This window comes from Canis lupus, chromosome 34, assembly GCF_011100685.1.
Source record: "Canis lupus familiaris isolate Mischka breed German Shepherd chromosome 34, alternate assembly UU_Cfam_GSD_1.0, whole genome shotgun sequence".
Taxonomy (NCBI): Eukaryota; Metazoa; Chordata; class Mammalia; order Carnivora; family Canidae; genus Canis; species Canis lupus.
Genome location: NC_049255.1, coordinates 3,706,057 through 3,978,158, shown reverse-complemented (window position 1 = coordinate 3,978,158; position 272,102 = coordinate 3,706,057). Strand labels below are relative to the sequence as shown.

General features: G+C 46.5%; 2 protein-coding genes, 4 long non-coding RNA genes, 1 other non-coding gene and 1 pseudogene across 12 annotated transcripts in view; 3 read left to right on the top strand and 5 right to left on the bottom strand.

Moving 5' to 3' along the window:
- LOC102155183 overlaps positions 1–5,798 on the bottom strand; it is a 6,863-nt gene extending 1,065 nt beyond the window's left edge. The window contains exons 1-3 of the long non-coding RNA XR_005383488.1: positions 5,661–5,798; positions 2,540–2,759; positions 1–2,430 (exon numbers count right to left, since the gene is read on the bottom strand). The exon at positions 1–2,430 is cut by the window's left edge and continues 1,065 nt beyond it. This is a non-coding gene — a long non-coding RNA (uncharacterized LOC102155183). The remainder of the gene's footprint in view (positions 2,431–2,539; positions 2,760–5,660) is intronic.
- Positions 5,799–32,720: 26,922 nt separating this feature from the next.
- ANKRD33B (ankyrin repeat domain 33B) lies at positions 32,721–114,467 on the top strand. Of its 4 annotated transcripts, none has more exons than XR_005383659.1 (5): positions 32,721–33,081; positions 80,807–80,936; positions 98,886–99,026; positions 107,717–110,386; positions 111,241–114,467. XR_005383659.1 is itself a non-coding variant. In XM_038583317.1 (4 exons), the coding sequence occupies exons 1-4, from the start codon at positions 32,728–32,730 to the stop codon at positions 108,520–108,522; spliced, it is 1,431 nt and encodes a 476-aa protein (XP_038439245.1). In that variant the 5' UTR covers positions 32,721–32,727; the 3' UTR covers positions 108,523–114,467. The 4 variants fall into 4 exon arrangements, 1 of the variants encoding a protein (XP_038439245.1); XR_005383661.1 differs by having other exon boundaries at positions 107,717–112,160; positions 112,334–114,467; XR_005383660.1 differs by having other exon boundaries at positions 107,717–112,169; positions 112,334–114,467.
- Positions 45,345–46,957, bottom strand: LOC106558190. Its single transcript, XR_005383662.1, has 2 exons — positions 46,486–46,957; positions 45,345–45,519 (listed from the first exon to the last, which is right to left on the bottom strand). It is a non-coding gene; the product is annotated as an uncharacterized LOC106558190 (long non-coding RNA).
- Positions 93,138–93,235, top strand: LOC119867564 (annotated as a pseudogene).
- Positions 114,468–119,185: 4,718 nt separating the features above from the next.
- On the top strand, positions 119,186–174,802 carry LOC119867468. The gene is made up of 3 exons (XR_005383658.1): positions 119,186–120,362; positions 158,699–158,756; positions 170,146–174,802. It is a non-coding gene; the product is annotated as an uncharacterized LOC119867468 (long non-coding RNA).
- On the bottom strand, positions 130,886–196,392 carry LOC607300 (death associated protein). Of its 3 annotated transcripts, none has more exons than XM_038583315.1 (5): positions 196,219–196,392; positions 184,233–184,329; positions 167,959–167,992; positions 134,285–134,327; positions 132,690–132,775 (listed from the first exon to the last, which is right to left on the bottom strand). In XM_038583315.1, exons 1-5 carry the CDS (start codon positions 196,271–196,273, stop codon positions 132,711–132,713), a joined length of 294 nt encoding a protein of 97 aa, XP_038439243.1. In that variant the 5' UTR covers positions 196,274–196,392; the 3' UTR covers positions 132,690–132,710. The 3 variants fall into 3 exon arrangements, with proteins under 3 accessions (XP_038439242.1, XP_038439243.1, XP_038439244.1); XM_038583316.1 differs by having other exon boundaries at positions 132,740–132,865; XM_038583314.1 differs by lacking the exon at positions 167,959–167,992 and having other exon boundaries at positions 130,886–132,775.
- Positions 196,393–212,630: 16,238 nt separating this feature from the next.
- On the bottom strand, positions 212,631–227,614 carry LOC111093891. Its single transcript, XR_005383657.1, has 2 exons — positions 227,497–227,614; positions 212,631–215,147 (listed from the first exon to the last, which is right to left on the bottom strand). It is a non-coding gene; the product is annotated as an uncharacterized LOC111093891 (long non-coding RNA).
- Positions 227,615–230,103: 2,489 nt separating this feature from the next.
- LOC119867544 lies at positions 230,104–230,210 on the bottom strand. Its single transcript, XR_005384063.1, has one exon. It is a non-coding gene; the product is annotated as a U6 spliceosomal RNA (small nuclear RNA).
- Positions 230,211–272,102: the final 41,892 nt, after the last annotated feature.

Below are 272,102 nucleotides of genomic sequence, written 5' to 3'. Positions count from 1 at the left end.
TGTGCTAAGCACACACCTGCTCCGCGCCCACGCTGTGCCAGAGGCTCCACCTACATCACGGCGCCGAGTTCCCACACCCTCTTAGACGAAGAGGTCTTACTCTCTCTCTTTCATGCATTTTGAACACGAGTCTCAGAGAGGCTAAGTATTTTGCTCCAAGTCACACAGCTGGTAGAGCAGACCTCAAGCACGCCCGACGCATGAGTAGACTTGAGTCACACTTTCTTGATAGAAATCTATCCGAAAAGAGCCCAGTCCCCACCTGAGAAGCATACTGTTTCCTTGGAGGGGGGAGATGGGAGCAAAATTCATAACTTTAGAGGTTCCTGATTTCCTCCTCCGATGCATTAGCTGAAGGAAATTGCTGGGTTGCTCTCTGGAATATTTAGGGAGAATGTGAGTTAGAAATTGCTGAAAGAGACATTAATAGATGCGAAGTTTCTGTCATGATTAAACCAATGCAGTGTTCATAAGAAACAGACTGAAGAGCCCATCTGTTTAATTCTCCTCTCTTCTTACGAGGACACAGCAGAACCGTGATGGAGTTCCGGGGGGACAGCTCGTGCAGCCCCCCTCCTGCCACCTGTGTGAAAAGAGAGCTCAGGGTCCGTGTCTCACATATTGTAGGCAAATATCCTGTGCCCACACAGTCTGTTCAATTAGCCTCATTCCTACCCAAAAAAGTCCTGAATGCAGTACTGCAACCAAGCGAGCGGATCGAGGGTGTCTGTAGGACAGTTAGCGCACAGTTAGGCGACAGCACGTCTACGCTGATGTCGTCTGATGTCACCCTCCCAGATGGCATGCTCGGAGGAAGGGGGTGGAGATTACCTCGCTCCACGTCATAGGCTGAATTGTGTCCTCTCCTCCTGCCTCAATTCATGTGTAGAAATCCTGAGTCCCAGTACCTCTAACGGACTTTCCTTGGAAACAGAGTTGCTGCAGATGTACTTAGTTAAGATGACTTCATGAGGGCAGCCCCTGGCCCCTAAGAGGTGTCCTTCAGAAAGGGAAAATTTGGACACAGACACATGCACAGGGAGTTGGGCACACAAAGATGAGGATAGGGGTTAGGGTGAAGAGCCCACGAGCCATGGAACGTCAAAGATTTCCAGCATGCCCCCAGCAGCAGGGGAGAGGCACGCACCCCAGTGGGGTGCATGCCTATGTGCACATGCGAGCATATACAAGTATGTGTGTGTCTATATGACAGTGTGTGTGTGATGGTGTACACATAGGTGCGAGTAGACATATGCATAGGTGTGTCTTGTGATTGTGTAGGTGCAAGTAGTAGATGTATGTATATGGGTCTGTGTGTGTGTACACGTAGGTGCGAGTAGACATATGTATATGTTTGTGTGTATGTGATTATGTATACGTAGGTGCGAGTATACGTTTGCATATGTGTGTATACTTGTGAGTATGGATATGAGTATGTGGGACCGTGTGAGTGTAGGTAAGTGTATAAATGTGTATGTGTGCATATGCTGCGTGGATGTGTATTTAGCAGATGAGAATGGTATGTGAGTGTGCCTATATTTGTGACTGTTTGTGAATGTGTGTTGGCATGTTTATGTTTGTGTGCATTTGTGTGCACATGTTAGTGAGTGAGTGATGAGCATGTGGGAGAGAATGAGTGTTGTGTGCTTGCTTGTGAATATGTTCACATGGGTGATGGTATGGGTGGGAGTGTGTGTGGGAACCAGTCGTGCGGGAGATGTCACAATAAATGTCAGAGGTTTTGTCGCCTGTCACTCTCCTAGCAGAGCCTGAATTTACCACTGGAGAGAAGACCACTGAAAGGTCCCTGGCTGCTCCGAGAGAGGGTTTGGGTCTCACAGGAGCCCAGTGATTCGGAGCCCTCCCCTCCTGATCCCTGGCACCTGTAGATGAGGGGGGTCCTTGGGAACGGATCCCCGGATGTGCACCGCAAGGAAGAGGCTGGTTGGGGCATTTTTACGGGATAGAAACACCGGGAACACGTCACTGTTCCACACGGGGGATCGTTTAATAACTCACCATACGCGCACATAACGGCCTATCATGCAGCCATCGCGAATCAAATTCTCAACTTTTTAATGCCTATGAAAGTTGCTGTGATGGTGGAGAACACCAGGGTTCAAGCTGCAGCTGTAGTGTCTTGAGACTCGGGAGCCTGGCATACTTTCTGGGTTCACATCGGGGTTCAAAGTCAAGGTTGCCATTTGCCAGCTGTGTGACCTTGAGCAGGTAGCTAGATTCTCTCTCCTCATCTTGGTTTCTTCATGTATAAAAGGGGAACGACAAGAGTGCCCACCCCTAGGCAGGGTGTGATAGTAAAGGGTCTCCTGATACAAGGCACCCCCCCCAGTTTGTGGCGTTGCTGACTTATTCGGGAATAGATACAAATTGTCCCCACTATGCAAAAGTAGAGTGTTCCTATGAAAACATCTGTAAGCCAAAATGCAAAACAAGGGAGTAATTACCATTAATTGATGTGAAATTTTTTGAGCCACCCCAGACCCCCCTGAAAATAACCTCTCTTAGGCTTTTCTGATACCTTAGGGCACACTGCTAACAGATGCACCAAGTACATGGAGATAAAGTCCAGATGCTCCAGACACAGCTCAAAGCTCTGGAGGCTGGGACACTGAGCCTGGTTCCAGCGGGAGGAGCCGGATGGGGCCACTGTCCCTGCCCCAGTGACGCTGCTTCGTACCCTGGCTCATCTCTGCGGTGAAACCAATGCTGGACGCTCTTGCTGCTTTTCACCTTCTCTCCTGAAGGTAAAAATCCTCTTTAGATTTCTTTTTTTTTTTTAAAGATTTAATTTTTCATTCATGAGAGACAGAGAGATAGAGAGGCAGAGGGAGAAGCAGGCTCCATACAGGAAGCCCGTTGTGGGACTCCAACCCAGGACCCCAGGATCACGCCCTGGGCTGAAGGCAGGCGCTAAACCGCTGAGCCACCCAGGGATCCCTCCTCTTTAGATTTATTTCAGTTAGTGAAAACAGGTATGAATGTAGGCCATCATTCGTAAAAGCATAAAAGCAAAGTGAGTTTTTTTGTTTTTGTTTTTGTTTTTGTTTTTGTTTTTGAGAGTGAGAGCATGAACAGGCGTAGGGGAAGGGGAAGAAGGAGACTCCCTGCCGAGCAGGACGTGGGGCTCGATCCTGGGACTCCAGGATCATGACCTGAACTGAAGGCAGATGCTCAAGACAGACGCTTGACCAACTGAGCCACCCAGGGGCCCCTTACTTGGCAGGGGAGACACCATGACCGTGAAGTGAGGTCTTTCACAACACAAATTTTCAAAAAGTGGGAGGACCTGTGCTCCCAGCATGGCCGATTTCAAGCTCTGGATGGTTTAACAACCGATACACAAAATTCTTGAGGACTTAACTGTCACCCTCACAAGCCAGTTGAGGTGAAGAGGGGTTGGCTCCAGCAAGCCACTGCCAGGGTTATTGTGGGGAAGAAATGAATATATGTATTAAACACTGGGAGCAACCAGTAGCACAAAAGACAAATGTCAACCATCACTGCCAACCTACTATATTTTGAAATACAGGACAAAATAAGTCAGTAGAAAGAGGAATGCATGTGCAGGTGACACTGTGTGATGCATCCAGGTACATCTGTACCTGGAAATACATCTGAGGTTCAAAAAATAATTTTTAAATATATATGTGGCTAAAATGAAGTTCACCAACATGCCAAGTGGTGGGACTATGGGCAATAGGCGTAGGTTTGAGGATTTGCCCAAGGTTGGCACAATTAGCACACGAATGTACTAATTTGTTTTAATTTAAAGGTGGGAGGAGTGCTGAAGGTGAAAACACCATCTCTTGGAAGAAGGCTGAGGAAACTCAGCCAGAGGGGAGGGCCTGTGGAGGGTTGCCTAGGTGGAGGGGTCTCCTAGCTGCTGAGGTCCTGGACCTTGTCACCTCCCAGTAAGTGGCTCGTGACACCTGCATTCCTTCGGATCCAAAAGGTTGATGTTCTCTGGGCACATCTGGCTTAGATACAGAGAGAGAAAACCAGCCACCTTTCGTCTGGGGCTGTGGGCATCACTGTTGCGTGTGTCAGGTTGAAGAGTGCCCCTTGCCCCCGCCCCCCGCCTTGCCCGAGTCAGGTCCACCTGGAACCCTGGAATGAAACCTCATTCGGAAATAGTCTTTGGAGATGGAATTAAGATGAGATCATTCAAGGTCCTGCTGGAGCAAGATGGGCCCCTAAACCAAGGTGACCAAGGTCTTTATGAGAAAGAAGATGGCCATGCGATGTCGGCCATAGAGATTGGGGTAATGCAGCTACAAGCCAAGGAACCCCAAGAATTGCTGGCAGCCACTAGTGCCTGGGAGAGACGCAGGCAACAGATTGTTTCCTAGAGGCCCCAGATAGGATCAGGCCTGCCGACACCCTCGTTTTGGACTTCTGGCCTCCAGAACTAACAGAACTTCCCTTTTTTTAGGTGAGCCAGTTTGTGGCCCTTGGTTACAGGGCCCCCCCCCAAATGAACACACTGGGCGGAGCCAAGAAAGGTCCCCAGCTGGGTGGCTCCTCCTCGGCCAGCAGGCCAGCACTCAGAGTGGTGTCGGGGAGCAGCAGCCCCAGCTCAAGGCTGCCCTCAAAGGGGCAAAACAGTGTCAGGAACGTGCGGGAGCCCGGACAGCTTTCTGGGAACGTTTCCCCTTTCTTCACGTTTGTGATTTGTGTGAGAAAGGAATCCTCCCTCAGCGAAGGGACAGGGTGCGAGATCAGAGGTGAAAGAGGAAAAAAAACAAAAACAAAAGAAAACAAAAAAAGAGGTAAAAGAGGATGGCTGAGTGGGAGAAGTAGCTGCTGGCTCAGCAGGTGGCACCCGGGGTGGGGGTGGGGGGCAGGAGGAAGAGGCCAAGGCTGCCGGTGGGGGGGTGGCAGTGTCACTCCCCGGCTGGCGACCGCTTGCCTCTCCCCGGCTCACCAGCAGCCCCCAAGCTCCTGCCACCACCCCAGGCCCTTCCCCCAGCTCAGCAGGGATGATCCGAGCACCAAGCACCCCCGGAAAGTCCTAGCCCAGCAGCTTAATAGTCACTTCAGAACTAGACCGGTGGCAGATTAAGGGTTGCTAATTTGGAACCAGGGACTGATGGTCTATAAAAAGCAGAGGCTTTGGGATCTGTTTAGTTTTTTATAAAAGTAAGCCATTTTAGAAACTCTTCCTACACAAAAATGATGAAGTCAGAGGAATTAGTCTGCTTTCCTCACTAGTTTCTTCTTTTGTGCGTCCTCCTTTCCAGCTTCCTATCCAAGCCCCCTGCACGCCCCCCCATACCCCTGTCCTGAGCTTGGGGTGCAGAGGGGACTGCAGAGACCGGTCCAGGCCCCTCAAAACGGGGTCAGCACCTTTCAGGAGACGCGCCCGTCCTTCTAGGCATCAAGGCACAAGGCACAAAGGGCAAGACTGCAGGAGGGGACCACCTGGTGGTTCTGGGGTGGGGGGCCCAGCGCTCCTGCAGTGGAGGGCAGCTGGTGACAGAGGCAGCGCCTGGGAGGGACTCAGGATGGCCCTGCCTTCGGGTGACTCTGCATTTCAGAAAAGCACTCATTCATTCAGGGGAGTGAGTCAGGAAGGCCTTTCTGGGACCCCTCAGATTACACTGGAAATTACCCTGAATCCTTGCCAGGGACGCACATACCCAGAATCTGTCCTGCCTGCTGCCGGGGGCCCGGCCTGGGCCACCTCGCTTCCCTTACTCTGCACGCAGACCGGAGCCCGGAGTGTTGGAACTGGCTGGGAAGAGGGACTTCTAGTCTCTTATCTTCCTCCAACAGAGAGCGAGTCAGCAAGAGAGTAACTTTGAAACGCAGCTCTATGAACGCACACGCACACGCACACGCACGCACATGCACACACACACATCCTGAAGGGAACGTCTCCAGAAAGCAAATTATGTAGAAGCTGGGAGCCTTGAGTGAACCGATTTCAGCTCTTCTCTGGTGGCAGAAAATATGTAAAGTCATTGTTTTTCTTTTTGTTTTTGAGATTTGCCCCAAACCTGTTCTTCTGGTCCATCCGAAGCCACTCAGGGCATAAGCCTCGCTGCTCCATCCCCCACCCCCAAAGCTCCCTGGCTGGGAAGAGGCCCCCATCTTCTCAGTGGCAAACTCCAGACCGTTCATTTGGAGGCACAACATCTGCTGTGCAGCTATCGAGAGAAATTCTGAAAAGCCCCCAGGGCAGAGCGAAACAGAGACAGAGGTTGGGAAGCAGGGGCACAGGGTGCCCCCGGACCCTGAAATGATTAAGCCTCCCCATCCTCATGGGAAGCAGAGGCTTTGCTCACAGATCAGATGTGATGCAGCAGAGCCTTGGGACGGCTCTGCCCCGGCCAGGGGACACGTGAGGCCACCCCGCTCCTTGGGACACTGGCCTGGAAAGGTCCCCATCACAGGGTGGGGACAGAAGGCCACAGAACCGCAATGCAGGACCAGGAGGATGCTTCCTTCTGCTCCTCTCAGGGGACAAAGAGGTGTCGGGCTACCCAGAGGCGAAGCCAGGGCTCACCCCATTGTTGTGCGCAGGTGTTCCCGTCTCAGAAAAGGTGCCAGCCCTGCAACAGTCAACCCTCTGCCTTGGACTCTTCTCTTTCTAAAGCCGGTTCACTGAAGTACAACATCGTGTCTACTTTATATGGTGTAATTTTTTTTTAAGATTTTATTTATTTATTCATGAGAGACACACAGAGGCAGAGACATAGGCAGGGGGAGAAGCAGGCTCCCTGCGGGGAGCCTGATGTGGGACTTGATCCCAGGACCCCGGGGTCATGCCCTGAGCCCAAGGCAGGCGCCAAACTGCTGAGCCACCCAGGGATCCCTGTACAGTGTAATTTATAGGATTATATAATACCATAGTAGAGCATTGCACATAGTGCAATAATTATATAGTATCGTTTATGTATTTATATACAGTATAATTTAGAAATTATATAATACACATTTAAATATAGTAGAATAATCATATACTATAAAACAACTGGTAGTGTTGTATGATTTATATCATACACGGGTCTATGATCTTTGTCAGATGTATAACCACCACTATAATCAAGACACAGAACAGACCCAGCACCTCCGAAGCCCCCTGAATAACTACGCCCCTTTGGAGGAGGTCTTCTCCCCGCCAACCCCAGGCCCTTTCGACTCCATCTGTCTTCTGCTCCAGCCCGGAGGCCTCCTGAGCCCGGCTGCTCTCAGAGCGTTGCCCACCCCGAGGCCCTGGGGCCTGTGCAGCTTTCTCATTGACCCCACCCATCCCGTAGTTTCCGTAGTGTTATTTTCAAGTTTAAAAATTTTCTTAATATCCCAAATTTTATTTTATTTTTACTTTCCAGGCTTTAAGGAAAGGAAAGTCTGCCATAATGTTTGCAAATATAGTTCTTAGCTTATCTCGTCTTCAATTGGAAGAACTGCCTGGTTTGACAATTAGTCACAACCTGGTAAGGATCTTAAATAATTTTTGATTCATGTCAGCCTACTGAAGTGTGTTTTGCAGGACTTACCCGTGACCGGTATACTGGTATTATTCAACAAACAAACAAAAAAAGTCCCTGAAACATGAAATTCCCTTCCAAACTTAGATCAGGTCTCACTAAGTAAAATTCCTGAAATGTCTACTGTCTCCTCATCTGGAACATGACCTGTCCAGCTTGAATAGGACCTAGAACCGTCAATGTGACCAAGCAGGCCCCTGTCCCCCTGGAAAAGGCCCCTCAGCCAGTGGGGATGGTGGCATCCAGAAGGAAGAGGTCTCATTACCGCTCATGAAGGACATCACGTGTCAGCCCAAGCTAAGCAAAAGGCACACAGTACCTCTATCCCTGTCTCCTTGGTCTTTTTAAAGCAACCGTGTATGTGATGTAGCCAGTCTGTGGGGCCTGCTCAACTCACAGGCTCCATGGGTGCAGGGTGGTGGGGCTGCAGCCCAGGATGATGCAGGGAGGCAAACCGCTTCTGGACAGGATTCCAGGTCCTGGGCACTGCAGGCCACGTCCCTGCTGCCCTCAGCCTGGGGGATGGTCGGCCGCGGGGTGAACCCGAATCTGTCCTCTCAGAGAAGGCCCCTCCCAGGCTCTCCCAGAGGTCTGGAAGCCAGTGGGGCACACGGAGGCAGAGGCTGGGGTCCTGGGGGCTGCTCTTGGTGAGGACTCACACTTCCCGGGGACTGTAGTACCTGCCCCCAGCTCCCCTGCCCAGCTACAGGACAGCCGTCCTAGGTACCCTACCATCATTTGCAGGAAAGCTTGGGCCACTGAGCTCAGCCTCTTCTGCCCCCTTCACGCCCGTGCTGGGCCCTAAGCTGGGCTGAGAGGATAGTGTGGGTGCCAAAGCCTAGAAGGAGAAAATACCAGGTGGAAGGAATGTGTTCAGATGCCTGTGACTCAGGATGTTTGGCTGGAGCAGCAACAGGGAGAGAGGGGAGGGGAGGAGAAAGAAAAGAAGAGGAGGGGAGGGGAGCGGGCCCAGCAAGGGGAAGCCAGTGCTGTGAGCTGGGCTAAGTTGGAGAGAACTCTGGGGTCCAGCTGAAGAGCTGAGATGGTGCCTTACATCAGTCTCTATTTCTGACCCTTCCTTTTATTCTTCATTATGCTCCATCATTCAAGAGGAAGAAGGATTCAGGGGAAGAGCCCAAACACTAGAAGTCCAGCCCAGAGGGGCTCAGGCCAGGTGATGGCCGTGAGAACATTCCAGAAGGAGTGTCACAGAGCAGAAAGCACTGGCTGACCTGTGGCCTTGCAGAGAACATCCTAGGGGAGAGGTGCTCATCTGTGCGCCCAAGTGCGTGCGTGAATGTATGTGTGTGAGAACATGGAGGGGCCATGTGTGCGGACACCACGGACAGCCCCTTGTCAGGGTTAGGAGCTCTGCTATTCCCACCTCCACCTGGGAGAGAGCTTCCAGGCAGCTCTCCCATGAGGGAGCAGGTGGCGGGCACACTGAGCCACCACCACACCCGCAGTTAAGCCCTGCTTCTAAGCCCAGAATAAATCACTTGGTAGAAGAACATGCTGTGCAAGGTAGAAAGGAATAGAAAGTCCCCACGCCTCCCACGCCTGTGGGACTTCTGGCAGGGAAGGGGGATGATGGAAGGCTGAGGCAGAGGCACAAACCACAACTGCACTGCCTGTTATCTAATTACTTATTACTTTTTATGCGGTGCCACTTCCCAGGAGTCGCTGTAAACATTAGCTTTGGGTCACTCTCTGTTCCCTTTCCCCTTACACCTAGGGACACAGACGACAACTCATTTAAGGACAGACCACAACCAGTCCAGAGAAGGAGGCTGTTGATGATTAGCTTAAGGTGATTTTGAGGAAGCGTTGTCTGGGGAAGCAGGTTGAACCGAGTTACCTTTTGCACTGGGAAGTTGAGTGAGGACATGAGTGGAGTCGAAGCATTTCCAGGCAGGTCCTCATCGTGTCCCATCATGCTGGTTGGAGGTCACCATCTCGATTTCTCTACACCATTCTGAAACCTGACTGACCAGGTTTCAGCTGCAAATTAGGCAAGCCTTGTTTCATGTCCTTGGGTTGACATGGAAACGCTGCTGGGCATGCACAGCCCCTTCTGGGGGAACTTCCCCCCTCCCAGGCCCTGCAGGCCACCTTCTGGGCCTCAGCTGAGCTGGCCAGGGATGGGTGGACTGCCGGCTCAAGAGAAATCCACATGGCAGCCTACAAGATGGACTGGTACAGAGCATCTTGCCCAATAAGGAAAGGACTGGGCCCATCGGCTTCCTGGTTTCTAGAATTCATCAAAAAGGAGCAAAGGGTAAAGCTGAAGTCATCTTCTGTAGGTGGAGCAGAGGCCATGGGCAGTCATGAGCTCATCAGAGTTCTGTGAGTGGAAAAATAAGATGAGTCCGGGAAAGGATGTGGGGTCTCAAGTAAGGAAGCCAGTGCTGCGGACGGCCATACAAAGACCAGATCGTGGTGGCCTCCACGGTCCAGGTCACCTCGCCTCGGACCTTTGGGACATACACTCCCAGTGCTGCCAAAGCCTGGCCCACACACGTCATGGCTTGGACCTTCCGGAGATTCTGGATCCTGTTACCTTTGTGACAATAAACTCCATCCCCTAACTTGAGGGACCGGGAGAGCCTCTGCTTCTTGAAGGAGAAAGAAAACCCATGTAACTGCATCAGGCTCTGCCACGCAGGATCTTAAAATTCTTAACAGGGGGCACCTGACTGACTCAGTTGGTCAAGCATCTGACTTTGGTTCAGGTCATGATCTTGGACATCCTGGGGTCGAGTTGTGGGGCTGAGCCCTGTGTTGGGCTCCACGCTCATCAGGGAGCCTGCTTCTCCCTCCTCATCTGCTCCTCCCCCTGCTCCTGCTCTCTCGCACACACACTCTCTCTCTCATGTAAATAAATAAAATCTTAATAAATAAATAAATAAATAAATAAATAAATAAATAAAATTCATAATGGCACAGGGCCATGATCAGAGCCTCAGGGCCCGGCCACTCCTGTGGGTGGGTGATTCCCAGCCAGGCCACCCTCTGCTCCGCAGACCTTGCCCTCCCTTGCCTACCAGCATCCCAGGAGCCATTCTATTGACTATCAGGTGAAATCCATTTCTGTTCCAAGTCTGTAAAAATTGATCACATGGCCACTGTGTGCAGAGCGGTGCAGGGAGGCCATGGAGGATGCATGGGTGGTAGAGATACGATGCCAACCTTCCATCAGGAGAAGCACGTGAAGGAGGCAGCAGGGGATGATGGTGACCAGGAGTCTCTGAGGTTGTGTTAGTGACCACTGGCACATCATCTCTGGCAGGTCTCTGATCTGTTACTCTGGAAATAGACCCAATAAAACCCATCAGTGCACATCGGAAGTAGGGGAAGGGTAACATTACATTGAAAATAAACCTGGCCAATGCCATCTTGGCCAAATAGTCAGGGCAACACCAGCAGTGATAAGTCCTGGTGATAATGTGAACCCTTCATAGGTGAGTGATGGAATTTACTTCTATGGCCTTTCTCCCAAAACCCATCATCTTCATCTATTCATGAGAAAAACACCAGGCAAATTCTGATGGAAAAGCATTCTAGAACATTCCTGACAGAACTCAGAACTGTCAAGGTCATCAAAAACAAGGTAAGTCTGAGAAACTGTCACAGCCAAGAGGAGCCTAAGGAGACATGACAACTAGATGCTATGTGGAATCCTGGATGGGACCCTGTGACAGAAAATGAATATTTGGTGAAAACTAAAGAAATCTGAATAATCTATAGATTTCAGTTAATAATAATGTATCAATACTGCTTCATTATTTATAGCAAATGTACCGCACTAATGATTGCTATTACTAATAGGGGAAGCTCAGAGCAGGGCATATAGGAACTCTCTGTACTACCCCACTTAATATTCTGTACATTAAAAACTGTTCTAAAAACATAACATTTCTTTAAAAAACACCACCACCACACCTGCGGCATGAGATTTGGGATGGCCAGCCTGAGAGCCAGAATCTCTAGTCTCCATTCTGGGGAGCCATTCAATATCTTTTACTAAGGCCATTTTCTGCTAAGTTAGCTGCAGTGCGAAATCTGTAGTTTACAACTAAAAGCCTAGACCAGTCCATGCGTACCCGTATTTACATACAACATTGAAAAAAAGAGCAAGCTGCAAGAGATCTGGTGTCATCTTCCATTTTGGGTAAAATCGTTTTAGAAAGGCAGGATAATGTGTATGAAGTATCTGGGGACAGAATCGGGGCTAATGAGATAATATTTTCAAAATGCTCTGAGATCCCTGGAGCTACGGAAAGGAAAGGAACACATATTATCATCATTAGAAAAAACATGCTTTGAAATTTTGGCAGAAAGGTGGATATAAGTGGAAATCAGTTCAATTACTCTTGCCTTTCAAAATAGACAAGTTCTATAGAAGTTGAAGTGATTTTTTTTTAATAAATAAAATTCCTCCTTCCTTCCTATGTCAAACATTACTTTCTATGATCTTTCAATTATTTTTGGTTGGGCTCCTTTTGACAATACACCCAAGCAGCTTTAGTTTCTCTGCTTTCAGATTCTCTGGCAGGGTATTCTCATACTTCAAAATCTATCCCCATTTTGAGAAAAAAACAAGACAAAACCTACAGACTAAACCATACCCTTTCCTTTAATGTTATTTGAAATTTCAAAACAAATAACATGATTGAAACCAAATCATTACAATGGTAACAACAGCAGAAAATAATTTTTTCTTTAAGGATACATTTAAAAATATCATCAGCTCACAGAAACATTGAGTGAGCTTGGGGTTTGTATTTATCCCTCTTAAAGAGGAGATTGGAGCTGGTCACCACGCCTCAACATCAGCCTGTTGTGCTATGGTTCTCAAAGTCTGAGGTGAGGTGTAATCAAGAATCTGTGGGTAACTATAAGAATGCCTTCTCCCTCAGTTTGAGGAGAGATATTTTACCTAGAAAATCTCCAAGGTGATTTTATCAATTAAGACCCTGTTGTGATTTGCAGGGATCCTGGTGGCCCAATGCTCCCATTGCACTTGGGCCACCTTTTAACCCAAGCTAGTGTTTTGGGGTTTTGTTTTTTGTTTTAAATCTTGCCAAAGAGGGCAGCCCTGGTGGCTCAGCGGTTTGGTGCTGCCTTTGGCCCAGGGGGCGGATCCTGGAGATGGGGGATCAAGTCCCAGGTCGGGCTCCCTGCATGGAGCCTGCTTCTCCCTCTGCCTGTGTGTGTCTCTGCCTCTCTCTCTCTCTCTCTGTGTCTCTCATGAATAAATAAATAAAATCATAACTAACTAACTAAATAAATAAATCTTGCCAAAGATCACAAGAATTGGCTCACACACTCTATAACATTTTCCTTTTTTTTTTTTTTAAGATTTATTTATTTATGATAGACATAGAGAGAGAGAGGCAGAGACACAGGAGGAGGGAGAACTAACTAGAAATCCAGTTTAAATGACACAGGGGGATTCACTGGCTCCCATAACGAAAGCCGGAGGTGGGCAGATTTCCCAGAAGGTTGACGAAGGCTCAGTTACGTGATGTAGAAACCGGGTTGTCGTCTTGCTATTATTCCTTTTGTATAGTTTTATTGTGAGGCGTGTTCCCCTTGTGGAGGTCAAAGCCACCTCCTCCCTCCTTAACATCCAGGGGAGACAGAGTGGGTCTGTCTGAGGAGCTCCCAAGTGTGAGGGTCACGTGACTGGGCAGTTCCCACGACAGGATCACCCCTGGACCAATGATGTGACAGGCATTGTAGGGGCACTGATGTGCAGAAGTCAGCAGCAGCCCAGCTCCTGGAATGGGGATGTGGTATCGTCTTCCCCCCAAACTCTGGGCTTCCCCAGGGAAGAGGGGGTCCACCCAAATGGAAATCTGGTTACCCTTAGGAAGAGGGAAATGTCAACAGATGCTCCCAGCAGACCCCCTACAGGGACCACTGCTCTACAGTGAATTACTAGAAGTTATCTTTGGTAGAAACTTGAACTTCAAAATTTCTTCTTGGACGTGTTTTTTTTTTGGCACAGGTGGATGATTAGGGGAAAAGGGAGTTTATTGATAACCTCTGAAATGAGATTTTTCAGTTATGACCTCAAGGAAATAGTCCCTAAATTCAGCCAATACACAGGCTAGATACAAATTCACTTTTTGAAATTCATGGAATTCTTTTCAATTACTTTGTCTTTGAAAGTTTTCAGTTTAAAAAAAGTACAAAGAGACAATTTTAGCAAAGATTCTCAGCACCTATGGCTTGATTTGGGCACATATGTCTTAATAAGGGGAAGTTTCATGATTAAACTTCCAAATATAGTTGTCAAATATGATAAGCTTTGCTGAAAGATATCACTTAAAGAAGTTTACAGCTGTATATCTTTTCTCTAGTATTTCAAAAATAGGACTGCCTCTTGCAGCAAGTGAAAATGTGTATTTCACGTGGGCAATCAACAAACTTCCGTGGAGCAGATTGGCATTCAGATCTTCATGAAGCTCCGAGTGAATCATCTGGGGGCCGACGCACCTGCTTTTCATATAATTGATTACTGTAAGTTGAGGTTTTCTTATCAATTCCTGGACAGCGCGCTGAAAGGTACTGCTGATGAGGCATGACACAGTGTGTTCCAGAAATGAGAGTGTTTTTCTTTGATTTTCACTCAGTATCTGCAAAGCCCAGCATTTCTGGAGCACCACCAAGGCAGAGCCCCATTAATACTTTTTTCCTATTTGGCCAATTTACTTGGAAGAATTTTCATTCTGCTTCAAAAATATCATGGGCTTTCACTAAGGCCTGAGCAGACCACATTTCTTTTCCAGCAGTGTCTTGAGCCGTGGCGCCTGAGCAGACTATGAAGCTCTATTTCCTCAACTGGCTTATTCATCACAAGTAATAGGGAAAAGAGGGACACAAAAGCAATCTTTTGCAAATCCTGAAGTTTGATGTCCCAAGCAGACTCAGCTAATCATTATTTGATTGAAAAATTGGACTGGCTTGAACAACAATCGGATTTCTTTTTCTTAGACTCTTCTCCAAAGAAAACTTTGGCAGGTATCGGGATGCAAATGTTCACGGGATTTTCTCCATCACGAAAGGCTGGTTTCATTGCTGCTGCTGTCGCTTCAGTTTGGGGGATGGAAAAAGCTGAATCACACAAAGCCTTCAGCACTTCATAGGTTCCTGGTATCATGTTCTAGTTCTGTCCAGTCTTACCTACAGCAGGAAATTTTCTGTTGCAAGCAAAAGCAAGCATGTAAACATAAAGTCCTCTTAAAATATTTTGACTAAAATTTCATTTAAATCAAGAATTTCTGGGTGCCTGGGTGGCTCAGTCGGTTGAGCATCTGCCATCGGCTCAGGTCACGATCCCGGGGTCCCAGGATTGAGCCCCACATCGGGCTCCCTGCTCAGTGGGGAGTCTGCTTCTCCCTCTTCTGCTCCCCCTGCTTGTGCTCGCTCTCCCCCCTCACCCCTGTCAAATAAGTGAATAAAATCTTTAACAAATAAATAAATCAAGAATTCCTGATATAATTATACAACATTTATGGAACTCTGACATACTGGGAAAAAAATACTCCATCCTTTTGTGTGAATCTTTATATGACATTGTCAAACACTTGTGATGCCATCTTCAGCTACCCAAAGGAAAAAAAAAGGGAGGGGGGAGTGAAAATGCAAGGTTTTGACACAAACACCTGGTCTTGCACTTGGAGAATGAAGAAGATTGTGGTGTGCTGTGTGGTGCAGACACCAGACGTGTCTGACACCCACAGTGCTGAGACCACCTTCGTTTCCCAGTCCTGTCCTGGGCCTGAGCCCACCACCTCTAACTGCATGGAGGTAAGATTTTAGTCCTCTCTCAACAATGGTCTAATGTCATCCTTAGAGGGTCAGGACAAGTGCCAACCTGTACAGACAGAAGACGGACCCCGTGTCTATTTTTACACTTTATTACAGTACAGCATTATAATTACATAATCCAATGTTATTTTTAAGATATATGTATATTTGTATTTAAACAGAAAGCTCATATACTGTGTGGCAGGAAACAGCAGAATGCATCCAATTTGATAGACCAGGTGGGCACACACGTTATATTAACACATGAGTTGCCTCTAAAGGCTTTCTCGCTTTGCTTTCTGCTTACCCCCGTCGTTCAGGAGGCTTGTTATCTATTCTCTGTAGTTTGTATATAACATAAATATGCATTTTTAATTTTCCAAGTATAACTTTAGATTAGGAAACTTAATAGGCTTCTCTCCTGCCATCCATATTCTGACATCCTGTCCTACCAAATACCCCATACAAAGTGGTTAATATGAAATGACCCGTCAATGAATCTCAGAGAAGCCAGAACTGTTTTGTGCATCTCAACTACACTGACTTGCTTAAGTGCACATGTGACGAAACATTAAAATAGGCAGTCCTCACGTTATGAACAAAGATGTGTATTAAAGTGCCATTTGGGGCAGCCTGGGTGGCTCAGCAATTTAGCGCCGCCTTCAGCCCAGGGCCTGATCCTGGAGACCCAGGATCGAGTCCCACGTCAGGTTCTCTGCATGGAGCCTGCTTCTCCCTCTGCCTGTGTCTCTTCTTCTCTCTCTCTCTCTCTCTCTCTCTGTGTCTCTCATGAATAAATAAAATCTTTTTAAAAAATGCCGTTTGTCAGTCATTTATTTGGAATATGGAATCGTAGCTCCATTAAGCAAAATGTTATAAATTGTAGCTCAGCAAGGTCCCCTGTAAATTGAATTATAGGGATCAAGGGCAGCCCCGGTGGCTCAGCAGTTTAGCGCCGTCTGCAGGCCAGGGCCTGATCCTGGAGACCCGGGATCGAGTCCCATGCCAGGGCTCCCTGCGTGGAGCCTGCTTCTCCCTCTGTGCTCTGTGTCTCTCATGAGTAAATAAAATAATAAATTCTTTAAAAAAAAATTATAGGGATCGAGTGACTTAGGACATATGTGGCCTCATGTAGACAAACACTAGCCCATCTTTGATTTCATGTTTGGATACTTTGAGAATATACATATCTATCTGTTGCTCTAAGCCACTCAGTTCGCAGCACTTGGTTATGACAGCCCCAGGAAGCTAACACAGTCACCCACAAGTCACTGAGACATCAAATTGCTCAAAGACAACATGAGGTTGCACTCAAACAACGTGAAAAGTCCATGTGGGCAGACAACGTGTAGGTTCTCACTGAATATGGGCTTCCCACGTCATGTTAGATTTCCCTGCCCCCAGTTCTGGAGGCCAGCCATCCGAAATCAAGAGGTCCGCAGGGCTGTGTTCTCTCTAAAGGCTCCAGGAGAGGGGTGCCTGGGGGACTCAGTCCTCAAGTATCTGCCTTTGGCTCAGGTCATGATCTCAGGACCCAGGGATCGAGCCTTGCGTTGGGCTCCCTGCTCAGTGGGGAGTTTGCTTCTCTCTCTCCCTCTCCCCTGACTCATGCTCACTCTCTCTTTTGCTCTCTCTCAAATAAATAAAATCTTAAAAAAAAGAAAAGAAAAGAAAAGAAAAGAAAAGAAAAGAAAAGAAAAGAAAAGAAAAGAAAAGAAAAGAAAAGAAAAGAAGACTCCGGGAGAGAATCCTTCCTCACCTCTTGCAGCTTCAGGCACTTGCTGGTAGTATTTGGTGCTCCGTGGCTTGGTGGGTGCGTCAGTCCAATATGGCCTCTGTCCTCACATGGCCTTCTCCCTGTGTCTGAGTTTCTGTGCCCAAATGGATTTCAGGTCCACCTTCACCCAGGATGACCTCATCATAACTTGAGGACCTCTTCAAAGACCCTACTTCCCAATAAACTCCCATTCACAGGTTCTGGGTGGACACGAATTTTGTGGGGGGATTCTCTTCAGCCCTGTGCAGTAACTGAGAGCAACACCACCCAATTCTGTCCTGTTCAGGAGAGGTTCTATTGACTTCTCTCCCTCTGACCTTGGAAAAACCAGCATAGCCTTGATTTGCACCTTCGTTTCCATATTCTGGTCTATAAATGCATCAACTTGCTCTTCAGATTCTCTTTTAAAACAGGTTGGAGCATCTGCTTGGTTTCTTCATTCATGGAATACAATCTTTAACAAGCGTTCATTTTTGTATCTGTATAAGAGTCATTATTTTACTTTTTAATAAAATTATCTAGAATAACTGGAAGGAAAAAGAATGCACAAGGGAATTCCCTTCCCCTTCATGGGCCTTGGGTCAGCCCTGAGCAAACCACTGAAGTAGGTCCAGACAACCTTGAACCATCCCTGCCTTTCCCTCAACACTTGCTCAGCCTCCCAGGAGATGTCTTCTTCGTTTCTCTATGCTGCACACCAAGTGGTTGGACCCCTCACCCAGGGCCTGAACACCTGATGGGGTCACTTCCTCAAGAACCCAGCCCACCTTTCCCATCAGAAGGCTACGTAGTCAGCAGCTCTGGTGTGTGTGCACTCTCAGGGAGTAACTGACCCCCGTCCTTCCCGAACACCTTCACCATCTCCTGCCTTTTAAAAAGACAACACTTGGACGCCTGGATGGCTCAGTGATTGACATGTGCCTTTGGCTCAGGGCATGATCCTGTGGTCCTGGGATTGAGTCCTGCATCGGGCTCCCTGCAGGGAGCCTTCTCCCTCTGCCTGTGTCTCAGCCTCTCTCTCTCTCTCTCTGTCTCTTTTAATAAATAAATAAAATATTAAAAAATACATAAAAGACAATGCTTGCTGATCCAATTTAACCACAATTCAGTATGATTTCCAGTAGTGTGATTGAGATTCTATTCCTGCTTTTTCCAGTCTTCTCTTCTTTTTGCTGCTGAATTCAAGTGTCTAAAACATTTTTCCCCCTACAGTTGCTTCTTATGTCATAGCAGCATGCAGATAGCTAGAAAGTCATCTGTTATGAATTGGGAAAGTTTTCAGATAAAGCCTTTCTTTTTCATCTTATTTTCTGGAAATGGGCAATTGATTTGCTTAATCTTTTCTATGTATAAATATTTCTATTCCCTTCTTCGGTAGGTGATTTAGTTCAAATTTTCAAAGGTGTTGCAAAGTACATAAATAGTTCCACTTTTAGTAATGACCTTAAGGATTTAAAGATATATTTATACAAGGATGGGCATTGCACTTGCCCACTAGAAACAAATTAAGGGCTCGTCAACATTGGATTGTTTAAGTAAATCATGGTGTGACTGTGTAATCCAATGCTATATAACCATTAAGAAATCTGTAGGTTAGGGGCATCTGGGTGGCTCAGCGGTTGAACATCTGCCTTCAGCTCAGGTCTTGATCCCAGGGTCCTGGGATCAAGTCCTACATTGGGCTCCCTGCATGGAGCCTGCTTCTCCCTCTGCTTGTGTCTCTGCCTCTCTGAATGTCTCTCATGAATAAATGAATAAAATCTTTAAAAGAAAAACAGAAATCTGGGCAGCCCTGGTGGTGCAACGGTTTAGCGCCGCCTGCAGCCCAGGGTGTGATCCTGGAGACTCTGGATCGAGTCCCACATCAGGCTCTCTGCGTGGAGCCTGCTTCTCCCTCTGCCTGTATCTCTGCCTCTTTCTCTCTGTGTGTGTCTCTATGAATAAATACATAAAATCTTAAAAAAAAAAAAAAGAAAATTAAAAAAAAAGAAAAAAGAAAAACAGAAATCTATAGGTTAGGGGCACCTGCATGGCTCAGTTGGTTGAACATCTGATTCTTGTTTTCTTCTCAGTTCATGGTCTTGGGTTCCAGGGACTTGGGCTCTGTGCTTAACACCTAGTCTGCTTGAGATTCTCTCTCTCTTCCCTTCTGCCTCTCCCCTTGCCCCCCCCAACTCCCTCCCTCTCTCTCTCTCTCTTGCCCATAAATAAATGAATCTTAAAAAATTAAAGAAATTTGTAGACTAGTATTTATTAGCATGTGCGCCATTTTGCTGTGGCTGTTTTAACAAAGTACCACAAACCCGGTAGCTTAAAAGAACAAAAATTTATTGCCTCACACTTCTGGAGGCCAGATATCTGAAATCAGGGTGTCGGTAGGGCCATGCTATCTCCAAAACCTGGAGAGGATCCTTCCTCACCTCTTCCAGCTTCTGGTGCTTGCCAGACATCCCACCTCTGTCTTCATAAGGCCTCCTTGTGTGTTTCCCTTCTCATCTTAAAAGGACACCAGTTGTATTGGATTAAGGTCCACCCTGTTCCAACATGACCTCACCTTAATTTAACTAATTATATCCGGGGCACCTGGCTGGCTCAGTCAGAAGAGCACATGACTCTTGATCTTTGGGTTGTAAGTTTGAGCCCCATGTTGGGTGTAGAGATTACTTAAAGATATAATTTTAACAAAACCCCACAACTAATTATACCTGCAATGACCCTATTTCCAAATAAGGTCACATCCTGGAGTTAGCACTGCATTATATCTCCTTGGGGGATAGAGTCAACCCATAACAGCATGTAAAGATATCTACAACATATTTTTAAGTGGAAAGAGCTAGAAAAAAGATGCATAATACTATCTCATTTAGGGACGCCTGGGTGGCTCAGTGGTTGAGCTTCTGCCTTTGGCTCAGGTCATGATCCTGAGTCCCAGGATCGACTCCTGCATCGGGCTCCCTGCAAGGACCCTGCTTCTCCCTCTGTCCGTGTCTCCGCTTCTCTCTCTCTCTGTGTGTCTCTCATGAATAAATAAATAAAATCTTTTTTAAAAATACTATCTCATTTAACTACAGGCCAGGTCTGGTGGACTCCCACAGGTTGGTGGGGAAGTATGTATTGACTTCCAAGGACAACCAGAAGTGACACTATACTTGCTAAGAACTGATTCTGACTGAAGAGAAAACTGTGAGCCACTTAAAGTTAGATTCTCAATATTTCACGGCATTCACTCACAAGGGTTGAAGTCAGATCAATGGATTTCAGGTTTGGAAGGTTTCAAAGATGTAAATACTCACTGAGACCAGGGAATATCCATGGTTGTACCTTGGGTGGCTCTTCTATCTTCAGGATTGGGGAGTAGCCCCTTTGGCAGGAAAGACTAGGCCTGCCCCAGGAAGGGATCGGCAGGCGGTAGAGGGAGGTTCCAGGAGGCCGAGTTACCCCACTGAACGCCGAGGGTGAAAGTCCAAAGGAGCTTCCCCACATCATGGTGGAAGGGAGCTAATAACTCCAGATCAGGCCTTGTGGTTGCAGTAGTCCGGACACTTCTGGAAACTTTCCCATGCTTGTTGTTGCCTGTCCCAGGCCACGAGGAGGGAAGGCAGGCAGAGTGGAGGTGACTATGTTTCACCGCACAGCTGGAGAGGGGCCTTAGGTGTAAAAGGGCTACTAGTTGTTGCCTTAAGGAGGACTGGCTCAAGGAAGAGGAATTGCTGCCACAGCTGCTGGGAGGCTGAGCAGCGGCCAGAGGCTTCCTGGAGACGGCCCAAGAGAGACCCCCAGTGCGTTGGCTTTGTGGCACCTAGTGGCACTGAGGGTTTGGAGAGTATCATGATGATGTCCTGCCCAACCTGTTTATCCTCTTCACTGCTTCACTCTGTAATCTTCCAGAATTACACTTGGGTCTTGGGTGTCTAGTACTCTCCCCTGCTTCTCTTACGGCTTTTTTTCTGGAATCTGGTATAACTGGAGGCTAGTTTGAGCAGAGGAAGACCAGGGCTCATCCTTCAGGACAGTTAAACTGAAGAAACAATGTGCTTGTGTTCTAAAGAACAACAGTAATGCCAATTCTAACACTTATGTAACGCTTGTTATGTGCCAGGCTCTGTTTTAAGCATTTACATAAATTAGCTCATTTAATCCTCATTAACAAAACTGTGAAGAATGCACTATTACTATTCCCATCTCTACAGACAGAGAAACTAAAGCACAAAGAGGTTAAACGTTAGCCGAAAGACTTCTACTTGTCAAGGAAAGCTCCGGTCTTTCCTTACCTGAGAATTATGTTAATCACGTCCCCTAGGGCAGGCTGATCTTGAAGACTAGTGTGTATTCTGGTAGGCTAGTTGGAGACTGGGAGCTACTGGGCACATTTTTCATTACCAATATCATTCTTTGGGTTCAAACGTGCAGCAGTAGGTCTGAGGGACACACTGGATGGGCATTCCAGTCGGGATCTGGCTGTGTGGAATTTGGGGTAATCAATGATGTTAATAATGATTAAGCTCCTGAGCCAGTGAGAAATGTTTAAACTGTGAGTAAAGCTAGAAACAGTCCCAAATTCCAGATCCTGAGGGGATCTGGATCCGGGAGAGGCACCACTGGGTGGGGAGGAGGCAGGAATTCCATTCTCAGCTCACAGTTGGAGGGGGTGGGCTCTCCTCCCGAGGGCTTTCTTTTGTAGGGACAGGGCCTCCAGCTAGAGGGCTTAAAATAATTTTGGGGGTGGAAGAGACCTGGGCTCTTGGTTTATCTTTCCCTCCTGGAAGGTTTACTGAGTGCTAATGAGTAAGAAGAGCTAATATTAATGGAGTGCTTATTCATAGTTTTCACGTTAACCCTCCTCCATGTAACATTTTCCTCAACCTTGTAAGGCAGGTGTTATTATCCCTAGAAAGGGATGTTCAGTCCTAGAGTTGTTAAATAACTCGCTCAAGCTAGAGAGTTTTTAAGAAATTTATTTAAGTGTGGTGTATGTTGGGAAAAATTGTAAAGGTATAGATTGATGAATTATCTCAAAGCGAACCCATCTGTGCAACCATCTCTCAGGACAATGACTAGGACACGACATACCAAGTGTCCCCCACACCTCCTTGACCCCTTCCCAATCACTGTTCCACCTCCTCTCGTAAGGTAAACATTATTCAGATTTCCAGCAAAAGAGCTTAGTGTTCAAAAAATGAAATTAAGTGAGGTAAATTTGAAGATCTAATTGATTTTATGAAATGATTCATGGGTCAGGTGGCACTTCATCTAGCAAGTGAGGAGCGCTCCAAGGGGTCGTACAAAATGGAAGGTTTTTATAGGAAGTTATTAGGAAAAGAAAAGAATTTGTTCAGGTGAGATCACCTTACTTTAAGGGGCAGGGCAGAGGGTCTCATTATGCAGATGAGCTCATCAGCCTTGTGACGGGTGGGGGCGGGGAACTGAGAAGGCACAGGTGACAGATTACCTCATGGGTGCTGATCAGACAATTCCTGACTGACCCAGGCGGACTACATTTCTAGGGGAGGCTGACATTGCAAGTAGCTTAGGTATTAAGTCCAGATTTGGCTTAAGTGACACCATTTTGGATCTGTGTGTGTGTGTGTGTGTGTGTGTGTGTGTGTGCGTTTAAAAATTAGTTTTGCCCTGTGTTTAACTTTCTATAATTAGAATCATACAGTATATGTTCTTTTGTGTTTTGCTTCTTTTGGTCAACATTATGTGGGTGACATTTATTCCTGTTGCTGAGAGTAGCATAGTTTATCCGTTGATGTGGCATTATGGTGTCCCATTGTATGAGGGGACCATCGCAAATTTATCCAGTCTCTTGTTGGTGAACATTTGTATTCTCTTCCTCTAGTTCTTGTCTCTTGCTTCTCCCCCTTCCTCCTCTTTACCTTGATGAATGAACTTCTGTGAATGGCCCAGGCCATGTCTTATTGGACGCATGTACGTTTGTGCTGGATGCATACCCAAGAGCGAATGACTGAGTCACAAGGTTGTTGCTCACTGGGACCAACCAGTTCGTGCTCAACTTTAAGCCTAACAGTTGTGCCATATGCCACCATGTGCCATGGGCAGTGTCAAGCTGGGGATATGGAGGCAAAACCACAGACAGGCATCCTGAGGAGATGTCTGGTGTGGCAGTGGGAATGGATGGGGATGGAGAGAAGTAGTGGTGCTCCGAGATCTGGGGGGAGTGTGGTGAGCAAAAGGATCCAGTCTCTGGCTTGGGTTCCTGGGCAAGTGGTGGTATCATTTAACTTTGAGGAGGCAGAAAGAGGAGCCAATTTGTGAGAGAAGAGTGTGAGTTCAGCCTGGCCCAGGTAGGGTCCCAAGATGCCCGAGGGACCTTCAGTGGTGTCATCCAGGGGGCAGTATGGCCATGACTTTAACGCTTCCCCCTTTGGTGTGGGGGAAGCCAGAGGGATGGGATCGGAAGGGGAGGATGGTCACAGAGCCAAGAGCCTGAGGACCCCGATGCTGGAGAGTCAGGTTGTCTGCTACCGTCAAGTGGGGCTGGAGTGAGGCGGAAGTGGTAGGCATCCAGATAGCAAAAACGCAGACTGGACCAAATACGGGTGAGTGGCTCTGGGAACCTCACCCACGTTTTTAGGACCCTTCTCTTTGAGCAGGCTGGGCTACAGTCGGGATGCTAAGGGGATGCTAAAGCAAAGAGCCCTAACAGTGCTGGATTGGGGGAAAAAGAAAAAGTTTAGTATGAGATATTTGGAGGATGTAGGGAAAACATTTTAAAAAACTGACTGATATATTGGGTCCCTGGGTGGCTCAGTCAGTTAAGCATCTGTCTCTGGCTCAGGTCATGATCCCAGGGTCCTGGGATCGAGTCCTGCATGGGGCTCCCTACTCAGTGGGGAGTCTGCTTCTCCCTTTACCCTTCCCCTCTGCTTACGATTTCTCTCTCACTCTCTCTCTATCTCAAATAAATAAATAAAGTCTAAAAAAATAGATGGATATAGTTCAGAAATGGGGCCATGCCTCTGACCACCTAGAGAAGCCCAGGATCTGGGGCTCCAGGCATGGGGGAGACTGGCATGGTGAGTGGTGACAAAGTGTTTGCAACACAGACCAGAGAATCATGTGACATCAGAAGAGCTGTGACACTGTGTCCTCTGTAGTACGTGTTGGGGGACATGGCCTGCCAGGGAGAATGGGGACCACCAGAGCCTCTTGGCCATATATGATAACAGTGATGTGGATAACTGTGCTGAACCTCTCACCCGGCACACACGTGTTGTCAGGTTTGAATGAGGGTAATAATGACGGGTTCCCCAGCCAACACGTTCAGCCAGCCAGCAAAAGCAGCCACCATCCGACCAGCATGCTCCGGTGTGTGTCATACAGACACTGGCCTAGCTGCTCCCCTCAACAGAGGCAGCCTCCTAGCAGGGCTACCTAAATTCAAGGGTGTTTGTTATTCAGGGCCTGCTCTCTGTGGGGTCCTCATCTACACTAGCTGTGGCTTTTCAGAGCAGGACCAAGCTGGGATGCTTTTTTATCCCTCCTGTTAAATCAGTGCTTAACTGATAAATGCCATCAATGAAAATGACCGAGGGACAGCAGGTCTGTGGTGATAAAGAAACCAGAAGCCAGGTCTCAAAGCAGAGCCTATCCCTGAGAGGTCCTCACTACCTGGTGAGGGGGACTCAGGAACCAGCTGCCACCATAGCGAATATGGGGCCTGAGTCACTGGAGGGGGAAGAATCCCGCGGAGGAAATCTATGATAAAATGTGCATATTGAGACACTCATTGTGCATCTGCTTCTCTCAGTAAACCAGTTGACTGAAATAACTCCAGATTAGGAGAGGGAAGAATTGAACTTTGGGATTTCATCGTCGTAAACTGGGGATATTTTTGGTCCAAGAATAAAATACCAAAGTGTTCTGGTGAATTGTGGAGAACACCTACACCCTTCCAGCCACGGGACGGGAGGCAGTTGTAGTCAAGTGTAAAGAGGTGCACCAGCAGGAAGTAGTAACTGGGGCCCCGCTGCAATCCAGGCCGCGAAGGAGCAGATATCTTTCCTACAAACTCTGTGCCAGGGTAGGAGCCTCTGGCTCGGGGCGGGGGGTGCTGTCAGGTGGCTTTAGATTTAGGATCCTGTGAAAGGTGGGATTGCGCAGCTGTCTCCTCCATGTGTTCACCCACGAATGTTTCTGGAGCATAGTCTGGACCACTGTTGTAGGATACCATGCGCCAGAACTGTCTCTGTTCTTGAACCTCCAAATTTTAGTTCACAATCCTTCAGCCAGTCTTGCTCCTCTGCAGCCCCGAGGGCACAAGTCCCACTGTCTCCCCCTCTCTGGAGCCACAGGGCGAGGTCCTGAGGGCATGGAGTAAGGGGGATCCCCGCTCCCCAGCTCTGCCCTGGGGAGCTGCAGGGACTACAGGATGGGCAGCCAGACTGAACCCAGGTGACCCAGTCTGTGTCTCCTCTAGGTGGCCACCATTCAGGCAGAGAGCAGGCCTTGTGGTGACATGAATCTGGGTCAGAGCTGGAAATGCCCATTGACTTTAATAGAAAAGAAGCCCCCATGGGACCCTTGGGGAAGTAGGGGAGAGGAAGAAACAGGTGACGGACATCCAATGAGTAACAATGGAAACAGAGAGGGGACACATTGTCTTCACACTTCGGGGACTCAGAGTATTTGGGGCTTTTCCAAAAAGCACGTGCAACTTTTGTCATTTTCAAAAACATGTTTTGTTTTTTTTTTTTCTTAGTCACTAAAACACGAACCCTGGAGCCTGTTGAAGATTTCTCTTCCAGAAGCTTTGGTTGTGAAGGCAAGGCAGGTGGGGAGAAGCAGAGCCGTGTTACAATGCAGATCTGACTGGGGTTGTTGATGCCTGAGAACAGGTGCCACTTGATGATGTGAGGACCCTGGGGTGGGGGGTATTAAGAGTCCCCGGGGGGAGGGCTCTGGGTCTGGCTCTAGAGGAGGGGATCTCTTCCATTGGAGGCTGAGAGATGATAAAGGTCAGAGAGGCAGACGAATCTCAGCAAAGGTGAAGGTGGGTACAGTGTACTCGCTCCAGGAGGTTGGTTTCACTTTCAGCGTGGGGCAGGAGGTGAAGACTTTGGGGAGGTGGTGGGTTGGGCTGGAGGGCAGGTGCGGGGGAAGACTTGAGGAGGCCCTGTGGGCACTGGAAGACAGGGTGGTAGGTCTGGCTCTCTGGGAAACCTGCATTGCTGGAGCTAGGGTTGGGGCAGGGGGAGGACCAGGGACTTGCTCCTGGGGCAGATAGGACCGGGATTAGGAGACACTACTCGGAGGGGGATGGGTATGAAGATGGGAGGCAGGGATGGATCAGGACCCCATGGCCCGCAGAGCTCGTACTGCAACTTCCTTTAGGTCTTCATTCCATAGCCCCCTCCTCAGGGGTAGCTTCTCTAGCTCTCTCATCCCTGTTGTAACCCCTGGACTCCTCCCATTTTCTTTCTCTGCTTTAGGGTTTCCTTGGCACTTCATACTATTTAACATACTACGTATTTCATGCATTTATGTTGTTTATTATCTAGCTCCCCAGCAGAATGGAAGCATTCCAAGGGCAAGTGTTATGGGTTGGATTGGGTTCCCCCTAAATTCATACATAGTATTACTAACCCCAGGACCTCTGAAGGTGACCTTATTTGGAAATTAGGTTGTTGCGGATGTATTTAGTTAAGGTGAGGTTTTTAGGGTGGACCCTAACCCAGTAGGACTGTTTTTTTTTTTATTTTTTTTAAAGATTTATTTATTTATTTGAGAGAGAGCAAGAATGTGAGCAGGGGGAGGAGCAGAGGGAGAGAATCTTGAAGCAGACTCCCTGTTGAGTGTAGAGCTGGCGGGCAAGGTGGGGCTTGATCCCATGGCCCAAGAGATCATGACCTGAGCCGAAACCAAGAATGGGATGCTCAACCAACTGAGCTGCCCAGGTGTCCCTGACTGGTGTTCTTAAAAAGGGCAGAGGGGGTGATTTGGTCACAGAGACACAGACACACAGAACACCATGTGAAGACAGGGGTGGAGATGGGGTGGGTGCTCCTGCACGCCAAGCAACTCTGAAGATTGCCAGCAAATCACTAGAAGCTGGGGACAGCCATGATACTGATTCTGACAGTGCTCAGAAGAAAGTAGCCCTCCTGACACCTCGGTCTCTCACTTTCCAGCCTCCAGAATTGTGAGAGCGTGCACGTCTACTGATTAAGCGCCCCCAATCTGTGATGTTCTGTTGTGGCAGCCCTAGTCAACTAATACTGCGGGGGGTTGACATTTTCTGATTCATTTGTTCATATTCATCCTCTCTGCCCTTAGCTTTGTCCCCATGGGTACACCCTAATGATATTAGGCCAAATGATAGGTGTAAGTAAACCAAAATGTATGATTCACGATGGTAATCAAAAAAAATTCTGGTTTAGTTTTTGCTTTGACTACGGAATTTACGCTGAATGAGGGAGGGTGGCAGGGAGGCACAGCTCAGAGGCCTCCCTGTCAAGCACGTGGGGGTCCAGGCCAGAGCCTCATGCCATGCCTTGTCGTCGTCCTGTTTCACAAGATGCGCCTCTAGGAGCAGCACTGCCAGCACTGAGGGAGCCCCCCAGCCTCCTGCGCAGGGTAGTTAACACCACTGCATATTAACCCTGCTTTACAGGAACCAAGGAAGGTCAGGTTGGAAGCTGATATAGAACCTGGATATCCCCCAGAGTCCTAAGTCTTCCTGCCTAGGGTGGTGCACTGCTTTGTTAATTTCTGAAGACACAAAGACTTGGAAGTGCAAGTGGCTAAAGCAAGTTCATGCTCCCGTGCTTGGTCTTCTACAAATAACTCCAGAAGGTCCCCAGAGACACCTGGGGCTGGTCTAGCAGCCCCGCCTGCTCAGTCAGGTACCAGGGGTTAAAGAGCATCACCCAAGATGGTGAGATCCCCTCTTGAATGCTGGGCATCAAGAAAATTAAGACCTGGTCTTTGAATTTGGTGAACTCCCGGGTTATGAGAAGGAAGAGGGTTCTGCAAAAATCACTGGAAAACAGGGCCCCTCGAGCTAAGAAGAGAGGCATAAGCAATGGAGCGGTGGGAGAAGGGGTGGCCTTTGTCCTTCCACTCAGGGTGGGAGACCAGGCAGTCACAGAGAAGCCTTCTGTTATGTAAGTTGATTAGCAACCAACTTTTGACATCGCATTTGACTCCCCGAATTGGCCTTCAGAATCTCAACCTCAGTCTTAAACAACTTTATTCAGATGGGGACCCAAGGCCTTTGGCCTGGGGCTATACCCTGTTCCTGCCAATTCCCATCAGGAGCAGGAAAAACGCAGAAGAATCGGCAGTAGGTGCACACGAGCACGGACTTCTTCCAAGTATTGAACAGCAAGGGCAGAGACCCTCTCTGAAGGAAATGAAGTTGTTAAATGGTGAGATCCATTCCGATGGCAGTGAGAGGGAGCCTGTGTCTGTCAACTGAACTGCGTTAGGGCCAAACAGCAGCTAATCTCTTTAATAAGGAGATCCAGAAATACACAAAGAGACTTTTCTTTATATTTCTAAGCAGATCAGAAGGGTAAGCTGGTCTCATAACTCTCTAGATGGAGTTCAGGACACTCTAGGGTGCTTCCACTCATTGTCATCAACCCAGGGAAATTTGCAAAAACTCCAAATCAAATAATTTTGGTTTACTGAAACAATTTTTTTTTTTTTTTTTTAAACGAGTGACTGAAAGGTGTCCATCTCTGCTCACTTCTACTTCTCACCCAGGCAGCGGGCGGGACTGCGGGGCGCGCTGCAGGAGCTGGCTGCACACCTCAAGAGCGCTTCTCCAAACTCTGGTCTTGGGGTTGAATTCTGAGGGGAAGGTGGGAGCCAGGCAGTGGAGTTTCTCAGCCTCTGTGAAGCCTAGCCCAGGGGCCCCAGACTCCCCCGGACACCCGGTCTTCCTTCCTTTGACACCAACCACACGGCCCTTCATTTCCTTTTGGCAGTGGCCTTCACTCAGTCCAGACCCCCAGAAAGCAAGACCCAGGCCAGCAAACAGCCTCTCTGAAGCCCTAAAGGCAAGCAAACAGCTATTTTCATTTTAATGAGTTTTATTGCTACTGCCAGGAGACAAGAGGGCTTACAAAATCGGTAAACAGGGATCCCTGGGTGGCGCAGCTGTTTGGCGCCTGCCTTTGGTCCAGGGCGCGATCCTGGAGACCCGGGATCGAATCCCACATTGGGCTCCCGGTGCATGGAGCCTGCTTCTCTCTCTGCCTCTTTCTCTCTCTCTGTGACTATCATAAAAGAAAAAAAAATCGGTAAACAAGCTGCTTTTTCTTCTTGATTTGCATGCAATTTCTCTAGATTCTGGTGTAAATCGTTGGTAACAGGCAGCACAATTAATGTTTTTCCTACAGTTAGGGTTTTTCTTTCATTCGGCTTTTTTTGGTTTGTTTTTATTTTTTTCTGACTTAAGGTTATATACCCACAGTATATACTCAAGTATACCCACAGCAATAGACATTCAAAAGTCTAGAACCACTGGGTTGCAATTCAACAGCGGTAGAACCATAAGAAGCCAGGTTTGTCTGATACCCCAATCCACTCTCCACCCCGGGCCACACTGCCTTTCCTACGAAAAAATAAAGAGCATTTCTCATTCACCTCACAAGGACTAGTTCTCTCTGCAAATGGCAACCTATTTGCAGAATCAGCTCCTTCAGAGCAGTTTATATCATCAAGACTTAGGGAATACCTTCATTTTAATAACAGGGTATGTTAATACTTACTGTGTGCTAAATTCCAGGTAGACTGCAAAGGTTTACAAGCCACTCTCCCATTCCATACCCCCTCAAACCCGGTTATGAACAGTGGAATGGACTTGAATTTGCTCCATCCTCCACCATTCTGCCTTCCAAACAAAGTTGGGGGTAGGATGCCACAACAGGTGCATTCAGGTTTCGGTCTTTAAATACACTGTTTATAATTTTGAAAGATGCTCCTGTTGTAGGTGTTAAGATTAGGTGGACTGTTCCAGAAATATAACTTAGTGTATCTTTTTTTTCTGATCCAAAGACAAATTATTCAACTAAATCAACAAATTGTGTAATTGATCTCCATATAAAACTTTTAAAAACCTCACAAATTAAAATAGTTAATGGAAACTGAAGTCTTGGAGACAATACAATTTCTTGAAATGTTGACTTATGTGTTGGCAGTTTGGATAAACTACCTTGTTCTTTCTTTTCTTTTAAAGTTTTTATTTATTTATTCATGAGAGAGAGAGAGAGAGAGAGAGAGAGAGAGAGAGAGAGGGAGAAGCAGGCTCCATGCAGGGAGCCCGATGTGGGACTCAATCCCAGGTCTTCAGGATCACGCCCTGGGCTGAAGGCTGCGCTAAACCGCTGAGCCACCAGGGCTGCACTCTTTTGTTCTTTCTATGCAGATTTTGTACACATAAGTTAACACATATACCTCATTTTGTGTTCTTGTAGCAACATTGAGAATCTATTGTCTTTGTGTTCAAAGGGGCGCATTTCTAAAAGGGGAAAATGATCAGCTTGGACTTGGGGTCTGGTCACTCACAAATGGCCAGCTAGTCCTTATTTGGACGGCTCCAGACGTTTATCTTTCTAGGGAAAACCCCATTCCAGTGCTATTTAGATCTAAATTTCTAAGAAAGAAAGGGAGGAAGTGGTGAACTCAGAAAATAGGGCCTGCATTCAGTTGCTTAGTAATTGGGTGATGAGGACCAGGGGGAGTGGCTGAACTCCAGAAAAGGGTGCGTGGTGCTCAGATCTAGGGCTGCAGCCCCTCCAAGGACCCGGCTCCATCCTGCAGGGACAGTGTCCTAGCTGTCTGGCGTTCCTTCTTTAATGCCACCTGGTGCTGCCACCACACTCGGTGGGGAGAGGGCTCCCAAACCCAGCCCTGCTCTCAGGGGGCACTTCGACTTGTAAATCCCCTGACTTCTTCTAACAGGCCTCTGGAAAGGCTAAAACCAACGCCAACCTTGAAAGCCAGGAAATTCCCAGTGGGAATTTATGTAAATTTGGTCAGTAAGGAGAAACAGAAGCAGATCTCGATTCGGGTATTTTGGGCTTCAGGAAGAAAGCCCCAGGGCAGGAGGAAGCCAGTGCACCAGAGTTCACTACTAGCCCAGGGAACGCTCAGGCTTGGTTGTGTCTTCACCAGAAATCGCCGTGCCCCCCGCCTCCCCCCTGGGCCCCGCGGAGGGCAGGTTCTGAGCCGGCACCCGCGCACCCCAGGCCCCCGGTGACTGCCAGGGCGGTGATCGCCCCCGCAGCACCACACTAGGGTCTCCCTAGGCCTCGCTGGTCAACCCTGCTCCGTCCTCCACCCCCCACCCAGGTATTTTCGACTGTTCCCCACCGAACTTTGTCCTCCCAGGCCAGGGATCAAGCTAGTGCCCAGTGATTTCTCCGCCCGGTGGTGGCCACCTTCGGGTCCCGAGCGCCTTGCACGGCCTGGCCCACGCACGCTCTCAACAGCGGTGGGAAGGACGGGGGTGGGTGTTCGTGTCCCTCGTGGTATCCGCAGCGGCCCCGCGACCCGAGCGGGGCCACTTCTCCAACCCAGGCTCACCGCGGCGCACGGCGTCCCCACGAGGGGGCGGCCCCCGCACACACCCTTCCCCGAGGTCAGGGCCCCCGCCGCACCTCACCCCCGCCCCGGACACACCGGGAGAGGCCGCCCCGGCGGCGGGGCGCGGGACTGGGCCGCGGCCGTGCCCTGCGGCCGCGCTCTGCGTTTGGCGGCCAGCCCCGGGTCCTGCCCGGTCGCGGCCTCACGCGCCTCTGGGTCTTGGCTCCGCAGATGCAGGCGCGGGGGCATCGGCCAGGAGAGGGGAGGAGGGAACCCCGCGAGCTCTGGCCTGGAGCCTTCCGTCTTCACCGAACGCTCCTCCCCGACCCCCGGGACACGGGCCTGGGGTGGCCCTTGCAGGAGCGCACTGCGAGCGGCGGCTGGGGCTCTGGGCGAGCGCGGGCTCTGCGGGCCGCCCCCTCCGGAAGCTCCCCGGTCCTCCGGGCCCCGGGCCCGCGGCGACTCCCCGGTCCTGAGCTCAGAGCGGAGTTGGCCCCGGAGCCCAGTCAACGAGCTCGGTGGCTCCGCTGCCGAGAAACATCCCCCCGCGGCCGGGAGGCCTGGCGCTGCGGGCGGTGCCGGGGCTCGGGGGCTCGGGGCTCGGGGGCTCCTGCGCGGGCAGCGGCCCAGCTCGCGGCGCCCCCGGCCCGGCGCCCGGGCCCTCGGGCTCCCAGCGCCCCGGCGCGCGTCTCCGGCTCCCCAGCCCGCGGCGGGTGCGCTGGCCCGCGGCGCCCAGAAGCCCTCGCTCCGCGCCGAACTTTTGCCGGGCCCGGCGCGGGGCGGGGAACCCGGGGCGCGGCTCCTCCCGCGCGGCCGCCCCGCCCCCGTCCCCGCCCGGTCCCCGCCCGCGCCCGCCCGCCCGCCGCGCCCGGAAAGCCCCCGCGGCTCCTCCCACCCCCGGGGGCTTTCTCCAGCCTCCGGCGACTTCGGGTCGGGGAGCGCGGCTGCCGGCGCTCGTTCCCGCCGGGCTGGAGCGCGCGGAGCGCGGCTGTTCGGGGGCTGCGGGGCCGAGGGAGGGGCGGTGGCCTCGGTGTCCCGGCCCGCGCCCCGGCCGCCGGGATGGTGCTGCTGGCCGGGCCCGGGCCGGAGGGCGGCGGGGCGCGCCGCGTGTCTCCGCAGACGCCGTCCCCACCCCGGGACGCTCAGGCCGGGGAGGACCCTGCGGACTACGAGGAGTACGAGGACTTCTCGTGCCTGCCCGACACCCGCAGCATCGCCTCGGACGACTCCTTCTACCCCCTGGGAGGCGAGGAGGAACACGGCACCGCGAGCGCCGAGAGCGTCCCAGAGGGCGTCCCGGAGGAGGCGACCCTCCTGCGCGCCGCCTGCGCCAACGACGTGGGGCTGCTGAGGGCGCTGGTGCGGCGGGGGCCGAGCGTGGAGGAGGTGCAGGAGACCGACCGCAACGGCCGGGTAAGGTGGCGTCCGCGCCGGGCACGGGGCCCCTCGGCCTCCCCGCCGCCCTCGGGCCGATCGGCCCCGCCGGGACTCCGCCGCGGCCCGGAGCCGGAGCCCGGGGCGGCCCTGCGCATCCCGGGCCGGGGTCGGGCGGGCGGGGGCGCGGGGCGCGGGGCGCGGGGGGCGCGGGGGGCGCGGGGCGCGGCGCGAGGTCGCGGTGCCCGCGGGAGACCCCGCGCGTCTCGGGCCCTCACCGCCTCTTGGTTTCCCGCCCCCGGAGCCCTCCTGTCCTTGCAGCCCCCCGCCCCACCCGGGGCCCGCGCTCGGATCCGGGTGGGGGCCCCGTCTCCGGGCCCGTTACCCTCCCCGCCTGCCGGGGAAGCGCCCGGTCCGGAGCCCTCGCGGCCGGCCCCCGCCCCCGCCCCCCGCCCCCGCCCCCTCACACGGCCCTTGCCCTTTCCCCTCCACGCGCGGACAGCGCCGGGCTCCTCCGGGTCCCCGGGAGTGGGACTTTCCTCCCGGGCCCCCGGCCCCGGCCCCCGCCCCCGCCCCCGCAACCCCCAACTCCGCGGGGCCTGGTGACCCGCCAGAGCCGGCTGCAGAGACGTCGCCCCGAGCCAGTGCCTGGGGGTCCCTGGAGGCCGGGCCCGGGAGGGCGCTGGAGGCGCCGAACCCCCGCCCCGCCCCCGGGCAGGGCCGGCGAGGCTGGGGCGGAGGGATGCCCGCGCTCCCGGGAGGCATTTCAAGGTTCAGGGATGGTACAGGAAGCATTTGAAAGGGAAGGAGAAAGTTGGCTTTCGAAGACCGGAATGCCTGGTTCACAGAACCACCTCCCAAACACCTGCGGGGACCGACCGCAGGATGACAGCGGCCACGCGCGGGGTAGCCGTGCTGGGAGCCCCGCGGCGTGTCACCTTCTCCGGCCCCGAGGGTCTCGCCTCGGCCTCGCACGGGTCCCCAGGGCCTTGCACGGGCTTGTCCGGGCCGCGGTGCTTTTGCTCCCCAGCCCGTGGCTGACGCGAAAATTCCGCGGTTTTACTTGGGATCGGTGAGCCCGAACCTTCGGGTTATCGGGGGAGCCGGGTGGTTTGGGTTCCTGTGCTTTGGGCTGGGCTTTAGTCGTGGAGGAGCTCCGAGTGTCCGTTTCTGCCAGTGTCACACTTGGGCGGCTGACCTGACACAGCGTCTAAAAGCGGGATGCGACTGTGCCTAGTGTACCGTGTGGGGCCCGCTGGCCCAGAGGCCCCTGAACCCTGCTGCCGGCAGAGCCTGCACCCCCCTCCCCGGGGCCCTCGCTGTGGGTGGGCCGCTGGGGCTGCCTCTGCAGCTCTACTTTGGCTTTACTAGGTGAGTTTTCACACACCCCTGTTTGTAGACCTCCCTGGCCTGAAGCAAGTGGCAGGGCCTGCTTTTAAGGAAGCCCCACAAAGATCAAACACGGTGTATGGGGGCAGGGTAGGTCCCATGTCCTGGGCAGCCTGGGGTCTCCAGCAGGCTAGGGTGGGCAGAGGTGGGGCCACTTTGAGGCTCCACTGGGCCCAGCTTTATTATGTTTTTCTTTTAGGGGCAAAATAAAAAATAAATAAATGTTTGGGGACAGCTGCTTTCTAGCCATCCGAGAAGGATGTAAGCAGACCATGGCCAGGGGGTCTGGGCTACTTTTGAAAGCCACTCCGTCAGCATATAGTCTGAGGAGGGCAGTGGAACTGTACAGAACAGGATCCAGCCTCTCTGCCTTGGTTTCCTAGTTGTACCTCCCAGGGTGGTGACAAGAAGCCCCCCTTAGTGCATGGGGCACACGGACAGCCCTCGTTTACCATCTTGTCCTGTTTTACTAGCCTCCGGGCCCCAAAGAACACCTCCTCCAGCACTTTTTTCTGCCAGGCAAAGCTCTTTTTCTCTCTGCTTTTGCCTTTGAGTACAGTCTCTGTTTCTCCGCGTTGAGTGTCCTCCTCCCTGCTCCCCACCAAATCATGATGGAGAAATGGTACATGGCCAAAAAACTGCAAGACCTGTGGGCTCTTGTGTCTTCTGATCAGGAGCAAGTCTTGCCTTATTATTATTATTTTTTAAGTCTTGCCTTATGTGCCAGAGGCCAGAGCTTCTATTCTTCCCAGTGGCTCCTAGATTCTGTTGACCAAACAGCCTCCGTCTTCCTATAGAAACTGTGAATAAAATGTTGTCAAGGGCAAACGCATGGCCCATGGCAAATGGGGTAGCAAGTCACTGCAGAAGGATTTCTTGCAGACATACTGTGTGCAAGGCAATGGCTAGGTACTGTAGGAGCCTGGAAGAGAAATCCGACAGTCCTTGCCTTTGAGAGTCAACCTTTTATTTGAGGAGAGAACTCAGAGTAATAGTACCTGCTGCTTAGAGGGAAAGACTACCCAGTACTTAGAGCCCAGAAGGCAGCCTAGAGAGATGTGGAGCAGGTGCAAGCAGCTCTGACAGTCCTCGGAGCCTAGTGAGGAAAGACTTGGGGGGCTCTGGAGAGGAGGAAGTTCTGCTCTGTTGACTGAGCCAAGAGGGTGGTCGTGGGGTGGGGGCGCAGTATGGTTGGTTGTGCTGTGGTCCAGAGAGGGGGCAATATGGGAGCCAAAGCTGGATAGGCCAACCCATGCCTGATGTAAGAGGCCAGCCCAGAGGACCTAAGAAACAGGAATTTGAGAAGGGAACTGGTTTTGTTCAGTGTGACGATGTTCAGCCTTGGGGCTGAGGTGTGCCTCTGCAGATGGTCACATGACTGGCTCACTCGCAGCCTTCAGGTTCTTGCCTCAGGCGCACCTTCTCAGGGAGGGCTTTTGTCCTACCCCAGTCTAGCCAGCAGCACCTGGAGCCAGGTAAGCACTATCCAGGGGTTCAGGGAATGAGGAGTGGTCATCTGAGAGAGCCGTTGACATTTGACTAAGATGTAGAGAAGATGATGTGGGGGAAAACATTCCTGGTAGAGGGAGTAGAAAGTGCAAAGTCCCTGAGGCATGAGACCTTTGGTCCTGATCTATAAGCTTAATCACAATTAGTGACCGTAAAAACCTCACAGAAAGCCCTAGAGAAAAGTTTGGTGGAGTAGAGGGGTACTTGCTCGAACAACAGAACGTGTAGCTCACAAGCTGCCCACAGCCAGCTTCCTCCCTCAAAGAAAACTGTCTTTAAAGGCTTTGAAGGGAATTCTGGGTACATTTGTTGAGGTAATGATCTCTGGTCAGTTAAGAAGGCAGTTCTGCTGGAGCTGACAGATGTTTCATTCGGTTTGGGTAACTAAGGATCAGATGTGTCTTGTTTTAAGAAAATGTGTTCTTTCTGGCTCCTGAGATGTGTAGTATCTTGGATGTGGCTCAGCATACAATTTTCTTCTAAAATATTTATTGCTCTAAAAGGATTGCATAATTTAATATGCAACATGTAAATATTTGTCAAATAATTCTCCAGTAACATTCAAAATGTGCTCTTGCTGTCATTTAGATTTATGGTTGTTTCGTTCGCTCCGACTTGGTGACAGTGAAGGCTGCCATAATTCTTCTTCTTAATTCTATTCCTCTTATCTCTTGAGATTCACCTTTATGGCTGTGACAGCTCTGGAGACGGCACTGACACCACAAGGATGGCTTTGTGCTGCTTTCATCGTTGTAGAAAGGCAGTTCGAATGTCAGACAGCTCTTGAACCAAATTAGGCCCAATTATGCCAAATTTAAAATATTGCCTTCCTTTCTTGATGACATTCTTCTCGTGCACATTTGAATTCTAGGGGATCTCCAAAGGCCCCTCCCCTCATTTGCTCTCTAGGTCCACAAAGCCCACACCACACACCCAGCGTGTGGGGCTATCTCCCTTCACTCTTGAGGGCCGCAGTGTTTTATAGATTCGCAGCAGTGACCAGGACCTTTATCTTGACACACACACACGAGAAAAAAATTTGTGTTTGATTTGTGTTTTTGTTTTCTGAATGCCACAGGGGGATTTATAAACTTTGGAACCACCTTTTCCCCCAAATGAGAATCAGGTTGTTTGGCATTCACACCCAGCCCTCTGCCTTTACCAGGGCTCAGTACTTGTGCTTAGAATGGGGCTATTTCTGATCAATTTGAGGGTCATCCAGTTGGGTGGGGGGCTGGGGGGCCTGTGGAGAGAGAGCCTGGCTTTGCTGTTTGGGGATGTGTGTTAATGTGTTATTTCTGATGTGTGGGGGGTGAGGAAGGGAGAATGAGCAGATTAGGCTGGAGCCCAAGGGGGCAGGAGCAGAGAAGCAGTGGACTGAAGTGGGCATGCGGCAGGCAGGCTGGCAGGTGTCTGCTGCTTCCTCCCCACGGACGGTGCCAGTGGGGGGGGGGGGGCGGGGATGAGGGCTTTGCTCTGGGCCCAGCAGCAGTAGAGGCCTGTGTGTTTTTTTGTGTCTTTGTTTTTTTTAAGAACTTAATTTTTTAAGAATAGTTTTAGATTCATAGCCAAATTGAGGGGAAGGTACAGAGATTTCTCCTTTATCTCCTGCCCCCAACACACGCTCAGGCTCTCCCATCACAAGTACCTGCAAGCAGAGTTGTGCGTTTGTTACAACTCATGAATTACGCGGACACATTACCCACCGAAGTCCATGGTTTACATTAGGGTTTACTCTTGGTGTTGTACATTCTGTGAGTTTGGACAGATGTGTAGGGACACGTATCCATCATTATAGTATCATTAAGAGTATCCTGTGTGTGTGTTTTTTAAAAGATTTTATTTGAGAGAGAGAGAGTGAGCGTGAGCACAAGCGGGAAGGTGGGGCAGAGGGAGAGGGAGAAGCAGTTTCCCTGGCAGGGAGACCAAAGCAGGGCTCGATCCCAGGACCCAGGGATCAGGACCTGAGCTGAAGGCTCAGGTGCCCCCCCAGGTGTTGCTGATACAGGTGTGTCAGTTCTTTGTGGCCACAACTATGCCAAATAACAAGTAACTGAAATCTCAAGGGTGTGTAGGACAGTAAACATTTTGCTCAGGATGGCCCGCTCAGCTGATCTTGGCTGGCCTTGCGTTCAGCTGGAGTCAGCTGCAGATGGCAGGATCAGGAAGGTCTTGTCTGGGGTGACTTTGCCCCATGTGGTTTCTCATCCTCCAGCAGGCTGGCCTTGTCTTACTCTCGGGGGCAGGATAAAGGGTTTCAAGGAGAGAACAAGCAGAGGGCACAAGGTTCCAGGTCACTTCTGCTGAGGAAATCACAAGGCCAAGCCCCGATATTCCCTCTTAAGGGCAAACATGCTTCTGTTTGTAAAGGATATTATTCACCAATATATTTGTTTATTTTAAATTTAGTTTTACGAAGGAACATTTCAGATGGGTACCCAAGTAGAGGGTAGTAAGAGTCCCCACATCCTAACCATCCAGCATCAGGAAGCCATCCATTTCCAAAGGCCTGTTGTAATTTTCACAGAAACGGTGGTTTTTAATGCCGCTCTTTGTGTTTGTGTGGATGACGATTTCAGAAATTTAGAAAGACCCCTGTCATGGGATTTTAAAGATTTCTTATTTTTAGGGAGAGAGAGAGAGAGAGAGCATGGAGAAGAGGCGCAGAGGGAGCAGGAGACAGAAGCCTCAAGCAGAAAGCAGACTCCCTGCTGAGTGCGGGGCCTGACTCAGGGCTCATCTCAGGATGCTGAGATCAGGACCTGGGCCAAAACCAAGAGTCGCATGCCCAGCCATCGGAGTCACCCGGGCGCTCCCACTGTCATGGGATTTTAGAGCTGGAAGGGATTTTAGAGGTTATTTGTCTCCACCTTTTTGTAGTTGAATACAGTGAGGCTCAGAGGCGAGGGCATCTAGTACATCAGGAGAGCCAGGTTCTAGAATGACCCTGAAGCTGCTCTTGCTGCTCCTTTGAACCCTTGTGGGTTTCTCCAAGGGGCTTTTGAGCTTTCTACCCTTGCCTCCTCCCGGATGTACATGAGCAATGAGGCGGTGGCTGGGTGATTTTGAACACCTGATTTCTTTTCCATCTTATAAAGGAAGACTGAGAGAGAGGTGTTACAGAAATCTAAAATAATAACAGGGTATATGAACTCTTAGAATATCATTTTTTCATCTGACATTTGTATCTATATAATTGGCAAATTAACTCAAAGTGATTTTGCATGACAACTTCTGGCACATGTGGCTATGACATAGGAAATGCTCTAAGTACTATTTAACTAATTGTAAATTACAAAATCCAAGTCATCCTATCAGATCTTTAGGTCAGTAACTCTTTAATGGTTGTAGGGTAATTCGGATTTTCTCTTCTTCCTCTGTCCATTATGGTAACGTCTATTTTTTCAAAGAAGTGTCCTATTTTTTTTTCTAAGTTTTAAATGTCAGTAGTCTGAAGTTTTGTAGAGTTCTCAAAATGTTTGTTATAACTGTCTTATATCATGTTTTTCTGTATTTTTGAGTTTGTACTGTTTCTCTTTTGTGACAGATATATATAAAAAAAATCTGGGATCCCTGGGTGGCGCAGTGGTTTGGCGCGGGCCTTTGGCCCAGGGCGCGATCCTGGAGACCCAGGATCGGATCCCACATCGGGCTCCCGGTGCATGGAGCCTGCTTCTCCCTCTGCCTGTGTCTCTGCCTCTCTCTCTCTCTCTCTCTGTGACTATCATAAATAATAAAAATTATCATAAATAATTAAAAATTAAAAAAATGTTAAAAAAAAACCTTAAAAAAAAATCTATCCAATCAACCCTTCGGAGAGTCAACTTTTGCTCTGGATCTATTTCTACACTATTTCATCAGTTTCTACCTTTTTTTTTTTTTTTTAATTCATGAGAGACAGAGAGAAGCAGAGATAAAGGCAAAAGGAGAAGCAGGCTCCCTGTGGGCAGCTTGATGTGGAACTTGATCCCAGGACCCCAGGATCATGACCTGAGCCAAAGGCAGATACTCAACCACTGAACCACCCAGGTGCCCACCTGTTTCTGCTTTTTAAAAAATTATTTTCTACCTTCAGGTTTATTCTGTCTATAATTTTCTCTTGAAGTATAAGTTTTGCTTTGCCCACAAGTTGGGCAAAACTTCTCGTTCTGTTCTAATTCACAGTAGCGTTTCTTTTCTTTCTTTCTTTTTTTTTTTTTTTGATCTAGAAGTTATTTCGAATTATATTTAACATTTAAAAATATTTTTTTAAGCTTTTTTTTTTAAGTTTTTATTTATTTATGATAGTCACAGAGAGAGAGAGAGAGAGAGGCAGAGACACAGGCAGAGGGAGAAGCAGGCTCCATGCACCGGGAGCCTGACGTGGGATTTGATCCCGGGTCTCCAGGATCGCGCCCTGGGCCAAAGGCAGGCGCCAAACCGCTGTGCCACCCAGGGATCCCTTTTTTTAAGCTTTATTAAACAGACTTTTAAAACCTTATTCAGAGATTATGGCCTCTATGATAACTTCTTTGAAATTTCTTGAGACTGGCTTCACAGCCTATTATTGGGCCAGTAATTCTAAATTTTTTTTTAATATTTTATTTATTTATTTATGAGAGGCACAGAGAGAGGGAGAGGCAGAGACACAGGCAGAGGGAGAAGCAGGCTCTCTGTAGGGAGCCCGATGCGGGACTCGATCCTGGACCCTGGGATCACTCCCTGGGCCGAAGGCAGATGCCCAACTGCTGAGCCACCCAGGCATCCCAGTAATTCTAAATTATAACCATGTGATAGTCTATTAAGTCATATTAAGAAAAACAGTTCTCCATATTAAGTCAAACAGTTCCACACATAAAATAATATGTAACTCCTTTTAATTAAAAATAAGAACGTTGTAGTGAAGTTGTTAAAATATGTGAACAAAGAAAATATGTTTTATTTAAGACAGTTGGGAAGTAATTTTTTAGACAGGCTAAAAAATGGGAATGGGAATGATGGTATCATTATGGTATGTGTGTGTGCTTGTGAGTGTGTGCATGTGTGTACCTATGTGTTCTTATGAGGTCAGATTTTAAGATGAAGTAGGATGTTAAGAATCCTTGGTGTCATTCAGTGTGAGTATACATAAAAGAGACTATTTTCAAGTAGTGCTCTTAAATTTGAAAGACAGTTGAAGGTGAATTTTACTTATTTCTACCAAGTCAGAGATAGGAAATTAGGGTACATGTGAAATCCCAAGTGACAGTTGGCTCGGTGGCAAAATTGGATTGGAGTTGTGGGATTGAGAGCAATTTCAAAGTAACAAAAACAGATGTATGCTTCCCAAGACATATTTATGTCAGCTCTGAATAAATTCAACACAAAGTCGGCAAGTGATGGGATATGGAGTCAAGCATTTCTCTCTGGCTTCTGTTTCTGGGATTTAAGTGACTCTTGGATTAGATACGACATCAGCCGATCAAGGGCCATTCCAGCCGAGAGAGGCATGGGCAGGAGGTGTGGAGATGAGGCTGGTGAAGAGGCAGGAGTCGTGCTTATGGGAACTGCCTAGCACAGGCTGTTAAATAAGTTTCCTGTGGCCCATTTTCTGAGACAAGGAAGGTGCATGAAGTTGGTTTATATATAAAGGAAGATGGGGGAATTAGGCCAAGTGAAAAAAGTCCATCTCAAAGGATTAGATGCTGTATGATTCCATTGGTGTAACATTCTTGTAATAATGCAGTTGTAGCAATGGAGAACAGGTTATAGGTTGCCTGGGTTGGGTTTCAGGGAGAGGAGTGGGTACCCCTCTAATGGGGCAGCAGGAGGGGGCCTGTGGTGATGGCCAGCCCTGTGTCTAGACTGTGGTGGTCTACACTTGGATTGAAATGAAAGAGGACCACTTCCCCCACTGTACACCTGAACAGGCTCTGGATTGGAACAATGCCCATTTCATGGTGGAGCTCTGGCCCTGTAATTATGTAAGATGTTGACATTGGGGTTGAAAGCTGAAGCAGGTAGCTTTCTGTAGGTCTGTTGCTATTTAAAAATCATGAGTATAATAACAAAGGAAGGCAACTCTTAAAAATGGTTAAGATGGAAATATTTTACCTATTTTGCCACCATAAAAAAATTGGAAAATTAATGAAGGCATGAATTACCTTTTATCGGTAGCCTAACCAACATGAATAGATCAACTTTTAGAAACTAAAGCAGGATCAGGCCTGGTTACTATGTGGGAATGGCACTCATTGGGAATATTAGGTGTTTGAACCATTGCTACCATGCACTGGCATCACCTGAGAGCTTTGCCCAGATACAGGATCCCGGGCCCATCCCTAGACCTCCTGGACCAGAATCTGCACCTTACACAGTTCTTGAGGTGATTAGCATGTATGCTTATTTGAAGAGCTCTAGGACCTTTTTTAGAGCAGGAAGCGAGTTTGGTGGCTAAAGATGGTAGGCTCAGGTTGGCTACATGATCCTGGACCAGTTGCATGATCTTTTGATCCTGAGTTTCCTCTAGATCCCCATCTATAAAAGGGGAATGCTCATTATGAGGATAACAATATTTCCTAGCGACTCTAGGGAGAATACATTGTAGCTTATATATACAGGGGGCCGCATCATAGGCACTCAGTAAATGGAACTATTGTGTCTATGGTGAGTTAATCACAAGATGGTTTCCAGTACTTGTGTTTCAACAATTTTAAGCAAGGGAAAAGGTGGAAGCACATGAATTTGTTGAAGGTAGAGCTCCTGTTGAGTGCTTATACTGCACGAAATTGGCACTTGGTGCCATGGGTGCAAATGAAGCAAGGTGGAGGGGTAGATGGGAGGGAGGAGGGGGGCTGGAGTCACATCTCTGTGCATCTTGGGAGCACCTTGAACCTGGGTGGGGTGGAGTCTGAGACACCACCGCAGGAAGTGGAGTTGGAATAGTCCGGGGTTTGGAGGAGAAAGGGAAAGATCCAGACTCAGGAACAGTGGGGAAGTAGGTTATTTCAAAGAGGGGAAATATGCGCATGTGCTGGGCATCATGACAAGCCTGTTGCTTTCTTCATCATTTTCCTTGAGTACGAGTTAGTGGAGAGAGCCCTGGAGCCCTAGCCCTGGTCCATTGTGGGACTTCCACAGACGCTGTTGCAATGTTCTGTAAGCAAACCGCTGTAGTGGGTTCCCAGAGTTTCCTTACATTTCCACTTTTCCGTGACCTTGTTGAGCTGGGCCTTCCAAAAGGGGGCCTGGCCCTGCCCACTCCTGTCAGGAGGGTCAGTCTGTGTGGCTTCCATACACTGGGCATGGAACCCACTTAAAAAAATCACAAAATCATAATAAATGGAAACACAAGGAACACTAGTCATGTGCTAAACGCAGCAGCAGTGACTCGTTCCTGGGCCAGGGTTGCCCATACAGTGAGTTAGGCCTTTTTTCTTCCATGTTAGATAATGGACGGGGCTCCAGGGGATGAATTCCATCTAGAGCAGTGCCAGGCTACCCTGAACTTAGTTGAGGAGGCTCTGAAGCCAGGATGCTGCACTGTGGAGGCCTTTTGGTACTGGGAGAGGCATCTCCTCATGACGGTCATGCTTTGGGAGGTCCAGATCTTTGGGGGACCTGTTCCATCCACAGTGGGAAGGGACCTAGGAGCAGGGGTAGGAGCAACTCTGGTGCATCTTGACACTAGCATATTCTCCTTTGTTGAAGGCTGGGCTGGTCCAGGCCACCTCTGAGGTCTCCTGGCTTGGCCTCCGTGCACCGTGATGGGTGGGAAGGCTGCTTTGAGCAGGCTCGTGACGGCCCTATAGGGTTATCAGCTGACTTCGTTCTGCCCAGGATTTTCCCACGGTGGCACTGAAAGCCTTGCATCCTGGGACAGCCCTGTGCCCCTGGCAGGTTGAGTTGGTTGGTCACCCTACCTGTGAAGAAGGCACTCATGTGTTGGGGCCACGGACTAAATGAAGAGAAGCTAAAAGACCTGCTGGACTACAGATTTCCTCCTTTAGCAGTATCTGGAATTCTTACTTTGGAGGAAAGCTGTGGTGTTAATTTATATTTTGGAGTGGGGGAGGATTATCACTGGGAGGGAAGCATTTGCCTAAATTTAGTTGCTTAGACTGTTTTGTTTTTAAATAGCTCTTTGCCCAGTGTGGGGCTTGAACTCATGGCCCCAGATCAAGAGTTGCATGCTCTACTAATGGAGCCAACCAGGAGCCCCAAGACTTTTTTTTTTTTTTTTAATTATGCCAGAGAGCTGTCACCCAGGTGGGACACGGGACAGGAGTATCTTCTTGAGGGTACTTTTGGGAGGCAAGGGAACCCCTGATCAGGAAGGGCCCTGGAGAGGCGGAGGGTCCTGGAGAGGAGGGTTGGATCTCCATTGCCATATGTGAAAAGTAGGATAAATACATTTCTTTGAAAAATTCAGTTACTTAAAATGCACCATGAACTTTGTGGTGAGTTCAAAATTTTTCTTTGGTGTAAACAGATCTAAATCCATTGGTTTTCTTTTCAGTTTTTTTTTTTTTTGAAAGATTTTATTTATTTACTCATGGGAGACACACAGAGAGAGGCAGAGACACAGGCAGAGGGAGAAGCAGGGTCCTCACAGGGAGCCTGTGGGACTCGATCCCAGGACTGGAGATCACGCCCTGAGCCGAAGGCAGACGCTCAACCACTGAGCCACCCAGGCGCCCCTAAATCCATTGGTTTTATTTTTATTTTTTATTTTTATTTTTTCCATTGGTTTTAGAATGAGGTACAAGTGTATCGAATTATTAAAAAAACAAAACAAAACATTTCATTTGTTACAAGCGGTGTCTCATAGTGATTCTACTAATAAGTTTACCTGGTCCCCCAATACTTAAGGGGCTATTGACTTATTTGTAGAGGTTTCCTAATGTTAATTCAGTGGAGGAGCCCTTTGAAAATAACTAAAAACTCATTTGTTTGCATCTGGCGGTTTACATTTACTGCCAATTTGCAAATGGCTTGCTTCTGACATAGGAGTTTTAGCTAATACATAGAGGCTGTTTCCTTATCAGTAACGTGTGCTTAAGAAAAAAATTTTTGTAAAAAGGAAAAAAGCTCATTTTTCAGAGGAGTGCCTCATTCCTGAATGTTTGCTGTAAATCGGGTTTTATTCCATTTGGGTGGCTGTGACAGAAATTTGCAGACTGCGTGGCTCACAGCAGCATTTATCGCTCCCTCCCGGTGCTGGAGTCCGACATCAGGTGCTGTGGGAGGGGTGCCCGGTGGGTCCTGCTCCCTGGCTGCCCGGGCTCTGAGCAGGTGGTTTCTTACTGCCCTCACATGGGGGAAGGGGGAAGGGCTCTCTTATCAGGCACCCATTTCATCACAGGACTCTACCCTCATGACCTAATCACACCCAAAAGGCCCCACTTCCTAATACATCAAATGCTGAAGAGATTTTTAAAAATGCATTTAAAATGTTTCCCCTTGCAGGAGAGCTGTATAGTTTATTTCTCTAATATGTGAATGGAACCACACATGTATGGCATCCACTCAAAAACCCTAGGGTTGTCCACCTGGCGAGTTGGATGGTTCACCTGTAGATGATCTCCATCTCCGAAAGGATAGAATTCTGTTAATCTAGGACTTAAAAAAAATGTTTACATGAGTAAAATTAGATAATTAAGTCATCATAGAATGTCCAGGAATAGAAAACATTTTTTTAAAAAGAAAGCAAAGCTAATTTAAGCCCTTAAAGTTCTAAGTGATGGGGAATCCCCAAAATGCAAAATAAAAGGAAGTAATTTGAAGGAAAAAGTGAAGAAAAGAGTGTTTTAACAACAGCTGCATTGATACATAATTCACATACCACACAGTTCTCCTACTTACAGTGGACAATTCTGTGGTTTTGGGGACATTCCCAGATGTATGCAGGCATCACCTCGGAGAGAAACCTTGTGCCATCCAGCTGTGACACCCCTATCCAACCGGCCCCTCCAGCCCTCGGCAACCACTCATCTACTTTAACCATTTACATTATTTATAAAAGTTTTAGGAAAGAAGAACTAGATCCTTGCCACTTTATGACCACATATGTTGACCTTTTACTCAATAAAGAACATTCAGGGACACTCAACCCCTGGGTGGCTCAGTGGTTGAGCATCTGCCTTTGGCTCAGGGCGTGATCCCAGGGTTCCGGGATCGAGTCCCGCATTAGGCTTCCTGCACGGAGCCTGCTTCTCCCTCTGCCTGTCTCTGCCTCTCTCTGTCTGTCTCACGAGTGGATGAATAACATCTTAGTATTCAACATTCACTTCACCACGGGAAGTGCCGCACCCATAGACCGAGTGACATGTGCCCGTTCTACCTTCAAATGTCTTACCTTAAGTTTCCTATAAGTTCCAATGTATGATAGGAATTACATTTTTTTTTAAAGATTGTATTTATTTATTCATGAGAAACACACAGCCAGGACACGGGATCATGACCTGAGCGGATGGCAGATGCTCAACCACTGAGCCACCCAGGCATCCTTCGGAGTTAAGGTTTTCACACAAGTGAGCCAAGCCCCACACATGACCCGTTTCGCACTGTGCATCAAGCCAAACTCACCTCTTGGTCATCCCTCCTCGGTCTTGCTGACCTGCCACTGAGGTCCTCCAAGTGTGGTCAGCGGCACCTGGGGACTCACTCCAGACTTCTTGAATCTGAAATTCCGGGCTGGGGTCGGCCCTCTGTGTTCCCCGAACCCCGCAGGGGGTTCTGACGCTCACTTTTGAGAACCACTGATGGGTGGCACGTACATCTTCTGGTCAGTGTTCCAGTTCAGCCTGAGAGGCTTTCTCTTCTGCTCAGGTGCATCCTGGCTCTGTGCTTTGAAGAGGAGAGGGAGGTAGCTTTCCTCAGGCTTGTCCCCCCACACTCGGCCCCCCTTTCCTGCTCCTGACTCAGGAATAGCTGGGAGGCTGGCCAGGCTGATTTTGCCCTTGACCTGTCTTGGGACAGGGGTCAGGAGAAGCGCTCAGTAAAGGTGACGAGCACACTGCTGTGCAGCGTCCACCCGTCCCCTCTGAGCACGAGGCCCCGCCCCCGATGACGAGCCCCCCCCCCCGCTCCAGGCCCCGCCCCCGAGGATGAGGCCCCTCCTACCTGAGCATGAGGCCCCGCCCCCGAGGGCGAGGCCCCGCCCCCAGCAGAGCCCTCCCCTCTGAACACGAGGCCCTGCCCCGGGTGGGTTTGGACCCGCCCCCTAAGTCCCGGGCCCCTATCCATTGCTGTGGGCATGGCCTCTCCCATCTTGTCCTCTCTGCTAATTCTTTTCCTTCTTGTTGCATCACATTTGGAACCCTCCTCATAAACAAGGGGATAAAATTCCAACCAAACAAGCCCCAGACCCACTGGCGGCGGGTTGGCCCTGACAGGCCCCTGCCGTCCTATGCGGCCCCAGCCAAAGGCATATGGGGCGGGCGGGTCTGTGGCCGGTGCCCAAGGCCCGGCTGTGGCCGTGGGGTCTGTTCCGCCCCTGCTCACTCAGGACTCCACCCTTCAGGCTTTGCGGCTCTCCCTCTGGCTCTGTTGTCAGATGTTGTGAAAGGCCCCGCCTCATCCTCTCCAGTTATTTTTTTCTTCCAGCCCATCTGCTGAAACTGCCCCTGGCCTTGGCAGGACTGCCCCGCCCTCTCCAGCATTTTGGGCACGGTTGTCAGCGATGGAAAATGACATCCCTTCCGGGAGGAAGGTGAGAGCTGGCAGGCCTGTGCCAGGCGCAGGTTGGCGCACAGCTGGGCTGGGTTCCAGCCGCTTCCTCTCCCGTCAGCCAAGTGTCCCTGCTGTCAGCAGTTGGCTGCATCCTGACAGTGGCCTGACCTCGGGACTCCTAACCCTTTGAGGCCTGGTGAAGTGCTACACAGTTGGGGTCATCACCTCCTTGCACCCCATGGGTTTCTTGTGCCCTGGCAGCTATGGAGACTTTTAAGGAGATTCCCCATCCCTAATGTGGGTGGGCCTAGTCCAATCAGTCGAAGGCCTTAGGAACAAAAACTGAAGTTTCCTGGAGCAGGAGAATTTTGCCTCAAGACTAGCATGAGCTCCTGCCTGAGTTTGCAGCCTGCCAGCTCTCAGGCTTGTCCGACCGGTTCCTTAAGATACATCTGTGTGTCTGTATCTCCTGCTGGTCGTCTCTCCATCCCTCCTGAGAGCCCTGACTCACGTGCCCTGAGGAACGTTGCCTGCTGTAGAGCCCCCGAGGCCCGTTCTGCTGCCAGCCCTCAGCCCCGGACAGCTCTCCCAGGAGTCTCACTTGCATTCAGATCATCTGCAGGATTTCTTGTGCCAGCCTTCTCCCAGCATCTCCTGCTTTACGTGTTTGAAGCACAGCTCATCACCGCCCTCCACCATTTGGCATTGTTGCTGCTGCCTCCAGGGCGGGCCCCGTGGGTGTGCCACCTGTGCAGTACCCAGGGCCTCGTGCTTTAAAAGGCGCCCTGTTTGGTGTAACGCTTTGCTGTGGCTGTCTGGAAATTTCTTAAATGATTTTTGAACGAGGGCCCAGCATTTTCATTCTGCAAGGGGGCTGCAGATTCCGTAGCCGGCCCTGGTTGTCTCCACGCGGCTACTTGCCCATAACTGCAGTCCTGGAGTAGGCCCATCCTCCTCCATCTCCTGCATCTAGTCACTTCTACATACTGGACCTGGCCTGTGATGGCCTCCCACTCTTCTTTGGGATCACACTGCTGCTGTAATTTGGGGCTTTGTGACGTCCCCCTGAAATAGACGCCATACTTCCTCTCCAGTTCCCCCTCCTCCCCCGCATCTTGCCACTTTCCACTCTGTTCTGCTGACACCTCTGGATTTATGTTTGTACATGTGGCTTTTAGTACAGTGGCAACATCTTCGGAAGCTCTTCCTTCAGGTCTTCCTACAAGAATGCTCCAAATTCCTGATTTTCTACTGCTTCCCTTTGTGTCAGCGAGGTGACTGAGCCGAGGTGACTGAGCCAGGTGACTTGTTACCTCCCCCCCCCCCCCCCCCCCATGTGCTGTGCCAGCTCCACGCCCTGACGTAGATCCTTATTGTCCCTGGACCCATACTCTACTCTTCTCCCTACCTCAGGGCAGTCTCAGATGTTACCCTCGCTGGGATCTTTCTCCAGCACCTCCTCCTCTCCAGGTGGCTTCTCTCTGGATTCTTGGCACAGTTTGCAACTTGTTTATAAAACTCTTTTCTTTTGGCTTTGTTTGATATTGCTTGGCCAGTGCTTCCTCACTAGACTCTCTAAGCTCCAGGAAGGAGAGAGCATCAACATCGTTCAGTTTCTGTCCTCTTCAGTCTGGCAGAGTTTGGTGCACGTAGTAGGTGGTTTATACATTCCTATTGGATAAAATTGGGAAGCTGTGTCTGGCTGTCAGCTAGATACCTGGATTTTGAAATATTTAAAGCCACAGTTTCAGGTCACACATTTCAGTTTTTAGTCCACTCTGTTGATTTTTGTGGATGGTGTAAGATAAGGATCCAATGTCATCCTTTGCATGTGGATATCCAGTTTCTCCAATTTCATTTACTGAAGAGATGGTCTTTTCCCCAGTATGTATGTTCAGGGTGCCCTTGTCAAAAATCAGTTGACTGAGATGCCTGGGTGGCTCAGACTTTGAGTGTCTGCCTTTGGCTCAGGGCGTGATCCTGGGATACGGGATCTAGTCTCACATCGGGCTCCCTGCATGGAGCCTGCTTCTTCCTCTGCCTGTGCCTCTGCCCCTCTCTCTCTTTGTGTCTCTCATGAATAAATGAATAAAATCCTTTAAAAAAAAAATCACTTGACTTTCCATACTTGAATTTTTTTTCTAGGTTCTGTTCTGTTGATCTGAGTGTCTCTGCTTTTGTGCTGATACTATCCCGTCTTCATTACGATAACTTTGTAATATTTGAAATCAGGGAGTGTGATGCCTTCAGCATCGTCTTCTTTCTCAAGATTGCTTCTGCTATTTGGGGTCTTTTAAGGTTCCAAACAAATTTTAGAACTCTTTTTTCTATTTCTGTTAAAAATGTCTTTGGAATTTTAATAGGGATAGCACCAAATCTGTATATTGCTTTGGGTAGTTGACTATTTTAACAATATTAATCCATGAACACAAGATACCTATTTATTTGTAGTTTCTTCCATTTCTTTCATCAGTGTTTTATAGTTTTAAACATATGGATCTTTCATGTCCTTGGTTAAATTTATTCCTGTGCATTTTACTCTTTTCGATGCTATCATAAATGGGATTGTTTTCTTGATTTCCTTTTCAGATAGATCTTGATTGGGGTAGAGAAATGTGACTCATTTTTTGCATGTTGATTTTGTATCCGGCAGCTTTCCCAACTCATTTATTAGTTCTAACAGTTTTCTGTGGAGTTTTTAGGGCTTTCTATGTATAGGATTATGTTATCTGCAGAGATAATCTTACTTCTTTCTGATTTGGATGCATTTTATTTCTTTTTCTTGTCTGATTGCTCTTGCTAGTACTTCCAGTACGGCGTTGAGTAGAAATGGTAAGAGTGGACATCCTTGTCTCATTCCTGACCTTAGAGGAAAGCTTTCCATTTTTCCCCCTTGATGAGGAAGTTCCCTGTGGGCTTTTCACAAATGGCCTTTATTATGTTGAGGCTTCTCTACCTTGGCATTACTGACAGTTGGGGCCAGGTAATACTTTGTTGTGGGGATTGTCCTGTGCCCTATAGGATGCTGAGTGGCATCCCTGGCCTCAGCCCACTAGATGCCAGTAGCACCCATCCCCCCCAGTTGTGACAACCAAAAATGTCTCCAGACATTGACACATGACCCTCAGGGAACAAAATCACTCCCCAGTTGATGCTCACTGAAATAGAGAATAAAGGTAGCAAAATTGTTTTGAGTTGTGAGCGTGGGTGTCTTTATGTGCAGAGAAATTCCTGAGGTCATAGAAGAATCTATAGTATTTGGCATGCCTGGTTGCTCTCTTCTGCCTCTTACTCACCAAATGTTTTGTCAGGTGTTTTTGAAATTTACACTGCTTCATTGGAAAATTGTGTTTAGCAGCTCCTGCGAGATGCTCCTATTCCACAAATTGAGAAAAGCCTGTAGCTGCAGCCGTCAGCACTGTAAACACATCTTAGACTCTTCGTTGGAGTATTTGTTGTTCGACTCTGAACGTTATACTTCATTTTCCCCTTGGAAAATACTCATAATAGGACAAGTTGTGCTTTTAAAAATGTAATATGAGGAGATGAGCTGCAAGAGGCATGACGCATCCACTCAAATTTCACAGAGTTTGCCTTTTGTGATGTTCGCTCCAGCTTTATCCGGTGCTAAGGAGGACGTCTGGAGGCGGCCACCACATGCTCTTGGAAATTTAATTGATAGTGAAGCCAACGAGGAGCCAGAGATGACCCATTTCATGCCTGGCAAGACTTTGTGATGTGCATTCTATCAAGTAAACTGCATTTGGTTTTGATTTCAAAATCATAACATATTTATTAACTAATAACACTTCAAGCGAACACTGGGCTGCAGTTCTTTCTTTAAAAAATACTACAGACACTATTTGCATGAAATATGCTTCGTGATTTTGGTTCTTGAGTTTTGAAGTTACCTTCTTTTCATTTTAATGGGTTCATTGATTTAGCAAATATTTATTGAACAGGTGTACCTTGCAGTGGGCAGTGTTCTAGGGACCGGAGAGCTGAACAGAGTGAAATCCCTACTTGAATGGAGCTCATATACGTTTGGGGGAGAGAAACAATAAACAAGACAATTAAGTAAAAGGCATAAAACCCCTAGCATGCGATGGATGCTGAGGAGAAATGGTAGCAAGCAAGGTGTGAGTGCATAGTGTGGGGCTGATCTGAAACTTGCCCTCCAGGCTGAGGAGAGAACCTTTGAATAAAAGCATGAAAGAAGTGAAAGTCTTGCTGTGCTGTTGTCTAGAGGAGGAGCAGTCCAGATGCAGTGGCAAGAACCATGGGCTGTGGGGTGGGAACTCCTGGAATGTTCTGGAACCGCCAGGAAGCCAGAAGGCTAAGAGCAGAATGAAGAGGGGAGCTAGCAGGAGAGGTCAGAGGGACCGGGGAGATCACTTGATGAGAGAAGGCCAGCCTTGGGCAGTGAGAGTTAGAGGCAGGATAAAGACCCAGGGTGTTATTCTGTATGTTGGCAAATTGAACACCAATAAAAAATAAATTTATTATTAAAAAAAAAAAAAAGATAAAGACCCAGTTCCACTCAGAAGTGAAAGTTTGAATAATGTCCTGGGGTGCTCCTTCCAGTGGATGGGGCGGCCACAGTGTCGGGGGCCAGACACCCTTCAGGACTGCTTGTGGTGAGCATGGCTGGTACATCATACTTAACTGGATTTTAGTGCCTTTTAACAGTCCTGTAACTAGATCAGGTATTCTATGGATACATAGTGGGTTGAGAGCCAGGGTCCCCAAATGTGGTCCTTGGTTGACAAGTCTGTATTTGGGCTGCTCATCTCTGTCCTTAAACTTTAGCTGTTTAGGTCAGACTTCAAGTCTGGGTGGATATTTCCCTTTGATGTAGGAAGCTTACAAATGGGATGATGAGAGTCTGTGGAGCGCCAGGCTTCACTCTTGGGAAGAGAGACCCCAAGAGAAACCTGAGAACTGGAAAGCACTTCTGGGGTGCTTGTGGTTTCCTCTGTCAGCCTCTATGGCCTGGCTGCCCAGAAGCTCGCTGCCAGAAGGTGTGCTAGGTGCCCTCCCATGAAGAGGTCCGGGACTCTGGTGTTTGATAGGCTTCCACCTGGGGCTGGGGGCACCAAGTGGGACATATATAAAGCAGAGCCATGGTTCTGGGGTGAGTGGAGGGCTGCACCTCGGCTTCACTGCCATGGCCCCTTCTCTCCTTCCTCACCTGGATCGATCCTCCATTGATTGAGCCATCAATCGTCCACCCAACCCCAGATCTTCACCTGAGGCTTTTCCACGCCAGGCCCTCTTCAGGAGACTGGAAGCCTGGAGAAGTACAAGCCCTGGAGCTCTGCCTCCAAGGAAGGAACAGATGGCCACACCACTCTGTGAAGACTGCGAATTCTGCATTAATGAGGGTCTTGAGAGTTTCTCCATCAGCTACACCTAGTACCAGGTAGTATTTCTTCCAGTTGTGACAGCAAGAAATAATGCAGCCCTATATATGAAAGAGAAAGAAAGGGTGGTGTTGGTCCCACAGCCAGGAGCTTTTTAGTTGGTCTGCAAGTCAGCATATACATCTGATGCACTGTGAAAATACAGTGTGCATGCGGTCTCTGTAACTCAGTGTGCGTGCATCCGTGCCTAGGGGTGGAGTGGGGGGGTCCCTGTAACTCAGTGCACGTGCATCTGTGCCTGGGGGGTGGAGTGGGGGTCCCTGTAACACTGCGCATGCATCCATGCCTAGGGGTGGGGTGGGGGTCCCTGTAACTCAGTGCACACGCGTGCGTGCTTGCTGCTTTCTTCTCTCTATACGGTTTCTAACAACATTTAGGCCAGCAGAGTGGTTATCCTCAGTTTTCATGCTAAATTTTTTGTGCATCATCTTAATGTGTAATTTAAGAAATTGCTGTTGGTCTCCTAACATCAGAACAGATTCAAATGGGGAAAGCTCTTTCTAGTGCAAATGTGGGTCTTTTACAATTACATTTACGTTTACCGGGGAGCTTATTCACGTGTTTCCTGGTTCTCAGCAGCAGTTATGTGCTAAGAGGTTGGGAGAACATTTTGCTTGCTGAATTTCAAGGTGCAATGAAGTTGGAAGCCTGAAGTTTTCATTGTGGTGTAATGTTTCTGATTTTAGTGATTTGTGACAATCCTTCTGGATAGAGTTTGGCTTTCCCTGTGAATGATCACACCGCCCTCTGATCCTTACTCCTTTACTCTGACATATGGCAGTAATATTTGTTGGATTTTTTTTCTGCTTCCAATATAAATATTTAGGTGTGGAAAATGAAAACAAAAACAAAGCAAGAAAGAGCCAAGTATGAAGAAGATATAAATGAATACCGCTGATAGGAGGAGATAATGAAGTTAAAGTTTGACATGATCTGTCCGTCTTTTTATCTATCTCTAAGGTTTGTCCTATAAATACAGTCTTGGATTCTGCTTTTGTCACTTAGAAGCATCTTCTGAGCTCATTTCTGTTAAAAGTACTTCAGAATCTTGATTTTTAAAACCTATTCCTACATACATCACTGTTTAATCATTTGTTGAGCATTTTCATTGTTTGTAGATTTTCGTTATTTATACTAATGCTCTCATGAATAGATGTCTTGGTATATCTTGTATTGGTGCTCGGAACATTTCTTTTTGGATCAAGTTTTAGGAGGTAGATTATCTGTTTTAAGAGTATGGGCCTCTTAAAGGCATCTTGCTATCTAGGAAGACTACTGATTTTTCCTTCCACCAGCAGTCCTATGAAATTGCCTGTTTTGCTGGATCCTTGTGACATTGCACATGAATTATTAAAAGTATTGAAATGGGTTTGTTGGTCTTTGAAAGATTAAAGTCACGCATTCATATTGTAAGATATCTAGGTAATACAGAAAGGCAAAATGCCAAAGATGAAAATCTCTGATGTAGAGATAATGAAATGTTTTAGGTATGACTTCACAGTCATTTAATATAATATGGTACATATAATCTGCTTTTTTCCTTGGCAGCTTATTGAGGACATCTTTCCATGTCAGCAAATACTCATCATTATTTTTAATGACTGCAATATATTCTGTTTTCTGTATATTTTCCTTTATTTAGCTTATGACTTCCTGATGGACACCGAGATTAATTCGTTTATCCTTTATAAGCAATACAGCAGTTTACATATACCTTTACAAATTGAGATAATCTATTTATTTATTTATTTATTTATTTATTTATTTATTTATTGACATTGTTAGGTCTTGAGTTTGGATGTGCATGGTGGGTCATTTAATTTTCATGAAAAATTCTGCCTCTCCCTGGAGCACGAGCAGACTTCTCTCTCTGTAGCATTACATTCGCTCATTCCCCTTGCTCTGACCAAATCAGTGTAACCTTTGGCCATCAATGTTAAGACCCATGGGGTTTGGGTTTCCTTCGCAGTGAGGCTTGGAAATATCCCTGATAGAGCCTCCTGCGTCAACTCGTGTCCTAAAGGGAAGACAATGTCGCCCACCGACGGTGGATGGGTCATGTGAGCAAGCAGACATCTGTCACAAGCCATTGGAATTTGGAGATTGCTTGTTACTGTCATACAATGTAGCCTATCCTGACTGATGTGATACATAATAATAAATTGCCCTCTAGAAAGAGGGAACTTCTTTATGCTCATCATATCATTAGCAAGATAGGAAATTTACCTTTCCTTTCATACTTTGCAATGCTAGTTATTACCCTCTTTTTAATCTTTCCTAACTCATGGTAAGAAAAATGATATGCCTGACTTTGACATGGGTGTCTCTGATGATGAGTGAGGTGGGAACAAGTTTCATATAACATGATCTTCTTCATATCTATCCTTTACCCATTTGTTTGGATTAGTCTGTTTTCTTCTTGAGTTCTAAGAATTTTTAAAATCCGCCAAAGTTATTCTTTGTCTAGCATATGTTCCACATTCTTTTTCCAGTTTGTATTTATTTTTTAAACCTTCTTCAGAGTTTGTAGAACTTCTTGAATTTATGGCTTGATGTCTTGTCAGTTCAGGGACATTCTCTGCTGTTGTCTTGTCAAATATTGTTTTGTCTCATTCTTTTTTCCTTCCCAGCATGTGACACCAGCATCACGTACGTTATACCTTTTCCACCGTGCTCCATGGGACTCTTATGTGTTTTTTTCTTATCTTTCCATCCTTTTTTTCCTATCTGGGCATTTTTGGTTCACTCATCTTCCAGTTCGGTGTATCCTAATCTGCTTCTTAACTCCTTTTTATTTATTTGTTTGTTTATTTTAAAAGATTTATTTATTTGAGAGACAGAAAGAGTGAGTGTGAGCATTAGCTGTGGGGAGGAGCAGAGGGAGAGGTAGGAGCAAACTCCCGCTGAGCCGGGAGCTCCATGCTGTGGGGCTTGATCCCAGGACCCAGATGAGGTCATGACCTGAGCCGAAGGCAGATGCTAACTGAGCCCCCCCAAAGCACACCTTAACTCATTTTTAAATTCTTAGTTTCAGTTATTCTATATTTTATTTCCAAAATTTTAACTTGATTTTAAATTGATGCTTTTTAAAAAATAGATTCTAGTTCTCTGCTAAAACTTCCCATTTGTCATTATTCTCTCTTATGTATATAATCACAGTTAGTGTAAAGACTGATCACGCCAATATCAGTATGTCCTGGAGATATTTTTTCTGGTTTCTTTTTCTCCTGATATGTTTGGTAATTTCTTTTTTTTTTTTTTAATGGTAGAGGCTGTATGTGAAAAATTGAAGTAGCTTTAAATGGTGTTATCTTCCTCCAGAGAGGATTTAATTTGCTTCTGGCAGACAGAGTGGGCGGATGAAAGCAGGCTGGGTTGCGGTCTTTGTGAGGTCTGGTCTATTTCTGGCTTGCCCCACTCCCCGGGCTAGCCCTTTGGGCTTGCTACAGAAAATGTGGCATGTTTGACAGGCCTGGCTTACTTGGCAGGCCATGAACTCCAGTTTTGTCTTCTTAACCCCCAAGACTGTGATAGACTTTGCCTAATGCCTCTAATCTGCAGCTACTGCTCGCTGCTTGGTTTCTGGGTCTCTCAGGCTTATGAATCAGCAAATACTGTGAGGGGAAGAGAGTGAGAATGGAACCTTGTCTCAGGGCTTTTACATTCTTTCTGGGATATAGAGCCTGCAAGTCCTGCTTGTTTTGGAAGTCGGATGCTTCCAAATAGATTTAAAAAAAAAATGCAATTTTACTTGTGCTCTCAGTGGCACAGTAGATGTGATTGAATTGAGCTTTTCATAGCTGAAGTTGAAAGTGCCTATTACCCGTCTTTTTACTTTGTTTATACTGTTTTTTTTTTTTTTTTTTTTTGCTGAAGAGGTGTAGATTCTTGTATACTCAGATTTATCTGTCTTTTTCTTTATGGTTTCTGGCTTTGCTATTATGCTTCAAAATGCTTTTTTAAAGCCAAGTTTATAGAAATCGTCATCTAAATTTTCTTCCAGTGTTTTTTCGATCGTATATTTAATGATTCATTTTGGCATAAGGCTTGAGGTAAAGGTCCAATCTTACATTTCCCCATATGGCTAGGGCATTTATCCAACACCATTAACTGAGTAATCTGTCTTCTGTGAATAACTGAAATATAATCTTTTTTGTTAAGTACATGGTGTCTCATTAATATTTTAATTTTCACCACTTTGCTTACTAGTGAGATTATATGTATTTCACACATATTTGTTGATTCTTTGTTTTCTTCTGATTTTTCTTTATCCACTATGTAATGCTGATATTTAATACATTTCTGTATGTTTAAATAATCCTGTATATGTCATTAATTTTGGTCATTGTTTTTAAATTTCTATTTAATTTTGCTTCTGATTTTTTATTTATTTTATTTATTTTATTATTTTTTAATGATTTTTAAAAGGTAAATGAATAATTATGTTTTCACATAAAGTGAATTTATATTTTTGTTATTTTATACGTAGCTATTATGCTTTCAAGTCCCTTCCTTGTGATCAATGACATTAACTATTTTAACTACTTTAGAATGTGAGTATGTATGTATGTATGAATAGATATGTTTTTTGCCCTTAATTTTTTAGTCCTTTTGATATATGGTATATGTGTGTATACTTTGCCTGCTTAATAATCAATGTTCTCAGCAATGTTGGTTAAATAACCCATCCATTTTCTATATTATCCCTTTAACAGCCTCAAAATTTAATGACAGTGGTCTTATTCTGTGCCATCTGTTGTATTTTTTCCCATTAATGTACTTTTTAATTCTTGTTAGTACTCTTTTTTTTTTTAATTGAGGTAGCATTGACATGTAATAGTACATTCGCTTCAGGTGTATAATGTAATGATTTGATATTTATATATATTGCAAAGTGATCACCGCAGTAACTCTGGTTAACATCCACCACCACACAGAGTTACGAGTTACAGCTTTTTTTCTTGTGATGAGAACGTTTAAAATCTATTAACAACTAGCAATTTTTGAATATGCAACACGGAATTGTTAACTATTGTCACTGTGCTGGACATGACATTCCCCTGGCTTGTTTAATTTGTAATTGGAAGTTTATATCTTTTACCCCCTTCACCCATTTTTGTTCAAGTCTTTGTTATATCCTAGAAGATATTCTTGCTGGTGGGCTTGTGGATGCACCTCAGACCTTTTCTTGTTTGTCTGCTTTCCAGAAGGGGTTGTTTTGACTCATTCCCATATCTTCTGGTGGTCACCTCCCCGCTGATGGACAGCTTGCTCATAATGGGTGTTTCGATTTATCCATTCGGAACAATGCTAATGACTCCCTGCAATGACAGATGGATGCCCCCCTCTCTCCAATCAGACACACTACTCATAGTTTTTCATGTTTATTGTTCTAATGCCTTATTGTTTTGTGTTCTCAGCCTATCAGTGGTGATACTACCAACTACAAAAGCATGGGGCTCTCACCTGGGCATTTCCCCAGTCAGAGCCAATGTTGTTCTGGAGCAGTCCTTGTGGTTCTTACTATGATTGCAAGTTCCCCTGAGCAGTAATCATCAGGAAACTCTGAAACCTGGGATTGAGTGCAGGGAGGAAGGGAGGGAGGGTCAGAAGGAGGGAAGGGAGGAAGACAGGTGGCAAGGACCAAGAGGAGGGGGAGGCGGCTGTGTGTGTGGGGTAAGGGGAGAACCCTGATAGGCCTGTAGTTCTGCATTTGTTGGGGTTGAGATGGGACCTAGGGTTTTGGTGGTTCACTCTTTATTGGTGAATTTAAAACACGAAGTGGAATTATGGTGCAGGAGGGGTAGGCGAACAGTCTGGCAATCTAGAGTTATCTAGGTCACCCAGGGCTTTCTAAAAAGAGTAACATCAGGGGCGGGGCAGCCTGGCTCCTTATCTAGTTGAATAACTGGCCCTGTGTTGACTCAAGATGGATGTCTTAAAGTGGATTCTTTGGAATCAAAAGTGTAATGTTAGGCGCTTAGAATTGAAAAAGTTAATTGTCAGGCACCTGCACTGCACTCTATAATATCTTTTATTTCAACCTTGATTGCTTTGCCATAGTTTTAGTCAGTATTCTGACTCCTGTGTTGGGAAGGATGTTCCTAACCTTACCCTTAACTTCCTCTCCCCACGCCCACCTCTCCTGTCCTCATTATGTTTCCACTGATGAGATTAATAGCACTTTCTCTCATCTGTAATTATGCCTCTGTATATCTCCATTTTACCCATGGTTGGAGTCCAGCAGTTGAAAACAATTAACATTGATAGTCCTCTGACAAGATAGCTGTTAGTTGAAGAATCAGCTAGGGTACTAGACCACCTTCCCTTCTCTATGCAATAACGTATTTTTAAGTTTTATGGCATATATTTACTCTATGTTTCCTTTTCATTTTTGCAAAGCTTTAGCTAATTAACCTATTAAGCTCTTTAAACAAAAAAGACCGGTCTTAGCTTTTATTGCTTCACTGTTGGAAGTTGGAATATAGTAGCATTGGCCCTACTTTGTTCTGGACATCATTTCAGTTACTAAAACTTTGCAGGTAGGGGAGCCTCTCTGCCTTGCATTCAGTTCTACTGTGAACCTGAAACTGCTAGAAAAAATAGTCTATTAAAACAATGACAACAGCATTTTGCAGGTGGATGTTTGGAGCATTCGCTTAGTCTATGAGTGCTGGTTTTGGGAATACTAAGAGTTACACGGAACTCTATAGAGCTGCAAGCAGAAGGGATTGGAAATAGCTGTGGTACAAGCAATGGCATGAACTTTGGCCCCATCTCCCTGTGGGCTTAGAAATACCCTGCATTCCCAATATTCCTGTGGGTGAAGGCAGGTGGACCCTGCTCAGGACTGTGTTGCAGGAACTAACTGGAAGCCTAAGTGAGTGAGGGCTCCCCTGTTGCTGATAAGGGATGCTCTCTGATAGTGTTAGTTGCCCAGATGGGTTGTTTCTTTTTGAGGCACAGCATTGATGTCTTAGGGCTCTATTTGCAGAGTATTTATCCCACTCATTTCCCTAATCAGCCATATTTTACCATGTACTAAAAGTTGAGGTTGCCAGTGGCTGGAGAAGAAAAGCTAAACAAGTGACCAGGCATCTTGAGTATTTCCGTGCACAGCACGGTTGAATCTGATTTTTGCAAATGCACCGCCTCAGTACTTGCTTCTACTGTAACAGGTGTCACTGGCATGGTGCCCGCCCAGGCCTGGGACGGGGGCAGAGGCCAGCCTGAGGGCAGCTGGCGGTTACAGGACTGGACACTTGTAAGCACAGAGAACACTTGAGTGTGGAGGGTGCAGGGGAGTCAGGCCAGGAGGCAGGTGACCTGATGGGGGCTTTTGCTGCCGTTGGGGGCCAGTGAGGGCCTTATCCAAAGGTGGTGTGTGCTGAGCAGGAGGGGAGGGGGAAGGCTCAGGGGACACAGGGCGAATGCGGCAGTGGAGTGTGGACATGTGGGTTAGGGCTCTGGGAGCAAATTAGCATGAAGTTGGCAGCTTCCACAACACATCTTCCCTCTCACAGTTCCAGAGGCTGGAAATCCCAAATCGAGGGGCCGGCAGGTTCGTGCTCTCTGTGAAGACCCTGGGCCAGGGGGTGGTCCGGCCTCTTCCAGGCTCTGATGGCCCCAGACGTTGGTGTGTCTACACCGCTCTGCTCGCCGTCTCTGATTTCACATGGCTTCCCTGTATCTCAGTCTCATCTCCAGGACTACCTCATCTCAAGACCCTTAACTTTTTAAAAGAATATATTTTATTTATTTATTTGAGAGAGAGAGAGAGAGAGAACGCGCAGGGGGAGGAGCAGAGGGAGAAACAGGCTCCCCGCTGAGCAGGGAGCCCAATAGGGGCTTGATCCCAGGACCCTGGGGTCACGACCTGAGCCAAAGGCAGGTGCTTCACTGACTGAGACCCTCAGACACCTCTCAGGATCCTTAACTTGATTATACCTGCAAAGACTCTTTCCAGATAAGGCCACATTCACAGGTTCCAGGGTAGATGAGGGAGAGAGGGTCGTGGCTCAGGCCTGAGTGAGGGGCCTTTCTCAGAGGAGGGACCTGGGGGTGGGGGGCAGGGTGTGGCAAGGGGAGGCCCTGAACGCCCCTCCAGGAAAGAAACGAATCCTCAGGGGGTCGTCACTGCTCATGAGGCCACTTTTCTGGGCTCGTCCCTGCACCCCAACTGGGTACCCCAACTGGTCACCACCATCGGGATGATTATGACTCTAGAAATCTCTGTCCGTTGTCTCAGTGAACAGGCAGGTGTGATGTGTGGACAGCAGAGGAAGGCCCTTCTAACACTTTAGTCAGACCAAAGGAATGGCGTTCCCTGACTCAGGGAAAAGCTTGAGGACATGCTGTCTTGCGTGTGCCTGGAGGATATATTGTTTTTGGACATAAGCTAGGCAAACCGTAGCCAGCCAGAACAAAACAAAACAACAAAATGACTGAACCGTGCTCTCACGTGAGTCCCTGATTCCAGTAGAATCTGTCTGGTGTGGATGTGAGACTCTTCCTGTGGTTGGTTTTAGATCCCTGGCCCTTCATTTGTTTACTAGGAGCACTGGATTTTCTTGCTGTGCTGTTTTCCTTGGCCGGTGACTTTGATATTTTCTTAGAAGCCCACGTCAAGCCAGTCACCTCTTCTTACGTCATGCCCAACGTCACGTGGTGGTTCGCCTGTCTGACCACCTCTGGCTCTGCTCCCTCAGCACCCGCCATGCCTGCCCCTGATTCAGTGCTGCTGGCTCCTTCCGGGGGACCTCCTGATGGGAGGGTCAGCTTGCTTTCCCACCTCTGGGCCTGCTCTTCCCCACGCCCTTCACGGCGCCATCCATGCCTTGTTGCTTTTATTTATTTATTAAAGATTTTATTTATTTATTCATGAGAGACACACAGAGAGAGGCAGAGACACAGGCAGAGGGAGAAGCAGGCTCCATGTGGGGAGCCTGAGGCAGGACTTGATCCCAGGACCCTGGGATCATGCCCTGGGTCAAAGGCAGATGCTCAACCACTGAGCCACCCAGGCGTCCCTGCCTTTTTTGCTTCTAAACCATATTTTGTCATAATAGTAGTTTATTGAGGTATAATTTGCATATAGTGATTCTAAATGAACAGCTGGATGATTTTTTTTTTTTTTTTTCAGCTGGATGATTTTTGACAAACTCGTGCACCTGGGCTTTGTCCCACAGCTCAAGATAGAATTTCCTCTAGTTTCTGCTCAGCAACGCCCCCCCCCCCCCCCGCCCCTGCCATCAGAAGCACACACCACTCCGATTTCTATCACCATGGATTAGTTTTGTCAGTGCTGGGACGGGTGGAATCACACAGTGTGTGCGGTGGTGCCTGGCTTCTTTCATGTGACAATGATTCTGAGATCTGCCCGTTTCATGCATATATCTCTAAGTTGCTTTTCTATCTTTTTTTTTTCATTTTTCACAGATTCACTGAGATATAATTCAATATATATCATACACTTTGTCCATTCAAGGTATAGATCTAAACAGTTTGGGGCACACTCCATTGTGACTTCTTTTTTTTAGTGTGGTGAATATGTACATAACATAAAACTTCCTTTCTAAGCATTGTAACTAGTGTACAATTGAGTGGCATGACTTACGCTCACGCTGTTGTGCAACGGTCACTATCGTCTGTTTTTATCACTCCGGGCAGAAACCCTGTAACCGTGAAGCAGTAACTCTCCATTCCTCCTCCCCTGAGTTCTGGGAACCTCTAACCTACTTTCTGTCTCTGAGTTTGCCTATTGTAGATATGTCACATGGACGGAATCCTATGTTTGTCTTCTTGTGTCTGGCTTCCTGCACCCAGCATGATGCCTTCACGGTCCATGGTGCTGTAGCAGGTGCTTAGAATTTCACTCCTTGATTTAAAGACATAACCTCCTGTCATCTGAGACCACATCTTGTTCATCCATGCTCATGGATACTTGGGTTGCCTGTAACCTTCAGCTCTTGTGCATGATGTTGCTGTGCGCACAAGTGTACAAATGTCTGTTTGAATTCCTGCCTTAAGTTCCTCTGGGTACATACCTAGGAGTGGAATTGCTGGGTCATATGGCCGGTCTTTCTCTCTCTCTCTCTCTTTTAAAGATTTATGTATTTCTTTTAGAGAGCTAGAGAGAGAGCAGGGGCAGGGGCAGAAGAAGAGGGAGAGAGAGAGAATCCACAAGCAGACTTCCCACTGAGTGCAGAGCCCAACACACAGGGCTCCATCCACCAATCCTGAAATCATGACCTGAGCCGAAATTGAGAGTCGGCTGCCCAACTGACTGAGCCACCCAGGCGTCCTGATAAGGCCATTCTATATCTAGCTTTCTCAGGAGCGTCCAAACTTTTCTACGGCGGTCACACTATTTTACATTCCTACCAGTGGTGCCCGCAGTCCAGTTTCCCCACATCCTCACCAACGCTTGTTTTTTTTTTTTTTTTGATGATAGACATCCTAGCAGATGTGTAATGAGATCTCATTGTGGGTTTGGCCGTTTGTAGATCTTTGGCTAAGTTGGTTTCCGTCTGTCTTACTTCACTGAGGTGTAATTTGCACACAGAGAAAGGCAGAGCTCTTCAGGGTACAGCCCAGTGAATTTTGACAAATGAGTATACACGTTTAAATATTATGCAGTTTGAGATATAGGACATTTCCATTACCTTAGAAAGTTCTCTCCTACTCCTTCCAACAATCCCCTTTACTGTTTTTCATCACTATAGATTAATTTTGCTCATCCTCGGGTTTCATTAAATGGAGTCAAACAGCATGTGCTTTTTTACGTCTGGCTTATTTCTTTCGGTGCAGTGTGTTTGAGACTTTTTGGGGTTGTTGCATGTACCAGGATTCTGTTCTTTTTGGCTGCTGAGTAGTATTCCTAAGCTTGTGGATAGCAAGGCTTCCTCAACCAGCCAGTCTTTTGATGATGAATATTTGCGTTGTTTGCAATTTTTGGCTGTTATGAATAAAACCCTCCTAAGCGTTTTTATACACATCTTTAAATGAATATAGACTTTATTTCTTCTGAGTTTCTTCCCGTGAGTGGAATTTGCTGGGTCATAAGGTGGGCGTGTGGTGAATTCTATTAGAAACTGCCAGTTTTCAAATATGGTTGTTCCCCTTGACACCCCCACCTGCTGGGAACACGAGATATCCACACCCTCACCAGCATTTGGTATTGTCTTTTTTTAATTTTAGCCGTTCTGGTGGGTGTATGGCAGTGTCTCAGTGTGGATTTAATTTGCATTTCCCCGATGACTAATGATATCAAGAACCTTCACATTTGGAAAAGGTTATAATTTAAATTTTTTACATTAAAAAAAGTTAAGTTAGAAGATATTAACGAGCACCTGGAGAAGAGACATCCCGCATGTTCGTTGAAGCCGTCAGCCCTGACAGGTAGGCATCAGACACACAGCTGTCAGTTTCAATTATACCTTAAATCACAAAGGAGTTGCCACATTGGTTAAAAAAAGGGGAGGGGGGCACATATTTAATGAATATTTTGAAAATAGAAGAAAATGACTTCTACCTGCCACCAGAAGCAGTTTTTTTTTTTAATTTTTTTTAATTTTTTATTTTTTTATTTTTTTATTTTTTAAATAAAGAGTTTGTTTATTTGTTTGAGAGAGAGAAAGAACAAGCAGGGGGAGGGGCAGAGGGAGAGGGGGCAGCAGGCTCCCCACAGGACTTGATCCCAGGACGCTGAGATCATGACCTAAGCCAAAGTCAGACACTTAACCAACTGAGCCACCCAGGCACTCCTGGAGGCAGGCTTTTATTTTTTATTTATTTAATTTTATTTTTAAAAAAGATTTTATTTATTCATGAGATACACACAGAGAGGCAGAGACCCAGGCAGAGGGAGAAGCAGGCTCCATGCAGGGAGCCCGACGTGGGACTCGATCCCAGGACCCCGGGGTCACGCCCTGAGCCGAAGGCAGATGCTCAGCCACTGAGCCAACCCCGGTGCCCTGGAGACAGGCGTTGCGAAGGAATATCTGATCACGATGCGTCCTGCCTCAGACCTGGGTTGGTTCTCCCAGGCTTCAGACACAACTCCGGCTCCTTAGCCCTCCTCGCCGACGCTTCACGATCGCCCGGATTCCCCGGGAGCTCTCAGCGCCTGGCCCTTGCACCCCTTCGCCCAACACGCGGGCCGCCGGCCTCCTCTTCCCTGGCTCCGCTGGGCCTCCTGCTGTTGTTTGGCTCCGCTGGGTGGGTGCCAGCCTCCTCTCCCGACTGACTTCTGGTCCCTTGTCCTCCTGTGGTCCTCTGGGCAGGCCTTGTCGCAGTTGTTTACTTTCCTGTCTGCTTCCCCAGACTGAATTCCCCAGGGCAAGGACTGTCTGATTTCAAGTTCACCTTTGCCTTCTCGACACCCAGCCAGGCCTTGGAGCTCGTCAGTACCGGCTTGCCTGCTGGTGGCCAAATACCCAGGGGTGGCCAAAGGAGCCTTCTGAAAGCAGTGTGACCGCCTGCCCCGGGAGCCCGCTTCCCGCTGGATCTGTTTTCCTGCGCCACTGCAGGGCCCCCACCCCCAGATCTCTAAGACAAATACAAACCGTGGAGTCTTGCTGTGTCGCCTTCTCACCCCGTGACCCTTCCATTGCAGCCTTCTACCAGGATGACTGGGGATGCAGGATGTAGGAGCAGGTGGCAGACAGGCCCGATGAGGTGGCATTGGGGGGGCAGGCGGAGGCACCTGGGCCAGGGCTAGTGCAGTCAGGCAAAATCAAAAATCAAAATCAAATCAAACAGAATAAAAAAATAATAAACATTAAGAGGAAAGTAAAATAAAATGAAAATAAAGTCAATCGAAATAAAAATTCCTGGGAAAAGCAAGCCGAGCTGTATTTCGGGCACCCCAGCAGTGGGGGGCTCCTGGGCGCTGTGCAGCCACCATCGGTCCATCTGAGCCGCACCCGGCTTCTGCCAGCAACTTGGATTTTTTTGTCTGAGAGACCAGCTGGAGGCTTGTGGAATGTGCGCTCTGATTCACTGGGTCTGGGTGGACCGGGTTCTGGAATCCTGTCAAGCTCTTGGGGATGCTCCTGCGTTTTGCGGGTCCAGGGAGCCTTCTCTGAGTGGCCAGGGCCGAAGGCAAACCCGTGAGAACACAGTAAGTAGGTCACCTGGGGGGCTAAGGAGCCCAGTAGTTTATTCTCCATTGATTGGTTTGGACGGTATTGTGTTATGCCACACTCAGTGTCACACAAAACCAGTATCTGTGTACTACAGACTCAGTATTTGTGAAAAAAATTTGCCTTAAAAAAATCCATGTAGAGTTTATTTATCATGAGTAGAGCACACTGTTGTCTGAGACGCTCGGGTGGACCGGCTGGGCAGAGCTTTGGCGTGAGCAACACTTGGCAGACGGGCTGGATATCCAACAAGCGTGTCGATTCTTTGAGGCTGGTGTCATGGGCAATTTGGATTCCTCTTTTGAAACTTTATGGAGCGTTTTTGCAAGAAATGAAGCTGACGGTAACCCACGGCTCCTGGAAGGGCCAATCCATTTTTTGTTTGTGGATTGCTTGCTTGATTGTAAATCTGTTTCTACCTTTTTCAGCTCTTTCCAGAAAAGGGCAGGCACCAGCTCTCTCTTTTTGGTACTGGTTCCTCCCAATCTATGAATTTACGAAGTTGAACAAGCAGGACACTGGGAAGTCTTATCAGAATTTTTTCTTCCTTAAAAATTTTTAACTTTCTGATTATTAAATAGAAGTGTTCATTGTAGTAAAAACAGGGCTTTTTACTACAGAAAAATATAAAGAAGCCACCTATAATGTCATCTTCTAGAATCAATCACCACTGAAAATTTGGTGCATTTCTTTCTAGTTTTTTTTTTAAGGTTTTATTTATTCATTTGAGAGAAAGAGAGCAGGAGTGGAGGGGAGAGGCAGAGGTGGAGGGAGAAGCAGATGTCCCGCTGAGCAGGGAGCTCGATAAGGGGCTTGATACAGCACCCTGGGATCATGACTGAGCCCAAGGCCAAGGCTTAACCAGCTAAACCACCCAGACGCCCCCTAGTGTTTTTTTTAAATGTGTTGATAATTTTGTAAATCTATTCATTGAAGTATATGTTTTTCATTTTATATTACGATTTAAGCCTTTTCTTCATGACTAGCATTCTTCAAATACCTCATTTTTACTAATGCTTGATAACATGTAAGATTTTATAATAGAACAATGTTCTTTAACTCTTTTCTAATCTCAAAAGGAGAACATTTTTGAAAAAAGGAAAAAAATAGCCTTGTGCTCATATCTTCTAATATGGTGAGTTCTGACTCTAAGCCCAGCAGGGAAATTTTCTTAGCTGGTTTGTGGCATTAATTATATTGCCTTGTACCTAGCATAATATTTAATAGATTTTAATGGTTGGTTATTAATGAAATCCTAGTACACTTTATTTAATTATGTATTTCTTTGCATAAACATACATTCAACCTTAGTCCAAGAATCTGGTTCTTAAGATGGAAACAGGAGTTGCTAATATGTGTGGGGTGCAGAAGCATATGAATGTGTATGTCAGTAGTTCCTCTTTTTTTTAAAAAAAGATTTTATTTATTTATTTATTTATTTAAAAAATATTTTATTTATTTATTCATGAGAGATACAGAGAGAGAGGCAGAGGGAGAAGCAGGCTCCATGCAGGGAGCCCAACATGGGACTCGATCCCGGGTCTCCAGGATCATGCCGTGGGCTGAAGCAGCGCTAAACCACTGAGCCACCCGGGCTGCCCAAGATTTTATTTATTTATTCATGAGAGACACACAGAGAGAGGCAGAGACACAGGCAGAGGGAGAAACAGGCTCCATGCAGGGAGCCCAAAGTGGGACTCAATCCCGGGACTCCAGGATCACGCCCTGGGCTGAAGGTGGCGCTAAACCGCTGGGCCCCCTGGGGCTGCCCATCCAGTAGTAGTTACTCTTATGACTCACTGGTGTCTATCTAATGCCACATAACATGGCCTCAGAGTATAGTGGCCCGAAAGAAAATTAGCATTCATATCCTCCCCCAGTTTCTGGATTCAGGAGTAGCTTGGCTGGTCTGACTTAAGGTCTCACCTGAGGTACCTGCCAAGCCTTGGCTGGGCTGTGGTCTGAGGGCCTGATGGGGACCGGATTTGGATTTGGGTGGTGAGGTTGTAGCACACCCTTTTCCAGCCCTTTCTCACTGGCAGGGTGGTTTCTTTCCCATTCTGTTTTCTTTATTTTGTTCTTCTAGTTCTTCTCTCTCTTTCTCTCTCTCTCTCTTTTAGATTTTATTTATTTATTCATGAGAGAGAGAGAGAGAGAGAGGCAGAGAGAGAGGCAGAGACACAGGCAGAGGGAGAAGCAGGCTCCATGCAGGGAGCCTGATGTGGGACTCGATCCTGGGTCTCCGGGATCATGCCCCGGGCCGAAGGCAGGTGCTAAACCACTGAGCCATCCAGGGATTCCCCTTCTCTCTCTTTAAAGTTCTGTTTTGAGCTTTGTGTATCTGTTGTAAAAATTTGGGATTAATGATGAGAGGAGCATGTCCTTACTATTGACAGTGTCTGCCTGCGGAGCATCTCTTGGTGACCAGGCCTGGTTTATCTCACTGAATGTAAGATGACCGAAAACCACTGCCATTATTGGGAAAATAAGACAAGCCTGATACACATATAATATATAATGTATATACTGTATGTAATATATCTCTATCTACCTACCTATATATATGCTGGGTTTAAAGAGACCCTAGGGTGGAACACAGTCATTTCCTAAAGTGACTAACATTCTAAAGTTATAAATCCACACAAGAGGTTTGCAATGATGATAAAATTCACATTGTTTGCAAAATTTAGTCTAAAGGGAAATTGTTTTGAATTACAACTTTGAATTTGTCTATTCCTAACCCAGAGGCTACTAGGTGAGGCCTGCCTCTAAAAGAATTTTCCTGATATATTTTATCCATCTTATCCATAGTAATGTTCATTTTTATTTATTTAAAACAACTTATTAGGCATCTCTTTATAATGATGCAGGAATACATGAATTCAAATATAAAGATAACCTATAACTCCATTGCCAGAATTATTCTGTTTGTATACTTAAAAATGTGTATGCCTTGAAAAGACTTTGAAACAAATCTAAAGCATTTAATAAAACCTCTAAGTCCCCTCACTTACAATATGTGTCTTCAAGATGGCTAGTTAGGTTTCTTACATCTCCTTTCAGGAGAAATGAAAGATCACTTAGGAACATAGACATTCCCGGAGCTATGCACACGTTTGAGGAGTTCACCCCAAAAGAGGTTGTATCACATGCCCCGTTCTGACCTGTGGTTCGGTGGTTTTGCTAATATTGTCACCTGAAGAGCTTTCCGTCTCAGCACCTGCATTCCAACCCCGTTCCTGTGGGGGTGACAGAGCGTCCCACGGCCTGGGTTTAGTTAGCCCATCATCTCTTGATGTGGATTTGGGTTGTTCTCAGGCTTTTGCAATTACAGTTCTTTATGCAGATCTCTTGATGTACCGTTAATGTCCTTGAAGGACATCGTGACCTTCCTTGTGGTAGGACTCTTGAGCCTGCTTTCCATTTCTTTGCATTGGCTTGTTGCTTTCACGTCTGTGTTATTCAGACCCAGATCGGGTGGCACCAGCCTAGGGTGATATTGACCACACTGTGGGCAACTGTGTTCTTTGAGGTTCCCGGGGACCTCACGGAATTTCCTCGTTTGAATGTGTTAGTAAGATAAAAAGCTCAAAGCTCGTCACCACGTGTCGGATCCTTGGTGGAGACAGTACACGAAGCCTGGGTGAGCTGGGAGGTACGGAAACACGTCAGGGGCATTTCATTCATTCACCAGATGCCTGTCGAGTGTCTTGTAGATGTCAGGCACTGGGGAAACAGAGTCAGAAAGATGGGGTGCTTCTCCATTGGGGCCCACCTTCCAGCAAGAGGTGCTCCTAGGCTGAGGAGAGCACCAGCAGACGGGTGCAGAGGGCCCAACCCAAGAGGAGCAGGAGGGTCAGACGCGTGCCTGGCACTGGGCCATGTGGCGGGGGCGGTAGGGGGAGGATGGTGCTCCAGGTAGAGGCCATGCCAGGGGCAGAGGCTTGGTGGCACGGAGCCGCCTCAGGACTGGTGGCGGAGGTTGGCACTGGCCAGAACCCAACCATGGGGACGCCGTGTGGCCATGTTAGAGGTCAGGAGCCACGGGGGGCAACACGCTCCGGCGCTCGGATACCCTTTCTGGGTGGCCTGGAGCAGTGGTTACCCGGCTGGAGGACTGCCTGGTGTGGGTGTTTTTGGAACATGTGTCATGCCATAGTTATCAAGCTTTTGTTTTGCAAGCTAAGAAAGAAAAATATAATCATAAACTCTTATCTCCATCCCATTCTAAGTGAAAGTACATTTTATGCCCAATCAAGTAGCAAGGACCTAATCTTAAAATAAAGGGTGTTTCTCCCCAAGGAGAGTAAAACGACTGACACGTATAAGCATACAGTTGCACATGTTATTTATATATGTGTGTGTCTGTAGGTTGTGTTTGGATATGGTGTGTGTGCTGTGATGAGGAACACCCCCCAAGTCGCTGGGACTTAAAATAAAAAGATTCACTTCTTGCTCATTCATGCTCTTGTGGGTTGGCTGGAGGTGTGAGTGGGGCTCTACTCTCCAAGCGCTCACCCAGACCCAGTCTGAGTAGAGACATTCCATCTCTTGGGTTTAAAGGATAGTCAACGCAGAAAAAAAAGGAATGTGGCACAACATGTACTGTCTCCTAAAACTTCCTGTCTGGAAGTGACAAATGCCATCTCACTTACACTTTATTACCTAAAGCTGATCAGTCACTCTGAACTTCTGGAACTGTGGGTAAATGCAGGTCTACCAAGCAGTTCTGGCAAGAGAACTAGGAGCGTAGGCGCAGCTCTAGTGACTCCCACAACTGGATGGCCCTTGATTTTTGTTTTTTGTTTTTTGTTTTTTTGTTTTTTTTTTTAGAGTAGGGAGGTAGGGAGAGGGAGAGAGAGAATCTTAAGCAGGCTGCATGCCCAGTGCAGAGCCCAACTCAGGGCTCGATCCCACAACCCTGTGATCATGACCTGGGCCAAAACCAGGAGTCAGATGCTTGACTGAATGAGCCACCCAGGCACCCCCTCCCCATTTGCTTTTTTTAAAAAAAGTTCTGTTGTGTACCTTACCAGACCCATCATGGACCGTCAACCCACATGTGTGCGGGTGTGTGTCCTATGTAAGCGGAAGATAGGAGAAGGGGATGATGGGAATGTCTATCAGGATTTTTGGGGGAATGCTAAAGGTTACTTGGGACAGCAAAACACCCTAGATGGTGAGATTTCAACCACCTGTTTTTCTGCTAGACTCTCAGTGAATTCATCTTCTTATTTATAACTTCACATTATTTTTTTTTAATTTTTATTTATTTATGATAGTCACAGAGAGAGAGAGGCAGAGGGAGAAGCAGGCTCCATGCACCAGGAGCCCGACGTGGGATTCGATCCTGGGTCTCCAGGATCGCGCCCTGGGCCAAAGGCAGGCGCTAAACCGCTGCGCCACCCAGGGATCCCAACTTCATATTATTGAATCAACAACTTTCAATGGCAATTTCCTTTGCCACTTTCCAGGAGATGCAGCAGAAGCTCACATGTGGAGGTTTCAGCATTTCAGCATGACTCAGAGCACCCTCTCAGCACTTACTGCCTCATTAGCATCTCATTAAATTTTTTAATGTCAATCATGTGTTATAATCATATTTGGGTTATGTTGGATTAAATAACATACATCGTTAAAATGAATTTCACCTGATTCTTTCAGCTTTTCCTAATGTGGCCACCAGAACACTTAAAATTAAGTGTGTGGCTTAAATTTGTGGCTCCTGTTGTATAGTGCTGACTTCGAATACGTAAAGAACTCAAACTGATCAATAAGGAAAAGAAGCCAGCAGGAACTGGGCAAAGAATATGAATCAGTCATTCACTAGAGAGGAAAAACGAGTGGCCAATAAACATGGAAGATCTTCAATCTGTCGATTGGGAATGCAGGCTGAGAATAATAACAAGGACTTCCCATCCAATTGGTGAAAGAAAAGAAGCAGGATTACTCAACAGTAATGAATATTGGTTGGAATGAAGAAGGTTGTGGCTTGTATACCAGTGGTGGCCTGTAAGAAATTGCAAACACTTGGGAAAGCATTTTGACAGATCCTACCCCCATCTGGTCCACTTCTAGGCAGTTCTCACCTGGGGATGGTGGTGGGGGACCGTTGACCATGTCTGGAGACATTTTTGGTTGTCATTAATGTGGGATAATGGATGCTCCTGGTGTTTAGTGAATAGTGGCCCAGGATGCGGTTAAACATCCTACAATACATGGGATCACCTCTCACGATAGAGAGCCATAGGGCCCTGAATGCAAATGGTGCTGTGGTCGAGAAGCCCTGATTTTTAGATGTTGATTCCCAGGTGGCTCTAACTCAGGTGCATTAGGAGATACAGACCAAGGTTTTAACTCAGTGCTCCATATTTATACTTATGGGACTTTGGCACCATTTTAAATTTGATGTCTCTCAGTTTGGGGGTATAGATGACTAATGAGGGACGCATGTGCTTGCCTGATATTTGGGCTTATCTGACATCTAGCACTGAGTAAATCAGGTTGTGGGCTCATATGTACACGGAAATACTATTTTTTGTAAATATTTAAAATATAAACTAACACTGTATGTTTAATGGATTGTTTATGGATCCATGCATGGATAATAAAAATTCAAAAGCCAAGTCAGGGTACCTGTCGGTGCACAGCTGGTTGCCCCTGGGGAGGAGGGATCAGCTCTTTCTGGAACATTGACTTCTTACAGAAGTGTGAAGCTATTATGACAGGACGTTAGCCTTTGCTAATGTAGTCAGTGTGACGAGGGTGTTTGTTATATTGCTTGCTTTCTATGTTACTCTTCTCAGTATTTGGAATTGGTTTACAGTCAACACTCCTGCGTCCGTCCTGGGGAGAGCTGCCGGAGTAGGGGCCGCCTGAGCGGAAGCACATTATCAGGGGCTATGCTGGTTTCTGTCTGGTTCGCTGGAGTCCCCACCGGCATTGACGTGTGCTTGGCACAAGCAGGCCCTCAGGAAGTCTGTGTTGCACGAGCTGGCCATGGAATGTTCCATGGGACTCCTTCCTGTGAGCTGGCTTGTGAGAGGTCCTGGGGCCATGCCCTACAGTGGGAGGTGCCTTTGGGACCTGCCTGCTGGCCAGGTGGTCACCCCAACCCCTCTGCTCCTGACCTGCGCCTCCCTTTATCCCCCAGACTTCTGATAACACATCACAGGAAGTAATTCGGATCAAGATGCTAAAAAAAAAAAAAAAAAAAAAAAAATCACACCTAGGCAGTCTCATAAGTGTGTGTCTTTAGAGCAAAACAGATACCCTATCATAGAAATGGCACGAATTCCTAGGGAGACACTTCTGAGAGGAAGTTTGCTGCCTGGGCTTGGCGGTGGAGTTCATTCAACTCTCCTCAGACAGTTGGGAAGGGTTTGGCTCGAGCGACAGCCGTTTCTTAGTTTAATGAATTGAGAGGAGCAGTCGGGCTTCTCTACCAGGTGGTTCGTGTTAAGGACTTTCTACCTTGCAGGTGCACGGACCTCTCCTACGCCGTCCACATCGGGCCCCTGCAAAGCATTCCTGCCTGTGGAGCTGGGCTTGTAGCTTCATTACTCACCTTTTTCCTGTCCTATGTTGAAATAATGAGCTAGTGTTAAGGGAAGATGTTTGTTTTTGTTTTAAATTTTTTTTTTTAAATTTATACTCTATTTGCCAACATATAGCATAACACCCAGTGCTCATCCCATCAAGTGCCCTTCTTAGTGCCTGTAGGGGAAGACTTTTATAGAATACCCCTTCCTTTGGAATCTCATTGGGAGAATAGCTTCATTAGTTGGTAAGGAGGTGTTTTCAGAAGACCGTCAGAGTGGAAAATCTGAGTCAGTCTAGTGCTTGCGCCTGGCTGGGAGTCCTTGCACCATCCTGTGAGGCTGAGCCAGGAACCCGCCCCTCGCAGGGACCTCACCCTTCTCATGCCATTGTCTTTGTTGCAGCCAATGGTCTGGTTTATTTTTATCCTGGATTTCCACCTCCACCCTGCCCTGGAATATTCTTTTCTCAGGCCCCTGATTTTAATTCACATCATCTTAAAAGTTAACAAAGGAAATCTTTGCTGTGATTTTAGTTCTAGAAGGCCAGCCTAGGATGTGTTTTCTAAAACATCTGACAGACATCCAGACTTGCAAACAACCCTTCTCCCAAGTTTATGGGTTTTCCTGACCATTCCCCCACTGTTCCCTTGACCTAACCAGCCATCCCAACTGTGAGCATGTCTCAGGGGACCAGAAACATTTCTCAGAGTAAAATGTCTCCTCATAGAAGCTGCAAATGTTTTATGAGGTGAAGAACACAGAAGCAACATTTCACAAAGTGATAGTTTGGTGAGAATTATTTAAAGCCTGCAAGCTCAGGCAATGTTTGTGTGATCATAGTTGCTGGATTTTTTTGCCTTCAAATGGGCAGGAGCAATGTCTGTAGGTGTCAGGGCCAAGCTGGGGGTGGTGGAAGGCTGATGGTGAACATCACCTGCTGTCCAGAGGGTCCTGGCCACACCTTTGCCATCAAAATGCGGTAGTGCAAAGGTCAAATCCATTGACCATCTGGAAAGAAACTGTTTACTAGAAATCCTAGTATTCTTTTATTTGTTCAATAAATATATAACAGCTCAGCACTGTCCTTGGAGCTGGGGACTTGGCAGTGATCAAAATAGATCAGATTCTCATCCTGGGATTTACCTTCTCTCCATGGTGCTTATTAATCATAAATAAGATTAATGGATCTATGCCAGACACACTTGGCCCAACAAATCACACCCATGCTAGCGGTAACTCATGGCACCTTTTAGAAATACCATACATTTTATTTTATTTTTAAAAATATTTTTATTTATTTGTTTGAGAGAGATCTAGAGAAAGAGCGAGAGCACAAACGGGCAGAGGGAGAGGGAGAAGCAAACTCCCTGCTGAGCAAGGAGCCCAACACTGGCTCGATTCCAGGATCCTGAATTGTGACCTGAGCTGAAGGCAGAAGCTTAACCCACTGAGCCACCCAGGCACACCCAAAATACCATATATTTTATAGGACTGAGATTCTTAAGTTCTTTCACAAAGCTGCATAAAGTCAGTGGTATTATTGTGGAGAACAGAGAAAGATATTGCCTAGAAGTGGATTTTGGAGTAACTCAAGCTTCTTCTCCTGGTGCCAAACTTTAAAAAATTGTACTACAAACTATGGTATTTTTTTTTTCTTATTTTAGAACATGGGTAATCTCCATTTTCTTCTGGATAATCAGGATAATTACTGTATTTTTGTACCACATGGCCGTGGGGTCTGTATGTCCTTCTTGGTGTCTGGGTCTCTTTGCTTGGCTATTTGTCAGCTCCTGTTGTCTCCCGCCAGCTGCCCCTCCTCCCCCCTCACAGTTGGGTTCTCTTCTCCACTGTTTACAGTGGTTGTTAGAAAACTGTGTTTCCTAATGAGAACATCATGAATGTAGACATCATTACCTGTACTTGTTTTTTCATTGTGCATTAAAAATCATGTTAAGTTTCTCACAAATACAACTTTGTTTTAAAGGACATGAACTGTATGGAAACACACAGAATAAAAAGCAGTTCCTTCAAAGTGTTCCTTTCTTCCCTGCCTTGTCTTAATCAGGAGTCTCCAGAAAAACAGACCAGTCGAGTCTGTGTGTGCCTCTGTGGACATCCATATTATCTATGTCCATATATCTCCGTATATCTTTAGCTGGATGCACACACATGTAGACACATGTCTGTATGTAACCATATCCAGCTATATATACACACAGATATACACACAGATTTTTGCTGTTGAGGAATTGGTTCACACAATTGCGGAGGCTTGGCGAATCCAAGATCAGCAGGGTGGGCTGGCAGGCTGGAGACCCAGAGAAGAGCTGTGGTTCAAGTCCAAGGCCTTCCCTTGGCACAATTCCTGCCTGCACAGGGGAGGCCTGTCTTTGTTCTCTTCAGGCTTTCAGCTGATTGAAGGAGGCCCACCCACGTCATGGAGAGCAATCTGCTTTACTCAGTATACTGATTCAAATCTTAGTCTTATAAAACAAAACAAAACAAAAAACACCTTCACAGAAACATCTAGAGTAATGTTTGACCAAACATCTGGGTACAACATAAAATTGTGACACATAAAATTAACCATTACGTTTACCCTACTTCCTTTCCTTTTGCAGAGGGCATTAATACTTTGGTATAATTCATCTAGATGTTTCCTGTGCATTTTCTTGTGTGTGTGTGTGCGCACGCTAATGACCTTTCTTTCTCCTGCCTCCATCTTTCATCTGTCAATATATAATAAATGATGTTACTAAAACCCTGGTGTTAGATCCTCCTTTCTCTCTGCAAGGAATGGGGTTTTGGTTTGTGTATATATATATATATATATATTTTTTTTTTTTGATGTGCAGACTTGCAGTTCTTAAACAGAAATATCTCAACTCATTTTTTTTTTTTTGTCGTGTTGTGCCAATGTTTCTATGGTGTGTAGACTTAGAAATTAAGCTCATGTTTTGAGGGACTTGAATTTCTAGCTGATGTCCAAATAGATAGTTTATTTTTTTTTTTAAAGATTTTCTTTATTTATTTGACACAGAGGAGAGAAAAAGAGAGAGGAAATACAATCAGGGGAGCTACTGAGGGAGAGGGAGAAGCAGGCTCCTTACTGACGTAGGGCTCGATTCCAGGACCCCGGGCTCATGACCTGAGCTGAAGGCAGACACTTAACCAACGGAACCACCCAAGTGCTCCTTATTTTTTCTTAAGAATATTATTTTATTCTCATGGACATCTTGCTTGAAATTAAGAAAAAAAACAGCCTATATGTGGCCTCAGCGACCATCTGCAAGTGAGCTTCTGTCAGTTTAGCGAGTGGTTAATATTTATTTGCCTTCGTGACAAGTCTTTTGTTGCGGTTTGTCTTGGGAGACCATGGTCTGAGGGTGCCAAAGATTGTACCTCCTACCGTCCTGTCAGGCACCAAGATGTTCCAGCTACCACAGAGTTAACACTAGTTAAACCCTAGTTTTACACATGGAAATGTCAGACTTTTGGAGGGAGCCCCTTAGAGGGTAGGGAACAAAGGTAATTTTTCTTTTTCTGAAGGTAATTGTTTTTAATAGTAACGTAAATCAGTCTGTGTTGGGAGATGACAGGTATCACTTCTGCGTCCGATATCATTTTATCCTGAGCCCTCAAAATTTAGGTTTCTATTTTTTTCCCCTGGTAATCATCATTTCTAACCTGAGGTTGTGCTAAGATTTCTTTCTTTCTTTCTTTCTTTCTTTCTTTCTTTCTTTCTTTCTTTCTTTCTTTCTTTCTTTCTTTCTTTCTTTCTTCTTCTTTCTTCTTTCTTTCTTTCTTTCTTTCTTTCTTTTCTTTCTTTTCTTTTTCTTTCTTGATTTCTAAGACTACTGTCAGCAGTGGTATGCTGCACACTTGGGAAGTCTTACCTTGGTGGCCAGTAGGGGCTGTGGTTCCAGAACATGGGCCCTCTCAGTGGTTGTGGTAGCAAGGAATGGAGGTGAGCATGATCCCAAAAGAGCAGAATCAAGAGCCAGGTGCTCAGGAGCTCACAAGAGCATCGCTTTATTGAAATTCTCCTTTATTAAATTTGTCCTTTTAACCCAGAGCCCTTAAGTAAAGATTGGATGTCCAGATTGGCAAAAGTGGGTACCCTTTGGGATATTTTTGAAGGGCCAGTTTTCAATATGTGTTCAAAGCTTTCAGAATATCTCTTTCCTTTAATGCAGAAATACTGCTTCTAAGAATGTCTCCTGAGATCCTAAGGAATGAGATTCATGAAGCCATGATTCTAGGGATTTTCACTGCCAGTTTTACTCAGAATACAGAAAAATGGGAATCAATCTCCGCGTCCAAGAGTGGGGATTCATCAGATAACTATGATTCTGCCGTAGTAGAATATAATGTTCCACATTTGCTGGAAATGTTGACACAAAAGTGTTTCCATTAATGTGAAAAGATGTTGCTGATCTATTCCTCATTGAAACATATAGCAAACAATCTATTTTGGTATAGAAAAGACGTCCGTGTGTGTGTGCACATGTGTGTACATCTTGTGTTTGTGAGATTGTGTGTGTCTAGATAAGTATTTTCCTTCTCCGTTATTGGATTTTTTTTTCCTGTAATAAAGATGAGCTTCTAGTGTAATGATGTAAAAAGGAAGAAGCTGCATTGTGTTCAGCATGCCTTGCTTATAAGTCAGGAAATTGTCAGATACTTGAGAACTACCTCCATCCAAAGAATTCAAAAAATGAGATTTTGGTGCTTACCAAGTGGAGTCACCAGTTTTCTGGACCACTCGTGCAGTAGTGAGCAGACACGTTGGGTGGGAGAAGGCGGGTGGTGGGGGCAGTGAACCCTCGGGATCGGAGACATTGAAAGCCGTAGCCGCTTAATAAGTAGAGTCGGGGGATCCCTGGGTGGCGCAGCGGTTTGGCGCCTGCCTTTGGCCCAGGGCGCGATCCTGGAGACCCGGGAATCGAATCCCACATCAGGCTCCCGGTGCATGGAGCCTGCTTCTCCCTCTGCCTGTGTCTCTGCCTCTCTCTCTCTCTCTCTGTGACTATCATAAATAAAAAAAAAAAAAAAATTAAATAAGTAGAGTCAGCCTGGGCTCACTCCTGCTCTCCTGTCTTTTATTTTATTAACAATTTTATTTATTTATTTGACAGAGAGGGCATGAGCGGAGGGAAGAGGGAGAAGCAGGTTCCCTGCTGAGCGGGGAGCCGGATGGGGGGCTCCATCAGACCAGGACCATGATCCGAGCCCAAGACAGACACTTCATGACTGAGCCGCCCCGGTGTCCCTGTTGCAAAGTGTTTAGTCAGCGCGGCTGCTGTAGCAAAATGAAAGTGGATGGCTGATCAACTAGCAGAAATTCGTTTCTCACCATCCTGGAGCCTAGAAATCTGGGGTCCTGGTGAGGGCTTGCTTCCTGGCTCATGGATGACTGCATCGTCCCCTGGCCAGCCTCTACAGGAGTCCCCTGTGATGGTTTTTTTTCTGACACTAGTGGTTTTCCCTTACCAATTCTCCACTTCTCTGGCCACCACCAGGGTCTCTAGTGATCCGATTAATTCTGACCCTCACTATCCAGAGTTAGCAGAGACCCCAGAGGTGTAGGGCCAGTCCCACCAGACCTCCTCTATTTCAGACTCCAGGTCCCAACCCAGGGGTTACCTTCTTTTTTTTTTTTTTTTTTAATTTATTTATGATAGTCACAGAGAGAAAGAGAGAGAGAGAGAGGCAGAGACACAGGCAGAGGGAGAAGCAGGCTCCATGCACCGGGAGCCTGATGTGGGATTCGATCCCGGGTCTCCAGGATCGCGCCCTGGGCCAAAGGCAGGCGCCAAACCGCTGCGCCACCCAGGGATCCCCAGGGGTTACCTTCTGACCAACTGGCTACAAATTTGGGGGTTCCCACACCCCCCTTCAAGTTTGAGAGTTCGCTGGAATAACAGAACTCAGGAAAGCGCTTTACTTACTATCATTGGTTTATTATAGAGGATAAAAGCCAGGAACAGCCAAATGGAAGAGGTGCTCAGGGCAAGGTACGAGAAAGGGGTTTGGCGCTTGCGTTGCCTTTTCCCCGGGGGGCACCACCCTCCTAAGCACTTCAATGTGTTCATCAACCCAGAAGCCCCTCAGGCCCCACTGCTTTGGGGTTTTTATGAAGTTTTCAGTAAGTAGGCATGATTTGCTCTAGATTATTCAGTCATTGGCCATTGGTGATTGAACTCAATCTCCAGGCCCGTTCCCCTCCCTGGAGGTGGGGTTGGGAGTGTGCAGAGAAGCAAGATCTAACCTACTTCCATGGTAGTCGGTCTTTCTAGAGACTGGCCCCCATCCTGAAGGTACCAGCATTGTCTCCCACCCCAGTGAAGCATCTCACTGGCATGTAAGAATTGGTGATTTCTGAGGGTTTTCAGAGCTGAGTGCCAGGAACCTGGGACAAAGACCAGATACACATATTTTTTTATTATACCACCACTCCCAACGGGTCTCCCCACTTCCAGGCCTGTGTCCTGGAGTCTATTTCCATCCAGCTGCTCGACTTGATGAAGATACTTGACAAGTGACTGCTCAAAATGCCACCTGTCTCAGGATTTGTATTGTGACCTCTGGGGTTCTGATGCCCCCTTGACCTCCTCCTTCTGGCTCACAGGGCTCCGGCCCACGGGCTTCCCAGCTGGATGCTCCCCCCATGGCCCTTGGCCCTTCCTCGCCTCCTTGCCATCTTTGTCCAGTGTCCCCTTCCCAGGTAGCCCACCCGAGCACCCTATATGACACTGAGCCACGCCGCCCCTGCACTCACAGCCTCCCTTACCCTAGCCCCCTTACCAATCCACGGTCAGGACTCATCTGGCAGGTCTGCGGTTTGCCGTTTTTCCTCCTGTTAGAAGGCAAAGCGAACGGGGCAGGGACCTTGCTTCCCGAGGTTTCCCAGGCGTCCTTCCTCTCTCGTGGTCAGCATGGAACAGTTGAGAGGACACATGGCTGGCTGGTTCTAAACTGCCAGCCAGAACCGGGACTCGGGGTTCTGTGTGTTCACCTGGCTGCTGGCCCAGGCTCCCTCCCCTGGGAGACCCTGTGTGCACAGGGGGTGCAGCGGTGATGCTCGGGCTCAGCCCCCTCTGACCGCTTCCCTCTTCACTTCTAGACTGGCCTCATTGTCGCCTGCTACCACGGCTTTGTGGACACTGTTGTGGTCTTAGCCGAGTGCCCTCACGTTGACGTCAACTGGCAGGACAAGGAGGGGAACACAGCTCTAATCACAGCCGCGCAGGCAGGTAAGACCCACGTTTCCTTCCCTCCTTGGCTGGGGAGCAGCTGCCAAGAGGTGAGGGATGGTGGAGGGGGGCGCGCTGCACGTGAACTCAGCTCAGGAGATAAACCTTAGGATGGGAATGGTCCAGAAATCTGTCCTACTACATTAAGAGGTACAAGGAGAGGCCGATCCATCCTCGGACACATTTTTGTTGTGCCTTTGGGACGATGCAGAGTTTGTTTGCACAGAGCTCACCGTGGGGCACCTCTTGCCCTGCTGCGTCCAAAGTCTTGGAATGTGAAGTTGCACCAGAAACCCAGCCTTGTCATCCCTTCACCTAGAGCATCGCGCCCCAGGCAGTGTTGGAGATGGGGAACGGAGAGATGCTGGTGAACTCACTACTCTCGCTCACTAGTGATAGTGTATCAGGCATATTTACACTTGACCTATAGGTGTAAGGAAAAGCCAGGTGCTGCTTGCTGAGGGTGTATCTGTGTAACACGGCGGGACCATTAGGGAGAGAGCCTGGCAGGTATACGTGTACATCCCAGTACGTGTGCTTCAGCCCAGGACGGTCATTGCAAGAAGTGGCACTTCTGCTCTGCCTGCTGAGTGCATCGCGGCTGTCCTCTTCTAGGATTGTTTTCGGACATTTTTGGAGACAAACACAAAGCTGTGCTTGTGCCTTCAGGACCACACTCTGTTTGTACTCGTGGTATTTAGTGGGTTTGTTACTTGACCACTTTGAAAATTCTTGGCTGCCAAGATGAATTTGTTGGATCATTCAGGCTCTGAGCTGTGAAGAAGCTGCTTCTGGCTGAGTTGGGGAGAAAAGGCGTTTGCTTATTAGTGGAATGCAGGACACCTCACGATGTCATTGGGAGCTGTTGGGTATCAGACTCAAGGCTGCAGAGCTGGAGAAAATGCCCCAAACCATCTGCTGCCGCCACCAAAGAGAGACCTCCTTGTCCCGTTTTGCATCACGGGCTCCTAGGTCAAAGCCGGCACGGGTGACTGATCCAGGGAACCCAGGGAACCCAGGGAACCCAGGGAACCCAGGGAGCCCAGCCTAGCCAGCATCTTCCCGTGATGAAATGGGAAGTAGTCCATACACACTGCTTTTCGGTCAATATGGGTAAATGGAGAACTCCCTCAATTTTGCCAGTGTGTTGACCTCAGCAGCTTTTAGAGTGCAGAGCTTTGCCAACGGAGGCACTCCAGGCTTTGAAAGCTGAGGTCCATAGTGTCCTGAAGTGCAAGAGTGTAAGAGTATATCGCATGGCATTCAGCGATCATGGGCTCCCCATTCATCGCCTCCCACCGGCCTGGGAACTGGGGATACCCAAGTGATGGGCGGTTCTACGTTGAACTAATTCTCCAGCTCAGTAGGCATCTGATGGAGCTCTGATGGAGGGTGTGCTGGGGACCACAACTAGCTGTGTGGTTTAGGACAGGGCTCATGGAAGAGGGGGTTGTGGCAGAGGTGGACTTGACCTGAGTGCCGAAGAAGTCAGAGGGAGGCTGTTGCAGCCGAGGCACCCAGGTGCCAAGAGGGAGCCCAGCACGCCTCTGGTGATGTGGCAGTAAGATTGCATTCGGCTAGGAGAGGTGAGAGGTGGCCCCACAGGGAGCAGGGACCAGCTCATTAAGGGTCTAGATGCAATGCGAGGGAATGCATTCAGTGCCACGAGGCTGGCTGTGTGATGACGGAGCCTGGATAGTCTCCAAGGGCCCAGAGGCAGAGAAGGAGCAAGAACCAGCTGGCAGAAAGTGGTGTGATGTGGATGGTGGAGGAGAGGCGGCATCCGGGAGGGCTTCTAGCGTCTGGACAGGGGATGATGAATTGCAAAGGGGTTTATGTAAAGTAATAGATGGAGAAGCATTGGCTCTGTTCGGTGCTCGGGCTGTTTGAGATGTGAGACATCTACATAAGAGGCCTCAGCAGCAAGCGGAGGGCATGGAGGTCCAAACTCCAGTGCCCGTTGGGGTACAGACCAGAGGGTTCAGGGGTAGCTGGGGGGGGGGCATGCTGTGGTGTAACACCCAGGGGCTACCTTCTGAATTCTTGCCTATCTGAAAATAATAGGAATAACGACTTGTCCTTTGCCTTTTTTTTTCCCATTGAGTGTTGCAGGGGAATAGTCTGATTCCAGCCTGCTTTTGTATCTTTGTTGATACCCTGATCTTGTGAGACTCGTAAATATCTCCCCGCTTGTCCTTGACATTGAAAACAGCCCCCTGCCCCAGCTATATACAGATCTCAGCTCCTTCTCTCTGCATTTGTTTTGACTTATATTAGGTATATTTTCAGGAAATTGCTGTTAATCTCTTTGAAACACTATCTGCCCTATTTTGTTCTTTTTTGCTGAGATTTGCTCTTAGGCATAGAATAACTTGGTCCTCATGCCACGACTTTCTGTCTCATCCCCCCCCTCCATTGTATTACTCTAAGATTTGGGCAAATCCTGTATATTATTTCATTATTTTGTTTCTGTTCCATTTGTTGGATTACATTTACTTTATTCTTTTTGAGCATCCCTCAAGTCTCAGTCTGTTTCGGCTTCTATAACAAAAATCCCACATCCAGGGGGATTAAACAACAGAAGCTTGTTTCTACTGTTCTGGAAGCTGGGAGCCCAAGATTGGGGTGATAGGGGATTTGGGTCCTGGTGAGAGCTCTCCTCTTGGCATGCACGGGGCACCTCTTCTGTGTCCTCATGTGATAGAGAGAGAGAGAGAGAGAGATCTGTCTCTGGTATCTCCTCTTCTAAGGACACCTGTTCTCTTGCAGCAGGGCTCCACCCTTGTGGCCATAGTTAATCTTAATGCCTTCCACAAAGGCCCTATTTCCAAACTCAGTCGCTTTGGGGGTTGGGAGCCCAACAGAGGAATCTGGTGATACAACCATTCATTCCATCACACTCATCCTTTACGCAGGGGCTGTGCTTTTCCTGGATTGATGTATTATAAGTCACAGATGACACAGGTCCTCTCAGGGGAAGAGAGAGGCCCAGCAAAGGGAGAAGCTCATGTCCCTTCCAGGCTCAGGACCTGGGGCCGGCAGTGCAGATGGAGAAATTTGGAGCTAAGGGCAGCCCAGCGAGGGACACCTGGGAGGCTCAGAGGTTGAGCATCTGCCTTCGGCTCAGGGTGTGATCCTGGGGTCCTGGGATCGAGTCCTGCATCAGGCTCCTGTGGGGAGCCTGCTTCTCCTTCTGCCTGTGTCCCTGCCTCTCTCTCTGTATCTCTCATGAATAAGAAAAATCTAAGGGCAGCCCAATGGCTTCTCCCATCCCTGCTTCATCCCTGTCATCTCACGTCCGAGTTGTGTGGGAGGGGAGCAGCACAGCCTGTGTCTGTAGAGGGTGGCCCCCACATTGGCCTGGTGGCTCTGCTGTCTGCTGTGCTGGGGTGCAGGAAATGGCATTGGCGGTTCAGTGTGGCCCACAGCCCACCTTTCCTTCTGCTCCTGCCCTGCGCATTGGGGCTGCGGCTGAACTTCCCCAAGGTCTTGATGTCCGGCCTGACCTCCCCTGCTGCTTGCACCCGCGTCCACCGCCAGCAGGCCTCCTGTGGTTTCTGGCAGTGCCACTGCCTTCTCTCTGCTCTGTGGTCACCTGTGCGAAGCAGAGAAGGGGACAAGACACCTGTGTTCATGCCCCTGCAACTGTGACCTCAAGGGAGGCGATGGTCCCTGGGGGAGCCTCTCCTCCCACAGGAGTGAGATTATAGCTTGGTTAGATCGTGAGGATTGCCAAAGCTGGCATGTATTTAATTTTCTGGGCCCCACATGTAAGGGTGTAGCGGAGAGGTGTTGGGGCTGTGACCAGACTGGGTTGCACAGGACGATGGCTGCTCTGGGTGCTTTCTCTACTTGGCACCGCTGATGGTCTACTAAGTTGATGATACGATAAAATACAGTGTTTGGGAGAAAACCACATAAGCAGCTCAGGTTAAACACAGAAAGCCAGTGAAGTTCAGGGTGAAAATCTCCTAGCTTCTCACTAGTTCTGTCACCTGGAGGTAACCATTGTTAATTTGATGGGTACATGGGTTCTCTTCCATCTTCATAAAGAACTATATTTCCCTTTCTTACTTTTTTTTTTCAAGATTTTATTTGCTTATTCATGAGAGACCCAGAGAGAGGCAGAGGGAGAAGCAGGCTCCCTGAAGGGAGCCTGATGTGGGGCTCAATCCCAGGACCCTGGGATCACCCTGAGCCAAAGGCAGATGCTCAACTGCTGAGCCACCCAGACGTCCCTCCTTTCTCATTAAGTTTTCTCTTCCTACTGGTGTCTAGATCATTACCTTGTTTACTGGTTTGCTCAAGCTATGTATGCTGCTGGCTGGGTCCCGGGCCCACCCTCTTCTCTGCCTGGCACCCACTCCCTGCACCTGGGCTCTGATCCCTGGGACACCCACCCTAGGCCTGCTTTAGAACTGAATTGTCTGGGGATATGGGTGAGGAGGGGTGACGTGGTGGTTTTTTTTTGTTTGTTTTTTTTCTTTTTTTGCTTTGTTTTTTTTTTTTTCACCTTAAAAAAATCTGGTTAAAGAGCATTTCCTTGTTTGTCTTAATCGCCTCACTGGGAGGAAGAGATTTTTCCCTAATTTGTTTCTAAAGGTTGTGACAGGCCCTCCCGGGCTGCCCCACTCCCTGTGAGCACCATACTTTAGAGTGCAGCCTGCTTCTCAGCCTGGAGCCTCCCCCCATGGGGAGGGGGTGGTGGCTAATCTGTGTTTTGATGCAGATTTGGTTAGAACAGGGATTGCCCAGCTCTACCCCCTGAGTTTCAGATTGAAACTGATTGGGGAGGGGCCTGAGAATGTGCCTCTCAAGGGGTTCCCACAGAGTTGCTGGTCTGGGGAACCCAGGCTGAGAACTGGGTGTTGGGGGCACCCATACCAAGGGGTGACCGGGGTGGCCCTCGGTGGCCATTCAAGGCTGGGGAGGCCACACAGCCCGGACAGACATCAGAGGGACACACAGCCATCATTAAAGCGGGGAGAAAGGCAAGCAGTCGAGGTGTTCCTGAAACAGTAGGGAGAGGCATGAACTCTAAAATAAAGTCACCTCTTCTTCCCCTTCCCCACCCATACTCTCTAAATGAATGAATGAATGAATGAATGAATGAAATCTTAAAGAAAAAAAGAAAGAAGCATTTATTCTTGGCTTTAAGGAGGCCCTCCCCAAATCCGGTTCATGAGCCAAGCCATGCACGGGCAGTCTGAGGCACACCCCCCCCACCCAACCCCTGCCTTCCTACCCCGCACCCCCCAGAGCCTCAGTGCCACTCTGTCCTCTGCAGCGAGCAGCATGCATAATGCCAGGCTGGCCCTCCCTGCATTTCCTTCAGGATTATAAAAATAAGCTCAAGGAATAACAAGTTTCAAGGATGCACCAGAGGTTACTTGTACCCAACCAACCTTATCACCAGTTTAAAAAGACACCTGCTGGGCAGCCCCGGTGGCGCAGCGGTTTAGCGGTTTAGTGCTGCCTGCAGCCCGGGGTGTGATCCTGGAGACCTGGAATCGAGTCCCACATCAGGCTCCCTGCATGGTGCCTGCTTCTCCCTCTGCCTGTGTCTCTGCCTCTCTCTCTCTCTAGCTGTGTCTCTATGAATAAATAAATAAAATCTTAAAAAAATAAAAAGACACCTGCTACTCTCTCACTTAGCCACACTCCTGCCCTTCTGCTAAAGAGGAACAAGTGGTGAAGTAAACACACAACTCCACCCCTGAGACTTACTCATTTCCTTGGTTATCTTTCTTTATATTTTGCTTTTGTTGGGGGAGGTAGGATAGAAGTTGGAACTGCAGCGAGAAAGAGCTTCTCTCTTTTTTTCTTTAAGATTTCATTCATTCATTCATTCATTCATTCATTCATTTAGAGAGTATGGGTGGGGAAGAAGAGGTGACTTTATTTTAGAGTTCATGCCTCTCCCTACTGTTTCAGGAAAGACTCTGTTTGGGTTTTTAAGCTAGAGATGGTCGTGTCCCATTTTAATCCGATTCCAAAACCAGTTTTATTTATATGATGGTTTCTTAATTCCAAAAGATGTCTAGTAATATGTGCTTACAGTAAAACAAAACAAAACACAAAAAACAAAAACCAACCACAGAAGTATTCCTTTTTTTTAAAGTCGCAGTCCACTCTCCCACATCCTCTGTCTCTCAAATCTCCCGCTGTGCAGCCACCCACACTTCCAGACCTCTCTCCCTTCAAGCACACACGTGTGTGCCTGTGCTTTTTATGTACATGCGCATGGATAATTCTGTAGAGCTTTTCACTCGAATTTTTTTCACTTAGTAGATCTAGGAGATCTTTTCACATAGACCTGTGGACATGAGATTTACCTTGTTCTTCCTACAGCACATTCTGGAGTGTGATTGTGTGTCGCTGGCCGCATCCTCTGTGTCCTGTAACTGTGAGGCGGTTCAGTAAGCTGTGACTCATCCACTCGGTACAGAATCCTCTTTTAAAGCAAATATTTGTTCAGCAATTACTTCATGTCCAAGGGCTACCACGGGGAGCCAAGGCACACAGCTCCTGCCTTCCAGGGGTTTCCGAACTAGCCGGTGCAGGCAGCGCTGCAGTGAGTGGCGGGGGGTGCATTTCTGAGCAGGGTGTTTTGAGCAGCAGGTGTTCTCAGAGGGCTGGAGGGACGAATTGTAGGGGCTCTGTCCCTGGAGGAGGCCGGCAGAGTTAGGGGCGGGAGCCCAGGCAGGGGGCTGCCCCTCAGCACACCTGCCACCCTCAGCTGGCAGCCTGTGGGGCGGGAGGTGGGCGGGGGCGCAGGGGAGAGCACCCCCGTGTCTCCTTCTGCCCCGGCCCCAACTGAGCCACACCAGACACCTGAGGGCTGAGAACAGGCCGGTGCTGGGTCGAGGCCAGCCTTGGGCAGAGAAGGAAGAGGAAGCAATGTGCAGATAGATTCTTAGAACTCAATTGCTTCGTCAGGACATGCATGTTTACATAGCTGCTGCCAAGGGGCCTTTAGGGAAAAAAAAACTCACGTATTTATGCTTTCCACCAAGTTCCCAAGGGTATTCTTGCCAACCCTGGAAAAGATCAGTTCTTAGTGTTTGCCAGTCCTTGGATTACAGTTTGCAATTGTTTCCCTGATTCTCATTGGAGGCCAGGATCTGTTATGTTCTGGGTGCAGCTGACTGGATACCCAGTGAAACAGGGCTTCGGAGAAGAAACTGTCTTCTTTTGCAACATGACGTGTCTGAAGGCCACAGTTAGGGGGTTGCTTCATTGAATTGCCCCATGACACCAGGATGGGGGGCCAGCTTCTCAGAAGTGCTGGTCACCTTTTCCTCGCGATGCCAAGACTATAGCACATGGAGGCCTTGGGAGAGAGGAGTGAATGTGTCTGTGTGTCCTGTTCTCTAGGGCAGGAAGACATTTCCAGAAGCCTCCAACAGAGTTCCATTTATAATTCACTACCAGGGTTATGTCACACGCCCTGTGCCAAAACAAGTCACTGGCAAGGGTGACAGAATGACCCCAAATGACGTGGTCTAGTCAACATCAGCCCCAGCAGGATCTGTGTGGTTAAGGGAAACTTTCAAGCGACCATAGGTTTATATTATTTGATATCACACCTGCACTGAAAGTCCTGGCTTTCTTTTCTATGGCATTCACTCAGCATTTGTGAGTATGAATTAGGGTACAAATGCTTTGATCTGCCTGTCGCGTGTTCTCTAAAAAGTCTAACCTCTTCAGATACTTAATGTGTGATAAAAATTCAACCGAATCTGTATTAGGCCCTTACAATGGAGAGGATGTATGAAAAGAAATCCCTCAAATAATCCCTAGGTCTCGTTTAGCCAGCAGTTCCAACTTCTATCCTACCTCCCCCAACAAAAGCAAAATATAAAGAAAGATAACCAAGGAAATGAGTAAGTCTCAGGGGTGGAGTTGTGTGTTTACTTCTCCACTTGTTCCTCTTTAGCAGAAGGGCAGGAGTGTGGCTAAGTGAGAGAATAGCAGGTGTCTTTTTAAACTGGTGATAAGGTTGGTTGGGTACAAGTAACCTCTGGTGCATCCTTGAAACTTGTTATTCCTTGAGCTTATTTTTATAATCCTGAAGGAAATGCAGGGAGGGCCAGCCTGGCATTATGCATGCTGCTCGCTGCAGAGGACAGAGTGGCACTGAGGCTCTGGGGGGTGCGGGGTAGGAAGGCAGGGGTTGGGTGGGGGGGGTGTGCCTCAGACTGCCCGTGCATGGCTTGGCTCATGAACCGGATTTGGGGAGGGCCTCCTTAAAGCCAAGAATAAATGCTTCTTTCTTTTTTTCTTTAAGATTTCATTCATTCATTCATTCATTCATTCATTCATTTAGAGAGTATGGGTGGGGAAGGGGAAGAAGAAGAGAGAGAGCATCTCAAGTAGACTCCTGTGCTGAGTGAGGATCTGGACATGGGGGTCCAGCCCACCACCCTGAGATCGTGACCTGAGCTGAAACCAGGAGTTGGACACTTAACCAACTGAGCCACCCAGTTGCCCCCTAAATGCCTCTTTATTTTTATTTATTTTGTTATTACCTCACGTGACCATGATTTTAGCCTGACTTCATTCTGATTTTTATTTTTATTTTTCGACATGTTTTCCTTTTTCTTGATTTCTAGTGTTTCAATTAAGAAATTCGAGCTTGGCAAGTCTCTGGGCTTTCCTAGAGTTGCCTTACCTATTCCTGTAATCTCCAGTTTTCTGAGCCCTTCTCACTGGCTGCTGCAGTGTCCCTCCCCCAACAGTTTACCCTGCTGTTAATTCAGACACCTGCCTCTCCCGAAGACCAAGGGGAAGCCTGTCTGTAGGGCCCTCCCACCCTCCCCTATGTCTATCTCCCCCCTCCCAGTCACACCTCCACCCTTGGGGAGCACCTATGGACTCCAGTGCTGTAGTCTGATGTGACATTTCCAAAGTCAACGGTTCCCTCTACTGGCCTAGTTTGGAAAAGTACATTTCAAGTACCTGGAATCGAACCAGTCAAATCTTTAGGCCACTCAAATTCTGTAACATTTTCTCAGTTTTAGAAGAACATGGGTGTTTTGTCTGTTTCCTTCCCTTGAATAAAAGAGTAAATGAGATTCTTAACCTAAGACTGGTATCCAGTAAAATGTCGAGTGAATTAACAATTAATACTTATGACGTCCATGTAATTTTTAGGTAATGTGGGTTATAGCTTGATAATTGACAACCTTCTTGATAAGTGTATTTTTTCCAAGTCAGAGGTAGTGATCCCTGAATCTTATCATTTACCAAATATGTATTGAGTTTGCAGTCAGTTGGAAGTTTTGGATGTATGAGTAAGGTCCTGAGGGTTGTAGTGGTGGTAATCTACAGCCACATGGGAATGTGGACATGGGATATTATGGTTCAGTTGCCTAATCCAGGCCTGGGGGACCAAGGAAGAGCCTCCGTTGGAATAGATGACTCATCAAGTAGCAGGGTAACAAAAGAAAAACAAGTTTATAGACATGTATACCTCATGTATACATGGGAAACACCCAGGGAAAAGTGAGTAACTCAAAGAGGTGACTTAGAACTCCAGCTTATATGGGATCTCCTGTCCTGGAGAAATGACAGGGTAGAGGAAAGTAGCTTTTGGCTTCCAGAGATGCCACTCGGTGGGAAGGTTGACTGGTAGGTAAAGACTGGAAGGTTTGTTATGTAGATTTCTCTAGTGCCATCTCCAGGCTGAGAGGATCTGCAGGTGCCTTGGTGATTAACTTTTGTCCGTCCTGGTATAGAGGGAAGGAGAGACTCCTTTGGAAATTTCTACCCTGCTTCTAGGCAAATGGAAGAGGGCAGGGAGCTTTTCTTGTGTCCACCCTCAGTTCAAAATAATCTATGTCAAAGTAGCATAATTTGGGGTGGCATCTTCTACCTTTCAGGGAGTAGGGCTAGATTACATTAAAAGGAGCTAGCTTATTAAAAGAGTTGGGACTTGATCTAAGTCCCAAGTAGAAACCATTATGTGCTTTAAGTAGTAGTGTTGGTCAGAAGAGCTTCTTCTTGGAGTTACCATGTTGGTAGTGTGGAGAGTTGTTGGGAGGGCAGAAATGGGACCAGGGAGGATGGTTAGGAAAGGGGCTGTAGCCCAGTGGGGATGTGGTGGACCAGATCAGGATGTAGATATGGGGATGGAGCAACAAGGATAGACTTGCAAGGCATTTAAAAGATGGAGATTGGGCAGCCTGGGTGGCTCAGCAGTTTAGCTCCTGCCTTCAGCCCAGGGTGTGATCCTGGAGACCCAGGATCGAGTCCCACATTGGGCTCCCTGCATGAAGCCTGCTTCTCCCTCTGCCTGTATCTCTGCCTCTCTCTCTCTGTCTCTCATGAATAAATAAAATCTTAAAAAAAAAAAAAGATGGAGATGAAAAATAAAAAAAATAAAAGATGGAGGTTGGCAGAGTTGCATGATAGTTTGGATGGGGCAAACGTAAGGGAGGGCTGAAGACAAAGCCTAGATCTCTGGCTTGGGAACCTATTCTATTAGTGATGTTTATCATTGAATATGGAACGTTGGAGAGAGGAGCAGGTTTAGAAGAAATACGTTTTGGGTTTGATTTGTTTGTGGGACACTCAAGATGAAATATCCATTCAAAAGATATTAAAATAGGAAAGTCAGGAAGAGAGACAGAGATAAGAGTTCTAGGGTGATAACTGCATCTGGGAGAATGGATAGGTCACCAAGGAAGAGTGTATGGATAAGAGGAGGGCTTCGTCATGCATCTGCAGCACAGCAGCATTTCAGAAAGGAGAGAACAGAGAAGCTCATTAAGGAAATTGAGACAGAGTGGCCAGAGAGATAGGAGGAAGATCAGAAGGGTGAACAGTCTGGATATACTTGAAAAGAGTGTTTCAAAAAGGATGGAATAGACAAGGGGTAAACACTGGAGAGGTCAAATTAGAGGAAAATTGACTCATTGGGTTTTCCTACAATATGGTCACTGGGGACTGATGGAAGTCACTTTCAGGAGGATTGGGGGAGTGTAAGTAGCAAGAGCAAGAGTGGATGACTCTGGAAGTTGAACTGAGAAGTTGGATGACTAAGGGTCAGGGCTAGAGTTGGGAGACAGGTCCATAGGAACATTATCAGTCATTATGATGGACTGGATGTTTATGTTCCTTCCAAACTTGTGTTAAATCCTGACCCCCAAGATGATGGTATTAGGAGATGGGCTTTTGGGAGGGGATGAGGTCATGATGGTGGAGGCTTTAGGAATAGAATTAGTGCTCTTAGAAAAGAGACTCCAGAAAGTACCCTCCCTGCTTCTGCCATATAGGGACCCAACCAGAAGACAGCAGTCTATGATAATCAGGAAGCAGATCTGACCAGACCCTGGGTCTGCTGGCATCTTGATGTTGGACTCCCCAGCCTCCAGAACTATGAGAAATAAATATGTTATTTAAGCTCCCCAGTCTATGGTAGTTTGTTAGAACAGCCTAATTATACATAATTATTTTTTTAAGATGGGATACCCTTGTGCATGCATATCCAGTTAGATATTGTTGTGTAACAAGCAGCCCCAAACTCCAGTTTAAGATATGTTTATTGTTCACACATCATTGAATGGCTGGGGATCGGATAATCTAGACTGCTTGCGCTCACAAATTTGTGAATGAGCTGGACCCTGTTCTGGGGGCTGCTTGTGGACTTCAGCTGGGCCAGCTCTGCTCCACACGTTTCTTATCCTCTTCCTGGGACCATCAGGCAAGCCTGGGCATGTTTTTCTCATGAAGATGGCTAGACTCTCTAGATGGCTAGATGGGAGTCTAGCCAAGTAAGTGCATTCCAAGCTTCTGCTTGCATCATGCCTTTAAATGTCCCATTGGCCAACGTGATGGAAGGGCAAGGTGAAAAACTTGGGCCATTGCTGCAATCTGATGAGAGTGGATTTGCAAGGAGGGAGAAGTTGAAGAGAAGAGGTCATCGGTAGTACAGATACTCCATGGAAGTGGGTGAAGAGTGTTTTTAAAGCATTGCAAGGGGAGGAGAGATTGCTATTTATAAGTAGAAGAGTCACCCTTCTTTTATCCTAAGGAGGGAAGGAAAGACTGCTTAAGGATGTGGGGAAATTTGTGGGGAAACGAGGGAATGTTAAGGGGGTTCCCTTTTTTGTAGTTTCTGTTAGGTAGAAGGTGTGTCATCTCCTGATAATGGTGTTGGCTGGGGGAGGTAGGTGACTTAAGAGTGGAAAAGTTTGTGCTTGCTTAGGCAGCCATATGCTAAATCAGAACAATACAGAGATTAGCATGGCCTCACTGCAAGGATGCCACACGAATTCATGAAGTCCCATATTAAAAAAAAAAAAAAAAGCAGTGAGCAAATTAAAAATTTTCCATCTGGGGTTTGGGAGAGAGTCAGAGTGTAGGTGGGCTATGGGTGGAGGATCCAGGCAAGCTTGCCTGTCTGTGGGCACCGCAGGCATCATGGATTCCCACCCTCAGATGGTCACTCAGCGAACAAGACATTGGCCAACCATATAGTAGAGCTGAAAAGTTGTTGGTGGGGTGATACCAGAAGTCATCTTGGGCTTTTTAGTTTCTGTTGTTGGGTCATCAAGTCCTGTCCATTCACTTCTTTAGGAACGCACAATGTCAGCCACGCCTTCCACTGCCTGCCTGCCCTCACGGGGTTCACTGTGTGCCCACCACCAGGGGAAGTCCTGGGTATAGTGGGGACAGGATCACAGCCAGCTTCCCACCCAGAATCATTGTCCCTACATTGTATTTTTGTCAAGGGGCCCTATGCTAGGTTTTCCTTTATTTTTTTATTTTTTATTATTTTTAAAAAGGTTTTATTCATTTATTTGAGAGAGAGTGTGTGAGTGAGAGAGCACAAGCAAGGTGAGCAGCAGGAGAGGGAGAAGCAGGATACAGGGCTCAATCCCAGGACCCCAGGATCATGACCTGAGCCAGGGACAGACGTTTAATCAACTGAGCCATAGATCAGGTGCCCCATAGATCCCCTTTTTAAAAAATAAACATTTTTGATTTTAGAATAGTTAGACTCACAGAAGAGCTGCAAAGAAGGTACAGAGAGTCTCATCTACTTGTACCCAGTATCTCCTGTTGTTGGGATCCTACATTAGTGGGATAGATTTGACACAATGAATGAACCAGTATTGATGCTTTATTATCATAAACTCGTCCATTCTTTACTCAGATTTTCTCAGTGTTTCTCTAATCCCTTCTTCTGTTCCAGGGTCCTATTTGGGGGCCCACATTACATTCAGCTGTAATAGCAGGCTCCTCTTGGCTGTGATGGTTTCTCCCACTTTCCTTGTTTTTATGGTCTCGACAGTGTGAAGAGTACTGGTCAGGGAGTTAGTGGAATGTGTCTCAATTTGGGTGTGCCTCATGTGTGCTCATGATTAGACTAGAGTTGTAAGTTGGGGGAGGTGGGGAAGACCAAGGAAGAAACACCATTCTCATCACATCTTATCAAGGGTACCATTAAAAGAAAAAATGCAGTGACACTTATTTTTTTAAAGATTTTTTTTATTTGTTCATGAGAGAGAGAGAGAGGCAGAGACATAGGCAGAGGGAGAAGCAGGCTCCGTGGGGGGAGCCTGATGTGGGACTTGATCCCCAGGACCCTGGGATTGTACCCTGAGCTGAAGGCAGACACTCACCCGCTGAGCCACCCAGGCTTCCCCCCTCCAAAATGCAGTGACACTTATAAAGATAGTAAAGTAGACTTCATTCAGGACCACTGTAATAGGAGCTGGGACCACCACAATGAGATTTTGGGTTGGGGGAGAGTTGTTGGCTCAACTCTGAATATGGCACAGGCTAGTGGGAGTTTATAGCCAAGGAGCAGGGTGGGGGTCAGCGGGTGGGAAATTACTCAGGGGTAACAGAAGTTGTGGCTAAACTGAGCTAATGGGGTTTGTGCTGAAGGCAGGTCAGGGTGACCCGTCATCTCCCTGGGGGTGTGTAGAGAATGAGGACTACGATCAGATATGGAGGGTGGGGTGCTGGTCAAACTGAGCAGAGTTCTTGCTGAAACTTGATTTTCCAAGGAAGTGCCCAGATGGGCCTAGGAGAAGGTTCAGGAGCCTGACTAAAGTTTGGTCAAGCAAAGAGACTTTGGCAGTACAGCTGTTGACATGACTTAACACCACTGGTGCTCACCTTGGTCACTAGGCTGAGGTCGTGTTTGTCAGGTTTCTCCACTGTCCCCTCCCTGCCTGCTATAGTCTCCTCTTTGGAAAGAAGCCACAATGCATAGCCCACGAGTTAAGGAGTGGGTTGTTATCTTCCTCCTCCCTGAGAGTGTAGTATCTGCAGGAATTATTTGGAATTTTTTCTGCAAGGCACTTGTTACACACACTGTCTTCTGTAAACCTCACAGGGGTGAGGTTGATATTATTTCCCATTTTCCAGAAGTGGAAACTCAGTGAAGTTGATGCACCTTCCCAGGGCTACCCGGATTTTAAGTGGCAGTCTGGGACTTGAACTTAGGTGTTCTCACAGTCAGCTCTTCTAAGTCCAAAGTTCTCTGTCTACATTGGCATTTAATCATGCCACTGAAGCTAATTTATCGAGAATTCACTTAACCCCTGGGTCACTTGTGCTCTTCCCTTAGGGAGGCTCATGGGGGGTGCATTTGGGGGTGTCTGTAGTGAGCCCACCCTTTGAAAGGGCTTTGTTGGAAGACTTCATTCATCAAATCCTATGCCAGAAGGTTGGACTGGGCTAAAACAAAGGTTCAGTATGGTGCATGTTCTGTAGGGAAGACTGTGTGTTAGCCTGTCTTCTCTGTCTCTCTGCCTATCTATGAAATATGTCTCTGTCTTACTAAAGAAAAGGAAAGCTCCTCTTGTTTAATTGTCATGGTTTTAAAGAAATGTTAAAAGAAAAACTGCAGCAAATTAAAAATGTTGAGTTTGAGCAAAAGTTGATTCAAATTGGGTAGCGTCCCATCTAGCAGATACAAAGGTGCTCCAAGGAGTTGTACAAAGTAAGAGATTTTTGTAGTCAGATGAGGAAGGAAGGGGAGGAGGGAGGAAGAATAAGGGAGCTATTTAGGGCAGAAAAGTGGGTTGGTTACTGCCAGGTCACTTTCCTTTGGGGAAGGGCAGGGGTCTATCGGGCAGATGATCAGGATCACTAGTGTTGATCAGGAAATTCCTGATTGATTGGTTTAAGATTCTGTCTCTGGGAGAGGCAAAACTAATTAAGCCTTGGTTTGGTGACTGAGGCCTTAGCATAAGCGACTCCATTTTGGACCTGTTGTCCTGTTTTTCACAGAAGAGAAAGGTTAATGCCTGTGTATACTTAGAGGCATCTTGTCCACCTATGATTTCAGTGAACGGGCCCCTCTGTGGGATAAGAGGTATTATTCTGCTGTCCTAAGAAAGCCAGTGGGGAGGCAGGATGGATCTCACGGATCACTGAAAGTTTGTGCCTGTAGTCAGAACAAGTTGGCTGCATGTTAGTTCTTCTGAGCCCAACATAATAAGCAGAGCCATTCTGTATAATGGGTGGTTTGCTTTGTGATTTTTCCATTTTTCCTCTCCCTGCCTGTTCAAAGTGTTTAGGATATAATGGTGCAGAGGATATCCTGCTGGAATTTACAACAGACATGCTTTCACATTTTAAAAGAAACGACTCTAAGCAAATTGCAGTTTGTTTCACTCTAAATCTGGGTGATGGGCACTTGGCAGGATGAGCACTGGGTGTTATGCTATATGTTGGCAAATTGAACTCCAATAAAAAAATAAAAAAAAATAAATCTGACAGGTGCTGCAAAGCGTTTAGCTGGGTGAGGAACCGGAGATCAAAGGACCCTCCTCCCCCCACAGTTAAGAGCAATTAAGCTGCTCTGGGCACCTGACCGCCAGCATCATCCCCGCCCCAACACCTTCAATGGCATGAATGGAGGGCCTAGTGAGCAAAGGAGTCAAAAAGCACCAGCTGTGGGTTGGAATCCGTGAGTCACAGAGCTAGCAGGTCACACCCATTTGTTTGTAGCTTATTTCCGGCAAGGTCATGCTAGTCAGTGTTTCTGTCTCAGAAAGCTTCATGGCTCAGTTTTTAATTTTTGCCATGACTTCAGGAGATGGGCTGAGGTCCACGGTCAGCAGACAACAATGGGTTCCAGAGGGGTCCGCACTCCAGTTTTTGTGGAAAGCAGGCAGCCATGAGGCCTCACCTCCTCTGCCACGATGTCCCAGGGCTCGTGCGCTAACTGTCCTGGGGTCAGCCAGGGAAGGGGCCCCATGGGTCTGGCATCTCAATAGCGCCGAGGCCTCCCTTGGGGGGGAGGAAGTGATGCTCAGTTAATGACAGAGAGCCCTGGAGTGTCCACGAGACCCCCGCCTGCAGCCTGACATGAGGGGTTCCCCAGGACCATGTGTGCACTGGGAAGGAGGGGGATTTCAGAGGGCTGGATCCCCAGCCCCTCCACCAGCGCACAGGAGAGGGGCTCCTTCCTGCAGTCTCCTCGCACTCTCCACAGATGGTTAGCCAATGTTGGCAGAGACCAGGGTGGGGATGGCAGCTCAGAGAAGGACATGGGGATGCAGGGGCCCCAGGGGAAGAGAGCCGTCTCCCACCTGGGTGCATTTGATCCTGAAACAGTGAAGTCTGAGCTTCTAGGACCAGGTGAGTTTTCTAACACAGGGGATATCTAGCAATGGCACATTTTTGGTTGTCATACCTGGGGAGAAGGAGAGATGTGGTCACTACTGGCGTCTAGTGGGTAGAGCCCCAGGGATGCAGCTGCCAGGACAGCATCAGTGCACAGAACGTTCCTGTAACAAGAATGACCTGGCCCCAAAGGTCAGTAGTGCCAAGGTTGGGGCCCTGCTCTAGGTGATTGATGAGGAAGGGAGTGCATTTCACACTAGGACTTCAGCATAGCCAGTGGGCATCGGGCAGCATGTTCATTTGGCCTGAGAACCTCTTTATGTGGCCCTGATGGTTCTCTTTGAAGAACTCCCTCAGTCCATTTTGATTTTCTGTGGGTGAGCCTAGAGAATCCTGGGAATAATGCTTTTTACATGATGTTCCCCTTATTCACCCTTATCTAACAATTTGTGGGCTTTTTAAGAACCCGTCTGGGCATGAACAGAAAATCAGGTCCTTTTGATTTTGTTTTTTTAAAGATTTTATTTATTTATTCATGAGAGACACAGAGAGAGAGGCAGAGACAGGCAGAGGGAGAAGCAGGCTCCCTGCGGGGACCCCGATGTGGGACTCAATCCCAGGACCCCGGGATCACGCCCTGAGCTGAAGGCAGATGCTCAACCACTGAGCCACCCAAGTGTCCCCATTCAGGTCTTTTTGGAAGTGCAAGGTGAAAAAGGGGAGAATCTGTATTATCAAATGAATGTTCTTACCTGCTTGGGTTATGGCTGAGGGTTTGGGTAACAACGTTGCCCACATTCCCTGCCTCTGCACATGTGTTTGTGTGTGAGAGAGAGATAGAGACAGACAGATGGACCCCTCTGAGTGGTAACAGCAGGTGACAGCATGAATTGGCGTATCCTCTTGTTGTGTAGATGACCTTCTCCCAGGGAGCCCTGAGAAATGGCTCCAAGGTTCATTTTTAGTTGTGCATCTGTTTGCATTGGCATCTCCTGGGGCGCCGACCACGTCCAGGACCTCCCTGCTGGTCACCGGTGTCCCGGAGGCTAGCTCAGCTGTTTCCCCATGCCACCTCCACAGCCTGCTGGCTCCCCACTGTCCCTCTCACCACTTTGACAGACAGCTGAGCTCCCAAGCGGGTGGGCCGAAGAGAACCAGAATGAACTAGGGTGGTGCCCTGTGTCTTGCTGGCTCCAGGAGAATTAGTTCTTGTGTCTGAGGGGCAGGCCCCCCCCCCCCCCCGGCCCCAACGGGCTGGTCCTGGAGGTCCACCACGTGATCTTCCTCTGGGAAGGCTTCCTGGCATGTCGCTCTGGGTGGAATGTGGTCAATAAACGTGTGTAATTCTCTTTGTAGGGCACGTCACCATCACCAACTACTTGTTGAACTATTTTCCTGGTCTTGACCTTGAAAGGAGGAACGTGTTTGGGTTCACGGCCCTGATGAAAGCTGCCATGCAGGGCCGGACGGAGTGCATCCGAGCCCTGATGCTAGCAGGTATGTCTCTGCTTGTCCTGTGAGGTCCCGAGGGTCTCGGCAAATGCTAATTTTGCTCCTTTGAAGAACATGTATTGAGGTGAATCAGTTCCATAGAGACAGAGCCTAGTGGATGCAACAAAGAATAGTTTCTATGGGGTGTGTGGCCATCCTCATCTGAGCTAAAACCAAGGACAGCAAGCCCTTCGAGCTAGGGTGGGAGGTCACAGTCCAGATCACCCTGCAAGAAACCCCTCCTTGCTCTCTGATAAACTCTTCCCTCACCCTTCGCTTCCTCTTGCCTATATTTGTTCTTTAGAAATGTGTGTTCTGGCCTTGGCTCTGAGTGCAAGCCTGTCCACTGAGGGTGGGCACTGGGATGGTGGGGCGGGCCCAGTAGCCATCCTAGATCCCCACTTGCTGGTGTTTGGAGTCACCTGCTGATGTAGGACGCAGCAGTTTCCTTTGTCAGTGCCATGTAGCAGAATGGAAAGTTCTCAAGCTGTAGCTTCGGATCAACAGGTACCCCCTCCTCGCCCTTTCTGACTTGGTCATGTTGGAGGGGGCACTTCCTTCTCTGAGCCTCCTGTTTCCATCTGTGCAATGGGAGTCATTCCTTCCCACCCCCCAGGATGAACCGTGACCCTGCCTTGCGAGCTCTCCAGGGCTGTGCAGAGGTCAGGCACCCCCGAGCTGGAGTCCCTGCAGCCGCCCTCCAGCTGCTGTCCCCTAGAGTGCAGTCCCTGCTCATCTTTAACTCTGCCGTGCTGGGTTAGTTTGAGAAATACACAAGAAGATGTGTATCATGCACCACAAAGGGTCAGGTGCAGAGTTAGCATCGAGTGATCTGATCAGTGTGAGGTGCTGCGACAACATGATGTCATTTCATTACTTTGCTTCATGTTGTCATTGTTCTCGGCACCGGGTTCAGCCGATCCCCCCTGGCCCCACGAGCTCCCGCACAGGTGGCCTTTGCCCTCCCATGACGATCTCCGAGGGCGCGGCAGCGTTCTGCTGGGCGTCAGCCTAGGCTGGTAGTTCTGTTTACACAATTTGCTGCTGTCCTTTTTTTTTTTTTTTTTTTTTTAGAGTAAACCTTTATTTTGCAATAATTTGGATGTATGGAAAGTGACAAAAATAATACAGAGTCCCACACGGCCCTTGCTCAACCCCATGCGTGTTAACGTCTTACGGAGGGGCCGACACTGGTATGTTAATTACTATTAACTGAACTCCAGGCTCTACTCAGATTTCACCTGTGCTTCTGGTGCTGTTCCCTTTCCCTCCCAGGGTCGCATCCGGGCTCCCACATGTGCTTGTCCTGTGTCCCCAGTGTCTTGTGGTCTCTGTGCCTCACCTCTTCGCTCATGACCTCAGGTCCCCATCCTGGCCTGGATACAGTGTCCTCAGCCTGTCATTTCCCTTGGGATTACACGGGGGTTATAGGATTCACAGCTTGCTTGGATTTTTTTTCCCTCTCCCACTTTAATCTGTGTGTTGTAGGGGATGCTGGAAAAAAAATAACTTCAGTAAGTGATGACAGGCCTCAAAGATGAAAACTTTCATGAAAATAAAAAAAAGAGCATAATTAGATTTAATGGCATGGATTGTGCTTTTGACGCAGTGACAGTTTCATTTTTTTGAAAGGCAAGATAACAATTTCAGTTGAGGCCTTGCCTGTTGTTTAGCAACAAGAGGTGGTTCCTCCTAATTAAATGGTGTTTTTGATGCTCTTTTGTTTGGGGGAAGCTTTATCTGCTTTTACTACTTCTGGAGCTAGTTCTAATTGAGTGTAGGTTTCTAGTGAATTACTCCCCTCCAACTATGATTGATTGATTTTAATGTTTCAAGTCTTAAATTCTAGTTAGTTAACATGTAGTGTACTATTAGCCTCAGGAGTAGAATTTAGTGATTCATCGCTTATGTAGGACACCAGCACTCATCACAACGCGTGCTCTCCTTAATGCCCAACCCCCTCCAGCCCACCCCCACCCACCCCCCTCCAGCCACCCTCAGTGGGTTCTCTGTGATTAAGAGTCTCTCTTAGGGTTTGCCGTCCTCACTTTTTTTCTTTTCCTAGTAATTTACATTTTAACCAAGAATTTATGATGTCAGCCACTTTGTCACTGCATTTTTCCTGATGACTTCACTTGAATTACAAACCTTTTGTTTTGGGGTCGATTGCCTTTCCGATCACTCTGGGTAATGCAGGGGTTTTGCTGTCATTCTGCTTCTTTCCCGGGGCTGGTGGAGGTTTCTGACATTTGCTAAGCGTTTAGAAGATGGCAGAAACATCTCTGGGGTCTCTTGAGAGATGGGCCGGGCGTCCAGTGCGGTGCCACATTGTTCTCTTCCCCCTCCATTACGGATAATGAATTTGGTGTTAGGTTTGAGGTACCATCCTTTCTTTCCCTCCCCCCGAGCCCAGCCGCATCCAAGTCTAGAACAGTCCATATGAGTGCAGACCTGTGGTCAGCGGAGTTAACTTGGAAGCCAGGACCCCTGGTTTCAGACTCCAGCCCCCTTCACTTATCCCCTCCATATGGGGGCCGGTCGCCTGATGCTCTGAGCCTCAGTTTCCTCTTCTGTGCAGCGAGTGGATGACACTGTGGGAAGGCTGGATGGGGACTGAATGAGCTCCCCAGTGGACTAGTGCTTGGGTGCATGTCTGGCACGGAGTCAGTGCTGGTTGTCTTTATTGTTACTGGTGAATTTGTGTGCTCAGTAATTATTTGTTACATGAATGAAAAGCAGTGGTATGGCTTTCCCCTTGACAAGTACCCTTGCAGTGAAACAAACTTGCCTGCTGAGGGTGATAGGCCTGTATGCTCGGGTTTCTGAGCCCTGGCACTGTTGACATCTGGTGTCAGGTAATTCTTTGTGGTGGGGAGGGTGTTGTCCTGGGAACTGTAGATGTTTAGCAGCATCCCTGGCCTCTGCCCACTAGGTGACTCCAGCACCCCAAGTCGTGACAATGAAAAATGTCTCTGGACATTGCCAAATGTCCCCGGGTTGGGGCTGGGGAGGTGAAGTCTTCTCCTGTTAAGAACCACCGATGTGATTAAATGGGAAAGGATAGAAAAAATGAAAAGAGAAGCTTTTCCCTCTAATATGCAATTCCTCCTTCCAGCTTTTTCTATATTCCTTCTTAATGTAAAAATCTGACACCTTTTTCAGGGAGTTTGAGTGGCCCTCTAAGATTTTGGTTGTTTAATTTCTAGAAGATTTAAATTTTCTATTACTAAGGTAGCTCATACTTCTTTTTCCCAGGAAAATACATTTTCCTTTTACATAAGTAGATGTGCATGTTACTTTTTTCTTTTTTCTTTATTTTTCTTTCTTTATTTATTTTACTTTTTTCTTTTTTAAGATTTTATTTATTTATTCATGAGAGACACAGAGAGAGAGACAGAGACACAGGCAGAGGGAGAAGCAGGCTCCTAACAGGGAGCCTGATGTGGGACTTGATGCCAGGACCCTGGATCACGACCTGAGCTGAAGGCAGATGCTCAACCACTGAGCCACCCAGGTGCCCTGCATGTTATGTTTAACTTTAAAAAAAAAAAAAAAAAATATATATATATATATATATATACACGTTACATTTTTTTTTTTTTTCACGTTACATTTTAAAAGGAAAAAAAAGGTGTGATCGAAGTCTCTCATGGATTGGGTGGATAACAATAAGGAGACTTGTGGGGATATTTAAAAAATTTGCACGAGTATTTTAAGATCTTCTTGTTTACATTTAACGTATTAATATTTAGTAAAATTAAAGCCTTGGGACACCTCGGTGGCTCAGTGGTTGAGCATCTGCCTTTGGCTCAGGTCGTGATCCTGGGGTTCCGGGATCGAGTCCCACGTCAGGCTCCCTGCATGGAGCCTGCTTCTCTCTCTGCCTGTGTCTCTGCCTCTCTCTGTGTGTCTCTCGTAAATAAAAAATAAATAAAATCTAAAAAAAAAAAAAAAAAAAGAAAAAGAAAAAGCCTCTAAAGATACTAGTGCCGGCGTACTTCTTTGGATTGACGTTTCAACATCAAGGGCATTTGTGTGCAGCTGTGGAAGGTCCCTTGAGAGCTAATCACAGAATGGTCATCTTGTGATCAATTCAAAAGCAAAAGGCACAAAGTGCTGTAACGTGTGAATGGCTAAGGTAGAAATGGGTATCTCATCCTCATTTTTTCAAGTGCAAGCATTCTCCTGTACCTGAGTGTATTTCTGCACCTGAGTTGAATTTCTGAGTTGCAATTTCATTCCATTCAGTACGAACCATTTCCTTTTAGAAATGATGGATCACGGAATTGGATGCCCCCCTAAACTGTTTAGATTTTCCAGTGGTTCATAACATACAGACACATACCAGCTCTTATCTCTTACCTTGTCAGGCAGAACGAAATAATGTGAGAATTATCAATACTTTGGATTTTAATAAAAATGTAACCAGGGTCTGAAAAGCTGATTTGTTGGCTCTTTGGTTTTTGGCTTCTCCAGGAATAATGTCAGTTCTGCTGATAAGAATCGCAAGTGGGGCTGTGGATTCTTGTTAATTCAACGGAATATTAATGCCTTGAAGTGACAGGTCTATTTAAATAAGTGGCTCCGAGAAGCCATAACGAGGATTTGATTTTCTCTGAAGAGAAGCAGAGCTCAGTGGAGGCTGGCAGGCTCCAGACTTGCTTAAGAGAGCTGGCTTTTATACCTGAAGCGTGGTCTGATTGCTGCGGCATTTGGGAAGCAGACGTAGGCAAACAAGATGCTCGACTCTTCCTGTGATTTCGGGCAACAAAGCAGACACCTCGGAAGGGGTGGGAGGCTGGTTTAATGGGGGAGAGGCACTGCTGTTGTTGGTTGGTCCTGTGGTCATTCTTGTCCCAGGCAAGCCCCGACGGTGTGCTCCCGAAGCCAAGTGGTAACGGTATCACTGCAGAGGTTTCTTTCTGTTTATAAGGAAAATATGGTTTTCCTGTGACCTGAGAATTTGCCAAGTTGGAATAGTTTCAAATTATTATGCAGAGAAAGGGCTAAAAGTCAGGCATTCCGTGTCACCAAGGGCAGTGTCTTCGCCTGGGTATTTAGCTTGGCACAAAAGCAAACCTTGAGAGAAGGACTTGAGGGCAACTAGGTTTTCTGAAAGGTGAGCCAGGAAGCTGCGTGAAGGATGGGGAAGGGAGCCCTTCGGTAACCGGGAGTCGGCCCTGCTGAGACCCTCTGAAAGACCAAGTACAAGATCTCTTTGGAAACGGCTTCCGGGGTGGACCAGGCTGGAAGCAGATGTCCATCCTCCCCGCCCCCAAATTAGGCCTCTCCTGAGACCCCGCATTCTGATTTACCGTATCGCTTATACCCTGAGTACCCCAGATACAGGCCAGGATGGCACAGGAGGGGACATGCAGGGGTCCCATGTGACCAGAAAGGCCTCCTGGTGGGAGGGGGACCGGAGCGGGGCTTAGAAGGGTAGATAACGTGGGGGGCTGGCAGAGAAGCCGGCCAGGAAGCAACACGGCCCGGGCTCTGGCTGCCTGCGCCGGTCCTGTGCACCTGGCCGCGACTCTAGGGGAAGCTTCTAGGATGAATGATGGAAGGTAGCTTGTCTTCCTTTAGCACCTGCTTAGAGTGCTTTCTGCTTCCAGTCAGACATCCTGCCTTGCCCGTGGCTGAAAGAAAACAAGCACGTTTTTCTCACCTCACCGAAAGTCTTGAAGTGGGCTGTCACTGTGCAGCTGGCCTTGGGCTCCGTGAGGACATCACAGAACTAGGTTCTTTTATGCGTTGACCCAGCACCCCATCACCCGTCCTCCCCACCACGGGGAGTTCACCAGAACTGTGGGCTTCAGATAGGCAGCGGCACCTCCAACCATAGTGGTCACTTTTATCAGGGCACAAAAGCATTCTTTTTGGGGCTCACTGTCCAGCTGTAAGGGAGGCTAAGAAAAAGGGGCAACAGGATTGCAGTTACTGGGTAGACCAGTAATTCCCCACCAGGGGTGGGGGCTGCCCCCTAGGAATAGCCGGTAATGTCTGGGGACGTATTTGGCTGTCACAACTGTGGAATGCTGCTGGCACTTACTGGGCAGAGATGGGGGTGCCGTTACAAGTCGTAACAATGCACAGGACAGCCCCCACACCAAATAATGATCTGCCCTAAACATCAATAGTACCTAAGTGGCAAAACCCAGGTTTACACCAGGCATGATGCATTGCCTAGAACTGAGTATGTTGCTGCCTGGAATAAACTAGAGGACTTTGTGTAGACAGCTCACAGCACTCAATGGCGTGGTGGCAAGTGGATGCATGGGCAGGAGCCCACCTTTGGGCTGCGTGGCTGGAGCTCTGGGCGAAACAGCACTGGGTAGGGGGTGAGAACAGGATGCCAGAAATTCATGAGGAGAAGATGCAGATGCCGGCCCATCAGAATTCTCTGTTTCCTAAAAGGCTTGTGTATCGAGTGTTGATCACCGGTGCCAGCCTTCCATGATTTAGTCACTCCACCCGGGCCATGAATATTACCCATACCGATTGCGGAAGGAAGTGAATCCCCATGGGATCCCTGGGTGGCTCAGCGGTTTAGAGCCTGCCTTCAGTCCAGGATGTGATCCTGGAGACCCTGGATCGAGTCCCACGTAGGGCTCCCTGCATGGAGCCTGCTTCTCCCTCTGCCTGTGTCTCTGCCTCTCTCTCTGTCTCTCATGAATAAATAAATCTTAAAAAAAAAAAAAAAAAGGAAGTGAATCCCCAAATGGTGGCACAACTCCTACCCTTAGGCTGCGCTGCCATTCTGCCAAACGTGTGTGGGTTCCAAGATCATTTTGAAAAGGCACGAAAGCAACAGGAAGAAGTGTGCGTGCTACACTTTGGACAGCTGTTCCTTTAGTTTTCCATTAGCTTTTGAAAAATGTCTTTCTCAAGCCATGTTCATTAAGATTTTAATTTTGCAGTTTGTACCTTTTTAAGTGACATGCAATTAATTAAGGTTTAATGTGTCATCTATTTTTTGTGGCGACATTTTTACTGCCCCCTTTTCATTTTTGTCAGTTTATAAATTGTACTCGGGCTAATGAGTTCCATCCCGATCTCCAGTTCCAAATAATTACCACTCTTCTAATATGCCTGTTTTTTAATATGCCCCTGAATGAAGAGCATGATGAGGCAATCTCAGGTGAGCTGGGTCTGCCCAGGCTGGGGTGGGGGGTCGCTGGAGGGGTGCTGGGGCAGGGGGGCCACTGAGCCCTTCTCGCCTCTGTTCTGCACTGAGCCACCGCCGCACGTCAGCCACCTGGGTCTGTGTGGGATATAAATGCAGAAGCCTCTGCCAGTCCTGGTCCCTGGGGAGCTCACAGACTAGATAATTGCCCTAGTTCTCCACATTGCTTTGCCAGAGAAAGTATGACTAATGTGACCTGAAATCCTGAATGATTTTTAACTGTGTACGGGGCTGGGATTGGACCAAGATTAATTGAACAGCAATTCCTTATTAATTTCTCTTATACGACCATGCTGAAATTTATGAACATTTCATCAAGTTGAGTTGAAGTTTAAATTTGCAGTATTAGGAGGGGGCAGTGGGTGGTATGGGTGAAATTTATTAAGGAAGTGACTGAGGATATAGGAGTCAGGGTTCTCTAGGGACACAGAACCAATAAGAGGTACACATGAAGAGATTTATTTTAATGAATTGGCTCACGTGATTTTGTGGGTTGGAGAGCCCAAAATTAGTGGGCGCAGGCCATCCTGGAAACTTGGACAGGAGTTAATGGTGCAGTCTTGAGGCCGAGTTTTTTTTTTCTCCAGAGAACTGTAGCTATTGTTCTTAAGGCCTTCAACTGATTGGATGAGTGAGGCCCACCCAAATTGTTGAGGGCAATCTCCTTTACTCAGTCAACTGACTGTGAATGCTAACTGCACCTACAAAATACCTTCACAGTCCACCTAGACTTGAGTTTAAATCCCTGGGTACTATAGTCTGGCCACGTTGACGCAGAAAACTGTCATAGAGGAAGCAGCCCTCCCTGTGGGGTGGCAGGAAGTGCATGGGGCTGAGACCTTCACTTTTACCAGCTTGGAGGCCTCAGGTAGGTCCCTTGGCCACTGTGACTACCACCGTCTGTAACATATCTTTATTAAATGCACGCCTCCACCAGCCAGGACAAGATGTGTCAAGGAAACCGAAACGAGTAAGAGGTGGACTCTGTGGTGGAGAAGCCCACAGTTTGGTGAAGAGGATAGATCTAGGACCTGCCAACCACACAGTATAAGCAGTGAGGGACTGCACATTTCCTGGAAAATGTGAGGTGATAAAGAAATGGGATGCCAAGCACTTTGCAAGTGATTATTCCTTTTAGTATTCTGGAACATTCTAGTAACATCATTGAAGTGTTCAGGAAGCACCTTGGCTGTCTAGTCATCTCTCCATTGCTGGAAAGCCACGAAGTCTTATTTCTTTAAAAATCGCACGATTTAGGTGCTGGGTTCAGGCAGTTTTGTTTAGGAAAAGTAAGCCAGTAGCTGGAGCACTTCAAGGTGGGCTGTGTCTAATGGTGCTCGCAGTTCAGGGGCAGAGGCAGGGTCATCCAGGTGCCACAGCTCCAGGTGGTCAGTTACTAGGTTTCCCAGGTTCTGCCTCTGATCCATTTCAGTCTTTCCTTTCCTGCCATTGGCCGCGTTGTTCTTGGCGCATTCTCTCCCATTGCCGTTTGTGTTTGCATATTTTTCAGGGGCAGACGTCCATGCCAGGGACCCGCGCCGCGGGATGGCGCCCCAGGAGTGGGCGGCTTACACCGGACGGTTGGAGGCGGTCCGCCTCATCCAGAGGCTGCTGGAGCGACCCTGCCCGGAGCAGTTCGGGGAAAGGTACAAGCCAGAGCTGCCGCTGCCCGCGGAGGCGGTTCTGAAGCCGTCGGGCTCCAAAAGCTGCTTGCAGAGGCTTGCCGAGCTTGTGCGCGCCACGCTGACCTCGCGCTCACGCCAGGGCCCGGAGGATGGGGGCGTCCTGGACCACATGGTCAGGATGACCACGAGCCTCTACAGCCCCGCCGTGGCCATCGTCTGCCAGACCGTGTGCCCCGAGGACGCCCCCTGCGTGGGGAAGAGGCGCCTGGCGGTGCAGGAAATCCTGGAGGCGCGGGGGAGCCGGGACACGCGCGCCCAGGAGGGTGACAAGATAGAGGGCCCCGAGCCGCCGTTCCGGACCTCGCGGGCCGTGGGCGTCTCCAGAGAGGGGGCCCCGAGAGCCGGCCTCCCGTCCCCGCAGCAGCCGGGCGCCCCGCGGAGGGCCAGCCTCCTGCCCCTGCAGCTGCTGCGGAGGAGCAGCGTGCGGCCCGGCGTGGTCATCCCCCGGGTGCGCATCAGCAAGGCGCCCGCGCCCACCTTCCAGCCCGAGCGGGCGGCCGCGAGGGGCAGCACCAAGGACAGCGCGCACCTGCAGCTGCCCAAGTGGCGGTACAAGGAGGCCAAGGAGGAGAAGAGGAGGGCGGCGGCGCAGAAGGACAAGCGGGCGCCGTCCTGGAGGAAGAGGACGTGAGCGGCGGGCTCCGGGGGTCGGCGGGGCTGCGCGGGGGAGGGTGCGGCTGGCCCCCCTGCTGGCCCGCGGCCCGTGTCCCCGCAGCCCCCGTGTCCCCGCGGCCCCGCAGCCCCCGGCCCCGGGCCAGGCTCGCACGGGGCCCAGACGCGCGCCGTCGGTGTCGGTTCCGGCTGCACAGTGAATGGGGGAGGGCGCAGGTCCACGAGCCTAAAACCGGTTCCCCTGGCAATCCGTACACCTAGTGGGCAAATTTGCCCCAAAAGCCTATCTCTAGAACCTCACTTGAGAAAATTTTAAGACCAATTTATCGAAGGGTCTGAATAATTTTGTATTTTTAATCATGATCCAATTTGCAGCATTTTACTGGTGATGGGGCTGTTTGTATTTGAGACAGTTTTAACACGTTTGCCTGAAGACCCTTTAACATACTGTTTCTAGCAATAATTATTTGTGATATCTATGATTTCATACAGAATTTGTGGAAGTCTCCCCTTTCTTGCCATTTGTCTTTCCTTCTCACCACAGGTGTGCGTGAGCATTGTATGTTCTTATTGATTTGATTAACCTATTCTGAATATTTGTTTCTACTTGATGGAGGCACTTACTTTTCCAGCAAAATGATGAAGTAAGTCAGGGGAATCAGATTTCCTTTGTATCTTATTTGAAAGCTCTCTTACTTATACGGTAATAATAATGAAGAAAAACCTGTTGTCAAAGCACGAAACCATGCATAGAGAAGCATGTATTTATTGCTAGAACTAAATATTTTAAGCAAGGGACTTTAGATAAACTGGATGCAAAGCCTTTAACATATTAAAAAATAGATTTGCAAAAAATCTATTATTTAATAAAATGGGGGCAAATGTAATAGAATTTTACTAGAATTACAAAATTAAGTCCTCTGTGCTCTTAGGTAAATTGAATTCAGATATCCTTAAAATGTAAAAAAGATACAAAAGAATAAGCCATCAGAGTGATACAAATCACTGGAAAGGGGGAGAGGACTAAACAAACAGATTAGAACTGAATATTAAGCAAACTTGTTTTAGGCAAATTCTACTGGAGTGAGTCCGGAGGAGGGCTGCTCCCTCCTCCAGACTCAATTCCAAAGAGCTCCTGGTGTGGAATTACTTGTATTTTTTCCTTTGATGACTGCCTGTGATGTTCAGTTTATCCTTATGCTGGCTTTGTAGAATTTCCAAGATATGGGGACTTGGGCAGAGCACGGATGTGATTTGCCCTGAGCCCTGAGCTCAGTGGGAGTTTTTGTCCAGACTTTTTATCTCCAAAGCACTGAGAAATTATAATGAATCTCTGGCCATGTGGGTTGCAGAGTATCTGTCACATATGCACTACTGACGGCACTTTATTTAAAAATTATCCTGCTTGGAAGCCATAGATCTAAAATAGTAGAGACTGATTTGGAAGCTTTTTCTCATAACCCTGGATTCACATGTCAAATCGTGCTCCCTGGCTGTGTCATGATGAGCACCTCTCTCATGATGTGGGCACGGGTGGCGCCGGCCTCTCTCTGGTCCCTCCCTCTTGGCACCATGAAGCATTGCGCTCTCTGGGGCCTCATGCTCCTCTCTCCAGAAACTTCAATCATCAGGCTACTGGGCAGCACCAGCCTGATGGGTAGGTGTGATGATAATGCAGCTCTCAAAGTCAGATTTTAGTGAGCCTTTCCCTTTTTTCAGAATGGCATAGAGGTCTGGAACCACTTTTAGCATCACTGATACTAAGGGTAGCTGCAGCTCCAAGAGTTGGGATTGGCCGAGTCTCCTTGGAAGAGATGAGGTGAAGAGAAACACCCCTCGTCTCCCTCACAGTCTGATCCAGCACCTGTTGAGATCATTTTCTGGTTTGTGTATTTTCATTGCTTTGGGTGGCTGGCTGTATTTTCTCACTGAGGGGTCACCTTTTGCTGCCTTGCTTCTAGTGTTGGTTGGGGGCAGGGGCGATGATGGGCAATGACCTCCTTCTGCTCTGTGGGCACATTCATTCCTTGCCACCCCCTTCACCTTCTCTCTTCCTTGCTTGCCTCTCCTTCCTTTGCCTGTTTTCTTCTCCAGTTTTGGCTAAATATCCTGATCCTCCTTGGCACCACCACTCTGAGGTCTAAAAAGGGCAGAAAAGGAAGGCGATCATGAGAGGCAGTTGAGTTATCATGTAGTGACCTCCACCTACCCAGTGAATGAAGGACAGATTTCCCCACTTTCTGTGCAGAGAGTTTAGGATTTCAGCACAGCCCCACATGCCTTTTTGTTGTTGTTGTTTTAAGATTTATTTATTTTGAGAGAGAATCTTTCAAGCGGACTCCTTGCTGAGCAAGGAGACCCAATGCAGAGCTTGATCCCATAACCCATGAGATCATGACCTGAGCCAAAACTAAGAATTGGATGCTCAACTGACTGAGCTCCCCACCCCCTTACCCCTGTCCAAGAGAGGGAGACCTAGTTTGCTCTCCTGCCAGATGACAGACACTCTGCTATACAAAGGAGGACAAGCCGGTGTCTGCTTGCACCCCTGATGTTTATTAACTGTAAATAGTGAATTACAAGTTGACAGGTACCTTCTCAGGGATTTATATATAAATGTAGTTAGAAGAAAAGATGAAGTATATTTTAATACTTTTATTAAACTGTTCGAGTGAATTATGATTACACTAGACAGAAGAAATATTTCTGAGATGATGTCAGTGGTGTTGTCTTCCAGGGAGAGGCCCGCGATCTCCCTCAGTTGAGATTTTCTGGTTATTGGAGACCTGGGACTTTGGCAGCTAAAATGGCTCTGGAGTGGACATGAAGTCACCTCAGCACCTCCCGATACCTCCTGTGGATGTGAACCCTCGTATTTAAAACACTTCAGTCTGTGTGTGAAGTGGCCGTGAGAACACAGATGGGCGACTCACCGATTTTACCTCTAGAACTGGCTTCCCCCTGTCTGCTACTGGGGTGTGCAGGGTGCCAGTGCCAGTTTCTTGGCCTGGCTTCTGTGAATCCAGTGTTCTGTAGGCAGCCCAGCGCCAGGTTCACCGCTGGAAGGAGGGCGGAGAACAGCTGGGAGAGGTTCGTCTGCAGGAACCTCAGGGCTCAGTGCATGGAGTCTCCAGGTCTTGGCCATGCTGGAGAACACAGCCCAGAACACTAGGACCTTCCTGAGTCCCTGCGGCTCCTCCCAGTGGCAGCACTGGATACCCCAGCCACGTGAATGGAGACCTGAGGGGCCCATTCAGCAGAGGACAGAGGGATCGTGAGGTCAGCCGGAGCACGGGCCATTGCAGGCTGCGTCTGCCCACCTCCTTCCGAGCTGCTGGGGGTGAGCAGGCCTCCGGGGGCCCAGCGCCTGAGGGGAGGCCAGGCGGCTGTGTAAAAGGAATTGCACCAGGTGGGCCAAGCCCTAGTCCAGAAATGGATGCAAAGCTGGCTATCCTTGGGGAAGAATCAGAGGTACCAAGTTATGAAAAGAGAGTTCATGAACCCTGAGAGTTCAGTAAAGGGGCCAAGATGAGGCTGTTCTTGCAGCCTCTGGCAAGAACCCTGCACCTCCACCCTCTCGTTCCCATTACAGTCCGAGAGAAGACCGTCTTTTCCTAATGAACCTGTTCGCTCTGCGCAAGGAGTTCCAGGCCTGCTGTAAGTCAGGTGCGCCTCTCCCAGGGTGTGCCTCTCCCCAGGTGTGCCAGGAGAGCCCGCCCGCTCCCCTTGTCTCCTCCTGCCCCCCGTGGCCTGGAGAGCCACCACCTACTGCTGTAAGGTCTACATGGGCTTGTAGGTGATAAAACGCTTGCACTTGTTCTCTTTTACAGCCTTTGGGGGAAACGCTAACACGACGCTCCCTGGGTATTTGCCCAGGATGCTCTCCGGCCCTTGCAGGTAACGAGTGGGCCGGGCTGTGGCTTCTCCTGCCCTGGAGGGCAGGGAAGGTGGCGGGTCCATCACCGCCGGCGCCTGCACTACGACAGTCCCGTTTAAGGCAGCAGCTGGACTCGGGGGGATGACTGTCACGGCCAGGGTGCTGCTGCCCACAAAGAACTTAGAACAAAACCGTTCTTCCCCGGAGGCGGATTGCCGTGTTCCCCGTTTCACACCTCGATGCGTTTAGAACTTGCTTCATTCGTCTGTGTCACTTTGGAGTGACACTCTGGAGTCAGCTGCTTATTTCTGGGACCTTGGGTTCACATGTTTCTTCACTAACATTTAAAATAAGTGGCTTAAAAAAATTCTTCTGGAGGTTGTTTTTTTGGGGGGGAATAAAGAGAGAAACACAAAACCCACCACTACCTGAACTGATTTAGCTAATTTTCGAGTGACCCGGTTGAATGGCTGCTGTGCTGTGCACACAGTTTCCTCACTGTGACCCAGCCTGAAGCAAGGCTTCTGTGAAAGGCACAGCCACTGCAGTGCTCTGCTGGCCATTGGCTGCAAGCCATGCTAAAGCGGTCAGTGTGCTAAGGTGAAGGTGTGCACGCGCGCACTCGTGCACGCACACACAAACACACACGTGTGCTCACAAACACAGAGATGAACAGAAGGAAGACTGGGTTTTGTGCTCGCCAAGGTGACCCCTGCTGTGGCTCCAGGGAATGTCAGGTGTGACCTGCTTTGATAGTGTGTTCAGGAGGGTTGGACTGCCCCAGACTCACGGGGAGCACTTTGTTCGATGGGACACATAGCATAGCCCGCCCGTCGTAACCCAGATCTTACTGTGGGGCAGTGTTGGCCCCGACGGCTTGTGCAGGAGCTCCTTGGCGACGTCCAGTAGCCGAATCCGGGTCACCTCTCGGCCTTTGATGACATCCTCTGTCATTGAGAGGCCGAAGCCAGAGAAGACTGCTCGGGGAGCTCCACCAGGCATTCGGCGGTGGCCACGCTGGATTTCTTGGTACTTGGTGCCAGGTTAGCTGTAGAGTCAGCACCATCTTACCCTGAGGAAGCGCTAGGATTTTCGCCAGTCTGCCCGAGTCTTAGGTAGTCTAACTGAAGCTAACACAGTTGGGTTTTTAAGAGAGATCGGCTCATCCCTGTGTTACACCTTTGTATTGTGTTAAAAGGAAATGTAGGCCAGAAACAAAAATGAAGCTAGTCATTCCAGGTAGAGCAGTGACCTGAGTTGACCTGACACTTTATAATGTTTTGGGAGGTTGCATTGAAGCACTTTAATGCCAGTTTTTGAGCAGACGTTCTAGAAGCTGGTTTGGAACTGCACAACTCTAGAGAACTGGATGAAAACTATGTAAGGATCCTATAAACCTGGAGACGTTCCTGGCAACCCTGTGAGCCGTGGGGACATCCCAGGGAACGTCAATGATATGCCTCCGGTCAATGCCCAGAAAAAGTACCATTGGCATTCGCTTCCTTCAAACCATTATTCTGCCCGGCTTGTTGGGCATCTGAGGACGTGTATTTTTAATAAGGGCAGCTCTGTGACAGCCTAAGGGCTGAACAGACTTCTCGCACACGGGGTGCCAGGTGGCAAGTTACGCCATCTTGGTCTATAGGCTGTGTTTTCTGAATGTAAAGCTGTTGTCATTGTCCATTCTGAAAATGGATATTGTAACAATGTTGACTCTGGATGGAATTGTGTACATTTCATAGGTCTTTATTTCAAGGTGAGATTTGTTACAGTTTATAAAAGATATTTTCCTATTTAGACCTCAGGGTTACATGTGACTCCCAGCAGCTTCAAATTCCTCTATCCAGAACATCCAGAAGGTCAATAATCTTTAAGTTAAATATGATACCTTATTCAGCAGAAAGAATGTGTCTGTCCCTTTCAACTTCTAACAATTTCTGTAATATTTTAAAAATATAGAAAAAATAATGTAAAAATATGGGGGAGGGGATTGTGGCTACAGGATTAAACATCACTTGTGAAATCAACATTCTTGTGGTACAACGGTGTGGTATTGGAATAAACCAAAGTGTGTATTAATGAGAAAATGAGACAAATTTGCCAGTTTGTTTATTTATGTATTTATGTATTTATTTATTTTTAAAAGATTATATTTATTCATGAGAAACACACAGAGAGAGGCAGAGACATAGGTAGAGGGAGAAGCAGGCTCCTCACACGGAGCCTGATGTGGGACTCGATCCTGGGACCCTGGGATCATGACCTGAGCCGAAGGCAGACGTTCAACCCCTGGCCACTCCGGTCCCTCATTTTTATGACTCAGGTCAGCATTTTTATTGTCACTTACTTTGCTTGAAATCGATGGGCACTTCTTCTGATACACTTTCACTTTACTTTTGGATGGTAAGGTTTTTTCTTTTTTTTTCCTTTTTTTTTAAAGATTTTATTTATTTATTCATGAGAGACACAGAGAGAGAGAGGCAGAGACACAGGCAGAGGGAGAAGCAGGCTCCATGCAGGGAGCCCGATGTGGGACTTGATCCCGGGACTCCAGGATCACGCCCTGGGCCGAAGGCAGGCGCCAAACCGCTGAGCCACCGGGGCTGCCCGGTAAGGTTTTTTTTTTTAATTAATGATTTATCCAGGAATATTTTTACTTATGTTAAAATGATCCCGTTGCAGTTCTCCGGGTGCCCACCAGCGGTGGTCACCCTGCAGCCTTGTTTCCTTGTATTTACATAACATGGGTCAAAACAAAAATCCAGTTTTGTTTTTGTCTTTACCTCACTGGTACAATGTAAATGTTCTGGAATTTCTCTATTTTAAAATATGTCCTTGAAAAGCTTTTCAGAGAAGTCTGAAATTAATTTTCCTTTTCTCTTTTTTTAAATTTAAGTTCAGTTAGCCAATATAAGGTACCTCATCAATTTCTTCTTTTAACGGCTAAAAAAGGGATGTACAAACACAGAAAAATAAGCCGAAAGCCGTAAAAGAGTCAGATGAAAAGCGACTGACCCTCCCCTGGGGCATCCTTCTCGAAATGTGTTTTAAGTGTTTTCTTCCCTTGGTGTTTGACACAGACGAGATCCCGTCGGACGCACGGTCTCTTTCACTCCTGTTTCGGGGAGAGCCCGTTGGGCCCCGTTGTTCAGGTGGGTCCCGCCGGTGTTCTGGGTGCAGGCGCCCCGGCGTCTGAGGCGTTTCCCTGTCTTGGGTTATCGTGGTTCCCCGGTTCTTCCCCCCGGGGAGCATGAGGGCCTTGGCCTGACCTGCACCGCTGTGCACAAGCGTGTAGAAGGGCCCGGCCAGGGCGACGCGCAGGCGGGGTTCGTCCCAGGCGTCCCGCGGCCCTGTTCCCCCCGAGGCTCCCGAGGGAGCACCTGCCGCCCCGCTGGCCTCCTCACCGTCGCCGGGCTGATGGGTGGAGAGCTGCGTCTCATTTTAATTTTCATTTCTCCACTTATTGGTGAGGTGGAGCATCTTTTTGTGTGTCTTTCGACCATTTTAATCTCCTGTTTGATAAGTTTTTTAGTTGAGTGTTTTTGTGTCAGGTTTGCCCATTTGTAGGATTCTGCTATAAATTTCAGATCATAGTTCTTTGAGACATATTGTGGGGTTTTCTCTCCCATTTAATGCATATCTTTAAGGTGTCTTGTATAAAAATGTGAAATTATGATATAGTCAAATGTAATTTTTCTTATATTTACATTTGTGGGTTTTTAAAAAAGATTTTTATTTATTATTTTAAATAATCTCTATCCCCAGTGTGGGGCTCGAACTCACGGCTCTGCGATCAGGAGGCGCATGTTCCACCAACTGAGCCAGCCAGGTGCCCCTCGGCTATTTTTGATGACACTGAAAATGGCTCCTATTTATTTGGGAAATTCAGCTCTGCCTTTAGGAAGTCTGAAGTCTGCCATGTTAGAAGATCATAATTCTACCCACCAAAAATCACAATTATTAAGGAAGGACCCTGAATAGGAAGACAAAAAAATTTATTTTTTGGAAGACAAATTTTTAAAAAATATTTTATTTACTTATTCATGAGAGACCCAGAGAGAGAGGCAGAGACACAGGCAGAGGGAGAAGCAGGCTCCATGCAGGGAGCCCGATGTGGGAGTCGATCCCGGGACTCCAGGATCATGCCCTTGAAGGCAGACCCTCAACAACTGAGCCACCCAGGTGTCCCAGGAAGTCAAATTTTAAATAAAAATTTCTAGACCATGATGGTGATCGGAGATAGTCGTATTTATTGTTTGTGAAAAATGTGTATATGTGTTGGGTAGAAATATTAGTAAATAGGAATGCATACAAGGGATAGTCCTTAAGAAAAGTGAAAACCAGGACATGAAAAGTGAGAGGATGAGGGGGGACGTGGTCTCATCCCCGTTATTTCCCTCACTGCATCTATTTGGAGCCTGGTGAAGCTCCAGCTTTCGCCCATGAAGCTAAGGTACAGGGCGGGGGGGGGGGGGGGGTTGGCCTCCGGCAGGTGCATTCCCTCGCTGCCCACCCTGTCCGCCGGCCTCGGGAGCAGTGTCTCCACATGTGATGGAGAACATCAGCCTCCGGAGGACCTCAGAGCTCTGCCTGCGTGCAGCCCTGGTTGCTGGCTCCCCAGGGTCAGTCCTGCCATCTCCCTTGATGTCCTGGCTGGTTTGCACCCAGGGGCAGGAAAGGTGGCTGAAAGCCTCCAGTCTGCTGACAAAACAAACTTTGATGTGCAAATGGCTCACATAAATCACTGCTGGCCAGCAGCCTCCACTCCCAGAGGTCACTGACCCTGCATCAGGGTCAGCCAGGTCAGGGGTGGGGGAGTGGGGGGTGACCACCCCTGCCCAGCCTGAACCGCCTGCCTTGAGACCTGTTATCCTGCCCGAGCTCATTATTGCTCTCACTTTAAAAACAGAAACCTAACAAAATGTTAATTTTTCTGGCTAAAAATAAATAAATAAAATAGACAAATCAAACCCTAATCCACTTTGATATTTCAAAAGCATTATTTAAAAAACAAAATTGAGAAATGAATTGCAAAGGTAGGATTTCAACTTTTCTTTAGCTCTTATTGAAAAAGGATTAGTCCCAAGAGCCTACATGAGAAGCTGGCCCTGGGTGCCCCTCTCTGGGTCACCAGGGACAGACAGGAGGGTTCAAGAGTGTGGTGGGGAACTTCTCTTGCAGTGGAAAAGGTTGCCAAGTGTCTTTACTCCCTGGCAGAGGAGTCCCTTGGCTGGGAGGCCCAAGCCATCCCCCCCGCCCTGTCACCCCCTGTCCGTGGGCCGCCTCCTGGGGAGGGGATACCAGCTTTTACCTACTAACTGTCCTGAGTGGTCATTGCCAGGTGCAGGCTTGCAATCCTTCCTGACCAAACCCCACTGGGATGGCCCCTCCAGGGGCACATCTCGTCCTCCTCCCTTGTTTGAAGTACATGATGCCCTCTCTGGGGTCCGATGGGACAAGCATTTCCTGACCTTCCCTCCCAGTGCTGTGCAGGTGCCGAGGCCCCACCTGTGTCTCTGGAACTCTCCAGACCACCCCAGTCCCACAATCGGGCCAGGTGCCCTGGAGATGCTGCAACAACACTCATGTTCTCCCCGGGCCCGTGGGTTAGCCTCCACCGTCACATGGACCAGTGGCTCTTCAGGGGCCCGGGGTTCTGGGACCAGCCGCATCAGCAGCACTTGGGAAATTGTCAGTAATACCTGGTGCTCCCACCTGTATCAGCTTCCTGTGGTTGCTGCAACAATGACAGCTGACTTGCATGGCTTCAAAATGCAGAAATGTATTTCCTCACGGGGTGGAGGCCAGGAGTCAGTGGGGCTGGGCCCCATCAGACTCTGGGGGATGCTTCCTCTTCCTGCCTCTGCCTCCAGCACCCCACGGCCAGCTTCCTTCTGAGTCTGTGTCCACATGTTCCTCTTTCATGCGGCCATGAATCACTGCATCAGCACCCATCCCAATCCTGTGTGACTTGGTCTTAATTATATGTGCAATGATCTTATTTCTAAACGAGGGCAAGTTCACAGGCACCTGGGTTAGGATTCCAAGAGATCTTGTTGGGGGACACAATTCGCACCCCAGGCTGGGAATGCTGCCCTCCCCCAAACTGCACCCTGGTGGGAACCCCTCCTAACCCTCACTGTCCGGCTCCTCCACCTTGTTGGCCTCTGGTGTCACCAGCCCCTTCTCCTTGCTCTACCCCTGAAGGCAAGAAGCCACGGGCGGAGGGGCCACAGGTGGAGGGGCCACGTCTTCGTGGCTCCCCACTATCTTCCAGCATCTGGAGCGGGGCTTGGCCCATGGTAGTTCCCCCGGCAGCACCTGCAGACTAGTGAGCTGGACGCTGACTTCCTGACTCCCGACCGAGGCCCTGGAGTGTAGGCCCCGGGCAGAGTCCCAGCCGGCCCCTGGTCCCCTGGGAGGCAGCACGGAGGAGCCAGACCAGCACGGACCCTGGTTCCACTCTGCCCCCTTCTGGCTGCAGGGCTCTGGGCACGTTACCTAAGCTCCTGCTTCAGCGCCCTCGTTTTTAAAGTGGAGATTTTCCTGGTGCGTAAGGTTTTCCTGAAGAGCTTATATGACATAGAAATTGTACCAAGATTTTTTTTAAGATTTTATTTATTCATGAGAGACACAGAGAGAGGCAGAGACACAGGCAGAGGGAGAAGCAGGCTCCCTGCGGGGAGCCCGATGCGGGACTCGATCCCGGGACCCCGGGGTCACGCCCCGAACCGGAGGCAGACGCTCAACACTGGGCCCCCCGGGGTCCCCGTACCTAGATCTTTAACAAGACTGGCACAGAGCTCGCAGCCACTTACGAGTTGTTTCGGCCTCTCTGCTCTGGTCCGCACTAAACCTGGGGGCGGTCACAGGGCCGTCTGCTTTCTGACGTCAGACCAGGCTCCCAGGGAGGGAGTAGAGCTGAGGCCCGCCCTGCCCCGCATCAGCTCCCACGCACACCTGCTCACTCGCCAGTGGCTCTGAAAGCTCCTCGGCTGCACAGAGGCCACATCCACGGTCTGCTCGTCCTTTCTGTCCCAGCCCCTGGGAGTATGGTCACTGCGGGCACCTGCTCCCAATGCTCTTGGCGTCCCCCAGACCAAAGTCCGTCCATCCCACAGAGGCAGGACATAAGGGCCTCCCTTCCCTCTGTGGTCCTGTCCTGGGCCAGCCTTGAGGGCTGAGCTTGAGCCTCCTCCACCCGTGGATCCCTCGGCAAATGGGCAGCGCGGCTTTCTGAGCGGCGTCTCTGTGTGCATCTCCGCAGGGCGTTCACAGGGCCTGGGCCCTGGTCCTGGAGGTGCGAAGGCGGAGGAGGCCCCACGCACACCTGGGGCAGCCGCCTCGCCTCGCCTCGCCTCGCCTCGCCTCGCCTCATCTGCCCGGCAGGAGCTGACTTGCCCCAGCTGCTAGCCGCTGGCGAGGGGGCCGTGGTGGCCGTCCGGCACCCAAATGCCTCTCGGCTCTTGGGAATGCTGCCGATTAGGCCGCGTTGTTGAGCGGACTGCTGTTTGACAAAGACAATATTAAATGGCCGTGGAGACCAGCGAAATCAGCTCGCTAGGATCAGCAACGTGGAAAATACTCTGCTTTATAGGATTCAGCCTGGCTTCTCTCCCAGAAAAGCATACGGGGAAGAAGATGCTTGGCTTGCTTAATTAAACGAGATGACAACATCCATATTCTAGGCTGTGTGGGGGAAGGTCTTTGGAGACAGATAGGGGCCCGGGCCGGCTTTGCTACTGTTCCCTCTGTGACCCTGGCAGGGTTCGTCATTTCCTTAAGGAATGAGTCTCTGAACGGACGCTGCCCACCCTGCCTGTTGCCAGTCTTGGACGGAGTCCTGGGGGCCGCTTGGAGCATAGACACTGTGCTGGCCACCTTGGTTGGGCGTCTCAGGGGCTCTCCATCTCTTCTCTGCCTCCATGACCTCCGAGTCATCAGGAAGGTCTCTCAAGAGCCCTTGTGATTCCGGATGGAAGGTAGGTCAGCAGAACAATGGCTCACGGTGGGGATGAGGACAGACAGGTTTTAAGGGCCTTCTGAATTCTAACATGCTCCATTAAGAGGTCTTCTCCCAGACGGAATCTGGCCAGAGCTCTTCAGCCCCAGGCCCTGTGTAAGCCCCTGCTCTGGTGAACTACCTTGGATGACGCAGGGCTTCCGAGCAAGTGGAGAGGTGTCCCAGCTCCTTGCTCCTAGGGCTGAGCTGTCAGTCATGGTGTAGCAGACTACGATCTGTGCTTGCCTCAGTGCCAAGAGCAGCATCCCAGACCATCTGGGTCAAGATCTTTCTAACCACAGGTGAAAGGAAGAAGGGTGGCTCCCAGGAGAAGTGCATCATTTCTTCCCAGAGCCCACAGTGGAGCCTGGCTAAGAGGCCCATCCTCAGGTCTTCTGGGAGGACGGGGATGCCTGAACTGGATGGTTGCTGTTGACCTGCCCTCTGACCATCCAGCCACCTACAACTTAGAAAAACAGGCAAAGAGGCAAGTGGGCCTTCCCTGAGGTGGTGAGAGCCTTGTCACACTGTCACGCTCAGAGTGCCTATCCCTCCACCAGCACCCAGAGGTCCTGGCTCTGGCCCACGCCAGGGTCCTCAGGGTTAGAACTCAGGATGGTGGGGCCTGGCACTGCCCAAGAGATTGGAGAATATGGCCAACAAAGTACTTAATTACTGTGACCTCTGTACTATGAGCAGATAGATATTATGCTGCTTTCTTAAGGAAGTTATGGGCAGCGATGCTTTAGCAACTCAGGATAGGAACTCATGAGAAGCCTGGAGGTCTCACTGGAGGTTTCAGAGGAGATGGAGGGTGGGTCAGTTGCATGCAGCGTCATCCCGGACAACCTTACCAACTCTGGTTAGGCATCTGCTCCCGTGGGGACCTCATCCTTACCCCATGTTCTCTGGATGGTGTCTCCTCCCTTCTTCCCTCACACAACCTTGACGTCCTCTCTATTGCCTAAAACTCATCTGCCAACTTAGCAAAACTGAACCTGGTAGTTGGCTGACCAAGTTATTTACCAGGGTTACCGGGGTTGCTTCCTGGAAACTGGCCTTGATTTTCTGACCTCATGGCTCCCTGGAGTAGCTGCTGAAGGAGGTTAAGGAGCCACGTCTCCTCCTTTGTTCCAAGGAAAGCCCACTCTTGCTTGGCTACTGTGAGCATTTGTATCAAACAAAATTAGGTTTAGCTGCATATGAGCGAAAACTCATAACAGTCATTGTCATTGTCATTGGTATGACATGGTGATTGTCCTAATCACTGACATTATGATTTATATCACTACAAAAGCTTACCTGCTACTGTGTGCCAGGCACATAATGACCCTGTAACGTAGAAACTATTATTAGCCTCATTTTACACGTGGGGAAATTCAGATACAGAGAGGTCAAGAGACCTATGTAAGACCTCAGTGCTAGTGAGCAGAGGTGCTGAGATTTAATCAAGGTCCAGCTTCAGAGTCTGTGCTCTAAGCTTTTCTGTTATGGCCAAAAAAGAGTGGCTAAAAATATGTCAAGGTTTGTCCTTTTCCAGGCAAAGACTAGAGCAGCAGGCTGGGGCGGGCATGATGGTGCCACTGTCATCAGGGATCCAGGCTCTTTCTTGCCTCTGCTCTGTCATCCTTGGCAGGAGCTCCATACCCCTGGTTGCCTCATAATCCAAGCTGGCTGCTGGAGTACAAGTCATTACCCCACTTTCCACATAGGAGAAAGGAGTAAAGGGCAACAAGAAGCAAATATTCTGGATGATTCACCTCCCTTTAAGTTAACACTCACATGTATCCCATTCACGAACTTTGTCCTGCAGCCCACACATACCCATCAGGTTGGAAAATGGAGCCGTGGAAGTGGGGGCATTGCCTGTACTGGATAATAGGGCTCTATTCCAAAGAGGAAGGGGTGTGGGCATGGGGGAGACTGGCATCCCTGCACCAAAGCCGAAGAAAGTCAATGTTTTATTTGTATTTTCTGCTCTCAACCCTCTTCTGGGGCACAAGCAGGAGGAGGCCCTGTCCTCCTAATTTTGGGGAATCCTCGCCATTGTAGACTTGCTCTCCTCATAGAACTTTCCCTTCCAGTTTGCTGCTCCAGCCCCTACTGGAGATGAGCCCTTGCAGCGTGTGCGTAGGAGCGTTTCATTACTGCCGGAGGAGACAACGTCTAGAACTTAGACTTGGATCTCCGGACATCGAAGTAGGACTTAAGTCTAGTCTTTCGTGATTTCCTCTTTTTTTGCGATCTGGCCCAGTAAATGCCTTCAAATGGGGTTCAACTTTCTCCTAGGGCTACCCATCCTGGGAGCAGGACCTTGGCATCTCTCAGGCTCCAATCTAGATGTTTGGCAACCAGAGGATCTTGCTGTTCCTCCAACTCTTGGGACCTCCTGCCCCTGGGAGGACTTCTGTTGGTTGGCAGAGGAGCATCGGAGCTCTCTTCTGTGGGGAGACAGAGGACCCGGAGACGGTCTGGGTTGACAGACGGATCAATCGAGTGTGAAAATGACAGTGGAATGTTCTGCTTTTTCATGATTAGTGGTGGAAAGCCTAGAGCTTAGTGCCAGACCAATCTTAGCTTTGCCACTTCCTAGCTATGCGGGTAAGTTGTTTACCACACCGGGCTGCAGTTGTCGCGTGTATGTAATAGTGAAAGTAAGTCTACCAGGTGGAGTTGCTGTGAGCGCCTAGCATGTAGTAAGCACTCAATAAATGTGAGGAGGAGGGAGATGGCGGCAGTGATGATGAAGATGCTGGTGGTAAGGGTGGGGTGGGGAACATAGCTACTTGGATGCCTTTGGAATTTGTGGAAAATAGTGTAATTGGATTTTTTTTAAAGCATGGCAATTAGATTTATAATAATCTATATAAACTGGTTAAGTTTATATAGTTGAAATAAAGCATTAATTTATAAGTGCTTATTGATCCTTTTCCTATAATGTTCAGATTACCTAATTGTCTTTGAAGAAAATACCTGTTTATCACGCTAATGCTGCTTCTCTTTCTTAGATGTCACAGTACTTTGTGCTTGTAAAGTGATAATCCTTTGGTTTTGTTGTTGCCTCATAGGAAATCTTTTTTGGGGGATCCTTTTAATATGGTAAGAGCCTCTATGAGGATAGTAAAATAACCTATTAAGTTGGAAACAACATTCATTTTAAGGCAGGAAGAAAGCATTGGCTATGAAAGTCAAACAACAAACCTATAAAGGACTTCATTAGTTATTTTAATGGCACTGGCATGATGGGATTAGCGTCATCCTAGGGCTGGGAGATGTACATGATGTGACATTATATGCTTTTGAGGGGGTTTCCCAATCACGCTCTAAAGGAAATCTGACTCCAAAGCCCGTTGCTTAGGTTGCTTGTTTGTTTTGGTTGTAATTTTTGTTCAGAGGTTTCTCTACTACACATCTCCTCTCTCAGGCCCAGTCTACACCAGTCTGAGAGGTTGAGAGGTGGCCTGTGCCAGGATGTGGGCTTCTTGCATCCGTCCCACGGCGAGGATGGTCCTCACCCACCGCGCTCTGCTGTTGTGGGCACGGGAGATCTGGGACCGCATGCGCGTGGACTGCCTTTTGGCTCTGGCCTGACAGCGCCTCTGATGTTTGGTGAATCTAGTGACCAGAATTAGAACGAATCTGAACCTAACTGGAAGTGCTACTCCTTTGTGCCAGATGACTGTGAGTGATGACCCTGTGAGTCACACAGGGCTTCCCCGGTTGGTGATGACACCCTGGCAGGTAATGTTTCTAGAAGTGACTGAGCCGGGAAAGTTTCTAGCCAACTGAAGTACAGAGGCCGAGGCATCGTTGGCATCAAGGTGGAGAATTTTGTGATAAAGCACGTGACTTGTACAGACTTTTGTCCCATCTCATGCTCTGAAATGTGTTTTCTAGATGCCTGGTGATGTGGTCCAGTTGCACATGCTGCTGCTAAATGTCGAGCCAACTCATTGGACAGCCTCATGTCGGAGGGGTAGAAAGGATGTCAGCGTCCCACGTCTGTCACTCAGGTTGTGTGTGGAGTGGTGGGTCAGAGGTGGCCACCTCCCTGGGAGGTCACAGCTGGCCTTTAGTCCTTCTGTGGCAGACACGGGGTTTGCTCGTGCTGTAGAAGCACCGCGTGCTCTCCCTGAAGGGAAGGCTGGCTTATCTAAAATGTCCCATTGCATCCAGGAGCAGTTCTGCATCAGGGCAATTTGCTATTTGCTGCTCCAGGGACTGAAATGCATACACAAGCTCGAGCTACTTTAGCTGCTTGCACCAAATGTGCCCTTGTCACTGAAACACATTTATTATTATTTTTTTCAAGATTCTGGGATGAGGGAAATTTGCCTTTAGTTATATAATTGCATTGTTAGCAGTCATGGAGTTCTAGAACAGGAACTACTCAACCTTGGTATTGTTGACTTTGGGATCTGGAGAATTCTTTGTTGTTGGGGCTGTTCTCAGTGCATTGTAGGACTTTTGGTCATACGCCTGGCCTCTACGCGCTAGATGCTACCACTAGTACCTCTCGTCCCATCCCCAGTCCCCAGTTGGGGCAACTAAAAATGTGTCCAGACATTGCCCAAGGTTCTCTGGGGGTAAAATCACCCCCAGGTGAAAACCATTGCCCTAGAGATAATGAAGACATCATTAGTACTCCAAATACATTCCATGATCTCCATGCATCTCTAAAGAATAACACAAATAGGTTTCTGGTAATTTGCATGGAAACTGAGCCCTCGTGTGACAAAATGTTGGACTTTCCCTTTTAGGTGACCCGCAGCACCTCAAAATGACAGAGCTGAAAGGTAATCAAATCACTCATCCAGGGCTTCTGAGTAAAGTCCCAAATCTTCCTCATTATATCAGTTCATTATATCAGATCATGTTGGGTCTTTTTCAGTCGACAAATTGGATTTTTTTAAAGCATGGCAATTAGATTTATAATAATATTTAGGATTAATGGGGAGGGTGAGGGAGAGATGATTTTCTCCTGTCATGAATGCCCTTAATTGAATTTTAGAAAGTGTTTTGGAAGAGCTGCATATATGTTTGACAGAATGTTGCAAGGTGTACAGATGCTTCAGTGTGGACAAAGTGAAAACAGGTTCACGATGCTTTGAAGAACCGAGAAAAGTGAGCAGTGATGAAAGGTTAGGATGCTTCATTTTCTGTGTGCTCTTGGCTGGACCACAGGGCCTAGATATTTGGTCGAACATTATCCTGGATGTTTTTGTGAGGCCTTGGTTGAGATTCACATTTAAATCAGTGGACTTTGAGGGGAGCAGGTGCCCTCTATGATGTGGGTGGGCCTCCTCCAGTCATGTAAAGGCCTGCAAGGAGCTAAAGACTGACCTCCCCCAGCAAGAGGGATTTCTGCCAGCAGACGGCTTTTGGACTTGAGCTGCATTGGCTCTTCTCTGGGTCTCGCACTTGCTGGCTCACCCTGCAGATTTTGGACTTGCCAGCCTCCATAAGCAGGGGAGCCAATTCTTTATAATAAATCTCTTTATCTATTTCTCTAGTTAGCGATCATCTATCTATACCTATCATCATCTACTATCATCTCCTGTCGGTTCTGTTTCTCTGGAGAAGTCTGGCTAATACAACCATTTTTTTTTTAAAGATTTTATTTATTCATTCATGAGAGACACACAGAGAGAGGCAGAGACACAGGCAGAGGGAGAAGCAGGCTCCCAGCGGGCGCCCCGATGCGGGACTCAATCCTAGGACCCTGGGAACATGCCCTTGCCCGAAGCCAGATGCTCAACCGGTGAGCCACCCGGGTGCCCCTGGTTAATACAAATATTGAGGAAACTTCAAATACCCTCACTTTCACAGTTAATGACCACACCCACTCACCTTCTCTATACTTGGGAGCATACGGCTGTAGATGCCGCCTGGGATGGTTACGAAATGCCGGTGTTTTATTTATTTATTTATTTATTTATTTATTTATTTATTTATTGTTGTATTTTGTTTTTGTTTTTATACTGCAGAGCTCAGCAGGATGCCAAGTCTTGGGGAAAATAAGTTTACTTTGGGGTTTGTAAAAAGAAACACTTAACCAGCATGGCAGCTGTGAAGTTAGAAAAAGCTGCAGGACAGCAAGCAGAAGAACACCACGGGCCACCGAGGCAGGAGACAGATGTTCTAAAAAGAATTCATTAATTAAAAACCTGTGGTGCCTGGCAATGTCTTTCCTCTCCCTCCAGGTCCTCCCTCCAGCCCTGCCCTTTCTCGGGGCGCCCGAGTGTGGTGCATATGCCCCCAACCTGGGTCGGGCAGTGACCTCCACTGGCTGGCACTCAATTCACTGTCTCCAGAGCTTCCCACTATTTCTGGCTGGTTCTGTGGAAGCCACGGACCTGCCACCCTCTGGAGCTCTGTACACTCCCGTGCACACCCTGGCTCTCTGTGCCCATACCTGGCTGGTGGAAGCATAGGACCAAGGACGGGGAGCGGTACCGTCCACTATTGGGCATGTGCTTGTGTGCGCTGGAGTCAGCCTTTGAGGTCGTGGTGTGAGTGTGCTTGAAAGCCCCAGGGCCGCCCTCCCCCGCCTTTGCCCTGCTCCTCTGCCGCTGCCCGGGTTTCACTTTCAATGGATAGAAGCTCCTGGTGTCTCTGGTCTTGTGTCATAAATGAATAACCATGACTGTAATGGGGATGAATGAAGATCACCTGAGTGCTCACCTCTGACACGCACACAGCCCCACCAGAGACGTTCAGGAAAGTTCCTTTTGGCAGTGAGAAAGCTGAGGCCCAGAGGAGCAAAGCCAGCTGGCCAGGCCCTGCAGGTACTAAGTGGGAGGGTGCACCCAGGAGGGCCCACACTTGCTCTGGGCTCCGAGGACAGCCAGTGTCGCCCCACCAGGTGCTGACCCTGGTTGGAAGCATGGAACCGAGGTGGTTCCCTGAGGTGGGCATGGATGTCAAGGTGTGGACCTGAGGGCCAGGAGAGGCTGTAATATGGTCCTTGTCTTTCTCCCTGGACCCAGGGAGCAGATGGCACAGGAGGAGGATGTGTTGAGAGTGGGGAGCCGGTCTCCCCAGACCAGGCCAGGGTAGTGGTGGGCCTCCCAGTTGATCCAGCCTGGAGAGGGGGTCTCAGTCTATCCCCAGGCAGCGCACAGTGCACACAGCACGCAGGAACCAGGGCAAAGGCAAGCCTGTTGACCTCTGGGTACATCTGCCCTAGGGGCGCCCTGGGGTCCTCAGCCTCCTAAGGATCCGCCCATTCCTGCTCCACTCGTCACTGGCTGGGCCTCTCCAACCTCGTCTCTAATTCCTATGCTGTTGTTCCTGGGCACAGCCTGGACAGGCACTGATCCAGGCCTCCCTCTCTGCAATCCCAAATCTCTGCACCTTACCAGTGCCACCTGCCTGTGCTGGGAGCTCTGTTCTTTTGAAACTGGTGTCCATATTAACCAGGAAGTTAATATCCATGATTTTTTTTCATCCGGGCAAGACCCCTTTCCCTGCATACAGGTGGAGAGCTGAGGCGCCGCGGTGCTCTCTGAAGAGCTGGCTTGGGCAGGTGCAGGCTGCGGGGGGCCGTCCCCCCCCGGGGGCCGCCCCCCCCCCCCCCCCCCCCCCCCCCCCCGCCAGCGCCTCGTCGCCCCTGGGCCTCTCTGGGCCTGTCTGGGCCTCTCTGGGCCTGTCTGGGCCTGTCTGCTCAGGGTCCAGCCTCGGGAAGGCTCAGCTCGCCCCGGGCAGCCCAGCCCCGCCGCCTGCCCTCCCCTTTCAAAGGGCAGCAGCTTAGCGGAGCTTCTGGTCCCCGCGGGGTTCCTCCGTCAGCCTGGGTCCTCATCACACACCTTCTTGCTCTGGGGTTTGTGCTTCCTGCCTCGCTCACCCGGTGCCCACCCGAAGCGCCAGCACCCAGGCGCCCCGCGGCTCCGTGTCTCCCGAGGACTTCGCGTCCAAGGCCTGACCCCGGGCTCCCAGCTCCAGGCTGCCCCCTCCGGCGCCCCTCATCTCCGCCTCCTCGCCCCTGGGCCTCCGCCGCCGGGGCCGGGCTGCCCTGAGTTCCTCGGGCCCTGCGACCCCCCAAGCCCCCGGGCGGCGTCTGCCCTCCGGGGCGGCCGGTGGCGGGGCGGGGGGGGGGGGCGGCGTCTTACTGAATTTGCCCTGCGTAGCCGCACCGCGGGCAGCAAGGCCGGGTCTCCCGGGAGCAGGGCGCTCCGCGGGGCTCGGCGGCGGGGCTCGGGGGGGGGGGGGGGCGCCAGCACTCAGGGTGGCCGCGCACCCCGCGGCCCGACTCCCCGCAGCGGGGCTGGCGAAGCCCTAAGAGGGGGCGGGGGAATCCCCCCGGGGGCCTCTCTGCTCCTCGGTGCGTCTCGCCCCTTCTTTCCAGCCCTTCTTCCCTTTCGCAGGCCCCGAGTGTCGAGCACCCGCGTCTTCGCCGCCGGCTCCGCACACGGCAGGCGGGCTCAGCGGGTCCCTGCGGGTGTGACCCGGGTCGCCGGGACCGCGCCCCGAGCTCGCGTCCCCCGAGGGCAGCTTCCCGCCCCGCCCCGCCCCGCGCGCAGGTGCAGGGGCCCTGGTTGGCCGGTGCTGACCGCCACCCTCCCCCTCAAACGTCCTCTCCCGCCGGCGGGGCTCGCGGGTTTTGTTGGTCTGTGCTTGGTCCATGGACGTCTGGGTCCTTCGCGGTTTCGTTGGCTGCGATGAGTAACGCCGCTCTAAACGCTTGTGGGGGGGTTTAGTGTAGATGCGGGTTTTCATTTCTCTGTGGCTGCAACCATGTTGCGCTCCCGATGGCACAGCACGCGGGTTCTGCTTTCTCCACATCCTTGCCAACCGTGTTATTATTTGATTTTTGGATTTTAGCCATCTTAGTGGGTGTGAAGTGATTTTGCTTTGCATTTCCCTGGTGACTAATGATACTGAGCATCTTTACATGTGCTCATTGGCTATTTGTCTATCTCCATTAGACAAATGTTTGCTGACAGCGACTTTTGCCATCGGGCACTGCGTGTCAGTCTTCCCATCTGTAAAATGGGATGGTCCTCCCCAACGGAAAACTCTTACTAGAGAAGACGTGGGATCTAGAAACACGCGACTCCAGACGAGAACATGTGCAGGCAAGAGCTGCAGCCTCACAAGCTGCTAGGACCAGCAGACAGACAGACACACACCGCGGCTGGAGGCACCAAGCATGCGCATGCCTCTCCCGCACTTCCCCCCCTGCCTCCTGCAGGCACGCTTTGGTCGCTCCCCGGCCAGTAACCTGCAGCGGATAAAGCATTCTTACAGCTAAGTTTATTCAGAAAAGCAATTTTATGGAATGAAGAGTGAGTCAAACAGTATGAGCAGGGAGGGAGATTCCTAGCTTTTCAGTGCACAGTGGATACTCTGGGTTGAATTATGTTTCCTCAAATGACACGTCAAGTCCTAATCCCAGGATCAGTGAACATGGCCTTATTTGGAAATAGGGTCTTTGCAGATCTAATTCCTTAACATGAGGTCATACTGGATTAGGGTGAGCACTAATCCAATGACAGTGTCCTTAGAAGAAGGGAATGTGGACACAGATGCACACAAAGATGTCCATGTGACAATGCGCAGGGATTGGACTTATGCTTCAACCAGCAATAAATACCCAGGAATGCAGGTAGCTATCAGAAGGGCATAAGCATCATCTAGAGCCTTCCTAGGGAGCTGGGTCCTGCTGATATCCTGATCCCAAGCTTTTAGACTCTAGAACCATGAAATAATTTGTTTTCATGGTTTTAAGCCAGCCACTTTGTGGTACTTTGTTACAGCAACAATGTGGGGAAAATGCAGGTGACAACAATGTTAACAATAAAGCCATCGGGGGCAGTTCTTTTCCACGCTGGCTGGCATGTGTTTGGCATTTCTGTCCACCTGAATTTATTTACAGAGACAGACTCTCCACCCAGCGACACTAAATGTGTGAGACCCCTTGTAGGTCTCAATGGCCCCAGAGGGGACACCAGGGCTAAGGAATGGCCAGACTTGTTGGGAGATGCAGACTCTGGCTTGTCGCCCCCAGGTGACACCCAGGTCCTCTGCTGACCGGGGAGGCCCTGTGTGGGGGGATCCGCAGAGGACTCTCCCATCCAAGACTGTGTTCCGCCTGGATCTCGAGGTCTGACTGTTGTGCTCATCTCTCCTCCTACCCATAGGGTTCCCGCAGAGCTTTGGATCAAGGCAAATGTCTTTTTTACCAAAAGCTGCTCACAGCCACCCCTGCGCTTACTACTAATTCCTTCTAAGTCTGTCCTGGAGGCACTAGCTAGCATAGGGCCAGCTGCCAGGCACAAGTAATATGTTCTCATCAGTGGCATTAAGCTTTTCCATTTTAAGACATTTTAAAGTAGATGATCAGACTCAAGGTGTCAGGTGTCCAACAGTTTAACTTTGTGTCTGGGCAACAATTTGTGAAAATAACCATCACACATGCATGTTCGTGATTCTACTGAATCCATCTGGGAACCCCTGTAAAATGTACAAGAAACATGTCTGAAATGTAAGAAAATACAACCATGAGAAGGAAATGCAAGAGCTTTATTACAATCATTATTATCCTTGAGGTTAACAACTGATGAACTCATTCAAGAAAATATTTTGCATGTGATGATTTAGGGCCCAGGGATACATGCCAGAAGCAGCTAGAAGGACATGGAAAATGTACCTTGGGAAACAGCATGGCGCTCCAGGCTGCAAAACTAAAAAGTATCAAGGATGCATCTGAACTTCTGTAGCGGAGGGTACGGTGGTGGCACAGGCCTGACCTAGTTCAGGAGGTAGCGGGGCGGCTGCTGGCTCGCTGCGCTCCAGGGCACGCTGCCCCCTGCCCACCCCGCCCCCCCAGGTCTGCAACTCTGCAAGCCAGAGTTGGTGAGATGTTACACCAACATCTCAGTGTCTACCAGGTGCCTTGAGGGGTAGACCCTGCCCCCCAGCAAATCAGTGAGAAGGGAAACCCAGCACTGCCTCTGCAATGTGCAGCCGTGCTGCTTCTCCCTCGGGGAAGGGTGAGAGGTGGGTCTCATTAGGTCTGCGTCACTTTTGCGGGTTGGCAGCCGCGGACCTGATAAGGACGTCAGCGAGGCTGGCGGTGTGTGTAAGGTGCTCAAAGCGCCACTGCCACCTGCCGCGAGTATGACCGCCGGTGCGTGGCGCGTCGGGGCCGTACCTGCTCCAGGAGCATCTGCAGCCTCTGAGCACACCAGCCCGTTGGCTTTTCAGAAAAATAAAGCGCTCTAGAGCGGTGAGCCAGGGAGCAGTCTAGGCAGCTCCACGCCGGAAGGACGTGCCGAAAGCAGAGGACAATCGGATGCGCCCCGGTGAATGCGGGCCCAGGCAAACCTGCGCTTGGGCAGAAGGAATTCAGCTGGACTGACAGGTGTTTTCTAGCTCAAATGGAATGTGGTGTTTCTGCTTTTCTCTGGGGAGACAACGGGGCAGGTTTTCATCCGTCTTTGCATGCATGCAGTGGGCTTGCTATAGTGTCCCAGAACCAGGAAAGCTGGTTCCTCCACCGGGTCGTTGGTCACTTCTAGAACTCAAAAGCAGCTCTAGAGAGGATTACGAGAAACGCAGGTTTGCCCGGTGTCCCTGGTGGAGGCTCTCTGGTTCAGGAGGCAGATGTCCTTCTGGAGAAGCTCCCTGCAGGCAGACTGCCTAGATTTCTAATTTTCCAGAATATGGCTCCTGTGATTATAGAGCCAATTTAAAGATGGGAGCTTCTCTTTGGCTTTTCCCAGGAGCACCTGGGCCTCCTTGGGCAGTGAGCCCCCGTCACACAGGGAGAGGAATTCAGGGACGCTGGTGCCACTTGCACCAAAACCCTTCCCTACCCTGCCTTCCTGAAACCCCTCTTGCCCTCCTGCTGTTAAGACGTGTTGTCCTATTACTAAAAAGTAGGAAATGGGTGACTTTCCCACTAGCCTTAATCCCGTCCTCCCAAATGTGTGCCCGCTTGTTTTTAAGACCACAGGTAGGGCCTTTGATGACTGCTGACACAGAAGTAAAGCTGAGCTCTGGAAATGTCTGACTCATCAGGCCTTGGCGAGGTCTGCTTATGGCACTTGCAGGGATACAAAGATCCTCAAATGCCACCAACCAGGACCACCTGGACACAAGGTGGGGGTCAGATCCTTCTTAGTTTCAGATATGGAAATTTAAGGCAAAAGAAGGGGCACTTGACTTTGTCTTAGATTTCCCAGCGGAGCAGTGTCTTGAAGAAAATCTTTGCCGGGGAAATAGGAAAGGTGGGGAAATTGAGGCACTGGTGGTGGAGGCGCCGGTCCTCGCTGTTCACTTGCGAGGCTGCTGGATGTGCTGGGTTCTCGGGGAAGGATGCTTGTCAATGGAGGCGTGGGGCTTCTGGTGAGCCACCTGGGCGGCTGCTGGTGGGAAGTCTTTGTCGCCCTGTCGAGATACAGAATGCACTGGCCCGTCAACCCCGTACAGCCCGGTGACATGAGGGCAGGGTCCCCAATGCCCTGTCTACTGGCTTCCCTGCAGGTTGGGCGACAAAACAGGCAACCTGTTGGCAGGTTGTGGACTGTCTCCTGGGACTGTGGGGGTCCTGATGCTCTGTGGGCTACGGAGGGGGGTCCTGGGGTCCACAAGCCCCAGGAGGTGGGGATGCTCAGAGTCTGCCCCTACACCATGAGCTCGGGTCACCATACGACTGCCTCAGAACTAAGCTGGCGCTGGATGGCTTTCCTCTGCTAGAACTATCCTCGTGGCCTTTCCAACTAGGGGCCACGCAGAACCAAAGCCAGTGTCTTAAATTCAGATTTGCTGCCACAGCCTGCTTCACAGGGGCACTGGCTGAGGAGGACACACTTGGGGCAGGGCTGGAAGCCCATGAGACGAAGCTGGATTCACCCCCCTGGGCCTCAAAGAAGGTACCCGGCCACTTGTCAGGGAGGACTTGCCTTCCTGTGCCAACAGTGCATGTGCGGAGGTGGCTGGGGCCCAGGCCACGGTGAGCAGGCCAGAGCCACAGCATGGTCTGGCTGAGCCAACCGGCCGGGGGTGACTTTGGACCTGGGTCAGCGTTTAGTTTTCCCTCACATGGTAGGTGTCCCACTTGTGTGTCCAGGGGCCCTGGGGCGCTGTGCTGAGCTGCTCTGAGCAACAGCACATGTCCGGGCTCGTGGCCGGTAAGCCGCAGGACCGTGGGTGGTGGTGCTGGGCCATCCCTCTGATGCCAGGTTGCTAGTGGGTGGTTAAAAAAAAATGTTGGGTGACGCAGTCAGCTGAGCGTCTGACCATGGTTTTGGCTCAGGTCATGATCTCAGGGTGTGTGATCGAGCCCCGAGTCAGGCTCCGTGCTCCGCGGGGAGTCTGGTTGGGCTCTCTCCACCCCTGCCCCTCCTGCTTGTTCTCTCTCTCTCTGAAATAAACAAATCTTAAAAAAAAATGTTGGGTCTCACCAGAAGAGGGGCTCTTGAAAGGTAAAGGGTGTGTCAAAACCCCATGACTTTAGTGCAGGGCTCGGCCCCCATTTTCTGCTGCGGGCCAGATGGTCACCCTTGGGGCTCGCTGGGCCCCGGGCAGGAGAGCAGCCACAGCCCGTGGGGCAGGCGGGGCGGGTGCTGCCCAGGCTCTCACCGTGGACCCCGGGATAGCAATGTCACCTCCTTCTCATGCCTCCCGGCATTCAATTCCTTTTTGGGTTTTTGACCATTTAAAGATGAAAAAACATGCTCAGCTCACAGGTCCCCCAGAAACACAGGGCCCGGGGCAGCTGGCGGAACCCTGGGTGAATCTAAAGGGGGGGCACGACAAAGGGGAGGGGCAGGCGGCACCAGCTCCCGGGGCGCGCCCCACGGACACAACACTCCCAGGGGCCCCAGACCCGACACACGGATGGCGCGGGCAAAGGCAGGGTCCGACCGCGTCCAAGGGTGACAGCGCGACTCTTACCCGGGCGATCACTCCTGAGATGAACACGGTCGGCTTGGGGGGGCTGCAAGACAAGAGGGCAGGCAGGAGGCGATGTCAGGGAACAGTCACGGAGAGGGCAGGAGCGGGTTGGGGAGCGCCATGGCCAGGGACGGGACAGGCCAGAGCAGCGAACCTCCTCCTCGGAGTCCTTCGGGGGAGTCTGGGCAGGGGCGGCCACCAGTGCGCAGCAGGGGCCTCCTGCGCCTTCCCTGTGTTTTGGGCCCGGGGGAGGATCCTCCTCAAGTGGAGGTTGTGGCCTGTCCAGTGGTTTCTGTTTCCTGAGACTATGGACAGGAGCTTCCCGAGGCGGGAGGAAGCAGGGTCACCCAGGGCTGACCTTGGAGACTGCCACCAAGGAGGGACTCTCCTCCTGCCCGGCCAGGCTTCTGGCAGCTTCTAGCGGGGAGATCCCAGAGCAAAGCTCCTGGCCCTTACCAGACCCAAGTATTAAAAATGCAGGGTCCTTGTGAAGCTATTGTCACTTCCTCACATCTTAAATCCTATTGAGCTCCCCCACCTGGTAACACTATTGGGGCGGTGGGAGATGACACATGTCCATCGCTGAAAAGCAGACAAGTGCAAATGTGTTCAAGGCCGTTGTCATTCTACCGCATGGAAATGATCAATTAACACACGGCTATCCGTCCACGGATATCCAGCCTTTCTGTCCACGAATAGACGCGCTTGTTTTCCTGTTAAACTTCGGGATTCTTGCAGAAGAGTCCTACTGTTTTCTGCATTTAGGATATGCTGAACATACTTCCATGTGAGAGCACCCTCTCCAGTGAGCACCCTCTCCTGTGCGGGCGCACCCTCTCCTGTGAGCACCCTCTCCTGTGCGGGCGCACCCTCTCCTGTGAGCACCCTCTCCTGTGCGGGCGCACCCTCTCCAGTGAGCACCCTCTCCTGTGCGGGCGCACCCTCTCCAGTGAGCACCCTCTCCTGTGCGGGCGCACCCTCTCCAGTGAGCACCCTCTCCTGTGCGGGCGCACCCTCTCCTGTGCATTCTTAAAAATGGCTGCACGTGTCATGGTTTAAGAACACTGGAACCCAGTTGCAGGGAGTACGCGGTACACACGCCTCTGAAACCCCTCCATCAGAGATAAGGCGACCTCGGAGCAACAGGTGAATACAGGGCCCGCCAGGCTGGGCGAGCGCAAGAGAGGGGAGCTCCAGGAGAGGGACAGTTTTGCTCAAGGGCAGTCTTGCTGGGCAGACGGGGGACTCCATCCTGCGAGCTGCCCAGCCCGCCTCCCACCTGCTCTGTCTCTCTGCTCTGCTGTTGGTCACATCGTGGGAAGAAAACCACTCACCTCAGCTTTGTTTTGCTGCAGGCAAGAATCCACTACTCAGGAAGTTCACTGTTTATATCCCAAACACTTTAGCAAAAATACCCCAAATTCCCCCAAGTGATTTGTTACTCCATGAGATTAAGAAACTTCAAGTCTTACTAAGCACAGAAATGTCCTCTGATGACTGATAAATAAATAAATCATGACTGATTTTATTTTCGTTTTTGTTGAGTGGTTAACTGGGTTGGTTTTTTTTTCTTTTATTACAAATATGATTCGTCTACAAGATCAATACTCAGCCAAAGATGAGTAAGTTCAGTTCAAGTATATTTGTTTGGAATCCAAGTACATCCTGACCACCCACAGGCTGGGCTCCCAGGGTATTCATGGCTAAGGGCTCTACATCCAAAACTTGGGAGCTATGTTCCGGATTCTAAGATTTCATATTTGTTTTACAAAGAAATATGGAAATGGTACCACAAAACTTTTCCACATTTTGGACGTTCCTTTAAAAATCTAGGAAAAGCCTGAAGTAAGAATGGCTCCGTTCTGTCAACTGATGATGTAGTATCACCTTCCAGGGAGGCAAGGCCATGGTTTTGTACCCAGAGTGCAGGATTGCTTGGATCATCTCCCCTTTTTTTTTGGTTTTGTAACCTGAGTGAAGGCTCTGAAAGGCAGTGAAGACAGCCCTGTCCTAGCAAGCACTTGATGAGAAAGCCACCCACACAGTGAACCTAGTCAGAATAAATACACAGTTCAGAGGCTCTCTGCCCAACGTAACCCCACAAGGTGGCTCAGGGAGCTTGAGCCATTATAAATATATATAATATACACGTGTTCTCTTTCCCTCCTTGTCTTTCTATATACATGTACGTAAGCATTCATTGTTGAAAAGCAGGCAAGCAAAAAAAAGTTAAAATTACTATATTACTATGTATAAAATATACAAATGCACATTTATGTATAGACCTCTACTGTAAGAAAACTACAGCCATATCCACAGATTACACTCCTGGAGATGCAGCATCTGGTTCTGGAGAAAGGAGGTGGCCCACAGCAGGTGGCGGGTAGCAGAGTGCCAGCCTGCTGTGGATCCCTGTGTCCTGAACCCCTTTGTCCCCAGCACCCTTCCTGCTGTTCTCTGGAACACCCATCTCCCACTGGATGGCAGCCCCTGCCCCGGACTCTGGGAATCTGGTTATCAGGAGACTGTTGGCAGTACCCACTCCCTTCTGTGCATGGAGGAAGGGTCTCTAGACCCTAGGAGTCCCATCACGGGGACCCATGCTTCTAGCCATGGCCTCCTCTTCTTTAGAGGTGACCCTTCAAAGTCGGGCTATTTTCATCATGTTAGACCCTGGGTGTCTCCCACGTTGAACACGAGCGTCAGTTCCAGACCTGCTTTGAGAATCTCTTGGGAAATGTGTGCAAATGGTGATTAGATTAGATTACCCCACATCATTAACAACCCTGGTCCAGCCCTAGCATCAGAAATGCTGATCCCCTCTACTGGAATCTGACTCCCAGAGGCTCCCCTCCAGATGAGCCTCTCACAAACACCTCAGCACACAAGCATTGGGCAGCCATGGAGACCTTGTGAGTTAAAGGGGACCCCAAGATAAGGGTGCTCCCTCCCAGTCCAGCTCATTCTCTAAGGGGTGCTCAAGGACTGTGTGCAGAACCTAAAGATCTCCCTAAGGATAGTGGTACAAAATGGCACTCTCCTCGCTGACCCCCATCTTCCTGAGGCACCTACACTTTGAAATGTGTTAATTAAGCTGTTGGGTTTTAACTGCTCATTGGATTCTGCTCCTAATGGAAAAGTGTGTCAGTGAAAAGGGCTCAGAGTTAGGAAATATGCTCTGATAACAGTTGGGGTGATGGGCGGCGGAGATCTGGGTGCTGGTGGCTCTGTAAACCAGGAGTCTTATGGCATGTGTGTTCTGTCCAAAGTGGCTATTTAGCCTTGAAATGGGATTTTGAAACATTCTACTGGAATTCATGAACTACCTCTTGGTTAGGGGTGAGCAGAGGGAACAGATGACATAGCTCCTGGAGCATATCCTGCAGATACATGCATGGTGTACATATACCTCATGGTCTCTTTGAAATGGAATACAGAAATGGTAAATAATACAAATGATAGAAGTAAATATTAAAATTTAATATTAATCTAAATACTGAAAAATAAATAAATACTAAATAATTAAGGATTAAAAGTTCATAGAACCTCTTATCAAACCTTACTTTTTGGTGTTGTCTTAAAAAGTACACAGTGCCTTATCAATGCCTATACATATCATAAATCTACTGATGGTTACAGATCTGGATTCCTCATGGGCAGTTCTAACACAGTGGGCCCTCTGCGGTGTTGAGGGATCTGTGCAAGGACAGGGGGTGCAGCCCAGAAAGCCACCGAGGCCACATCAACCCTGTGTCTTGGCCACAGCATACCCCATTCCTGCTTCCAGAAAAGGTGTTTGTAACTCATCCCTGATCAAAGGGACACAGTTGCCCTTTGCACACAGAAGAGGGCTGATTCTGGGCCAAGGAGTAGGGGCAGTATGCTGGCTTCAAGTCAGAGCAGGCATTTGGGACCCAACCAAAACAGTGCATATGCCATCCAATTACGCCGGGGGATGGAAGCAACAGTGAGGATCTCAAAGACTTTACCCCATATCCCTGTTCTTCAGTGCCTCCATCTCCTGGTGCTGGCAAGAAATATGGCACTGAAAGCAAGAAAGAAAAAGTCCTGTATATCCAACACATTTCGGGAGAGTTCTTACTTTAAGATTGTACCTTCTAATTTTTAAAAGACATTCAAATCAAGTGGGGTTCATTCCTGGGCTCCTGGGGTGGTTCAATATCCACAAATCAATCAATGTGATATGTCACATTAATAAAAAAAAGAAGGATAAGAACCATACGATCCTCTCAATAGATGCAGAAAGAGCATTTGACAAAATACAACATCCATTCTTTTTTTTAATTTAAACATTTAAACAATTTTTAAAATTATTTTTAAATTTAAATTCAATGAATTAATATATAGTATAATATTAGTTTTGAATGTAGAGTTTAGTGATTCATCAGTTGCATATAACACCCAGTGCTCATCCCATCACGTGCCCTCCTTGATGCCCATCACCCAGTTACTCCATCCCCCCACCCCTCTCGCCTCCAGCAACCCTCAGTTTGTTTCCTACTATTAAGGGTCTCTTATGGTTTATCTCCCTCTCTGATTTCATTTGTATTATTTTTCCTTCCATTCCCCTACGCTCTCCTGTTTTGTTTCTTAAATTCCACACATGAGTGAAATCATAGAACTGTCTTTCTCTGATTGACTTATTTCATATCCATTCTTGATATTTTTATCAACTCAACAAAGTAGGGATAGAGGGAACATACCTGAACGTCATAAAGGCCCTATATGAAAGATCCACAACTAGTATCATACTGAATGGGGAAAAATTGAGAGCTTTTTCTCTACAGTCAGGAACAAGACAAAGATGTCATCATTACTATTTAACATAGTACTGGAAGTCTTAGCCTCAGTAATCAGACAATAAAAATAAATAAAAGGTATCCAAATCAGCAAGGAAGAAGTCAAACTTGCACTATTTGTAGATGACATGATACTCTATGTAGAGAACTTGAAAGATTCCACAAAAAAATTGCTAGAACTAATACATGAATTAGCAAAGTCACAGAATATAAAGTCAATGAATAGAAATCTGTTGCATTTCTATACACCAAGAATGAAGCAGCAGAGAAGGAAATCAAGGAATCGATTCTACTTATAATTGCTCCAAAACGGTAAGATACCTAGGAATAAACCTAACCAAAGGAGTACAAGATCTGTACTCTGAAAACTATAGAACACTGATGAAAGAAACTGAAGGTGACACAAAGAAATGGGAAAACATTCCATCCTCATGAATTGGAAGGACAAACACTTATGCCAAAATGTCTATACTACCTGAAGGAATCTACACGTTTAACATAATCCCTATCAAAATACCACCAGCATTTCTCAGAGAGCTGGAAAAAATAATCCTAAAATTTGTATGGAACCACAAAAGACCCTGAATAGCAAAGCAATCCTGATAAAGCAAAGCAAAGCTGGAGGCATCACGATTCTGGACTTCAAGCTCTATTACAAAACTGCAGTCATCAAAACAGTATGGCACTGGCACAAAAGCAGACACATAGATCAATGGAACAAAATAGGAAACCAAGAAATACAGCCACAACTATTTGGTCAACTCATCTTTGACAAATCAGGAAAGAATATCCATTGGATAAAAGACAGTCTCTTCAACAAATGGTGCTGGGAAAACTGGACAGTCACACACGCAGAAGAATGAAACTGGACCGCTTTCTTACACCATATACAAAACAAGTTAAAAATTAATGAAGGACCTAAACATGAGACAAGAAACCATCAAAATCCTAGGGCAGAACACAGACAGCAACCTCTCTGACTCTGGCCATCGCAAGGTCTTACTAGACATATCAATGGGGGCAAGGGAAACCAAAGCAAAAATGAACCATTGGGACTTCATCAAGATAAAAACTTCTGCACAGCAAAGGAAACAATCAACAAAATTAAAATTAATCAACAAAATTAAATAATCAACAGCCTATGGAATGGAAGAAGATATTTGCAAATGACATATCAGATAAAAGGTTATTGTCCAAAATCTTACTTAAAAGAACTTATTAAACTCAACATCCCAAACCCAAATAATCCAGTTAAGAAATGGGCAGAAGACACAAATAACCATTTTTCCAAAGAAGACATTCAGATGGCTAAGAGACACATGAAAAGATACTGAACATGACTCATCATCAGGGAAATAGAAATCAAAACCACAATGAGATAGTATCTCATGACTCTCAGAATGGCTAAAATTAACAACACAGGAGACAACAGATGTTGGTGAGGATGTGGAGAAAGGGGAACCCTCTCACTCTGTTGGTGGGAATGCAAGCTGGTGCAGCCACTCTGGAAAGCAGTGTGGAAGTTCCTCAGAAACCTAAAAATAGAGCTACCCTATGACCCAGCAATTGCAGTACTAGGAATTTACTCATGCACCCCGATGTTTACAGCAGCAGTTTTATCAACAATAGCTGAACTATGGAAAGAACCCAAGTGTCCATCGATTGATGAATGGATAAGGAAAATATGGTATATATACAAAACAGAAGATTACTCAGCCGCAAAAAAGAATTAAACATTACCATTTACAATGATGTGGATAGAGCTAGAGGGTATTATGCTAAGTGAAATAAGTCAGGGAAAGACAAATACCATATGATTTCACTCATAACTGGAATTTAGGAAACAAAACAGGTGAACGTAAGGGAAAGGAAAAAAAGAAGAGAGAGAAAGAAGCAAACCATAAGAGACTCTCAATGATAGGGAACAAACAGGGTTGCTGGGGGGATGGGTTACGAGGGCACTTGGGATGAGCACTGGGTATTATATGTAAGTGATGAATCACTGAATTCTGCATCTGAAACCAATATTACACTATATGTGAACTGGAACTTAAATAAAAATTTGGAGGAAAAAAATGTTAAAAAAAAGCCAAAAACAGAAAACATTCAAGGATTGTGTGGTATGCACAAGCTTGTAGAGGAGAACTCAGTCTGTGTTAGCTCCTGTCAGCTCCAGGTAGAGGACGTTCTTAAAATTGGAGTGCACTCTCCCCTCCCTGCCAGGTTTGCTTTAAAACCCTAGCTAACTGAGCAACTAATTCAAAAAATAATTGACCATTTTAGCCTTATTTATTTATTTAAAAGATTTTAAAAATTTACTTATTTTAGAGAGAAAGAGCACAAGCTGGAGGTGCAGAGGGAGAGGGAGAGAGAATCTCAAGCAGACTCTGCATTGAGCGCGGAGCCGGATGTGGGGCTCGATCTCATGACTCTGAGACCATGACTTGAGCCAAAACTGAGAGTCAATAGCCTAACAGACTATGCCACCCAGGAGCCCCACCATTCTAGCCATTTCTAATTATACAGCTGTACAATGGAGTGGCATAGTATGTGCACAATGTTACGTGGCCATCATGACCATGCATTTGCAGAGCTTTTTCAGCATCCTTAGGAGAAACTATTACAGAGCAACCCCCAGTCCCAGCCCCACCCCCAGCGCCTTCCATGGCCCCTCCCCCAAGCCCCTCATCCAGCCTCATCCCCCGCCCCTGGCAATAGCTGCTATACTTTCTGTCCTAAGAACTGAACCACTCTGGGTACCTCATATGAGTGGATTCACACAGTATTTGTCCTTTTATGTCTTGCTTATGTCCCTTAGCCTAAGGTTCACCCAGGTTGTAGCACATATCAGAATTTCCTTCTTTTTCAGGCTGAATTATATGTCTTTATATGGGTAGGCCATATTCTGTTAATCCATTCAGCACTGATGGACACTTGTGTTGTTTCCACCTTTTGGCTGCTCTGATTAATGATGCAGTGAACATTGGTGTAATAGGATCTGTTTGAGTCCCTGTTTTCAAGTCTTTCGTGTATACACTCACAAGTGGAACTTCTGGGTCCTATGATAATTCTGTGTCCAACTTTGAGGAACTACCAAGTGGTTTTCCACGGAAGCTCCACCATTCAAGATTCTCATCAGCAAAGCACAAGTTCCAATTTCTGCACATTGCCAATCATTGTTACTTTCTGGGTTTTTTGGTTTTGTTTTTTTTTTTTTTGGTAGCAGGCATCTTAATGTGTGAAATGTGGTACCTAGCTGTTGTTTAGACTTAGCTACTAATTTTAAGAATAAGATTCCTTGGGACCCCTGGGTGGCTCCGTCGGTTAAGTGTCTGTCTTAAGCTCAGGTCATGACCCCTGGGTTCTGGAATCAAGCCCTGCATTGGGCTCCCTACTCAGCGGGGAGTCTGTTTCTTCCTCTCCCTCTGCCTCTCTCTCCACACTTCCAGCTCATGGGCACACATGTGCACACTTCCTCTCCTCTCAAATAAATAAATAAAATCTTAAAAAAAAATAAGCTTCCTTGCAGCAGGGGATAATACATATCAATGTGCATTGATCATTCATCTGAGGTCTTTATGACATCAATCTCCGCCCCCCCCCCCCCACAAATGTTCTTCTTCCCCTCTCAAGCCAAAAAGGCTATAATCGACTGTAAGGACATATGGCAGCCACCAGTGACAAGAGGACAGAAGGCTGACCTCTTGCGTGCCACCTCACAGAGACATGGATTTTCATGTAGCTTTTTGGCACAGCCTGTGTTACAGTGCAGGTTTTCATCAGGCTTGGCCAAAGGGCACCCAGCTCCTTGTCTTTTTCCACCTACAATTAATAGCATCTCAAACTGGTAAATGATTGCTTATTACGTTTATCTCATAAAAGCACTTCCTAAAACTCCTTGAGATATGGTAGCTTCAACAAAAATTCACAAACGAGAAACCCCGGTAAAGAGTCTGCTTACAAAGCTGTGTTTGCAAAAACACACATATTTTAAACTCCATTAGGGCTCCATGCAAAGCATAACCTACATTTCCAAGATTCTATAAACTGTGATCGCAGCTTTGAGGATTTATTTAATCTGACGAAAATCATTCTGACAGATGTTGTTTTGAAGATGCAACATTACTTTCTCTCAGGAAACAGAGACAGTGAAAAATATCATTCCTGCCCTCCCCACATCCTCAGGCTTTTCCAGTTTCTAAAAACCACACTTATCTAAACTTAAAGGAACTGCAAGCGAGGCGGAATTAGTGGGGATTAGCGCCCCAGTAACGGCTTCTTATACATCAGCAGAACCGCCGCTTCTTCACACCTGGTCTGAACAGCTGCCAAATATCTGAAGCAGGGAGGTTTCCAGGGCTCACCTGTTCAGGACCACATCACAGTGTCACCAGGGTCATCTGTCCTGAACTACATTTGCTTATTATTTATTTTACAAGGTTCCTTCTTGATGAACAAGGTTTATGTCTTCTTGGGATTCCTGACAGGCAGGATAAAATGCCAGGAAAGTTTAGAGAATGAGTGACCCTGTGGAATGCAGATGGCTCTCAGGAGCGGGTTTGCTGGTCTCATCTTTATTTTATTTTTTAAAGATTCATTTATTTATTTTAGAGACAGAGACAGAGAAAGAAGAGAGTGTGGGAGTAGAGGCAGAGGGAAAGAATCTCAAGCAAAAGGCCTGCTGCTGAGCATGGAGCCCGACTTAGGACTCGAAACCATGACCCTAAGATCATGACCTGAGCCAAAACCAAGAATCGGACGCTCAACTGACTCTTGCCGCCCATGCGCCTCACTGGTCTCATTTTTAAATAAAAGTCTCCAGTGCTGTGAAAACAACTCATATGTTGAAAACTCTCCTAAAATCTAAAACAGCAATTACTGAAATAAATGTCAATGTATTTAATTCAACTCAGCATATCTGAACTAGGCCAACATGAGATCAACAGAAAAGCTATCAAGATTACTTTACATTCTTTCTTTTGTGTCCTAAGACCTCACAACCTGGACAGTCAGCACAAGTCCTGGGCGATGCACCGTTTCCTGCCCAGCTCTGCAAGGTGTAGCTCGGCTGCTCTGTGCTTTAGGGCTGCAAGTCCAGCTTCCCTCCATGTGGACCGCGCTCTGGCCTGTGTCTTGGGGCCTCTGTGGACAAGAAGCTCCAGGGCCCTCGGGCTGGTCTCTGCACTGTCCCCAGCCCTGGCATTTTGCCCAGCGGCTCCATCCCAAGACAAAGCGTCTTTTCTCTTGTGCGACAGGCCTTCGATGTTCGAGGATCACAGGCCCGCTGAGACACCCCTTTCCCAGGTTACAAGACATGATTGCAAATTCCTTCCCTTCCTGGGGTCCCCCCACCTCTATTCCAGTGTAGTGTCTAGAGTCTTGCCCAGAACAGCATCTACACCCCACATAGACCCCAGGCAGCCCAGGCCTCTGCAGGATGCTGACCCGGTCCAGGGCAGACTACTCTTGCTCAAAGCTACAGGGAGCAGTGCACCCTGGGGAAATGATTCTGGCCTCAATGGCAAGGACCAAAATGCTAACCTTCCCAGGACTGTTATTCATAGGCAACATGGTCAGCACGAGTTTGTACCAGCTGCCCTGCACCAACCCTGCTTTCCAAGCTCGTTATACGGGATCCTTCCTCTTCCTCCCTTAACTCCAGGGGAGATCTGTTCCACCCTCCTCCAAAAATAGGCTTCTATGATTGTGAGGTGGCCTATGTCAGTGCGGTTGGCCTAAGCCTTCCCCAGCGCTCTGACACAGATCAGAGTTGCCTAGTTGCCGTGTAGGAGCACTGTGGGATGGACACACACACACACACACACACACACACACAGACTGATCAGTAGGACTAGGAGTCCAGTCACTTCACTGATCCCACCGCAAGTAGTCAACATGGCAGCAAAGGCATTACTGGAGAGTTCTATTTAACAGAAGCATTTCACATGAATGCTTTTGATCTGGGTTCAAGGACATACAGTATGTTATCCTCTGCAAATACTTTCTCCTCTTCATGTAAATGCACCTCTGAAAATATCAGAAGGAGGTGTTTATACAGAGATGGGGTCATGCAGCCTTTAATGGATTACTTTTTTCTTAATTTCTCTAAAGGGACAGGAATGATCTCAGGTGATAACAGCTCCTATTTACTGACCACTCACCACGGGCCAGGCACTGAGTTAAGCGCTTTACCCAGAATTACTGTATCCAACCCTCTCGAACTTGAGAGGTAGGGACTATCATGTCCACTTTATAACCGAAGGAATGGGAACTCAGAGAGGTTAAGTAATTGCCTGAAGTTTGCACAGGATGTAAGTGCCCAGAGCTCACTTGGAACAAGGGCAGGCCAGGGCACTAGCCCAATGCCCTCATTTCAGGGCTGAGAAGAGGGTCATTTCGTGGCCTCTATGTTCAGATTGTGTCTTCTATCTATGATTTAGATGTAGATTTTAAAGGTAAGTAATGTAAATGTAATCACAGAATTCCTCATTCAACCAGACAGATTAGAATGTGTTCAAATCTGCCTTAGTATTTACTTTTTGAGCTGATAATGGATTTTTTTTTTCTTGAAATCTATCATTTATGTCTCTAGCACTTCACTAGGGTACAGAGCACTTCCATGTAAATTAGCTCACATGATTCTCCTCCTCAGGCGTCATCTTTATTTTACGGATGAAGCTATGGTGGATGCAAGAGGCTGAAATTTGTTGGTAGTGCCACAGGCAGAGCAGGAGGGAGTGGGCCCCTGAGTTCTCAGCTTGTTGCTCTTTGCTGGGTCATTGGTTCTACCCTCATGCACACCTCGGTTCTCGCGCTTCAGAAACAAAGCCCAGTGAAGGTTCCAAACTATCTATCAAGCCAAAACACAGCTGACATGGTCCAAGAAGGAGGCCAGGAAGAAAAGTGGCAGAAAGGGCCCGCCAAGCACGGGTTCTGAACCTGGATGTCCATGTTCGAGCCCTGGCTCTGCAATGACGGGTTGGGGGGATGGTGTTTGATGGTTCTGAGGCTTAGTTTCCTTCTCTGTAAAATGGGATGGCAGCAGACCCTACCTCCTCAGGTGACTGTACATGCACACACTGTTCAAACACTCCCATAGCTGTCAGTGTTGAGATGACACGTCTCCACCCTATGCACCCTGCTTTTCGTTTCCACTGCCAATTCATACCTGGTTCAGTTTTGTTTGATCTCCAGATCCCCCAGCCATGTGGAAGAATAAATACCCTGTTTATCTGGGACACAAAGGTGGCCCAAGTGAACAAAACAATCTGTGATAAACCAATCAGACCTCACAGAACCCACGGACTTGACTTGGCCCTCACTCTATCTCATGTTCTAGGCCCTCACTCTATCTGATTTCTATTTTGACACGGTTCAGACAGCTTCTCAGCCCACTCAAGACAGGAAGAAATGAGTGGCAATGATGAGGCAGCCAAGGACCGTGATGGGGCCACCAGAGCTTACGGTGGAGGCTGGTGTGCTCTGAGGCACCAGGCTGGGTAGTAAGGGGTTCCAAAGTGCTCAGTTCTGAGGCCACCAGCCCCTCCTCTGCCCACAGCGCCTGTCACAGTACAGGAAGCGAGGATGGAAGGAGGCCTGGCTGGGACACTGGCAGTGGTCAGCAGAAGCACAGCACCATCCAGAAAAGGCTACTATCAGGCCCTGGGAGGGGGTTATTTTACCTCCCTTCCTGGTAAGAGAGCATGTGTATGCTCAGATGGGGATTTCCCCCCGAAATCTCCCTGATGGTCAGAGTTGCCTGGTGAGTCAGGGGATGGTGCTCCCCCACACACTCAGGCCCAGAAGGCTGTGTCAGACTCTCGATTTCGTTTTTCAGTGAGCAGCCAACAGTTCCATGAGGCCTCAACCTGTGGCCTGCTCACAAGGAGCATCGAGCTGCTCCCAGACCACAAAGGCTTTCAAGGGTGTCATGTGTGGTTAGAACGGGGAAGAGGTGGGGTTCTCCAAATGCAGCCCCACACATGGAAACACCATGCACCCTCGTGCAGAGGGGCTGCCTCCCGGGAGTTGCACCGACTGAGCCCCCGTGGGCCCAGGGAGCATGGCTGCCGCTCAGGGGTGACGCAACTCCAGGAGTGCACTGGACGGGGTGCCTTCGTTGGGGGGGGGGGGGGGTCAACACAGACCCTGACAAGGTGAGGTCTACTCGGAGGCCCACAGGGATGACGGGAAGCACACGGTGCTGGGGCGCCAGTCAGCAGAGAGAAGGGGTGTGATTCGATTTGCTTTTGTCAGCAAAGTGAGTGAGGTCAATGGGGAGCCTCTTTTGCTCTTCTCCCACAACGAGGAGGGGGTGGCGTGGGGTGTGGCCCAGCCCTGAGGAACCCCTGAGGCAGCTGGTCTCCCCGGGCCCTCCCGGTGAAAGGGCAGCGCTCTTCAGGCAACCTGGAAGCAGATTCGGCTACTGTCTTTTGACTTTGCTCTAAACGCGTGGACTTTTTTCATGGAGTTTACAGAAAAATATATTCCCACCTGGGCTGATGGATACACATTTCCTAGTAAATATACGGAAAGCAAGTCCTTCTTAGTCACTTCTTTCTTGAAAAACCTTTCTGGCTTGGTGTTAATTTATTTGGGTTGTTAATTTTCGAGGCACCAAAACAGTAATTAGCGTGGCTGGTGACCAGAGGAAACAGCCCACGTGACAGCACCCAGACGTTTCTTTGTTATGTCCTTCACAGACCTGCTTCCTTCCCACTGTTCAGGGGCCCAGAACATTCCCACTAGATGGCGCTGCCGGCCCTTTGAGCTGCTGGCGGTCGGGCCTCAAAGCCTTAGAGGCTCCTCTGTGCACAGGAAGGCTGGGGGCTGCATGTCCCCTGGGGGGCAGGGGCTGCTGGCACCTAAGGACAGGTGTGTGCCCCTGTCCCTATGGCATACGTAGTTGTCCTGTGAGTCTGACAAAGGTAAAAATAGAACAATTCCAATGCTTTAGCTAAAATTCTAAATCTGAGAGAAAATAACCAGGAAGCCCAGTTCCTTTTGGATTTGGTAAGTGGACTTTGTAAAATCTTTTTTTTAAAAGGCCTGTGCAGGGACCCCTGGGTGGCTCAGGGGTTGAGGGTCTGCCTTCCCAGGGTCCTGGGATCGAGTCCCAATCTCCTTTTCCCTCTGCCTCTGTCTCTGCCTCGCTCTCTGTGAGAGTCTCATGAATAAATAAATAAAATCTTAAAAAAAGATCTCTCCTGCTCTCTCCTGCCTTGTTCAGAACCCCTGAGCGAGTGTCCTGACTTTGGGACAGAACCTTCGCCAGGCCTGTCCTTCGGAGTCCGTCCTTGGGACAAGTGGGGGCCCGGGTCTCCATGTGAGAGGGCTTCTCAAAAGGCTCTGCTAGCTGGCACCGCACCCACACATGCTCGACTGCATGCCGACCCAGATGCCAGCACTTCACCCCCCAGCATTAGAGGAGGCTGACACTCCAAGTCCCGAGTGTGCAGGGCAAGTGTGGCTTACACGTCCATCAAGACCCAGGGCGAGAGCTACTGACTGTTTAACCAGGGCCTGGAAATGTCACTTTCCCTCTAGACACATATTTCCAGAAATCTAAGCTTAGTGCTCTTTCCGTATGGAGATCTCCTCGTGGGACTTAGGGCCTTCCTGTCCTCTTCCTTTTGTCCTTACCTCCTTGTCGCTCTTCACTGGATGCAGGGAAGAGAAGTGCAGGAGTATCTTACAGACTTAATACGCAGGGGTTGTTCCCGCCAGAGATCACCTCTGCGTTCATCACAATAGAGGGGTGAGCACATCGGGTGAGAGGAACCCCGACCACACTTCCTGCTGGGTGTGGGCAGGTGAGGCTAGATGCCTGACACCTGCACAGCTTAGAAAACCCGCCTCATTGTGCCATGCCTCTGCAGAGAGCTCGGGTAAGGTCGGCAGCAGAGCAAAGGGTGTACTGGAGCGTTTGAGGACCTGGGCTCTGGAGACTAACGGCTCTGGGTTCAAATCTCACAGGAGATGAGTAGGTTCTCTGAGCCTCAGTGTCCACCTGTCTAATGGGAACACCTACTTCATAGAAGAGTTGGTCGTTTAAGTGGAATAACGTATCCACTGTGCTTAGATGCTGTCTCCACTGACAAAACTGCATTTAGCGGTAACAGATACTGAATTAATTTCCTATATAAAGACAGCCCACAAGTTGCTCTTTTGTCTTCTAAATTGTAATTTAAAAATGATTTTTTCTCTCTCCCTCCCTCCCTTTGTGATAACAATAACAGTGTTTCTTAGAGCTTCTTTGAACCTTATTTTCTCATTCCTTGTTTTGAGCCCATACAGTGCCATGGGGGTAGGACTAGAGGGTTTTTATGGAAAGAAGACATTCCAGTGCCAAAGAATTTGAGCCCCTGCCCACCTCAACTCCCAGTATCCTGTATTATTCAAACAGCATGGGGGGAGGACTGCTTCCTTGATGTCACTAAATGTTCCAGGGAAGATACCTCCTTTTAGGAAGAATGTAGATTATTATTAAAGGCAAGGGCTAAGTTTTGAAATTAAAAAAAAAAAATCTGTATTTTACCACGTATGTGGTAATGTAGGAGATGCTGGGGAAAAAAGCTTGCCTGTTAGTTAGCTCTAAAGCTACATTGTTGGAAGATGTTTGCTGTAGGTGGGCCGCCCCTAAATATGCTAAATCAAGAAATATTTGGTGATGGTTGGAAAGGCTCCTAGTACCGCCTGGGAAGTGCCTGTTCCTAAGTACTTGCTCTGCACTGTGCTCTTTATAACAGAGAAATGTTGTTTTCTCTGGCTTAATTTGTTTAATTATCAGATAATCTGTGTAACTACCATATATGTCTTAAAAATTTTAAATGCTACTTCATTTCAGTAAGTAACATTTATACTTAAAACCATCGTATCTTTGATTCTGAACACATCCATGTCCTGGGGTCATACTTTGGAAGTTCAATCATAGAGAATGTCAGTGAGTAGTTACTGCTGAGTTGGTAGGTGCCAAAAGGAAAGTATTGTCTGTATTTTGAAATCAGATCCAGTTGGCTATTTTAGGGTCATGGGTCATGTTTACAATGATATGAGTTTGGGAGGAGGGTGTCTGTGGTTTAAAGTATGAAGTATGTATTTTCTAGAGCTGTCAGAGCTTTAAGTGGGAGAATGATTGTGTAAGTAGAAAAAAAATCTGACAACTGCTTACAGAATTTCTATTAGAATGAAGTACACATTGAATCAAATACAGACACTCAAAACTCATCTGGCCTGGGTCTACTTCCATCTCCAGATGTACAGGTAGCTGAAATGAAATGGGGCCAGCCAGCACTTGGATATTTTTTGTTTGTTTGTTTGCTTTTGTTTTTTGTGGAGAACCCAACAATAAAAGAGGAGAGATGCCAGCTTTCACTTGCTCTCAGGAGACTTTCAGCCATGGGAGCTTTGTATCTAGCAAAAGTCAAAATATGGCTGGGGAGGACTCAACACGGCTTAGGTTAAAGTCAAGTACATGGCATGATGGACAAGAGCTTTTGGATTTCTCTGTTGCTGGATTCGCCTGTAATTATATCCTTAATCCACCCTCCAAACTCCTGGCAGGGAGGGATCTGGTGAGCTGATAGCAGCAGTCCCAGTCCAGCCGGCCTGGTGGACACGATAAGCTGCTGCCTTCAAAGGTCTCCGGATTTGCAAATTCAGCTGCTGCCTGCCAGCAAACACTAGCTCTTGGACCCTCCTCATGTCACAGCACACTCCCATGTGTTTTCAGGACTTAACGGAAAAAGAGGAGCAAAGTGAAGTGGATAGGAACCCAAACCCACCTCTGATTCGGCTTACTCTTCCAAACCAGTTAGAGTTGGGATGACTTGAATTCAATCCAAGAACCCCACCCTGTTTAGAGCAGATGCCCCAAAACATCCCAATAGCACAGGAGCAGACAGGGACAGGCCTGGTACAGACTAACACCAAAGTTACTTCCGGTTGTGAGAAAAGCACTCCAGGCACTTACTGAAGTCTTCATGCACTCCCTGACATTGAACTGTCATGATGCTCTGGTCTTGGTGACCAGTCGCTCCCTGGGTAAATGAGTATGTTCAGGGCCCCAAGGTTTATTGTGGTTTATCTGCTGGTATCACTTGTTTTCTCATTCAACAGTTCTATGTCGGAGAGTACCAAGCGTGCCTCAGAATTAGGCAATGTTTGAGTTATATCTGGTGCGCTTCTGCTTCCTGCTGCTCAGTAGCTGGAGGGACACAGGCCTGCTCGCCCCCGCTCCTCCTTACCATCTCTTCTCCGCTAACGAGTGCCTGGTGCTCCCTCATCGTCCATTAGGGGCTGGGTATGGATGAAAAGCAACAGGGAGCTGGACCCAGGGGCCTCCTGAATGTCATCAAGAGGCCAACAGGATGCTCCTGTGAGGTCTGCCAGAAGCTCAGAGGAAAACAGGTCATCGTGATTCTCCAGAAACAGGCTGTCCGTGTTTCAATGTGGCCAGTGTCTGTGGCAACCATAAGAAAACAGAGCATGTCCTTGTCCTTACAGACAGGAAGAACTTCCATGGGCTGATCCTCTGTCAAGGATACAAAGTCCCTAGGGCTGCTCCTGGGGACTTGTGGGGAATCGGAGAATCTCCCTGAACTTGGTGAGTAAGGACTTCAGGTGGCCAAGGGAAGGACGGGGGCACAAGACAAAGCAAGCCTCCAACACATGCCACCTGGGACCCCATGGCCAAAGCTCTCGTTACCACCTCCACTTTCCAAATACTCCCTTTGGGCCTTTGCTTCCTTTCCTTCCATGGAGACAGCCAGATAACCTGCTCTCACCACCAGTGAAGCATTCAACATGCCTTGTATTGAAAAGTCAAGCAGATAACTGGATGGTGAGGCAGCTCCAAGGGGCTGAAAGAGAACTGGGCCAGCAGCCAGAAAACACACATTCAAACTGACAGCCAGGTGGCAGCAGACACTTGAGACTCAGTTTCCTTATCTGAAATAAGGAGCTAACTACCCCCTATGGAGTTCATGGGAATTTAGGGAAGATCAAGTGAGCTCCACGTGACAGGCATGCAGTACATATAAAGTGTGACTCAAGGAGAGAACCATTATTAGGTTCGTATGTAAACTGAAGCAGATTTTTCTAGGCCATGTTATAGAAGGAAAGGGTGTGCAGGGTAACAGCTCTCCTAGTGTAAAAGCAGGAGTGGAGAAGCACATCCTGGTGTCTGGAGGATGACTCCTGGCAACCCAAGGCAGTGCTTGAGGACCATGATGTGGATGTGGCCAGATGGGGAGAGGACTGAACAAGCAATGACCTGGGGACCAAGGAGAGACCATCCTGTGGCCACAGCCACAAACACTGAGGTCCACAATGAGACACCCTGGTTATCCTCTCAGCAGACTGGATGTGATGTGCTTTGAGGGGTAAGGGCTAAGCGTAAGGGAATCAAAGGAGAACTTATTTTATAATCCTCCCTTTGAGACGGCATGCCTGAACAGAGCCTTATACCAGGGCCTGCCTTCCTCCACCATGGTTGGGCAAATAAATCCACACCTAAGGCCACCTATTCTGCGGGAGTGAGGCAAAGTACAGGAACAGCATGGTTACAGTTCAGAGGAGTGTAAGCACTTCCAGGTCAGTAGCAGTGGCCAATCATAACAAATGTAAATGATCTAGAATGTAAGGCAAACAAGGCTGGGAAAAGGAAGATGGGATCTTTTCCTCTTTGTCCTTTGTTAGGGTTGGGAGAGGTGGACATTTCAGTTGAAGAGTAGGTTCTGGCTGGGGAGCACAGTTATGACACAGCTGAAGGCCAAGACAGTGCAGACGCCAGGGGCAAGGCGGGTCTGTGCATGTGGATCTCTGCATCTATCATCGTGCTTGGGCCCTTGCATTGAATAAACATTTTCTGAGCAACCACTGGCCCCAGCCATGGGGCTGGGTACTGAAGACACGGATGGGGGCCTGCCCACCTGGAGGCTAACTGCATCTGGGCTCTCCACGGTAGACTGGAACTCAAGACAGACTTGACCTACTTGTCAATGAACCAGGGCCCTTGTTTTTCTCGGCCACATGCTATAGGTAAGGTAACCTGACTGCTTTGCATTTTATTATCCAAAACCAGAACATACTGCCTGGCAAATGGAAATCCTTTGTGAGGACAGCGGGAGAGAATATTTGAAAACAGTACTATTCCAGAATCTATGTGGCTGCTGGAGTATAGAGTGTAAATCCTCTGTGTTTGTACTGTTTCATAGCCTCAGGTAAGCATTTGATAATCAAGCTGTCACTCTGGAAATCAGAGGGAAGGACCCCAAGGAAAGGTGACACCTATGTGGAGCAGGGAGCCTGCCTGGGGCAAGTGGGGGCATGGCAGGGACCCGAAGCATCCACTCACCTTGAAGCTTTCTCAAGGAAACAAAAGTGCAGTTTTTCAAATGAGTTACATGAACATGGATGAAGCATCCAGATCAGAATCATCTGCATCAAAATCATTTACATCCTTTCTGCTTATTTCACAAGGGCAGAGGCAGAGGGAAGAGGAGCAGTAACGTGGAACCCTATCTGAAAGAAGTAAGTTCTATCAGGTACAAAGAACCCTAAAGGGGAGTTCTTCTCAAGCTCAAGATGTAATTTGTTGTTTTTCGTCAGCATTTGCCTCAAAAAAGTGCTGATCTGAGTAGAAAGGAAAAGACGGCATTTTTATGGTGCAGGAACACGGCTGTGAGAGTCCTAAACCACTTTGGGTGACATAAGTACAAACATTTTCTGCAATGCAGTCTTCAGAAATGATACAAAGGCAGATGGCATGATGTTTGCCTTCCTATCCTCTTCTAGAAAAAAAAAAAGGCAGCTAACCTTCTGCTGCCTCTTCTTGACCAGTAGAGGGGAGGGAGACTCAGCCAGTTATCCCTGGGATGCTCATGTGTCCCTGACTCCTGGGCCTGGCAGCTGGCTGGCTGCTCGGCTTCGGTCTTGGTGTAACTACTAGCAGCGCTACCTTTCACCCTCAGAAACATACTGAAGCTAAGACAGAATTCTAGAATGATCCTCAACATTCCTGAGACTTTTGGGAGTTTCACTGTGTGTGGAAGAGATGCTGGCATCCGCTCTGCCGGATTTTAACACCGAGCCACCTGGTAAGCACCACCTAAAGGCCTGCTCGCATGTCATGTTTCATTGCCTTCCCTGATCCACCGGCTGAAACAGGTTATCTCCCAGCTGTGTTCCCCCAAAAGCTTCCCACTTATCCATGCAGCGTGGCTCCCGCACATCTAGCTCCCCTTCCAGGTCGAGGACGGTGGTTGGCTTTGGTGCTCTGTAGCACCAGCAGTGTCCGGTGCACACAGAGCCGTAACAGATTCCGTTAAGGCCACACAAGCACACTAGCTTGGTCTGTAGTGATGGCGAGGGCAAATTAACGTGGGGGATTCACTGCGGCTGTTTGTTGCTCACGTCTTGGAAATGCATGTAACTCCTCGTGTGCGCGGAGAGCATCAAAGGCTTGCAAGGGAGCGATTAGAGATCCGACCAGGTTTGTTACCTACCAACCTGCTGTGCCAGGCCAGCTGGTGATGGGTAGGGAACCTGGGGTTCCTGAGCAAGTGGGTTATTCCTCCGGTGACTGCCAGACTGATCTTGAACTTGTCCACAGTTTTCTCCCCATTAAGAAAGAGCTCAGGCCAAGAGGCACTTCTTCAGATCATCTGACGTCAAACTTGAGAATGGTGATGTGACCATCAGTTGAATCTTAAAGGATAAGGGGCAGAAAAAGGAGAAGGAAGGGTATGTTCCTCCTTAAGACTGTTTTTGATGGAAAAAAAAAAAAAAAAGACTGTTTTTGAGAGTCTGAATTATGACCTTTAACATACCCCTCCTTCCTTTCTTTATGGTGATTCTTGGCAGCTGCCAACAGCGCTGAATTTCTTTGCAGGACTCTTGCCATACTTCCCTAAAAATCTAGAATGGTTCAAAATGTGGAGGTCACCAGATGGAGGCCCAGGCTCAAAAGCAGCCAACGCGGAGCGCCTGGATGGCTCAGGCTGTCAAGTTCTGTCTTGGGCTCAGGTCATGATCCCGGGGTCCTGGAATCGAGTCCCACATGGGGCTCCCTGCTCAGCAGGGAGTCTGCTTCTCCCTCTCCCTCCCCCTGCTGTGTGCTCTCGCTCTGTCAAATAAGTAAATAAATAAATATTTTTAAAAATAGCAGCCAGCCTTGGAAAGAAACCAGCATCTCTTTTATGAAGTGTGACTTCACCCACGACAAAAGCCCAAATCCACGCAAAAGGGACTATAATATCCAAGGCATTTTCTCAGGAGCTTGGAGAAGATAAAGATGCACAGCCCCCATCCTTCCCTGTAATACGACTGTCTAGCAGGCTTTGCTTCTTCAGCTGGATTCTGAAATGCCTGGAGGACCCAGGTCTTCATTTTGAAGCTTTTCCCTTCCCCACAGCCATCCCAATTCGCGGGTTTACTTTAGGACACATGGCCTGTCCTATTAACACCAAGCACTGACGAGTTCTGTGGGGAATGACTCGCTTTAGGACCGCAGCTCACATCTCACACAGGAGAGGGCTCCAAAAGCAGAGGAGTCACTTATTTGGACCTAGAAAGATTCCCACCCCCCCCCTTAGAAACAATATTAATGATGCTAGGTCCCTTTACTGTCTCACAATCTATGTAATCCAAGTGTAGGACACTAAGGGCCAGTGACCTGACTCTCAGGGCTGACAGGAGACTGGCTGGCTGGTTTCTGCAGTGTGGCAGCCCTGGGGTGCAGGCAAAGGGAGGTAAGCACCAGCTTCCAGGTAGACGGGTCAATTTACTGTGTGTCAGGTACCTTAAGCTTAGGAACAGTTGTGTTGGACTCTGTTTTAGAATTCTGGAAGCATCACTGAGAGAGGAGCCCAGTGAAGTCAGCTCTAAAAGGACTCTTTTCCCCAACAATTAAAAGAGATATACCAAAGGATCCATAAGGGAGGAGTAAATTATTAAACTATTAAGATGTTGCTATAAATATGCAGTGTTAATTCAATAATTTATAATGGACTGGTACAACAGGATTTCTAAGGCTCGTGAAATACTGCTGGCTTCTGGCGGTAGCTAGCTTCCTGGGGTGTGTGCCAACTGCTTCTTTACTGAACAGCCTGGGTGAGGGGGTCCCAGGGAGCCTTCTTCCTGGCGGCCTCCCAAAGAGCCCTGATGGAGGAGAGAGCTGGGTCCCCACCACCTGGTCCAGGGCCAGGCACTGCCTGTCTAAGGCTTCAAGAGGGAAGTAACAGGAGGGAGGGGGGAGGCATCTTGCCAGGGGCCACAATAATGATGAGCATGCTTGAGTGTGGCAGCCTGTCACCTTGACCCAGCAACAGCACAGCCTGCTCCTCAAACCCTCTGCCAGCATGGGTGTCATTCATCTTCATATGTGCTTTTGTGCCTCAGTTTCCATGATAGCCCCTGACCTCTTACCTGGAACCCGTGGGGCCAGACAGGTTTCAGAATTCAGATTTTTTTCAAAGTTTATAAAGACAACATATTGTAGAGATCAGGTACAGGAAAGACTTCCAGAGTGGTCTGGGGCAACACCCCATATTTAAACCCACTAATATCTTCTACAGCAAAATGTATGGATACTACACCAAGTAGGGTAAGTGAGGACTATAAATAGCTTCCTATCACTTCAATTTTTGCCACTGTATGAGTTTGAGGATGAAGATATGAAAACTTTGCAGTTTCCTAAGGCTTCTGGGCTGTGCATTTCGCTTGTCCTGGGGACACCTGGGCACCTTCCAGTTATGGCTTCCTATACAGCTCTGGCTACCGCTCCTTCTAGCACCAAGAAAGAGAATGGGTTTGGAACAAACAAGACAGCATAGCTGTCAAGGGGCAAAAAGTATCCCAGGCATTACTCTGAGACCCGCAGAAGCTGTGGTCTGCTCTCTATGTTTATCTATACAGAGTAAATATGACTCATGCATGTAAGCGAAACCTTTGGCAAGGCAGAAGCAAACAAACACAAGCAGAGAGCCTGTCCTGGTGGACGGAGCGGTGTCCTAACGCCCCCCCGCCCCCCACCTCTGCAGGCCATCTGAGGGTTTTGGAGCCTGTTTGGCCCACATTCCAGGGCTCATCACCGTAGGGTGTGCGGGGGGCAGCACAAGGGTAGCACCGTTCTCCTTTTACATGAAGGAGTGGCGGAGTGGCAGAGGCGGCCACGTCCCCGCGTGGTCAGGGGGCTGGGAGGAGAACCCGGCTCCTCAAATTCTCCGGCAAACTGTTCTCCTGCCACCTGCCTCAGGCACGACCCTCAGGACTGTGGCCCCACCTCCGATCAGCCCATCTCCAGTCCTGCACCATGATTTGCATGACCTTGGTTAACTGGGTTCTGGCCACGCTGTTCCTGTATCCTCTTCTTGGGAATTTAAATGCCCTTCAGATACTAGGGCCGAGTGACAATGTAAGGAAACCAGATTAACTTCATTGAACCCATTTTTCCCAAATGCTTTCAAATCTGGAACCCTCTGGGGGCAGAGCTCCCGTCAGCATTGACATACTCCGGGACACCGATTGAAGGCACATTCTGCTGCTGAATTTATGACTTTACGCAGAGTCGAGAGCAGCGTATCCATCTGGGAAGTGTTCTACCTCAAAGGCTGAAAGAGAACCCACCCTGACCCTGTTGAAGGAATCCATTTCTCCATCCTCCTCCTTTTCTTTCTCCATCATCGCCAGCTCCCTCTGGGCCTTGGGCTGCGAGGTCGCTTGATGGATGGGCCTAAGCGCGCACAGCTGCTGTTGAGAGCCGGGCTATGTATCCGGCTCTGACGCCTGGTGCCTGGTCATTTGTGGTGGCACATGGGTGTCCTCTCCAGGGCCGATGCACTGTTGGTGCAAAACCTGGTGGACAGTGGGCATTTTTAATGAAGTAAGAGGAACACAACTTCGGTCTAAGATGCTTTCTGCTCTCCTCCAATTTTCCTTTTCGACTCAGTACAACTTTTTATGAGCAAAGTGATGGGAGGGCAAACTTTAAAGTAAGGTGAAGTGATATCTTGGGACTCTGATTTCCTTCTGCAGTTATTTAATATATGTATGTGTTACAAAATTCTAGAAGTTCTGAAATCTTTGGTCAGGTGGGAGAGCTGTACCAAGTGTCCTTGGTGGAAGACAGTTTCATGAGCCCTCACAAAGTGACATTTGTTTGGAGAATCACTGCCCTTGGAATTATGTGAGATCCCTAGAAACAAAGCACTGCTCTAACATGCATTGTTAGGTGGGATGAGAAAGTAGCCACAGTAGTCTCCCAAACCTGGACTGGGAGTTTGAACTTAGCTCAGCATCAGCGATTCTATCAAACAGGGCAACACTGGAGAGATGCCCTAAAGCCCAACTGGGCTGCAGCGCCTGGGAGCCACGCTGACCACCTGCCTCCTGTCAGACCTTCTATGTGGAAAGCACGACACAGTGAGGAGAGGCAAGGCATGCTTCTAAACATACTGGGCCTTAAATATTCCATCTACTTACAAAGTGTTAGGATTACTTTTAGTTCTAGGTTTTGGACTGTAAAATAATAGATAAAGAATCTTAACGGAATACTACTAATGAGAGCTAATATTTCTCTCTTATTCTATGCCAGGAACTACTATAGACCGCTGACACCTTGACTCATGTAATCTTCACGACAGCCTGCTCAGGTAAGTGCTACCATTACTCACAATTGACAGGTGAGGAAGCCAAGGCACAGGGAGGGTTAGTAAGCTGCCTAAGGTGACACAGCGAGGAAGAGGGGGAGCCAGGATCCGAGCTCATAGCCTGGGCTCCTAATGGCAGCTGGAGCTCCTCAAAGTCCAAACCTTAAACCACTTTAAGGCCTTTTATGGTTATGGAACAATTGTGTGAATTAACCCAAAGGTTGTTGGGCTTATAGGAAAATGAGACAGGCTGGTTGAGACTAACTTTACTAATCAATGAGTAGGCAGACAAGAAACACTTTTTCTATGAAGATTTTTCTTTGAATAGTTTTTGAGATGAAATTACAACAGAATTTTACCAAGCACACACTTTTACTAGGTTGAGAGAGGCAGCTAGGGCATGAAATACTTACCCAAATTTAAAATTTATGTTATTGCACCTCAGAGGCCACAGTTGTGTCCACATCAATCCTACACTGTAGGTCACAGAACAAGTGTGGAGGAAAGCACTGAGAGGTCAGTGTGCCGGGAAACTTGAATTCCCATAGAGTATTCTGGTCCTTCTTCTGGAACAATGCAAACCATCCCATCTTCCCCTAACCATATAACCTTGGCCAAGTGATTTCTCCTTTCCTGATCAGGATTCCCATAAATGCAAGACACAAAGGGTAGACTAAGTCCAAAACCTACTTGGAGAAGTCATAGAGGGCTTCAAAGAGAAGGCAGCGATCTGCCTCTGAGGCAGTGGGCCAGGCTGCCCATGTCTGAGGTAGCTGGTGGCCAGTGTGGAAGAGGGAATGGGAAACTGATCAAAGGCCTACATTTACATTCAGGCAAAGAGTTGGTACCGTGAAGGACAAGGTGCTAGAGGAGTATGAACAGCAGAGGGGTTGGTTTGGAAGAGTGTGATGTTTTGGCTGAGCTCTGAAAGAAGAGTACTTTAGATGAGTCAGGGGTGGGGGTGGATTGGGGGTGGCTCTGTTTTCTCTGGTCCTAAGAGCTGGACACTACACCGAAGCATGAATCAACCTTCAACAGTGCGAAGGAATTCCAGTGATGGTACAAACTTGGTGTTTCACAGGGGCATGGCACTGCCAAAGCCCAGAGAGGATGTGGGGTGCAGGGGCCAGTATGACATCGAGGGGGACAAGTTTCACCTTCAGTTAATATTTTCCTGTATTTGGAATTGCTTGACCATGACCCACAGTTAAAACTTGGGTCTTTTAACGCTGTGACCTGGTACATGGACAGACACACATACATAAGACACAGTCTGACCCTCACAGCCTGGAACACACTCTGATATTTCCTGCTTGATCCTATTCCATTAAAAAAAAAATGCTGGTCTCCACCCACTGAACTGACTTCGTGAGCCACCCATGGGTCACAACCCATAGTTTGGAAAACACAGTTTTCTCTGACAAATGCATTAAAAGATAAACCCTCCCATGCTTCCGTTTTTCCCTGTAATTATAATCAATGTGTGAAGGCCACAGTAGGGTCATGTAGGCAACCCTAGTGCTACAGGTCAGCTACAGAATAGTTTTTAGAGACAAACACCTAAGGCTCTGACCATAGTTGTATGTCCTCAGACCATACATGCAGGGCCTGGTGGGGGACGCACTGCTTGTGTGTGTTAGCATGAGTGGCTTTTCCAATAGAGTAAAACCTTACTTAGTTGGTTTCACTAATTTGAAGTTTGTGTTCATTAGAAGAAAGGCTGGACAAACAGGCAACATAAACAAGATGGTAGGAAGAATATTAACCCCTTAAGAAAATGAGGTATTGGGAAGAAACCCCAAATATCCTACAATGAAAATTTATTCACAAATAATTGTTATATCTATTACAAATAAGTCTTACTTATGCATTAAATCATGTCTCCTCTATGAGAATTTACTGGCAACCTTAACTAGTTGAGTCCGAGTTACAGCATGATCACGAAAGTAACAATACCCTATTTTTTAAATAAATATTTTATAATTTGGAAATTAAAAAAAGTCTATCGCACTACCATTCACTAGAATTAACACAGATTAGTGAAGTTCTACTGCATGAGTTTATTAGTTTTCTTAGGTTTGCTATTCAGAATGTGTACACACATTCCTATGAAAAGTCAGGCAAATTACATCAGCCAGGTGACAAAAGCTCAATTTCATGAGGTCCCACAACAGCTTACTTAAGACAGCATAACTGTCTTTCAAGGTTCAAGACCCAAATGGAATGTACTGGTGGAGAGGAAGGGGTAAATAGGTAATGTATTGAAGAAATCCCACCATGGGAGGTTTCCTATCCTACCCCATTGTCCAGCTGTCTTCATAGACTTTCCACTGCGTTGTGCACATGGTTGCACGTTGGGTCGTGTGGCTCTCTCTGGCCAGGTCATAGGTCCAGGTGGAATCTATGGAAGTTCCCAACCAGGGATCACAGGAGGATGCTTGCCTGACTTCTCTGACTATGGACTGCAGGGTGTGGGAAATGCTACACAAAAGGCCCCTGGGTGGCTCAGTAGGTTATGCATCTGCCTTTGGCTTAGGCCATGATCCTGGGGTCCTGGGATTGAGCCCCACATCAGGCTCCTGGAGAATATGTTTCTCCCTCTGTCCCTCACCCCGATCGTGCTTTCTCTTTTGATCTCTCTCTCGAATAAATAAATAAAATCTCTCTTTTTTTTTTTTTTTAAAAAGAGAGAAATGCTACACGAAGAGCACTCCCACAGCTCACACTGGCATTGAAAATGTGGGGAATGCAAAATAAGTGGACATTTAGCTACTTGTAACATGTCCCAGGGGAGGCTCTCAAAAGAGAAGAGTGGTCGTCTCTAAGCAATGTATAGATGTTTTGCTTGTATTTTTTAGGGCAATAGCTGAAAGTGTGGTCCCTATACAGCAGCAGCAGTTCATCTGGGAGTTGGCTGGAAATGCATGTTCTGGGTCCTATGTGAACCTACCCAATCAGAAACTCGGGGGGCCATGCTGGCAAGCTGTGTCTCACCCACCCCCAGGAGATGCTGGTGTGACTCAAGGCTGAGAACCAGGCTGTGCTCTAAGGTGCAGAGGGGCAGCCCCGTAGTCTTGCTCACTTCCACCTTCAGAAACAATTAGGAAAACTCACTACCATATGCTGAGTCAATCCAGACAAACAAGGAAACAGTTTTTAATCTGTATTCACACACATATTGAAAAAACTACCCTGCCCCCACCAAGCCCATCTAGAAGAATTCAGTCCTAAGGACTTAGGTGGAGCACAGCAAGTTGCTATTTCCTGAGTGCTGCTACTGGCCAGCACCACCTGGAAGCCTTAACCAGCCTCTATGACATTAAATCTTCTGAAAAATTCCCTGAACAAGGTATTGCTGCCCCATCTCCAAGATGAGAAACTGAGGCTCAGGACATCACAGCTATGTGGCCAAAGCCACAGATGACCCTGGCAGAATCAGGTTTAACTCCACCCCTCATCCTGAACTCAGTTCAAGGCTCCAAGAGCTCCTGGGAAACTTGTCCTCACAGCCATGACACAGAATGCTGAGTCACAGATGTCTGCTAAGGGGGTCACAAGTGACAGAAAGCTCTTGGTGAAATCAAGCTGACTTTTACATCTGGTCTTAAAGACTAGTGGTGGGGGGATGCTCCTGGGAGTGAGAAGGGGGAGGGAAGCAAGACCACAACCTAATGGTCAGGTGCAGTGGGAGGTGCAGGTCTAGGGAGCATGACTGGGGGAAATCACATTGGGGACACCCTGACTGAGGGATGTGCACTGTCTTCTGGAGGTGATGGGGAGCCCTTCACAGCTGGAGAGCTCTGCCCCTGGCCCATCAGAGGCACAGGCAGACGGTGCCCTCCCACTCAGCCTGTGGTGTGGCCCTGGGGAAAATGCCCAGGTTCAGCCTAGCCCCAGGCTTAGAATCCAGACTCAGCTACCTTTCTGCACCCACTCAACCTGTCCCAGGCTGAGTCACTCCCAGGGGACTGCCTGCCTCAGGGCTTTGCTCCAGCCCACTCCGAGCCCAGCACACACAGAGTATTCTAAGGAGAGAAAGGAGAGATTTTAAAAAACGCAACTTCAACACTTTGTGGCTTTAAGGAGTTGGAGCAGGGGCGCCCCACACCAGGCGCAAGGGTGGGCAGGAGTCAGCCTGCTGAAGACGGAGGGGTGGTTCACAGAGCGCTCCCCTGCACCAGTGCCCAGGATGGAGGAACGCACAGATGGCCCAGGCCTGGATCTCCTCGGGGAGCCCTCATCCTCTTGGGGGTTCAGATGGTGAATGTGGGGCAGAGATGGGCTAAGGACAATGGTCATCTCAGGAAGTGGAAAGTGAACTGCACAGAGCTCCACCATTTAATCTGGAGTGAGTCAAGTTAGCTAGGTTGTGTGATCTTTCTCTAGAAACATCCAGACTCTTGCTCATGAGCATGGAGAGTGCTGTGGGCAGAGGACTGGAGGTGTGCATAGCATACTGTGTGTGTTCACGCTGGGGTTGGGGATGGCTACAAGAAAGCCACCACCTTGGGCTTTAAGGTACAAGGTGGGGCTAAAGAGAAGCAGGTGCAAAGGGGGAGGCACGTGGAATTTAGTTTGTCTTGGACACCCAGACGGAGATGTCCAGCTGGCAGCTGGCCATACCAGTCTGAAGCCAGGTTTGGTGGCGAGGGCTGGAGGGCTGGATATGGGCCTCGCCATTGATGCACAGTCAGAAAAACTGTGAGTGCCAATGAGCTGACCCTGGGAGCATGTCCAGTGAGGAAGGAAGGGAGGAAAAATGTAACGTAGCTAATAAAATAACAATTGAGAGCCTTAATTTAAACATGAGTTAACGTAAAACCTCACCTCTTGAAGTATTTGAAACTGTCCAACACGACATAAACCCTGCCGGGGGTACACGCTCCGGGTTCTGGAATGCGGGAGTGCGAAGGCTTGGCTCACGTGCTTGTTCGCCGTAGGAGAAGGGCGAGGGCGGGGGACCTAGGACGGTGGCCGACGACACCCGCAGCTCCCAGTGGGCTGGCCGCACGGCCCCGCCCCGGGCCTGAAGCTTTGCTCTTCCTTAGAGGCTGGTGCTCTGGGAGGTGGGCCTGGCCTTCCTGAGCGCCGCTCAAGCTCGGAGAGCCACGCTGGCCTCTCTTTCTTACTCTTCAGCATTTAAAATCCTCGGCAGCCCTCCGGCACCTTCTCTCCCACTTCGCCATGGGGCTTCTCTGCCCCGTCCTGCAAGTGTCGTGCCCTGTCTTCCCGATCAGCCCAGGGGCCTGATTTAGGGGGAGGTACCCGTTCACAGCCTCCTCGTGCCGCTGTCCTCAGGCCGAGGCCTTGAGCACCATGGGATGTGAGGGTGACCTAGGGCACTGCTCCCTCGGCGAGAAGACCGCCTCGGGGAAGCCCAGAGCAAGGGCAGCCGGGGCCTCGGCAGGTGGTGACCGCGTGCTGAGGGGGGCTGCTACACACAGCGCGGTGTCCCCCAGTCCGAACCCCCGGGCCTCACGGTAGGACCATATTTGGGGACAGAGTCTTTCAGGAGATCCTCTGGTTAAAATGAGGTCATGAGGGTGGGTCCTTATCCACGATGACTGGTGATTTTATAAGAAGAGGGAACTTGGACACAGACATCTGCACACAGGAAGGAAGACCACGTGAGGACACGGGGAAGCCAGCCATCCACAAGCCAAGGAGAGGCGCCTCAGGAGAAATCAACCCTGCCCACACATACCTCCTCTCAGACTTGGGCCTCCAGAACTGTGACATGATCCATTTCTGTTGTTTGAGTCCTGAGCCTGCAACACGGTGTCAGCCTGAGCAGACTGCTGCAGAGCTACCCAGGGCTCAGGTGCAAAGAAGTCAGTGGGGGCAGTCCCCGAGGGTGCAGCAGTGAGGGAGAGCTTTGTGGAAAAGGGGCTTGCGTGGCTCTTGAAGGACCGGTACAGTTTGGGTGAGTCCATAGACGTGGCCTACTCGGCTCAGGATTCCCTGGACTTAGGGAAACACGTGGGAAGAGAGGTCTGCAAGGAGCGTTGGATGCAGTGAGACTGGGTGAGGCTACAAAGAGTGGGGCCCACGAGACCGCTGGGGGCTGTCGGCCAGAGCCAGGCAAGCGACAGGTCTATAAATGAGCCTTGAAGTCTTGGCTGAAAAAGCCCTTGGCTTTTCGAATGATCAATCAATAGCCATCATTCATAAGGTGCCTTGTGTCACGCAGAGTTGGTGTCTTTTCACTCTGTGAGGGCTCATCACTTTTACCCCCATTTTATATCCAAGGAGTCCAGGCTCTAAGAATCTAAGTGCTTGGGGCCCCCTGGGTGGCTCAGTGGTTGAGTGTCTGCCTTGGGCTCAGTCTGTGACCCCGGGGTCCTGGGATTGAGTCCCTGCACTGGGCTCCCCGCAGGGAGCCTGCTTCTCCCTCTACCGATGTCTCTCATGAATAAATAAATAAAATCTTAAAAAAAACCAAAACAGAACTTAAGTGCTTTCCCCACAATCACACAAGCAGCAGGTCACAAAGTTGGGGTTGGGAGTGAAACCCGTTTTCTGTCCCCACCTGAGCTCCCTGTGCTCCAGCCGACCGCAGAGGTGAGCTGAAGCCCGCCGCCACCCGGGGCCGGGCCACCAGTGGGCAGCTCGGAACAGGCAGCCCAGCTGGGCAAGCCATCCAATGGGTAGCCTAGCGAGGGCGGGGCAGGAACAGACCAGCACGGAGGTCTGAGGGCTGAGCGTCAGGGAACGTTCATCAGGGGACGTGAAATTTCTCGGTCTGTTCGTGTGTGTTCTCACTAGGCGTGAGAAGGAAGAGGGCCATAGGACTGGCGGCAATGCAGACTTGCAGCCGGATCGCTTCAACGAAGCTGTGAGTTCTTTCACAGCGAAGGCACAGGTGGGGTTTGGATCTGTGAGCATCACGCCGACATCCAGATCCCTGGAAAGCCGTCTGATGCAAAGCTGACATATCAGTTTAGACATATCTGTGTTGACAAAACTTGGCTCTAAGAGGCTCAGGATGAGGTTCTTAACCCAAGCGGCCCTGAAATAGAAATCAGCACATCCACCAACCAGGCGAGAGGAAAACCAACCCACTTGCCCTGTACCTTATTCTCACCAATGCCAAACTGACATTTCACATTTCCTTTCCTTACGAGTTCAGGCAACGAGCCCCCATGGCGTCGGCAGCACCTGTGACTTTCATGTCACATTACTGTCACCGCAGGTATGGTAAGATACTATTCCATTCGTTCCTACCTCAAAGCGACGGTGGCCATTAGACCTATCATGAAATCTTGCCATCAGATTTCTAAAGAAATAACTGTATCATAATTTTAGATGATATTTTGATAACTGAATCTACTTATGGCAAGGAAACCCATAATATGAGTAAACAAAAACAAAATTGGGAAAAATGCAAAGGAGCAAATTCGAAAGGGTTTGGAGCATGATGGAACAGATGCACAGACACGCAGACTCTTGGGTCTCCCATTGGGGGGCCCGGGGTTCCCCTGCTGGGACTCCCTGAAATCTAGCCTCAGCCTGAACCACAGTGAAGGGAATGATAAGCATGGCTGCTGAGCTGCTGTTAGAGATGGGACATCTCAGTGGCAAATGCTGCAGAAGTTGAAGACACCGCAGCCTGCCTGGTGTCCTGGGTTTGCTCTGCACAAGGATGCTGCTGCGTCTAACAGGACAGAGCATTCAGGAAGGAACAGGAGGTGGCTCTGAATACATCAAGAGCCAGCTTCCCAGCCCATGCACTGCTAACGCCCCCACGTTCCTGCAGGTGTCGCTCGGGCAGCCAAGTCCGCATCTGTCCCACTCTCCTGCGTGGGGGCCTGGGGTAAAAGCCTGAACCGTTGTCCACAGCAACAGCTTCTGACCTTGAGAAATTCAGGCAACTGGCAGTTGTTTGCTGGACTTGTGGGCTGTTTCACACTCAGCTCTTGAGAACGCAGCACAAGTGCTTATAAAAGGGCTGCTGGGTCACTTCTAGATGGAGTACCCTTGGAAAGCAATTCCCCAGAGTTCATCCGGGGAGGGACAGAAGAAAAATGGTAAGAATTTATACAACCGTCAGGAAGTAAATGGGTTAATGAAGGTTTCTAGGGAAATAGGGCATGCCGAGGAGCTGGGCAGGCTGCAGTATGAAGGAAGCTCTCCCGCCCTGCCCATCATCCCAGCCCCCTGGCCATGAAAACTCACTGTGGAATTTTAACAGGGAGGCTGCACTGAGGTATTTATCACTTCACATGTCAGTTTGTCACATGTAACAATTACTGTGATGATCTCAAATTGGACCTGACACGAATCCTCTTGATGATACAGCATGCCTGTATTCAGCAAGATGAATACTGTTTTTAATTTCTCCAGCAGAGGATGCAAGGATCGACCAGGGTCGCTCTCAGTAATTTCCATACCACTTGACTCAGCGCCCATCCCGCAGTGACCATGCCCCTCTGGCTGACAGCCGTGGCCAATTTTAGGAAGCGTGGTGTCCCACGGTGCTTACTGGTCGTTCACAGTTTTCAGAGACAACAGGAATTGGGGAGCAGGAGAAATTTAGGGTCATAAATGGAGAGTTGGGGAAAACAGGCTTGAATAAGCTCTGAAATCATGTCAATTGGGAAATAAAACCTAATTAAGAGAAACTGTGCTTTATGAGGAACTTTCCAGGAACACATCAATTGTGCCCAGTAAACTCTGAAGTCCGTACGTCCCTGGCTAGCAAGAAGACATTTTTTCTCCTCCATCCCTCCCACAAGCAGCTCAGTCAACCTGATCCCTGCTGCGGCAGTGTGTGTGTGTGGGGGGCCAGCTGCTGTCTGCCACACCCCACCAGGCCCAGGTGCCATGGGGACACACCACTGACTCTAAGGAGACCCACTGGGAAGATGTCAACATCTACTGGATGAGGCTCAGCCCCTGACAGTAGTACTCTGCTTACAGCCATCACCCAACAGCTAATGCTGATGGCGACTTTTACAATTACCACTCCCCACTACCCTTTAGATTGTGGTTAGGAAGGAGCCCACAGAACCGAGTATCCATCACAGAAGCTGCATGGCAAGACATTCAGTGATCAATGTACCAAAAAATCCTCTTTACACATCTTTATGCTTCTGGCCATTGGGGCTGCAAAGTCCTGGCCATTAGAAGGCATGGCCATCCTTCAAAGGCATGTCCCTTGATAAAATATCAATGCCAAAGAAACAGACAGATACACCATACATACCTGCGGCCTTGCCAGCCTCTGTCGCCAGGGTCCCCTCGAAAGAGTAAGCAGTTTACAAGAGAAAGAAAGCGAGACATTCGGTCATTTGAAAACAGCAATTATGGTCACAAACTCTTAAGCTGAGAGGAGAGGGGAGATACAGAATTAATAGCCCATTAGATTACAACAGAAGACAAAAATGTTAGAAACCATGGAAAAGAATTCAATCGCCCTTCTACACATGCATGTATCTCGTCTTCTAAAGATTCGATTTGGGTTGCAAAGCTCGCTCAGCTACCTGTGGTGTAGCTGGCCTAGCCCAGGGCTCCTAACTGGGTCCTCCTCGGCACCCTAGCGTTTCATAAGAACAGCTCAGTGGCCACAGAACGTTGGAGATGATGCTCGGCTCCTCTGGGTTGTCCTCATGCAAGGACTCTTGGGAAGAACTAACAATGACGAATGGAGGTACATATAGGAATAATCATTAAGAATACCCAGGCGAGAAATAAAACAAAGCAGTTCTTGAACAGTTTTAGTAAAGAAAAAGACAGCATGGTACAGTCCCTAATTAACACATAGCACTTCACAAGGAGAGATTATATGGCAGGCTCTGGGCCAGATACTAAAGCTAAAGAAAAAATGTGTGAAACCAAGCTCCTGCCTCATTAAAAATCTTGGTCTGAGTTGGCTATATGTTTTATTATATGCCATTATCTTCATCCTCATTATACTGTGACACCTTCAGTGTCCGTCGCCACAGCTCCCAAGGATATATGAAAAGGAGACTCATCCCTCTTGCTCTGCATGTTAGTCGGGACTGTGTGTTATCTCAGATGAGTGCATTTTCACAGTGTTCATTTAGAAGATTATTGAAACAAATACTGAAATACAAATGATGCATTGTTTGGGTGCAGAAAACAACCGTAGAGCACAAAAGAAAACCCAAGAGATTTGTTTGATGAACTGTAGCACTCAGGCAGTCCATTTCCTTGTGTTGCCCTAAAAGTGTCACACAATAATTCCTAGTAAAAACTTTAAAAAGATTTACAGGTACAGCACCTTTAATCTTATTTTAGTCTGAAATGACTCATTACCTACCCAGGATCTACTCTACTCCCAGTGGAATGCAGATGGCCTCACTGAGGACCCATTCTCCCCCCGCCATTCCTCGAGGACTGACTTTTGCTTTCTCATCTCCTCCAGAGTCCAGCGAAGTCCCAGCCATGTCATAGAAACTTCATAAATGCATAACTGTTATTAATTCACATGTGCTTTTTGTTATTTTCAAAGCCTACAGAAATTCATTTTTCCTCATTCTGTCCCATTAGAGAAATATTTATCTACATAAATATCATGCTACAGATGAAGAGGCAGGCCCCGAAGGTTAGTGTCATACCTGGGACCACCCAGGAGCCACAGGCCAGGACTCAGGAAGCCCTGGTTCCATCCCCAGCATGATACTTTTCCAGGCAAAGCTGCTTCATGCCCAGACCATGGAAGTCTGAACCTAAGAACTCCATGTCCCTAAACTGCTTGGTTTCATAGTCATAAATATGGCCTAGGGTTAAAAAAGAAAGCTATGAAGACCAACAGATAAACCATCAGATAAAAAGCCCAGTCTGAGTTGGATCAAACTCAAGCTTCAAGTGGAAACATTTCTCTTTCTGTTCTGTTGTCCTGTAAGCGATGTCGGCTCAGTGACTCAGAGGGAGGAGCCCCTGTGCTAGCCTAGCCCCCAGGCTTGGGTTTCTGATACCTCCCATCCAGGGACCACAGATGTACTGGCACAGTCTTGAATTCTGAATGCCCAGAAGATGCTGCAGGGGCAATGGAGACTTGCTGCCCTGGGCCTCCTTCCCCCTCGTCTCTCAGCTTCAGGCTCCCCCCGATCCAAAAGAGGCAACACAGGCATTTCTCATGGATATCCACCTCACAGGCTTAGCCTGGCCAGAGCTGGAAAGGGTGTGCATTCGTTTCTATCAATAATCATATTTGGGACCTCTGGCAAAATAGAAACAGACTCTTTCATTCTTCAGCAGTATTTGTTTTCAGCCCATGTGGCACCACCCTTCCCACTGAAGACTTTTTATTTAGTTTTTCCACTTAAAGTCATAGTGAACCTATCTGTGAGTCATCAGTTTTACGTTGATACCAACTTCCTCTTATTTGTACTTTTCTGGTCTGATTTCCTGTCTTTGCTGACCTTAGGAATCTCCAATCTATGGCTTCTGAAATCAAGAAGGACCCAGTCTTCATCCTCTGTGCTTCCCCCACACTGGGCTGGGAGGTTCCAAGGTGGATGGCTCCTGACACAGAGATCTCAGCACCTGCTGGAGCAGCAGCCACCATGATGCAGGCCGAGGGTGTGGGGGACACCCTCAAGGGAGCTGGGGCCACTCCAGCACCGAACTTGTATGAGTGCAAAGCTTGAGCTGACAATTGGGGTAGAAAAAAAAAATGACAGAAACTCTTCCATCTTAAAGGAGCTTGGATGGAAACCAGTATCTAGCAATATGGTCTTTAGTGCTACAAATACATCTCTGAACTTTAAAATCCAAAGTAAAATTTTAGGATTTCTTTTCAATAATTTCTCCCAAACTTTTTGGAAAAAGAGGGCTGGTTGCCAGAATATAAGCAGTGGGCAGCAGAGTGGCAAGTCTTTGGAATCAGAGATCTGGATTCAAATCATCCTTGTCTCAGTTCCTCTTAGAATAATCTCAGGCATGTCATCAGTCTTTCTCAGCAAATCTCCTCATCCATAAAATGAGGGGCCACTGTCTCCCTTTGTAGGCGGTGAGGACAAAGTAAAAGTAAGTATATATGGTGCCTGGTCTCACAGAAGCTTGTATTTGTTGTGATTTGGCTGTTAGACTTTATGAATAATGCTGAAGTGCTTGTTTGGTAGTGGGGGCCATCTTCTGAATTTCTTATTTCCCAAGGCCCAATTAGGATGAGACAGACCATAAACTCAATGGGCGGAATGACAGACACTTTCCAAATGTATTAAAGTCCCATAAAATGTCCTATAGGTAGTTCTCCCTTATACTGCCTCCCTTCTTCTCTCTAGAGTACTTATAAATACAGTGGTCAATTAGGAAGCTATAATTATTTATAGATAGCTAAAGGGTAAATTACTCATATAACATTTTTATAGAGTGTTTACACATTTCTGAAAAGCATATAGACTTTATTAGCATTACAGAGCCAGGGATGGAGTCTCATGACTCAAAGTGTGGTAAGAACAAGCAGCACCACATTCTCTGGGAGCCTGCGAGAAATGGAATCTCAAACCCCACCCCAGACGTGCTGATGCAGAGTCTGCATTCCCAGATGATTTGCAAGCACACTGGGAATTTGGGAGGCTCTGCTCACTCCTTGGTCACTCAGGCTATGGGATGGGAAAGGTGTTGGCTGGGGACTTAGGAGACCAGGATTCTGCTGATTGCTACTCAGCCTCTGCCACTGCTGCTTAGCTGAGCACCACTGGGCAATCACATCACTTTACATGCTTCTTCCTTCCATCCCCCTGATAAATCAGGAATTGTGAAGGGTGAGAGGTTTTATCTTACCTGTCAGTTAATCAGTTAGCCTGCCACAGTGTCTGTGTATGTGTGTGTGTGCGCACACATGTGTGTGCATGTATGAGCATGCACACACATGCATAAGACACAGACCTCTGGGACAATTTTACACCTAACAAAATGCTCAATGATGAAAGATTCAAAGCTTTCTTGCTAAGATCAGAAGCAAGACAAGGATGCCCACTCTCAAAACGCCTATTCAACAGTACTGGAAGTCCTAGCCAGAGCAATTAGTCATGAAACAGAAATAACAGGCATATAAGCCACAAAGGAAGAAGTAAAACTATTTATAGATAATATGATTGTAGGAAATGCTAGAGGCTCCACCAAAAACTATTAGAACTAATTAACAAATTCAGTAAAATTGCAGGATAGAAAATCAGTACATAGACATCGATTACCTCTCTAGACACGAACAATCTAGCTGAAAAAGAAATAAAAAAAAATCCCATTTCCAATAGTATCAAAAATAATACAATACTTAGGGATAAATTTAACCAAGGAGTTAAAAGATCTATACAATGAAAACTATAAAAAGTTGATGAAAGAAATTAAAGAAGATGCAAATAAATGGAAAGAGTCTGTGTTCATGGATTAGAAGAATTAATACTGTTAAAATGTCCAAATGACTCAGAGCAGTCCACAGATTCAATGCCATCCTTATCAAAATTCCAATGACATTTTTCACAGAAATAGAAAAATAATCCTAAATTTAGTATGGACCCACAAAGATCCCCAATAGCCAAAGTAATCCCAAGAAAGAAGAACAAAGCTGGAGACATCATTTCTGATCAAGGGATGATCAGTGAAATCAGATCAAGTCTGACACACTTCCTGATTTCAAACTATATTACAAGCTGCTGTAATCAAAACAGTATGGCACTGACATAAAAACATTACACAGACCAATGCGACGGAATAGGAGTCCAGAAATCTCTCCCTCCCACACACTTAAAATGCTGGGGGAATAATTTAGACTTATCCCAAGGGATAGGCAAAAAAGACAATGAAAAGCTTTGGTGAACTAATGCTCTATTTGTTTTGTCTTATTTTTCAGAGCTTCGGGGGAAATGAGATACAAAGAGATGATGTACAGAGTGGTAGATTCTGGGGTGAAGAAATTAAAATAGTGATACTGATGTATAATCTTACTGATCTAGGAATGTTTTTTAGAAACCTGACCTGTCAGCTAAGTCCAGGTGAATGGGTATCATCACCACAGTCCTAGGTTCAAGTTAGTGGCAATTCAGGAGGAACACATCTTGCCCAAAGACAGGAGTTTGGGGCCATGGTTCATAGCACTGGACAAGTGCACCACAGCATGCCTTGAAGCCAGCTTGGACAGATGCGCCTCTATATGGAGCCCTTACGCCAAAGTGAGTGAAGAGAGGGAAATGATGCAGAGATGAAGAGGCAGGATGTGTGTGTGTGTGTGTGTGTGTGTGTGTGTGTGTGTGTGGAGAGCCAGCCCAGCCCTCCTTCCAGCATCAGTAATATCATCGCTTCCTTTACTTTCTGCATGTGCTTCTAGGCTCAAAGCATAGCAACTCTTCCATGTGAACTGAACAGTATGTTAATTAACAACATTCATGTTGTTAATTGTCCTAGTTTTTCTGTCAACCTGCAGAACTTATCCAACATTGCAGGAGAGCAACCATCCTTTCCCTTCATAGGAGGTAGGTTTCAAAGCTCAGAACCATTTCATCAAGTCTACTTCCTACTGAATCCATGTGTGTTGAAAGCTAACCTCTGCTGCAGAGGTCAAGCTATTTTGGAGGAAGGGATTTTGTTAAATAAATGGAATGAATTAGTACTTCTAGAACCAAACTTAAACTTTATACTCAACTGCCATCTTGGAAAGTAGGCGCCCACATCAGAACTTCATATTTCTACTCTGTCATCTTAGCTGTCCTTCCTTTCATTTTCCACCTCCCACAACACTCTCCAAAAAAGAAAACAGCAATTACTTCTCTAAATTTAGTTAGACTGTCCGAAGATGCTCTAGATCCCATTGTCATCACACTCAGAAAACCTGGAAGGGCACCTGGGCACCTGGCACACAGTAGCACAGATATCCAGTGAATAAATGAATGGTCCCCCACAGGAAAGTGGACTACTTGCATGGGTATGCACTGGGAAATCATGGCCACCGTTTTCAGAAATCAGTGGGGCACAAAAACTCTGTCTCATAAAAATCTACAAGAAGAATGGGGGACAGTGCAATTCCAGGAACTTAACCAATGACCTTTGGTTAGTTCTGATGGTGCCTATAGGGATAATCTTTAAGATTTGGTCTTACAAACGCCTCAGGTTTTATTTTCAGTGTGTATGGCCACTACTTGTGCCAACTTCAAGTTCAAAGACAAGCTCTGGGGACTGAGTGTGGCTTTAAGAGGGGGTTCTACTGACAGCCTTTGGACTGGCCAAGTGCTAGTCCTCACTTGGACTCTGGGCCTAGGCTCTGACCTCCACCAGCCTTGTTGGCCTAGGACCCTGCCGCCTATGCTGTGGTCTCTGAACCTTCTTCTCCAGGCTCTAGGCTGAGGTCAGAACCTCAGCCTATGCTGGCCTCCCTTGACTTCCTGCCTCTTCTCTGTAGACCTGGGGCACTTGCTTGTCCTGTGGCTCTGGGGGACTTCCTGGACTGGCCTCTGCCTGGCCCACATGACCTAGGGGGTACTTGTCTTCTCAAAATCCACACTGCCACAAACTCTCCATCTTGAGACCATCTCAGCAATGAGTTAGGGAGAGGAGTGTGACCCAGTTCTGGTCAATGAGTTTGTTAGAGGCCTTCAGGCAAAGCTCTTCTTGCTCCTAAAAAGAGACTCCTATCAGGTCATGTCCAGCTCTAAATCTGATGATTCTATGAGAATTTCTTAGTTATAACACCATCCCCAATGCCTCTAGTCCACCACATTCACTTTATATTAATGCCTGCAGCCCTGCCTTCGAGGTTGTACACAGCCCAAAACCAAAGTAAATATCCTGCCTAGGGAGAGCTAAGGGGCCAACAGAAGATGTCTGTAAGAATAAAGAATTTTATTCCTCCACACTAACCTTACTCATTGACCTCTTTCTCTAGTTGGGAAATAAGAAGTAGTCGAGTTAATAAAGTGAATTAACTATTTTGCTTTTCAAGAATCAAAGTCTAAGCTGTTTGTTACTGATTCACCAAAGTATTTCTGAGTACTATGGATTTGAGACAGTTGAAGTCAACAGAGTTTATTTAAGTAGAATGTTTAAAAATTTTAGGCATGATAATTGTAATGTAATAAACTCAATAAAGTGCTCTTGTTTCTATGTAGTTATTCTTATATGCAGCATTATTCCATGAAGTTATTATTACATATTTCATTCTATAAAATCCAAGCACTGGAGAGTTGATTTAAATTCAGTTCGTATGTTTATGTAATAAGAAAATACTCCTGATAAATAGTTCAACCCTTTGAGTAACACCATAAAAACAAAAGAGTCATCCGTTCCATGAGGCTGATTCCACTGCAGATGCACACAGCAGTGTCTGGAGGGGAAAATTGATAGCTCCATTTCCTTGCTTCCTTCCTTCCATCTGATAAAAAGAGCTCTCCCAGCATGGAGGGGAGTGTGACAGTCTTATAAGGAGGCTGCAGGCCTGTGGAGGGAGAGGGAGCCGGAACGGGGCGCTCACCAGCTAATCCATCACACCTGGTTTCTGCATCCGTTAGAGAGCCAGACGCTGTGCAAGCACTGTCTACAAGCCAATGACCAGCAGCACCAGGCCGGCACTGGAGGAAAGTGGGCCTTCAGCACTTTCCTTCTCATCCCCAAACTGAAGGGGTGCAGCCAAGCTCCCGTGACATATGGGTGCCCATATGCTCCATCTCTCGGCGGAGCAGCGAGCCTTTGATTCACTACCCAACAGACTCAAGTGTTCCGCTGGTGCCTATCTACGTGAAAAGAGGACTCAGAGACTGAGTTCCTGGCAATGCTAATGCCCGTGAGTTCTAGGGCACAGTCTGGGTCACATACATCACGCTCTGCGTTTGTCGGGCGATTCTGGGAAAAGCTTCTTAATGTCCATAGCGGCCTTCCTATCAATCGCCCTAACATACATGAAGCCACAGGTTTTGGAGGAAATGTTTAATTTATACTAGACATAAAAGGAAAATTGGTACTGGAGCCACCCCTCATAACTAGTGACAAAGACCGTGCTTGGTGCTTAATGGGGCCTCTGTGTTATCAGGAAAATGAGACAAACATGCACATCTATTCTATTTATGTTTACTTTTTATCTGGAAAAAAACCCAGATGAAATGAATTAAGCTCTGCCACTCTTTACTATGTGGCTGTTCCGCTTGTCTGCAAGCAGATCGTGTGTCACGGGGCCTCGTGGTCCTCAGGGCTCCGGGGAAAGGAGCAGGTTCACCTCCAATGTGCCCTGAGCCTCTTCAGCTGCTTCTGGTGTCTTCCAATATACGTGACACCAGTTAAAGGGGGTAACGAATTCAATTCTCTAGTCTCATCCTTGATATATCCAGGCACCCAGAACTGTGCTCAAATGTATTAGGAATGCATTTAACTAACTTTTATGAAATGGACTTAACATGACGGTTTAAAAAGATCCCCACGGAAGAACTCCAGAGGCTGAAGCTCCTACCCACACAAGCCCAAGTGAACAGCAATCACAGAGAAGAGCTCACACCTCTCCTCCAAGTGTGTCTTGTGAGCCACATTACAAACACCAACCACCTAATCAGATGTGACAAGATGCTGCCCTCCCCCACAAAACCCGAAATCACCAAGAAGGCCATTAGAAATTTAGATTTACATCCTGAATCATTAATGAGAAAGCTCACGTCAAGGGTATTTGGACCTTGAGATATTAGCTAATGCTAACACAAAGTCACAATGATGAGCGAGACACTGGAAATACTGCTTATCTTATCTTTATCTAATACATGAATATCCACTTTGGATCCAGTTTAGAGCTTATATAACAGTAACATAGTAGCCCTGTAGAATTAAAAAATGAATATACACCTACAGGGGATGCAGGTACAGAACAGTTTTTAAACTGATGGGTTATGTGATCAAAGTTTGTGGCCCGCATCCCTGGTACAGAGCATCTACCCAGGCGGGCAGGCATATTGCTGCAGTGCTCAACTTGGCCAACGGTGCATGCTGACCCGGATGCTGGGGAAGGCTACATGAAGATCACAGTCATGCTGTCAGCAGCTAAGGACCTACCAGGCGCTGGGAGAAAGGTCTGGAATACATCCTTCCCTAGAGCTTCAGAGGGGGCATGGCCCTGCTGACACCTGCATCTCCAACTTCTGGCCTCTCCAATGGTGAGAGAATGTTCCTGTTGTTTAAAGCACTCAGTTTGTGGAATGTAGCTGTGGCAATCCTAAGAAGCGAACACCTGCTTCTTATGGGCGGCGGCCGGCCCACACAGGTCCTGTCTGCTCCAACCTGGGGGTTGTGAGAGTGGGCTCATCAGAGCCTTCCGGAGGGAGGGAAGAGGGCTGCCATCAGGACAGCAGTGGACTCTGTGAACGCAGAGAGACCCTGCCCCGCCAACAGCCTCTCATGGATGCCACCTTACATGCTACCAGCTGACTCGGGGAACCACGCAGGGATGTGGGGACCCGCCCCCGTGCTGTTAGCTTTCTGCTGCCCAAGCTGCCATGGGCAGAACGATTACTGTCATCACTTCCTTGCTGGTATACAGACCATTCATCAGTGCCCCGTGCTGCCTACAGAACGAGAACATCAATCTACGAGTCTCATGTGGGCAAACCTGACAGTGAGAGATGACCAACGGTACCTAGAGTCTTCCCCATTTTCCTTACCAAGGTGGCAGGACTATTCACTGTGACATTGTGCCTCTCAGGCTTTCTATTCTAGGCTCTCATGGTGCCTTCAGGACTGCTTCTCCCTGAAGGAGGCATCTCAGGCCATAAGCAGGTGACAACCACTTAGCCCCATCCCATGAATATTCCATGTCATTTCATGTCCCACCACATCAACACTTTGCCTTTGGCTCAAGGCAGGGGTCTGTGGCTGCTGCATCCCAGCTCCCGAGCCAGCTGTGGCTGCCCGTCATGACCCCCACCCAGCAACTTGGGGCACCTGCAACAGAACAGGCATCCATATAGCTGGTGGGTACTCAGCACCCCAGCCCCACATTATCTCAGGGAAAAAGATACATCTCTTCTAAAAGGTAGCTGGCAACTAGTCTGGATAGAAAAGATGATATTGGAAAGTGAGGATGATGTTGAAATTGGTTCATCACACGGTGAAACTAAAGTTCAAGTGTACAGATAATGGCTTAGAAAAAAATTCCCAGGTACATAGGCTGTGCCATCTCTTAACTTCAGAGTTTTAAATTTTTATTTCTTCAAAATTCACTTCAAATGAGAGACCCATTAAAATGGCCACAGATTGCCATCTGGCATCTGTTAGGGACTGAATTGCTTTCTCCCAAAAAGGATAAGTAAAATCCTAACCCCCTCGGTACCTCACAATTGACCTTTCTACAAAATAGGGTCTTTATAGAAGTAATTGAGTTAAAATGAAGCCATTAGGGTGGGCCCTTTATCAATGACAGACATCAGGAATCTTGGACACTGAGATGGACACACACAGGGGGAAGATGACGAACAGACACAGGGAAAGCACCATCGAGGTAGGGCACCTACTAGCCAAGGAATGCCTAAGATCGCCAGCAAACTACCAGAAGCCAGGATGGAGCATGGAACATAATCTTCCTTCACAGTTTCAGAGGGAACCAACCTTGGTGATACTTGATCTTGGACTTCCAACCTCCAGAATTGTGAGGTGCTACATTTGAGTTATTCGAGCCACTCAGTTTGTGGTATTTGTTACGGCGGCCCTGTAGTAACATGGCATCCTTACAGTAGTAGCTGTTTTAGGCAAGGGTTATTGGTGAATGCTAACAGTGGCAGGTGGAATCCTGATGAGAAACAGGGACCCAGTGCACTCCCGTGGTAGCCCACAGACATGGACAGAGCAGTGAAAAATTGGTCACCGATGTGCAGGTTCCCATATGAGGTTGATCAAGATGGTGCTCTGCTTTCTTATTTCAACTTTTATACTGCAAACAAGTGTCCTTTTCATGGAGGACATGTTTTGTAATTGATACATTCACTGGTGGAGATGCTTGGAGACAATGCAAATGCTCTGTTTCTCCTAGACTCACTCACTGTTTATGGTATCCATCAGTGGATCTTGTCTGTAACAGTTACTGAGCTGTTTGCCTATTGGTGATATTCTATTTCTCTCTCTCTCTCTCTTTAAAGATTTTACTTATTTATTTGAGAGACGTAGAGAGAGGCAGAGACACAGGCAGAGGGAGAAGCAGGCTCCTCACAGGGAGTCCAATGTGGGTCTGGATCCCAGGACCGTGGGATCATGACCTGAGCTGAAGGCAGATGCTCAACCACTGAACCATCCAGGTGCCCCATCTCTCTTTTTTAAAGATTTTACTTGAGAGAGAGAGAGTGAGAAGTAGAATGAGTAGGGGGAGGGGAAAGGGCAGAGGGAGAAGCAGACTTCCTGCTGAGCAGGGAGACCAACATGGGGCTCGATCACAACTTGAACCGAAGGCCGACCCTAAACCGACTGAGCCACCCGGACACCTCTCTGTTTCCCTCTTTTATACAATTATTAATTAAAATTCTTCTGTAAAGAGCTGTCCCTTCTCCTCATTCATATATCCAATTACTTCTATCAGGATGCACTCATAGATGTTTATTTTATTCTATGGGTTATAATCCAATACTATCCTTTTGTTGCAAATTGCTCCAGCTTTGGCCATTAGGAGCTCCTTCAGGTTGGCTCCTTTGTAGTTCTGACAGGCCCATCCTTTAGAGCACACTTCCTCACGTCTGGCACTCCAAACTTTTCCTGCCCTGCTCTGGAATTTACCACCTCTCCAAGGATTCCTGGTTCCCTCAAGGGGGGAAAAGTGTTTAGAAACAAAGATCTGCGCCCCAGGGATGCTCATGGTTACATGGATGTCAGTCCTCATGGGTGGTCAGGCTCTCTCAGAGAACGCAGCAAGGAAGTATAGGTACATGTGCCAGCCCAACCCATCTGCCTTTATTTCTGCACCTATGTACGCATCTATGTGTACCTACCATCCATCCATCCATCCATCCATCCATCCATCCATCCATCCATCCATCATTTAAAACTGAGTTTTCCAATTCTGATTCAACACCACAAAGCTTGTTTCAGCCTTCCTCCTTTCTAGCTGCAACCTCTCTTCTGATAGCGAGAAACTGGGCTCTCATTCCCCACCGCACATTTACATATTTGTTCAGTCCTAGTATACACACAAAGCAATCCCAGAATTGCTAACCCAAGCCCCTGTAAGAAACACATCTACTAATTGGAGTATAGTGTTTTTGTACAGTTTTGTTTGTGTGTGGTTTTTTGTCTTTAGCCTTGGAGTATCCGGTCAATATAGTGTTTTCTGAAGTTACTTGGGTAAGGTGTTTTCTTCCCCAGTCCTTCCAATGGGCTACAGTAATCATTTGTATTATAATTAAGGTGATGGGGAAGGGATGTTGTCTCTGGGATGCAGATGGAGAAGAGGTGGAAGGTGGGGCAGTAAGGCCTTCATCTGTTACTGTTTGGATTCCATTTTGGATCTCTCCCACATGCTGGATAATTTGAATTGGTTGCTTATTTTTTGGCTACGTGAGGTTCTAAACCAGAACTGCAAAGACAGCCATGCTCAAGAAGGGTTGCTTGCTCTAAATCCTGGGCCCTCCATTCCTATCTCCCTCTTCCTTCCACTGCTTCCCCACCACTCCCAGCCCATACCCCAACCATTGCATTTCTAGTTTACCCTTCCTGTCACGTAGCCTTTTAAATAGGTGGGACCTCAGTGCATTTTCCACACTAACCTGTTTTCTTCATGAATCCTACTGGCTTCCAAAGTCCAATTGTGTTTGCAATTTCTCCCTCACGTAACAAGAGTGAGCACTTCATCTCAATACACTTGACACAAGGCTTTGAGGAAAACCATGGCTTTCCTTAATTGGCTCGGTTCTGAGTTGGCATCTAGTAGCTGAAGCCTATTCCTCTTCTTGGAGATGAAGAGCCACAGGGAACTAGCGCTCAGCTTGACAGGAATTCTTGGGTAATATTTTCAAATTTCTTCTACTTCTTTTTCTTTCTCCTTTTAAATATGTAGCAGCTCAAAATAACTGGGCAGCATGGGAAATTATTTGTAAATCTCTGGAAAATTACATAGCATAAATATTTGCAAGAAAAAAGTAATTCCAAGTAAAAGTTGTGTTCTTTTGTTTTGTTATATAATAATGCTCCAGTTGTTCATTTTCTCTGTAATCAGTATTTGATTTTCAGATTAATGAGGAAGGAAGCCACTAGAGAGGAGTCAGTAAACGTAAAGACAGTTATAAAAATCTGGGAAGGAAGGCAGAGTTTTGCAAATGCAGATCTAAGGAGGAATTTGGCATCTGAGACTCTTCCCTTATTTTCATATCCAGAGAACACTTGGATCAAAACATGAAAAATAATAAAACTTTCAGATTAGGGTAATGTGGATGTTGAAGTCACATGCCATGACATTTCCAAGAGAATAATTAAATGTTTGACAGATTCTGCAAATAAACAGGTCTTTTTATATGTAAAGACAGCACAGTCCTCTGAAACCTTATAATATGATAATCATACCATCTATTGACAGCAAAGTTGCATGGGTGGGTTCACAGACTTTAGGAATATGGAAAAGGGTATGGGCAATCCATAATCAACAAGTTTATTTGGTAGAGAGACCTGGATTTACATTCTATGCCTGTCAATATATTCTGCGTATTGTGTGTCACTTTGGGGGCTTCTGTAGCATATTAGAGACAAGAGGAGTGTCCAAGTCAAGACAGAATCAGGGCTGAATCCTGGTCTGGCCACCAGCAGGCTACATATCTTTGGGCGAGAAAACCTCCCTAAGCTTTGGTTTCTTCATCTCTATAATGGGCACAGTAACACCAACCTAGAGGTGGTGTGAGCTTTAAACATGATGTGAGTGCCCAGTACAAAACAAGTACTCCATCGGTAAGCACAGTGTCGGGGCTAATAGTGAGGACTCTGGGCTCTGCTGGCATGTTGGCTCTACCACTCATTTGCTATGTGACCTTGGAAAAGTGACTTAACCTTTCTGAGCTGTTGAAGAGGGAGCAGTAATCTGGAATGGGGATAATAATCAATAACCAATTCTGAAATAGGGAGGACAATAAATGGAGGTATAAGGATCCAAGGAATTAATATGGACAGAGCTCTGAGCACAGGGCCACATGTACTGCACTCTAGAACATTGGCAAGGACAATTAGTTAGGATTACTCAGTCAGCCTACCAGAAGGACAAGGGGTAGGAGTAATGTCTTACACAGAGTACCAGGCCTGGTGTAGAGCTTTGGGGGGAGATGTGCTAGCAGTATTTGTCAACAGCTTCAGAGTCTTCAGAGGCCTACCCCATCTGTCAATAGTGTGTCAAGTGGTTTAACCCACGGTGGTCAAGAGCAAAGCTGAAGTCAAGAGGAGAGGAGCTAACACACTCATAAGGAACACATTATAGCAATTTGGCTGCAGGGAAAAAAAGAAAACTGTGCTCATGTGTTATACAAACCCTACTCTGCAGTCAGCCTGCTTCAAAATTCTTAGTTCCTCAGAGAACAAATCTTTGAGGTGAGTAAGATGCTAAAATCTAGAGTACTAGGGTGCTTGCTCCTTTGTCTCGCAATCATTCATCCTCTGGCATATTTATTTAAATTGCACATCTTCAATAAATGCTGTATTTCACCTCATGAAAAAAAATCAATAGAAGGAAAACGAGTGGGCTGTTTTGTCTTTATTTCTAAACAGGCTAATAAATTATCTGCTCTCACCATACTGACACTGTGTTTCACAGGGAAATAGCTATTTGTACCTTATTCCACTTACACTCACACAGAAGAGTGCTCCCTTACCTCCCTAGGCAAGGCTTTCCCTCTCATCCTCTTTCTCCCTATGGAACAACTGGATCTGAAGATGAGACCTCCCAGGTTCCCCAGTGGAGGGAATGACACAGGCCCACACACTCTTGTATTTGATACTAAGTTCCAGAATTTTCTAAAAACTGTAAGTTTCCTTATAACCTGCATGGAGGCAAAAGTCAACCTGAAGTGACCTAGGGCTGTAAATTTAAAGAGCTTACCTCCCTTGGTATGAAAATCAAATACAGATTAGAATATGATGCTCGAGTGCTGTATGGAATGTGTGCTGTTTTATTCTCATAAAACCCCCAAAATGTCTCCATTCTGAAATAAACTGGGCCCCCCAAGGCTTTCAGACACAGGACTGTGGACTTCTAGGAGAGTTATGTTCCAAACACAGCTTTGTGAAAACAACCAGTGAGAAAGGTAATTCTAGAATTTTCTTTAAACTGCTGCCTTCTTTAAAAAACAAAAAAACAAAAACAGAACTTAGGCTGAACCTCCATATTGCTGATCTCATGATATTTATTATTTATTATTTATTATTTATTATTTATTTATTTATTTAATTTTTGATCTCATGATTTTAAATGGGCAATAATCACTCAGAAACTTTGTCCCCAATTTTGTTTGCCTCTCAGGTGATTGCACTATAACTTATACCCTACAAGGTTCTGCAGAAAAGACTCAGTATGGCACATATGCACAGGGACAACGTGGGGTTACCAAGAACACACACGTCCTTTAGGGGGGATGTATGCTCTCGGGAGCTACTCTTTTGGAAGCCTGGCCCTTTGGGACCCTCTTCGACTGGTTTTAAATTCCTGATCCATTAACCTACAAGGTGTATGGCATGAGCAGGTGCAAAGCCTCTAAGGACTCGTTTCCCATGTAAAAATTGAGGAGGATGCCACTTACTACTCAGGACTATTGGGCTGAAACAAAATAATGCACCTTGTCCACAGAAACACAGGCTAGCGATTTCCCACACCCTTCCCACACTGAGCTTCCGCTCTGGTGGAGACCCTCTCTGGGGACAGGGCGTGAGGCAGAAAGCTCAGTGTGTACTTTCTTCCATGTGGACAGGCTCAGACAGAGGTGTATGCATTTGTGGCACAGGTTTAAGCATGACAGAGTAGAAGGAAACGGGTTTGTAAGGAGGTTCTGGAGCCCAACTCAACGTGAGAAACTCTGAGGAAAACAGGTAATAAACAGAGCTGGGGACACCGCAGACAGAGGAGCCGTTGGGGACCTGGGGAGCTGGGGGCAGAGATGTCATTTAAGGACCCCTGGGCATTCAGAAGGATGGGACCTTGCTGGTTTAGATTTGGCTGCAGAATGGGAAAGTCCAGATGTTCACGGACGGTTTTAAATCATAGTTCACTATCTTGGCTGCACAGATGCCAGGCCCACCCCAGAGATTGATCTAGAATGGCATTTTCGAAGGACTCAAGATGATGTCAATATGGTCGTGAAAGTCGAGGGCAGTGCACATGGATTGACAGCATATGGTAAGACCGAGTTGGGACAGGCGAACTCCAGATGTCCCTCCCGTCTGGGGACAGAGCCTCACTGATCACGAGCGGAAAAATACACCGCGCGGGGCGGCCCCATGGCGAGGGCTTATCAGGAGCGCAGAGCGGAGAACAAACGTTCATGTTTGACCGAGTAATGGTCGTCTGCCAACCGCGAGAGTTGCCAGCATTCTCACCTGGGGCTTTCCCATTCCTGGTCGTCCTTGTCTCTCTCTTCTTTGGTGTCTCCCGAATGCGGGTGTTTCTGCACGATGCGCATCCCGCCAGCTTTCACTAAAATGAGAACAAAGTGGGGAGTGATCAGCCTGGCAGTGGAAGGGCCCAGGGGAACCCGCACGAAGCTTTCGGCTGCCCCACAGCCACCAGGTGGGCCACATCACCCGGTGGCCACATGGATTAGCCACAGCGGCTGGTGCCCTGGTGGGACATTCAGCACGCCGTGCCAGGCAACACCATCTCTCACTCCAGACCCACTTAGAAACCTTCCAAGGCTCTCGCTTGCTCTGTTGCTTTCTTACAGGGACTTCGTAAGAGCAGAGGTACAAGCAGAGTATCACCCACGGGGAGAGAGTGGCTGCTTGCTTTAGCTTCTGTGCATGCTCTTGATGCAACAGGGTCCCACCTAATTCCTGTTCTGTGACATTTGCTCAAACACTGGTGATGCTTTTGATGGGTCTATCCAGCCCTGGGTGACACGGGACAGTCACAGAGCCCACACTGGCGGCAGCCAGTCATGTCTGTGGCAGCCTTTCCCAAAATGTGTTGTGAAGCTTCAGTACTAGCACACTTCTAAAAATGGTCTTGTTGACATGTAATTCACATACCTTTTTTTTTTTAAGATTGTATTTATTTATTCATGAGAGACACATACAGAGAGAGGCAGAGACACAGGCAGAGGGAGAAGCAGGCTCCATGCAGGGAGCCCAACGCGGGACTTGATCCCAGGACCCCGGGGTCACGCCCGAGGCTGAAGGCAGATGCTCAACCACTGAGCCAGCCAGGTGTTCCAATTGCAATGGTTTTGAATGCACCCAGAGTTGTACAAGCATCACCACAGTCAATCTGAGCACACTGCCATTACCCCAAACCAAAACCCCATCCCTATTAATGGTTGCCCCCCAATCTCCCCACCCCCAGCTCACAGCAACCACTCCTTCCAGTTTGCTTGTTCTGTGTACTTGACCAGCTCCTTTCACTCAGGGTGAAGTTTCCAAGGTCTACCCATGTGGCAGCCTGTGGCAGTCCTTCATTCCTTTTTATGGCTGAATGACATTCTACTGCACAGACAGACCACATTTTATTTATCCCTTCATTTATGGATGGACACATAGCTTTTTCTCACTTTTTGAGTATTATGAATCATGCCACTGTAAACAACCTGGTACACGTTTTTGTGTGGATATATGGACGTATGCCCTCTTTTCCTTGAGTGTACACCTACACAGTAACTCTGTGTATATCCTTTTGAGGAGCTGTCAAATGGCTTTACCAAAGCCATGGCACCATTTTACATTCCAACCAGTCCGAGCATTCCAATTTCTCCACATGCTTGTCAATGCTTGCTATTGTCTAACTTTTAAAGTACAGCCATTGTAGTAGAAGTGAAATGCTATTTTATTGTCGTTTGATTTGTGTTTCCTCAATGGTGAATACATTAATACTGCTTTGTAAGAAAACAAACCAACCCCCCACCCCCAAAATGGGGATTCTATGATCTGTTAGTGTGGGAAATGCCAGTTTGAACAAACTAAATGGGTTTCCTCAAGAGATTTTCTTGGCCTCTAGCATGTTTTGTAAGCTCTAGGAGGGTGTATAGAGTGTACCATCTTTCTCAAATTTATTTGATCCCAAAACTGCCCCCCCCCATCCCAGGAATGCTGGTTATCATCCTTTAGGCCTATAGTCTTCCACAGAATAGAGTTTAGAAATGCTGGCCTTATATCCAAAGAGCCAGCCTCATGTGCTGTCACGGGCATTGGGGTTGGCAAGCTACTGCACATCCTGAGCTACAGGGTTTTGGACTATTTAGCCACTGCTTTAAGCCTTTTTTTTAAAGCCTTGCTGCTTCATCTGCAGAAAGGGGTAAGAGCTGCATCCTAAGATCTTTAAATAAGAGAAGCTGCTGAAACCTTTCCCCTTTGTGATGGTATTTGGAGATGGGGCCTTTGGAAGGTGATGAGGTCATGAGGTTAGAGTCCTCCTGAATGGGATTAGGGCCCTTGTAAAAGAGACCCTTCCTCAGGCCCAGCCCCAGCCCCCCAGAGGTGCCTTGTCCTCTCCCCCATGTGAGGAGACAGTGAAAAGATGGCTGTCTATGAACCAGGCAGGGAGCCCTCACTAGGGGCCCAATCTGCTGGTGCCTTGATCTTGGATTTCCAGCCTCCAGAACTGTGAGCAATTTCTGTCATTTATAAGCCACCAGTCTGTGGTACTCTGTTATAGCAGCCCGGAACGGGACGAAGACAGAGGTGTTGGCTGCTTCCTGGCACAGGTGAGTACTGAAAGAAAGCAGAGCCACGTGAACCGTGGTCACCAGCCCCCAGGTTTGTGGCATGGGGCTCTCAGTGCCACATCCCCCCTCCTCAGGTCAGCTACCACCCGGGTGCCATGGCACAGCTCTGATCACACAGACAGCCAACTTGTCAGGCCATGTTCGCTGGCGTGACGAATTTGATTGGACCCCAATGAATTAAGAAAAGTCCAGGACAAGTCTCCTTAGGATGCGAGAGGAAGGAGAACATGAAAAACACCCTCAGGCTCACACACTTCGAGGTTATTAGTTTTCAATTTCCCAGGGAGAGTTTGTGGGGCTTTAGGAAGCTGACAGTGCTGGCTTCAAGGCCACCAGTCCCCAGCAGCAGTCTGCTGGAAAAATGCGAAGCAGAGGCCAGATAAGATAAAGGACTCTGTATATCCATGCATCTGCTGCCACCACTAATTCTTTTCAAGGGGAAGTTCTGCTTTGAAAAGAAGGATATATAATCCTGTTTGGTAATTCTTTCAAATATCTGCTTTTTTTTTATCCCATCCATTGATTTTTATTTCAATAATTTTAATTTTCCACCTGTAGAGCTTTTATTTCCACCCCCAAATTCACCCAGTCTTTATTTGATAGGGTCTTAGTCATTCCTCATGTTTCTAATTCTTTTCTATATGTAATCACTTTAGGCATACTTATTTTGTAATTGTACATTCAATTATTTTATGATCCGAGGGCCTTGGGAGTCTAATCCTGCTGTTTGTTTCTATCTGCCAAGTCTCCCTCTCGTTTCGGTGATTGGAGATTATGAGCTTTTCTTCGGTAAGGTTCTGTCTGTGGGGATCCTCTGGGGCCTGGGGTGTAGGCTGCCTCCCTTTGGAAAGATGCTGTACACACTTCTGTCAAACCAGGAATACAGGCACCTGGAAATCCTTTTTACGTCCAACTTCTTAGAACAGGAATTGCTGAACAGTATAAATTTGAACTCATAGCCCACGTCTGCATTTATAAATTCTTAGGGAGATTTTTTTCTCCCTCTGCCCAAGTTGAAAGAGATCAGTTTCTTGTCATCCCACTGTGTGGCTGGGCACATCGCTCCACCCTTGCTCCACAGATTTGGCCTCTGAGCTGTATGTTGGGGTCTTGGGTTAAATGAGGTCGGTGGGGTGAGCCCTAACCCAAATGCTAGTGTCTTTAAGGCAAAGCAGGTCACCTTCTGCCTCACGTGGGCTCAAGACTCATGCTAACTGTTCTGAATTTCATTTTCTTCTTTGGGTGTGGTTCCGAGGGATTTCCCTTGCTTTGTGCTCAGATTTTTTAAAAAAGAAAGAAAACAGAAACACCATTGCAGGTGGCTTATCAACATATTCCACGTTGGGTAGTCTGTCCAACCTTAAGAAATAGAAATGGAAATCAAATTCTGTAATATGTTCAGATAATTTTCTACTCTATTGAAATGTAAGATTGGAGAGTTATGTTTTTGGCCAAAGGAAAAGGCTGGAAGAATTGTTCCCCTAACATGTTTTTGTTTTTCTTTTAAATTCATTTCCTCCCCATCTAGCTTTCCCTTAGTTCACGCTCATTAGAAATTGATTAAAGGTGCTGGGATGGGCCAAGTTGTATTTCCTGAGCTCACAGGTTGAAGCCCTCGCCCCCATAACCTCAGAATGTGACTGTATTTGCAGACAGGGCCTTTAAAGACGGGATGAAGTTAAAATGAGGCTGTTCAGGTATCCTGATCCAATAGGATGGGTGTCCTTCTAAGGAGAGGAGGAGACACGAGGGATGGCCACAGAGAGGTCACATGAGGGCAACAAAGTGGCGGCCGTCTGTAAGCTGAGAGAGGCCTTAGGAGAAACCAGGCCTGTAGGCACCCTGATCTTAGACCTCTAGCCTCCAGAACTGCAAGAACATAAATTCCTGTAGCTTAGGCCTCCCTGGGCTGTGCGATTTTGTTACAGCAGTCCAAGCAGACTAATACCCATTTAAAAAATGATGCCTGAATCATCTTAGCTTGGCAGACATACAATCTTAAAACTGCAACTCAATAGATATGCTCTACAAAGGGACTGAAGGGAAAAGGACTGCGCAGCTAACTACAAAGAAAGCCAACGATGAAGGTCAAGGTGACATTTGAAATGGTCAAGCTGAAGCCTGGCCACTGCTCTGTTGAAGTACACATATCAGGGCTCAGTCACCTCCCATTAGCACTTCATTTAATTCAGTTTATAAAAACAATTAACTTCATCAATCCCTCACAGTGTGTGTGGTGATTAATGCAGTAATAAAAAGTGGCAATAATAGTAATAACTCAACACTGAGACAGGTTCATTTGAACTTGCAATACTGCCAAAATGTATGATGGCACATATTTACGGTGATTGTTTTACCACTGTCACTAGAACTCATTTGTGAAAATACAAAGGCAGAATTATTTTGGCAGAAATCTCTGCAGAATTCTTTGCAAATGGAAGTTTTTTATGAGACATTGGAAAAAACTCAGATTTTTGGTGTAGTGGTTGTTACTCAAAGGAGAGCTTCAAACTGAAAAGAATACCAAATCCTGCTTAGCAGAAGTGCTGTGCAGACAATGGGGCCATGGACCCTGGAGACAGATCCTTGGGTGCAAATCCTAGCTCCGCCCACCTGTGTGAGTGTGTGTGTGTGTGTGTGTGTGTTCGTATGTGTGTGTAGGTCTAGGCAAGTTGCTGGGACTCTCTGTGCCTCGAGGTGCTTCCTCTGTGAGGGGGTGACAGTGCTCTCCCCAGGTGGGGTTCGCTGAGGACTAAATGAGTTAGAATGTGTGAAACACCTGCCACAGGGCCTGGCAAATGCTGAACTGTTAGCTACTCTTCTTCGATGGATGTTAACAATTAGCATCTACTACTTAGACCTCCTTAGTCTGTGTCCTTGGTGCTGTGATGTCTCTCAGGACAGTTTCCTCAGATGTAAAACAGGGATGACAGTTCAGACTTAAGGGAATGAGGGGAGTGAGACACCTGTAAAGTGCTGTCCACTGCAGTGCTCCACTGATGTGCTCAGCTCCCTACCCCTAGGACTGTCGTCAGTAGGTCACTATCTAAGTATGCAAGCTTCTGGAGACAGATCCTGCGTAATTCTTCAACTTTGCTCTTCTTCACCATCACTATGTACAGGCACCTTTCTCATCACTGGCCACATGATATCCTACTTTACAGTAACTCTATGGAGTGGATCCTGAGGGGTGAAGAGGGGGAAGCCAGTGGGCCGGGAGCTGGATCTGACCCTGGCAGCCCGTCCCCTTAATCACCCCCTGCAGGCCTGTCTTTACTTGGACCTTCCAGGAAACAGAGCATCAGTAGCCCCTCGGAGAGACACAAAGTGACCACCTAGGGCAGGCTCTGGTTACTACGCCACCCATGCCACCCATGCGAGGGAAGAAAAAGAGTTTGACATTCACAGCTCTTTGCAGAGCACTTCCTGCCTGGGGGGTAGAGGGAAGGGAGGAAGCGTCCTCTGTGGTCAGACTGCGCCGGGTAAGAAGTATTGAGGAGGCAAGTGATGTCACATTCTCCTGTGGCTGGGGATCCCCTGGGGTGTCAGGGTGCCTGGCTGTTCTCTGTCCGGGCTCAGTAGCAGGCTAGCACGATCCACAGCTGCAAGTCGGGCAGGGGTGAGAAGGCTCTCCCCGGGGGCTGTTTGCGACTCAGCCCTGTCTCGCACAACTGTCCCGAAGCAGCAACTCGGGTGCCCCAACACGACTGGCAAGTGTATGCCACCTTTGTTCTTACCCGAGAAGAATGGCTGAAAGGTTACTGGCAGGAAAGCTAAGCCACTGAAGAAGTGATGCAGGGGTCCGCAAACTGTTCAGGTAGAGAACAAAAGAGACCAAACCAGAAGCCAACCAGAGCTGTAGGTTAGGAGTCAACCCAATCATCTCAGGCAGAGCAGGAGAGCGAAGGTAGAAGGGGGGACCTGCCCCCTGCCCTGGGGCCTGGGGGGGGTCAGGGCTAAGGAGCACAGCCCACGGTAGCTAGGAGACACAGCTCTCCAGGAGCAAGGAGGGAGAACCCGCTGGCAGGTAAAGACACTTGAGTTCCCGGGGGCTCGTGGGTCTGCGGTGGGGTTGGGTTATGGGGGACGCAGGGGATGAAAGCAGGAGAGGCACCACCAGCTGACCTACCCCCGAGGAGCACCTGCCCCCAAGATGTGTGCAGTTGTGACAGGGGCTTCCAGGTCCACGGGCAGTTGGGGAGTAAAAAATGAGCCCCTGATCAATTCCTGAATTTGTGCCCCTGATGGTTTTATCAAGAAGCTGAGGAAGAACGAAGGCAAATGGCTCTTTTGTACTTAGAACTGTGGACTGAGGTGGGAAGGCCCTTAAGCTCCCCAGGGCAATCCAGTGGCTTTCCACAGGTGGACATGACGTTCAGGGACATGGTGTGGTGGCCGGGGCCATGGGGCTCTGGGTCTGAGCTACACAGGCTGGCCCGCCTTCCACAGTGTCCGTTCTGTGACTGGGCTGTGATCCAAAGAACCAAGTGCTGGGTGACCAGGCCAGGACAGCGACCATGCTGGACAGACTGGACAAAGCTGAGAAGGGCGTGTGGGCAGCCGGGTGGGGATGCTTCAGTTTAGGGAAGCTGGTTTCAGAAAGTACGGGGAGAAGTAGGATCCATGCCCAGAGGCACAGCAGAAAAATCTGAGTGTCCACCACTCCCAATCCTAGCCTCCCCTGCAGTTGGGTTGGGGCCATTTACCTGGGGCCTGGCTAAGTATGGGGAATAGAGACTAAGTAGGCAGCATCATCCATCCCCACAGCCCATCAAAGATGTCTGTGCCCTAGTCCCCGGAACCTATGAATGTGTTATATTAGCTGGCAAGGGGGAGTTAAGGTTGCTATTCAGCTGACCTTAAAATAAGATTATTCTAGGGGCACCTGGGTGGTTTCACGGTTGAGGGTCTGCCTTTGGCTCAGGGCATGATCCCAGGGTCCTGGGACGGAGTCCCTCATCAGGCTCCCTGCAGGGAGCCTGCTTCTCCCTCTGCCTATGTCTCTGCCCGTCTGTGTTTCTCATGAATAAATAAATAAATAAATAAATATCTTTAAAAAAAAATAAGATTATTCTGGAAACGGAAAAAAGAAAAAAAAAAGAAAAAAAAAAAAAGGACTCTCCCCAGAATGCTCCCAGAAGAAACCAGCCTTGCAGACACTTTGATTTCAGCCTGGTAAGACCCATCTTAGACTTCTCTCCTTCCAAATGATGAAACAGTGAAGTGTTATTTTAAGGCTCTAAGTTTATTATGCTTTACTAACAGCAGCCATAGGAAAGTGATGTAGTGACACATGTAAGTCACAGGTGTCACCATAAGCCCTCACACCATGATCTACACAGGCCATGTGATGGGGGAGCCTTGTAGGATGGCTACCTGGAAGGGAAACAAACCTTGATTTGTTCAGCCCAGCTGCTGAGATTCTGGGTTGTCTGTGACATCAGTGAGCCCTACTGGACTCATTAATGTTACTGTAACTAATACTTAATCCTTTTGATGTAACTGTAACTGATACAGACCTTGATACAACAGTGAGTATTCCCTATATAAATGAAAAGATTTCTGAAGTTGGGAAGGGGAATGCATCCCCCAAACCAAGTAAGAATGCATGGGCATTGTGTAGAATGGAAAGAGCACACACAAGAGAATGAAACCAAGTATGGAAATGGAGGGAAATCTAAACCGTATTTCAGAAATGCTGCGTTCTACCCTCACTGGGAGTTTTTGAAAAAAATGAGTGACTAGAAGTGTCTTTTTCTCTCTTTTTTCTTGGCATGTTGGGAGCAAAAGCAGACCCCTTTCCTGTATTCTTCAAGCATTAATCAGTGATTAGGTTGAGGGCACTGGAGGTGTGCTTGGAAAATCTGTAACTGTATGGTTAACACAATAAAAGACACACTAGTTGTCCACTGCAGGCAAGAGAGTGGCCTAGGTAATCTGGAAAGCTTCCTGCAGGAGACAATTTAGGGAGAATTATCACCCACAACCTTTTAATGCATCCTTAACTCATGTTTGAATGACTAACGTAACAGAGAACTGAATTATCTTGAAGTTACTAAAAAAAGGACTCTATTTTCCGTTTCACTTTAAAAAAATACAATCGTGTTTATATTTCCATTTGACTCAATTTGAGAAGGAATGGAAAGTCTACTTTTCAAAGAAAACCATATGTAAAATTAGTAACGCTCAAAGCTACCACATATTAGATTTATGAGAACTTTACTGACATATGGTTTTGGCTACCCTGGGAAATGGAGGGGAGCGGGGCCAGCAAAATGTATTTAACAGAGAGATTTTATCCACATCACTGCCACCAACTCCCAAAGACAGGCAGAGATGAGTAATAGTGTGGCTCATAATTACGTTCTCCTTGCTGCCGTGGCGTACTGGTCCTGCTATTTGATGGAACAGAACCTGGCTCGCTAATTCTAACTTTGCTAATTTGTATTTCCAATAATGCTCATAAAACATGCTGTCTCAACCCATTTCTCCGCAGATACTTTGTAGTTGAGAGAAATGGAGAAATCTCAAATCATTAAGACTTCATTACTTTTACAGAGGGCCTGGATGACAGTGCCCTGCAGGGTGAGGCAGGGCCTCCAGTGTCTTTAGCTCAAGCTGGTGGCTCAAGCCAGGTCAGGGAGTTACTCATTTTTCCTCTGTCTCTCCCACCAATACAGGAGGCACACGTGTTACTGAACTTCTATTTGCTTTTCCCTTGTTAATCTGCCATGAATTTATAAGGGTAGAGGGAAACACCGGCACACTGTAACACTCAGCACATGGCAGTTACTATTTCCACTGCTAAGATGCAGGGCTCAGACGGAGAGGGACACTGCAGGTCCTGCATGCTCTGGGGGATATGAGAGGTGGTAAGAGGCTTGGGGAAGCTCACTCAGGAGCTATTTATTATTTTGTGCAGGACACTGTGTCAGCCACTGAGGATAACGGTCATGAAGACTCAGCCCAGAAATAAGGCACCTGGGTGGCTCAGTTGTTTGAGCGTCTGACTCTTGGTTTTGGCTCAGGTCATGATCTCAGGGTGGTGAGATGGAGCCCTATGTTGGACTCCACACTGAGCACCATCTGCTTGTCCCTTCCTTCTGCTCCTACCACCCCACCATCAGCCCCACATGTGCTCACTCTCCCACTTTCAGACAAACAAACAAACAAACAAACAAACAAATAAATAAGAAGACTTGGGCATCCAGGTAGCTCAGTCGGTTAAGCATCTGCCTTTGGCTCAGGTTAGGATCCTGGGGTCCGGGGATCGAGCCCCACATCGGGCTCCCTGTTCAGCAGGGAGTCTGCTTCTCCCTCTACCTCTCCTCCGTGTTTGTGCTCTTTCTCTCAAAGAAAAAAAAAAAAAAAAGACTCAGCGCAGAAGCAAGGAGAAAAGAGGCAGATAAGTGGAGGTTAAGTGTGATAATAAGGAAACGGGATGCCATGGGAACGCACAGAAGGGTACCTGGCTCAGACAGCAATAATGAGAAAACACAAAAGAACATGAAGATAGTTATAGGAGAGAATTTTATTGTTTCCGATTGAGGATTTAAGCACGAGTCTTTGTTACCCAACTTAAGCACTTAATGAAAGGGTTCCTGAAGTTTTAAGGCTGTTATTTTGATTTATGAACTGTGCTCTTGGCCACCTTTGATGATTATTCTTTATTATAGTGGGTGGTTTTTTTTTGGCTTATTTTTTAATATGATCTACTTTGCAGAACTGCCTACTCTCTGGCCATGCCGGAGTAAGCACGAGCTCTCTGAGCTTTCCTGCAGGGACCTCTATAATACTGGGGAGTGCACGGAGGGGTACTGCTGGGAAGCGAAATACTTTAAGCAGCTTTCTAACCTGTACCCCTGGGCCAGGATGCCAGGCCCTTCCTCCACCTCTGGCCATGTGTGTCTAGTCTTGGAAAATGCAGAATAACAGTGACATATCCCTACGTAGCTCTTGCTTGACTGGGGCCCCAAAGGACCTGTCCTGAACTCATTGAAGGGCTTACCTGTGGGATTAAGTGCCATCTGGCTCTAGTCCTGACAGATGGAAAAAACGAACTGAAGAGGGACAGCAGCAAAGGTGGCCCTGTCCTGGACCTTTCCCTGAGGAAGATCAGCGAGCCCAAACCTTGCTTCCTTGCTCCTCAGGGTATCAAAAAGCTATTTAATTTGTAATTCACAAATCCTAGATATTTACAATTCAAAGAAAATCAGAGTCCTTTATGAAGCCTGGGAAGTTAATATGCACAGTCCACGTCTCTGATCTTAAAAATCTCGGTATGGACATGTCTTTCCAGGCAATTTAATTAGGGCTACTTTGATTTGGCATCACTCCAACAGATACACTTCAAGGCCACTCAGTAGCCAGGGCCAGGGGCCAGGGGCCAGGGGGAGTCGTGGACCGACTGCTGCCACATAGTCCAAGGCTGCGAGCGCCACTGGAGTTGTCCTTTCCTGAGCAACTGCCCAGGTCAGTGGGCAGCTGGATGTGATCTATAGCAGGAGCAACTAAAGGTTCAGAGTTACCTTTCAAAGCAATCCCTTTGAGGTACTCCCTCTCTCTTTTTGGGAACTAATGCAATTTTGCAAAGGGCCCCAAAGCATATTTTCCCTTTTGGTGGAGCTGTTTTCTGAGATCCCAAGCCTCTTCATGCCTCACACACCACTTAGCCATACTCACTCTTTCCTGGTGCCAATTAGTTTCCTTGTGGTTGAGAGCATCTTTCACCAGAGCAAAATACTACCTACTCTGGAACGAAGCTTACTTAAAAACTGCTGTTTTCTCTCCCGTCGAGGGAGAGAATTAGAGCCCTAGAGTGGGGACGGCAGGTCGCAGGGCTCTCCCACAAGCCTGGGCACACGGGCCGCCAGAAGCAGCCATGGTTCCATAAGGCTTCTGCTCCTGGCAGACTGACTCTAACATTAACTCGTGCAATGCGGACCCCGAAAGAAGCCCGCACGCCGCTGGGACTTGATTTCTGCAGCGGCAGCCTTTGTGCCTCCCAGCGTCCTTCCACGTGGATCGACTGTCACTGTAAGGCAGAAGAGAAACGGACCTCGGCCGGGAGGGCCAGAGTCGAAGCCACGGACGGAAACTGTGCTCAGGAAGGAGGCAGCAGGAATATAAAGCGCATTATTATTATTATTATTATTATTTTTAAGAAAGATGACTCTTTTCTCGATTTAACTTCCTTGGCTCAGAAGTTTAGGATTTGAAGGAAAGAGGAAAAAAAAAAAAAAAAGCCCACGGGGGAAAAAAGCACTTAAGAAAAAGTCGGATGAGAGAGAAAGTTGGGCGGGGGGAGAAAGTCCTACTGAGTGATTAGTGGTAAAAATCATTTCCGCTCCTTCGGTTCTTCTGTGGACAGGAAATGCTGTCAGGCCACAGCCAAGCGTCGGCGCGACCCTCGAAACACGGACTCGGAGCGTCCCGGCTACGTGTGTTCCTAAGACGCCCGCGCACCCCGGCTGGGTCCCGGCGCAGACTCTCGACCTCGGCGCGGCCCCGCGGCTGTGCCCGCACCTCCCGGCCCGGTCCGCGCGGCGCCGCCACGTCGTCGCAGGCCCCGCGCCCCTTCCCGCCCCTTCCCGCCCCGCCCCCGCCCCTCCGCGCCCGCGGGGAGCACAGACACGGGGACCAGTCAGTACCGGCGGGCGGGTGTCCGGCTTTCGTCTCCAGCTTCCCCTCGGGAGGCGAAGACATGATGAGACCGCGTATCCGACGGGCGGCGACGGCGACGGCGACGGTAGCGGGCGCGCGGGCCGGCCGGGAGGTGCGCGCGAGCCGGAGCCGGAGCCGGAGCGGGAGCCGGAGCCGGAGCGGGAGCGCGCGGGGGGCGGCGGGGCCGCGCGGGGAGGCGGGGACGGCGGCCGCCGGGAGGGGGCGCGGCCGCTCGCGCTGACGTGGCGCGTCCTGGCCTCCCGCGGCTGCGCGCTGTCGTCACTGCGCGGCCCCGCCCCCGGCCCCGCCCCCGGCCCCGCCCCCCGGCCCCGCGCGCGCCGTGGGCTGAGCATGCGCAGTCGGCAGCGCCACGTTGGACGCCGTGGCCGGGGGTGCGGGAGGAGGGGGGAGGCGGCGCTGCTGCTGCCGCGGCCGGCGGGGGCTGGAAGGGCCCAGCCGGAGGGTGGCGCCCGCCGGGCCGCGCTCAGCCCTCAGCTCGGCCGTCAGGTGGACGGGGACGGCGGCGCGCCCCGGGGGGACCGGCCCGGCTGGCACGTGCCCTCCCGCGGCTCCCGCTTGGAGCGACTAATCGCGTGCGGAAGTGAGACCCCAGGTGGGACCGACCAGGAGCCCGAGGATGGCAGGGATTTGTTAAAGACGCTGCAAATGGCAGTGCCCCCGCCCCCCACGAGAAAGCCCTGCGGGGTCAGGGACCTGGGCCCTTGGTCTGTGCCCCGGCCGCGTGTGCTGTCTTCTTGTGGCGACGATCTGCTGTCCACAGAGGATGCTGCACTCGCGTGCCCTGGTTCGCAGCCTTCCCGCCTTCTCAGGCGCTTTGCAATTGCAGGTGTCCCCCTCGTGCACCACCCGTCCCGCCTTGCCGAGTCAGCGTTCACGGATGCCCGGGGCCTTCAGTAAAGGACGTAGTACCGCGTCCCTTGGCTGCGAATCGACCTTTGACGGTGCAAGTGATCTAGGAGGTTGAACACCTCACCCTGCCTTATCCCTCAGCCCAGTCCAGCCCGTCTAGTGGTTCTCCAGCAGCACAGAGGCTGCCCCCAAACGGGGAAGGTTCTTTTCCAAGGTTACTTACGACCTCCATGCTGCCCAATCCAGGGGTCACTCTTCCACTTTGATCTCACTTGATCTTTCAGGAGCACTTGACCTAGCGGACCATCCCCATCCTTAGCTGCACTGCCTTGACATTCGGTGCTCTGGCTGGGTGCTTGGCTGCTAACTCTGCTAGGTGTAGTTGGCTCCTCTTCTATATTTATAGACATTTGAGTATTCTGAGGCTCAACACCAGCCTTCTTCTCTATCTGGACTTGGCTTCACTGGTCACATGCAGGCCAATAGGTATGACTATCATCCATATGCTTACGGATACCAAATCTGCAAACCCATTTCTCTACCCCTGCCCCTCCACTAAGCTTCAGACTGCCTCCTTGACCTCTAGATGTCTAATGCAGTACTGCCCAACTCTGCAGCACAGCACACGTAGAAATGCACATTCTACCCATTGATCCAGGGCTTTCTCCCCCATTTTTCAACAGCATTAATAGCAAGATAGCTGTTGGCCAGATGGTGGTCATGATACAGTTGTCATTCCCTTACATTCTTTCACATCAAAACTTGGAGACAGGTGTCAGCAGCTTATAAGAAAATCCAAAATAAATAGCCGAGCACTCTTGGTTAGAGATGCTGCATCACTAACACACTTAATGGAACAGTGAGAAAATCTATAGACACTATTAATTTGGATTCTGAATGGAAAGAACCTTTAAGGATACCTAACCAATTAATTGTATGAACATTTTCCTTTTTATGTATGTGCGTGAGTGATATATTGTTAAAAAGTCATGTCTTAATAAGTCTAAACCATTTCTAAGAAGTATAAAATAAAATTTCCAGGTTAGAAAACATTGTTATAGTTTAATTGGCAGCATTTTTGCCTTCAGTGGTACCTAAAATTGCATGTTAAGAGTGATGATATTTTCTATCCTGTGACATGTGGCATTCCTAGGGAGTCCTAGGGTAAAAGAAGGAGGCTTCTGAGGAGGGAGTCAAGCTTCCCAAGGGCGTTGGTGGCCCCACTGTGCTGCCCTGAGGCCTCAGAGGATCCATATCTTTTCCTAAGGCCTATTCTGGGACTACACTGATTGGAACACTGTGGTGTAATAGTCATGTCTAGTTTTACATGTTCAAAGCAGAATTCTGATTAACCCACCTACCCTGTAGTACCCTCTCACCTAGAATAGCATCCAAACTACAGTGTGGGGTACCTGCCTAATCAATAGCATTGCTACTGAAGAAGATGTGGTTGTGTAAACAACTTGGCTTGAGAAAGACTACCTGTGTTTCCCAGCCTCCCTTGCACCCAAGGGTGGGGCAGGTTCTGCCACTAGAATGTAAGTGAGAGTTTCTTGGGAGCTTTCTGGCAAAATTTTGCATGATTGAGGGGTGCCTGGGTGGCTCAGTTAGTTGGGTGTCTGACTCTTGATTTTGGCTCACGTCATGATCTCAGGGTCATGGGATTGAACCCCGTTTCAGGCTCCTGGTTGAGATTATCTCTCTCCCTCTGCCCTCCCTCCCTGCTCTCAAATTAAATAAATAAATCAAATCTTAAAAAAAATTTTTTTGCATGCTTGATATGAAGACTTCCCTTCCTCTTGTTGACTTCATTATTCATGCTGCCTTGAATTCAGACAGAAGGTGGAAGGCAAAGCAATCATTGCAACCACGAGGCAATAAAAGGTATGCATGCCATATGTTAAGGGTGGCATAAAGATCAGAGGCATGTGGGATTTGAGGTTCTATGGAGGCTCTGCAGAGCAATGGACCCCACTTCCAGACTATCTTGTTGTGTGGAAAACAAACCCCTATTAGATCAAGTGCCCGGGGTTGGTGTCTTTATATGTAGCCAAATACAACCCCCAACACACATGACCTCACAGGCCCTACATGATGGGGGCCATGCCTGCCTCTAGAAGTTCACCTCTCATAGCCCCTCTGACCACTCTGGCCTTGCTGATACTCCTGTAGTGTGACAAACCCCAGTTCTTTCCTTTGGGCTTTACCATTAGCTGTTCTCTCCACCTGGAACCAGCTCTCCCAGATTCCTGCACGACTAACTTCTGATCCAGAATCAGCTTTTCCATAGGGCCTCACTTGCCCACCAGATCTGAAGAATCCAGCCCAGGTACTTGACTCTTAACCCTTTGTGTTCACAGCACTTCATCCTCATCCAAAATTCCTCATCCATCTTCCAGAATGTTAACTGTCTGTCTCCTCTGACTATAACATTGGTTGAATGTTAGTCCCACGAAGGGATAGACCTTGTTCATTTTGCCCACTGCATGTGCAGCATCCAAAACCAAAGTGGGTGCATTAAAAAGCATTCAGTGGATATTCTTCCCCATAACTCCAGAGCATGGATGGATACATTTAATTTCTCAGAACTGTTACCAAAATGAAGAGCAGCAAGTAAAGACCACACAGAGAATGAAAATGTACCTAATATGTAGGTACCATTAATGCAGATAACCACTTACCCTTTCTAACATTTACTTCTACTGTGCACGTTTGTGTATGCATGTGTGTGAGTGCGTGTGGTTTTATGTGCGTGTGTATGTGTATGCGAGGGTGTGTCCAGCCTCATCAGTCCCAGATGCTGAAAATAAATGCCAGGCACCGCCTATTGGAAGGTTTCCATGTGGCCATGCACTCCCAGATATTATTAGAATTGCTGAGTGACTAGTCTTATTTGAAGCTCACTATAATTCTGAGAGAAAGTCACTTTCATTTATTTAACCAAGAAAAAGAAAAGTAAGCAAAATGGAGAAGAAAGGATTGGGACACAACTCTCGAGTGTATGCTGGGACCAGAAGCTGGCTTTCTGCAGCCCATTTTTCCATTTTTCTCCCACCGTTGGCTGCCTTCTAAATAGAGTTTTTGTGAGCTGTTTCTCCTTCTTCTCTAAGTAGACTTGTCCAATCCCAAATGGTGCTGGAAAAAATGGTGCTGAATGTAAGAACCTTCTGAATGTGAATGCTGTAAGCACCAGAAAAAGTATTGGAAGAAGGGAGAGAAAGTGCAGATTCCCTCCTCCACGTGTGTATGTTGTACGGTGAGCTACATCACCGACACTCACAGGAAACAGCCTGTTTCCTTATCTACACGGTACATCAGAGATGTGACCACTAACCCCCGCCAGGGCCGATGTGAGTTCAGGATTAAGTGCCGCCTGCAAGTGGGGTCCCTCTGCGTCGTCACATTAACTGTCCACAAGATCCTGAGACCCAAGGGCTTCTCTGTCCTCATTGAAGGAGAAACCCAGCCCGTGAAAGGCCAAGCACAGGGATGGGCAGGTGGCTGGTATGGGAAGGCCTGAGAGAACCCTGTGCTTGCCACCGTCCTGCTCTGTCAACCACAACATAGTGGAGAGTGTAGTGCTCCTGCTGCGAAGGGAGTTTTCATTAGCACTCAGGAAATACGTGAATTGTCCTACGGTGTATTGAAATAGCTCCACCTCTCAATCAGTTTGATGAACGTTGTTTCCTTATTCCAGACTGGCCCATACATTCTGTCTTCTTGTGCTGTTTGTCTGACGGATGAGAATTTTTATATTCTGACTCACTCCACAGAATTTCTCTTCCATTCTTGATATTGTGCAGAAAGGAAGAGCAGCATTCTTGACTTTGTAACATCCAAGATATTTCTTCTTATATTATAGAGGTTTTAAATTCTATTAATTTAATGATAATTTAAGTGACACCCACACAAACTTGCACAGTACTTGAAGAGAATGTGCATGTCCTAGAGTCAAATAAAATAATAGAATATTGCATGTCTACACACACACACACACACACACACACGAGCGTGCGCGGAATCCTTTGGGATTTTACTGGGCTTCAACCTGCCAGTCAGTCACAGGGTAATCGAGAAGCACTTTAGGGCATTTTTCAAAAGTAATTCAACAGCTAATAAAGACACGGAGGTCAATTTTAGTCTCATAGGAAGTTCCCCTTTAGCTAAGGATATTTGAGGAAAAAATAACCAGCCTGAATCTTGGCAACACATTCTTCTTATCTGTATTTGGAAGTGAGAAATAGAAACTGCAAAAAAGATGAGCGGGCTACAGCCACGAACGCTGATCCTCCACGAAACTGCAAATGCTGTGGAGGTTGTTTATGAAAAGTGTGTTTCCGCAGAGAGAAATGGGGGTGGGGGCAGGGATAGTATTGTTTCTGGCTCTTTCACGGAGTTGTTATTTGACCTTGTGCAAAGCTGCTTCCACATACTTCAATTATAGTTCCATAGTGGAGGCGATAATACAAATCTTGCTCAGGGATTCAAATAGTTATTCAATATTAGTCTTAGCATTTATCTCCTTATATAAAATTCTTACAAGGGTATATGAGTTGCTATAAGTATAAAAAATAAACATGACAAAGGCATCAAGAATAAGGAGGCTTTCTGAAATTGAAGAACAACATATTTTGCTTAGCTTTTTTTTTTTTAATCTATCCAGGATTCGGTGGTTATAGGACATTATTTTACTCTTTTCCCATTAAAAAAATTTGAAACTTTCTTCAGGGGTGCATATGTCACTTTCAAAAGGTTTAAGTGAAAGACAGGATGTAGAAGGGCTCCTTCAGCCTTTCAGCCGTGAGCCCGTGCTCACATTTCCCAACGTGGGATCAGTCTGGGCAGGAGAATCTACAAATGAGAGAGTGCTGGTCTGGTTGGAGACCCAGGCTGATCACGTGGGTGTGTGACATTGGGGAAGTACCATCCTCTTCCTCCCCTTAAAAATGGGAGTCATAATGCACCCCTCTAGAATGTTTACAAGAGGTGTATGTGATGGCATATTGAGGATGCTTGGTTAACTTTAAGGAGTGAAATACAATTCCAAAAGCACACTACTTGTTAGAGATTTTAGAGAAACAGGAAAGTAAACACGACGGAACATGATGAATATTCAAGATACGTGTGTACGAGACAGGACAATTGTGTCTCTTGTATGTAATACACAAGACAGAACATGATGGATATTCTGACACAATAAGAGGTTCCCACTGGTTTGAGAATGGGTAGGAATGGTGACAATGAACGGGTTTCAGGGGATAAGGGACATGGAATCAAGTTTTACAGGTGGAGCAGCATGCCCTTGTGGTCGACAGGAGGCAGAAGGAGGACATAGCACCTGGAGAAATAGCAGAGGAGAAGCTTGGAGCGGGGAGGCAGGGGTCCATGAGCCCAAAACAGTGATTTGTCCAGTCTGGCATGAGCATGGAAAGGTGATGGAGGACCAGGAGGTTCTGGATTAAGGTCTGGCTGAAGAGAAGATAAGGGGATTCTCACCTCTGCTTCTTGTGTTCGTCTCCTACAGTATCACATCTTACAGCCTCTGGAACACCCCCTTGTACACTCAAGAGGGAATGAAAGTGGAAAAAAGCAAAAAGCATTTAAGTATCATAAGAAAAGTAGTTTTGACCTCACAGACCCTCTAGAGGGAACCCAGAAGTCCCTCGACCACATTTTGAAGACTGCTATTTTGAGATCATTCTTTAGACACATATTGATTTAAGATTAAGAATTTTTAAAAATTTGGGTTCAAAAAACAACCACCACACTGTTATTAGTGGGGATGTCAGCCTTACAATAGGCTTGGGCTGCAATGCCATCTGGCATCCCCCAGCGGTGGTCCAGGTCAGCAGGTGGACACTCAGGGGCTCCCTCTTCAGGGCTGATTCCCAGGTGCTGGGCCATGGGCCAGTCAGGTCCGATGAGAGGGTGCCGTCGGGTTGTCTTCCTGGATGACAGCTGTAGCCTCCACTTTCTGGGCTTCCTTCGTTTACCACAGCTGTTTCCAGATTGACAAAGCCCTCCTGCTGTGCTGCTTGCCTTCAAAAAAGCAGTTTTGAACAATCTGAGAGTTTTGATAGTCTTACTGATGCCAATTTTCAAAAAAGCTGTTTTTACAAGCTTTTTAAAAAATGGAGGCATATAACATTGTACGAGTACAATGTTGATTTGACGCCCTTATGTATTGCAGAATGATTACTGCCTTAGCATGAGTTAACATCTCTATCAGCTCACATAATTGTTATTTTTCTGTGTGGTGGGAACGATTAAGGCCTAGTTTCTTTGCAACTTTGAAATTTAGAGTGTGGTATTATTGACTGTCATCACTGTGTTATGCATTAGATCTCCAGAACTTACTTTTCTACTAGTTGCAAGTTTATTCTCTTAAACATCCCCCCAGTTCCTCCAACCCCCAGCTCTTAGTAACCATCAATCTACTGTTTGGTTCTATGATTCTGTCTTTTAGGATTCCACATTGAAGTGATATCATACAGTACTTGTCTTTCTCTGTCTGACTTTTCTCACATAACACAATGCCATCATGAACCATCCCATTCACAACAGCATCAGAAACAATAAAAGACTTAGGAATAAGTCAAACAAAAGAAGCAAAAGATCTGTACAATGAAAACTACAAGACTTTGATAGAGAAATTAAAGGCAAAAACAAATGAAATCATAGCCCATATTCATGGATTGGAAGAATTAATATAATTGAAATGTCCCCACCACCCAAAGCTATCTACAGATTCAGTGCAATCCCTGTCAAAATTCGAATGGCATTTCTCACAAAAATAGAAAAAACAATTCACTGATTAAATGAGGGAAGGCAAAAGGTCTCAGAAAAGAAGCTGTTGGCCATTTCTATCCCTTCCAAAGCTGTGTATTATGCCTTCTCTCAATAGGCACAGATGTTTTGACTACTACACAGTAGATGTTTGGGCTACTTTCATGTAAGAAGCACTTTTTATGAACGTATTTTAAAAATAAAATGGACTTTAGAAAACTTAAATAATAGAGCAGCATCAGAAGGACAAAGCATGTCATCACTTCTCAATAATGCTGTCAGTATTTAGAGTCCACCATGTAGGACATCTGGCTTCCAGACAAAAAATAGATAAGGATTCTTTTTAACTACTTTATTTAGTACATGTCCCTCAGTTTATGTTTGTCTAATGTTTCCCTCATTGATAGATAGGGGTTATGGGCTTGTGGAAGGAAGACATAGAAGTGGGCAGCCCGGGTGGCTCATCGGTTTAGTGCTGCCTTCAGGCCAGGGCCTGATCCTGGAGACCTGGGATCGAGTCCCACATCGGGCTTCCTGCATGGAGCCTGCTTCTCCCTCTGCCTGTGTCTCTACCTCTCTCTCTGTGCCTCTCATGAATAAATAAATAAAATCTTTAAAAAAAGGAAGACATAGAAGTGAAGTGCTATTTTCATCACATAATTTCAAGGGCACATTCTATCAATATTATGATTTATTGTAGGTTATGTTAACCTGGATTACCTTGCAGATAGAAAGGATATTAAGTATAGTTATTTTATAGATTTAAGTTAATTTATTGGTAATTTCAGCTCTTTATTTGGAATCAGAATGAATGGGGGCCAAATTATTTGCATTATGACCTTCAGTGAATGAGCATGTATCCATAAGCAGATACAAGCCATGATTCTAGACGATACCTTTGGGCACTTCTCTCTTTCTCTCTGTTTCCCTCTTTTTCTCTCACTGGTGAGATGGATTGAGTCTTATTCTCTCTCACTCTCTCACTATTCTGAGGTTAAAGATGGCAGATAATTTCCCTAACTTAAACTTAAAGCCTATTTTCCCTGCTGAAATTACCTGGGTTTCTTTTTAAATCATCTTTCTTCTCAGTGAAGTGATTTAACAAAATTGATTAATTCTTTCATTTGGGCTGAAGTATCAGTATGTGACTTTGCAGGCCAGAGGAGACTGTAAATAATGATTTCAGCAGGCATCTTGGTTCTCACTAGGTTTGCAGAAAAGTCAGCTCTGTTCTTGCTCAATTTTTAGGAAAAGGTCTGAGCTTGTGAAGTAGTTGCAATTAATCCAGGAAAGAACAAATCTCAGGTTTGTCCTTCAGACTTGGAGGGATCCTCTGGAGCACCATTCAGAGCTTTATACTGATGTAAATTAATAAACTGCCTTTGGCCATGGAAAAGATAAAAGAAAATATACAAGCTTCAGTAAGTCTCTTGAGACTTACAACATGACTCTTCGTCTTCCTAACAAAGGACCACAGAGTGTTTTAGTAAAGAAAAGCTACTCTTAGGCTATTCCTTGCAGGGTCCATGGAAAAGGTGGAGGCTTGATGTGACATCAAGTCCACAAATAGCAGAGAATAACATGTTGGACTGGGCTTGGGTGGGTTTGGCCTATTCATTGCTTCTCCTAAGGATGTTATTCTCCCTTCCTCCCCTCTGTTCTCCCCTCCTCTCTTCTCTTTTATTCTTTTCAGAAAGAGACACCTAGTCTGAATATTTATTGGCACATCTGCAGGATGCAGCCGAGCTGGTGGGATTAAGGAGAGGGCACCAATGGCGTCAGGAGGCAGGCAAAGCAGAGAAGCTCTGGAAACCCCTAGACTCCCAGACGTTCTGTTCTGGATGCTGCCAGAGGATGAAATCGTGTGGTGATGCATTTTATGTGTTGACTTGGCGAGGCCACAGTGTTCAGATGTTTGCTCAAACATGATTCTAGATGTTTTTCTGAATGTGTTTTTTAGATGAGACTAACATTTAACTCGTAAAATCTGAGTAGAGCAGATTACCCTTCATGATGTAGATGGGCCTCATCCAACTATGGGAAGGCTTTAATGGAAAAAAGGTTGACCTTCCAGGAGGAAGAGAGAATTTTGCTGGCAGATTACCTTCAAACTCAAACTCTAACTCATTCCTGGGTCTCTGGCCTGCTGGCCCACCCAGCAGATTTTAGACTTGCCAGCCCCCATAATTACATGTCATATTCCTTAAAATAAATTTCTGTCTTACCTACTGTCTTTCTGTTTCCATTGGTATCTATCTATCTATCTATCTATCTATCTATCTATCTATCTATCTATCATCTATCTATCATCTATCTAATTGTCCATCTATCATCTATCTATGGAGAGACAGAGAGACATACTATTGGTTCTATTTCTCTGGAGGACCTTGGCTAATAAACTCAGCTATAATTGTTTCATTCTCCATCTCCATTTGAGATCTGATTCAGAGAATATGAAACATCCTTAGGTCTCAAACTACTTTAATTCAGGTCTATGTTTTAAAAGACCTTTCTGGGTGTTGATAAATAAGGTGAAGGGGATAGAACATTTTCAGCCCAGCAAGCTAAATGAGGAGCCCTATTAATTGACTACTCAGACTGGAAAGACCTTAAGTAACATTAAGTTTGGCTGTGCCCTGTTATCTGTCATAAAATGTTACTGATCTTCTCTGACAGGTTTTTCTGGGATTTGCTGTCAAGAGATAGGGACACTCCTGTTATCCATTGTTTATTCATTGTGACTGTTGCCCTTTAATCCCATACCTTCTGTAACACCAAGAATTGCATCAGATTCTAAACCTACCCTTTGCTGAGAATAGTGTATTAACTACTATTAATGACTTAATAGTATGCAAAATGTAGTAATGCAAAATGACCTCACTGGCCTTGTATCAGTTTGACTCACCAATATAGAATATATATCTTACATAAATTCTCTTGCTTTTCAGAAGATTCTCAGACCTTGAGGTCTAGTGTTTCCTTCTTGCACACTTACAAATTGCACATAAAAAAAAAGTAGTGCTTCTAGTGGATCCTTTACACAGTGGGAAGTCTTGTTCCCCATCCCTTTCTCCTTCTACATCTGCCACCCCTTCCCTTATTCCACCTTGCTGTTTACTTCTGATACTAAAATATCTCTCATCACATCAGACCCAATGTTTACTACAGGCTCTCTCCATCCACTTCCCGAGGCTCTCTGCTTTTATCCCAGACTCCCTGGGGTTTATTTACAGCTTCTCCAACTTTCATTGCGATGGTGGGAGAACCGAGGGTTCCTTGAGACTCTAGGTAGCAAACTGGGTCTGTTGTAGTAGCTGAGAGATAGAAAGGAGCCCTGTCCTTATCATCTACTTATGCGGTGATCCTGGGAGACATATCCCTCCTGGAGTTCCTGTCCTGTTCCTAGCATTCCAGGGGTGTCAGGGCAGGAGGAGGGAGGCACAGTTGGCTACCAGGCTCTGAGGGTTGATTTAGAAATCTCAGGACTAAGAAGGGGTTTATTGATTTCATAGGATTTATTTCATTCAACAAATATTTTTGAGAGCCTACCCGAGGCCAGGCACTTTTCTAGAAATTGAAGATAAGGTCTCAGCTTTCTTAGAGCTTACATTTGTAGTCTATTGGAGACTGAAATGGTGCATAGTGATAAGCAACAGATGTTGGCTTCCAATATTCTCCTCTAAAACAGACTGAAATGCTGAACAATGCCTGTTTCTGAAGTTTTGCCATGTTAATATCCTTGGTTGTTTCTGAACAAATAGTTCATAGAGTTCCTTGGAACACATTTTAAAAGACAAAAATTCAGGTGTCATGTCATTCCTGGTTCTCTGTTCCTCTGCAGGTAAGATCCTTTAGGAAGAAACATGGGACGGGGAGAGAGTGTCTTGGTATGCCCTTTATCTCTTTCAGGCATTGCTTATGCCTTGGGAGCTAGGGCAGGTCTGGTGGTGGGAGTCCTTCACACTCTGGAGCAGGGATGGGCAAACTGTGGCCAACAGACCAACTCCAGCCCACCATTTGTTTTTGTAAATAAAGTTTTACTGAAACAAACTACCTGCATTCATCTGTGTATTGTCTATGGCTGTTTTCCTGCTACAGTGGCAGAGTTGAGTAGCTGCAACAGATATAGTCTGGTCTGCAAAGCCTAAATATTTATTATTTAGCCCTTTCAGAAAGCTGGCAGACTCTTTCTCTAGAGGAGTCGTTCCCCACCTGTGGTCCCCGTTCCAGAAGCATCTGCATCACCTAAAACCCTGTGAAGAAGCGCAAGTTCTCACCCCACCCTAAATCTACTCAATTGGAAACTTGGGTGGGGCCCAGCAACCTGTGCTTTCATGAGCCTTCCAGGGGATTCTGATTTGAGCTAAAGGTTGAGAATCACTGAACATATAATTTTCCCCTATAATGTTAGGGAAGCCCAGCAGTAGTTTTCAAATTCCTGATCTCTCTTTATTTTTTCATGCGATTGCTTAGAAAGTGAGCATTGCATGTTGAGATGCATTGGCTGAGGCATTTTAAGAGAAGTCATATCTAATGGCATTGATGATTAAGAGTGATATTCACTGCACAAAGGAGCATTAACTGATTTTATAACACTTGGGAGACCTAATATTTAGCTCATTGATTTATGAACATCACATCAATGTTCCTTTTAAAATTAAATCTCTTTAAATTAATTTTTCATCACTGTGAGGAGAGGATGCCATATAATTATACATAGCAGTGCATGGTGATGTCAAACAACTCTCCATACCGTCCCAGGGGGCCACGGATGAGTTGGACTTACAGACTGCTGTACAAGGCATAAGAAGGGTGTGCAGATGGCTGCCCTTCTTCCTGGAATACCTGGTGGTGCTGCTGACTCTTGCCCACTCTTGCCTTCCTCTGAGGAGGACAAAACTCTGAACCTGGGACACATCGAGTTTAGATGCTTGGGATTTCTGAAATGCAGTGACAACAATGAAATAGAAGGTAAGCGCTGGGAGTGCTAAGCCCATTGGAATTTCTCCAGGAACTTGGATCAGTTATGGGAGAAAAAATTTCATCCAACTCCCTTGAATTATGGCTGGTCTGGCTCTGGCTTCCAGATGCTCAGACTTGAAAAATGGTCATGAGGAAGGCTCTTCTTCTACCTTCACTTCAGGTTCAGAAATTATTTTTATGAGCTTTTCCTTTCATTTTCATTATCTCTATCCTCCCAACAGATGGGATTTTCACGGTCAGCCCAATGTTCTTTTGTTGTGTCATTAAACAAAGGAAATGAATGGAAGTGCTATCCTAGGTGATTAGGTGGAAGTTCATCATAAGGATGGCAAAAGAAACATTTCAGTTCCTTTCAGGCCTTCCACTGTCACCCCATTGACTCAACAGTTGCACAGCTTCTAATATTCTAGATGACAGGAGAGTTCACAGGTCATATGTTCTCTACTTGGATAGTGACTGTCCCTATGGACTCAATATTATTTGCATATGTTTATGATGAAGCATTTTATACATGTGTCACCTAAATGCGTTTATCAGAAATAGTAACATGATAGTTCTACTGTATTTTTATTGATAATTTCTATTTTATTCTCGAATAGAATACAGGCTATTTCCTACTGCACAGTTGTCGAACTACAAGCTGTGAGTAAAATTTTGCCTGATGTCTGTTGTATAAATAAAGTTTTATTGGAACACAGCCATGCCTGTTTACTTACATATTGCCCAATATGCTTTGTGCTACGAAGGCAAGGTTGAGTAGTTGTGACAGAGGTCATAAGGCCTTCTAAGCCCAAAATATTTACTGTTTGATCCTTGCAGTAAATTTGTCAATCCTATAGAGTGCAGGAAAAAGAAGTCAAAGCAGAGAGATTTGCTGCTTTGTAAATATTTTGATAATGGAGCACTTTAGGATTTTCCGTTATTTATTTTTAAGACTTTATTTTGTATGTGTATAGAAACATGACATAGGTAGATCCTTCCAGGGAGCACCATCTTTCCTCTCTGTGATATGATGAAATGAGCTGTAAAGAACAGTTTACCAGTAGAATGTAGGAAGAAGGTATCCAAGGGGCTGTGTTGAAATTCTTCTTTGAGTCAGAATTGGGTCCCCATCCCCTCTTCCTTGCTATCATGTCCTCGTATAAGACACTTTCCTTGACTGTGGGCTGGATCTAATGACTGGCTTCTACTGGATGGAGTATGGTGGAAGTGAAGGATGTTGTTCCTGAGATTAAGTCATAAAAAAACCATGACTCCTGTCTCTCTTTCTTGCTTCCCTAGTTTAGTTACCTTGAGAAAGCCAGCCTGTGAAGCAGTCCTGTGAGGAGCTCCATGGGCAAAAGACTGGGCCCTGTCAACAACCACATGAGTGAACTGGAAGCTAATTTATGGCCCCCACCTCAGATGAGACCCAGCCCTGTCCAACAGTTTTTCTGTAACCTCCTGAGAGACTCTGAGCCTCAGACACTAAGCTGAGCCACCTTGGATTCCTACCCACAGAGTTGGTGAGATAATAAATGTTTTTTGCTTTAAGCCACTAAATTTGGAGGTAATTTGTTATGCAGCTATAGGTAACTATTATACAGGGGAAAAAAACCAGAGCTGAATTAGGGGATGATATAACTTTCAGGCTGATAAAACTTTTTCAGTCTGCTTTATTTAAGTTAAATGAAATTAGAAGATATTGGGGCACTTGAGTGGCTCAGTGGTTGAGCATCTGCCTCCAGCTCAGGGCATGATCCCGGGGTCCTGGGATCGAGCCCTGCATCAGACTCCCTGCAGGGAGCCTGCTTCTCCCTCTGCCTGTGTCTCTGCCTCTCTCCCTGTCTCTCATGAATAAATAACTAAAATCTCTAAAAAAAAAAAAAAAAAAAGAAATTAGATGATATTACACAGAAGAAAAGATTCATGGCAGTCATACAGTTTTGAAGGGGGAAAACACTTTATTGATATTATAAAAATCTAATCTAGAAGCAGAAGAAAAGGGAAATCTTTTCCACATAGATGAGGGCAAGCAGTAAAGGAGAATAAGCCTGCATTCCAGCAGACCAGGTGCTGATGGCATCCAACCTCATCAGCTGGGGCAACCCTGTGGAGACAGGCCAGCTGGAGTCTCCATTAAGAGGTCTGGGGGGAGTGCCCTCCCCTCAGGTGGCCCTTCCAACTGACCATCTCCATATGGATCTTTTTTAATAGGGCAAATGAGAGTCTGAAGTTAACCTGTTTGCCTACGTGCAGTTTGGAGCGAGCTCCGTTTCTATGTTATCATGTCTTTCCATCTTTGCCTCTCCTCCCGGATTCCACCCTGAGATGCCAACCCAGCCTGGGGCCCGAGGGGATTGAGGTGAGATTTACAGCTCTTGGCGTCCAGACCAGAAGGGCCAAATCTGACCTGGAGATCAGCTAACGTCAATTAACCGGCTCCCAAGGTCACTTATGCAGTGCGAATCTCACAAACAACATTCTTTAGGCTGCCTGCATACATGCTGGTGGGGGTGGTGGGTCATGCAGGACACATCCCAGAAAAACCTCCAGCCGTACAGTACAACAGGTAAATTCGTGCTCTTTCCAAGAGTACTGTTATCTTACACGAGCTCAGATGTCCCCGCATATTAGCCTGTGTCCTCACATAGGTTAGCCTACAGCTCTGGGGCTGGGCTGGACGTGGCAGGTGGATCTCCACCTATTTTTTTTTTAAGATTTTATTTATTTATTCATAAGAGAAACAGAGAGAGAGAGAGAGAGAGAGAGGCAGAGACACAGGCAGAGGGAGAAGCAGGCTCCATGCAGGGAGCCAGACGTGGGCCTCGATCCAGGGTCTCCAGGATCAGGCCCTGGGCTGAAGGTGGTGCTAAACCACTGAGCCACCTGGGCTACCCTCCACCTATTTTTATGCACAGACCTGATACCATAGCTCATGTGGGAAAATGATATCAAGATATCAAATCTGGCCAATATTTACATAAAACCCAATGCCAGAAAATGCTCACTTTGTATTGAGCTGCTGGTTCTCTATAAATTGGACTATGCCATATCACAAGTATAAGTCTGGACTTGGTAAGAATCTGTACTTTGATCTATATGCGCGCTGTGGGGCAGCCCTGGTGCTCCGGAGCCCCCCAGAAGCCCCAGAGCTCTGGCGGGGGAGCCTTCGAGGAGAGCCCCCAGCTGCTCCTCTCGGCCTGCTGCCCTGGGGCCTCTGCAGCCGCTCGGGTGACAGCTGCTCCGGGGGTTGCTCGGAGGCTGTCAGCTGGAGTCATGAGGGCAGTGGGGGCAGGATGACTGCCGGGGCCACTTAGGTCTGGGTGGAAGCCAATTTGGGCAAAGGCAAATCAATTCGACTTGTATTCTTTACCTTTTCCCATTTACATTTGAGGACTCTTGAAAGGAGGATCCTTTCTGAATATGGACATATGCTTAGAACGACACAGGCATGGATACACATCTGCGCATGCACATCTTTCCTTCTTATGTTTTGCTTCACGTGGATGGCAAACAGAGCTGAAGAATACTTTGAAGCTTGTCCAGCCAGAGGCTCTAAACAAGCATCCACTTGCTGCACCTTGGGGGCTGTTTTGCAAAATACAGATTTGAGGTCCTGGCTTGACTGAATTGAATCAGAGTATCTGGTTGGGGGGGGGGGGCCCAGGAGTCTGTACTTATTAGATGGTAATCCAGTCATGTCCACCCTTAAACCCCACGTTTGATGAGTGGGGACCTGTTTCAGTTTGCTGGGGCCCCATAACAAAGAACCACAGACTTAAACCATGGAAATTTATTGTCTCCCAGTTTTGGAGACAAGAAGTCCAAGATTAAGCTGTCAGCAGGGTCGGTCCCTTCTGTGGCTGGAAGGGAGAGTCTACTCCAGGCTGCTCTTCTTGGCAGGTCAAAGGCCATCTTCTCCCTGCGTCTCTGCATGCCCATCTTCCATTAATGTGTGTCCATGTCCAATAAGTTTTATTGGATTGGGGCCCACCCTTATGACCTTAGTTTAACTGGATTACTTCTGTAAAGACCCTGTCTCCAAATAAAGTCCTACCCTGAGATAGTGGAGGCTCCAACATGCCTTTTCAAGGAGACGCAACTTGACTCATAACAGCACCCCTTTACATAATAGATGACTATGTCGTAAGCACTCCAGGATGCTAAAATGATCAGAGCTAATGTTTTGGGGTACTTTACTGTCTGTGCTGTTTTATATGTACTATTTAATTTTAACCTTCACAGCAAACTTTGAAGACATTGTTATGTCTCTCAATTTGGAGACAATAAAACCGAGGCTTACAGAAACTAGCTACCTTGCTCAAGGCCTCACCACGAGTACATGGCAGAGGAGGAATGAGTCCAAACACCATGCTTTTTTCCTGCTATATAGTAGTTGTCAGACGTCTGTTGCACAAATCCCTTTGCTTTTAGCTAGTATTTGCTTCCCTATGCTCTTGGTCTAATTTCTTTGCCCGTTTTGGGGAGCTGAGTGACTGTGTTCTTCCTCTTTGTCAGAAGCTTGTAGGTTTCTAGAACCTTTTAAGTATTGCCTTTTTCCGGGTATACACCCTTGTTCTTTCCTGGGTGACACACCCTGAGTCCTCTGACCATGGTGGTTGTGTCTCCTTGGACCTCTTCAGTTTGCTGATGAGCACCTTCAAGAGTGTAGACTGGAACTGGGTTTGGACATAGTCCTGCTTCACACATTGGCTTATCATGCTCACAGTGAATGAAAATCTCCCAGCTACTTGTACACAGTGTCTCATCAAGCCGATGACACACTGGCTTGTCCTTTCTGTGAAGAGGGTCAGAATACTGGCTAAGCACATAGTGTAGGCCAGAACTCTGTGCCCATTTGGTGTTCACCTAAAGAGCATGTCTTTTTTCTTGTCGCTCTGCCCTTCATCTCCTTAGCGAGGCCCTCTTTTCCCCTGCCAGCCCTCCTCATCCCTGGTCTCCTCCACTTATCCAAATAAGAAGAGAGTGCCATCAATGGTTTATGGTCAGATGGAAAAATTGGGGTCAAGGGTACTAGGCCTAGGACTCTATATCCAGAAATGAAGACGATGCATTTTCCTGGAGCCTCTACAGTTCTCATTCCTGGGGCCCCCAAGCTGGCTCACTGATCAGGGGCTCCAACAGGCCATTGCATGGGGAGAGAGGAGCCCTGAGAGAGGCTTAGAGGCAGCCAGGGATGGGATCCGTAGCAGAACAAACACTGTGGTCCTAAGGGGCAAGAGGATCCTAGACTCCGGGAGGAGAGATGGCTCTTACCAGGTCCTTGTTTTCCTGAGGCTCGGTGAGAAGGGGCTGATGGTCACACTGAATACCCCAACTCTATTCATATTGAGCATGGAGCTCTAACTAAGGGGGAAAATCTTACAGGTTCTTCTCCTTCTTCCTTCCATTTCCTTCCTTCCTTCCTTCCTTCCTTCCTTCCTTCCTTCCTTCCTTCCTTCCTTCCTTCCTTCCTTCCTTCCTTCCTTCCTTCCTTCCATATTTTAGGCAAACAATCTCATTTGTGGAGTTGAAGGCCTTGGCCTCTTTAAACAGGCATTAGCAGACTGAACAACCTATCTCCTGGGCAGTGGCGTGAGGGTGTGGGTGCTGCTCAGAGCCCAGCCTCAGGTCCCTCTGAAATCTCACCCTGGGTTGGAGCAGTCCTCAAAAAACCTCCCAGCCTATTCCTGAGTGGCCCCTGGATGGGGGTCAGGATCACTTGTGGTCCATTGCTGCTGCTTCCAGGCTTTGGCACATGTGTCCCCAAGCTGGGCTAGGCAGCTGGGCTCCCTCTGCTGTGGCCTAGAACTAGAGTCCACTGTTTCCTTGAGTTCTGTCCTGTGAGCTGGCTGCTTCCTTGCTGGCTTTCCCCCATGGGCTCCCTCACTTTGTTGTCATCACAGAACCTGGAGCTCCCCTTACTAACCTTCCTTTAGCCTCTATTTTCCCCTCCCTCTGGGTAAAGATTTCCAGCTCTGCAGAGCTCATTTTCTGTGAACCTGTCCAACTTCTGTCCAAGCCTCTGCTGAGTTTCCCATCTACTCTGAGGCAGAGGTGCCAGGAGTCCATCACTCTTGCTGCTTTAGACTTTGGGCCAAAACTAAAACAGGAAGCAGGAAATGGGAGGCAGGAAGCAGGAAGTGGGAAACAGGCAGTGGGAAGCAGGAAATGGGAAGCAGAAAGTAGTTATTTGGTGCCACATCAGGTGTCCTTCTTCTGGGGTTCAGGAAACTTCAGCCGGCCCAGGGGCAAGGCGATTGGCAATGCAGAGAATCCTGCCCTTGGGGCTAACCTGTAGAAGATATCCAGGAAAATTATTGACCAGCGTGCTGATTTCAGCTACTAGGGAAATAACAATGTGGGATAGGAAAAAAAAATACTGAGAGCTATTGTAGAAATAATTCCAGTAACTGTTATTTGAACCAACTACTTACCATCCATGCCTATTAGTCATGGGAAAGATAAACACTCACTCACATTTAAAAAAAATCTACTTAACTTGGAGGCAAGTTTTCTTCAATTATCAAGTCAATATGGCTCATATGTGTGCCACCTGCCTGGTGTGTTGCTTGGGTAACAAGGTCTGAAAAACATCTAGAGAGACATTGGCCTGTAATGAAGATGGAGTAGACACTCCAGACACTCCCCTGTGGACATTTTATCAAACAGGCTACCTTGTGTTTCTTCTTTTCTGTAGCTGACATATCATTGAAACATTGAGTGTGAGTAAAAATTTCCCATCATATGGAATTTCAAATGTCCTTTAAGATCTGTCTCTAAAGCATGCATTCTCAAAGGGGCAATATTGTACTCAAGAGAGCATAAAAATCATATTCCTTTATACATTGTTTATATAGCTTTTTATGTGTAAAGCATGGATATATATATAAATCATACATAGATATACAGTGTGTCCTTAACATTAAAATTTCACTGGGGGAAATATATGGACAAAAATGTCTTAATATGACTTAAAAGGGGTACCTCAGTCAGTTAAATGTCTGCTTTTGGGTCAGGTTATGATCTCAGGGTCCTGGGATTGAGTCCCGCTGTGGGTTGCCTGCTCAGTGGGGAGTGTGCTTCTCCCTTGGCTTGTTCTCTCATTCTCTCTCTCTCTCTCTCCCTCTCAAAAAAAAAAAAAGTCTTAAAAGGCTCATTGGGGGTTTGGGAAAAAAAGGCTGAGAAACACTGCCCAAATGGGCACTTTTAGTATACTTCTATTTTACAGTATTACCTTCTAATTAGTTTTTCAATGGAAATGTGGATTTTCATACCTTGGGCTTGCTTAAAGTCAGACAGATCTATTGAAAGTCTGTTACTGCTAGAAGGCAACATTCATCCATCTTAGCTATTGTACAGCGGCCCCCAGGAGAGTCTTCTAGCTGGGAAATCTGCCGTGCTATTATAAAATAATAAGGCTGCTTATTGTCCACAGCTCATGGAAGCAGTCTCATTATTATTTTATGGTCAAATCTCTGGTGATAACAGTACTGATAATTACAACGCCATATTTCATCAAAGCAAGACTCCATTGATTGTAAGATGTGCCATTAAAATTTGACACAATGCTAGGATGCTGTAGACTGCCAGATGAACTGAAGAAATGTTAAAATGTGGGGAAATGTGCATTTTAGGATCAACAAAAAGCAGAAATGATAGCTGACAACAACCTCCAAGTCTTTATTGCGTGCCTGGTTTATCTCACTAAACACTTTTAACGGGGTGATGCCTATTACATGCAATGATTCTTATTATTACCATCCCCATTTTTTAGATGAGGATGACTGTAACTTGCCTAGGATCTCAGACTCTGAGATGTTAGAAGAAAGAGTCAACTCCGGGACCCTTATGCCTCAGCCTTCTAGTGAACACAAGGAAGCATCTTCCTCTACCTCTCTTCTCCCAGTTACCCCAAAGAACAGGTGCACCGCAGTTCACTCAACATATAAGTTTCTAGAGAGGGCACAAAATGGAATGCTCGTATCTTTCAAAGACACAAGGGGAATTTTATTTTTTAAAGAGGTGCTGTGGAAAGAATGCCTTAGTTATGTGGCCTCCCCACACCCTCCTACTTTGGTAGGAGGAGATTTATCGTGAAGCCAGGAGGACAAGGGTTTGGTCCTTACTCCTGCACACACCTGCAGTGATAATGTGGCTGAAGGTTCACCTTTCTGAGTCTCGGTGGCTAGGTAGGAGTCATGAAGCCTCATAAATCCAGGCTCTCATAGTCACACGGCTTCATTAATAAACTCCTGAGGATGAGATGTTAAACCCACACTCCTAATAGGTTTATAGCTTTCTGCTTGGGGTTGCTGTCAGGGGGAGGTGTTCTATTTTTATCTCTTTTGCCTTTGATCTGATTGCTATTCTGTAAAGGATCTTGGTCATCCGGAGTGTATTTAGTTCATTCGGCTGGGACACTTCCTTAATGGTATAGAGATAACCAATTGTACAGTTTATATTGGAATTGAGAATTTTGTCTCCCTCAAGAATATTATAATCTTAACTTATTGTTTGAGGCTCCATTGCTTTTGGATAAATACGAAAATGTGTTTTCTCTTTCTCTATTCCAGTGGGCAGTTTTTCAAATGGACTGTAACAGAAGCTTCTCTGTTTGCATTGGGAGTCATCTCAGGTTTGCATTCAGAAAACCTAATAAAAATGAGAGAGGCAAGCAACTGAGCTAAAGCAGAGGAATGGAAAGAAGTTGTTTGATGAGGATTATGCAGAATAATGGCACAGAACTGTCCTTGCAGAAGGACTTGGCAGTTTCTCAGGAAGGTGGGTGTTTGTGTTTGCTCACTCCAGGTGGTCTTTCCCAAAGCTTCTGATGACCCTTCATTCCTCAAGCAAAACTACACACATAAGGTAGAGGATCCTTCCACACTGGCCTCACTTAGATTGGGGTATTTCCAGTAAGTTCTCCTTCTTTTCTGACTTCATGTGCTATAACACTGTTTGAAATTATTTTAAACCAAACCTGAACAAACCAAACAAAAATTCTATTAAAAAAATGATGGCTTGGGGATCCCTGGGTGGCGCAGTGGTTTGGCGCCTGCCTTTGGCCCAGGGCGCGATCCTGGAGACCCGGGATCGAGTCCCACGTCGGGCTCCCGGTGCATGGAGCCTGCTTCTCCCTCTGCCTGTGTCTCTGCCTCTCTCTCTCTCTCTGTGACTATCATAAATAAATAAAAAATTAAAAAAAAAAATGATGGCTGGGCAGCCCGGGTGGCTCAGCGGTTTAGTGCCACCTTCAGCCCGGGGCCTGATCCTGGAGACCCGGGATCGAGTCTCGTGTCGGGCTCCCTGCATGGAGCCTGCTTCTCCCTCTGCCTGTGTCTCTGCCTGTCTCTCTCTCTGTCTCTCATGAATACATAAATAAAAAATCTTTTAAAAAAATGATGGTTGCTGGAGGTTGCCCAGTAATATTTTTTCTGTCAGTTTCTGGACAGAAAAATGTCCTACATTTGTTAACTGTACATGTTGCCGAATGTCAGAAGGATATTTTATTTTCCCTTAATATTTCTCCATAATTTTAGTTCCTTTGAGGAAATATTGTCAATTGAACAAATAAACTTTGGCCTGTAGTTTGGAAATGTTTTGGTCCTGTTTCTTAGAATTTTTTTTTAAATTTTTATTTATTTATGATAGTCACACACAGAGAGAGAGAGGCAGAGACACAGGCAGAGGGAGAAGCAGGCTCCATGCACCGGGAGCCCGACGTGGGACTCGATCCCGGGTCTCCAGGATCGTGCCCTGGGCCAAAGGCAGGCGTTAAACTGCTGCGCCACCCAGGGATCCCGGTCCTGTTTCTTCTTGGGGTTTGGTGTCGTGGTCTTTGACTGGGAAGGAAAGCTGCTCCTATGATTCACACTGGTGCTTCCCTAGCAGCTGAATGGCTGATGGGGCTCACCAGAGCTGACCATGCTCCTGTCTCTTTCAACCTGGCTTTCAGCGATGCCATGTTGGTAGCTTGAAATGACCTCAGGAGAGTATTTATACCACAGAAATTGATAAATACTATAAACCAAGGTCTTTTCCCTGCCCTTTCCCCACCATGAGATCCCACTGTTAAATATTTATGCTCCTCCAGTCCCTATGGCTATTGAATCTTGGTGACAAACCCTAGAAGACATGTTATAAATGTTGGACAGAAAGTCACTGTCTGTGCCTATAAGAGACTCATTTTAGACCTAAAGACACCTGTAGATTGAAAGTGAGAGGATGGAGGACCATCTATCATACTAATAGATGTCAAAAGAAAGCCAGAATAGCCATACATATATCAGATGAACTAGATTTTATTTTATTTATTTATTTTTTTTGAACTAGATTTTAAACCAAAGACTGTAACAAGAGATGAAGAAGGACACTATATCATAATAAGACTTTCCAACAAGAAGATCTAACAATTGAAATATTTATGTACCTAACTTGGGAGCAGCCAAATATGTAAAACAATAACAAACATAAAGGAACTCATTGATAATAATTCAATAATAGTAGGGGACTTTAACACCCCACTCACAGCAATGGACAGATCATCTAAGCAGAAAATCAACAAAGAAACAATGGCTTTGAATGATACACTGGACCAGATGGACTACACAGATATATTCAGAACATTTCATCCTAAAGCAGCAGATTACACACCCTTTTCAAGTGCACATGGGAAATTCTCCAGAATAAATCACATACTGAAATGAGATGAAAGTCACATCTCAATAAGTACAAAAAGATTGAGATCATACCATGCATATTTTCTAAGCACAATGCTATGAAACATGGAGTCAACCACAAGAAAAAATTTGTGAAGATCATACATGAGGTTAGAGAACATACTACTAAAGAACGAATAAGGAGTGGGCTGGGTGGCTTAGTCAGTTAAGCATCTGACTTCAGCTCAGGTCATGATCTCAGGATCCTGGGATCAAGTCCTGTGTTAGGCTCCCTCTTCAGCGGGGAGCCTGCTTCTCCTTCTCCCTCTGCCCCTCCTGCTTATGCTCTCTCTCTTGCTCTCAAATAAATAAAAAAAATCTTAAAAAAAGAATGAATAGGTTGATCAGGAAATTAAAAAAAAAAGTAAAAAAAAAACAAATCATGGAAAAAAATGAAAATTAATCCAAAATGCTCAAACCTTTGGGATATAGCAAAAGAGGTCATAAGAGGGAAATTCATAGCAATACAGGCCTTACTCAAGAAGCAAGAAAAATCTCGAGTATACAACCTAACCTTACATTTAAAGGAGCTAGAAAAGGAATAGCAAATGAAGCCTAGAGTCAATAGAAAAAGGGAAATAATAATGATTAGAGCAGAAATAAATAAAGGATACAGACACAAACAAACAAAAAACCCAGTAGAACAAATCAATAAAACTGGGATCTGGTTCTTTGAAAAAATTAATAAAATTAATAAATCCATAGCCAGATTCATCAAAAAGAGAAAGGATCTAAATAAATAAGATCACAAACGAGAGAGAAGAGATCACAACCAACACCACAGAAATACAAATAATTATAAGAGAATATTATGAAAAATTGTATGCCAACAAATTGGGCAATCCGGAAGAAATGGATAAATTCCTAGAAACATATAAACTACCAAAACAGAAACAGGAAGAAATAGAAAATTTGAATAGCTGCATAATCAACAAAGAAGTTGAATCAGTAATAAGAAAATCTCTCAACAAACAAAAGTCCAGGGCCAGATGGCTTCCCAGGAGAATTCCACCAAACATTTAAAGAAGAGTTAATACCTATTTTTCTCAAAATGTTCCAAAAACATAGAAATGGAAGAAAAACTTCCAGACTCATTCTACAAGGCCAGCATTTACTTGATTCCAAAACCCAATAAAGACCCCACTAAAAAGGAGAATTACAGGCTAATATCCCTAATGAACATGGATGCAAAAATTCTCATCAAAATACTGGCAAATCGAATCCAACAGTACATTAAAAGAATCATTCACCACGATCTAGTGGGATTTATTCCTGGGCTGCAAGTGTAGTTTAATATTTGCAAATCAATCAGTGTGATACACCACATTAAAAAGAAAAGATAAGAACCATATGATCCTCTCAATAGATGCAGAAAAAACATTTGGCAAAGTATAGTACCCATTCTTGATAAAAACCCTCAACAAAGTAGAGATAGAGGGACCATCCCTCAACATCATGAAGGCCATATACAAAACACCCACAGCTGATATCATCCTCAATGAGAGCTTTTCCTCTCTGATCAGGAACAAGACAGGGATGTATATTCTCATCATTACTATTTAACATGGTACTTGAAGTCCTAGCTTTAACAATCAGACAACAAAAAAAGAAACAAAAGGCATCCAAATTGGCAAGGAAGAAGTCAAACTTTCACTATTCACAGATGATGTGATACTCGGTGTAGAAAACCTGAAAGACTCCACCAAAAATTTGCTAGAACTGATACACAAATTCAATAAAGTCACAGGAGGGGATCCCTGGGTGGCACAGCGGCTTGGCGCCTGCCTTTGGCCCAGGGCGCGATCCTGGAGACCCAGGATCGAATCCCACGTCGGGCTCCCAGTGCATGGAGCCTGCTTCTCCCTCTGCCTATGTCTCTGCCTCTCTCTCTCTCTGTGTGACTATCATAAATAAATTTTGAAAAAAAAATAAAAATAAAAATAAAAATAAAGTCACAGGATACAAAATCAATGTAAGAAAGCTGTTGCATTTCTATGCACCAATATTTTAAGTAGCAGAAAGAAAAATCAAGGAATTGATCCCATTTACCATTGCACCAAAACCCATTAGATACCTAGGAATAAACCTAACCAGAGTTAAAAAAATCTAAACTCTGAAAACTGTAGAACACTGATGAAAGAAATTGAAGAGAACACAAGGAACTGGAAACACATTCCATGCTCATGGTTTGGAAGAACAAATATCGTTATAATATCTATACTACCTAAAGCTCATTTAATTCAATCCCTATCAAGATACCACCAGCATTTTTTACAGAACTAGGACAAACAATCCAAAAATTTGTATGGAAACACAAAAGATCCTGAATAGCCAAAGTGATCCTGAAAAAAGCAAAGCAAAGCTGGAGACATCACAATTCTGGACTTTAAGCTATATTACAAAGCTGTAGTCATCAAAACAGTATGGTACAGGCACAAAAACAGACACATAGATCAAGGGAACAGAATAGAGAACCCAGAAATAGACACACAACTATATGGACAACTTATCTTTGACAAAGCAAGAAAGAGTATCCAATGGGAAAAAGACAATCTCTTCAACAAATGTTGTTGGGAAAACTAGACAGCACATGCAGAAGAATGAAACTGGACTACTTTCTTACAACACACAAAAAATAATTCTAAATGGATGAAAGACTTAAATCTGAGACAGGAGTCCCTCAAAATCCCAGAGGAGAACACAGGCAGCAATCTGTTTGACCTTGGCTAGAGCAATTTCTTATTAGACATGTCAATGGGTGCAGGGGAAACAAAAACAAAAATAAACTATTGGGACCTCATCAAGATAAAATGCTTCTGCACAGCAAAGGAAACAACAAAATTAAAAGGCAACCTGTAGAATGGAGGGAGATACTTGAAAATGGCATATCTGATGAAGGATCAGTATCCAAAATCTATGAAGAAACTCAACACCCCAAACCCAAATAATCCAGTTAAGAAGTGGGCAGCAGAAATGAATAGCCATTTTTCTAAAGGAGACATCCAGATGGCTAACAGACACATGAAAGGATACTGAACATGACTCATCGTCAGGGAAATACAAATCAAAACCACAGTGAGATATCACCTCACACCTGTCAGAATGGCTAAAATTAACAACAGAAGAAACAACAGCTGTTGATGAGGATGTGGAGAAAGGGGAACCCTCTTGCACTGTTGGTGGGAATGCAAACTGGTGGAGCCGCTCTGGAAAACAGTGTGGAGATTCCTCAAAAACTTAAAAGTAGAGCTACCCTACAACTCAGTAATTGTAGTACTAGGTATTTACCCAAAGTTTACAAAAATACGGATTTGAAGGGTGTTTACACATCAGTGTGTCAATGTTTAATTACAGCAGCTTTATCAACAAGAGCTGAACTATGGAAAGAACCCAAGTGTCCATCGACTGATGAATGGATAAAGAAAATATGATATATATACAAAACAGAAGATTACTCATCAAAAGAATGAAATATTGCCATTTACAATGATGTGGATAGAGCTAGAGGGAATTACGCCAAGCGAAGTAAGTCAGTCAGAGAAAAACAAATACCATGTGATTTCACTCATATGTGGAATTTAAGAAACAAAAGAGATGAGCAGAGGGGGAGAAAGAGAGAGAGGCAAACCATAAAACAGACTCTTAACTATAGAGAACTCACTGAGGGTTGCTGGAAGGGGGTGGAGGAGGGATGGGCTAGATGAGGGATGCGGATTATGGAGGGCACCTGTTGTGATGAGCACTGGGTGTTATATGTAAGTGATGAATCACTGAAATCTACTCCTGAAACTAATATTACACTATATGTTAAATAACTGAAATTTAAATAAGAACTTGAAACAAAAAAATTTTTAGTTGTTACATAGATGGATATTACTTAAATTTAGTAGCTGTAGGCTTAGATTGACATATTTTGTTTTCTTCAGAAGTATTTTTGACAAAATGATACTAATTATAAATGAGTTATTATTTTATTTTTTAAAGGGTTTTATTTATTTATTCATGAGAGACACACACAGAGAGAGGCAGAGACACAGGCAGAGGGAGAAGCAGGCTCCATGCAGGAGCCTGACTTGAGACTCGATCCGCAGTTCCCAGGATCACATCCTGGGCTGAAGGCGGCGCCAAACCGCTGAGCCACCTGGGCTGCCCCTATTTTTTTTTTTTTTTTTTTTAGAGGAAGAAAGTCACTGTCTAGGAACCTGGTCTGGAGTTTGCCAGCAGGTGAGTAAGCTGGCTACTCTTACTGCCACCATCTCTGCCATCACTCACCTGGAAGTTGTTGCTGTACCTGTGTGTGTGAGCCTGGGTGTGTGTGAGAACCTGTGTGTGTCCCTATGTGTGTGTTCATGTGATTAAGCCTGTGTGTATGTGTGTGTACACGTGCTCTAAAACTTGTGCAACCATACATGCACAAGAGCCCCCACTGGATGGGGCTGAGCATTGGTTAGCTGAGGCAAAAAGCTGCTCAGGGCCGTGCATGGTTCTGTGGGAGTGAGGAACAGCTCTCTAGGAGAGTATGAGGATGGGTCCTCTCCTATCACATCCTTCCCCTTCTCTTGCTTACTGCTCCTTCCTGTCTGTTAGACTTAACATTCAGGAACTTTTAAAGAGGAAATTTTAAAGAGGAAAAGTTGCCCAATGGGGAGGCTGGTGTGGTAGGAGGGAGGAGGGAGTGCTAATGCCACCTGTTTGATGGGCAATGGGGGGAGTCTGTGGGCTGGCGGTATGTCAGAGCCTTGGGGCTTCTCTAGGACCTTCCAGCTGGTTCTTCTCTTCCTCCCTAGTGAAAACTAAGACTGGACCCAGGGACCTTTGTCCAGTTCTTGGTCATTGTGTAGCTACTGTTTAGGCTATTGGGCCTGAGTGACCACCCAGAGTGAGAGATGTGGGCAGGAGCCATGGCTTCCTCTTTGCGCTCTGAGGCTGGGTTCTCCAGTGCCTACATGGGCTTATGGATTGCCTCTTTGCTCTATAGTCTTTACAAATCATTGCTGCTTTAAGTAAATCTCACGGAGATTCTCTGGGGTAGGTCCCTCATATTCCCATTTCACTCTTGGGGAGACTGAGGTCCCGAGACATGAAGTATTTGCCCCAAATATAACATCAGGCAAGTAGCAGAAGCAGAGGTGAAAGCCAAAGTTCCAGACTCTAAGTCACATTTCTATTTTGTCTGGGGGCCAGAAGCAGTTTTTGAGCCTATTTGCAGGTTTCTGTTAACTTAAATGTGATTCTCTCTTCAACCCATTTTGCATGTCAAGCATAACCATCAGAATCCCTCCTTCCCAGGCCAATGTGAGGATGTTGGTGCATAACCCATGACTCAGGGTCTGCTCCATGGTGGGACTTTTACCTTTATCTCCACTCCATGCCCTGACTTTGGCAGAAGAAGTCCCCCTATTTAGACTTGACAGGCAAAGTGGCAGGAGGGTGTTCATCCCTCCACCCAGCCCTTGTTCGAACCACTGGGGAGACTAAAGCCGAGAGGACGCAGAGATTTGCCCAACATAGAATGTGGACTGCAGGCTCCACCGGGTAAGCAAAGGCCCATCTTGCACCCTTTTCTCCACCTGAGGGTACAGAATGGGCTCTGCTAGGGGTGAAGGGTGGTGCATGAAGCCCCTTGAAAGATAACAGGAGATTATTGTTACAGAAGAAACACAAGGGAATGCCTGAGGAGAGATGCAAGAATGGCTCGGTGCATGGTGGGGCTGCAGAAGCCCACATAAAGGTGGGCGTCTGTGACATGACCCAAACACCAGTGACCACTGGCGGGGGTGGGGGAGGGCTCTTGTCCTCCCCAGAGGCCCTAGACTTCACAGAGCAATGGCAGGTGCTAGTGAGAGATTTTTACCTCTGAGGTCATGTCCTGCAGAAAGCAGATGCTCAGAATGTGTGGTGACAGACGAATAAAGCAAAGAAGGCGTGAGCGGCAATGCTGTTGACCGCTCGTCTGTCCGGCTCCCTTCATTGGCTTTTTCCCCCCAGAGCAGAGAATGCTTCTAATGACACTGACCCTAGCAATGATCAAATAAGGCCTTGGTTGTATTCCTTTTCTTAACTGGAATTGCTTGTTTGTCCGAGTGTGGCTGTCATTTGACTGCCTCTAGTAAAAGGGAATATGCTAAAATTTTATAAGTTTATGAATTTCATAAATTTTCAATTTTTAGCATTGAGAGATGTCCATTTTGGGTCCATCTGTTTACTGTTAATGGATTTCAGATTCAGTCTGATCTTTAGCATTCCATGAAAATTTTGACTATTGGTATTTAGATAATTACAAAAATACATTCAGAATAATGTATCTCAGATATTACATTTTTCTAATGGTTCATTATGGTTTTGAACAGAGGAATGTCAAGCCTTAAAATATTCTATAGCTCTGAGGGGCCTGGTTGGAAATAACGATGTTCTTTTGTGGAACACAAAGTATAGAAGAGAGATTCCTTTTCTCTTTACGTCCGTAGCAGTGTTCTTGTACAATACATCTCAGGTGTACATGACATCTGCTCTCTCCATCAGAGTTCTCAAAAGTGTGCTGAATAAAACTGGATGAGAAATTCAGAATATTCCTTACTTTTTGGTGTGGTAGGGATTATACACATCAGTGTGTGTAAAGCCATCTTCATATGGTGAGTCCGAACTCCTGGATATGGTGAGAGTTCTAAACCTCCCAGATGGCATTGTCCCAGGTGGCACTCATGGCTGTGACCTTGACCAAAGCCATTGGTCTGCTCTTTTTTTTTTTTTTTTTTTGGTGTGTGAACTGCTATCCTCTCTCATGCAAAAATATCCCCTTGACCTCATAGTCATCAACAAAGTCTCAAATGATGCTCCTCTAGTGGTCCTACTCAGTGTGCATTAGCAGGTCACAGGACCAGCCTGTAATTATTTTCCATATGGTAGAACTCAGAGAAACTTATACACTTTTTTTTCTCAGCCTCAAAATTCAACACATGGAATGGGCCTCAATTCTCTACCCCTTACTTTTCCCCAAGCCCTTTGTTGAATGCCTTTGCTGCTCTGCTTATCAGGAGGTGACACGTATTCCCTGCCTCTAAGTGTGGGCCACCTTGTGACTTGCCTCAGCCCAAAGACACAGTGGATGTGACAGTGTGTCAGGGATCTTGTGCCCTTCTGCTCCCTCTCATGCTACTCTACTTTGCCATGAGGATGTGCCTAGGCTAGCCTGTTTGAGGATTGTCCTAGCCGAGGCCATCCCAGGGCAGCCCGTCCCCAGCCACCCTGCCCACTGATCACAGACTCATGAGCATGACAAGCCAAGAATACCCCAGCCCAGATCACTGGCACCACAGCTAACTCAGAAATGACAAATGGTTGCAGTTTTAAGGCACTGGACATCAGGGCATTTTGTTACTCACCACCAACTAATTGATACAATTTGAGCACAATAAGCATCTGGTAAATGTTGCTAATGTTTTCAGTTTTTATCAGCTCACCAAGTATAGTTCTGTTTGCTTTACTGTGAGGCCTCCTTCCAGTGTGACTCTCCTCTCAAGTCCCCATTTACTGCCGCTCTCTGTGCCAAGCACAAGCTTCATAGACACCGAACATACCCTACTCCCTGCTTTTCATTTCCTTATGTAGCTTTCAAGAAAAAACAAACCAAAGAACTTCTTCCTCATAGAAGAAAGATCAGACTCCATCACATTCCCGGAAACACATTACATTTACATAACAGATACAAGGAGAAAGGTGACTGCCTTCCAAACACTGGTGTTTGGCCTCAATTTGTCCTCCTCCTCTGTCCTAAAAGCAGGAGCATGAGCATCATCCTCATCCCCACGGCTGACTCAGGCAAGCCCCAAAGTGCCAAGCACAGAGAGAAGACTGAGTAAACACCCTTGGAACAGAGTTGAATTAGGCGAAGGGACACCCTGTCTAACTGGATTTGGATCCTACCTGTGCCAGCTCTCTGCCATTTGACCTTGGCCCAACCAGTCATCCTCTCCGAATGTGTTTCTCTTTTCATAAGCAGGGACTAATTCTGTGTGCTCTGCTTATCTCATGCAATGAGGACCAATCCTCATTGCAAGGATTAAATTAGATGGCATGTGTGGAAATGCTTTGTAAACTATTGAGAACTGTGTCGTGCGATGCAAGGCACTGTTATGATTGCTACTATTTCAGGTCCAGCAGGGAGCTTGGATCTGGGAAGAATGGCAGAAAGCCCAGGGTTGCAGGGTGGAGAGGCTGAATTGTTTCTTTATCAGCAGATAAAGTAGGAAAAGCATTGTGACTCATATCAGAAAAGAAGCCTGGCAAACACTAAGAACATAGTCTGGAGAAAACTGACGAGCCCACAGTTGGAATTCTGCACTGGGGTTTAGAAACATGAACACCAGGATGCCGAAAGCATTGGAAGGAGCCCAGGGAAAAGCAACTCGAGCCACTCCAGAACAGAAGGCCCAACTTGGGAGGGAGTCAGCATGAAATGTGTGTGCCTTGGCTACCAGGAATTTGTACTTGTTCTCCTAGGTTCTTCCAAAAGGAAGCTGTTTCAGGGATGTGTAACCTGCTCTGGCATGAGTGCTGGTGTACAGAGCCCTGCCCAGGGACCTCCAGAGTCTGCTCCTAGTTTGGGTGAAGAAGCAGAGACGTGCCAGTTGAAGAGAAGCCAAAGGCTTCTACTTGGACCAAAAGGAGTCATACGGATTAGGGTACTTTTGGTAGCAAGCCACGGATAAGCTAACAACGAAATCAGCTGGGACTGAATTCACCCCACTTGATCTCCCTGCTACCCTCAGTGGCTTGGCTTGTCCTGTTAGTCTGGTTTCCCTCACAGTTCAAAGAAGGCTGCTACAATTCCAGGCATGCCACACAGATGGCAGCTCTGTCCTTTTTTTTTTTTTTTGAGCAGGGAATAATTTCCCAGATATTTCCCAGCAGATTCCCCCCTCTCATGACACTTGGCCATGACTGCATTTCCTTTCCAGACCTGAATCAGTCACCCACCAGTGGTATAAAATGGTAGTGACTGGCTTAGACCAATCAAGATTCAGACTGGAGAGAGTCTGGTTCTCAGAAGCACAGAGCCTTCCAACTCCTGAGCACAGTTGGGATTCTGATGGCCAGTAAGGAGTGGAAGAGCTGCTGGGGGCATCAGCCCAAATAGCTACCTCCCTTTGGTCCATGTGAACCATGTGTGATCCATGACAGATAGGAGGCTGTTGGTGCCACAATGACAGCTAACATGTATCAAGCAGTTCCTCTGCCCTGCGAGGGTGCTAACAACTGTAGAGGTGTCATCTTATTCACTCCCCCCTTTTAATGAGCTTTTTTAGGGGAAGAGGGAGGGACCTTAAGTAACTGAATCTCCTTGGGAGAGCTCAAGATTAACCTTTCTTATATCATATTGCTCTCTCTAAATAACTATTTTGTTGTGGTTCTGGTGAATTTTAACGACTTCTGAAAGTTGACCTCACCTTTCATCACTATGATTTCCTCATTGGCTTGTTTTCCAGGATCGTGTCCTCAACACACATGCCTCAGTGTCAAGGAGAGAGTCCACTAACATGGAAAACCACCCCATAATGGGAAATCCTTTGAAGTTTTGCAATTATTATTTTTTATTTTTGTTTTTGATTTTTTGAATAGGCACATGTGATTTTTATAAAATCCAAGCAAAACAAAAGTATTGTTAAAGGTACATTTGCTTTCCATTCTAGTCTTTGCCCCAATTGTCTGTTACTATTTTATTCCCTTCTGTCCTCCTACCCTCCCTCCTTCCTCCCTCCTCCCTTTCTTTCCTCCCTTCCTTCCTTCCTTCCTTCCTTCCTTCCTTCCTTCCTTCCTTCCTTTCCTTCCTTCTTATTGATGAGCTGTTATATGCAAAGGTCCATGCCAGGTTCAAGCCTGCTCATGGAGATTCATGGGGTTATCTTTGTTTCCTCACTGTTCTCCCCAACATCAACCTTTGCAAAATGTCCACAAGTCCTACTCCCTGGGCCACTCATTGTTTCTCACTGACCCACTGTGCCAGATTCTAACAGCCTCCCATGCTCCATTGCCTTCTTGCTCTGTACTGTCTCCATCCTCCTTCAGGGCATTTTTTATAGAGACAATGTCATGGGCCGAATTGTGCCCCACCTTCATTCACATGTTGAAGCCCTAACCCCTAACCTCAGAATGTGACTGTATTTGAAGATAAGCTCTTGAAAGAGGTAATTAAGTTAAAGTGAGGAATGTTGGGGTGTCCTTATGAGAAGAGTAGATTAGGACACAGAGAGATACACACAGGGAAGAGCATATGAAGAGACACAGGAAGAACACGGCTCTCTGGGGTTGGAGGACAGCCAAGGAGGGAGGCTTCAGGAGACACCAACTCTGCTCACAGCCTAATTGTCAGGCCTCCAGAACTGTGAGAAAAGTCTCTGTTATTTGAACACCCAATTGGTGGTACTTTGCTACAGAAGTCCTAGAAAAACTAACACAGAACACATATAATCAGGTCCCTCATTTGGTCAAAACATTTTTAATGGCTCCTAGTTTCTTTTTTTTTTTTTTTTTTTAAATATGGAACGCTTCACGAATTTGCGTGTCATCCTTGCGCAGGGGCCATGCTAATCTTCTCTGTATCGTTCCAATTTTAGTATATGTGCTGCCGAAGCAAGCACTAGTTTCTTAACATAAAGGTAAAAGTCTTCTCTTGAGCCTTTAAGGGACCTTCTGACCAGCACTGACCTACCTTTGCTGTCTTCACTGCTTATCTACCCATCCTCCATGCTTTGCTCACACTGGATTGGTTTCCATGCAGTGGACATGGCCTGTGTTCCCCTACCCCTGGGCCTCTGCACAGGTTGTCCTTCCATGGAAAATATGTTTACATTCCCCACCCACGTCCCTCTCATTTCTAACTGTCGAAGTCCTCAAATCCGACCTGAATGCTCCTGGCAGGGCACTCTCACCCACCCTTGCATCACTTTGCAGAATTGTTGTGATAAGCATTGTATTCAGCCCCACATTTACTGAGGTGGTTTTTGATTTACCTCTGACTTGACCGTAGAATTCTTGAGCATAGGTTTTTCCATCTTGCTTATCTTTCAGTCTCCCATCTAGGATGCTTAGACAAGTAGCGTATTTTCACAAATCAGAGTGGAATTACAGTGACTGGCCAGATTACAAAATAGGATCATGATTAGGGTGCAAAAAGGAAAACAATGTCCATAAAAAGTAAGAAATAAAAAAGACAGACTAAAACGGTGTCAATTCTGGGATGACTCAGAGGACGATGTGAAATCCTGGCTGAGAGAAACCTGAACAGAAAAAGGACTGAATTTCTTCTCCTGATATTGCAGCTGTATTTTAAAATACCGACGACTTTAGAACTTTGGCTGAATATTCTGGAATGTTTCCTGAAAGGAAAACACTTGATCTCTCGAGACAACTCCCCAGTAGCTTTGCCTTGGAAAGCTGGCTGGACGGAGGAGCTTCTGAAGTCTTTTTACTCTGGAATTGACTTGCCGTTGAGATGCTTTGCTAAGGCGTGAGCAGCAGTATTCAGCAGGGAGCAGGCTTCCAAGAGCAAGCAGATGCCCTCAAAACCGTCTACTATGCAAACACGTGGAAACCATTTATAAATTGTAAGCGTGGGTTTGCCTGGACCTGCTGAAACACGATCAAAGGGAAAGTGATTTATATAATCTCCCCCTTCCTTCCCATGAGCTTTTAGGGCTCTACTTGAGTGAGGAATCCAATCAAAGGTTTAAAAAAAATAAGGAAAACAAAACACGAGAGTCCCACCTCTTGCCCCAAACACCTGCAAAATGAGAGAAAAATACTTTCTTCTCTTTGCAAGAGAAAACTCGGAGATGAAGCTTTTAGCTACATGGAATCTAGTGGGAAAATGGGTGGATTTTTCCCCCTAGTGAATCTTAAAGCAGTAAGGTTTCTTTCTTTCTTTCTTTCTTTCTTTCTTTCTTTCTTTCTTTCTTTCTTTCTTTCTTTCTTTCTGATCTCTTTTCTCTTCCTCTTTCTTTCTTCTTTGCGTCTTTTCTTTCTTTCTTCTTCTTTGTCCTCTTTTTCTTTGTTCTATTCTCGTTTTCTTTTCCTTCTTCTTCTTTCTTTTTCTTCTTCTGATCTTTCTTTGTTCTTTCTTTCTTTTCTCCTTCTTCTTCCTTTCTTTCTTGCCTTCTTTCTTTCTTCTCTTTCTTTTCTCTCGTATCTTCATTTCTTTCTTTTTTTCTTCTTATTCCTTATGCTTCTTTCTTTTGTTCTATATCTTCTTTACTCTGGGTTCATTTTCTTTTCTTTTCTTTCTTTCTTTTCTGTTTTTCTTTCTTTTCTTTCTTCTTTTTTTTCTTTTTATTTCTTTTCTTCTTTTCTTTCTTTCTTTCTTTCTTTCTTTCTTCTTCTTCTTTCTTTCTTTCTTTCTTTCTTTCTTTCTTTTTTTCTTCTTTTTCTTTCTTTTTTTTCTTTCTCCATCTGTCACATTAGTGAGGCTTGCTGATGAGGACTTGAGCAGCTTCTCTAATGAGCCCCAGGCATCCCCACCACAGCAGCACATTAAAATGCATTGAGAAGCTGAGTCAATGGGGAAGGAGCCATAGCTGCAGTGTGACAATTCAGTGGGGGATAAAATCTGCCAGTGTCCCTGGGGCTCTGCTTTGCAGCTCAGTGGAGAGAAGGGGGGACTCCGTGTCCCTGAACACGCCTGACAGTGTTGGATTTCTGGGTTGCCCCCGTGTCCCCGCTGTCAACACCATGAGGTTTCTGGGAGAAAGGAAGCCAAGCTGGAGACCAGGAGATGGGGGTGGAGTCAGGACCTGCCTTGGTGGTGTGAGGTTGCCCTGGGGCCAGAAAGATCCCACCCACCCAGACACTCTTCTTCAGTTGCTAAGTGTCAGGCTCTCAGAAGCAGAACTTGAGACAGGGAACTCGTGCAAGGGGTTTATTGAAAAAGTGCTCTCAGGACAAGAGGGGCAGCTAGGTGAGGACATAGCTCCACTGGAGGCCAGCTTCCACTTGATCCCGTGGAAGGCTCTGGAGCATGCGTCATGCCATGCAGTTGGTTCCCTTTAAGACAGGAAGGCCAGCTTTTTGTAGTTCCATGTTTGGTCACTGATCACTGGCTGTGAGGGCGGGTGGCAGGGTAACATTCGCTGGCTTGGACGACAGGGATGCTCAGGAGAAGGGGCAGGAGTGAGTCACTGGCCTTGTTAGTGTCCTAGGATTGTCAGCAAAGAGCCACAGAGCAGAAGGTTAAACAACAGACATTTATTACCCTCCAGCTCTGGAGGCCAGGAGTCTAAACCGAGGTGCCTGCAGTGCTGGTCTCTTCTGAGGGCGGTGAGGCAGGATCTGTTCCAGGCTTTTCTCTGTGGCTTGCCTATGACCGTCTTCTCCTGTTTTTCCTCATATCCTCTTCCCTCTCTGTGTGTTTGCGCCCAAATCCTCCCTTTCTGGGGGACACCAGTCACATGGGATTAGCACCCACCAAGATGACTTCCAGCCAGTAAGGAGGATCTGGGCAGGGCCCCCAGCACCTCCACACAGAGCCTGGAAAGCAAGCTCCAGAGTTGGGGTGTTTTAGTTGTGACCATTGGTTTTCCCCAGCACCTGCTTTCCTTTTCTTTTTTAAAAAGATTTTATTTATTTATTCATGAGAGATACACAGAGAGAGAGGGGGGCAGAGACACAGGCAGAGGGAAAAGCAGGCTCCCTTGGGGAGCCTGATGTGGGACTCAATCCCAGGACCCCGGGATCACACTCTAAGCCAAAGGCAGCTGCTCAACCACTGAGCCACCCAGGCGCCCCTGGCACCTGCTTTTCAAATGCAACAGCCTCTGTGGATGATTCTCAAAAAGCACCAACTGCTGTTAAACACAAATATCTTAGCACAGTTTTGGTTTGGAAGAGTACTTTTTTCCCCAAAGATACCAGGTGATTAAGAAGAAACATGGGATGGTGGGGGTGGGGGGCAAGGGGAGGCAAAGGTGGGAAGACATGGCAAGGCTTGTCAGACTCCCTGGGGTGCCTCAGGCCAGCTGGGGAGTGAGGGAGCCGTGGGGTCAGGAAGCAGTCTGGTGCTCCTGCTCCAATGGGAAGGGACAATGAAAATCTGGGTTTAGGGAGAGACGGTGTCATTGCAGAGATGAAAAAGTGGAAAACCCAGGATCGACACTAGCAGTGGGATGGAGAGGGGGCGGCCTGAACTGCAGTCTGAGTAACAAGGCACCAGATCTCTCCCTGCATGGGTAGAGCTGCCCCGCGCCCAAATTCCAGCTGCTGCCTGTGCCGGCTCCCTCTCTGGCTCCTGTCCTTGTTCAGGAGCCTCCCACCCCTGGGTGGTGACCAAGGAAGACATCGGCAGTGGTCACGTAGATCCATGCTTAAAGCTTTCTGATGGGCTTTGCATAGGGCAAAATTCATAAACGTGGGGAACCCGGGAACCACGGCCACTTCTGGCAGTCTGGGGGAAGTTCTTGGGTACAATGCATGCAAGCAGGTTTCCAAAAGCTCTGTATTTGATGCTGAGTAGGTGGAAACTGCTTCCCTCTTCTTTCAGAAGAAAAAGAAGCAGTTTTTTTTTTTTTTAAGAGTTTATTTATTTATTCATGAGACACAGAGAGAAGTAGAGACACAGGCAGTGGGAGAAGCAGGCTCCCTGCGGGGACCCCGATGTGGAACTTGATCCCAGGACCCTGGGCCAAAGGCAGATACTCAACCACTGAGCCCCCTGGAGCTGCCCCCCAAGGAGCAGCATTTCTGATTGAAGATACTTAGTCTTGGGGGTCTGATTCTTGCAGAGAAGAGGGTCTCTTTGTGGGGGCCCTTTCTTTGTTCCTATCTGGTGAAAAGAAGACTGCAGGGGATGGGGCATGTGGGGCCTAAATGCAGGAGAGGCCAGCTGGAGACCAAAGGAGAGGGGGTGGTGAGGTGCAGAGGTAGGTGCTCCTGGCTATCATAAAATTGGCTTCACAGCAACTTCAGCGACTTGTCAGGTGTTTAAAATAGGTAAAGTATATAAGCATGTATTACATATTATGTATCATCATATATAAACAAAAGTAACAGAATTTTGTATCAGAAATGACTCAGCGGGGGCAGCCCCAGTGGCGCAGCGGTTTAGCGCCACCTGCAGCCCAGGGCGTGATCCTGGAGACCCTGGATCGAGTCCACATCAGGCTCTCTGTATGATGCCTGCTTCTCCCTCTGCCTGTGTCTCTGCCTCTCTCTCTCTCTGTCTCTATGAATAAATAAATAAATAAATCTTTAAAAAAAAAAAAGAAATGACTCAGTATCATTAAATTCCCAGGTTGTCCTTCCTATGAAGTGGTAGGAGGATGGAGGATCAGATTCCGATTTGGTTTATTTGGCAAGGTTGCTGCTGGGGTGCTGGAGTGAGCTTCCTTACACCAGAAGTAAGCAAGGAGAACCTGGCTCTCTCTTGTGTTGGACTCTATGAAGGAGCACATTCTTTTTTCTCTTTTCCAACTCTTTAAAAATACAAAACCAGTCTTAGCCTGAGGGCTATGCGAAACAATCCTCAATTAACTAAATCCATTATTTTATTAGAGATTGCAAAGTGATGATGGTCTCATTCTTACTCTTCATTTATTAGCTGCGTTATTTCTATAAAGTAAAAGTTACCCCTTATCACAGATTTAATAACCCTGAGGGATAGTTCATTGGGGAAGAGCAGGCTAAATGCTTGAATTTTTTCTCTTTACTTACTGATTTTAATAATAATGAGTTCCTGGACTTTTTTTTTTTTTTTTCCAAAAACTATCAAGAGTTTTTTTTTTAGTATCATTATGAAATTATGGGTTTAACCATATTTTAGATGTTTTAATCCAATGAATTGATTTTCCTTATTGAAAATTGAATTTGATGGTCTTCAACCAAGTTGGTCCCTGGATTTTTATTTTTTTTTTAAAATTTTTTTTTAATTTTTATTTATTTATGATAGTCACAGAGAGAGAGAGAGGCGCAGAGACATAGGCAGAGGGAGAAGCAGGCTCCATGCACTGGGAGCCTGATGTGGGATTCGATCCCGGGTCTCCAGGATCGCGCCCTGGGCCAAAGGCAGGCGCCAAACCGCTGCGCCACCCAGGGATCCCGGTCCCTGGATTTTTAAAATAGTTTTGTTGAGATGTATAATTCACATGCCATACAATTTACTCATTTAAAGGTTATAATTCAATGGTTTTTACTATATTCAGAGTTGCACAGCCATCATTACAATCAAGTTTAGAATATTTTTTGTCACCCTAAAAAGAAGTCCCGTATCCATTAGGAGTAACTCCTGGTTTCCCTCCACCTGGGTCCTCCTCCCTCACACCCTCAGATCTGGTTAACCATGGTTTGACTTTCTGCCTCCATGGATAACCCTGTTCTGGACAGTCCATATAAATAGGATGATACAATATGTGGTCTTTTGTGCCTGGATTCTTTTACTAAACAAAATGTTTTCAAAGTTCATTCAGGCTGTAATGGGTATCTATACTTTGTTTCCTTTCATTGCTAAATTATATTCCATTCTGTGGGGATACACATTTTATTTACCCATCCATTGGTTGATGGACATTTGGGTTGTTTCCACTTGGACCCCAAGTTATTTTGATAGAACCCTAGCAATCTTTGAGAGCTTCCTTGCTTTCTGGTATGATAAGATATTCAGACTCATCTCATACATTTTTGCCCCAGAACTATAAAAGCCTATTTTCCAAGGAGCACTTATTCCCTTAAATGGGAAAATTGATGTCAAGACCAAAATCTAGGTCCTAGGGCTTCTCATCGCTGTTGGGCTGGTCACTGGTTCTGGGACTTGCAGTACACAGAGATAGGATATATTTTTTGCGTGTTTATTTGCTGTTTATGATAACAGAGTTCATGCTGCAACTTCGAATTCAAAATTTAGGGCTATAGTGTTTTAACTTAGCCTCATCAATCTTACACTGTATTTTTTCTTCTACCCTAAAATTCAGGATCTCAGTAACACCAATGCAATTAATCATTTGCATTATCCCATAATACACACATACAAATTTCAAATCACAATATCAACATATTGCAGGAGCAACTTATTTACTGAAAACAATTTAAGACTTGTTTGAACTTATTTTTGCCTTGGATAATTGTCACTGGAGATGTACAGTCAGGCATGTGTTTTAGCAGTATTTGAAATAGTTCCTTTGTGTGGTTATACCATCTATTCAATATCATTTAAGTTCATTTGGTTCACTTAATTTTTAATTCTTAGGAATTTTTAAAAAATATTTTATTTATTTATTCATGAGAGAGAGAGAGAGAGAGAGAGAGGGAGAGAGAGAGAGAGAGGCAGAGACACAGGCAGAGGAAGAAGCAGGCTCCATGCAGGGAGCCTGACGTGGGATTCCATCCTGGGTCTCCAGGATCAGGCCCTGGGCGAAGGCGGCGCTAAACCGCTGAGCCACCCAGGGATCCCAGGTATTACTTTTTTTAAGTTAATTTTGTTTTATAACTATTCTCTTAAGATTAAACCTACTGAATAAGAGTTATTCAAAGAAGTCTAGCTTTAATCTCTATCCCCTCAATTCCTTCTTTTTTCTATAGGCAACCATTAATTTTTGTTTATTTTAAGCAAATTTCTGTGTATATTCATATTCCCCTTTTTTCTTAGCCTGTTACATTTATAATTCTCCACCTTGCTTTTTCCATTTGACCATACACCCTAGAGATCACTTCATAATGGAAATCCTCTCCATTCTTTTTATTCTTTTGTAATACTACAAAGTATCCTAGAACTTTGTAGAGGTATCTGGTCAATTCACCTTGCATCTAACTGATGGACAATTGAGTTTCCCCAAGTTTTGTGCAACCTCACAAATAGTTTTGTAATGAACAGCCCTTTTGGATACAGGTTTTCACATTTTTGCCAGTGTATCACTGGGTTAGATCCTAGAAGTGGGATAGGTAGGGTAAAGGAGCAATACGTATTGTCAAATTTGGGAATTTTGCCAATCCATTAATTCATTAGGGGTTACAAATGAGTGTTCTTTCAATTCCATCATTCTTCACGTATTAGCTGGAACAGTTCTATAAAGTGAAAACTCCCTTTATCACCTCTTTGATTATACTGAACTACAGTCCATTTAGGAAAGGCAAGGTAAATGCTTCTTTCTCTTCACCTGCTTATTTTCACAGAAATGAATTGCTTCTCAGGTATCCTCCATGGAGGAATAACAAAGACTTTTTGTGCCTGTATATGTCATTGTGAACATACAGATGTAACCATATCTGATGTGTTTCAATCTAATGGTATTTCAGTATACTTTCAATTTGCAGTCCTCTTATTATGAATAACTTTGAACATCCTTTTATTTGTTTAAGAGTCAGTCACATTTTTTCCCCATAAACTATCTATTTATGTCTAAATCTAGACTTTTTGATAGAGTTGTTGGCCTTTCTTCCTCTTATTTTTAGAACCTCTTTATACATTAGATTTATTGACTCTCTAATGTATTTTTGTGTGTGTCATTTGTCTGTTCACCTTGCTTATGCTTAATTTTTTTGCCATAAAGTTTTTTCCTTCTGTAATCAGAGTAATCAATCTCTTGACTTACTGCTTCTAGATTTTAAATCATAATTAAGAAAGTTTTATTCACTCTGAGATTACAGGGGAATTCACACTATTTCTTATATAACACATATGACTGAGACCATGTGATAATTGTCCTTCTCCAATTGACTTATTTCACGTTGCTGGATTTTATATCCCATGTCATGTATGTTTATTCAAGTACCAGTAGAAAGCCATTTATTTATTTATTTATTTATTTATTTATTTATTTATTTGAGAGAGAGCAAGTAATGGGTGGGGAGCAGAGGGAGAGAGACAAGCAGACTTCTCTGAGCACAGAGTCAGATTCGGGCCTCAATCCCAAGACCCCAAGGTCATGACCTAAGGTAAAATCAAGAGTTGGTCACTCAACTAACTGCGCCACCCAGGTGCCCCTAGAAAGCCTTTTAAATCATAGAAGCTTCATACTGTGTTTGAATATCTGGTAGGTCCAGCCACCCTCCCCTCCCCCATTCTTTTTCTTTTGAAGAGTGTTCAGCTTGCTTGTCCATTATTCTATTATTAACCTGCCTCCTCAGAGGAAAAAATCTGATAATTTTTCATATTTAAATCACATTAACTTTACACATTAGTTTAGTGACAACTTTTTGATGTCAAATCTTCCTAAGAATGAAGAATGTCTTCCCATTTGTTCAAGGCTATTTTTTTGCATCTATTAGAAGTGTTTTCTAGTTTTCTTCATGTGAGTTTCATTCTTTTGTAAGATTTATGCGTAAATATTTTCTTCTCTTTTTGCTATCATAAATGTTGCATTCTTTTATATCTTCATACTAGTTTTTGTTTATGATATATAGTATTTATTTTTCTTTGCTAATTAAAAATATCACTACCTTACAAAGGTCTCTAATTGTCATAGAAGCTTTTTCTTTTATTATTTTCCATTTTCCAGATATGTAATTATGAAATGAACATTTTTTTAATGTTAGCAACTCTGAAGAAATCTTTGAAATCCAAATATCTGAGAGAGTACGCCTCTTATGAACTATGTGAATGGAATCAATATAATTTCCACAACTTGTTGGCAACTAGGAGAAATATCTGCAAGGAAAAAAGTGTTTCTTAAGTGCTCAAATTGGCATCTCAAAGTTACAAAGTTGGCTTCGGCATTGCAAAAATGTGTTTCTTCCCCCTTCTTTGACAGCTCTTCTGCAACAGCTCTTCCTTCTGTAATGGCTCTTCATTCTCTATGTCCTTTACCCCATTTTCTTATATAATAACAGGCATCCAGGGATGCTCTTCCTACCTAGACACATACAGCCTCCCATGTTAGGCTTCTTTCTTTAGTCCCACTTTACTCTTTGGCCGTGTCTCCGATTCCTTTTATTGCTCTCTCTCAATCTCTATTTTCGTCCAATGTTTTATTTCCCCCATTTTCTCCTTTATAATTCCATTGGTGAGAACATTGGGGTATAATTAGAACTAAGTTTAAAAAAAGGAAGGAAGGAAAGAAAGAAAGAAAGAAAGAAAGAAAGAAAGAAAGAAAGAAGAAAGAAAGAAGGAAGAAAGAAAGAAAGAAAGAAAGAAAGAAAGAAAGAAAGAAAGAAAGAAAGAAAGAAAGAAAGAAAGAAAGAGAGAAATCCCATCCAGGAAATGAGGTCTTAAAACTATTATATGAAAACTTTTTACTGTACATGTTTATGGCTTTTACTAGAAAGGCTGATTTTTGTGTGTAATGTAAAGCACACAATATATAGCTTAGCTTATCCTGAAGATCCTCGGTAATAAGAATAATGGTGAAAATCTCCATTTAGTGTGCAGCTCCCAGGTGCCAGATATTGTGCTAGAAACTCATCCATTCATTTAACAAATATTTATGGAGTTCCAGGGACCATTCAAAGTGCTGTAAATAAAGTCTGAATTCCTAGTCCTCACTGAGTTTACATTGTAGGAGGAAGACAGACACTAAATGAGCAATACGTATTGTCAACAAATAAATCAACAAAATATATAAGATCCATCTTAGTTCTGCTCCTCTAGAAAGTAAAGGTTGAGGCCAAGGTGGGGAGAATATTCTCATAAGGACATTGGCTTTTGCTTGGCATGATACAGGAAGCCGGTGGAGGGAGGTCTTAGAACAGAGGGGTGACATTAATCTAAGTTAGGCTTTTCACAGCATCATAAAACCCTACAAAGTCAGTGATCAAGCTCCAGAAACATGATAATTTCCTGATGGTCACACAGAGAGAAGGTGGTAGAGCCAGGACTTGAAACCAGCTGCTCTTGCTCAAAAGTCCTTGCTGCCTCTACTAGGGGTATTTCCTTCTAAATATTTTAGTTGCAAAGTTTTCATTCTACACTTCGTATTTATGCCTCCTTTCAGGCCTGCATACTTTTGCTTGATGGAGGGTGAAGTTGTGTTAAGTGTGGATTCTTTCACCCCTTCCAAAAGTATTTATTCACTTCCTGCCATATGTATGGTGTCAAAATGGTACTGTGGGGCATAAAAGAGATAGGAGGCAAGATCTCTGCTTGCAAGATATTAGTAGACAAGCTGTAAAGAGAAGACAGAATTTGTATTTAAATTATTTAAATCCAATGATTTTCATTTTTTTGTGGAGGGTGGGGAGGGTGTTCTTACTTGTTTCATCTAATCACCTAAAATAAAATTGCTATTTTTAAAAAAAGAATATCTGAAAACTGGAAACAGACAAAATATAAGATTTCCTCTTCGATTTTATAGATTTTGACGTCCAGCTTGCCTACTCAGCACATGAAAAGATGACTCCCACCCTCCCCAAGTCTCGGCCTCAGCAAGCACTGCCTGTGATCAGAAAATCCAGCTGTGCACTTGTTATTTCTCACCTCATTGCCAAGAATAAAGATTCAGCAATCCTTGCTCAACTGACAATGTTGCCAGTGACACCTGAGGCAAAGTAAAAGCCAGCTCAGCAGTTCTGCAGCCACTGAGCCTCTGCTGCTGGGGCAGAGCATGTGTCCAAGCAAGATGCTCCCTGGCCTGCCTTTTCCTCTTGCCCTTCACTGGGGCCAGTGGGAAAGGCTTCATTGATAGTGTACAAATTTGTTCAATATCAGAATCTGCCCTTTCACTTAGATTAGAAAATGTGATGAGGCAAGTGTTGGGGCAAATGACTGTTTTGTTTACCTTGGGCCACTGTAGCAGTGATTTTTAGGACACACATCCATAAGTCTTGGTTCTGGCCTTCCTGCCAGACACTCAGGAAAGCATTATGCTTAAGAGAATCAGCTCTGGATATAGATTGAAAATGCAAGGGGTTGAAGTCTACTGCTCCTGTATTCTGCTATAAATTGTGCAATCTCCAAGAAATGATTCATGAAGTCCTTCAATTTTTTAGGAAGTCATTCAACTTTTTAAGTAACCTGCATGAGCTCTATTTAGGTCTTGCAGAGTCCACAATGGGAAGCCAACAGAGCTGTACCTGGGCTCTATGGCTCTTCAAATAACCCACTTTAGAAAGCCCATCTAGATTCTGCTTGAGTTTGCCTCCCTGCTCTATGTAGATATGCACAATCTCTCTAGCTTTACAGATTACAATAAATTCGTGATCTCTACTGGAAACAAACAACGATCTCTGTTTTATCTAACTTGTTCTCAGATAATGTGTCCTATTAAGTGGATCTCCACACTGTTTTTCCTATAGCTATTACTTAATGTACTATGGGCCCGGAGCCCTTTGCTTGTCATAGCTGCTTCTTACATGGTTATGGATATCATCCATCCATCCATCTGTCCGTCTATCCATTCAATGAATACACATTTATTACCAGCCTGTTACTTGCCAAGTTAGGAAACCCAGTACCCACCCCTTCCCTTTGGGAGGCGGATGGTTCAGGGGGTTCATACTTAAGCAGTTTGCTTTCTTATTTGAGTGTCTTTGCTATGATAAGTTTACAAAAGAGAAAGCCTTCCAGGAAACTATGGTTTCTTTGCTGATCAAGTTTCCATACCTTAGAAATTTTCCAAGATTCAGTATTAGAAGTCATTTGTAATCAGCAAATCTTGATTTAATTGTATGGAAAAATCTATTTAGTAGTGGTAAATTTCTTTCCTCTGGCCCTCAAACCAAAGAAGATAAAAATGATTTTTTATAATTACTTTTAATTTCTTTTTAAAAAGTAAGTTGTTTGGGCAAGTTCCTCTTGGCTACAGAAACATAAGCAATATTGGTTTCAGGCTTTGAAATAAATCTGAAGATATAAATGTTATAGTAACTAGTTGGAAAAGCACTTGAAGCATGTAGAATTGAGCCTTCCAAATAGTTTTGGACTGATTATGAAAAGATTAGATTTTTTAAAATGTGTAGCAATTGAATTTAAATATAGCTCTATCAAGAAGTATACAAGCATAAGAATCTGTTTTTTTTCCAATTTTCATATCACTTCACTTTGTCATTAAAAATGTATTTTTACTGTCAATTCCCATTTAAATTCAACTATGTGTGTGTGCAAACTGTGTATTCAAAAGAAAGTGATATAGTAGATTGTGGTAATGGGATACTGAGGCTTGGGATGGAGGGTTTAATGGGGTTCACACTACATCATCCTCTCCAGTGAGAAGAGCACCACTTCTACCCTGAACCATCAAGAACTTTCAGATTTCCTATCTTGTTCCTCTGTGTGTGTCAGTGGCAGTGTAGTGATAGAAGACAAAACAGAGCAGAACTAAATGCAGGAAGAGTTAAAAATATCGCTTCTGAAATCAGAAAGTGTCTTATAATCGATGTTTCTTACATTGGTTGAAATATCATTATCAGGGGGCTGAAATGCAGGGGTCTTCTTTTTTAGGATTTATTAATTTATTTAAGAGAGAGAGAGAGTAGGATAAGGAGAGAAGGGAGCGAGAGAGAGGCAGACTCCTTGCTGAGCAGGGAGCCCGCCGTACGGCTCTATCCCAGGACCCTGAGATCAGGACCTGACCCAAGATCAAGAGTCAGAGGCTCAGTTGACTGAGTCAGCCAGGTGCCCTTGGAATACAGTAGTCTTAGTGCTGGCCAGCTGATCAAATGTAGCTGTGTGTCTGCTTCAGCTTGAAATTTCCACTCTCCCTAGCACAGTGTTTATATGACCATAGTAGACTCTCAAGTATTTATTATTGAAGATAAATATTGAATAACTATGGCTGAAGAATACTGGATGAGCAGGTGCTCTAGAGATTAGTGTCAGGTAACTTAATCAGTTAAGATAGAGGGACAATCCTAGAGGAGAGTAATAGTCTCATTCAAATACTTTTATCCATAAGTGGTCCTTCATGTCCTATCCACGTATGGACCCTGCATTGAGTAAAATGGACCCATGAACATGTTTCCACATTTCCTTAACTCTGAAAGTCTTTCTTCAAGTTTTCAGGGGATTCTCAGGTATGATGACTTCTGAGAAGCCAGTTGGTTTCTAGGACCACCCAGCAGTGACAAAATGCCGTGGATCCTATTAGATCCAAGGATGGAGATGACTCCTAGGGGTCTTCAGGTTGCTTCCCCAAACAAATATTTTTTGCATGCCTCCCGTGTGTACTAGGGATACAGCGGTGAGCAAAACAGATGATGTCTCTGCTGTGATGGAACTGAAATTCTAGAATGCTGTGTAATGTGTAAAAGCATTAGTGTAATACCCAGTATCAAGTAGGTATGCCAAGAGTGTCAGTTTCTTTTCTTTCCAAGTAGAGGTCACAAGCTAGAAATGGCAGTGAGGCCCTTCTCTCCCCATCCACATTCTCATCTAGGTGTTCAATGCCCTTGTATTGTTTTCTTGTAAAAAACGTCCTCTTTGGCGCACTAGAAAAATACACGTGGTTGGTGCTGATGGGAGCCTGTCTGGAAGAAGCTGCGGCAGGCGTCCGTACATATTAGTCTAAGAAAGTGTTCCCAGTCCTTTAAGAAAGCCATTACTTGGCTCACTGCAAACTAATTGCATTTGTTCAGTCATTGTGAAATGGATGCAGATGGGATGAGGAAGCTAAGAAATATCCTACTGTTAAATCAGAAATAAAGCCACTTGCTCAGGAGACACTATTGCCTGGGATGAGCTTTTCACCAAGAAGTGGGAAATTGCTCGGTAAATTTCTTTTTTCTGCTCAAGCAACTCTTTTAATTAATTTTTACTGACCTACTCCTCTGTAACAAAAAAAGTGTGAACATATAAAGAATTGGGCTTGTTGATAGTGACTTACAGGGTTAAAAGGTGAAGGCGAAGGAGATGAATTTGTTCTTTGCAGTCTGGGACAAAGCTTTGTTGTGTTAAGCTCTGCGACTTTCATAATGAGTCCATGATGGATACAATATTGTCTTATCTTATTGAGGCTATGTGGGTATGAAAAGATCTTGCATTTTAAATAAATGTCATTATGGGAACAGCAACCAAAAAAATGAGAATCACGTGTTATTGGGAAGAAGCACACAACATTTTGATAAAAATATGTGACATCTCTCTATTTAAAGGAGATAAGTTAAAACTGCAGCATAGTTTCTTCTATCGCATAAAGGCATCTTATCTGCTGGTTTGATTAAATGATGCAGTATACTTCTCTTTTCATTAGTAATTAGACATAAAGGTGTATTGTCATTTTGTAACTTGCTTTCACATGGTAGAAATTCTAAAAGGGTTTCAGAGTTTGGGGAGAGATGTTAATCCTATCAGGGAGTAAATGTTCTTGAAAACTGTTGTTCAGTAACCTTATGGTTCCTGTGGAAACCTACTGGTAGCCTGAAGAACAATGTCCTATTGAAGCTCTATATTATTGCCTCATGTTGCCCAGTATCTGAGACACACGAGCTTATGAAGGTTATTAGAGAGAAGTGGAGTTAACAGCATGCAGCTGGGAGGGATAATACGGAGAGCTGGAGCCTTGGGAAAAGAACCCTGCCCAACCTACCAGTTGGCTAATCAACCGGTTGGCTAGTCAACCACATAGGGGAAGTTACTTTCTCAAGATTACAAAGTCAGTCAGAGCAGCAACAGGACAAGAACCTAGGTCTCCTGAACTAATCAGGGCTGCTTCCACCATTAAAAAAATGTCATGGTCACTCCTCTTAAACATCCTACAGGGCCTGTGATGTAAGAACATTCAGAAGTCTTGTTAATTCCAAGTTTGTTTGTGGGCCAGATTTACCGACTATGTATATTCTCTTTTCAGTGATTTCGTTTCCAGTCCCAAATGGAAAGGAAGCAAGGTTCTTATGTCAGGATCTGGGAACAAATGGGTTTTTGTGACTTCCTTAAGGTGCCAGAGACTTCTATCAAGAAAAAAGGCTCTATTGTGAATTATGCTGTGATAAACATGGAGGCGTGGATACCTCTTCAAGATTCTGTCTTCACTTCCTTTGGGGGTATATCCAGAAGTGGGGTTGCTGGATCTATTTTTAATTTTTTGAGGGTAATGTGGGTGGTCCTAGAGGGCATTATGCTAAGTGAAATAAGCCAGAGAAAGACAATTACTGTGTGGCACCACTTACATACAGAATTAAAAAAAAAAAAACAAAAAAACTCCTAGAAACAGAAAGTAGACATGGTGGCTACCAAGGGTGAGGGAATTGGGGAGATGTTGGCCGGAAAGTACAAACTTCCAGTTAGAAGATGACTGAGTCCTGAAGCTCTAATGTGCAGCATCGTGAGTATAGATAGGAACACCGTATTTATATATTTGAAAGTTGCTAAGAGAGTAGATCTTAGATGTTCTGCAAAAAATAACTAGCAATCATATGACAACACAGTGGTGGTCACCACCTTGCCATGGATAAATGTATCAAATCAATACTTATGTCAATTATATCTCAATAAAGTTGGAAAAAGAAAAGGAAAAAAGACTCTAATACCACTCATCATAGCACCTGAAATGGTTGAGCCTAAGGTTCCTATGGCTAGGGTAATGAAAATGGAACTTTCCAGTGCTAATACTGGGAAATTTCTGGACATACTGGAAAGAGTTGCTCAACCTATCTGTAGCAGAAAGGGATCTGTACATTTCACACTGGGAATACACACACACACACACCCATGCACGCACTCACATGTATGATTCATGGGTCTAGCTTTGGAATGTTAGCCAGCTTGTTAGCATCCTAGATATTGGATCACAAAAAACATAAAAAGATTCTATAAATACTTCAGCCAAAATCCTATTCAAAGTTTGCAAATATATAAATGTCTGTTCTCTGTATCATGATTTGAAAGTGATGATGGTTTTATACTGCCGGCCACATGAGACATACAGCACCCAAGTTTCTGAAGTGAAATTTTATCATTCCTTAAGCTTCTCAGAGTTTTAACGATTCAGTAAAGACGATGACAGACTCTCCAAATTGCAGCGTGACTAAAAATTCTTCCTTCCCGGGTAGCAAAACCCATCTGTTTTTAAACTGTGAGGGAGCTGCTGCCACTTTATTAAGTTGTTGTTTTCCTTACAGTGCAGTTATCTGAAGTGACACTTCCCCTTCACTCCTGCTTTCCAGAGTGCAGTAACCATAACTACCCCGTATTTGGGAAATTGCATGTGGCCACTCCTCCACTTGATTAATACACAGAGTCAATACTTTTGCAGTATTTTACAGCATCCCAGTGCGGGGGGTGAGGGGTGTCTGCGTTTCTTGAATATTCACGTTCTCTTCCTCTCTCTTTCTCTTCTCTCCTGCTGTAAGAGAGGGTACTCTGGACATTCAACTTCTAGCAGGAGGAAGTCTTGTTTGCCATTTCTTGATAAGATTTCTGTGCACACAACCTGCAGCATCCTTAGACGTATTAGTCACCACAGTTCTCAAAATGATGCAGAACAAGGGAGCCTACACTCAGTTGCTTGACTCTTTGGTGAAGAATACCTCCTCCTGGAATTTCAGCTTGCTTCTCTTTTTTTCCTGACTTTCTGGTGTTCCTGCAGATCAATCTATCTTGATCTGGGCCTCAACCCTGTATCCCACTTCTTTCCTACTTGTGCAAGTGGACATTTGAAACATACACAATGTGAAGGGCTTTAAATGTCATGGTGTGGCTGAGCCACTGGGTCTAAAGGGATACCGGTTAAGGACGGTGCTCACAGGAACCATCAGATGCTAGAGTTCGAGTCCCAGTTTCATACTGTTATCACCTATTCATGTGTTTCTGTTTTTGAGATTTCCTCAGTTTACTTTTAAACACTGTATTCATTTTAACTTTTTAAATGTTATTTAAATTCAATTTAAATATATAGTATATATTCATAAACATATAGTGTATATATATATTATACAGTATAATGTGTAGTATAGTATAGCACCCAGTGCTCATCTCATCATGGTGCCCTCCTAGGTGCCCATCACCCAGTTACCCCATCTTCACATCCACCTCCACTTCTACAACCCTTTGTTTGTTTCCCAGAGTTGAGTCTCTCATGGTTTGTTTCCCTCTCTAATTTTTCCCCACTCACTTTCCCTCCTTCCGTTATGGTCCTTTTCACTGTTTCTTATATCCCACATATCAGTGAAACCCTATGATAATTGTCTTTCTAAAACTGACCTCTCAGCATAATACCCTCTAGTTCCATCCACATTGATGGTAGGTATTCATCCTCGTAAATGGTAGATATTCATTCTTTCTGATAGCTGAGTAATATTCCATTGTGTATATATATATGCATATTTTTATCTATTCATCTGTTGATAGACACCGAGGCTCCTTCCACAGTTTGGCTATAGTGGACATTGCTGCCGTGAACACTGGGGTGCAAGTGTCCTGGTGTTTCACTGCATCTGTATCTTTGAGGTAAATCCCCAGCAGTGCAATTGCTGGGTCGTAGGGCAGCTCTACTTTTAACTCTTTGAGGAACCTCCACACAGTTTTCCAGAGTGGCTGTACCAGTTCACATTCCCACCAACAGTGCAAGAGGGTTCCCCTTTCTCCACATCCTCTCCAACATTTGTTGTTTCTTGTCTTGTTAATTTTCACCATTCTCACTGGTGTGAGGTGGGATCTCATTGTGGTTTTGATTTGTATTTCCCTGATGGCAAGTAATGCGGAGCATTTTCTTGTGTGCTTGTTGGCCAGGTGTATGTCTTATTTGGAGAAATGTCTGTTCATGTCTTCTGCCTATTTCTTGACTTAACCACTGTATTTAGAAGAAAAATGAAAGACATAAATGGAGAAGTGGAGTGATCTTGGAGGGATCAGAGAAGATGAAACACTGAGTCTCTAAATGTTTGGGGTCTTCCTTTCCCTCTCTTGAGCTTCACTGTTTTCTTGTTCTTCTCTAGTAATCAAAGCCCACATTTACTGCTGCTGGGGAAGCCTCCAACTTAGGTGGTGATGAGGAGCCCTCCAGGTGAGAGGGTGGACAGGAAGGACGTGAGAGTAGAGTTCTGGAGATCCAGGCAGGTGAAGGGTGGGACTTGCAGACAGAACCTGGATCATCTCATGGAGCAGATTTCCAGGAGAAGGAAACATCTGCTACATGGAGGTAAATCCCCCGAGTGTGTTTGGGGGTGTGGGAGTGCATGTCCCCTGGAGAAATCGGAGTGCCAGCAAAGTAAGTAGCCCCAAACTCACCAAAACTAATGTGATTAAACTAATGGACTGCTTCCTGTTCATTCCTAGTTCTTATGAAGCCTGAAGATCTTGTAAGTATAGTGCATTAGATTTACCTTGCAGCAAGTTTACTTGTTTGTGAGAGAATGTTCTACATACATCTAGCTCCTGCATGTGTGGAAAAGTACAGAGTCTCCCAGATGGGCGAACCCCAGGGATGATGTACTTTGAGGGATCAGGGTCCAAGGGCAACAAGATTCTTCATGAGTCCAGAACTCCACCCACATGTCCTATCATCTGAGGCCTCTCTTTGGGAAGGAAGCAGGATTAAGAGGAGGGCAGGGAGGTGGGGAGGGAGGGCAATCTTCCTTATTTCCTCTTTTGATCCAACCACAGACTTTCTGAAGTGACTCCAGCCAGGTTATCTAGGGACATGGCTTAACAAGTGCTGGAAGGATGTTCTTGTTGCACATCATATCTCCACTCTAGCTTCTGCTGAAACTCCATTCATCTGGACGAGAGTAGACTCAAAGCCTTGTTACGTAAATATGGGGGGTACCGGGTTGCTGTGAAAGGTGTAATGCCAAGGTATAAATAACAGAATTGGATCGTATCCTGTTTTAATGGGGGGAAAATAAAGGCACCACTTGGACAGAAGGGGGGAGAAAAGAAAAGGTAGAGATTGTAGGGATCTCAGTTAAACTTCAAGGATCTAGCTCATTTCTCTGCCTGGTTTATTGACATTTAAGGCAAAAAGTGACCTTAAAGGCCAACTAGTTCAATACAGTCATTTCACAAGTGAGGATCATGCACCCCAAGAGGTTAATGGCTCGCTGGGGGTCATCACACTGGTCAATGGCAAAGTACATCAAGGAGCAGGTCTCTTGATTTGCAGTCCTATGCTCTTTTCACTGTAATACGTGGTTTCCTATGTCCATGAGGGCAAAATGAACACCATGGGCCACATTCCCTGCCAAAGCTTTGCACAGAGGGTGGGACCCTTCATAGGGATGGGAGAATGGTGAATTATCAGCTGTCCCCCAGCTACTTCTTCTTGAGAATCCTCCCCAGGACCCTGCATCTGTAAGTCTGCTGGGGCCTTACTGTGGCTCTATTTGCAAACTTTCACATTGTTGATGTTTTAATTTTGGTCTAGATTTGATAAATCAGGATATTTGTTGTAGCTGGATTTTTTTTTTTTAATTCTGATTTTGTCTGGACAACTGTGTTTTGCCTATCTTCCCCATCTATCTTTCTTCTAAGGTGTTCTGTTAGGTCCCATTTTTCAAATTCAGCTGGAACCTATCACTTCCTCAACACCCAACCCTATCTCTATTGAGTAGCAGTCTCAAAATCAGGCATCAAATGAATTCAAACTTGGGCACCATGGAGCACATGGAGAAGACCCCCTTTCAGGTCAAGGGATGCTCTTTGCCAAGCGATGGATGCCTCTCTAGGGGGTCATGAAGTGGCTGTTCCCTTGAGCTGTTTTATCATGTGACCTGAGGCCAGTTAGCTTATACTCTCTGGGCCTCAGGCTCTTCATCAAAGAATGATAATAGCTCAGATAGCCCTACAACTCACTGTGCTGGGAAAATAAGATGTAGATAACAAACCATGGTCACACATTAATAAGCGCTGTGCAAATACTAGACATCACATAACTGGACCCTACATTTTTTGAGAACTGCAAAGTTCTGTTGAAAACGAGCTAAATTTAACACAGATTTTATTTTAGAAAACAAGCTACTTTTTTATTTTTTAAGAATTCAGTTGTTAAAAAATGAGATAGCCCATCTTTTCAGGCAAAGGAGAATGGTTCTGTTTTAGAATTCTCTAGTTATCCCCTGCCTTCTCTGAGTATAATTGAGTGCTATAATACTGTTTATTGCTCTCTATTCCTCTGGGTGTTGCAATATATTGAGTAAATTGATAGAGTGCTATGGAGTAGCTGGCCAATTCACTGGATTACAAATGAGAGGATGAGCAAGCTGCTTCACTGACCATTTGTTCCAGGGGTTCCCATTATGGGACCATTTTGATGAGTTCATCAAACCAGGGGCATGGTGGAGGAGGCAGCTGCAATTCATGCCTCCCAGACACACACCACTTTTGGATCTCCACACTCAAAGTTATTCCCATGTTGCAAGAGCATCACGTGATTTCAGAGTTTGTAGAATCATCCACTTTCATTTTAAGGCCTTCAGGATGAAGGTGTAGAGAGACTCGGAGTCCTGTGTAGACTGTAGAGCCATGGTCTGGACTCTGAGCCTGCTTCCTGACGGCTCTTCCATGGATTCCAGGAGACGGCTGTAGCGTAGAGCTTGGGGATATAGGAAAATACTCCGGAGCAGGGGTCCTCAATCTAGGGATGTCCCCCCTCTACCTTCATCACGTTTTGGGAAATGTCTGGAGACATTTTTGCCATGATTGGGTGGTGGTACCACTGGCATCTGGTGGCCCACGAACAGGAGGCTGTGAAACATCCCACGGTGCCCTGGGGCGGCGCCCGCAGCAAAGCAGCATCCAGCTCAAAACGCCAGTAGTGCTAAGATTGAGACACCCTGGTCTAGATATGAGCTGTTACCTCTGGGCCTGGAAAGACTTAATTCAAACCCTGGATCTATATTCTCTGTCTTCCAGGGTAGGTTGACTAACCTCTATGAGACTCAGTTGCCTTGTCTACGAAGTGAGCATCATAACAGTACCTATTGCATAGGGCTGTCATGAGGGCTAAATAAAACCTGCACATAAAACATAGGGACTGTAGTGTTGATGCCAGATAAAGGTGAACAGGATCACTAGATGCGTGTCGGTCAAATCAGGTAGGGCCTGTGGCAATGCCTGTGAGCCCTGACAGTCTGGTGGGACAGACAGACCCCTACATTCTGCTTCCAGCCCCCCGAAGGGACGGGGCAGCCCAGTCAGCTTGGAAACCCTTTGAAGACAAGGACTGTCTCCTTCCCCTCCCTGTCCCCAGGATCTAATGCAGGATCTCACTGACTGGAGCATGTAAGCGAATGAGTGGAGGAATTAGGAAAGCTTCTAGAAAAGGTACTCCTTGCTTGAATGGGATAGCAGTAACATAATGTAAATAATGAACGTGAACACGGCATAAACAGTAAACCATAGGAACATTGTCTGTGTGTGGATGATCTGAATGAGGGGAAACAGCAGTTTGGGCCAGGACACGACCCTCAGGAGGGTCTGAGGTGAGAAAGAGCTAGATGCTCTCAGCGGGCCTCGGGTGCCCCAAGTGTGAACTGTCCACTCTTGAATTTTTATCAAGCAGACAAAGTTGAATCCAGTAAACAATGTCTTGCTCTGCTGGCCTTTAGCAGGCAACATTGACAGCCATCAGCTCAGGGCTACCCAGCTCCTGGAGACGGAGGGCTTTAGGAATATATGCTTTTTGGGACCTAACCTGTTTTTTAAGGACAAGGCCCTTGGCTGAGCAGTTCACTGAGGCTGAAGATGTACTCGTGTGGGAATCTGAGGGGTTAGGGCCAGAAGGGAGGGCAGATGGCCAAGGTTTGGGTGCCATGCCAGGGAGATTAACCTTGACCCGAGAGTTGATGTTGTTTCCCAATTGCACCATCATAATCAGTGATAGCAGGGATGCCTGGGTGGCTCAGTCAGGTAAGCATCTCCATTGGCTCAGGTCATGATCTTGGGGGTCCTGGGATCAAGACCCAGGTCATGCTTGTCTGCTTCTTCCTCTCCCACTCCCCCTGCTTGTGCTCTCTCCCTCTGTCAAATAAATAAATAAAAAAGATCCTTTTTTTTCCCCCAAGAATCAGTGATAGCTAACATGTACTAGCTTTGTGACCAGCCCTGCTTTAATCACTTTGCAAATATTTGTTCATTTAACCCACATGACTACGTTCCGTTTTGGAGTCCGTGCTGGTAGCCACTATGCTGCCCATGAATTTGGTAATAGTGCTAAGTGCTCATTAACGGGGCTCCCATCAATGGGGAGAGCCAGGAGAAAGCCTTGCAGAGCCAGGGATGAAGGTGAGGGGAACCAGAAATGAGGCAAGGGCAGCAGGAATGAGGTGGGGGGCCGAGTCCAGGGGCATGATGGAACCAGTGACCATATCTGCAGGTGGCCTGAGGCAGAGGGAGGGGTCAAGGGTACTCCGCCAGCTTTCAGTAAAGAAGATCCTGGTTTGCTATTTTGATTGTATTTTTCTAAAGGCTGAGAAGTTTTAAACATTTATCCAAAAGCCAGTGTGAGAGTTTTTCAACATTTCAGTGATGAAAGGATGGAATAATCCCCGAGGGAAACCGGCTCAGCATTATTAGGGCAATCTCTCTTCTGGGCTGGCTCTCCGCAGGGCAGCCTGTGCAGTTGGTTTGGAGACTGTGATGCTAATGCCACCGGGGGCCAGGGGCAAATAGGCTAAGGGAAGGATAGAAGTTGGCAGAGGAGCCACTCAATGTACACGCCCGCCACGGCAAGATGCCCACGGGCTGGTCTTTTCAATATAGAGCTCCGACGTGTTTTAGCCCTTGGCTGCTACCTAATAAAAATCAGTTTATCGTTTATGTGTGAATGATATTGAGTTTATAACATGCTAGGTTTACATTTTTATGATGTTAAATCTGTGGATCATGTTGTCAAAAGTTCTTCAATCGCTTTTTTGTTGATTAGAACGTGATTCTTCATGCAGACTAATTTTTCTCCCATATTTCCTTTAGTTTCATGTCTCTTGCATATTGATTCTTTTTGTTTTGTTTTGTTTTGTTTTTTTTGCATATTGATTCTTGAAGACATCAGCAACTTATTTTGGTATGAGGATTTCTTGGAAAATGAAAATAATGGCAGTAGAAAGAAAAATTTCCATGACAAAGTTGAAAGATACTAGAAGGAAGAGGAACACATCAAAGAAGTTGCTTAAAAAATAAAAGAGCTAATACCCTCCAGTTTGGATATTGTATTGTAGCCATACAGAGGCAAATTTCAAAAAAGAAAGAAATGATAGAGTTGGAAATGGTTTTGTTTGGAAGCTGGAATCTACTGTGAGGCAGGGACTTTTCCATATGTTGTCACAAGTCTTGTAGAACCATTTGGCTTTAAATACTGTACATGTATTACTTCAACAAAAATGAATTTTAAAAAATGAATTTCATAGATATGTGCATGTGTGCATGAATTTCATAGATATGTGCATTTGATTTATAATTCTCACTCTGTTGGACTTTCGTATTTTCATAAAATATTCTCTTTTTAATATTATCTGTTTATTTGTATTATATATTATATATTATTTGTGAGACCTATAACTAGGTAGATTGTAAGGGTTTGATTGCATGACTTGGATGTGGGTGGATGGAGAAGCAGTTTGGGGAACTCCCAGGTCCATTTTTTGTGTCCTTAGGAGGAAGGTAGGACTGGGGAGGAGGGTGTGGGAGCTTGGTCGGAAGGCAGAAACGATGTAGTCAGTATTATACTTGCTAAAACATCCAAGAAGAGGGTTTTATTGGTGAGCCCCTGGACAGACATCCTGGTTTGGGAGACCCCAGAATTCAGTGCTCACTGAGCCCTGGGTTTATATAGGGTTCCTCCTCTGAGTGCAGAAGGCCCCTGGGAGAGGTTCTAAGGACAGAGGAAGGTGATGGCCAAACCCTGCCTCCAGGCCAGACAAGACAAGGAAGAATGACTTTTATTTAATAGCACTGAGTCATCGGTCTGGGGATTCAAAGGAGTGGTGCAGGCAGAAATGGGTGTCAGTGTTGCGGACAAAGGGGGGAGGGACGAGAGACCCAGCTGGGAACCAGAGGGGCAGCCACAGTCTGCAAACACTGGCCGGATTATAAATGGAGACCATTCCCATCTCCCGGGGTTCTTGGGGGATCAATGCCTTCAGGACACAAGTCTACCTTAAGGTTACTTTTCTGATATTATCATTGCCATGCTGACTTCCTTTTCCTTATTTTTAGCTTGGTGTGTCTTTTCCATCCTTTTCCTTTCCTCCTTCGGTATATTATATCATATATCGTATTATGTTAAAGTTTCTGTATGTGCAGGCTTCTGCTGGACCAGTTCAACAATAATCTAAATCTGGTGAGCCAATGGTCTCAAGATTCCTCTTACTTGAACTTTCCATGAATTTTAACAATATTTTCCATAGTTACTCATTCAGTCATCTTTGAAACACAGCCTGGGAGTCTGAGTGGGGAATGGAAAAAAATTATAGGCCTCTTATGCAAAAGTAAATCTTTTCCATAAAGTGACCTGATGCAGCATCCAAACATACCCTCATCATGTGGTTGAGGAATCCCAAGCCAAGAGATTAGTTTAAAACAGATGCCAGGGCAGAGAACCTTTGGGATGCTCAGCAAAGCAGAGGCTAAATCACTCTGTAGGGACATTTCCCTAACCCAGAGAAGATGGAAGGCCCAGGCGAGATAAGCTCAAGATCAAGCAAAATGCAGAACACAGGGAAAGTGATCTACAATATGTGCTCTTGATTTTATCTTGTTGGAGACTTGGAGAGCTTTTAAAATCTGAATGGCGTGTATTTCTCTAAAAATGCCAAGTTCTTAGCCAGTATCTTTTAATATGTTATATCTGCCCCATTTTCTCTATTTCTTCTTCTGAAACTATTTTCTAGACCTATGTTGGACTTTCTCATTTTATTCTACATGATTCCTAATGATGCTTTTATATACATATGCATGCACACACACATGCACATATCTATGTAGTTTAAAATTCATTTTTTAAAATTCATTTTTGTTAAAGTAATACATGTACAGTATTTAAAGCCAAACCATTCTACAAGACTTGTGACAACATCAGGAAAAGTCCCTGCCTCACAGTAGATTCCAGCTTCCAAACATAACCATTTCCAACTCTATTATTTCTTTCTTTTTGAAATTTGCCTCTGTATGGCTACAATACAATATCCAAACTGGAGGGAATCAGCTCTTTTTTTTTTTTTTTTTTTTAAGCAACTTCTTTGATGTGTTCCTCTTCCTTCCAGTATGTTTCAACCTTGTCATGGAAGTTTTTCTTTATACTGTCATATTTTCATTTTCCAAGAAATGATTTTTGTTCCCTGGTTGTTTTCTTTTCGATTGTGTCCTGTTCTTGTTTAATATATGGGCTGTTTCCTCTTATAATTCCGAGGATATTAGTTATGGTTTTTTTTTTTTTTTTTTTTGGCTTTGCTTCTTCTTTTTCTATTTCTTCTGCTTCTCTTCATTGATTTCCTCTTCTTTTTCCTCTTCTCTAGTCTTCCCTACTCTTCCCTTCTTTCCTCTGCTTTCACCCCCTCTCATCTCTTCTTTTTGATATGCAGAGCTTCCAATTAACTTTTATTATTATTATTAGAGAGGCTCATTCTTTATTTACCATTTTCAGTTGTACTTCAAAATTTCTAAATTTGGATTGTTCTCCCATTAACTCTTAAATCTTCAGTCTTAAGTATGAACCCAGCCAAAAATTACTGGATGTTGGAGAAAAGTATTTTATATAAAAAAGAATAGATGCTTTCTCTGAGGCTGCTCAGTTTCTCAAAGGACACATCCTGAGGGACAGACTTCAGCTGCCAATGCTCTCAAACTCAAATGCATGTGAGAGCCAGGGGCCCTTCTTGCAGTATGCAGAATTTCACCTACTCCCTCTTGTATTAAGCATGGTCCTTGCCCAAGGTTGAGCTGGGCTTTGCTGAGTCCAGAGTCTGTCTGGTTCAATTTTTTCAGAGAGTTTTCTGCTGAGGAATGAGAGGGGAACTGGATCCAACCTTTTCTGATTCAGTGTTCCAGCCAGTTCTACACTGAGTTCTACACACATCCACTCCTGCTCTCACAGGTACCAGAGGCTTTGCAGTGTGAACCAGCCTGCATTCGGGTTTTGCAAGTATTAGCTTAGATTTGAATGGGATTTTCAGGAAGCAGGAGTAATAAATGTTTATGTTAAAGCTGCCATTTTTAACTAGAGATCCATGCCATCTCCATTGCTTTAAAGGACCGCTTTATCTCTCTGCACTGCATTCTGGATAATTTGTTCAGATGTAGAGCTTTCACTTGGTAACTTCTATCTTAAGTTTTATCTAATTAGCCTGACTACTAACTTTTTAATTTTAGTGGTCATATTTTTTTCCCTTTTTACTTGTTAGAAAAATCTGCCTCTCTCCCTCCATATTTTCTTGTGTTTTTCATTACAATTATTTTCTTTTGTCTTTAATCTGTCTTCTCTTTTATCTTATTTAACAGATGCACTTTATGATCTTTTTAAGATTTTCCTAATATCTCAAGCCCTTGATTGTAATTTCTGGGTTTTTTTTCTTCCTTTTCTTCTGCTTTCATGATTGCTGAGTCACCAATTATGGTGAACCAGGTCTTCTTCTGTTACTTATTTTTGACAATGAGCTCATCTTTAATGGGGGTTTCTTTCTTTCCTTGGGAGGCCCAAGTTCCCTGCATTAGAGAAGAGCCCCTGCTGAGTATTGTACATTTGTTCCTGCTGGTAATCATGGGGTTCATTTGTCTAAGATTTTTGTTTTTTGTTAAGATTCCTATATTACTTAGTGTAAATTTAGATCCCATATCTATGCCATATATAAGCTATTTTGATTTCTCATTGGATACTATAATATTATTTTTCACCCAGACCCCTAGGGTAGAGCTAAGCTTTGTCATTTTCTTTTTTAAAAATTTTCTTTCTTTCCTCCTTCCTTTTTCTTTCTTTCTTTCTTTCTTTCTTTCTTTCTTTCTTTCTTTCTTTCTTTCTTTCTTTCTTCTTTTCTTTCTTCTTTCTTTTTCTTTCTTTCTTCTCTCCTTTCTTTCATTCTTTCAGAGAGAGAGAGAGAGCTCAAGCAGAGGAAAGGGCAGAGGGAGAGAATCTCAAGCAGATTCATGCTGAGTGTGGAGCCCATGCTCAGCCAGATGCAGGGCTCAGTCTCACAACCCTGAGATCATGACCTGAGCCAAGATCAAGAATTCGACATTTAATTGATTGAGCCACACTGGTGTCACAAGCCTTGCCATTTTCTTAGGCCAGTAGAAAGATATTCTTTATTGCCATTTGTGCTGGTTATCCAGATATGGGCTCTCAGCTTTAATCCCCTGCTTCTGTACTCTGTTTCTGACATTAGGGATGGGATTTGCAAGCTGCATTTCCCCTATGCCATCTGGCTATCTTTCAGCTTTTGCTAGAGGGACCTTACAGTGAGAATAGAAGGCAGAAAGAGAGAGAAAAGGCTTCCTGTTTGTTCACTGTTCCTGAAGCATCATTTTGGCAATGGTTCATCACCCTAGTGATGGCAATGGTTCTATTTTCTAGCTTCTTTTTATACCACCACTGCCATCCTCACCCCAAGATACCAATATCAGTTGGGTAGCACTTCTTCCTTCGATCTCAGGGTCTTAAGTCTGCAAGGATCTCCTCCAAAATTCTAGGTTCTAATAATTCCACTTCTGGGCAAGAACATATTGGTTCAGACCAATAACTATGCTAAGCAGTTTCTAAGATGGCTCCCAATCATCTCTGTCTCCTGGTATTAATGTTCTTGTATAATTCTACCCTCTGAACATGAGCTGGATCTAACAAACATAATGCAGCAAAAATGATGAGATGCCATTTCTGAGATTGGTTTATAAAGATTTTGGCTTCCATCTTGCTTCTCGTCCCTCCCTCTCTTGCTTGCTTGCTGTGTTGGAAGTAGATAGCCATGTTTCAAGCTGCCCTAAAGGGAGACCCAGTGATGAAGAGAAAATAGAGGCCACTGGCCAATATCCAACTATAAACTGAAGCCCACAAGCCAAGAGTGTATGAGGAACTGAATCCTGCCAACAGCCACATGAGTGAGCTTGGAAGCACATCTACCCTCCACTTGACACGTCAATTACAGCTTTGTGAGGACTTAGAGTTAGAGGTCCTGGCTAAGTCACTCTCTGATGCCTGACCTACAGAAACTGTGAGATAATAAATGTTGTTTTAAACTAGGAGGCTTTTGAGAAATGTATTACACAACAATATATAACTACTTCTACCCCACTTCGTTTTTTAATTTTTAATCTTAATTTTTTAAATTTAAATTCAATTTGCCAACATACAGTATAACACCCAGTGCTCATCCTATCAAGTGCCCTCCTCAGTGCCCATCCCCCCATTCCCCCACTGACCTCCCCTTCTGCAACCCTTTGTTTGTTTCCCAGAGTTAGGAGTCTCTCGTGGATTGTCTCCCTTTCTAATTTTTCCCACTCAGTTCCCCTCCCTTCCCTTATAATCCTTTTCACTACCCCACTTCTGATAACAGAATAACTTTTTGAGGGAGAAGATCTCCAGGCCAGAACCCTGACCCTCAGGTGTTAGGAGTCCATGTTTCAGACCCACATCACACAGCATCATGTCTCTGCAAGCTCCTATTTAGTTTCTGACCACCAACCAAAATTTTCCTTATGTTTGAACTTGACAGTATACTTCAACAACATATTTTGTAGTATCTACCCAGGATTTCTCTGTGTTTGAGGGAGAAATGGCATCCTTCTCAGGCTAGCTCCCCTCATTGCCAGAAGTCCAAAGTCAAGGAGAAGACTGGATTTTTATACATAAAATTGAGAAGTCTTTGTACTTTAATTGTCAGTATTTCAACAGATTGATCTTTATCAGTCGTTAAAACACAAATTCTAGCTCATAATATGAATGGTCTCCCAGGATGAATGCCATTAGGGCAATCTGGTGGCTTAATTGCTTCCTCCCTGATGACTTACGACTTGGAACAGCTATGAAAGTAGGGTATCCAAACAAATAGTTGAAGGCCAAGGATAAAAAATGTTAATAATTAGTAACAGCTAGAAGCAAAGTTAATTCTCGGTAGGCCCATAATGCCAGCTATTTAATGCAAATTAACAAATGACATTTTAATGTAAAGGACTTGAAAGCTAATATTTTAATTTTCCATGTAAGATCAATAATTCAATAAACAATAATGTGATAAAGGAAGGAATTTAAAACCAGAGTGATAACTATTTCAGAAATAAGTGAAATGCTATGTGAAGTTTATATTTGTTGATCCAAAATTAGACCAAATTAGGCTTAGGTGCCACATGCATTGGAAGGAAGACCTCATAAAAATGAAAAGTGTCAGCAATAGCTGATCACAAAGTGATAAAATTGGTCTTATAAAGCTAGATAATGAGGCAATTTCTTATTTTTTGAAGGATTATGAAGGATAATTCTGAATTAAAATGGTGTTGTTTTGAATTCTTGGGTCTTGTGCTTTAGATAAAAGTTTAATAAATGAATAATGAACCAGAGTTCCAGTTTCTGGCACCGCATTGCGCTGGATGAATAATTGTGACTTGAAGTGCAAAGATGCACCCCTATATTCAGACTATAGCCTCATTGTGGCCAGGAGTGGCATTACTTTTATGGCTTATTTGTACAAAATGCTGAAAAAACCACTCAAAGCTGTTAACTTCCATTTGTGTAGGACCTAGCAGTTGACAAACATCTTCCCACATTTTCTCTCATTTGATTTCTCTTTTTTTTCTTTCAGAGAGAGAGAGAGAGAGAGAGATTGAGAGATTGAGAGAGAGCACATGAGTGGGAGGGGCAGAGGGAGAGGCTCCATGCTTTCAGTGTGGAGCCCCATGTGGGGCTTGATCCCATGAACCAAAGATCATGATCTGAGTCGAAATCAAGAGTCAGATGCTCGACCACTGAACCACCCAGACACCCCTCATTTGATCTTTAGAACTAGCCTGTGTGATGGGTATTCTTAGCTCATTTGATGCATGGAGGAATGGAGAAATTATGATTTTCCCGGGGTTATATAATTTGCAAATGCAGAATTCCTACCTGGGCCTCAAGTACATTACCATATTCCCGGTGGTTTCCAGGACCCTGTACATTTGGTTTCTTCAGGTCTGTCTGTGCATTTTGATCTCTGTAATGGCTGGCAAAGCCACATGGGGGGGGGTCCCCATTATCATATTTCAATGTTTTAAAGTGTGTTGGTCTTCCAGCTATCCTAGCAATCGTTTACTATATTTGATTTTGAATTTGTTTTTTTATCAGATTCTAAGGAACTTCAATGATGGTAGACTGTGAATATCTTCTCTGGTGAACTCTGCCTTCCTTTTCTCTAGGTATTATTATTTTATCACTCCAAATAAAGAAAGAAAAATTTTTTCTCAAAGTATATCCTGTATACAGAAAAATTTTGCACAATAAACTATCAACGATGGGGCACCCTCCTGTATTTGGGGTTCTGAGCAAGAAGCAGAAAGCTTCTGGCACTTAGGAAACCCTCCTGTGTTCTATCTCAGAAATTACTCCCTGGAAGAGTAATCACTGGCCTGACTTCTACGGCACACATTAGCTTTGCCTACATTCATACTTTGTGTAATGAAATCTGCTGTGGCTGGCTTATCTTGCTCAGTAATATGTTTGGGAGGCTCATCCATGCTGTAGAATGTAGTTGTAGAAGAGTTGTTTTCAATGCTGCATAATATTCCATGGTGTGAACTTCATTATTTTTATTGCAGTGTTACTAATTTATGTCAAATAATATATTGTAGTGGATTCCCAATGAATAGAATAGCCATATATCCTAGAATAGCTGTATTCATCTGTTCCACACTTGCTGGGCATTTGGGTGGTTTCCCATTTGGACTATTATTAATAGTACTTACCTGAGCATTTTAGAACAGGTTTTTTTTTTCTTTTTTAAAGATTTTTTTTTTTTTTTTTTTTTATTCATGAGAATGAGGCAGGGACACAGGCAGAGGGGGAGAAGCAGGCTCCATGCAGGGAGCCTGATGTGGGACTCGATCCTGGAACTCCAGGATCATGCCCTGGGCCAAAGTTAGGTGCTAAACTGCTGAGCCACCCAGGCATCCCTAGAACAGGTTTTATGAAGAACATAGTACACATATTTACCCATTTTGAGTAAATATGATCCAAATCTTTGATCCCTGACATTAATAAAAATATATAAAGAGTATAATTTTCCATTTATTTATTTGATATTAATTTAAATAATAATTTCTGGGAAGTTAAGATCTCTGATGGCAAACATACTTTGCTTATGTAAACTTCAGTTTAAAGTTTGTAACCATTCAGACTGGAACTCCACCCATATCTCTTTTATTGAGCAAGCATTTTCCTCACAGGTAATGTCAATTAATATTTCAATATGAGAAATATATTTCAGACTCGAGGTTTAGTTATCGGATACTCTAGAAACTACATTTAAATACGTAACTCATAAGGTAATTGCAAACCGATCTTATTTATAAATAAAAGCAAGGTATCTTAGGAAATGTCCTTTACAATAATAAACTTTGTCAGTGGGTCTGAGTTGGCGGTACTTTAATAAAGTTGACAATTTCTTTTATAAGTAATCTTACATTCTGTCATTTCAAATTATCTGATTTAGATGTGGCACTGGCCTAGAGTAATAAATCTAGTAGCATGTAAGCACAGAATACTTATCAGCATGTAGAACTTTTCCCCCAATTAATCAAGAAAGACACAGGTAATAAGGTAGCCCTACCATGTTTAAATATTCATTGAGCAGTTTGTGCACGGAAGCTCCTGTGTAAACTGTGAAATGCTCTGTTTGGGATAGTTATTAGAGATCATGAGATGTCCTCTTCTCTCCTGCTCCCAATTTCTTTTCTAAATGCTTCTGCAGAGTGACAAACATAGATTGCGGCCATTTCCAACATTTTCTCACAAAATACCCACCCCCCCTTCGGTTTTTTTTTTTGCCTGTCTTTATTACCAGCCCCTTGGCTTAACAGAGTTCTTTTTAGACTAAGCCAGGCTCTCAATTCTCCTACCACCTCCTGAGAATAAAGCTTTCTCCATCTGCTACACAGTGCAAGGGGAGAAGTGCTGACTCCGAAAAGTATCTGGTGCCCTGGGAGCACAGGAGAGAAGCATTAAAGTTGCTCCAGGAGGCAGGGGATGGAGGTCATCCAGAAAGATATTTCCAGATAGAGTGATTTTTAGATCAAGAACCTGGAGAGTGGGAGGGCACCTGTGTGGCTCAGTCGGTTAAGCGTCTGACTCTTGATCTCAGCTCAGGTCTTGATCTCAAGGTCATGAGTTTGAGCCCCATGTTAGGCTCCATGCTGAGTGTTGAGCCTACTTAAAAAAGGAAAAAAAAAAAAAATAGAGCCTGGAGAGTGAGTATACATGCAGTGGTGGTGGGGTATGAATTAGCCAGTGTGTTTAGGGCAGACAAGGCTGTGTTTAGGATATTCTAGATGAACCAAGCAGTGATTCTCCCCTTTGGCTGCACATTGGAAGGCCCTGTACAGAAGTTCTTTCTTGCCACAGTCATGCTGGCTAACAAATAACCACACAACCACAGTGGTGTACAACAATGACTGCTTTTTTTTTTTTTTAAGATTTTATTTACTTATTCATGAGAGACACAGAGAGAGAGGCAAAGACACAGGCAGAGGAAGAAGCAGGCTCCCTGTGGGGAGCCCGATGTGGGGCGCCATCCCAGGACCCCGGGACCATGACATGAGCTGAAGGCAGATGCTCAACCACAGAGCCACCCAGGCATCCCAGAGAGTGAAATTCTTAATTGGTTTTTATTAAGTTTTGCTCTGTAAATTCTTTAGAACTTGGTCATTTAGATTAGTCATTTAGAACAATACCAATAACATTCATACAGTGCATTAAAATTCATAAAGTGCTTTCATATACCTTCTTTGATCAACTTGATAATCTGGGTGGTAAATAAGGATGAGAACATTGAGGTTCAGAAATGCTAAAAGTTTCATGCAAGGTTATTCAGCTAATACAGCTCACAGATGGAATTCATCTCCTGACTGGATTATAATCATGCTCCAGATGTTCAAATTAGAAGTTGAGAGAGTGAAGCCCCCCAAAGGCACACACTGACTTTCCCTTAATTCCCTGCAGAAGGCAGGATCACACAACCTGGGCTCACACTCTGACTGTCCTGTAAGACATTGAAGCTCAAAGGAGACAATATTTGGAGAATCGCTCTCTACTTTGTACTGTACCATGCATATTAATTGTAACAATGGTCCTGTTTTGTTAACCTACTGATGTTGTATGGCTTACATAGCAACTTTTAACTTCTTAGAGTTTTGCAAAGAAATTTTGAAGTTTTGTATATAAAAAAGGTGGATGTTAGTAATGACCTAAGCTAACAAACATTTGTAATGAGTAAATTCCTGGCTTGAAGTATCCTTGCTTAACCATGACAAGTATGATGTACCATAGCGACTGTAATTCATGCCACTTTATGTTGTGGTCATGGTAGGGCCAATTAGAGACCCATATTTTAATAGAAGAGTTCCTTATCTTGTCTTGTCTTTCTTTTTTTTCATTCTTTCTTCTTTCCCCTCTACTCCTCTCCCATTCCCTTCTTTTCTTGAATTACTGATTGTGTGCCTGTGTTGAGTGCATGCACATGAATGCGTGCATCTCTTCCACATCTCTGAATTCTAACCTCCCTGCATGTGGAAAGCCCAGTCCTGCCTTCTTACCTCCCCTATCCACCGTAGCCAGTAGGGAGCTTTTCTTCCTACTGATGCCTGCAATTTCCTAGCAGGATGGCACTCATGGTACTTAATTGCCAGCACCAGGCGATCAGTAGGCATTGTATTTTTAGATAATAACCATCACAACAGCAAACTGTCGCACACTTAATTGTGCCAAGTACTGTCCTAAGCACCTTACTCCAAAAGAGCTCATTTAACCCTCAAAACACTCCAGTAGAAGACCAATAACTTTAAAATGTAAATATTTTCATTCTTCAACAATATTTTATTTTGAGCCTTAATTATGTTCTTTTATGGGGGCACCTGGGCAGCTCAGTGGTTGAGCATCTGCCTTTGGCTCAGGGCGTGATCCGGGGGTCCTGGGATGGAGTCCCTCATCGGGCTTCCCACAGGGAGCCTGCTTCTCCCTACGCCTGTGTTTCTGCCTCTCTCTCTCTCTGGGTCTCTCATGAATAAATAAATAAAATCTTAAAAAAACAAAAATAAACAAAATTATGTTCTTTTGGAGTGGTGGTGGGTGAGGGGGAACAGTGAGTTGAAACGTATATGTGGCAGGCACAGGGTCAGTGTTAACTGACAAATTTCCTGGAGGAAGAACACTTTCCCCAACTTTGCTATCCTCTTTTCTTTGCAACATTTCATTATAAAATTTTTCAAATATACAGAAAAGTGTGAAGAATAGTACAATAAGACATAAATTCTAAGCACAACAATGACTAATATGCTATATGTATATATACAGTCCTGTGTATATATTTGTGTGTGTGTGTATGGTTTTGCTGAATCATTTGCAAGTAAGTTGCTGATATCCTGACACTTCCTCCCTAAATGCTACAGTAAAAACCTTCTTAAAATAAGGGCAATATCTTACGTAACCACAACACAGTTATCACACCTAAGAAAATGACCAATAAAATTGAATATGACTTGTCTTTTTTCTCCATCCTGATTTGACTACTAAAAAGACCATAGAGAGGGGGTACCCAGCTGGCTCAGCGGTTTAGCGCCACCTGCAGCCCAGGGCCTGATCCTGGAGTCCCGGGATCGAGTCCCACGTTGGGCTCCCTGCATGGAGCCTGCTTCTCCCCCGGCCTGTGTCTCTGCCTCTCTCTCTTTGTGTCTCTCATGAATAAATAAATGAAATCCTTAAAAAAAAAATAAAATAAAAAGACCATAGAGAAAAACATTTATATACATATAAATATTTTAATTTAAATGTTACTTAGTTGACATACAGTGCAATATTGGTTTCTGCAGTAGAAGTCAATGATTCATTACTTACATACAATACCCAGTGCTCATCACAAGTGCTTTCCTGAAGCCCATCCCCCACCTCCCTCCCTCCAACAGCCCTCAGTGTGTTCTTTATAGTTAAAAGACTCTTAGGGTGGGGTGCTGAGCAAGAGCAGAGGCCTCTGCCGTAGAAAGTAGTGGCGGAGAGGAGGAGGAGAGGGCGGAGGAGGAGGAGGGAGGAGGAGGAGGAGGCGGAGTGAGGAGGAGGCAGGAGATGCGAGGAGGCGGAGGTAGGAGGAGGCGCGGAGGGGCTTGACTTCTTCTTCTTTCTTCTTTCCTCCTCTCCTTCTCCTTCTTCTTATTCTTCTTATTCTCTTCTTCTTCTTCTTCTTCTTCTTCTTCTTCTTCTTCTTCCTTCTTCTCCTTCTTCTTCTTCTTCTTCTCTTCTTCATCTTTTTTTTAAGAGAACAATATTTTGAAATTGAATTCTAAGGATCTAGTATTTTATTTTTTTTGATGATGTGTAAATATTGTAGTTAGTCTTTCTTTTTACTTGGAAAGCATTTGTTACTTTGATGGAGAGAGAGACTAGCTTTTAATAGTTTGAAAATTGGAACCCACTCTCTTACTAAAGTAAAGAGGAATATGCCTATGGTATGACTGGGAAAATTAAGATGGAAAATTCTAGTTTCAGCCTCTATGGATTAGAACTCTGGATTTTTTCCCAAAACAGTACATCTTAATTTAGGGCTAATCAATAATTCACAGATGCAATCACTAACCAAGAGATTTAACAATTTAATAAAGAAGAAAGTGTACACAGGTCCAAAATTTAACAGTTAATAGATGAGGCTTCAACCTCCATTTTTAAGATAGTGCGCCAATAAAGATCCAATTATATCGGGGAGCTGGTGACCGATTATGGCTTTCTTTTCCTATTTATGAAAAAAAATCTCTATTTTTGCTGAAACCAGAAAAATGTAACTTTAAAAATCTTGAAAAAACAATATGTAAACTTTGCTTCATATTTATTTCCTCCAAGCCAATTATTGCTTCAAGACTCTAGTGTGGATAAAGTTTTCCAACATCCTGAATTTTTCTCCAAGTGTTTGATGATACTCAAGTAAGTTGCCTGACAATTTTGCTGTTAATGACAGAATTTTTAAAAATGACTTTTACCATAATGATTAGTATTAGCTTGTCTCTGACAGAGGTAATGTTTACCTCTTTATCTTCAAGTTTGGAACTGTGTTTGGTCATTCCTCGTTCTCATGGAGAGAGGGAAATGTTAAATAACATTTTATACAAGAATATCCAGATAACCAAGAAATAGTCAATAATCATATTGTGATAATATTGGAGGACATATTGGTTTTGCTTTCATGGAGAGGCTGAACCATAGCCAAAGTGTTCCAAAAGAGAATAATGGTCTTTGCTAAGATGCTACCATAAGACGTGAATTTTAGGGAGTATCAGCTGGACTGTAAGTGTTCTTAAAATACCTAATGGATAATCAGGCTTCCATGGGTTGAATGGAGTCTTTTCAAAATGATATTTTGAAGTACTAAGGCCCGGTGCCTCCGAATGTGATTTTTTTTAGAAATAGGGTTTTTCAGAGGTAATCAAGCTAAAATAAGGTCATCAAGGTGGATCCTAATAAAATATAACTGGTGTCCTTAGAGGAAGAGGAAATTTGGACACAGATACACAGGGGTGAATGCCATGTGGAGATGAAGGCAGAGATAAGGGAGATGTGTCTATGTACGAGCCAATGAGCATAAAAGATTGTCAGCAAACCACCAGAGACTCAGAGAGCTGCACGGAACACATGCTTTCCCCCAACCCTTAGAAGGACCCAGTCTTACCAACATCTTGATCTCAGACTTCTGGCCCCCAGAACTGGAAGACAGTACATGCCTGTTGTTTAAGCTGCCCAGCCTGTGGTACCCTATTACTGCAGCCCTGGGGAACTGACACCTGGCCCAGGTTCTTGAGCTAAAATGCCTGAGGGTATGAGGTGTGATTTTTTTTTTTCCCTTTATGACTAGGCTACTACTAATGTAGTGTAAAAATTCCTTTGGAGAACTAAATACTGTTTCATATATTTACTTAAGGAGCCTTTCCCTTGAGTTCCTTTTAGAACTAAATTGATTGGCACTTTTATTTTAAAGTGAATCCTACAGATATCCACATGAAAATTTAATTAGAGAACACAAGTGATTAGCTATTGACCAGTGCAATGTTAGCAATGATTACATCTTTCTGCTTTGGGATATTTTTGGTCTTCTCCACATCACCTCATCTGGGAAAGCTTCCTGAACCACAGGATAATCACTGCTCTGTCCATGTCATGAGGGTGAAGCTGTAAATTCCCAGGGAACTCCAGTAAGAGTCCTTCATTTCTCTCGCCATTGTTTTTAGTTCAGTGATGAACATATGACTAATCTGCGTGTTCCTAGGGAACTTGCCAGCATCGTCAGGAAAAATGCTCTTTTTATCAGGCTTTGTAAGTCCTAAGGTGAGTGCAGACTGGGATGGGAGGTTTTGGGGTAGAAGCCTCACTGAAAATTATGGAGTTAACCTGGGGACAGGAGATACAGGCTCAGTCAGAATTCTTCCTCAAACTCTACCCAAAATCAGAAATATTCTTTCAACTTTCTATTTTTATGAGTCTATAACGTCTCTTTTGTGTTCAAAGCCATTTTGAGTTGGGTATTTGACACTGACAATAAAAAGTGTCTTAATGAATCTGCAGGGTATACTCTTTACTTTTTGATCCTTCATGGCATCTGGAAGTTTTGGATTGTTTTGTGTTAGAATGTTCTAGAGCATGATAAGCCTTCAGTAACAGCTGATCCCATTTTTTTATCCTACATTGTCAAATAAAATTGATGTTCAAATTCATTAAAATCGGTGGGATGGTTTTCCGTAGAATGTAGGATGATTACAGTCACAATTGGCCAACATCTTTGTGGCAGGTTGGGTTTTTTAATAGCTGTATGTATGCATATATGTCACCCCACAGCCTGTTATTACAATGCAATTGTCTGCTCACTGAGAGGCAGCATCTGGGTTTCTTTCTGATAAGCCTGGGGGGCGGGGGGCGGGGCTTGGCTCCAGACAACTCCTGTGAAGAGAAAATGGTGGACATGATGCTGTATGACTTGTGAGGCTCAGTCATAAAATTGTTGCGGCTTCCACCTGGCATTCTTTCAGGTGTTTGCCTATAGAAGTCACTCACCATTCTCTGAGGAAGGCTAATCCTGGAGAAGAGAGGATCTGGGCCCTAAGCCTCCCGCCGGCACCTCCCACTAGATATTTGGATGAACAGGGCTTCAGATTGCTCCAACCCCCAGGCTTTGAGACCCCAGACATTGTGGAACAGAGATGGGTTGTAGCCACTGTGCCTCGTCGGAATTCCTGACCCACTAAACACATGACATACATGAAATACACGACTTTCTGACTCACTAAAGACATAACAAATGGTTGTTTGTTTGTTTTTTTTAAGATTGTATTTATTTACTCATGAGAGACACAGAGAGAAGCAGAGACATAGGCAGAGGGAGAAACAGGCTCCCTATGGGGAGCCTGATGCCAAAGTCGATCCCAGGACCCTGGGATCACTACCTGAGCCAAAGTTAGACACTCAACCACTGAACCACCCAGGTGCCCCCGAACAGTTGTTTTATATGAGTAAGTTTTAGGGTGGCTTATTACGCAGCAGCCATGGTGAGATCATCTGCAATGTGTCAGCATTCCCTTCCCTATATGTTTCTGGTCAGGGTGAACTGCAAGAGAGATTCTCCTGGAAGACTTGCCTGGGGCGTGTGAAGGGACAGCCATGCATAGCTTACATGTGTTGTCACTGATGTGTTGTTGGCTCTTTGGCATAAAGTTGCTCTGGGCTAGCATGTGTTTAGCCTCACAATGATGGACAGGACTTCTTCAGGACATTAAGGTTAGAGGCAACAAAACTGACACACGATGGGTTCCAGTCTGTGCGATGGGTTTCCTTTTATACTCCCTCCATTTGCCACTCATGTGCACAGTCACTTGCCTCTGGTTATCGTTCACAGCCTCCTGCACCTGTTCCCTGTTTATATTAGTACCGCTGCAGTCCTCACTGATTTGAAAATCTACATACATTTTGATGATGTAAATAACCTTTGAATACAAGTTGTGTCTGAGAAAACTTTCCCAAGTATATATGAATAGATTTATATCCCCAGTGGATCTGGCAAATATTCATATTAGGAAAAACCTTGCTTGTTTATCTTCACTCCTTGCATGATTCTTCTCACAACTTTTTAGGTCAAGATGTCTTAGTCTGCTCAGGCTGCTATAACAAAATACCATAGGCTGGGAGGCTTATACAATAGACATTTATTTCTCACAGTTTTGGAGGCTGGGAGTCCAAGATCGAGGTGCCAGCATGATTGGTTCCAGGGCAAGCCTTCCTCCTGGCTTGTAGACTGCCACCTTCTTGATGTGTCCTCACATGGCAGAGAGAACATTCTGGTCTCTTCCTATTCTTATAAGTACTACACTGACATTATGAGAGCCCCATCCTCATGACTTCACCTAAACCTAATTACCTCCTAAAGGTCCCACATCCAAATACCATCACATTCACCATATGAATTTGGGGGTACACAAACATTCAGTCCATTGCACACGATAAAAAACAAATCCTATTAACCTCCGAGGACTTCTCTCGCAGGATTTACATGTTTATTCATGGTTGAGTGTGTTTGGAATTTGACAATGGAAAGTACGCTCTGGCTGCTATAAATGTACTGGAAGAGGGGCATTTGAGTGGCTCAGTGGTTGAGCGTCTACCTTCGGCTCAGGTCATGATTACTGCCTGTGTCTCTGTCTCTCTCTCTCTCTCTCTTGCAAAAAAAAAAAAGAAATGTGACCTAGCTGAGCCAATAAAATTATTTTTTTCCCTTGGAGTTTAGATTTTCACCAGGAGATACTTGATCTATGTGTGTTACTAGAATGGTGTTATGGACTGAATTATATCCCCCCAAATTCGTATATTGAAGGCTTAACCCCCTAAGTGGCTACATTTGGCTGTCATAGAGGTAATTAAAGTTAAATTAGGTCATAAGGGTGGGGACTAATCTGATAAAACTGATATCCTTGTAAGAAAAGGAAGAGATGGCAGAGATGTGTATTTGTTCTTGGGCGCACAGAGAAAAGGCTATTGAGGACACAGTAGGAAGGTGCCTTATGCAAACTCAAGGGTAGAGGAAGGCTTCGCCAGAAACCATCTGACTGGTGCCATGATCTCAGATGTCTAGCCTCCAGAACTGTGAGAAATAAAAGTTTGTTTTTTCTAAGTCAGGTGGCTTACGATATTTTGTTATAGCAGCCCAGGTGGACAGATAGATATTGGTTTATATTACTTGTAGCCACTGACATTAATTAATCTAAAGAGCTCATCAAGCTCATACTCTGCAAAGACCTTTGCCAAATGGAATGTTTCCCGGCCTCAGGATAATCTATCTGTATTGGCACAAATGGTGACCAAAAACTGTGTGCCATAACCTGAGACAGAATCCTGGACGTTTGTTGTTTTGGTCCTGAGCATCCTCTCTTTGCCCCCTGCAACCACTGCCTTGTCATTTTCCAATGCTGTATGTCGGGTCAGGTTTACATAACGACTCCATGTGTAAGCCAACTGGCACATTCTATCCTTCTGATCAGAATGGCTGGCTTCCTACTGGTCACATGACACAAATCCTGCCCATGGTGGCTAAGGAGATTCAATTTCCAGCCTTTTGTTATCAGGGAGGCATACTTCCTTTTCTTGGTGGTACACAGGTGATGAGATGATGGCACTGGAACTGTGGCAGCCATCTTCTGAGCACGTGGGGCCTGGGTGAGGACTGAAAATCAGCAAAGCAGAGCTGAGAAATCCACAGACAGAGAAGTTCCATCTCAGTGAAATTATTTGAACCTGGATCAAACCAAACCTGAAGTAAGACTCCCTCAGAATTCTTCAGTTTTGTGAGCAAATAAATTCCTTTTTCTTCTCTTCAGCTGGTTTGAGTTATGGCTTTTGTCACTTGCAGCAGAAAGTATCATAACTAATACAGTTATTGGAGGTTGGGGTTAGATGTCAGGCAATCTATAAACAGTGGGGGTGGGAGCTGAGTTACAAACAGGTTCTAAAACTCCACTAGGCATGCTTTCTTCTTTCTTTGACATCATAAAACACTTCGCTTCTACAATTGATATGGCATATATCACATCATGCCTTGAATTGCAATTACAGTTCTCATATGGTGGGTACAAATTTCACAATCATAAAACTCCGGTGTGCAGGAATGTAACTTTCTTTATTGTTTTATAATTGAGCTTAATTTAGCTCACAAGCCCTCATTTCTGCTAATGACAGAGACCTTAATCTTGCTGATTCCAGGCAACCCTGTCAGTCCTTGTTTAAAACTTGATATCTTTTGGAGGGAATACCTCGTTAATTCAGGATCCCTACTCCCTCCACCCTGATCTTTTCTCCCTGGGGAGGTCTTTGTTCTAGCAAGCACGTTCAGGAGATGAACTGTCTGGTCTGGGAGTGACTTCTGACCTGCTGCAGGCCTCTGTGATGGACTCAGCTGAGCTGGGCAGCCCCTGCTGCTGGCTGTGTCCACATCTAGCTCTCAGCTCAGCTTCTAGAAACTCAGCCATGCCCTCATCCAGTTCCCGGCTTGGGCTGCCCACAGGTGCTGAT

What these genes read in the sequence shown, in the direction of transcription:
- LOC607300 (XM_038583314.1), bottom strand. Translation starts at nt 196,273, where the DNA reads ATGTCTTCGCCTCCCGAGGGGAAGCTGGAGACGAAAGCCGGACACCCG. An exon ending in AGCCGGACACCCGCCCGCCG is followed by an intron (nt 184,330 to 196,218) that starts GTACTGACTGGT and finishes TTCTCATTTTAG; the next exon opens with TGAAAGCTGGCGGGATGCGC. An exon ending in TCTCAGGAGTGATCGCCCGG is followed by an intron (nt 132,776 to 134,284) that starts GTAAGAGTCGCG and finishes GTATCTCGACAG; the next exon opens with GGCGACAAAGACTTCCCACC.
- ANKRD33B (XM_038583317.1), top strand. Translation starts at nt 32,728, where the DNA reads ATGGTGCTGCTGGCCGGGCCCGGGCCGGAGGGCGGCGGGGCGCGCCGC. An exon ending in AGACCGACCGCAACGGCCGG is followed by an intron (nt 33,082 to 80,806) that starts GTAAGGTGGCGT and finishes CTTCACTTCTAG; the next exon opens with ACTGGCCTCATTGTCGCCTG. An exon ending in AATCACAGCCGCGCAGGCAG is followed by an intron (nt 80,937 to 98,885) that starts GTAAGACCCACG and finishes TTCTCTTTGTAG; the next exon opens with GGCACGTCACCATCACCAAC.